This window comes from Neovison vison, chromosome 5 (genome assembly GCF_020171115.1).
Source record: "Neovison vison isolate M4711 chromosome 5, ASM_NN_V1, whole genome shotgun sequence".
Taxonomy (NCBI): Eukaryota; Metazoa; Chordata; class Mammalia; order Carnivora; family Mustelidae; genus Neogale; species Neogale vison.
Genome location: NC_058095.1, coordinates 37,088,116 through 37,326,456, shown reverse-complemented (window position 1 = coordinate 37,326,456; position 238,341 = coordinate 37,088,116). Strand labels below are relative to the sequence as shown.

Here is a 238,341-nt window from a genome sequence, read left to right as displayed (position 1 = left end):
AACTTTATTATTGAGCTAATCAAAACTTTGTTTACCATATCTCAGTTTTTAACCATTTTATTCTGAGAGTTTACTACTATAAGGAGGCTGCATATGTGCATTATTACTAGTAGAACTATCCCTGGAGTGTGACAGAATTTTAAATTGCTGAGAAAACATGTTTGTGGGTCATGCCTTGCTTTGGAGATGGTAATAATCCTAGGAGATGAATAGAGACAGTTCTACATATTTAGAAAGGAAGAAAAAAAAATAGCCTATAACAATCATTCCAACATCCTGATCCGCATCGTCCCTTTATTGTACAGAACTCAAGCTTCTTGTGACTTTAAATTTTGGATATGAAAGGGATATAGCGACATGGCATCTGACTCCCTATTGATCAGGAGGGTTATAACTCTTCTGGGTTTTTCTGTCCATAATGCTCTCTGTATCACTATATTGGAACCAACTTTTCTGAGATGACTTCTTAAGGTAATGTTATGAGCCACTTCATTTCTCCACTGGAATCCGATTTAAACTTTAGACAACATGGGAGGGGCCTATTTAATATGACTAGATTCCATACTGTATTCCCACAGGGCTGGTCTTAGGGATTCGCTTGGAACATGCTCAGTCCTGACACGGAATAAAGATTCATTACACCTGGGTGGCGCAGTTGGTTGGACGACTGCCTTCGGCTCAGGGCGTGATCCTGGAGTCCCGGGATCGAGTCCCACATCAGGCTCCCAGCTCCATGGGGAGTCTGCTTTGCTCTCTGACCTTCTCCTCGCTCATGCTCTCTCTCACTGTCTCTCTCAAATAAATAATAAAAAATAAAATCTTTAAAAAAAAAAAAAAAGATTCATTACAGATCTTATTTGCTATCCATGATACATTTTAAAACTTGTCTGTATAACTTAGATTTAGGATAAGCCTGAGTAAGTGAATGATAATAATTGTAAATTCAGGTCCATCTCCTACTAAAAAGGCCATGAAAAAATTTATTCTGGCTTTGTGAATGTTTCTTTTCAAGTGAGCTTTACCCACAATCAGTGCCTTGTACAGGGCCAAAATAAAGTGGGCACTGTAAGATGACCTGATACATGAGTCGGTGCATTTGATATGCTGCTCTTTACTGTGGGATTCATAGCTGTGGCCCTAGGGGGCTGAAATGTTTCAAAGCTGCTGTTTATTTTTTTTTTAAAGATTTTCTTTCTTTATTTGACAGAGCACAAGCAGGCAGAGAGGCAGGCAGAGAGGGGGTAAAGCAGGCTCCCTGCTGAGCAGAGACCCCCCCCACCCCCAATGTGGAGCTCCATCCCAGGACCCTGAGATCATGACCTAAGCCGAAGGCAGAGGCTTAACCCACTGAGCCACCCAAGAGCCCCTAAAGCTGCTGTTTAAATGGCAAAACCACTTATCTTATTGGGTAATGCTAAAGTATATCCCTCTTGGTTTCATTAACATCTGAATTTTTAAGTGGTGAGTATGATGGGTTAAGCTTAAAATTCTGCTTTAAAATTGATCTCTTAATGTTTGAGAAATGCCTTCATTTTGTGGGTTTTGCAATGTTGTTAGCTCCTGCTGTTTTTAAAAGGTCAAGTTAAAAGGCAGGGGCCTTAATTTGGGGGCTGCCTGAAGATAAACAACTATAGAGAAATCCAATGAATGTTCTTCTGAGATGTCATTCTCACTGGATGTTTCATATTAAACATTATATTATTATATTTTACATTATATATACATAGTATTTCCTGGCATAAAATATAAAATTACGGGTACAATAAAGGTTTTTTGTATAGGTTTTGAGAAACCGACATTCCTCAAAATAGCATATGAGCAATGCAGTTTTGCTAATGGTGCTTGCTGTGACTCAGAGTGAGGAACTACTATTGAATATTTGGATAAAAATAACTTCAAATTGGAAGAATTTGACTTTTATTAATATGGCTACTTAATAAAATACTTTTATGAAACTAAAAGCCAGGACGATAATACATTAATAGCAATAGATACAGGGGCAACTGTGTGGCTCAGTCAGTTAAGTACCTGCCTTTAGCTAAGGTCATGATCCTGGGGGACCTGGGATAGAGCCCCAAGCTGGCTTCTCTTCTCTTCTCAGCGGGGAGCCTGCTTCTTCCTCTCCCTCTGCTGCTCTCCATGCTTGTGCTCCCTTGTGTGCGCTCTCTCTGCCAAATAAATAAATAAAATCTTAAAAAATTGCAGATGTATTGAAAGGCTTTGTCATAGTTAGGGAAAAAACCCAAAAACCTAGCGTTTGTTTTCTGATTTATACAGTTATCTATCTTCTCTAACCTAAGGTAGCACCTGAAAACAAAGCCATTTGATTACTGCTCAGGTAACTGCGAACAGTGACTCAGCCTTCAGGACCTCTAAACCAAGGATAACCTTTTTTGCCTTTATACTATTAGCAAGAACAGCTTACTACCATGAAAAGCTCTATTACCTCAGCCCAAATTATTGATCTTTAAAATGCACAGGTTTGGGTTTTAATGTTTATCCTCTGGATCATTTTTCCTCTTGAAAAATTCTGGATTTACTGACTTGAAGGATAGTGTTCAAAATGAACTAGTAAATTGTAATCTATTTTTCTTCTAAATGACTTCTGAAAACAATGCATTTATTACATTCTGTGTGTGATGACACAGCAGTCATTAACAGAACCTCAGTGCACTTTTGGTTAGATATCCTACATATTCAAATATCCAAGCTAAAAATCAATTGCTTTGGAATTGTACTTAAAATTATAGGTCTGTAAGAAAATGAACGACAGTTATTAGCAAATTAAAGAAAATATTGGTGGTCCATTCATGATATAGCTCTTGTATTCCAGATTCTGAAATTAGACATGAAACCTGATGAAGCTACTGCTTTTACTATAATAAAACAATAACTCCTTTACATTTTTAATTTAGAATTTGTCCACTTCCAAAAAGGATTGAAAGCAGATACTATTTAACTGGAATTAGAAAAGTTATTCCAAATGTTGCAGAATACAGAACATCTTCAAGCATCTGGCCTAATAAAACAACACACAATTTTGCCTACCATAAATATTCACTCTTATCCTTTGCATAACAACCTTCTGTCTCCTCTCTTACCTTCCAAAGATTCTTCTCTCATCCTAAGTATGTGAGATACATTTTGGGAAAAACATTAAAAGCAATTTAAATGATTAAGCAAACTTCTCTAAGCAAAACTGCTTAACACACAAAATTACTGTATACCTAATAGGGTTTTATGTTTAACGGAAAAGGGCACTGAAACATTCTGTACTTGTTTTTCAAGATCTTTCTGGAAAACTAGGCACATCTCTATATTATAAAGATGAAAGGAACTAAATTCTTAAACCTTTAATGCTTATACCTTAGCAATAAAGTACCGGGAAGGTTACTAATCGATAATATTGTAGTTATCATAATGCTATTGGAAAACAAGGTGCTCCAGGCTTGAAGCGCTTACATTCCCAAATACTGCTACCTAACTGTCAATGTTAAGGTGGTCCCACTGAAATACACCTCTAATAGTTAAATCTCTTTTTCCAAGAATGTTTATTAGCCACACCTTAGAAGAACTTAAGGGTTTCAAACCTCCCCCTTAAACTCATTATCGAAATCTTTAAGACGCCTTTTTTTGATATGGCTAAAAAAAATCCTCCTGCCACAATCCTGGTCCAATTCTATAGCACATGCACGATACTCAAAGTCTCTAACTCTGTACTAAGCTAGACCCGTATCACATACATGTCCTCCAAAATGTCCGCAGAAATAAGAAGCTATCTCAAGGCCAGCTGAGACACCTCATAAATGGCCTTCACTGTCCTTTGAGCCAGTTATTTAGGTAATATGCAAAATAAATTGCTAGTTCTAGTTAGAATCCAAGCGTCAGCTTCTCCAAGCGTCAGAAGGGTGTGCATAAGGGCCGGGAGGATCTTAAACCCCATTTCATTCCCTCTCCCAGAGACGTAAGAAACCACCCACGCTATTAAAGTACGCGGGGGAGGAGTACTGCAGCCGGCTGCCAAGAAAGCGCTCTGCAAGGAGGCCGTTTCCCTGAGTCACGGAGAGGGCGGGAGGCTGGGCCCATCTGCCCACGCCACGTCCTTTTCGTAAGGGACTCAGTTTAAACAGGCAGGACCCAAAGGAAAAGAGAATAACACCGCTATTCCTCAAGGCAGCTCAGCAGCCACCCTATTCCCAGGAGACTCTGCATTTCCCTAGAACTCGCTCTGCATTCCGGCAGCGATCAGCCGACCCTTCCCGACCAGCATCACGTGCACCCGGAAGTACGTGGGTGGGACCAAAGAGCCCACGGAAGTGACGTAGGTCACTGCTAGTCGCATGATGTGGCAAAATGCAAAAAAAAGGAGTGGGGGGAGGAAAAGCTGGGGAGGCTGGGGAAAGTGATGAGTCCAAAAAAATAGTCCCTTCGAGTCCTCTAATTTACCCTCGCGGCGCAGCAGTAAGCGAGGCCCTCGGCGCACTGCGCCCCGAATTCCTGCGCCCCACTGCACCGCGGCGCTCCGTGGAGGGGTACATAAGACGGAGGGGGTGAGGTGACTTGGGCGGAGTTCTGTCGTCGGGATCCCTCCGCAGGGCTCAGCCGTTTCCGGAGTCTGCGCTGCGCCCGGTTCCGCCATTGCGGCTCTCCCGGACCCTGGAGCCTCCGCCCCCGACCCGAGCTCTTTCGTCTGCCTGCCAGTTTTCTGCGTCCCCGGAGAGTATCTTGCTGAGCCCAGCCTCCCCCCTCCCCCTTCTCCTCCTCTCCCTTGGAGAGCCCGGGCAGCTACTGCCCCGCAGCCCCAGTGACAGGAGGAGACCATACACCCCGACAGCGCCATGGCCCAGATTCTGCCAATTCGTTTTCAGGAGCATCTCCAGGTGCGGCCGGGCCCGGGCCGGTGAGGGCTGTGGAGAGGGTGGTAGCAAAGAAGAAGCTGGAGTCTGGGACCAAGTAGAAGGAACAGGATCGGGGGGTGGGGTGGGTATTGGTGTTTGGGGTAGATGGAGGATGGGGGCACTATCTCGGAAAGCTTACGAGTTAATGATGTGGGGCTTGGATAGAAAAGACGAAAGTCGGGGTGCGAAGGGCAGCGAGGCCAGGCCTGGGTTCGAGGGCCTCTTATTTTCGCTTCCTGGGTGGTAAGAACTGCGCATTCTAACTCCCTCCCCTTTCGCCGTTTTATTCAGTTCATTCATTTGGGTAGATTGGACGGGGTGGAGGGTGCAGTTCTCCCGCGTTTCTTCCAGACCAGGGATTTTCATCCCCTAGGCCAATGCAGAGCTGTCACCTCCCATTACTCTTCTCTTCCCTTTTCTTTCCCCCATCGTGTCTGCACCCAGTTGTGGGGCGGGTGGGCTGGGGAGGAGCAACCCTTTTTCTTCCTCCCTCTGCAGCTCTCAACTGGGAAAGGCACCTTCCCTTGGGGTTGGGGGGGCGGGAACGGCGGCGGCTTGCCTCTTGCCTTCCCCTAGGCAGTTAGAACAGAAGGTCACTAAAGGAACAGAAGGAGGATAGAATGGGGGAACATATTTCTCAGGGCGGTGTCAGTCTCAGAGTGCGTGGGGTCAAGGTCCCTAGGGGTACTCGTCGTTTTTTCCTTCCCTTATTTCTTTGGGAATGGTGTGGTTTTTATCCCCTCTTTCTTTTTAGGAGGTAGGGAAGAGTTATCCAGAGGTTATCTTGGGGTCTGCTGGAGTGTAGCAGGTAGTCGTGGGCTTGGTGTAAGTACCTCACTCAGGATTGCATGGAATTGAACCGATCCCTGGAGATAGAGCACACCTGCTCTGAGATATGCAAAGTTATTTGGTCTGTAATTGGCTTCCTTTTAGTAGGTTCTAGAGTTCTTTCCCGTGGTGCATTTTCCTGTAGGCAACATACTGTCTTATCTGGCAGTATGCCCGTGGCGGGCCGAGGCAGATGATCATTGGAGGGCTTGAGTGAATTAAGCCTCTTCCGAGCTTCTGATTTTCTTAGTTCACCAAGCCTGGTTTTACTCTGGCTGCAGTAATTTATTCATCTTAATTTGCTTTCTTTTCAAATACTCCTTTAAAGAGGCCTGCCCCAGCTCAACCTCCTGAAGGCCTAAATTCATAATGATAAAAGATGCTGTGGTTTGATGTGACATTAATGTTAGTGACCTACTGGACGCCATTGAAAGCTGTTTTATTTACAATCTGCAGTTGAATACATTAAAGGTTCTTGTTAATAAAAAGATTGAAATATGAATATTTATGCGTCAGTAACCATGTTTCTTTACAGGTATTACCATCTTTGAGCAAGAAATTTTTTTCTTTAAGTCTTGAAATGTAATGAATAATAAATCTAAAAAATAAGTAAAACTTTCGTGGTCATCTGTGGTTTTCAGATAACTCATCTGAAGTAATGGAACACTTTAAAAAGGTTAAAGTCTTAAGTGATGGAGTGGACACCGAAGTTACGGTTTTTGCTCAATTCAAGTTTTAATTGCTGTGGTTATTTCAGTTAGAGTGAGGTGTAAATGAATGTAGAGGTTTAGAAAAATAGTTTTGAGTGTGAGGGGAAAACAAGTTATCCTCACAATGTTTCTGAAATATAATACTTCTGCAGACAAATGTTTGTAAATTAGAAACAGAAGCAGGTACGGTTACTAGTTACAAGGCAGAGGTATCTCCCATTAGTAAACCTTCTTTCTTGGCTAGTGATGGTTTGGGCAGTAGCTTTTCATTTCTCTTAAAGAGGAGACAAGTATTGTTAAATACTCCCCAAGATTGGAATCCAGCCTTGTCACTAATTGAAGACAGATTTAATTCGGGTCTGATTTCTGAGTTTCTGCAAATTCTCAAGTGAAACAATTACCTTTGGAAATAATTTGAAGATTTGAGTATAAAGCAGCTTTACAAATGTATTTGAAGAATTCAGTCATTTTTTTTTTTTGATAGTGACATGCCAGGGCTAAAGTAAAGCTTACTAGTGTGACTGTATGCTCCAGCTGATAATGATTAATTGTGCAAAGAGCCCTGATCACTAACCTCTTCCAGATATTCCAGAATATCCCCTAACTTCTCACTTTTATCCCCTTTAAAAAAGTTAATAAGGATTATTTTAATTGGCATCTCATGTCTTTATCTGAGTTCTGTCAGTTTGCTATGTAGCAGAAAACTTTCTGAAAGAGAATAAGAATTGGGAACAAGAATTGAGGAACTTGAGTGTAGAGTTAGCTTTTGTGAAAGTTTCTAAAGGTGAACTGTAAATTTGTTTTTAACCTTTCTGGCCAATTGAAATATCTGTCATCAAGGGTTGGAATTACATCAAATAAATGTTAATATTTTAAGTTACGAAGTTTTTTGCCCCCTGTTTTTTTTTTTTTTTTTTTTCTTTTTTCCTTTGGATGTTTAGGCTGATAGTCAACAGATGAGTGCCTATCTGAGCAAGAGATTACTAGAAATGCAGTTTTTAAAAAAATTCCTGGACTACACATAAAATGTTGCTTGTAGTTCTCAATTCTTGGCACATTAAGTTTCTCTTTGCTGATTGGCACATTCTGCTGTATTCCCAGGATCTTGGGTTCTCCCCACCTTTTTCTCTTCCCCCTTTTTTTTTTTTTAAAGAATTTATTTATTTATTTGACAGAGATTACAAGTAGGCAGAGAGGCAGGCAGAGAGAGGAGGAGGAAGCAGGCTCCCTGCTGAGCGGAGAGCCGGATACGGGACTCGATCCCAGGACCCTGGGATCATGACCTGAGCCGAAGGCAGTGGCATAACCCACTGAGCCACCCAGGCGCCCCTTCTCTTCCCTTTGATCCATAAATGCAGGCATGGGATGTGTTGTGAATTGAGTGGTATGGGTTTTTGCTATGGCTATTTTGATTTGCAGAGAGAAAGCAGTGCTAAGTATTACTGTAATGCTATATGGGTACTATACTGCCTGGAGAGGCATACTGCCTAGAATTCTGCTATAGTCTAACCTGGGAATGGCTTCCAAACTTAAGATGTACCATGTTTTTCAGAGTTTTCCTAATTGTTAGTTTACTCAGCTTAAAGGGGTGTGGCTGATTCTAGTGAATATGCTCTGTTTAGGAAATAATTCAAGACCTGGAACTGTGTGTGTGTGTGTGTGTGGTGTGTGTGTGTATAGAACCACTGTCATTTTCATTTTAGTGTGTAGTGCAGTGTGTGATTTTAGAAACCATACCCTGTAATACTTGAATTACATTCAACAATATATTTTTTCTGTCTCTGTTACTGATGTGTTTTTTCCTTTTGAGAGTAACTGTCCAATAAGACTTTCTTCTCGGGTGCCTGAGTGGCTTAGTCACTTAAGTGTCTGACTCTTGATTTTGGCTCAGATCATGATCTCTATGTCGTGAGATAGACATGGCATGGAGCCTGCTTAAGATTCTTCCTTTTTTTTTTTTTTTAAAGAAAAAAAAGAACTTTCTTCTGTGATTAATATTTTTAGTAGCTATGTAGGGATATTGAAATGTGCCTTGTGTGACTGAGGAACTAAATTTTTATTTTTATTTCTTTTTTATTAATTTAAATGTAAATGGCTACATGAGGCTCTTGTCTGTGACATTGGACCATACCATTATAGGCCATACTGATGGACTTTGTAAGAGTGAAGATTTTTTCTGACCACCCACATTTACATTTTATTAACAAAAAACATTTTTTGAAAGTATTAGTTGGAGGGGCACCTGGGTGGCTCAGCGGGTTAAGCCGCTGCCTTCGGCTCGGGTCGTGATCTCAGGGTCCTGGGATCGAGTCCCACATCAGGCTCTCTGCTCAGCGGGGGGCCTGCTTCCCTTCCTCTCTCTCTGCCTGCCTCTCTGCCTACTTGTGATCTCTCTCTGTCAAATAAATAAATAAAATCTTTAAAAAAAAAGTATTAGTTGGAAAAAAAAAAGTGTTAGTTGAATTCTGTCTATTTTGGGTCGTGCTGGTGATGAACAATGGCTGGTGAATGAAGGGACCAGCAGATTTCTTGTGAGAGCCTGTTTTTCCCTATGACTGTGACTTGGTGTTTTCAGGTCTTCACTTAATCTCCCCAGACATCCTTATTACATAGTTAAAGAAAGTGAGACTCCACCCGAGAGAACACTGTTAGAATAGGATTTGATCCTGAGTCTTCAGACAAAATATTTCAAGGAAATAGAATGGCTTTAAGAAGAGAAGTTACACAGTATCCTACTGTGCTTTTTTCTGTTAGACTTTGCTCCAAGAATGTTATAATTTGACTCGGAATGTTATAATTTCAACATGTGAGGAGTATGAAATTTTCAAATGAGATATTTTACATTCCTTTTGGGGTACTGATTTTTCAAAATCTGATGTGTATTTTACTCTTAGAGCACATCCCAATTTAGACCCTATTTTCATTGGAAATATTTGATCTGTGTTTAGCTTTCATAATATTTACCGTTGAAAAAGCAGATCTGCATATCTAGTTATTCCAAACTTCAGTTTTTCATAACTGAATCAATTATCAGTTACTATGTTAATTATTTTAAATTTTAAAATCGGTCACAGTAACCATATTTCAGTTGCTCAATATCACATGTGGCTTATGAAAATGTGGTTCCAGTATTGAAGAACACAAGGTTAAGACTTCTCTCAGTAAAATAAGCCTACTGCCTCACAAAGTTACTGTAAAGGTCTGAGATCATGTATTCGGAAGTACTTGGTGTAGCACTTTAAGAACATTAATTATTAGCTATAATTTTTGTCTAGTACATTTTATTTATGTATTTCAGAACCAGTGATACAGTATTTTATTTGCAGACCTAGATTTTTATGGTTTATAAATATTTGATACCTAAGATTTGAGTACTTATCAGCAACTGTGTTGGACTAGAAACAAAATGGTGAATACAGACTGAAGCTTGCATTGATTAGTTGGCAAAGGCTATCCACACATAATTGCAACCATGGATGTTATTCAGTGTTCAATGTTGTGCAGGACTTAATACAAATATTCATATGATACAAAACTAATCCCGCTCTGAAGCTGTGCCCAAAAGAAATCTTTTTTTTTTTTTTTGTTGAGATTTTATTTATTTGACATAGAGAGACCACAGCAGGAGAAGCAGCAGAGGGAGAGGGAATAACAGGTTCCCTGTTAAGCAAGGAGCCTGATGTTGGGCTCGATCCCAGGACCCTGGGATCATCTGAGTAGAAGGCGGGCACTTAACCGACTGAGCCACCCAGGCTCCTCAAGAAAAAAATCTTTAAGTTACTTTTTTATTCTGTCCCATGAGCACTTGCTGTATGCCATTGGTACAATTTTAATTAGTGTTCCTTGGTCAGATATATTTGAGAAACTTCCTCAAATCTGATAAAATACCCACCTGGAATGCCAGTCAGACCTTTGCTAGTGTTACATATGTTCTTCTATAAGCTGGTAGTGTTAAAGTGAATGTTCTCACTTAGATGGGAAATGAGTTCAAAACTAACATTTCAGTCCTTTATATTAGAATGGGCTTATTTCTCTTAACTTTGTTTACATATGTGCCCATGCTAAAGCAACTTCACAAATCAACTTGTAAATCATAGCAAAGTTTATAGTTCTAGATGTTTCCTCCCGCCCCTTGGCCAAGTGTCTGTGGCTAAAGCTCTTAACTTGAAGGCATGGCAGGAGGCTTGGATCTGAATTCATTATACGAAACCCATCTGTCAGACTTGATTTTGTCTCCCCTTTTTTGTGTTATGAGAGGCATAATTTATTTTCTTCTTAAAGGGAATAACTATTAATCAAATCTCAGTTGTGCTGACATCTGTAATATCAAAATTAATTGACCGTCTAGCTTCTTGAGTACCTACTCTGTGTCAAGAACACTGATAAATATTTTATGTTCATAATCTGTAAGTAGCAAGAAAATGCTGTCAGGTAGGTAGGGTTAGCCTTATTTTACACATGAGGAAACAGAAGTTAACTTTTAGACTAAGTCACATAGCTAGTGAGTGGGTGGTCAGACTTTAATACTTGGTCTTTTTGCAGTGTGGCACATTGCTTCATTTGGTGAATGAGCTATATAATTTGAACTGCAAAATATAGCACGATTTGTTTGCATCTGTGTTGTGGTGTTCTTTGTACACATTCTACCAGTGGTTTGTTTTTAGGTCAATAGTTTTGGTTTTGTTTCTGTTTTTTAAGGTTTTATTTATTTGAGAGCAAGAAGGAGAGGGAAAGGGACAAGTAGATTCCCTATTGAGCAGGGAGCCAGACACAGGGCTTGATCCCAGGACCCTGAATATCATGACCTGATCTGAAGGCAAATGTTTAACCACCTGAGCCACCCAGGTATCCCTTAATTGTTTCTATATTATGAGAAAAGTAGGGGCCAGTGAACCAATATTTGAAATGGTTAGATGATGTTTTTAAAGAGCTTTATTCAACTTCCTACTAGAAAATGTACAGAATGATTGGGATCAGGTTAACTTAAAGATGAGGATTATCTTTATCCCCTTCATAAAGCTGAACTTCTCAAAAGTGTCTATGGAGTTTTTCTTAATGACAAGAGTAAATGTGTTCCAGTCTGAAGCCACTTATGAAAGCAGAAAGTTTCTTCTGATTTTACTGCATTATTCATGTTTTGTGTTTGTACTACTAAAAAACTTGAACAGAACTCTTAAGAAAGCAATGGTGCTTGAGGTGGGGGAGAAGAAAAGTGGGAGTTGGACATGTTTGCTCAGTGTGAATAGCATAACCATAGAGGGGAAAACTGGTTACAAACTTAGACAGGGTTGTGCTTTGGAGGCCGAACTACCAGTAATATTAGTACTTCCTGTTCTGAATCATTGGGTAAATAAGGACTTTTCTTTGGGTTTTGAAGTAAAGCTGATTTTAAAGCTTACTTCTGAAGGGATTGAGTGCATTGCAACCATTTGCCACGTTAGAAAATTTAAATTCTGTGTGCTGTTGCAGAAGATGTCTCAAATGTTTAATCTGAACTCTATCTTTTTATCTTTTTTCAACTTCCTCATTTATTAAGTTAAAATAATACTTTTTGGCAATTTTGAAATTAGACTGTGGTATGTGTTTGTGTTTATATTGTAAGAAGTAGCCAGTGAGACACTCAAATGTTAGTTCTTAGCCCTATGCTAGAGGAGAGTCTCCCTTTATCCAATAGAGTAGAACATACATGCCAAGCTAAAGGAAAAAACTACTGTCTACCCAGTTATTGAAGCCAAGATCTTGGAGATTCAGACCAGATTCTTTCCTTTTATTGTCTACATCCAGCCCATGTCTGGAGGAGGAAAGGGAAGAACTCTAATAGTGATACACACTGCAATCCTAGGGATTGCAGTTTCTGATGATCTTGAGCTGTAACTGTGTATAGGTAATTTTGTTTGTTTTAAACAACACAAATTTATTACCCTAAAGTTTTGGAGGACAGAGGCTGAAATGAATCCCACAGGAGAAAACAGGGTTTTGGCAGGGTTATATTCTTCCTGGAGGCTCTAGAGTAGAATCCATTTGATGACTCCCATCCACTGACTGTGAAAGTCAGAGTAGATGAAAATGGGAGTTGGGTGGAGAGTTGCCTTTATCTGTTTCTGAATTGCTGAGAAAGAGGACTTAAAAACCACCATTTTGGACACAATGAGGCTGGAGACTATCCACATATACTCAGTTTACCAAACAGCTGACTGGATCACTCCAGGCTGAATAATTAGGAGGAAAAAAAAAAACCCATAGGGAGAACATCATTTACAAAATTCATGTCTTTCACCATTCTGCAATACTGTATATTCTTCCTTTTGAACCTTGCAAAGCTAAGGTAATTTTCTTTTTTACCATAAAATATTTTTCAAGAAAGAGTTTCCTTTTTACATATATTCTTTTAAATGGGTTTCTCATTTTTTTTTTTTTTAAAGATTTTTATATTTGGGAACGAGCAGGGAGGGGCAGAGGGAGAGGGACAAGTAGATTCCCTGCCGAGTGGGAAGCTGGACGTGGGACTTTATCCTAGGACCCTGAGATCATATCTGAGCCGAAGGCAGACCATCAACTGACTGAGCCACTCGGGCGCCCCAAGAGTTTCAGTATATTAAAAGCCTTAACAAGTCTCTGCATTTACCTAGCCCTCTCACAATTCTGTTTTGAATACTATAACACTGTTCATTGAAGACTATCATAGGCTTGGAATCATCTGGATTGATAAGAGGTAAATATAACACATCTAACAATTACTGTTTTCTGGTCTCACATTTATGACTGTTGGATGTGGTAAGGAAACATTTTTAAACATCCCTCAAAAACCCAGTCTATTAGGAGTATATTTCTGGAGATCATAATCCAAAAACAAGCAAAAAACCCAGCTCTTCTAATATGCACATGGAAATTTAGGCATGTTCTAAAATTCCCATGATTGTTACATAATGGATTTATTTTAAAAAAAGCACTTCAGTGGAATGGAGATGACTTTCCAGTGCTAATGAAAACACTGATATAAAAAAAAGTGCATATGAAGAATTATAATGGTTTCTGAAATGTGAAGAGTAGAAAAACATTTTCAGGTATAAAAATTATTTTATAATTTTATTTATAAGTAGTCTCCCTGCCCAACGTGGGTCTTGAACTCATGACCCTATGATCAAGAGTCATCTACTCTACTAACTGAGCCTGCCAAGTGCCCCTGTAAATTATTTTATAATTTTAAATGTCCTTGTGAGCTAAGTCAAATGATGACTTAGCATATCTAATTCCTAAGAATTTATATTAACAGGGCCTAAGTTCTTTTAAAATTGAGATAAAGTGGGCGCCTGGGTGGCTCAGTGGGTTAAGCCGCTGCCTTCGGCTCAGGTCATGATCTCAGGGTCCTGGGATCGAGTCCCGCATCGGACTCTCTGCTCAGCAGGGAGCCTGCTTCCCTCTCTCTCTCTCTGCCTGCCTCTCCATCTACTTGTGATTTCTCTCTGTCAAATAAATAAATAAAAATCTTAAAAAAAAATTGAGATAAAGTTACTATAACTTAAAATTAACCATTTTAAAGTGAACAATTGAATGGTATTTAATACATTTAACAATGTTGTGCAACCATCACCTGTATTAGTTCCAAAACATTTTCATTGCCCCAAAAGGAAACTCCAAATTCATTAAGCAGTATCTCATTCCCACCCCCTCCCATCCTCTGCAACCACTAACATGCTCTCTGTCTTTATGGATTTACTGGTCAGTAGAATCATGTGTGACCTTTTTTGTCTGACTTTTACTAAGCGTGATGTTGGAGGTTCATCGTGTTGCAGTATAGATGTGTACTGCTTTCCTTAATGGCTGAATAATACTCCACTGAATAGATATACTACGTTTTATTTGTCCTTTCATTAGTTAATAGACATTTGGGCTCTTTCCACCCATTGGCTATTATGAATGTATGGTATTGCTATGAACATTAAAGTTTTTGTTTGAATACCTGTTTTCAGTTCTTTTGGATATATACCTAGGAGTGGAATTGCCGGGACATATGGTTTAGCACTGTTTTAAATTTTTGATGGATTACCCAACTGTTTTTCATTGCAGCTGTACCATTTTATATCCCCACCAGCAATGTATGAGTTCCAGTTTTTCCATATTCTAATACTGGTCAGAAGCTTTCTTGAGTGTCCAGGGAATAGTCCACTGCTAAAATGAATACTGTATTTGGGCACATAGGGTATTTTTAGTTCTGTTCTCAAGTTTGTAGCTCTGTCCTCCCTTGAATTGTGTGTCCTTCTTCAGATTGTATTTCCATTTTCTTCTCAGACACTATGTATACTCCCACATCTATCTGGGCTAGGCATGCATCCTTGTAACCCCAAGGCACCTTTGTAATTACTATGTTCTTGTTAACACACTGAGTAGAGGAGGCCATAGCACATTTACTGTAGAATTCTCTATTAGTGTAGTGTCTGGCATATACTAGCTGCTCATTGTTTAAATGTATGATTATTGGAAAAAATACTACAGAACTAGGAACAGATCTGAGGAAATGTTTTTTTTTTTTCCTAAAAGACTGCAGTGATAGAATATATACAGAAAGTTGATCCTGGGCACAGCAGAATTGCCCCTGTGGAAATCAGCAGTGTGGAAGATTAACTTGAATTTTTTGAAGATTTTAAATTTAGAGAGAAATCACACAATTAAAACAAGAGGAGGTGTGACAGAATAGGTTACAAATATGAGAACTATAGAAACAAATAATTGGAATGGAAGCTTTTTTCAGACAATGGAAGAAAATGTAACTGATACAAAGGAGAAGAAGATTTGAAAGGTCCAGTGTTTGAGACAGGCCTGGGGAAGTTTTAGTACCATGAGATTTAAAACAAACAAAAAATCTACAAGCATCCAGAGCATATCCTCTCCCTGACCAAAAAGTTAAGGTAGTCTTATATTTTTAACTCTGAATGTTAGAGATAGTGAAGCAGTATCTATAGACTCTAGGGATGGAAAATTTTTTTTCCACTTTCTAGAAGACGTGAGGTGCAAATTATATACCCAAAACCCTCTGAGCCTACAACTTGTTACTTTCCCTATTGGTTGTTAACTTAGTAGTAAGATTGTAGCTTAACACAAAGTAAAGGTGGTCTCACAAAACTTAAATAGTAGGTTATAAAATACTGAATTGATGTTAGCTTGCCAAATAATAGATGCTTAATAGATTTTAGAAAGTAAATTCTGGTCATTTAGTCATTTTAACGTTTCAGACTCCCTGAAATTTTTTTTTTTTAAAGATTTTATTTATTTATTTGACAGAGATCACAGTAGGCAGAGAGGCAGGCAGAGAGAGGGGAAGGGAAGCAGGCCCCTGCCGAGCAGAGAGCCCGATTCGGGACTCGATCCCAGGACCCTGAGATCATGACCTGAGCCGAAGGCAGCGGCTTAACCCACTGAGCCACCCAGGCGCTGAAATTTTTTTTTTTTAAGGTTTTTTTTTTGTTTTGTTTTGTTTTTGACACAGAGAGATCACAAATAGGCAGAGAGGCAGGCAGAGAGAGGGGGAAGCAGGCTCCCTGCTGAGCAGAGAACCGGACGCTGGGCTCAGTCACAGGACTCTGAGACCATGACCTGAGCCGAAGGCAGAGGCTTAACCACTGAGGCACCCAGGTGCTCCTGAATTTGTTAATATTAAATGATTTTGAGAAAGCTTGTAACTCTTTTTGCTGAGTGTTCATTCATTCACTCTGTTGAACTTGTAATTTTTGGCATTTAGGTTCACAAGAAAATATTTCAGTGATTCACATGTGAAAAAATGGTTCTGGTCTTGTAACTTTTAGCACCTACATGTTGATCATGCTTCAGATGAGTGCTCTAACTAGAAAAATAAGCAGTAACTGCATAATGTCTCATTTCCTATCAGGTCTGTGGTTATAGGGTAGAAAAAGACATGAATATGTGTAGTAGTAGCAGCAGTAATGGGGTTGAGCTGAATCACTGGGTTCCCACTTAGAAATACATTTTGGGAAGTTTTGTGAAGTTTCATTGTAACCTTTACAATTTTAATAGTAAGGAAACCAAGCCTTTGGTATCTGCCTAGGGACATTCAAATCATCCTTTGAAGGTTTTTTATGGTAAGTGAGCAGTAAGTTTTATTATAATCTTGAACCCTCAAAGTAAACCTCATTTCTAGTTCTTTGAAAAGAATGTCTGGACAAACTACGACCCCTTGCCTGCACCCCTACCCCAAACACACATAAGTAAACACCTATAATCAGTCATGACTTTGATAGCATTCGCTTGTTTTGTGCCCCTGAATGGCCTTTATGCAGAAAAGGGCGTAACTTGAGAATCTGCAAGATTTGGGACATAAAATTTTCCTTATACTCTCCTGTAGCTTGATCAGAATCAATGTGTGACATTTCATCTAATTATTGGATTGTTTTAAGAATGAGTCAGATTTAAAGTTTTTTAATTTTCCAGTCAGTAGTTGGCTACAAGGAGGAAAAAATGCTCTTTGAGTTTCCTGATAATTTGCCAAAGCTAATAAATAGTCTTACAATCCAGCCATGGTTCCTTCTTGAATGTAGTACTTAATTTTGGAGTGACCAGAGTCCAATTCTCCTAGAGACAGTGATCACCTCAAAAGCTAACGTGGACGGGACGCCTGGGTGGCGCAGTTGGTTGGACGACTGCCTTCGGCTCAGGGCGTGATCCTGGAGTCCCGGGATCGAGTCCCACATCAGGCTCCCAGCTCCATGGGGAGTCTGCTTCGCTCTCTGACCTTCTCCTCGCTCATGCTCTCTCTCACACTCTCTCTCTCTCTCAAATAAATAAATAAAATCTTTAAAAAAAAAAAAAAAAGCTAACGTGGAGTAGAAACAAAGGGTCAGCAAGAGTTAAAGGCTTTTTTACTTGCTTGAAATGTGTGGAGCACACAAAACAATGGCCAGTATCCTGTTGATGGAAGAACTAAAGGAATCCTGCATTCTCAGCATTCTTCTCCATTTCCTGTAGAAGACAGCAACTGCAGCTTTTAGTTGACATTCTGCTGGTTTCATAGCTAGTTTCAAGGGCTCTGCAAAGTGACTGCTGTCAGCAGTTTTTGTCACTGTGATTGATACTAGTGAAGGTAGAGGATGTTCAGGGACTTTTAAAGGAAATTATGCTGAGTGAAGTACTTGGGATGGGAAGTTAACCAAATCTTTAGGTACTTAACTTCAGAATAACTGCATTGAGTGATAGCCAGGTATCAGCAGTTCTCTCTCAGATTGTTAACTTCTTAATTTTGTAGTGGTAACACCTGTTAAGTCTTTATCAAGATAGAAGATTCAAGAAAAGGCAACTGAAATAGGGCTGTATACATAGACCACTTACAAAATTGTCTCATCTGAAGTGTAGTATTTTGTACATACTTCCTTTCCATTCTGACTCTTCAGATGAAACAAGGAGGAAGGATCTGGAAAGTGTAAAGCCAAGCACTAATTGTGAAACACAAGTTCTTAGTAATGCTGTCATAAACACAAGTTTTAAGGTATTTTGATTTTCAGCTGATACAGCTGGTAAATGAGTTCTGTTCTGAGTTTACTAGTCATTCAATAGGAAGCAGTCTCCCTGAGTATGCTTATGAAGAAGGCTGTTTGCAGTGAATGCTCCTATTTAATCAAATGTGACAACAGCTGGTTGAAATTAGTAGGCTTAAAGCAAGACTAATATTCCTTTAATTATATGATGTCTGTAGGCACAAACAATTGTGATTGATTGCTGTGAGAGAGACTGAGCTAACAATCTCTTCAGTCCAAGAATTGGGCATTGAAAAATAACATGGTTTTACTTGGTTGTATTGTCTTCTGCTAGCATTTTTCTTTCTTTTTTAATAAATGTAAACTATTGGGTTATATATATCCATTGTCCATTTGGTCCCTTTAACGGTTATAGGTTGATCACTAATATCTTCTAATAAGCTGCCGACTGACCATTTCCTGATTCCTTATTATATGGAGGTTTTCCTAAGCTGTCTTTAGTAACATGGTTTCAAACAAAGCAAATTGGCCCACCCTAGGTTTAACTATGTAAAGTTAGTAGCATGAAGTCCGAGTCAATCTCTTTTGGAATAGTATATGTCATGATGTCATAGTCCCTGAGCTAGATAACTGTGAAATGATAGAAATCCATGAAACAGAGTGCTTATGTGGCCCCACACTGTTTTAAGTGTTTGATATGTGCTAATTCACTTTAATCTTTCATGTAGCACTTATCCATGCTTTGCTCACCCTTGAGCAAGGATGGACAATTCCTCTTTTCTGTTTGCCAATCATATAGTCAAATCAAGTATAGTTTCAAAACCAAGACAGGAAAAAGCTTTTAAAGTGTTAAAAACTTCAGAATCTTTAACTTAGATTTCTGATTTAATGTTGCTGAAGTTAAATTTATTTTCTTACAGTATCTTTTTGATTTTAATACAGTCTTTTTCACACTTCTAGTTTTAAATTAGGGAATCATCATACAGATGTGTACTCTTTCTCCAAAAGCTTTATGACATTGAGAAATTGAGGCAGTGGAAGTTTACCAAGCATAGAGACAGGCCTCTCTTTTTTCATGTTCTTTGAAGAAATTGCATCTTATTACATCTGCCCATTCTCAGTCTTTTATAACCCTAGGCCTTCACTGTTTGAAAGTCTAGTGATTTCTTGAGAGGAAAGAGGCACCCAAATTGAGGAGTTTTTCTTAGGTTCTCACTTCTGCTAGTATTGAACTTTACAGATTTTCCCCCAGAGAGCCTGTTTCTGGGCTTGATCCTAGGACCCTGGAATCATGACCTGAGCCGAAGGCAGAGGCTTAACCCACTGAGCCATCATGTGCCCCGATAGTACTCTTATTTGTTAGACTCCGAAGAAAACACCTGAAAACAATGCTCTTAATTAGACTGCAGCGATGGAAATGTATATTTTGTGCTTTCCAATACAGTAGTCACATGTGACTGTTGAGTACTTGAACTGTGACTAGTGGGCCTGAGGAACCGAATTTAAATTTGATTTACTTAAAATTGAATAACTGCATGTGACCAGGGGCTACTATCTTGGACAGTATAAGTGCAACAATCTTCTTCGTTCTGATTGCACAGACATCTGGTGTATAACTCCTTTATAGAGCATAACTTTTTTTTTTTAAGATTTTGTTTATTTATTTGACAGATCACAAGTAGGCAGAGAGGCAGGCAGAGAGAGTGGGAGAAGCAGGCTCCCCGCTGAGCAGAGAGCCTGATGCGGGGCTCTATCCCAGGACCCTGGGATCATGACCTCAGCCAAAGGCAGAGGCTTTAACCCACTGAGCCACCCAGGTGCCCCTATAGAGCATAACTCTTAACACTTGAATTGTATCACTCTGGTTTGATTATCATCTTTACCTTTTGAAAGTTGTATTGTTCTTTCTTGCCCTACAGGTAAATTACATAATAAAAATGTATTTCTAACAACTTAATTTTCAGTTTCTGTAACCTTATAAAAGAGTAATTGGTTAAGCAGCTGCCTTCGGCTCGGGTCATGATCCCAGCGTCCTGGGATCGAGTCCCGCATCGGGCTCCTTGCTCGGCAGGGAGCCTGCTTCTCCCTCTGCCTCTGCCTGCCATTCTGTCCGCCTGTGCTCACTCTCTCTCCCTCTCTCTCTGACAAATAAATAAATAAAATCTTAAAAAAAAAAAAAAAAGAGTAAAATTTAATCTTTTTTAAAAACTTTAAGAAAAATTGAAAGCTTTCATAGAAGACTGGGGAGAGCTATAGTCTAGTCATCTAGATTGTTGATATTTTGCAGTATTTGCCTTTTTTGTTTTAAACATTTTAAAGAAATTCAAGCTATCATGACATTTCACTTTTTTTTTTTTTTTAAAGATCTTATTTATTTGACAGCACAAGTGCGGAGTGGCAGAGGGAGAAGAAGATATAGACTCCTCACAGGGCAGGCAACCCACAGGGGCTGCCTGAGATCATGACCAGAGCCAAAGTCAGGTCCTTAACTGACTGAGCCACCCATGCGCTCCACTCTCCCCTTTTATAATGAGTACCTTGGGAAGTAGTATGAGACTACATAAATGTCTGTCTTGTATGACCATACTGTAGTTACCAAAGGGAGGAAATTTCATCCATTAATTTTAGTATCCATTAATGATTCTTCCCTGAATCAGTTACTTTAATACTTGAAAAAAGTGACTTTTCAAAAATTCCATTGGTTTTTCATCATTTTTAAGTTTGCATTAAGAAAGAGCTTTTCATTTTTCATTATATATATTAGTGTTGACTCTGATTTTATAAACCTCTTCTAATCTATAATTGTCCTGCAACGTAATTTACAGTGTACGTATAGCAGAAGAAATGCTATCTTTCTGTGTAAGATGATGCCTCTGTAACTTTAGACACACTGACGAGCAAAGGTGGAAGAGGGTTTTACTTTTTAAGAAAGTTCTTTTATTTGAAGTTTAGTTGGATAAATTGACCTGGAATTGTGTGGTATGACCAATTGGGAAACTCTGGTTTTAGAAAGGTATAGTATAGGTTTGTGTGTGTTTTTGAACAGGGTGCCTTAAACTTGTCTGCATGTTGAGATAAATTCAATGCTTGCTTTACATTTTACCTTCTGTTTTCTTAGCCTTGAGTTCTTTAGGGCAAAGAGAATTTTTGATGATGCTGACCTTATGCCATATGTTTGCATTAGCTTTCCCAGCTTGCTTCCTCAGCAAAGGTGTTAGAGGCATATTTGCCAAGTTTGTTAGCAAGCCTTAACAATGTTCCATGGTGTACCTAAAAATAGGAATTAAAACAGGGTTACTTAGTATGAAAATGTTCGGAGGTTTTGGAGATTCTGGTCTCTACCTAACTTTAGTTAGTCAAATTAAAAAACAGACTTAAAAGTTTTTAAGTGTAATTTCCTATTCTTTAAAAAAAAAGAAAGAAAGAAAAGAAGAAAAGGGACACTTCATAGTGTCTGAGTAAGTTAAGCACCCAGAGACCACTAATCTATTATCAGTAGTCAGAAGATGCTCACACCCAGGGTTTCAAGCAACCTGGAGGACAGCTGAATTAAGTAGATAGTAAAGTACAAATAGAAAAAAAGCTGATTTTGAGCTGGCCTAAGTACTGATGTGTTGTGTGTTCTAATATAATGACCTTTTACTATGTCTCAGACATTGTTCTAAGTGCTCCATATTAAATCCTCATAATTTTGGAATTTAGATGTTTAAGAAGAGGAAACAGATCACAGATAACTGATTCCCCTGTGATCATTTATGTGACAAAACTGGGACTAAACCCAGACATTTTTTCTTATGAAGAATCCACAGAACTAATTTTGGATGGCACTTTTACTTTATAATCAAAGTTATATATTTTTATAATATTGTCTACTTGAATGATAACCTTCTGTGTTCTGTAGATAATGGGGAATCTGAAATACTAAGTCACACAGCAAAAACTAAGAAATGTAGTGTTTCCCCGTGCCCCCCCCCCGGCATGTTAATCCAGATTGGCATGAGAAGGAAAGAGAAACATTTTTGTTTCTGTTTTTCTTAAGATTTTAGTTATTTATTTGAGAGATAGAGAGTGAGAGCACAAGTGGGGGAAAGGGGAGAGGGAGAAGCAGACTCCTCACTGAGCAGGGACCCTGGGGCTCGATCCCACGACACTGAGAACACGACCCAAGCCGAAGGTAGACACTTAACCAGCTGAGCCACCCAGGTGCCCCATTTTTATATCATTTCTAACATGTAACTCCAAGACTCTCCAGAGTTTTGGGTTGGCTGGTTAACAGTAAATTTATTTACTTAAACTTTCTGGTAGCTAAGCCAGGCTTAAGTTTGAGGTCCTACAATAGAGCCACCTACAGACCAGGGCCAAAAATGTAGTGTGGAAATCAAATGAATTGCGACATTTGAGTTGGTTGTCTTTCAAAAGGGAGCAATTGATAATTTGTTTGGTTTTTAGTGTGTGCTATTAGTGGGTGGTTTTGTGTTTTGTTTTTGTTTTTTTTAAGGGAGGATGGAAATCTATACTTTCATATACGTAGGCTGTCTCTAAGATGGAAAAGCATCTCTAATTGCTGGGGATAGAGAGGTATTACTGGAACCATAGGAGTGACTTTTCACAGTATACCCTTATGTACTGTTTGAATACTTTGCCATGTGTATGTAATAATTATTCAAAAAAATAAATAACCCCTTTTCTTGGACCCAAGTTTGTTGATTCCATATTTATGCTTTTTAATTTATAATCAGAAAGTAGAAATTTTTTGAAGTTAAAAAAATTTTTACTAGAAATTTTCAAGCATATAGCGAGACAGAATATCCCCAGCTTCAGTAGTAGCAACATTTTGTCAATTGAGGCTATAAAATATGTAACCAGAATTTGGATATTATTGTTATCCTCTGAAAATAGCTGCAAGTTTGGAGACTCTTACACATCCTCTGGGTTTATTAGTAGTTTGTTTCACAACTTCTGTGGTAGATATTCCAACAGTATGAAAGGGTATACTATGAAAAGTCACCCACTTACATTTCCGGTAATACGTCTCCTGTACCATCAGACCTTTATAATTAACTTAAGAAGTTTTTATGGTTAGTTTGTGTGGTTTTGAAAATAAAACCTTTTAAAAAATTTTTAGAAGTTTTTATCTGTATAGATATTAGTAGACATAATTATCTAGTATAACCGAAATTGCTGTTAATGATGGTGTCTTATCCTATTACTATGTGTTTTGGGATGTTTCCCTTTTGTGAATATGTTGTAGGAAAATATGGGAAGAATTGATGAGTGTTCTGAGCACTTTCACTGAAAAGTATCACTAGTAAGGAAAAAATCTCACTGACCTTATTTGAAGAAATGGAATAAAATACAGCTTTGTATTTGATAGAGATAAAGGAATACATCACTTGAAGTTCTGCCACTTATCCTAACAACTGGGAGAAACTTTTCAGGAGGGAGCCATTTCCTGTATAGTAGTATAAATGGACATTACTTAAGTATGCTTTTTTAAAAATATTTAAATATATGAAATTGGTGAGAGCTTGACACTTGCCTCTTGTTTAATTTTGTTTTTTTAAATATAGCATGTATGTCTGTTTCACATGAAGTATTTTGAATAGTAGTACATTCATGGTAGGGAAGATCAAAAATACATATGCATAGCTTTCTTGGTAGAATTTGTAAATGAAGAATGAGAAAAGGACATGAGATTATGTAGATTGCAAGGAGTGAAAACCCCACCCATTTGTAACCAAATCTTGCAAAAAAGCGTAGCTCAGGAGTAGCCTCTCCTGAGGCTGAAGGTCAGTGCTAACTGTTGACACCAGCTTTTTTGACTGCATTTATTTGGAGACCTAGTTGGGAATAAGAAACAAAAGTTTCTTGGTTTTTCTTTTTTTCTTCCTCTACCGTCTTTCCTAATAATTTTCTTTTCTTATAGTTGTCTTGCACCTGCCCCTGAGGAATAATTTGGGATTCAGTTAGTTACTAATTGACTAACACTATTAATTTTTCTCTTTCTCAGCATTGTAGAACTTAAGCTGTGACAGTTGAACCTCAAAATTGTCTTATGTGACTGTTTGGTGTAGTGACTTAGAAATATAGAATTCTTACTTTACAGAATAATTACGATGATGATGTATTGCTTTTACACATAGAGTTCTAGGTGATCTGGGAATCATTGGAATTTTTTCTCCACAATTATTAGAAGGGTAACTGGATTAAATTCACAAGAGTTTGAGGACCATCCACTCAGAAAAATATACCTCTGAAACTAGATGGAGTACTTGGCCTCAGGAAGCCCATCCACAGTCCCTTTATATGTGATTGGAGACCTCTTTTATTTATCTTCCTTCATTAGTTCTGGACCTAAAGGTTACTATAAAGTTAAAGTCAGGAAGAAATGAAAATTAATAATTTATAAAGTTTATTGTAACCAAATTTATTATAAATTACTTATCTCACAGCTTGTATACTTGCATTGTGTTGCAGTGTATACTTGAGTTTGTAAAGCTATAATCTGTTTTATTACCATGTTTGTATTAATAGTTAAACAATTACTTGACTCCTTGCCCTGATATTCAGTAACCAAGTTACTGTAACTACACATTATAACTAGTTGTGCTTGCAGTCATGGAGGTATAAGAGGAAAGTGGAAGTAAAGTGCGGTGTCTTAATCTTATGTTATATTTTATTCAGATCCTGGCCTGGTTATAATTAAGACCTACTAGCAGAATTTGACAGAAGAATTTAGATAAAATACAACTAACTTGGCTCACCCAGTCCATGAGAAAGTAATGACAGTGGTGGTCTCTGAGGAGAAGTAAGGAAATTGGTATCTGGGTGACTTGGGCAGAAGGAAGATGTGTTCCTGCCCTGCCCCCATGCTTTTTCATTTTTGTTTGTATTTTGTTCTGTGTGAACTTGTTATCCATTGGAGAAAATTTAAAAAAAAAAAATTAGTCAGGCCAAGGCTAATAAAAACCTGCTGGTAACTTTTTAGTGGGACTTAATCTGTCATACTACATTTAGTCAACCAGAATATTAATAACTTATTAATGAAGGAGGGTAGAGCCCTTCTTCTAGCAAGTGCCTTTTGGTCTTACACACTTAGTAGGTTTTCAGGGACCTTCTGTCTTTAGATCCTCTATATTTACTTAGCAAATATGATAACATCTTTTGAGTATACAAAGCAAATAAGATTCCATTATTTTCCTTGTTAAAACCCTTTAGTACCTTCCTTTGCCTGTGCAAGACATTCAGGATTCTTACTGGGATACATTTAGCTCATCAGTTTGGCCCTTGCTTGTCTTTAAAACCTTATTAATTCTTTGTTCTGCAAACCTTTCATAGTCTCTATCCAGTGTTAACAGAAGTACTTCTGTTTCCCTTAGCAGATTTACCCTTTCACGTCTCTGGGCCCTAGTATTTAGAAGGAAGCTTCTGTTGCACATTCTGTCGACCTCCCTTGAGAACATTCCCTTAGTGGTGGGCCTTCCGTGACAGGTCCCTCTTACATATCTTTGTTTTGGTATTTTTTGCAAAGAATTGCTAATTGTGTACTTGTCTGTGTGCTTTTGTTAGTCTGAGTTCCTTTAGATAAGAACTCTGAAATTTTAAGTCTTTTTATGGTGAACTGAATTTTCATTCCTAAAGTCCAGTGCATGTGAAATATTAAAGTGGGTAAGGGAGGATAGATTCTTAAACCAAGAAACATTGGTGATCTCAGATCCCCTCCTTTACCCTTTTATGTACTTGTTCTGCCTCTTAATTTTAACCCTGGAGTTACACATCTCTAGTTAAAACTATAAGGTTATAACAAAATAATTGAATGCCGTATTTGTTGAAAGAATAGAAGGTCCATCATTTGGCTGTCAGTTGCCTCATTTGTAATGGAGTTGTCACTGTTTACCTTAAGGCATTAATGGTTAAATGAGGATTTGTGATGATGACAATGTATGAATATCAAGTCTTTCTGATTCATTTTGTAACATGATTTATTATTTTTTTTTTCCCCAGCTCCAGAACCTGGGTATAAATCCAGCAAACATTGGCTTCAGTACCCTAACTATGGAGTCAGACAAATTCATCTGCATTCGAGAGAAAGTAGGAGAGCAGGCCCAGGTGGTAATCATTGATATGAATGACCCAAGCAATCCAATTCGAAGGCCAATTTCTGCAGACAGCGCCATAATGAATCCAGCTAGCAAAGTAATTGCACTGAAAGGTATAAAAGATTGTGGGGATATTTTTTTTCCCTATGTATAATTTATTCAGATACAGTAATTAGGATTTACTTTTTTAGTGTGTTGATTAAATTTAGTTAAATCTGCAAAGTTAAAGATATTACTAAATTTGATTTTAACTGCTTTCACGGAGTGGCATATGTTTCTGTGAAATGTCTTACTTTCTCCTCAGCATAGACTGGTAAAATTTTAAGTTTTAGGTTGAAAGAATTTAAATTTTATACCTCCAGTGTGACAAGGCTGTGCTAAAAATACAACTCCATATACAGAAGACAAGACATTAGTGATTCATATTCTGGAATAAAATATACTTTAATATTAGTACTTAAACATTGCAGAATTTTGTTAGGAAGATAAACTTAATCATTTATGCTGTTCTTTTTTATTCTTCAAGTGTGCATTTCATTTAGAATGTCAAGTTCAAAAAATGTCTTGAATTGGGTGAGTGGCTGGCTCAATGGGTAGAACATAATGACTTTTTTTTTTTTTAAAGATTTTATTTATTTATTTGACAGAGATCACAAGTAGGCAGAGAAGCAGGCAGAGAGAGAGGAGGAAGCAGGCTCCCCGCTGAGCAGAGAGCATGATGTGGGGCTTGATCCCAGGACTCTGGGATCATGACAGAGGCTTTAAACCCACTGAGCCTCCCAGGAGCCTGACTCTTGATCTAGGGTCATGATTTCAAGATCCACCTTGTTGGGTGTGGAGCCTAATTTAAAAAAAAAAAAATTTAAAAAAAAGTCTTCAATTTACACTGATTGATAGAAGTGTGTGTATATGGATATTAAATCTTTGGTATCAAGGGTGTTAGAGTTTATTCAGACTAACTTTTTGGTCTCACAGTAGGGAACCATACAATCTATCCATCTGAGCAGTTTAAAGAAATTCATACTGTCTGGAAGCCTGTATTATTTTTTTTCCTTTGAACTATAGAGTGAGAATGTAATTGACACTTTAAAACAGAAGTTTCTGAGAGGACTAGGTGACAAGCTTGCTGACTCTGAAAAAGGCATTTAATTGTCTTTATTTTGCTTTGTTTTTCTTCTTGGTAGTAGGAATAGTTCAGGTTCCTAGTAATTTCTTGATAAATTTGTGGGTGAGTTGTTAATGGTGCTAGGTTTTTAAACAGGTTTTTCTTCACATAATTTAAATTTAGTAGTGTATTTAGTAGTGAATTTGTAAATACAAATTCACATAATTTGTATTTAGTAGTGAAACTGATTGGAGATTAAATGCAGGGTTGGAGGCAAGCATAGTCAAATAAATACATCATCATCACATATCCAAGATAGGAGTTGTTGATCTGATCTTAAGGAAAGGTGATCCAACTTTCACCTAGGACCACATGTTTTATGGCTGCAAGCTTCTTGTTTTTGTTAAATGATACATATGTTATACTTTAAGGTATTAAGCTCCCTTTAGCCTCCTTAAAGAATTTAGATTCAGCTGCTTAGCAGCTCTCACTCTTCTCTATTAAAAGGCCATCGTTTTAATTTTCTCACATTTCTTTTCTATTTTTAATGTTATTGTTATCTTATCACATTTCTTAATGCTTTCTTATGTGTGCAGATGGTGAGTTATCTTAAATTAGATTGTATTAGTTATTGTCCTGTTATATAAGAAGAATAAATTGAAAGGATTTTCAGAGCACTGTAATAATAGCATTATAGATTTGTGCCTATATGTCTATATTATGGAATTAAGCTGTTATCTTGCCCTCCTGCCCAATCACCCTACACATGTACTCCAACCCCTTTTGTGCAAAAATAAATAAGAAAGTCTGTTAACTAGAGGCTGGGTAAGGCAGCAAAGGAAAGTAAGTCATTCCCAAATACTGCTTCCCTCTGAAGCCATTTTTAAACCCTTCACTTCTTTTTATAAACAGGACTATAACTTTTAACAATTGTTCAAGTCTGGTTGTGGTTTACATATTGTGTGGGATGGGAATAGCATTCTTTGTCTTATGGAAGAAGTTTTACATGTGGTAAGAAGGATCATGGTACAAAACTCTTGTGTTTTGTGTCCCATTCTGCCAACCCCAACCTCCCCCCCCAACCCAACTGTCATTTAGTTTTTGTTTTTCAAGAGCCAGATTCCTTTTGGCTCATGAATGGAGTTTTACTTAGTCTCTAAGGACTAATCTGGATTAGCTAACCTAGAGAATGCTGTGGGCTTTGACCTCTGTTAATTTAGACCAAATCACTTTTCATTCTGATGGATTTCAAATTATAAGTACAAGCCTTTGCATCTGACTCCGTGAACTCTTAACACTCAAGGCAAATTTCATCCTTCTTTTACTGTTTGCTGTCTTAATTGGATGAAGCTTGAACTTTGTTTGTATTTCCAGCATATTAACAGCATCTGAAACTGTCCTTTGTCTCCTTTGTCTTCCTTTTTTTTTTCCTGCACCTCTACCTTTCCCTGATGAGATGTAGCATGTACTTCTCTTACGTGCTTAGTACAAGGCAGAGTTGTAGATCCTTCTCCAAATAGGCAGTTTCCACTAGACCTGGTTGGATGGGGATGATTGCCTTTTAAAAAGTAGACATTTCCCCCTGTGTTTGTATTAGATTTGCTTTGTTCTGTGTACCTACAACTAACTTAGTTTATGCATAAACATTCTTAATTATCAGCATGAAGGCTACAACCTTGTTTTCCATCACTGTTAAGTCTTCAGACTCATTTTCATTTGGGATTTAGAATTCCGTAGAAGTCATACTATTTATTTAAAATGTCCTTAGTATAGGTAATGCAGTTTTTGCTTCAGCTATGGATATAGATTGTTGGCTTAGTCTCTGCTATCTCTTCAAAGGTTGCTGCTCTATCAGTGTGACTTCTATAGTTGGTTATTAGTCTCCTGATAGAACCATTTTGTTTTGAAGTTACAGCTTGTTAGAGATAGTCTAGCTAGATAATAATTTATCCTGAAGTTTGCTTACCTAATGACTCATAATTCATAATTTTGTTTTTAGCTGGGAAAACTCTTCAGATATTTAACATTGAAATGAAAAGTAAAATGAAGGCCCATACCATGACTGATGATGTCACCTTTTGGAAATGGATCTCTTTGAATACGGTTGCTCTTGTTACGGATAATGCAGTTTATCATTGGAGTATGGAAGGAGAGTCTCAGCCAGTGAAAATGTTTGATCGCCATTCTAGCCTTGCAGGGTGTCAGATTATCAATTATCGCACAGATGCAAAGCAAAAGTGGTTACTTCTGACTGGCATATCTGCACAGGTAACATTTTTCTAGATGTTTAATAAAAGGTAAAGAGAATTAATATGAGCAGACGGAAGTTTATTTTAAAATTATGTCTTCTATGTTTAGTCCTGGTGAATCAGACTTATTTTGAAAGCATTTTTTTTTCTTTTTTAAGAAATAAAGGTTGCTAGCTTAATGACTCTAGACTGATGTAGGTTTTCAGAATACTCTTACCAAGTGATTTTTTTTTTTCAAGATAGTGTAAAGAGATGCTTGTTTTTGAGGCACATTTTAAATATTCATGTTAAGCTTTATTAAGAAAATGTTGGAACCAAATTTTAAATTAAGAGGTGTCAAATCTACATGGAGAGACTAAATTTACAAAGAATTATAAATCCTGCCAAAAGTGATATAAAGCATTTTAATTATTTTACTGGTTGATGAATCTGAGAGTTATAGATTCACTGGGTCCCCAAACTTTGTTCTTTTTGATCCTTTGTAGCAAAATCGTGTGGTGGGAGCTATGCAGTTGTATTCTGTAGATAGGAAAGTGTCTCAGCCCATTGAAGGACATGCGGCTAGCTTTGCGCAGTTTAAAATGGAAGGAAATGCAGAAGAATCAACGTTATTTTGTTTTGCAGTACGGGGTCAAGCTGGAGGGAAGGTGAGTTTTGGCTTCGCAAATTATTATTTAGTGAGAACTTATCTTTGTCTTTCTACTAATTTAATTAGTCCTCTAATTTCAAAAGTCTTCTCTCTCCATTGTTAATTTGTTTTTAATATAAAGATTTGTGGTGACTTTAAATTCTGCTTCTAGTAATACTTATCTAAATAATGTTTTCTTGTGATAGTTGTCTAAAATGAATAATGTTCTTTAACAACTTTTTTATATCAGTTGTTTATAGTGACACTTTATTTTGCTTATCTTTACCAAAGGCCTTAGTTTGATGTTTCTCAATACTGTGTATAAGAATTAGGGTTGCTACATTGTGTGTTTGTTTGCCTTATATCTAGAGAGTGTGACTTAGTAAGTGGAGCCCATCATCTATATTTTGAATACCCTAGGTGACTAGATAGATTTGGACCACAATTCGAGTAATATCTTAAGTCAGCTTCTCAACCCTGGCTATACATTGGAATCACCTGGACAAATTGAAGTACTTTATATCTTGAGGTTCTTAGCTATAATAGAAACAAGGCCTGGTTGACTAGATTATAAAAGGTTTAGTAAAAAGATAACAGTTTATAATTTGCTAGGAAGGTTAAGGACCAAGCTTTGGAAAAAAATGAGGAGGAATAAGAGAGAATGGGCAGCAGCCATGTTCCTAGCCAAAAGCCCTGACACAGAAGTCTGAGGATTCACCTGCTACAGTGCCTGCACTTGGATGCCGCAGTTGGTACTGCTGGCCCTGGCAACTCAGTTTAGCTGTCGTTGTAACTGTCAGAGTAGAATCTCTTAAGTCTTCCGTAAGTAGTTAAAAAAAATTAAGATAGAGGTGTCTTGAAATCCATATCTTCTTAGCAGTGAGGGAATAGATGAATGGGAAGTTAAAATTCTGCATAGAATTTCAGAATAAGAATCCCTGAACTGAGGAATGATCCAGTCAGCCTCTTAATATGGTGAAGATAGCCGTACCACCCTGAACACATGCCCATTTTCCTCTGATCTTGGAAGCTGAGCAAGATTGGGCCTGGTTAGTACTGGGATGGGAGAAAACATTGGTATTTTGGTCTGAATTGATTGAATTTCACGAAGAGATACCAAGTTTTAGAAGTCAGATATTATCCTTAAGACATAAAGCTGAGATATATTTTGAAAAGTCCTACTGGGAAAAAACTTCAATGTCATTTTTCTAGTATCTGAAAATCTGTATAGGTTCTTTTTTTTTTAAAGCACTACTTTATTTTTATTATTTTATTGTATTTTTAGTCTTTAAAAATTTTTTTGATTTTTTAAATTTATTTTCAGCGTAACAGTATTCATTGTTTTTGCACCACACCCAGTGCTCCATGCAATTGGTGCCCTCTCCAATACCCACCACCTGGTTCCCCCAGCCTTCCACCCCCGCCCCTTCAAAACCCTCAGATTGTTTTTCATAGTCCATAGTCTCTTATGGTTCACCTCCCCTTCCAATTTCCCTCAACTCCCTTCTCCTCTCTAACTCCCCTTGTCCTCCATGCTATTTGTTATGCTTCACAAATAAGTGAAACCATATGATAATTGACTCTCTCTGCTTGGCTTATTTCACTCAGCATAATCTCCTCCAGTCCCGTCCATGTTGCTACAAAAGTTGGGTATTCATCCTTTCTGATGGAGGCATAGTACTCCATAGGGTATATGGACCACATCTTCCTTATCCATTCGTCTGTTGAAGGGCATCTTGATTCTTTCCACAGGATGGCGACCGTGGCCATTGCTGCTATAAACATTGGGGTACAGATGGCCCTTCTTTTCACTACATCTGTATCTTTGGGGTAAATACCCAGGAGTGCAATTGCAGGGTCATAGGGAAGAACCTGTACAGGTTCTTGAGTACTTTATCTTTTGTACTCTGCCATGGCTTTTGGAAGATAGCCGTGTTCTCTGCTATAGTTTGCCATAGCTTTTGAAAGAAAACCATTCTTTTCAGTATGGATACTTAATCTAATGAAGGATGAGACCCTACAATTTTCATATGGTATGTATCTTGAAAACTGTACTGTTTTTTATTTGAGTCTGTTCCTGACATGACTAAGCTAAATATATAATGCTCTTTTATTGAGATTTTTATTTTTATTTATTTATTTTTTTAACTTTTCTTGCCTGCCTGATATGTAGCATCAGATATTTTGAACCAAAATTTTCTCATCCATGAGGTATTTAGAGAACCAACTTAGGTATATACTTTCCATCTGTGTTAGAGAGATGTATAGGTAGAGAAAAATTTAACAACTAAGTTAGAATTCTATTTGGAAAGAGTAAATTATAATTGAAAACGATGAGAAAGTACCTTCCTGGGTCATATATTACTATTCTGTGCCCTTAATTTATGGTAGATTGAGCTAGCTATTCAGTTAGCTTTTTGAAAGTTTTTATCTTAAAAGAATACATAGGAAGCTACAAAGGCAGTACAGAGAGAGCCCTCTGTTTTTTACCTAGTTTTTGGTTACATCTTGCATAGCTACAGTACATTTGAAAAAAACAGAAATTGACATTGGTACAATTGTATCATTCTGTGTCATTTAACAGGAGTAGATTCGTGATATATACTATTTTGTCACCACGGATTCCTCTGCTTCCCCAGTGTCTCAAACTCCTGACTACTAATTTACTCTCCCTTTGTGTAATACTATCACTTCAAGAATGCTCCATGAGTAGAACTGTATAACATGTGCCACTTTGAGATTGGCATTTTTTTTTTCACTTGGCGTAATGTCCACAAGAATTTTTAAAATTATTGTTACTAAGGAGTATTCCATGGTGTAATTGTACCATAGTTTAATATTCACCTATTTTAGAACATTTTGGTTGTTTTCAGTGTGGGGCTATAAATAAAGTTGCTGTGATGATCAACTGCTGAATGAGAGATCTGTATCAATTTTATTTTCTTTTGAACAGTTACATATCATTGAAGTTGGCACACCACCTACAGGAAACCAGCCCTTTCCAAAGAAGGCAGTGGATGTTTTCTTCCCTCCAGAAGCACAAAATGACTTTCCTGTTGCAATGCAGGTATTTTAAGCAAAACAAATGGACTTTTAAAATCTCTCCTCCAAATTAATCCCCAAACAAAATTAATCCCCAAACTGCTACTCACAGTCAGTGTAATTTAGTAGTGCTTAGAAAAATACCCTTTATTCAATAGTAAAGTTTATTAGTGCTCCTTTGTAAAGAAGTGTTCTTAATTTTCATGTAATGAATAAACTGTGTTTCCTAAGTTCAAAATTATATTTCTCTTTTATACATTTTACTTCCACTCTTTGTTAATTGTAAGAGCTTGGGGGTAGTAAATGGCAATAGAAATGAGGAAACCATACATATTTCTTATATAAGCCTCTTGTCAAAGTTCTAGAATTTAGCGTCTCTAAAATGGAAATGAATTAATTTTTCTCTCTGTAGATTCCTGATTTTACTGAATTGTTGATTTTCTTTATACAGATTAGTGAAAAGCATGATGTAGTGTTCTTGATTACTAAGTATGGTTATATCCACCTCTATGATCTTGAGACTGGTACCTGTATCTACATGAATAGAATCAGTGGAGAAACAATCTTTGTTACTGCACCGCATGAAGCTACAGCCGGAATAATTGGAGTCAACAGAAAGGGACAAGTAAGGAAATCTTGAAACAAATTAAGCAGTGAAATAAAACTACCATGAACTTTGCTTTTTCTTCCCAAAAAGCAAGTGGTTTGGATGTCAGAAATAATATACACATAAAAATACAGAAGCACATGGTAAAAAGTCTCTCTTTGATCCTGATTCAGAGAGAAACTATTTGACACATAGCCACTTAGGATTGTGTTTATCCGGCTTTATTGTCAAAAGAAATATTTCTTGGGTGCCTGGGTGGCCTTAGTCTTTTAGTTGTCCAGCTCATGATTTCAGCTCAGGTCCATCTCATGGATTGCGTGATCTGGGGATCAAGTAGGGCTCTGTACTCAGCAGGGATTCTGCTTGAAGAGTCTTTTCCTCTGCCCCTTCCCCCAATCAAATAAATAAGTCATTAAGAAAAAAAAAAAAAAGACTCTCCATGCAAAAAAAACTATTAGGGTCACATTTGGCAGGTGGTTTTGCTTTTTTTTAATAGGGGTTTTTTCCTTCTGTGATTGCTAAGACAGTTAATCAACTCCTGGGGAAAGAATTCTTTCTACATCTCTTTTCCTGTTATTAAATATTTAATGTTGGAAAGTGCTGTGTTACAATAGCTATTGCGGGGTACCTGGAAACTTATCCAATTAGATAGGGGAAGTAATACTTATTCTGAAATTATCAGAAGTAATTCATTTTCTGTTTTCTTAGTATTTTAGCGTGATCAAAAATATTCCACTAGGAGGTATCTTATTTTCTAAAAAATGGTTTAAAATTTCAAGCAGTACTGTTACTGGTCTTGCCTTTTTCTTGCTTTTCAAATTAGTAGTTTTTCCAGATAGTAAGCAAAGGAAGCAGGTAGGTTCCCCTCCACCTTTGTTCTGTTAATTTCTGGAAAGTGGTATGTATATAAAGAGGCAGATCCTATAGAGAAAGGGAGTCTTTCCCTATCTGTCCATTCCCTGTCTGATCTCCACACCTGATTAGGTGCTTAGGCTTTATACTGCCAGAATTTAGGTAGCTCTCCTCTTCTACATCTATCACAATGAATTACAATTGCTTGTTTAACTGCTTCAGTCACTACTCTTCATTAGAAAGGGGCTTTTTAAAAAAATTGTATTTCTGTACCAGTCAATGTCTTGGCACTAAAACAACTTTAAAAATTCAGTAGCTTTCATATATTCAGTTGAATGGGTCTCTCTTAGAAAAATCAGGAATGAGTTGTCCTTTTGGTGAACTAGGTTAGTGATAATTTAATTATGAAGTTGTTAAATTAAAGACCTCCTTATTTCTGTTACCATGCTGATATTTTTAAGGTAATAAAGTATCTGGGAAAATTTCACCATATATATTTGCCATTTGTAACTCTGATTCTGAGAACTTACTGATGATTCTCCTTCCCAACAAATTTTCTGGGCCAGTTGCTTTGAGTAGGGAGATGGGTGTTTATAGGGACCTTAGGTGTCAAGTCATTTCCTCTGGTCTTTGGTCAAAGTCAGTTGCTGCTGGGCATATGCCCTAAAGGAATGAGTTTGTGGTTTCTATTGGTTTAAAAATCAAAAGCTTAAAAAAAAAAAAAAAAAGGGATGCCTGGGTGGCGCAGTTGGTTGGACGACTGCCTTCAGCTCAGGGCGTGATCCTGGAGTCCCGGGATTGAGTCCCGCATCAGGCTCCCAGCTCCATGGGGAGTCTGCTTCGCTCTCTGACCTTCTCCTCGCTCGTGCTCTCTCTCACTGTCTCTCTCTCTCAAATAAATAAATAAAATTTAAAAAAAAAAAAAAGAAAAAAAAAACTGTCACAAGAACATTTTTGCCAGTATGTAGCTTAAATTCTGAACTTGACTTTAGAGGTAGAGGAACCTTCTCTGTCCCCTGTAGATATTAAGTACTGGTTGCTAGAAATCTGCCAGAACAGTCTAAAATAGGATAAAGATGAATCTGTGGATTTGGTGTTTGGGAAAGACGAAGGCATAGCAATTATTAGGAAGCTTCAGACTGTAACTGGAACTGGATTTGTTCATCTTCCTTATTTTTCCTGGGAGCTAAGCATTAAATTAAGGGTGAGGGTCTGGAATGCAAATGACTAGAAAGAACAAGTAATTACCCCTTCCTTTAATGTCTTAATTTGTAGTAGAATGACATGAGGCAGATAGAGGATAGCCGAAGTCCTGGAGCTGGGGAGGGGTCCCTCTGACCTGTAGAAGTGAAAGCATTTGGAAGTGAAAATTTCTTCATTTTTCTCAAAAGGAAAAATAGAACAGACAGGGTACACTGTTACCTGTCTCTTTTGATTATTGAATTCTCAGATTGTGTTTTGATTCTTGTTAGTACTGGCACAGAAATTTCCCATTTACATTTACTTAACAAATATCAAGCGTTTATTTCAGGCAAAACAGTCTGTTGCTAATAATACAACTAAGGAAAGGTAGGTGCCTGTCCTTATGTGGCATAGTGACTGAGAAACAGATGAGAAATTACAGTATGAGAAGTGCTGTTGGGATAATATGTTTGTTAGCTGAGGTGTATAACCAGATCTGGTGTAGGGGAGAGGAATGGATATGTAAGTAGTGAAGTGAAGGCTCTCTTTCTCATGTCAGTTGAGAATTTAGGCAAGTAGGGCAGAATTCTGTGACAGTGATTTTTTCTTTTTAAGGAGAATTAAGGGTAAGTAACTATTCTCCAAGTGCTCTTTACTGATGCTACATTTATAAAGCATCTACTGCATGTGTTGCAGTATATTAGGTGCTTGAAGATTCAGTGATTCCCTCCCCTCATTGAGTATATAATCTGGTCTCTAGAAGTGTAAATGGAATTAAAATTACTGAAAATCCTTGTTAAAAAAAAAATCCTAGAGTTAAAAGGAATATACCTTAAGCTTCTTCCAGGTGAGCCCTAGATTTCATTGAGATTGCAGAGCTTTTTCATAATCCTGTTGATTGTCCAGACTCTCTCCCAAGAATCAATAAACCACATGGAGAGCTGCCTTTTGGAGCTCAACTGAATGGGAGCCTAAATTTTGACATGAACCATGTTACGAATGAATGGATGATTGCAAAGCAATTAGTTTAGACAGTGTGAAGATAGTATAAAGTAGGTGGTTATTTATATTATAAATATTATATTTATATTATAAATATGGCCATGTTTTAAGAATCCCCAAATGACTTACCAACCCTTAGTCTTCTTTCTCCTGGGTGGTTTTTTGTTTTTTTTTTTTTTATTTTAAATTTTTTATTTTTTATAAACATATAATATATTTTTATCCTCAGGGGTGTTTTTTTGTTTTAAGAGAGGGAGCATACATGCATGCATGTGCATGAGCAGGGGGAAGGGGCTGAGGAGGAGAGAGAGAGAGAGAGAGAGTCTCAAAGCAGGTTACACGCTTCAGCATGGAGTCCAACACAGGGCTCTGTCTCATGACCTTGAGATGATGACCTGAGCGGGAAATCAAGATTGAGACTGTTAACTGACTGAGCCACCCAGGTGCCCTTAAGTTTTTAAAAATTTATTTATGGCAACAAGAATGCAATTGTCACAATTTCATTATCTTTTATGACTCAGTAGTAAACAGCTCTAAACAAATTTTTGTATCATTGATATCCAAATGAATACATTGCAGCTATTCATCAATCTTTAAATTGCAGGTTCTGTCAGTATGTGTGGAAGAAGAAAACATAATTCCTTATATCACCAATGTCCTACAAAATCCTGATTTGGCTCTGAGAATGGCTGTACGTAACAACTTAGCTGGTGCTGAAGAACTCTTTGCCCGGAAATTTAATGCTCTTTTTGCCCAGGGAAATTACTCAGAGGCAGCAAAGGTAGCTGCCAATGCACCAAAGGTAAATAGTTATGGAAATGAAATTGCCATGATGGGATTCATGTTAATATGTTCTGTTTCTAATAATGTTAGAAGTGGAACCAGCTCTCTCACAGAGAAACTAACCCTTTTTAGGTTGCATTTTCCTGTAGTATAAGTTACTTGTCAATGCCTCTAGACTTGGTTAGCTCTTTAAAACTCAGTGTCAGATTATGTAGATCTAGCTAGCTGTGATTTACATAGATGTAATAATGTTCAATTAGTTATAACACTGTTTACCCTCATCAGTGATAGCTACTGATTTTTATTTCTAAACTTCAAAATTAAATAGATCCTATTTAGTTTATGGTAAGAAGATTGTCTGAAATTGTAGCTGAATTTATTCTCATCACCTTACTGTTATGTTGGACTGAATTAACACTCTGTACCCCAATCAGTATTATAAAGTTTGCACTTAATGTGAACCTGCAACAGCAGCCAGCCATAACTGCTTTACGATTAAGCTGTTCTCTTACACGTTGGTATTGTAATTGGATTGATATATTTCTGATTCTGAGTAATCTTACAACCTTGAACCAGATGTGTGACAGATACTGACTGAATCTTTGCTATTTAGTGTATGAAACATTTGAAATTTGTTATTGGTAGATGAGGTCATGCTTTTAAGATTGACGCAAGAGATCCTTGGAGTTATTAGTGTAATGTTGGGTCACCTTTAAAAGAAGTCTTGCACATTTCTCTTTCTTAAAGGGAATCCTTCGTACCCCAGACACTATCCGTCGGTTCCAGAGTGTCCCAGCCCAGCCTGGTCAAACTTCTCCTCTACTTCAATATTTTGGAATTCTTTTGGACCAGGGTCAGCTAAACAAATACGAATCCTTAGAACTGTGTAGGCCTGTACTTCAGCAAGGACGGAAACAGCTTTTGGAGAAATGGTTAAAAGAAGATAAGGTACATAAACTTATGTTAACATACTTTTGCTTTGATAATATTTAAATACCATGGTAGCAAGTTAGAAACATCTAGGCTGCACCAAAATGCCCATTATTTACTGCTTATAGGAACAGAACAAGGACAGACATTGTATGAGATGCATTAACTTACTACCTTTTTGAAAATGTATTTAACTTTTATGTCGCATTGAGATAGGGTATCTTTGTTTGTTTGTTTTTTGTTTTGTTTTGTTTTTTTAAAGATTTTATTTATTTATTTGACAGAGAGAGAGAGAGATCACAAGTGGCAGAGAGGCAGGCAGAGGGGCAGGCCGGGGCGGGGGGGCTGTGGAGCAGGCTCCCTGCTGAGCAGAGAGCCTGATGCACGGGGCTCAATCCCAGGACCCTGGGATTCTGACCTGAGCTGAAGGCAGAGGCTTTAACCCACTGAGCCACCCAGGCGCCCCTTTGTTCGGTTTTTTAAATGGAATCCAGGATTCTTGCTTGGTGCTTAAGAGTACTAACCTGGAAGCAAATTGCTATCCTTTTTTTTTTTTTTTAAATTGCTATCCTTTTGCTTTTGGAAAATTTTGGTATGAGATGCTTACTTCAGTATACATACACATATATGCATATGGTCAACATATGTAAGACTCTTTTGGACATAGGTTATATATTCTTTTATCTCACATCTCATACTTGATATACACAGTAGTTTCAACCTTACAAATACATCTTTTAGAAATTCCCAAGTATTATCAAAATTGTTGTATTTGCTACTAGTAACAAGTGTTTGGATGTGCAAGGGAAACATGAAATGTTTAAGGATCGTTGATAAGTTACAAAACTTCAGGGCTATCTAATTAGCAGTGGTAGGGATTCCCAATTACATGGAAAAATATTTAACTAGTTTCTTGAAATTTTTTAAAATTTGACTCTTTAAAATTTGTTCTTAACCAGCTTTCTTTTCTGTAGAGTTTCCCTGTATTTTTTGTATTTGCCCAGCAATTTCTTTTTACACAAAGCAGCTAATAGCACTGTGTTTCTTAAGCACATTATGGAAAATGTTGCTTATTTGTAAGGCAGCTAACAAGTTTAAACAGTTGCTTGGTGGCATTATTCCTTTCATTCCACCATAAAAAGCCTTTTTCAACAAAGTGGTAGTATTGAATTACCCTGTCTTATATCAGGAACTGAGGTGGTACTGTTTAAAATACTCTGGTAGTGAATAACTTTTAATATCATTATACCTTTCAGTTTTAGTGTGTATTGATAATATTTTTACATTACTAATTCTGAGTCCTTGTTTCTTGACCCAGCTTCTAGCGGTCTAATGGGATACTGGAGAATAGTGCTTCAGAGTTGGGATGCTTGGACAGGAGTCACTGCTGAAGAATAGTTACTAGCCATACTAGCGAGTATTTGAGGTCCGTTTCAATTGTTTAAGTTAAGAGAGAATGGGAACAGCCAAGGTAACTGAGTTGACCTATATAGCTATGTGCAAGCTTTTTAGGTATCATTACCTTTTTTGTGAAAATGGTTGTATGGGATTTATTTATGGTAAAAGGATACTGGTCAACTCTGTACTAGTTAGCATGTTCAGTTAAGAGGTATAGACTCCAGTAGAACTTTTTACCTCTCAGTGATAAATGCTATTCTCTGGCATAACCATTAAAAGTAGAAAATCAACTCTAGTATATAAATCAAAACTCTTAGAGAAACTGTTTTCCGGATTGGGCAGCTGACTGATGCAGTCTGAATAGTACAGAGGAGGATATTTGCTTGTATACCACCTAAAAATTCTAAAGTTTTTATCTCAGTCCTTGTAAAATTAGTATGTTCTGCTTTGCGACCTTAGATCTAAAAGTCAAAATTATAATGGAGCAAAAAAAAAAAAAATAAAAAAAAAAATAAAGGCTAAAGCCAAGGACTTCAAAAAAAAAAAAATTATAATGGAGCTTAGATCCCATAGACATACAGATTATACCTTAATTTTAAGAAGGGTCCTTAGGGTAAGCCTCATCTGACTCCTTAAACATTAAATTTTTATTTGATAACATTACATTAAAAATTGGATTCTTTTTGGAAATATTGGGGCCATGTTGATGTGATGATCTGAATATTCATAAAAGATAGAAGTACAGGATTCTGCTTTTTAGGTACCTACTTCCTAACAAAGTAGTTGGTTATATCTGTAAGTATGAAGTCTTGGTGGGCCTTTTATCCTTAAGTAGGATGTGTGGAGAATTCTACTGAGACAGTGCTGTGAATACAAGATGAAGAGTCTTTACTAACCACAACCCTTACATATTTATAATATATTCTGGGACAATTGTAAGTGCCTGTCATTAGTTATTTATAGTGAAAGTAATATTAACTGCTCATTTATAAAATAGCTCATGGATTACTAAACAGTCTCTTTTTCCCTTGGACAGCTGGAATGTTCAGAAGAACTGGGTGACCTTGTGAAATCTGTGGACCCTACATTGGCACTTAGTGTGTATCTGCGGGCTAATGTCCCAAATAAAGTCATTCAGTGCTTTGCAGAAACAGGTCAAGTCCAGAAGATTGTTTTATATGCGAAAAAAGTGAGTTCAGTGAAACAGATTCTCAATATAAATTCATTAAAACATTGAGAAATTAACTTACAGTAATGGTCAATGAATTTAATAGTGAATTTCTTTAAACTTTGAATTACTTGAAAAAGCATAAAAACCCTGTTTTAGCTCTCACATATAGAATTACACTTAACTTAGAAGTTATATGCTGGGGTGCCTGACTGACTCATTTGATAGACATGAGATTCTTAACCTTGGGGTCAAGTTTGAGCCCCACATTTGGTAGAGAGATTTCTTTTTAAAAATGAAGATAATTTTGCTTGGCTTCTCAGAATTTAAGATGTCATGGGCCTCTTTAACCTCTTAGAACAAACTTTGAAATGGTCATTCATTGAAAATGAGTAAGTTAGTTATAAAAATTTATAGTTTTCCATTCAAATATGTTATCACCAGGGGGTCTTTTCACCTAATACAAACCAAGGTCAAAGTGAGTGTGTTAACTTAATTAAAACTGAATTTGTACTTGCAGTAGTTCTATATTAGTAAAATTCTGTTGTAGAAAAAGCCTTCAAATGAAGGCTAAACAGAAATGAAACTGTACAGCAGAAACTTTGCAAATCAATGTCTATTTTTAGGTTGGATATACTCCAGACTGGATATTTTTGCTGAGGAATGTCATGCGTATCAGTCCAGATCAGGGACAGCAGTTTGCCCAAATGTTAGTTCAGGATGAAGAACCTCTTGCTGATATCACACAGGTAAAGGCATTAAAATGTATTCTGCAGAAGTTGATTTAAAAAGTGAGTTCGGGGGAGGGATGTGGGTTTAAGCAGCTTTGAAGAATGGGTTAACCTTTCAGTCTATAGAAATTAGAGCTGTGTCTGTTAACATAAACCTCAAATATCTTATTTAAAAAATAAACAAAAAAAAAAAAACAAAAGCAAGTAGCAGAAGAATGGACAGGAAGATACCACCCATAAACAGTTTTAAAGCATGTAAAACAAATTCCATCTTGTTTAGAATGCACATATATTAAAAATATGAAAAAATATATGGGAATAATAATAAAGGCTGGTTTCTGCCATTGGGTGAAGGAAGAGATGGCATATAGGAAGTGGGACTCAGAGACTTTTCCTATTTTGTGTATTTTAAATAGTTCATCAAAATTTTAGAACTATTGTTTTGATTGATTGTATTCTGCTCTTATATGTAGTATCTTGACAGTTTTTTAAATCAGAATTAAAAATAGCTAGATGACAAAAATTTATTCTTAAAATTATGAAGTACGTTGTACAAATTATATTTAAATCTGGGTTTCGTTCTGGCAGTTTTTGTATATGTAAAGTGATATTTAATTTCATTTACAAATTTTCAACAGGATCATAAAGCAAGTTTTAAACATCTTAAAAAACAGTTCTCATTAAATTTCTTTCCCCCAGATTGTGGATGTCTTTATGGAATACAATTTAATTCAGCAGTGTACAGCATTCTTGCTTGATGCCCTGAAGAATAACCGCCCATCTGAAGGTCCTTTACAGACACGGTTGCTTGAGATGAACCTTATGCATGCGCCTCAAGTACGTTTTTCCTGCGTTTAGGCATGTTTCCACTGTTCTAGTTAGTAGATATTGAGAGCTTCTTAGATTAAGCTGTTTGAAGCTACTGTGATGCCTTTACTTTCTCCTTTATTCACTATTGAATCTTAGTGTGTAATCTGGATATAGAATTACTGCTGTAAATGGGATATAAAATAAATTTGTCCTATTTGTGGTTTTATAGGTTGCAGATGCTATTCTAGGGAATCAGATGTTCACGCATTATGACCGGGCTCATATTGCTCAGCTGTGTGAAAAGGCTGGTCTGCTGCAGCGTGCATTAGAACACTTCACTGATTTATATGACATAAAGCGTGCGGTTGTTCACACTCATCTTCTTAACCCTGAGGTACTGTCGTTTTTATCTAACAGATGGCCATATGATTTATTGGTATATAGAAAATGTGGTTGTAGTACTGAAGTTAAGTTTATTAAGTCAAGTTATGTTCATAATATCGGACATTAAGTTCAATATTATTTCATTTATGTATTTGTTTACCTGTTTATTTTGTCCTCTAGTGGTTAGTGAATTACTTTGGGTCCTTATCAGTGGAAGACTCCCTAGAATGCCTCAGGGCCATGCTGTCTGCCAATATTCGTCAAAATCTGCAGATTTGTGTTCAGGTGGCTTCGAAATATCATGAGCAACTGTCAACTCAATCTCTGATTGAACTTTTTGAATCTTTCAAGAGTTTTGAAGGTAATTAAAAGTTTCTAAGTTGTTTTTAATTAAGAGAGCCAAGAGGGGTATTATTATGATATTATACTATTGGAAATTCTGTCTTTCTACAAGCAAAATTTTATGGGACAATTTGAGTTTTATTTATTAAATGTCAGCCCTTTTATGTTGGATTCTAGAGATGTGCAGCGAATGAGACTGTCAGCTTGGATATTTTATAGATTAATTAAAGGCAGAATTTTAAGACATAAACCTAAATAGTAGCTTTGTCGTAATTGTATAAAATGAAAATATTAATGGTCAGGTATAATATTTCACACTTCTGTTGTCTGACTCTTAAAATGGCAAATGTTTCTAGCCAGGGACATTTTGTGACTTATCATTATACACTGGGTTTTCTCAACCTTTGCACTATAGATAATTTGGGGAGTCTTTTGTTTGTTTTGTTTTGGTTTTTTGCATCATAGATAATTTGGGCTGGATAATTTGTTTTGGGGGTGAGTTGTCATATGCATGCAGGATATTTAGTGACATCCCTGGCTTCTACTTCTAGATGCCAGTAGCAGCTAAAACAGCTGTGATCACCAAAAGTCTCCCCAGACATTGCCAAATGTCTGTCTCCTGGGAAGAAAAGTACCCCATGTGAGAATCACTGCTATACTGAGTAGCAATGTAATCCCTGTTGGATGACGCTTAGGTTTATTAGCTAAGCTTCTGGGCCCCAGTCATCTTTTTTTCCTTCTATTTGTCCTGTTGCTCTAGACAGAATAAGATTTCTACTAGTTTACTTAATTTCTCAGTTTCTGTATACTATACACTAAATTTATTCTATTCATTCAAGTACAGTAGCCACTAGTGACATGTAGCTATATAAATTTGGAGTAATTAAAATTGAATACAATTAAAATTTTAGTATATGTGCTGCCGAAGCGAGCACTACAATTAAAATTTTAGTTCTTCAGTTATAGCAGCCGCATTTCAAGTACTTAATAGCTGTGTATGTTGGTGCCTACCATATTGGACAGTGCAGATACAGAACATTTTTATCACAGAAAGTTCTGTTGGACAGCACTGCTTTAAATTCTTTTCAAACCACTTTTGTATTTTTCCTATTAACTGAATATAGGAAAAACCTGTTCTAAAGGACTTCTTTAAAAATTTCTCATACGAAACTGGTATGATTTCATTTAAAATTTCTCCTGTGGAACATGGTATGATTAGCTTTGGTATTAGGTAGCTGCCTCCTAACTACTTCTCAGCTACTAGAAAACTTAGAATTGTCTGTTCTGTAGGGATTTAAGTGAATGTTCATTTATTGAACTGATTACTAGATTAATTAGTATTCTTATTGAGCTTTTTGAGCAACCAGTTTTTACTTGGGGCTATACAATATAAGTTATTTTTAAATTGAGGTATAATTGACATGATGTTTCTTTAATTGCTTGAGTATTTTTCAGTTCTATCATTCTCAGAGGTACATCTATGCTTAATTTCAGTTATTTGTCTCTTTAAGGTCTCTTTTATTTTCTGGGATCCATTGTTAACTTTAGTCAGGACCCAGATGTGCACTTTAAGTATATTCAGGCAGCTTGCAAGACTGGGCAGATCAAAGAAGTAGAAAGAATCTGCAGAGAAAGCAACTGCTATGATCCTGAGCGAGTCAAGAATTTTCTCAAGGTAAGTGGTTTTGAGTAATGCATTTTCTGGCTGGATTGAAGATCAGTAGTTTTACATAGGTTTCATCATAGTTTTAAATATTTGTTTTCACTGGTGCACCCAGGTGGCTCAGTTGGTTAAATGTCTGCCTTCAGCTCAGGTTATGATTTCTGTGTCCTTCAGTGGAGCCCCATATCAGGCTCCCTGCTCAGTGGGCAGTCTGCTCCTCCTCCTCCCTATGCCTCTCTCCCCTACTCATGGGTGTACGTGCTATCTCTCTCTCTCTCTCTCTCTCTCTCTCTGTCTGTGTCTGTTTCTGTGTCTCAGATGAATAAATTTTTAAAAATACTGTTTCCCTTAACGGGAAATTCTTAACATTCTCAAATTACATGCTAAATTACTTCTTCCATATTTAATACTCTGTGGTTTCCTTCGAAATAAGGGAAGTGGTAAGTAATACTTAAGAATGAACATTTCTTGGGGTGCCTGGATGGCTCAGTGGGTTAAGCCTCTGCCTTCACTTTGGGTCCTGATCTCAGGGTCCTGGGATTAAGCTGTTATCTGGCTTTCTGCTCAGTGGGGAGCCTGCTTCCCCCCTCTCTCTCTGCCTGCCTCTTTGCCTACTTATGATCTCTGAGTGTCAAATAAACAAATAAAATCTTAACCAAAAAAAAAAAAAAAGAAGAATGGACATCTCTTTAAAAGAAGAAAAAATAGCACTGTGTCAAAAGAATTTCTTTCACTTGAATTTTGGAAGAAAAATTTTGAAAAGTAGTTGGAGATTCTCAGTGTTTAGATTTTCAGGTATACTCCTCTTAAAGATTAAGGTCAGTTTGCCCTCATGTCCTTCAGGAGCCTGTATTTACACGAAGGGTTTGTTATCTTGTTATCTAAAGGACCTAGGTTTCTCTCTCATCGAAGTAGCTTTTCTCTAGAAACTCAATATTAATTGTGTGTAATTAATTAAACTGAAGGTAAGATCTAACAAAAGAAAACCCTCAGCTTTTCGACACTAGTTATAGAAAAGTAAGAACTGCCTGTGTTGCAGTGAAGAATAATGGTTTAAAGATTTTTAGCTCATCAGAACATATGGGCAGTTAAATTTGTTTAATGTTTACTTTAGTTTTACTGTCATATCTACCAGTTATACAGTAAGGAAAATAAAGCTTTAAAATTGGCAGTTGCCGATAAAAATAAACTATAGAAAACTTTGATTACCCCTTAAAAATATATTTTGCACTTAAATTTTATACACACATACATGGGTGTGTGTGTATATATATGAAACAATTCCAGAGACTATATAAAGTTAAGTATTTTTTGTCTTTTGGAAGAATTTTACATTGAAACTGAAACCAAAACAATTATTTTGTAATTCAGTATACTGAATTTTAAAATACTGTACTAAATAACATAGATTATCTAAATCTATAGTTCTGTTAGCTGCTGCCCCTTCTGAAAAATTATTGCTGGGCTCTAGATTAAACAGCTAACCTCTTAGTTACTAAGTATAGAAGTTGCCTTATATTTTAGATTAAAAGATAAATTTTCCCCAGTATGTATAGCTTTCTATGATGTCTTGGCCATCATGAGTATTCTGAGTAACCTGGATAGTATGCTGTGTTCAAACCCAAGTCTTTCTGGTGCCAAAAAGCCCTCCAGATCAGGTGTGATGCTTTATGCTTGAGTAGAGTTCCCAAGAAAACAATTCAGTTCCTCTTTTGAGTATCAGTACTGTTTCCTTTTTTTTTAAAAATATTACCTGATTCTCAACTGATTCCTTTTTTGTTATTAAGCTCTCAACTGTTACGCTTCAGTTGTCATTGCTTTAGAACTGGGTTTGTATTTTTCTATTATTTATATGTAAAATGGTACTAAATTAACTATTTTCACTTAATTATGATATTGAGCTTCAGAAATCCTCTGGATTTTAGCATGGTATAACCTTATGTTGCATAGCCCCTGAGATCTAATGAGAGGAGGACTCCCCTTCCACACATCACACGGTGAATCAGGTGTAAGTTTGATAGAGTAGGGAAATGGATGTTTTTTCTGGGCTTTTAAACCAGTCAGCCCTGGTTCAAATTCTGTTTGTGTCATTAGCTATTGTTTGTTCATTTGGTATTTGTCTAGCTGTTACCTAAAGCAAATTGACTAGTATGCCTTAGCCTCAGTTTCTCCACCCAGAAGCTGTGTTCATCTAGTCAAGTACCTTGTATGCCATGGTGTTCGAGTGATAACTGTTGTTAATAAACTGTGTTGGTGGACCTTGGAAATAAGGTAGTCAGCCAACATGTGATAATTTTCTGTCAGGCAACTTTCCCCTTTGGTTTTATGTTATTCCTGACTTTATGAAGGAATTTTATTTCTAGCTGAAGTTAAAGGTAAACCTTGTGTCTTATCTTCAGCCTGAAATGGGAGCTCAGTACTTAGATATTACTATTGTATTCTACCTTGTACCCCAGTAGTAAGAATGAACATACTAGGCCTTTCACTCACTTTCCTTATTGACCTGTATAATGCTACATCTCATCATCGCGGTCATTAAATTTCATTTTGGAGACACTAGCCGTATGGTAATTGACCGGTGTGATATGTAAACTCTGAGAAGAAAAATACTCTGAAGTGAGCATTTAGATGCCATTTATGTGTTAGCCACCTGGAATACAGAGATTGGTAGATTATGACGACTTCTTTGGAAGGCAGCTATGCTCACCACTACACCACCAACACTGATTGATGATGACTTCTTCTTTAAAGTAGCCTGTGACAGGATGAAATGTTGTCATAGCATCATTTGGCTCATGCATTCACCCTGTGGAACTATAGCTCTCTGTAGAAAGCATGGAACTGTTCTTCAGACCCATGATCTGCTTTCTGCTACCTTTGATCTTATTTCTTTTATCATTTTTCTTTTCTGGTTGTACTTAAACCACAGTGGCCTGCTTGCTATTCCTGGAACTCCCTGAACTCTCTCCTGCCCCAAGACATTGCTTGTGCCCTTTTCTATTTTTTTCTCAAATCTTCATGACAAGAATTCCTTGCCTTTATTCAGATTTCTGATGAAATGTTATGAGCAAGGATGTCTCAGATTACCATGTTTAGAATAAAACCTACCTTCCATCTTCACCTCATCCATGTCCTGCTTTATTTTTCTTTAAGACACTTAACATTACGAGACCTTGCCTTTTTCCACCAGAACATGGTTCCCTGAGAGAATGCTTTACTTTATTCCCTGCTATATCTTAGTGCATAAGAACAGTGTCCAGTATATAGATACTCAATAAATGTGATTTAAGTGAATAACTTAATGTTTAAGAAAACTTCTGAACGTGTTTATATAATTTCAGTTTTGTTCTTTAAAATGTTTAACCATAATAGCTAGTGGGTTAACCTTTTTAGGAAATAATTTTAAACTATTAATAGCATTTTTCCCATATGTGAAATTGCATGCAAATTTAGGCAGTCAAGAAAATACACTAGTTTTTAATCTACTTTTCTAATCTTAAATTTTCTTCAGAAATACGGTATAGTTGTCTTAACCAGCAGAATTCTTAAAGACCCATGCATGAGACTAAAATGCCTAGGTAATCTTACATTACTGTTAAGTGTATTTTCTAAGTGGTAAAATAAAATATATAATATTTTATGTGGATGTTAAAGAGGAAAAAGAATAGTGTGTTGATCCACTGACTTTCTGATGTTTATTTAGTAGGAAAAAGTTGGCCAACTGAAATCTTATGGATAGGTAGATCAACATTTTTTCTAGAAATTATTGTAGCTGTTAGTATAGAGTTTCCATGGTGCTAAATAATACATGCTTTAGACTTTCCTTAATGGCAAAAATCTGCAGCTGGACTTCCACTTCAGATTTACAGCCATTTTGATTTTTTATTTGGATTTTTCTCCCTTCTCCCATAGTTAGTTTGGTGTTCTCTGAACATTTCATAGGCTATTCTTCAAATTATTTATAATTGGATGAGTGATATGCCCTAAACTTATGAACCATTTTATTTTAACATTGCAAATAATGTTCTCAGTGGCTGTCATTGGGGAAAGTCCTGTTCTGCTTAGTTGTACTTCCTTATTAGACTGACATAGAGGAATCATTTACTGAGGAATGTTTCATTGTGTATAAATGAATTCCTGATGGAAACTATTGTTTTTTGTGCTGTACCTTATGTCTGTGGAATTTAACAGGACATGTATCAGGTAAATGCCCAGTACAGGTCTTACCAACCTGTCTGTAACATCTGTGTCAATCTATAAGTAGGATTATAGCTTGGTATTTGTAATGATAAAAGCAATTGGTAATTTAAAGATGTCTTTTCCTTATGTGCTTGCTTTTTTCTCTGTCTCTCTCTCTCTCTCTCTTTTTTTTTTTTCATAACCATCATGCTGCTCCTTTAGACTTTATTGTAATAGTGTTAGAGGCGGGCCATGTAGGTTGGAATTTGGGAGGGGTAAAAAATCATTAGTTTGAAACAACTATGAACCATTTATGTCGTCATTTTTATAATGTGACTGTAGTTCTTAAGTCAACTCCAAACTCACTTGCAATGTTACTATTAATGAAAGTCCTACTGTGATTATTTTATATCCTGAATGCCACTGGTGGCTCACAAATCTGTTACTTTTTTGATAAAGGGTGTATGTGGAAGGACTTGGAATTTTGCTATGAATCTGAGTCTAGCTTACTAAAAATTCAGTGGACTTTCGAAAACTTTAGTGGAACACCAGCTACTGGGGCATTTCTTTCTTTGAGAGAAGAACCAAGTTTATGTGAGCCTCTCCTGCCAGTGTAGAATAGATTCTCATATTTTACATAGATTTGATAGTAAGTCTTCTTTTTGTTCTTTTTTCAGGAAGCAAAGCTAACAGATCAGTTACCACTTATCATTGTATGTGATCGATTTGACTTTGTCCATGATTTGGTGCTCTATTTATATAGAAATAATCTTCAAAAGTATATAGAGATATATGTACAGAAGGTAAGTAATAGTTAAAATATACCTTACCTTAAATTCTACTTCTCACACTCTGGAAATCTTCATATCCTTTTGAAATTCTGTACAAAATGGGAGTAGCCTGCTACAGTGCCTGGCAACTTTTTTCTTTTCTCGTTCAGAATCGTTATTTGGATTAGAATTTTACCTTCATGTTAAGCGTAAAACAGAACAGACTGGTGTAGTTGAAGAAGTTGGGTGACCTACACACTAGTTACTTGATAACCCAACCCCTGAGGTAGAGGCCATAGACTCTAGAGCAGTTTTAAAACCATCTTAAACATAGATATTTGAAACCTTACCTTCTAACTTGAGAAATGGAAAAGCAGTTTTGCTGTAATGGAGGTCTTTTAATTAGTCTTTCATACACATCCTATAGCTTCTTTGGATTTAGAGCAATGCTGAGGTAATTAACCAACCCCTTTCCTCCTTTTTCTGTCTACTTATAAATTTAGACTCTTGGTTTATTACTGAACTTTCAAATTGAGCTTAAAAGAGGGAAATAAGAGTTCCGTTTTTTTAAAAAAAACTCCCTTTTTGTTTTGCTTGTTAGTGACATAATGGCATTTTTTTTCAACCATAGGTGAATCCAAGTCGACTTCCTGTGGTTATAGGAGGATTGCTTGATGTTGATTGTTCTGAAGATGTCATTAAAAATTTAATTCTTGTTGTAAGAGGTCAATTCTCTACTGATGAGCTTGTTGCTGAGGTTGAAAAAAGAAACAGGTGTAGTACCATTTTAACCTACATAAATGTGATAAATTAGTAGTCTCTCTTAGCAGGCTAATGGATAAAAAACACAGACTCTCATTTGCCTAAAAGCTGTTTGATAAAACTGGATCATAATTCCCTGGAGACACCTAATTTGGAAGTGACAAGCTAGCTATATTGCTGAGAAAAAAATCTGTTTTCTGAAACATTACAGTTTTGTCATAGATATTATTTACATGTTTATAATTACAGCTATGGTTTGGCTATGTTTCTAATACATACTATGTAAAAGGTTTCTTTTTAGTTAGGTATAACACCACTGTTTTAGTAACTAATTCTTTAATTAATTTATGTCAGGTATAATGAGAGAAAAGAATTCCCTGTGTAACTCTGGGTTAAACTGATTTTTAGTTTGAACCTTAATGTGATGATACGAATTCTGAATTTCCAGTAGAGGAGAATATAGTATAAGTGCTTCTAGTATTTATTATACCATGAAGTCTTTTTTTTTTAGCTGGGAAATTTTGATGAACTGGTTTAGAAAGTGTTATTGTAGTAAATGAGGTTGGTGGATTGGTTTAACTGTGGGAAGTTACTCTATGAAAAGATAACAAGAAAACCTATGTGGCTTAATTTTAACCCGAGTTGGTATAGGTATCCTTGAAATGGTATTCTAGAATTTGTATTTGAATATTTCAAACAGGAAAATTCTGTATTCAAAGACAATGGAAATGCAGAATATAATACTGATTTTAAAAACTTGAGCCTGGTCTGAACGGATTATAGGTCGTAATAATTTAACATTTAGAAAGAGGTTTTAGTTGCATCTTAAATCTAATACCTGAAAACCATCTTGTTTGTATATTCTAAGCACATAGCCAGATAAACTTAGACAATTTTGTCTTTAAGTTACAAATTACATTGTGATAAACTAGATTCACATTTGAGTCACTAGTTTATATGCCTTAGCTAATACTTATTTTTTCAGTTGCCATGGCATATCTGCTTGTGTTGCACTTGCTTATAGGACCATGATTTCTTTGCCTTAATACAAATTTGTGTCATTACCCTAATGGGAGTGAGTTCATAATAACTATACGAGTTTGGTAGCCAAAATATGGCCTGTTATTTTTCCTGTGGGTGCTTTTATTTTTATTATTATTTTTTTAAAGTTTGTTTATTTAAGTAATCCTCTCACCCAGCGTGGGGCTTGAACTCATGACCCTGAGATCAAGAGTTGGAGGTTCCACCAACTGAGCCAGCCAGGCGCCTCCTCTAGGTGCTTTTAATACTTACACCATTGTCAAAAGAGTATTGGGTCATCAGAACCACTGAAACATAAGCTATAGCTAGTGAAACCATGCTCCTTGGTGGAGTGGTCATATGACTGCTAGAATTATTAAACCCAGAGCTTCTAAAACCACCAGATTTTATTCACATTGTGTATTTAGGGTCCTGCCCCCTTTGGCTGTAGATAATGTCTGTTAATTGTGTTAAAATTGTAAGGAACTGGGGCACCTGAGTGGCTCAGTCGTTAGGCGTCTGCCTTCAGCTCAGGTCCTGATCCCAGGGTCTTGGGTTTGAGCCCAGCATTGGGCTCCCTGCTCGGCAGGAAGCCTACTTCTCCCTCTCCCACTCCCCCTGCTTGTGTTCCTGCTCTCACTATCTCTCAAATAAATAAAATCTTTAAAAAACTTATAAGGTGGGGGGGCGGCGCCTGGGTGGCTCAGTGGGTTAAAGCCTCTGCCTTCGGCTCAGGTCATGATCCCAGGGTCCTGGGATTCAGCCCCACACTGGGCTCGCTACTTAGCGGGGAGCCTGCTTCCTCTTCTCTCTCTGCCTACTTGTGATCTCCATCTGTCAAATAAATAAATAAAATCTTTAAAAAGAAAAATGATAAGGAACCTTAGATAATCTGGCCTGTTTTTTAGTATGACATTCCCATCTTACTTCCAAACAAAATTTATCTGAAGTCTAGGTATTTTGGCCAGTATTTTAAAAAAAAAGGGTATTTTTTCTATATCTTCTAGATAGTGAGCAGATAGGTCTGGGAGACTCTGAAGAGAATCTTCTATACTTTTTGTATAATCTTGGGCAAATCATTTAGCGGTCTCTGAATCTTAATTTCCCAATTTGTAACAAAATTGTCGAGAATTCAAAATTATATATGGGAGAGCATGTTATATACCGTAAGGTATTTCTGTAGTTAGCATTGTCAAGAGTTGTGTGTTTTTTAATAATATATCATGTGTGGTTTTGTGTGTATATGTGGTTGTTTTGTTTTGTTTTGAAATACTAGATTGAAACTGCTTCTGCCTTGGCTAGAGGCCAGAATTCATGAGGGCTGTGAGGAGCCTGCTACTCACAATGCATTAGCCAAAATCTACATAGACAGTAATAACAACCCAGAGAGATTTCTTCGTGAAAATCCTTATTATGACAGTCGCGTTGTTGGAAAGTACTGTGAGAAGAGAGATCCACATCTGGCCTGTGTTGCTTATGAACGTGGCCAGTGTGATCTGGAACTTATTAATGTGAGTACTGCTAGCTAAATGTTTACAGAGAGAAGGCTGCATTTTTAAATACCTGTTGTATAATGTTAGATTAGTGAATTTTGAGTTTCGTGGTGGCTTTAGGTGATATAGAGCATTCCTCGTAGTTGTAACTTTTTAAAAAAACTTGATTTGCCAATAATTCCTTGTAGTTGTAGCTTTTTAAAAAAACTTTATTTGCCAATAATTGTGAATTAAAAGGGGCCAAAATAGTAAATTAAGTTTGTATTCACCTACTAACATTTTAACCCCAGTAGTTATATCACCTGTGTTCTCATGCACTGTCTCATACATAAACACACATACACACCATACATATATGTATATATATATGTACATATGAGAATATGGTACATACTTCCTTAGTGTGTATTTTCTGAGACTAAGGGTATTCTGTTTTCATGACCACACTGTAGATACGAACTTTAGTCATCTTGATACTGACAGAATAATTTTAAAATCTGTCTTATTCTAGTTTTGTCATTGCCCCAATAATGTCTTTGTAGCATATACTGAATTTTAATAAAAACTTTGTTGTGACCTGTTCAGGTTTATATGTAAAAGCGATGGATTAAAAAAAGAAACATTAGCAGGGTATAAATCATAAGAAATAACCTTTAAAACTAAAGTTAGTCTATAGAAATTCTTTACTTTTTATTTTGAAACTAACCTTTAGTATCTTATTTAGGTTTGCAATGAGAATTCCCTCTTTAAAAGTCTTTCCCGCTATTTGGTACGCCGAAAGGATCCAGAATTATGGGGTAGTGTGCTGCTGGAAAGCAATCCTTACAGGAGACCCCTAATTGACCAGGTAAAATTGACAAATGTGTTTAAGGCTTATCTTTTTAACTATGAATAAAACCTTTCCAGGGCGCCTGGGTGGCTTAGTGGGTTAAAGCCTCTGCCTTCGGCTTGGGTCGTGATCCCAGGGTCCTGGGATCGAGCCCCACATCAGTCTCTCTGCTCCGTGGGGAGCCTGCTTCCTCCTCTCTCTCTGCCTGCCTCTCTGCCTACTTGTGATCTCTGTCTGTCAAATAAATAAAATAATTATTAAAAAAACAAAAACAAAAAAACTTTCCTGTCATCATACCCATATGTACTCAAATAGAACATATTTAACTATGAGAGAAGGCAGTAAAAAGTAGAAAATAAAATTATACTAACATATATATTGCACATACATCATAAAAATGTTTTTTAGAACCCTAAAAATTGAAGGCTCTTAATGTTTTTAAATTCTTTTGATAGAAGTACAAATATAGAAGAGAATAAATTGAAGGTTATTTATTTTTTGTTCCTGTCCTAGGAAGCATGTCTAAGGAAAATTCCCATTTTGGATACAAAGCTTCCTGGGAGCCATACAGTTAGCCAAAAATAGAGGAATTACTGAGTCAGTATTGCCACATCTATGTAGTTGAATTTGTAGTTAGCCATTAAATGATAATGAGGAGTGGTTACTACAGATAGTATTTTAATCAGGGAAAAAGAAGTTATGTAATTAGGGTGGTTTTTCTGGAGACTGGAAGTACACATGATGTGGGTATACGTGGATTTGTGTAGAAAGACCTTTGTGTGATGAGTTTAAAGGTATTTTTCCTCCTTCATTCTTATTTCAAGTTTTCTGCTGAGATGCCACCTTATTCTTACCAGATAATGTCTTCAGTAACCACCTTGATTTTCAGTACTTTAACTCCCTAAATAAACAAATATATGTATGTATATAGATGCACATATATACACATACACACACATACCTATGTATGTGTATATTTATATCTCTCTCTCTGTATACTTTGTAGGTTGTACAGACAGCCTTGTCTGAGACTCAGGACCCTGAAGAAGTGTCAGTAACTGTCAAGGCTTTTATGACTGCAGACCTTCCTAATGAACTCATTGAACTGCTGGAGAAAATTGTCCTTGATAACTCTGTATTCAGTGAACACAGGTATGCTCTAAGAAGGGTCCATTGGCTGTTAATATTCAGTCTTAAATTGTGGCCTGTCACTTTTGAGAAGAAGAAAAAGACAAAACTTAGAGAATGTTGTTTGAATTCTGACTCTTCTAATAGCCTCCTCTTCTTACCCTGCCTCTGAGACAAAAAACTCTTCATAGCCACAATGTTTATTCTTTATGACTAATAAGATTTTGAAATAATGCAATTTTTTTTTCTTGAAAGGAATCTGCAAAACCTCCTCATCCTCACTGCAATCAAGGCTGACCGTACACGTGTTATGGAGTATATTAACCGCCTGGATAATTATGATGCCCCAGATATTGCCAATATTGCCATCTGCAATGAGTTGTTTGAAGAAGCATTTGCCATTTTCCGGAAATTTGATGTCAATACTTCAGCAGTTCAGGTAGATCTTCAGATTGCCTAAGTTGATTCAATGTATGCATTATACTGTTAGGCTCAGCATAATTGATTGCTTTGGCATAGAAAAGCAATAAAATCCTAACTGTTTATTATATGTGCTGCCGAAGCAAGCACAATCCTAACAGTTTAAATGTAATTGCTATGTGGCAAGATTCATTCTACTACAATTCAGATTCAAAAATTGTTTGCTTAGGTCTTGATTGAACATATTGGAAATTTGGATCGGGCATATGAGTTTGCTGAACGCTGCAATGAACCTGCAGTCTGGAGTCAGCTTGCAAAAGCCCAGTTGCAGAAAGGAATGGTGAAAGAAGCCATTGATTCATATATCAAAGCAGATGATCCTTCATCCTACATGGAAGTTGTTCAAGCTGCCAATACTAGTGGTATGACTTCTTACTTTTATGTGTTTGTGATCTCAGAATATGTACCTGAGCTATGATTAAGCTAGGCATTAAGATATTGGTCTATTCTGAATTTATATAGGAATGAGATACTGCATGGTTACTTGTGAAGAAATTTAGCACTCCATCTTAGTCCACATATAGAAGGGCTGCATTTTGTGAACTTACAAAGGTCCACAGGGAATAATTTCTGTTTTCAAATCTCAGAATTCTTTTTAAGATTTTATTTATTTGAAAGAGATAGCGAGAGGGAGCACAAGCGGAGGTGGAGGGGAGCAGGGGGAGGGAGAAGCAGGCTTCCCGCTGAGCAGGGATTCCAATGCAGAAATCCCTGGGATCATGACTTGTGCTAAAGGCAGATGCTTAACTGACTGAGCCACCTAGGCACCCCTGAAATCTCATAAAAAATTTTTTTTTCATTTTTTATTTTTTTATTAACATATAATGTATTATTAGCCCCAGGGGTACAGGTCTGTGAATCGCCAGATTTACACACTTCACAGCACTCACCATAGCACATACCTTCCCCAATGTCCATAACCCCACCTCCCTCTCCCTACCCCCCTCCCCCTGGCAACCCTCAGTTTGTTTTGTGACATTAAGAGTCTCTTATGGTTTGTCTCCCTCCCGATCCCATCTTGTTTAATTTATTCTTTTCCTACCCGCCAAATCCCTCATGTTGCCTCTCAACTTCCTCAAATTAGGGAGATCATATGATAATTGTTTCTCTGACTGACTTATTCGCTAAGCATAATTCCCTCTAGTTTCATCCACATTGTCTCAAATGGCAAGGTTTCATTTCTTTTGATGGCTGCATAGTATTCCATTGTGTGTGTGTGTGTGTGTGTGTGTATACACACACACCACATCTTCTTTATCCATTCATCTGTTGATGGACATCTAGGTTCTTTCCATAGTTTGGCTATTGTGGACATTGCTGCTATAAACATTCAGGTGCACGTGCCCCTTCGGATCACTACATCTGTATCTTTAGGGTAAATACCCAGTAGTGCGATTGCTGGGTTGTAGGGCAGCTCTGTTTTCAACTTTTTGAGGAACCTCCATGCTGTGTTCCAGAGTGGCTGCACCAGCTTGCATTCCCACCAACAATGTAGGAGGGTTCCTCTTTCTCTGCATCCTCGCCAGCATCTGTCATTTCCTGACTTGTGAATTTTAGCTGTTCTGACTGGTGTGAGGTGGTATCTCATTGTGGTTTTGGAATTTTGGTTTACTCATAAAATTCTGATTGATTTCTAATCTGACAACTTTAAGGAAAAGGGGAATTCAGCTATTCATTTGGTCAGTGATAATACAGAAATGTAATAAAAGTTTTGCCATTTTAGATACTTTCCATCATTTACATTTATTATTCTCTATTATTTCCGTAGAAAGGAAATTAATAATTCTTGTTTATTTGAGTGAAAAGGTAAATGTTAAGATGTTAGTGTGTGGACTTACTTTCTTCTTTATACCTAGGCAACTGGGAAGAACTAGTGAAGTACTTGCAGATGGCCCGTAAGAAGGCTCGTGAGTCCTATGTGGAGACAGAATTGATATTTGCCCTGGCTAAAACAAATCGCCTTGCAGAGTTAGAAGAATTCATCAATGGGCCAAATAATGCTCATATCCAACAAGTGGGTTTCCTGTTCAAATTTTTTTCAGTGTAAAAGATAAGCTGTTAAGGAACTTTAAATAGTATCTAACGTATCACAACTGATGATTTCCAAGAAAAAATGTTTCTCAGTATTAAATTGAGTTATGACTTTGGAAAGAGGATCGAGTTTACACTTAATGAAAATGAATTGTATTTGTTTCAGGTTGGTGACCGTTGTTATGATGAAAAGATGTATGATGCTGCTAAACTATTGTATAATAATGTTTCCAATTTTGGACGCTTGGCATCTACCCTGGTTCATCTGGGTGAATATCAGGCAGCTGTTGATGGAGCTAGGAAAGCTAACAGTACTCGAACATGGAAAGAGGTAATCTTAACACCAGTTCGAAGAATTAAGATTCTTGGAAATCTCTTTAAACGATTAATTGAATTAACCAGCCATGTTTATATTTGTGTTTACATAATTGAAATTTTTGTTATAGGTCTGCTTCGCCTGTGTAGATGGCAAGGAGTTTCGTCTTGCTCAGATGTGTGGGCTTCATATAGTAGTACATGCAGATGAATTGGAGGAACTTATCAACTACTATCAGGTAATGAACAGGGGTCTTTTATTAATTGAGAGCTATTGCTGCAGATGGTCTTATCTTTAATTGTGTATTTCCCTTATTCAGGATCGAGGCTACTTTGAAGAACTGATAACCATGTTGGAAGCAGCGCTGGGACTTGAGCGAGCTCATATGGGAATGTTTACCGAATTAGCTATTCTATATTCTAAATTTAAGCCACAGAAAATGAGGGAGCACCTGGAGCTGTTCTGGTCCAGAGTGAATATTCCTAAGGTAACCAGCTTTTAACATTGTGAGGTGGCTCTATAGCTGTAATTAAAACTTTAAAACATCTTTCCTTTTTTAGGCTTTAGCTAGAATTACAGACTCCTATCTAAAGCATTTAAGTCTTTTCTTACATAGGTGCTTAGAGCTGCAGAACAAGCTCATCTTTGGGCAGAATTGGTGTTTTTGTATGACAAGTACGAAGAATATGATAATGCCATAATTACTATGATGAATCATCCAACTGATGCATGGAAAGAAGGGCAGTTCAAAGATATCATTACCAAGGTGTGTATCTTCTTCAGAAGATAGAATTTTTGAAAGGAGAAAGCTCATTAGGAAATGACTCTTAATTTACATGTGGGTTTTTCCCATTTTAGGTTGCTAATGTAGAACTATACTACAGAGCAATACAGTTCTACTTAGAATTCAAGCCTCTGTTGTTAAATGATTTGCTGATGGTGCTGTCTCCACGATTGGATCATACTCGTGCTGTCAATTATTTCAGCAAGGTAATTTTTAAAAACTTCAGAATTTCAGGGCGGTGCCTTAGTTGGTTGAACAGCTGCCTTCCGCTTGGATCATGATCCCAGAGTCCTGGGATCGAACCCTATGTTGGGCTTCCTGCTCAGTGGGGACCCAGCTTCAAGAACCTCTATCACTTCCCCTGCTTATACGCACACTCAGGTGTGTTCTCTCTCTCTCAATCTGTGTCAAATAAATAAAATTGGGGGACAAAAAAAAAAACAACAACAACCTTTAAGAATCTCAGCAAGGAACTAAGACATGTTTGGATAACTTTTGTTGAACGTTAAGAATATGCTCTGTTTGTAACAAAACTCTTTATTTTAAAAAGGTTAAACAGCTACCGCTGGTGAAACCATATTTGCGTTCAGTTCAAAACCACAATAATAAATCTGTGAACGAATCACTGAACAACCTCTTCATTACAGAAGAAGATTATCAGGTAAAACCTTTTATTTCTTGCATATATTTTCAGAGATTGAGGTTATGATTGAGTGGTTAAATTGATGTGTTTGGGTTAAAAAAAAAAAAGCCCAGTATCCCTTAGAATTGTAAACAGTAGGTACTTAGATGCCTGGGATCTAAATTTAGTGATGTTTTCAGGATTGATAAATCTGAGTTCTAATTGCCAAGTTTGCAGAATTTTGCTTAGATCATGTCTTAGTTGATGCTTGAGAAAAATACTGTAGTGACTTTGTTCTTAATCATCTAGATTTTAGGTGAGGTTCAAAAAGTCTTTGAACTAAAACTTAACTAAAACTTACTTGGTATTAAGTGTATTTATTCTCTGCTCTTCTTGCTCAATAGTATATTAGTGTCTGTCTTTTAATAAACTTTCGCTAGGGAAGAATTTTGCAAACATATAGTTAGAATTAAGGTAGGGGTGCCTGGGTGGCTCAGTGGGTTAAGCCTCTGCCTTCAGCCCAAGGTATGATCTCAGGGTCCTGGGATCAAGCCCCGCATTGGGCTCTCTGCTCACCTCTCTGCCCAGGAGCCTGCTTCCCCCTCTCTCTGCCTGCTGCTCTGCCTGCTTGTGATCTCTGTCTGTCAAATAAATAAATAAAATCTTAAAAAAAAAAAAATAAGGTTAAGTTTGTTCCCTTTTTTTTTTTCTCTTACTATTAGTGTGATGGGTTCAGATCTCATGCTAATCTGTATTCCTAAGTACCATGTTTAATTGTATCAGGAGTTTCTCTAAAGCAAAGAATCTTATCCTCCAAATTACAAATCCTCCCATTTTCATTAACTGTTCAAGTTAGTTCTTGATACTGAAAACCTTGGAGAAAATTGCACCTTTAGAAATTCTACATTTTTTATAGTACCTTTTATAAATTTTATAGTGCCTTTGAGGACATTGTTACACAGTCAGATCAAAGAATCTCCATACTTGTTCAGCTTGCAACTTTCAGGCCTGATGCTTGAATCTAGGCTGTTGTATTATAAGAAGGCTCATTGATCAAGTTGTATTTTAGACACATATCATACAGTGTTGGTCAAGTCAGACACAGTAATGACTTCTTGATAAAAAATGATGGAACAAGTTTTAAACTAAAACTGATTTGGCATTGGATTTTTTTGTTTTTTAAAGGCTCTGCGAACATCAATAGATGCTTATGACAACTTTGACAATATCTCACTTGCTCAACGTTTGGAAAAACATGAACTCATTGAGTTCAGAAGAATTGCTGCTTATCTCTTCAAAGGCAACAATCGCTGGAAACAGAGTGTAGAGCTTTGCAAGAAAGATAGCCTGTACAAGGTGGATAAAGTTGGTGGGGGCAGCCCTATTAAATCAAGAACTGGATGATCTGTTTTAACTCTAAGAATGTTATATTTGAAGTGATTATGGTCTATACAAGTATCAGTGTATGAGAATTGCCTTTAATCCCCCATTTGAGGGGGATGGTAATTAAGTCATTTTCTTGATTCTGAGGGTCATCTTCTGTTTGTGTCAAATCTCTTTAAAAAACAAAGTCACCTTGTCATATTTTCTTTCAAGAAATCAATTTTGAATGTTTTCCTCCCTCATTGTATTACTCGATTTGCCAGTTTATTATATTTGAGTTTAATGTTTGACCTTCATCCTTTCCTTTGAATAGGATGCAATGCAGTATGCCTCTGAATCTAAAGATACTGAGTTGGCTGAAGAACTCCTACAGTGGTTTTTGCAGGAAGAAAAAAGAGAGTGCTTTGGAGCTTGTCTTTTTACCTGTTATGATCTTTTAAGGCCAGATGTTGTCCTGGAAACTGCATGGAGGCACAATATCATGGATTTTGCCATGCCCTATTTCATCCAGGTCATGAAGGAATACTTGACAAAGGTAATGGTGCCTCTGAGTATACTCAGAACTATTTATTTTAAGGATTTGTAAAATTCCACATGCAGATTTATTTTTTTCAAATGTTTTTTTCTCTAGTAGAAGTGTTAAGTCATTTGGTTGTCATAAAATATTTTTATTCTTCAGTAATTTATAATGTCTGACAAAAGACATTGAGTGGAAAAGGGAACTCAAACATAACTTGTCAGAATGTTTACCCTCCACATATTTCTGAGGGTGAATAGTGTTACTTCTATATTGTATGTTTGGGTTTTTTTAAACATCTACTAAAAAGACTTTTTTTCCCCCAAAAATAACCTCTTCCTCAAATCAGTTCTTATAACTCAGATATCCATAACTTAGTAGTGTAGATTCCCTTTTATTTGGTTGCTTCTTGACTTTAATATATCTGCCTGTTTTCTTCTGGGGAAGCAAAATCTATATTCTTAACATCCCATTGATCTTCTGGTAGTACATTTTGGTAGCTTAACCCCTAATTTTAAAATATAGCAGGTTAATAATTAACAACATATTACCTAAAAATGCATTAAACAAGCCATGGGTATAATCATCTTACAAAATTCACTTAATGTACCTTTTCGATGTCATATTTTTTTTTACTTACTTGATCCTCAACAGTTACTAGCTTTTTTACTGTAGAACATTTTTAAATGGTCCCAAGGGATCCATTTGTTAAAACTTATTAAAATCAGTCTCCCATCTGATCTCTTCAGCATGTCTGAGTAAAGGGGGAAAAATAAGTACTGCTAATGACCCCTAGTATGAATATTTCCTTAGGGTGCCATCTAAGTAGATACCATTGTGTTGAGTCATAATTTTATAAGAATTAGCATTTTTGGTATAAAAACTGCTTGAAGTCCAGTATAAGAGAACGTTTGCCTTATATTAGCCATAGATGAGAATAGCTTCTTTTCATATGCATAATGCCAACTTAAGAGAACTGGCTCTAAGCTGCTGTTAACCGAAATGCTGTTAAGTTTTACTAGCGATTAAGCTGCTTTCTATCACACTGACTCTAGCATAAATTCTTCTGCAATAAGCTCTGAAGTTTAAAAAAAAATCCTAAATTTTGCTTCCAGTATGCCCTTTATTTTCACTTTTCTCATGCCTTTTTTAGTGGTTAGTTGTTTCTCCCCTAAACCTTTGTTGCTGATTCTACCTTTTTATGCTCAATATGGAATTTGATTTTTTTTCTAAGCTGCACCTTCTGAATTCCTTTGCAGGTTGATGCAATAAAGGAAAAGGTGAAAGTTGATTCTTTTCCATCTTTAAGTCTGGAGGACTAAGTCTAAGGAATTTGCATGATTTTTTTTCCTTCCTTTTCTACACTGCTGCTGCTGCTTTTTCCCCCAAATAAATTTTCACTAAAGCCTCTGCAAGTCCCTTGAAACATAACTATAATAGAGCTGTAGGACATTAGTAGATGTTTGCTACTAATCGGCTAATAGGCTTTAGGAAGGGCAGGAGGCTAATCAGTAGTTGGTTCACAGTCTCTCTTAAATATATTATTAAAAACCGAGCCTGGTGAGTTTCCATATTAATTCCAAAGTTTCAGGAAATTTCTCTTCCCTGTCAGGGTATCTGGACCATAATAGGATTTTCTTAATACTCTAAATAAATTTAAGCAGCCTCTGGTTTTATTTTGTGAGCTTTGCCTGACAGTTGTTGAATTTATATATGTATATATATGCCCTAAAAGGCTTTTTGGGGTTTTTTTTTTTGGTATTGAAGGACTGTGATCCAGTTTCTGATCTCTTGATTCTTACTAATTTTTTGCTGAAAGTAGATACAAGAGATACTAGCTGCTTCCGAAGAGACTTTCCTCATGTTTCTCCAGGTGTCCAGTTCTTATGGTGCTAGTCCATTTTCAAGAAGAATCAAAACTTTTTTAATCATGAGAGTAGCTTGCTATAATTGTTGCTAAGCAACATGGATTATTTCTGTATATAATGAAGCAATATTAACTTCTTCCTGTAATAAGGCACACCTCTGAAGCTACCTAAAATTTGCTGTTACTCATCCGTTGGCTTGTCCAAGGTCAAATTTAGGCACCTTTTTGGTTGCTGCTTCCTTCATTGGCTTGTCTCCATCCCAGTGTAAATGAAACAAACTTATGACTGGTATCAAATTGTTGTACTAAAAGGGTGGGAAGGTAAAGGAGAGTTGAAACAAATTTGAAAGACTTTGGGTGGGGGACAATGCCTTGGCATTATGTTGAACCAAACTGGAATCACCATTGGAACTTACGGCAAACCTGAGTAAAATGCATTGTGTGTGAGGCCCTTCAGCAGCTAGTAAAGCAAGGCAGTTAGAAAGCGTGTGTGTGAAAAACAGGTAATTGAACTGCAGTGTTATGCATTGTTTTAAATCAAGCATGTACAGCAGTCATTGCAATTACATCATACTACTTTTGAAACTCTTAAAGCATTGCTGTGGGCTGTGTGTGTTTCCTTGAGAGCCTGTATAGCAACAGTCATCTTCAGATCTCACTTCTTGCTTCAGTACTTTTGCCTTTTTTTCATGCACACATACACCAAAATAACTGACTGCATGTTAACTTTTCCTCTGCAGCATATTGCAGTCTTTGTGGAAAAGCCTTTTACATTACAGTGAATTTTTAATAGTACAGATGGAACTGAACTCAGTGACATGCTTACCTGTGTTTTTCTTTTTAAATCCAAGGATCAGAAACTTTTGTTACAGCTCTTAACAAAAGCTTATGTTCATTAAAGCCTTCTCTGCTTTTCTTTTTTGAGCAATCTAAATTGGGTCAGTGGAAACAAAAATTAGATGTTGCTGTGCCAGAGGCTGTCCCATTATATAGAAAAATAAAATTTTTGCTTAATTTGATGCTATTCCTTCAGAGTTACTATTTTTTGGTCCCCCCCCCCCATGCCCAACCTGTCTGTGACAGTGCCTGGGCATTGTGGTATTGCTAGCTTTTCTTCTAAGTCTTTAATGTGTACTACTTTAATAGGACGTCTTTCTTGAAAATTTGATTTAGGTTCACCTCTGACATTAATGTTTAAACATGTGTTCCCTTCAGATTCTTTTCCTTGAAAGTCTGGAAATGTATTATGCAGTGGTGACTTTTTTTGGTTGGTGTTTCATTTTTCTTCTAATAACTTGGAAGTTATTTACACTCATCCATGTATTTTTTTGTATAACCTCTTTAGCATACTGTTTAGTTAGCAAAACCCTATCTGACCCTGATGGCACAGACTGTGCTTTATAGTATACAGCTGAAATAATTTTTAAGCTTGAATGCCAAATACTGGGTATTTCTCATGGTACTTCTATTCCATAGTTGTTTTTAATTCAATATAGGGGTAATTTGTAACATTGAACACATAGGCCATGAAATAGGAAAACGGCATACAAAAGCATAATCAGTCCATTTTCCAAGTGTAGAAAAACCACATTTTATCTGAAGGTATCTAGGGTGTGTACCCCAACTTTTCTCAGATTATTCTCTGATAAACTAGAATGGATTTGATTTACATTTATAATATTTAATATGGGACAAAATATGTATAAAATACTGTCCTGACCTTAATAACCTATGTAAAGACTCACACATGCAATTTTAAATCATTTAAAATAGAAATTACAGGCTACTTTAACCTTTTTAGGACCCGGTCTTTATAATTTTTCACTAAAGTCTGCATGTCTTTTTTTGTGATTTTCACTGTTTACCTTTTTGAAGAATACGCCATGACCATTCATTAAAAGTTTTTCCTGCACTCTGCCCCCCATCTCACCCAACATACTTAGGACTTGGAAAACCACGAGTAATAGATAACATCAAAATTTGAAGTTTTAGTTTTACCTCAGGTATAATGATAGACTTTTAAATATAGTTTAAAAGACAAATATAATTTAAAATGTAGGTGGAAGTTGTATAGTAGACATCCCATAAGCCTACTGTCCTAATAACATTTCTCCCCAATTTTTTACAGAATAACAGAACCAAATCCTGTTAGTCCTAGAATAAATTTTGCAGAATATCTTATTCAGCTATCATTATACAGACAGGAAATTTGAGGATCGGTGTAATGGTCTGCCAGGGTCACTCAATTAGTTTGTGGAAGGACCTATGTACTCCAGCTCCTTTCTTTCACTTTTTTTAAAAAACTTTTTTAAACATTCGGACTCCTACAGTATTAGTTCTTTCTGATACCATCCACTTTTATTTAGAGTAGTTAGCATGTAATAGCCATTTACTACTTTAATTAAAAGCAAAAAAATTCTTCTTCCAAGACACTGGGGCAAAAATTAGGCATTCCTACTACTATTTCTACTTCTTAGAAAATAGAGCATTAGAACATGCAGCCTGTCTTTATCAAACAATGGAATATGGGGCCACTTCATGTCTTAAACTTCAGTCTGCACCTGTAACAATATCAGCAGAAACTTTGCACACTTGGCAAAAGATAGCTTATTCCAAATGAGCATTTGTCCAGTCATTAACTCATTTACTTCTTTGAATATCTTTTCCTTTGGGGAGGGAAGTTTTGCCTGGTCATGAGTTCATTATTACCTTTGACATGGTTTAAACTTCATTTGAAAAAGTGGTTCCTTCTCGTTTATCCCTCCCTCAGGCTGGCTGCATCCTAGCATGCCCAGTTTTAGCCTGGCGTGAGCTTTTATGGCATTTATAAATCCCTCCTTTCTGAGGGTTTATAATGACAGTGCTAAAAATCACCTTGACTGAACTGTGAACATTGCCAATGAATTTGAGGGGGCCTGAGAATGTTCTTTAGTCTGTTTTATTTTGACAAAATTTAACATACTAAGGCTTTTCCACTTTCTGCCATAAACCTAGGTTTGTAATACTTTTGAGGTGCTAAGTAACATTACCTGTTTTTCTCCAGGTGGATAAATTAGATGCTTCAGAGTCACTGAGAAAAGAAGAAGAACAAGCTACAGAGACGCAACCTATTGTTTATGGTAATCTCGCTCTCTTTGTTTAACCCCACAGAAAAGTATTAGGCAGACACTTTCATTCTCTAGGGATCCTACCTCAAAACAGAAATATAGTAAGTTTTTAGTGCAAAAGGCTCACTGAGTTTAGGAATAATTTTGCCATCTTTTTCTGAAAACAGTCTTAAAGCAGACTTTGAAATTGTTGATTAAGGTCATCTTAAATGCAAAGACAATATTAAAAACCAGTCACTTAAGATCATAACTTTAATTTTCCTATTGCCTGCTCACTGATTGATTTGTAAATTACTAAGAAATATTAATGAGTTCAGTTTTCAGAAATGCAGAAAGAAGAGAACATGCCAAGGGTGTCTTTATTGTGCTTTTCATAAAGAGTACATCTTTAAGTTCTAACCAGGGCAGAGAACTGGGTTATTTCCATTTGAGAACTTTCCAGGGAGAGAGGATCTTGAGACTCTCTGTCAATATTGAAGGCAGTTTAATTTCTTCTATGTGCAAGTCTGAGCTACTTCCCTTTTCCCTTTTATTCTTGGTGAGCATACTCATTTGAACAATGAATTAATTAGGCAGCTATAAATTACAGCACTATAACCAGGTGTTCTTTGGAGGAAAGCATAAAATTGTGACCACCATTGCTAAAGGAAATGATAAACTACAAATCTATTATGACAGTTATCTCCTTTTTATTATATATTAAAAGGATTCTGGGAATTTAGAGGACTGTGTGGTTTTGATAAAGTTGGAGAAGATAAATCTAAAAGATTAAAAATGGGGGCGCCTGGGTGGCTCAGTGGGTTAAAGCCTCTGCCTTCGGCTCAGGTCATGATCCCAGGGTCCTGGGATCAAGCCCCACATCGGGCTCTCTGCTCCGCGGGGAGCCTGCTCCCTCCTCTCTCTCTGCCTGCCTCTCTGCCTACTTGTGATCTGTCTGTCAAATAAATAAATAAAATCTTAAAAAAAAAAAAGATTAAAGATGATTAGATTAAAGCAGGTTAAAAGATTAGAGCAAGATGTTTGACATATTTGAGATAGGACACACAGTATCCCATAATACTTTGGGGGTACCTACTGTATTTGGCTTATCTTCAGAGCATTTAAATGGAGAGTCGGTCTAGGCAGTTGAAAATTTCAGCATTAAGGTTAAAAGTGATTTTTACAAACTGTTGATTTCCTAAAAGAATTTACTCACAAACAGGGCGCCTGGGTGGCTCAGTGGGTTAAGCCACTGCCTTTGGCTCAGGTCATGATCTCAGGGTCCTGGGATCGAGTCCCACATCGGGCTCTCTGCTCAGCAGGGAGCCTGCTTCCTCCTCTCTCTCTCTCTGCCTGCCTCTCTGCCTACTTGTGATCTCTCTCTCTCTCTCTCTCTCTCTCTCTGTCAAATAAATAAATAAATAAATAATCTTTTAAAAAAAATAGAATTTACTCACAACAATTTTTGTTGTTCATATAAAAGAGACATGAGGTCACTTGTCTGAGAGAGAAACCTTGCACTAGGTTTACATTCATTTGGGGGATTAAGTCAAGTTTTCTACAGGTTGTTTTCTTTATGTGGTCAACCACTACTTAAAATACTTAAGAGTGTTGGGGCGCCTGGCTGGCTTAGTCAGTAGAGACTGCTACTCTTGAGCTCAGAGTTGTGAGTTTGAGCCCCACTGTTGGGGGGATAGTTTACTTAATTTTTTTTTTTTTTAAATGAAGTACATAAGAGCATTAACATAGTATTTGAAACAGGGTGTATACTCTTTAAGTATTCATACCTAATGTATATTTCAATGTCTTATTTTTGTTCTAATTAGTACTAGATTCTTTGCTAGATACACATTAGATTATCATTTCATTACTACTTAGATATGTTTAAAGCAGTTTTCTTGTTTTGTTTTTAAGATTATTTATTTATTTTAGAGAGAGGGAGAGATCTCGCTTGCATGCCAGCAGGGGCAGGGGTAGAGGGAGAAGGAGAGAGAATCTTAAGCAGGACTCCCTGATTAGTGCATTGCCCAGCTTCGGGGCTCCCACAACTTTATAATCATGACCTGAGAGTCAAGAATCAGACGCTAACCTACTGAGCATCTAAATCAGGAATTTAAATCAGAAATTTATTTTATTTTTTTAAAGATTTTATGTATTTATTTGACAGAGAGAGAGATCACAAACAGGCAGAGAGGCAGGCAGAGAGAGGGGGAAGCAGGCTCCCTCCTGAGCAGAGAGCCCGATGTGGGGCTCGATCCCAGGACCTGAGATCATGACCTGAACTAAAGGCAGAGGCTTTAATCCACTGAACCACCCAGGCACCCCTAAATCAGAAATTTAAATCTAACTTTAAAAGTTCATCTGTGGGAAAAACATGTCCATTAAAAAAATTAAGCTTTTCTAGGCTTCTATATTATCACCCTAACAGTTGTTGAGCCTTTGGCTCAGAGTGTTGGGATCAAGCCCTGCATTGGGCTCTCTGCTCAGTGGGAGGCCTGCTTCTCCCTCTCTCTCCCACTCCCCTTGCTTGTGTTTCTTCTCTCACTCTCTCTCTGTCAAATAAAAAAACATGTTACATAATGTATGAGCACCATGGAGTGATGAGCTTATTGGCAGCTGTCTTGCTCAGTCATGTCAGGCATGTCTGTGTATATTGCTTTACATGAAATGAAATAGCTTATTTCATTTCATGTAAAGCAGTATATAGTTATAGTTCTGTCCTCTGCCCTAAATTGTTGGCTTTTTAGGCAGAACCCTTCTTATTAAGGTGATTGTCATGCCAAAATTGTGATAGTCTAAAGAGCCACCACAAAACTCATTCTAAGTTGTGATTATGTTGTTAAGAGTGTGTGAGATTAGAGTGTGATAGTCTTACAGTGCTAACGATTTCTCCCACCCCTTGCATCCCCACCCTCTGACCCTTCATGTTTTTCTTCTCTAGGTCAGCCCCAGTTGATGCTGACAGCAGGACCCAGTGTTGCAGTCCCTCCCCAGGCACCTTTTGGCTATGGTTATACTGCACCACCCTATGGGCAGCCACAGCCTGGCTTTGGGTACAGCATGTGAGACAGAAAGCTGATCCTGTAGTCGCATATTTTCTTACTGAAACATCGTCTCTACTGCTTCTCAGTTTGTAACGGGGAAAACAGGCACATGTTCTTGTAACCTTTATTTCATGAAGGACTACTTTGTTTCTAACTATAAACTCGGATCACCTGTGTTAAAAGCTTATTTCACATTCCGCATCATTTTAGAATTTATTTTCAAAGGGGAATAGTTTCAATATTTTATTCACTCGGTCTTTTTTTTTTTCCTTCCCCCTCATACTTTGAAGAACTGCTTAATACTCAATCTGTTGTGAAGAATCTGATTTGCACTCTGTAGTGTTTAAAGAGAAAAAAACTCTAATATTGATTCTCTTAAATTTAGTGTATGTAAACAGCTTTCGATATGTATTGTCTAAATGCATTTAAATCTCTTTACTTAAAAGCTACAGCAAAAATATTGGTATGTGACCATGTAAGACTGTCAATGCCAACAAAGACAACACTAATCAGCATATCCTACATTGGATTGCAGTGCTCTCCAAATTATTTGAAAAATGCATTACAGACAACCTGCCTGACTTTTAAATGAGCATAAAAGGCCCTTTAACCTATGCAGGATTCCTCATTATGCATATAGAAAATGCTAGTGTGTTTTTGCTCACTTCATATGTAACAGGTGCCCTTATGTTGTGCTGTATCCTGTGCTTTTTCTGTGGGACCATTCCATTCAGGAACAAAGCGCACCATGATTCCAATCTGTGTGTATTTACTAACCCTTCCCTGAGGTTTGTGTATGTTGGATATTGTGGTGTTTTAGATCACTGAGTGTACAGAAGAGAGAATTCAAACAAAATATTGCTGTTCTTCAGTTTTGTTTGTGGAATTTGAAATTACTCAAATTTAAAATAAATTACTGGACTGTGGAAATAACACGTAGAATGGCAGTTTTAATTAAATACCTCTCAAACTTTAACCAAAAGAATTGTGGTTGTCATAGTTTCATACTGAAAACTGAGGCTCGGTACAGTGAGGCAGGAGCACAGAAGCAAAGTGAGGATTGGGACCTGTGGAAACACAGCGTTGTATCATGTGCATTCCTGTAGTTAATAAGGTACATGTGGTAGTCTGACGAAACAGCACTGTAGTGGGCTACATTTTGGCTGTCTCCCATCATTTTCACCAAGTGGTACCTTAGGTTTTTATCTAAGCATTTCACATAAATATACAGATATGGATGTTTTATTAACTTGAAATAAAAATATGTAAGCATGTAATTAACATACTGCCCCGTAGGGCCCCCAAATTATGGGTACTTTGTTTAACCAGTGTTTGAATTCAGCGCTTTTTGTTTATGGCTGAGAATGTTATTTTATTTATTTCATTGTTAATCCTCGATAGAGTTAGCCCGCACCTAGCCTTGTGTTGTCCTATAATTCTCTAGGTAAGGCAAATGACCATCAGCTGCATGGAAGGCTTTTTTTTTGAAACTTGGAAACCCTGCCCTTTCCCACTTATAATCATCCCTTATTTTCCTATCAAAAATTAAAGTATTAGCTGGAAAATCCCTTTCCTTTTCTGGTTTGTCAAACTGAAAACATCCGGCTATACTTAGTTTCTGTAGGATCTCTGCACCTACCCCCCTTTTATTGTTATCAAAATCATGAGGGAGAATAGCAATGGTCCCTGGAAGTTTGTTCTTTTCAGAGTCAAGATTTGTTTTTCTGAATCTTTCCTGTACTTTGAATCAGGTGGGGGTTTTGTTTTTCCAGTGGAATAATTCATCTCTTTTCCTTAAGTTAAATATTTAGTAAAGGTTTTCTTATAACCTTAAGAATTAAAAAAAAACAACAACCCAACAACCGTGTTCTAAAATGTGATACTACGTCCAATGAAACAGAGTTGCTACATCAACCATCCCTAATGGGCTAATTACGGGCTGTTATAGAAACTGCAGCAGTGCATGACAAAGGTTCAAATCCCGAGCAAGCCGAACGTCTGAACATGTTCCCTCTTGTGTATGTTAACATGATGAGTACTTCCCAGAATTATTTTCAGGAGTATGTTTAAATCACACTGCCTACCTACCTCTCGACTTGGCAGTCAAGTATTATACAGTAAGTGGTAGAACAAATTGGTAATAAACTTTATTTTAAGGTGTCTTCCCTAACATTACTCTGAATAGGTGGATGGTCTGGGAACAGAACTAAAAACAGAGTATTAAGAGTTCTTAACAATTCTCAAATTTAACTGAAACAGAAGGGAAGAAGGGAAAGAGAGATTTAATGGGAAACCTCTCTGGAGGTAAACATGTTTTCAATGATCTTTCGCCCTACTATCCAAATACAGCCATTGTACCAAAAATATCTTACTTGGTAATTATTTCAACATAGACATTAGACATCATAAACATATTCAACAACAGGAACAAACTGACATGATCTCCAGGTAGGGCTGCTTGAACTTTGTAAATTGATTTAGTCATGTAGACATTGTCACACTAGTGGTTCTCAAACTTAAGATCCTTTTATACTCTTAAATTATGAAGATCCCAAAGAGCTTTAGTTTAAGTGGAATTGTGAGTATTGATATTTACTGTATTAGTAATTAAAACATTTTAAAATTTAATTCATTTAAATATAACTTAAACTCATTGCCTGTTAACCAACCATATTTCTCAAAACAAGTAAAAGTGGCATGGCACTGTTTTTTACAAGTCTCTTCAAAGTTCATCTTCACAGAGGACTGCTGGATTCTCATATTTGTTTCTATAATCAGTATATTCTTTTCTTTTTTAAAGTATGTGAAAAAAGTCTAGCCTCATGCAGATATGTAATTAGGAAAGGAAGGGAGTATTTTAGTAGCCCTTTGAGATACTTGTGGTTAGTTGAAATGTGGGAATCTGACTTAACACTTAACTTTTTGTGATGTTATACTAAAATCCATTAATCTCTTTATTTTGAGTGGATCTTTTTACCCATGCATGATTTGTACCTTCATGCATTGGTTATATGGAAAATACGGATTCACTAAGTTGTGCAGGTCTTCTGCATACTGACAAATAGCTTTAAAAAAATATTGTGGGGAACACTGATCTCATCAGAAAAATCTTAAGTTTTGGGAAACCTGGGAGGAGAGGCAGATAGAAGTTTTCTAGAATACTGTCAGTTTTCCTTAAAATGATTGGGTCATTTAATTTATGAGGAAATCCCTGCCAAACATCAAGGCCTGGATGAGTAACTAGTTTGTCAGTTCTTGCAAGTAAAAATCTTCTATGACAAAGGCTGCTAGTTCAGCTCACAACTCAGTCAACCCATTTTTTTCCAAGACAACATTCATACTTAAGTGTGTACCAGAAATACTTAATATTACAGAGAATATTAAGACAAATACACAAAGTTTAGGGTCAAATTGAATACTTTTTTGGACTGCTTTATCAAGGACATTAAGTGAACCTTTTTTTAAAAAAAAAAAAAGATTTTATTTATTTATTTGTCAGAGAGCGAGCTAGCACAGGCAGGCAGAGTCAGAGGGAGAAGCAGGCTCCCCGCGGAGCAAGGAGCCCGATGTGGGACTCCATCCCAGGACGCTGGGATCATGACCAGAGGTGAAGGCAGCTGCCCAACCAACTGAGCCACCCAGGCGTCCCAGAACCTTTTTTTTTTTTTTAACAGTGGGTGTAGAGCAGTGAAGTACTATTTGTATTGGTAGGATGTGCCTGCCTAGATTTGTGAAAGGTCCCAACAGTTTTACCCACCTTTGCAAATGTCAGCACAGCATAGTATTAAGAAAATAGTTTTGACCCCAGGAAGTATCTTAAGGACCCTATGGGCTCTGTAGAGTATACCCTGAGAACTATAAGATTAAGTACCCTGTAAAACAAATACTAAGTATAGGTGAACTAGGAAATAAGCATAACATATTTCCAGATTTACTAGAATTTACTAGAATCATCCTAGTAGATATGTCATGACTTCTTAAAATTACTTGAGTCAGCCACAGCAGGCCATCCTGTTGGGAATGCATGGTCTTTGAACTTGGGAGTCACAGTCTCTGAGGCAAGCCTCAGAACCTGAGCAGAATCATGCATTTATGATGGAGTTCTCGTCATCTCAGTTACATGCTATTGCATCACTTTTGAATCTAGTATAAACATTCTATTTAGAAGCAGTTGCTACTGTGGCATCACTTACAGATGCGATTTCTCCTGTGCTGTCATATGGCAGCATAAACTCTATAAAATTGACTAAATATTAGAACTAAAACTGGCTGCAGTAATCTTTGGTGTTCTGCCCCGACTCCACTGACATTAGACCTTGAAGTTGTGTTACCGTGCTGATGTTGAAGTTAAGTGCTAACTAATGCAAACTGTCGAAATTAACCTTGAAGAGCTCTAGTTACTTAATGTGCACTTGTTACCAAAACGCTCTCTGGCATCATCAGTTCTTAGGGATATACTCAATTTTAAAAATACTGTCAGGATTCCCCTAAAAGGTGGCTTTCATTCAAGAAGCTATGTAGCTTTTGGGAACTGGGACCTCCTTCATATTCTGGGCAGCTGGTTTAACAGCCATTACTGGAATTCTATCATGACAGGTATATAAAGATCAAAAGGGAGATAAAGGTGCCCTTAAATAATTAATCTGGTTCTTTAAATTTTAGGTAAAGAGACAGTAGGCTGTTGGATGACATACTATATTAACTCCACAATTACTGTAAATTCTTATGTGGGCCCAGTACTACCTTCAAAGTCCATACAAGTCACTTCGCACGTTTTTCAATGCCTTTGCTATTAGAAAAGTTGGGGGAAATAAAAGGAATTTTTATAGGCCATGGTGTAGAAGCACTGCTGAGAACCTCTGGCCAGTGTGGGCTGGGGAAATGAACATGAAGTACTGTACAAGTGGATTATATCAATGACTGTAAAACCTCAATTTTGAGACAAATCCAGAAGAGTAGATTGTAAACTCATTGTGTGGGGCTATACCATGATCTGTTAATGGCTTCTAGTCTTCCAAAAAGTGACGGAGGAAAACAAACTGTAGTTTGCATCAGTGGGTACACACTTGAACCCTGATCCTTCAAGGGGGTACAGCAACACTGTCTTAGGGAAGAAAAGCTATTAACACAGAGCTGATTATGCAAGGAGATGCTCTCCCCAGTACTCCTGCCCTTGTAATCCTATCTTGTGACAAGTTTTGTCTCAAAAATACTTCCTGTTTTTCAAGTGGTATCACTTGAACTATCAGGATCATTTAACCAACTTTTTTTTTTTTTTTAAAGCCCAACATAACTGTAACTGAACCAAGTACATAATAGAAGAACATGGAAATGGATTTTCATCTCAAAAATACTTAAGCTGTGTCGGGGGAGAAATTCAGCTTTTATTATTAGAATTTAATGGTTTCAAAGCACATCATGGTGGGACCATCATACAAAATTCCACTTAGTAAAGTTTTAGGTGGCCAGTGACTTTGTCAATTAGATCTGCTGGTCCTGGCCCAATTCCCAGCACAGTTCTAGAGCCTGGTGCAATTTGAGTACGTCCAGCATCTTGGATTAAACTTACAGTCAGTCCTAGCATTTTCGCATGGGTCAATAATTCAACCAGAGTTTCTTCATCAGGGGCTTTGACCACTACTTTGGGCTGGCCACAGTATTCCCATTGTTTGAGCAATTCAGGGTTTCTCCTTTGAATTTGCTTGTAGGCAGAAACAGCAGCATGAGAGCACTGGGCAGCTACTTTCCCCTTTCCCATCTTTAAGTCATTTCGAACCACAAGAATCATTTTGTACTCCCCACTCTCTCCTAAGACGGATGCTTCACTTCCGGTCTCTGTGTCTGTCTTGCTCAGCGAGCTTTTGGGGATCATCCCAAAGCGTACACGGAGGCCCCAGCCCAGGCACATGCCACAAGCAACTCCGGCAGCCAAGCTAAGTGCACCAGGATGAGCCAAATATTCCATTACCAAGGATTTGGAGAGCATCTTAAAGGAAAGGGAAAAAAGTTATCACTATCTAGCAGTGAAAAGATACAGGCTTATTAGACAAAATACCTTGACAATATAAGCAGTAACATTTTAAAACTACATGAGGTATCCAGAAAAAAAGCAAAATATATTTTGGATCTTAATGTACTGTTTTTCTCCCCTGCATATTCTAAAAGATTCAAGAATACGGGTAAAGCAGTTTAGGTCATTTTCATTCTCAACATAAGGAGTATCTATCTTTTTCTTGGATATAATAAAGCTCTGTTCCTCAGTCTTCCCTAAGTCTTGTAGAGAGGAAGGAAATATGCCATTTACCAAGCTGTCCAAAGAACCCAAAGAAAACGAGAATAACTCATCCCTTCTCTGGCATACAGTGCTCATTTAACTGTGTCTTCATAATCCAGTGGTTCTCAATGGGGATGGTACCAACCCCTCGGAGAAGTTTCTGGCTGTCACAACAATGGGCCTGGAGTGAGGTGCACTGCTGACATTTACTAGACTTCAGCATGGAGTGCTAAAAGTCTTACGAAGTAAAGATTCGTCCCACTGGAAATTATAGGTGAAAAATAACACCTGAGACAAGAACCCAACTTCATTATACATATGGACACAAAGTACGTTATGCAAGGTTCTAATAGTCACTGAATTTACCAAAAGTGTAGCTATCATATAAAACAAAAGAAGATCATCCTTTGTCCTTTATATTTTAGAAATTTCTGTTCCCCCAGCAAAGCTGTTGATGATATTTGAGTCACCAATAAAACACCTGTTATCAGTCTACATTTGAGGCTGTTGGACTCATAATGCTTCCATGTACAGGTACAAACAACCATCAATGTCTTCTACTGAAAGAGAAGCACTTGTATATTGAAATGTGTAGGCCATCATATTTGTGGTGCTTACAAGTAATAACCTCGATAATGCCTGCATAATCTACATAGCATATAGATGGCTGTCAAATTTCCTTTTCTTTTATGTTAAAATTAGGACATTATACGAGTGTGTTTTAAATTGTATGGCAGGCAGACTGTGTAGTATTCAATTTTTTTTTTAATATTTTATTTATTTATTTGACAGAGATCACAAGTAGGCAGAGAGGCAGGCAGAGAGAGAGAGGAGGAAGCAGGCTCCCCGCTGAGCAGAGAGCCCGACGCGGGACTCGATCCCAGGACCCTGAGATCATGACCCGAGCCGAAGGCAGCGGCCCAACCCACTGAGCCATTCAATATTTTATTGGAATACATTATTTCAAATATTTTAAATGAGAATGGGGTGCCTGGCTGGCTCAGTCAGTGGAGCATGTGCCTTTTGACTTCAGGGTTTTGAGTTCAAGCTCCACACCAGGTGTAGCAATTACTTAAAAATAAAATCTTAGGGGTGCCTGGGTGGCTCAGTCGTTAGGCATCTGCCTTCGGCTCAGGTCCTGTTTCCAGGGTCCTTGCATCAAGCCCCACAACAGGCTCCCTGCTCAGAGGGGAGTCTGCTTCTCCCTCTCACACTCCCTGTGCTTGTATTCCCTTTCTCGCTGTGTCTCTCTGTCAAGCAAATAAAATCCTTACCAAAAAAAAAAATCTTAAAATTTCAAAAAATAAATGAGGATAGCATAGGAGATATTAAATATTTTGAGATATAATCCACATACTACAAAATTTCCCTTTTTCTTTTTAAAAGATTTTATTTTTTTATTTGACAGATCACAAGTAGGCAGAGAGGCAGGCAGAGGGAGAGGGGGGAAAGCAGTCTCCCTGCTGAGCAGAGAGCCTGATGCGGGGCTCGATCCCAGGGCCCCAGGATCATGACCTAGGCCAAAGGCAGAGGCTTTAACCTACTGAGCCACCAAGATACCCCCCAAATTTCCCTTTTTAAAGTGTACAATTTAATAAAATTTTTTTAAATGTATCTACAAGGCTGTGCAACCATCACCACTATCTAATCCCAGAACATTCTCAGTGCCTCAAAAAGAAACCCCTGTACCCATTAGCAGTTGCTTACCATTTTCTCCAACTCTGTGCCCCTGGCAATCACTAATCTACAGACTGCCTATTCTGAACATTCATATAAACCATAAAATATGTAGCCTTTTGTTTCAAGCTTCCGTCACTTAGTATGTTTTCAAGATTCATTCATGTTGAGGCATGTATGTTCATTCCCACGTTTTTAATGCTGCTCTATTTTGCCTTTCCCAATAGTCTAGATGAGGTGAAAGTCACTTAGACAAGAGAAGTCAATGAAAAAGGAAAAAAGTAGCCAAGGCACATCTGTATGATTTGGTGACTCACTGGAGGTCTGGTGAGAAAAGAAAGGGGAGAAGTTTAGAATGACCTGGATTTGAACAAGTGGAGAACAGAGGTATTATTTACTGATGAAGAGAATTGTTTTGAGGTAGCAGGTTTGAAAGCAGAAGATACTGAAATCAGTTTAGGATTTATTATACCTGGTTTGACCAAAAGATATCCTGGTTAGAGATGTCTGGCAACAATAAAAAAGGATATACCATCTTAAAGCTCTGATGATAAGCCTAGGCCAAAAACAGAGATTTAAGAAAACTTAACATATAACTGAAGTTACTGAAGTGGTGAAGTGGTGAGGCCACTGGGACAAGTATCAGAGTGATGGAAGGGCTAAAACAGAATCCTAAGAAATGAACACTGAGGGATCAGAGAGTGACATGGAGTAGCCAGAGGTAGGAGGGTCACACACATTAAGTTGTCAGTACCCAGTTTATTCCTTTCACTGGTGTGACATCTGATCACAGAGCTGTACTGACAGTACTTTATGGCTCTAGATGCCTTTGCAGTCAGAAAAAAGAACATTAATTTCTTACTAAAACCTACATTATCTCATAATGCATCTATCATTTAGTTACTGCACGAGGTTACACATCAACAAGACTTCTCTCTGATAATCTAACCAGACTCCAAAATGAACAAATATTCAATTATGTAAAAATTATATGTATAACCTCCATGTCAACAATTAGAAGGATTTTCTCTACCAATTTCTAGGTTGCAAAGTAACCAAATATCATATATATCAGATTCAGGTACTATCTAAAGAAGGTAACTGCATACATAAGACCTGTTATGTGTTGCAAAACTTACTAAACCCTTTACTTCTATTATGGTCGTTGTGAAAATAAGAAAAAAGACACGAGCCTCATTAGTAAAGACAAGAAAAATAAGGATCCAACAGAGAAGCTGCTTATCTTCAGTAACATAACTAGTAAAAGTGGTATAAAGAAACTCATCTGGAGATGATGACAGAAAACTTCTCATCTTCTTAACTTTATCTAAAAAGAGATATATACCAATGGGAGTCAGCAAAAACCAAAAGCAGAAAAAGTTCCAGAAATTACCAACTTTATGCTTCTCTACCATATCTCATGAGGTCTCTAATTCTAACATGTTAGTCCTAACATCTTTATTCTGTAGGATGTTCTAATCTCCTATCGGCCTGATCACATTATCACCTAACTCCCCCAAAAAGTGTTTGTCTATCCCCCTACATCCACTACAAACATATCAATAAACCCAGTGCTTGTGACCACAGTAGACAACCATTCTTAGTCTCATGGATAATCCAGGGCAATGATGGCACTGCCAAACAAACATGTCCTACAAAACCCTCCTCCTGGTGCGTTCTCATTCCTCCACCAGACTAAGCCCCTTTCACCATATTATAACTTTCACCCTATTATCATTCTATATTTCTGATAGCTTTTTCCCAGTTTCCTTTAGCTCTATGTCACTCGCCCCGATGTACACATTACCCCTGCTTATACATTTGGACCTCCTTTCAGTCTACACCTATGCTGTCCAATATAGTAGCCATCAGTCAAACATAGTTATTTAGACTTAATTAAAACTAAATAAAAATTCAATTCTTCAGTTGCACTGAACCACATTTCAAGTGCTCAACAGCTCGACAATTTAAAAATGGCTAGCGGCCACTCTTTTAAGATCTAGAACATTAGCATGAAAGTTCTTTTGGACAGTGATGGTCTATATACTCTCTTTCCATTCAATCAATTGACATTTATGGAGGGCCTATTGTGTACCAGGTACTGTTCTGGACGCTAAAGATAGAGCACTAAACAAAATAAAGTCCCACTCTTAATAGAGCTGACATCAAGCAGGAGGAGAGAGACAAGATCGTGAGATATTTATTCTTAAACTGTCATATGCTGAGGACTCCTGAAGTCTCTCTTTGGCTCCAAACGTGAGTTTCCAGCTTCTGCTAGTTGTACTATGAAGCAGTCTCTGTGTCCTAAACTGAACTCAGTATCTTCCTTTCCCTCTCAAACTTCTTTCTTCTGTATTCTTGACTTCTGAGTAACCCTGGACTTTTTCTCCTCTGTCCTACCACATCCAGTTACCAAACCTTGTTGAATTTATCTCTGGTAAGCCTATCTCCTTACCTTTACTACCAGTGCCTTAATGATCTCTTGGCCCAAAACCCCAAAAATTAACTTCTCCAACTTATCTTTCCACATTTGCTTCATGCATGTTTTAGTTCAGCCTAATCCACCTGGCATTAAAATCATACTTCTAAAGCACAAACTTGATCCTGTAATTTCCTAGCTCAAAAAAACCACCGGATAAACGCCTAAAGAATAAGACAAATCCCTTAGCACGAATTCAAAGCACCACACAATTTTGGTTACAATCTACTTTATCCTTCTAATCTACTCTCCTGTTACAACCAAATTGCTAGGTCCCTTTAAAAATCAATCTCTCCCCCCAAATTATTTTCTATTATTCTCCACCTAAATACACAAACACAACCTCTTCAGCCACGAAGGCGTGATTCAAGTGACACCTGTTTCTGAACTCTTTATCATTCCTCAATCAATTATTTACTCCTTAGAACGGCTGTAGCAATTACACGTAACTACTGTACATCATAGTCTCGGTGTCCAGTCCTGGGGGGTGGGGTGGGGAGCGAAGGGTTAACCCAGTTAAAGGATTAAATATTTCGCTGAACACTTTGTGTTCTACAGAGACACATTTTTCGGTCGTATTCGTGGAAACCTTTTCTTTTCTCGTAGGACTCAACAACTTCATACACTGTGGGTATTCAAGAAGTATTCAACAGAATGTGAGGCCCACGCGATATTTTCTCACATTCGGAGAGAGCGCACCGATGCTGCCTGAATGGAGGCTTTGCCTGGGAACCAGAAATTCTGGGTCCTTCTCCTTCCTAGGATCTTAGTCCCTTCTCCCAAAGGGCGGCTGGCAGAACAGGAACAGAGGCTCCAACGTCTACTTGGGCGGAACAGTCTATGGAGAAGATGAAAGGTTGGGGGAGGAGGTGTGGAATGAGGTGGGAAGAAACATTCCACGTGGAGAGAGAATGGAGAACATCCCTCTCCTCAGCTCTGTGAAAGGCCGACTTACCTAGGGAACCTCCCCAACGCCTCACTCGCGCCTTCGCGTTTTTCCTTTCCGGTAGTGAACACGCTTCTACCCCGCGAGTTACCTCTTCCGGGACTCCTGGATAAGTTCCGGATCAAGAACCTCGAATCGAACAGTCATTCTTCCTCTCGCCCCGCCCACAGGTCCTCAATCCTAAACCCGAACCGAAATCCCGCGAAGATCCGCGGAGGTTGCGAAAAGGAACTTTTGTCTTTTGGAGGCGGTCCCCGGAGGGGGTGGAGGGGGTGGAGAACGGGCCGGAAGTGACGCCTATGAGTTCCGGTTGGCCGGACCCCAGCGGCGGGTGTGAGAGGCGGTCTCGAGCCGCTTGCAGGATCCTGAGATCCGGAGAAGCCGGGGTCAGAGCGGGTAGGTAAGCCAGCGCGTGGAATTGGGGACGGAAGCCTGAGACTGTCCTCAGAGCTTGGCTTCTTCCGCAGCTCTGTCACTTAGACCACGCTGATCTGGGGCAACGTAATTTCGACTTCAGGCAGTGTTACAGGGTGCTGCTGGCTCTGTGTCTCAATCTGGCGGTAGCCAGGTTATCTGGGACACCTCTTCATGGTTGGCTACCAGTACTGTGAACCCATACACGGGTTTCCTACCATTCGCTCTCATTGTCGCGGACTTGGAAGCAGTTCTAAGCTCTGTACGGTACTCATCTTTTCCTCCCTGGGTGTCTAGGACCTCAGAGTAAATGAGATCCTCCCTGCTGATGACCAAGCTGTTTCTCAGGAACTGTCAGTGTGACCTCCCCAACCACTGACATGGTAACACATGATACTAAACGTATTCGCTGCTAAACAAAATTCAGGCATGTAAGTGCCATCTTAAGAGCCTGTGGCCAAGGGAATGGGGCCTTCGCTCCCGTGATCTTTTGCAAAGACCCCTCGCGGATCTCCTACTTTATGAAGAGTAGGGTTCTCTTCGGCTTCCAAGTCCCTAACTGCCCCCGCCCCCACACCTTGTTCTATTACAGTGGAGGTATTTGCAATAAAACCTGGAGGTCAGCTTAATCTCTAAACTTTCAGGAAGACATATGTGGCCCTGTGTCACACTAAGATTACTTAATGACCTCCAGTAGGTTTAAACTATTATCTTTTGTTTTTTTTTTTCCTGCAAATCCATGCAAAAATCTCATATAGGTTCTAGAACTGTTTATCTATCATGGCAAGACGCCTGCTTTTCCTGACTTTAATGTTTTTCAATTCTCCTTTGAGGCTGATGTCAGAAAAACTGTAGACAAGACTACACTGATCTTCTGGAGAAGCTTGTACAAGTTTTTCTGGTGTTGTAATGATAGAGAATTTAATGTTCCTACAGCTACTGCCTATTAATTGTATTATGAGCTGTGATTTTAGTCGTGTATTTTTAGCATAAATGATAGTAAAAAATTACTTATTAGACAACATTTTATGCATTCTATAATGTGTTTTTATTGACCTTTGGAAGAGGGATGGTGGTACCTAGACAAATGTGGCCTATTTGTATGGGTGTGAAATGACTCTATAGTAGAAATTTTTTATATTTTATTTCTTTGCCTGTATTACCTTAAAACATTAAAGCTCCCCCCCCATTGAGGAATATATCCTACTTGATTAACACAGTTTAATTTCTGTGACTCGCATTCTAGAATAATGATTGATAGGTTACCTAACTTTCTAAGCTGGTCTGGATTGTGTTGGTAAAATACTGGCTACTTATTTCAAAGGATTGTCACAATGATTAAGTGAGGTGGGAAATGGGAAATCACTGTAGAAATGAAAATACGGTGAAAACTAGAAAACTGGAAATATATCAGTGCGGAATTCTGTTGCTTGTATCTTTTCACAGTTTTAAGTTTTATATTAAGTGTGTTATTTATCTGAAAATATCACACACTTTCCTGAGATGATCTTTGTCCTACTTTTGAACCCAATAAAAGCTACCTAGGAATAGCTTGATACTATAACCCATTGAATTAGTCACCATAGTTAATAAGTAGGTGACTGGAAAATGAATACAGTTTTGCATTTGGGGGTTTAAATCTGATATTTGTTGGTCATTGTGTATTGTCACTTAAGAATTTCCAAGTATAGGGGCGCCTAGGTGGCTTAGTAGGTTGAAGCCTCTGCCTTCAGCTCAGGTCATGATCCTGGGGTCCTGGGTTGGAGCCCCGCGTCGGGCTCTCTGCTCAGCAGGGAGCCTGCTTCCCTTCCTCTCTCTCTGCCTGCTACTCTGTCTACTTGTAATCTCTATCAAATAAATAAAAATCTTAAAAAAAAAGAATTTCCAAGTAAAGAGGAAGGTGCTTATATATAGTTAACTAATGGTTAAAAGTAGCCTTATTTACATTATTAAGTTAAAAAAAACTATCATTTTACCGATACCCATTGAAAGCAATATTTGGAATTAGAATCAACCTCTGTGAACATATAGTTGTATTCTTCCCCAGCAGCAATCAGTAATTGGCTTGCCTGAGGTCATATGATTTAGGTAGTACCAGAACCTGAACTGGAATTGCGGTCTCAAGTGTTCTTTCTGTTCTGCTAAGGTTGTCTCCAGGCATCTCTTTATGGTTTGGAAATATTTCCTGGTTTGCATGAAAATTATTTCTTTCATGTGTTAAAGGTATTTATAGGTATACATGTTTCCCCTTTTTAGCTTATTTAGTCTTGTAAATTCTAGGAAAACAAAAACACTGTGCTTGGCAGTATTTGCAGTGGAATGGAATAAGGAAAGAAAAAAAAGAAAATTCTGTTCTTCAGAACAGTTATTCTGAATTCATGCTTCATTACTATCAGATATCAAGGTGTCTTATTTCTGACAAGTGGAAAAGAGAGTATCTTTGTCACACGTCTCTACTGAACAAATGTTGGTGATAATAAGTAGGAAACTGTATTAATTTCTTTGTTCCTACTAAAAAAATTTCCCCCAGTTCTTTGTAATTTTAATATTCTGTTATATTAGTTATCTGTTAATCTGTAGAGTCATTTCTGTATTTTATTTTGGGTAGATAGCCACTGTAGGAATCTTTTAACTCTTTGTCTTGATAAGAACCATTTTGCTCCTACTGATTTCACAAAACCTGTTTAGTCTGTCCCCTCTTTTGAAGATCAGAGAGCTAGATAATTATTATCACTGCTCTTTTGCCCAGTGCTTTGTTGGTGTCTCTTTCTCTCTCTTTGGTATAGAAATAAACGCTAGAGTACAGAATCTTTACTAACCTCAAAAACAAATTGGATGAGTTAAGTGATTGTTGCTGTATTAGTTAATAATCTGCCTTCACAGACTTGCAAATACTTTGAGGGGTAAACTTTTAAAGACTTGATTGCTTCAAGAAACTCTGGTATAGGGGCGCCTGGGTAGCTCAGTGGGTTAAAGCCTCTGCCTTTGGCTCAGGTCATGATCCCAGGGTCCTGGAATCGAGCCCCACATCAGGCTCTCTACTCAGCTGGGAACCTTCCTCCCTTCCTCTCTCTGCCTGCCTCTCTGCCTACTTGTGGTCTCTGTCTGTCAAACAAATAAATAAAATCTTAAAAAAAAAAAAAAAAGAAAAGAAAACAAACTCTGGTAAAGCAGCTTTATATAGGGTTTGCCAAACTGATATTATGTATTATGTAAACGCTCTGTAAAGCTCATTTAAAAATATTTTGCTCCTTGAAGGTTTTGGAAATTTGAACAGGTGATACTTTTCTGTGTCAGATAAAAGATTAAACCATTTAAAGATTAAAGCATTTTTGAATTAAGCAAGGGCTACCCACCGAGTAATCAATCCTATCCCAGCTTAATGATAATTGCCGAAGAGTTTGAGGTATTCAGAAATACATAGTCTTTTCAGTAGTTCATTGTGATGTTTTCTCTTGTTCTTGAAGTTCTTTAATCATAAGCTTTGTCTTTATGGATTTTTTTTGGAAGGACTAGATAGATAGTGTTAAGAGCCAGGACTAATAAGCTAGATTGCCTTGTTTCAAATTCCAACTCTTACTGCTGTGCAACCCTTGGGCTAGTTACTTGACCTCTTGCCATCTCAATTTCCTCCTAGACAATGAAGTCAGTACCTTTACTGTTAGGGTTAAATGAATAGATTTAAGTGAAGCATTTGGAATGGCATGTAGTTAACCATGATTGTTACCATTGTTACTATCATGCAGTCTGCTGAGCAGTTGCTGAGAGAACTCTTTCCCAGTCCTTTTTGAAAGCATATCTTTTCATTGCTGCTAACTTGCTCACTGTTTGCTCAGTATTTTTGTTTTGTTTTGTTTCAAGTTTTTATTTAAATTTTAGTTAGTTAACATATAGGGTAATATTGGTTTCAGAAGTAGAATTTAGTGATTCATCACTTATATTTAGTGTTCACCAAAGTGCCCTCCTTAATGCCTTTCACCCATTTAGCCCATCCCCTGCCCACCTCCCTCCATCAACCCTCAGTTTGCTCTCTATAGTTGAGTCTCTTATATTTTGTTACCCTCTCCTTTTTTCCCCTTCCCTTTGTTCATATGTTTTATTTCCTAACTTCAACATGTGAGTGAAATCATACAGTATTTGTCTTTCTCTGACTTATTTCACTTAGCATAATACACTCTAGCTCCATCCATGTCTTTGCAAAGGGCAAGATCTCGTTCTTTTTGATGGCGGAGTAATATTCCGTGTGTGTGTGCACGCGCGCGTGTGCATGCACCACATCTTTATCCATCAGTTGATGGACATTTGGGTTCTTTCCATAATTTGGTTATTGTTGATAATGCTGCTATAAACATCAGGATGCATGTTGTTTAGTCAGTTTTAGTGAAGGTTCAGTAAATAAATATATATACATTTCATTGTGTGTATATTTTATAACATATGAGATTATTTTAAAAAATGATATATTCCCGTGGGCTATTCTGTCAACCTTTTTGTATTATTGTTAATAATTCACATTATTTGTGTAAGCCATAATGGAATTTGAGATTGAAATTTGAGAATTTGATGTTTAATGATATTTTCTAGCACTTACTTTCTTTGCATGGGAAGATTATTCTGCAGTGACATCTATTGCCATATCTGTTCATTCATCCAGTCAGTGAGCAAAAATCTTATATCTTGGTCTTTTACCAGGTTTTGGGGGGGAAACAGTGGGAAGAAAAGACAAACATATTTTAGTTGAGAGCCTAATAGAGAAACAAGTATTTCAGTCGGGAACCTAACAGAGTAAAAAGTAAATACAAAAATGAAAGAATAAACACAGTGTAATAAATATTATGAAATAAAAAAGGGTCTGAGAGAGTTAATGCGAATATGTGCCTTTTTGAGACTCAAGTACAGTATATTTGGAATATAGCAACCTGAAATGAGGTAGGAGACATATTCATGGTCCACGTTATATAGAATTTTGCAGGCCATGGAAATGAATTTGGATTTGATTTTGACTGTAATAGGAAGTCATTCTACAGTTTCAAGTAGGGGAATAATAGGATTTATAAGAAGTCCACTCTTGTTTATATGTGAAGGATGAATTGAAGGGGACAAGAATAAAAGTAGAAAGAGAAATTAGGAGTCCATGGCAGTAATCTATGTGAGAGATGAAGATGGCCTGGACCCGAATGGTGACAAAAAAGTGGAGAGCTGTAGGTGGATACTAAATATATTTGAAATAGGACTGGGTCCTGGATTAGATGTGATGAGTAGGGAAATGAGAATAGTCAGGAATGACTATGCTTCTGGATTTAGTAACTGGGTGGATGGTTATGCCAAGTACTGGGAGAGGGATGATTTGGGGAGACCAGGTTTGTTACAAAAGGGGGGATGGGAATAAGGAAGAAAGGACATGTTAAAATTGAGATGCTTAGGAATCATCCAGATGTGTTGTAGGTTTACAGATCTAGAGATCAGGACCAGAGATATAAATTCAGGCTAGTATTTTAAACTACAGGACCAGAAAAATCACTTGGAGAGACAGGGAAGAGGAGAGGGCCCAGGTTAAGTAAAAGAGAACTGGCAAAAGGGGTCCAAGGAGTGTTTGAAGAAAGAATGATCAGAGGGACACCTGGGTGTCTCAGTCCATTAAGTGTCTGCCTTCGGCTCAGGTCCCTGAGATCAAGTGCCATGCTGGCCCTTTACCTGCTGCTCCTCCTGCTTGTGCTCTCTCTCTCTCTCTGACAAATAAATAAAAAATCTTTTTTTAATTATTTTTCTTTATTTTTATTTTTTTTAAAAGATTTTATTTGAGAGAGAGAGAAAGAGACTGATAGAGAGAACAGGAGTGGGAGGAGAGGGAGAAGCAGGCTCCCTGATTAGCAGGGAGCCTGATGCGGGGCCTGATCGCAGGCCCTTGGGATCATGACCTGAGCTGAAGGTAGACGCTTAACAGACTGAGCCACCCAGGCGCCCGCAAAAATCTTTTTTTTTTTTTTTTAGAAGAATGATCAGATACACAAAACTGATAAAGGTGGTATATCTAGCAGGGAGTGTACTAGATGAGGGACTGAGGGAAACAAGATTTTTCATTTTTTTCATCTATATATACACACATATACATATATATGTATAACATATATAAAGCATGTGAAAGTTTTTACTTATTCAGAATTCTTTCAAGAAAGGGTCAGCTCTGGGATGCCTGGGTGGCTTAGTCAGTTAAGCGTCTGCCTTTGGCTCAGATCATGATCCCAGGGTCATGGGATTGAGTCCCACATTGGGCTCAGTCCCTTGCTCAGCAAGGAGCGTGCTTCTCCTCATTCCTGCAGCTCCCCTTGCTTATATACTCTCTCTCTCTGACAGATCACTTGTAGGCAGAGAGAGAGATGGGGAAGCAGGCTCCTTGCTGAGCAGAGAGTCCAGTGCGGGCTCTATCCCAGGACCCTGGGATCTTGACCTGAGCGGAAGACAGAGACTTTAACCCACTGAGCCATCCAGGCACCCCAAATAAATAAAATCTTTTAGGAAAGAAAAGGAAAGAAAAGAAAGGGCCAGGTCTGTCAAATCTTGCTCTGCGGTTAAATAGACCAAAATCCAGTGAAGTTAAAATTGATGATCTGACTAACCACTTCCTTATTGTTGAGTCTGGTTCCTTCCAGAAACTCTCAATTCTCCACATTGCAAAAAGTATTTAGTCAAAGAGAATATGCAAGGTTCTTCTGCCCCTTAATAGTTTTTAAGATCTGTTTATAGGAGATTTTTAGTACTGCTTCAGTGGGACAAAAGAATTTTCCTTAATTTTTTTTTATTAAATAATCATAGGGATATCACTACATTTTGGAACTAAATTGTTACATAGTAAAGTATACTGGATAAAAATATCTTATTATGACTTTGATTTATATTTTTTGATTGTCAGTGAGATCAAGTCGGTATCTTCATCATTGGCCATATATATGTCTCTGCTATGCCATACCTCTTTATGTCTTTTGCCTATTTTGCTTTTGTAGGGTTATCTTTTTCTTTTTTTTTCCTTTTTCTTTTTTTAAGATTTATTTATTTACTTATTTATTTGACAGATAGATCACAAGTAGACAGAGAGGAAGGCAGAGAGAGAGGGGGAAGCAAGCTCCCTGCTGAACAGAGAGCCCGATGCGGGGCTTGATCCCAGGACTCTGGGATCTTGACCTGAGCCGAAGGCAGAGGCTTAACCCACTGAGCCACCCAGGTGCCCTGGGTTATCTTTTTCTTAATATTTTGAATTCTTTATGTAAGCGACCTACTTAGTCTTTTTCAGTTATGTATTTCTCTGGTTTATCTTTCAACTTAAGATACCTTGTAATGAATTTGAGCTTTAATTTCAGTGTTCTATTTATTAGTCTTTTCCTTTATGGGTAGCTCCATTTTTTTTTTTCACCTGTATATGGGATTTATTTTTTTTTCCAATTTATTTATTTTCAGAAAAACAGTATTCATTATTTTTTCACCACACCCAGTGCTCCATGCAAGCTGTGCCCTCTATAATACCCACCACCTGGTACCCCAACCTCCCACCCCCCCGCCACTTCAAACCCCTCAGATTGTTTTTCAGAGTCCATAGTCTCTCATGGTTCATCTCCCCTTCCAATTTACCCAAAAGCACATACCCTCCCCAATGTCCATAACCCTACCCCCCTTCTCCCAACCCCCCTCCCCCCAGCAACCCACAGTTTGTTTCGTAAGATTAAGAGTCGCTTATGGTTTGTCTCCTTCCCTATCCCATCTTGTTTCATGGATTCTTCTCCTACCCACTTAAGCCCCCATGTTGCATCACCACTTCCTCATATCAGGGAGATCATATGATAGTTGTCTTTCTCCGCTTGACTTACTTCGCTAAGCATGATACGCTCTAGTTCCATCCATGTTGTCGCAAATGGCAAGATTTCGTTTCTTTTGATGGCTGCATAGTATTCCATTGTGTATATATACCACATCTTCTTGATCCATTCATCTGTTGATGGACATCTAGGTTCTTTCCATAGTTTGGCTATTGTGGACATTGCTGCTATAAACATTCGGGTGCACGTGCCCCTTTGGATCACTACGTTTGTATCTTTAGGGTAAATTCCCAGTAGTGCAATTGCTGGGTCATAGGGCAGTTCTATTTTCAACATTTTGAGGAACCTCCATGCTGTTTTCCAGAGTGGTTGCACCAGCTTGCATTCCCACCAACAGTGTAGGAGGGTTCCCCTTTCTCCGCATCCTCGCCAGCATCTGTCATTTCCTGACTTGTTGATTTTAGCCATTCTGACTGGTGTGAGGTGATATCTCATTGTGGTTTTGATTTTTATTTCCCTGATGCCGAGTGATATGGAGCACTTTTTCATATGTCTGTTGGCCATCTGGATGTCTTCTTTGCAGAAACGTCTGTTCATGTCCTCTGCCCATTTCCTGATTGGATTATTTGTTCTTTGGGGGGTAGCTCCATTTTGTGTGTCTTAAGAAACTATTCCCTATCCCAAGGCAAAAAGGTATTTATATTTTCTTCTAGAAGTTTTACTTTTTTACTTTTAGATTGTTAATTCATTTGGAATGGAATTTTGTGCATGGCTCAAAGTAGTAATCCACTTTTTCTCTCCTTATATGGATAACCAATTTGAATAACCTCTCCTTTCCCTACTGCTCTATCTTGCCATAAAGAGTTCCAAAAATACAAGAATCTTTTGAAATGCCCATCTATTATGTTTCTTGGTTGCTTTCTCTATTTCCATACCTATACAAAACAACCTTCATTCTTTATTACTAGTGTGTATGTGTGTATGTGTGTGTGTGTGTGGAGAGAGAGAGAGATACTCTGGACACAAGAACTTTGTCACATACATCTGTCTTCCAAGTATTTTCTCTCATTCTGTGGCTTACCTTTTTGGGTTTCTTAACAATGTTTCAAAGCACAAAAGTTTTTAAACTTGGTAAAGTCCAGTTTATCAGTTTTCTCTTTTATGGTTCATGCTTTTTAAATCCTAAGAAACATTTTTATCTACTCCAAGATTGCCAAGATTTTCTCCTGTTTTTTTTTTTTTTTTTTTTTTTTTCTTAGAAGCTTTTTTTTTTTTTTTTTTTTAGTATTCGTTCTTAGGTTTAGGTCTATGATCCATTTCACATTTCAAATCAGTAGTTGCACTTGAGAAATAAGGGTCGATGTTCACTTTTTCATAAGAATATTCAGTTATTCTAGTACTATTTGTTGAAAAGACTTTCACCATTGAATTGACTTTCTTTTCACCATTGAATTTGTACCTTTGTTGAAAATTAATTGACCCAGTATATGTGGGTCTAGTTATGTACTCTCTGTTCTGTTCACTGATCTATGTCTGTCCTTTTGCCAGAACCATACTAATCAGTACTCTAGCTTTATAATAAATTTCGAAGTCAGTTGTGCAAGTCTTACAACTTTGTTCTTTAACCAAATTGTTTAATGTATTCTAAGTTCTTTGCATGTCCATATAAATTTGAATCCACTTATCACTTTTGATTTTTAAAAAAGCTTTCTTATGAGTTTCTGGGTGGCTCATTTGGTTAAGCATCTGATCTCAGGTCATGATCTCAGGGTCCTGGGATCCACTGAATATCATCAGCTCTGCAATCAGTGGGGAGTCTGCATCACCCTCTTCTTCTCCCTCTGCCCCTCCCCCTTCTCCTGTACTTGCTTTCTCACTCTCGCTCCCAAATAAATACTTTTAAAAAAAAAGTTTGCTTGAGATTGCATTAAACCTATATATCAGTTTGAGAGAAATTGTCATAATGACAATATCAAGTCTTTCAAATAATAAATTTGGTATATTTCCCCATGTGTTTAGACCCACTGTAATTTCTTTTCTTATTTTTTTAGAATAGGTCTTTTACATATGTTGTTAAACTTACCTCAAGTATTTTATGTTTCAAATGCTGTTATAAATGAAATTTCTTAAATTTAATTTTCTAATTGTTTATTCTAGATATTTAATAGAAAGAGTGTTGGTTTGACCTTTAATCTGTGACCTTGCTAAATTCATTTATTAGTTCTAGTAGTTCTGAGCATTTTTCAGTTTTATTTTGACCCATGAGTTTATATTTAAAACTGTGTGCATTACTTCTAAGTATGTACAAATGTTATATTTTTGTTACTAAAGTTTGACATAATTTTTTTAAGCTTTTATTTGAGAAAGAGTGTGTGTGGGTGTAAGAGCATGTTGTGGGGGACAGGTTCAGAGGGAGAAGCAGACTCCTGCTGAGCAGGGAGCTGGATGACACGGGGCTCAATCCCAGGACCCTGGGATCATGATCTGAAGCTGCCCAGGCCCTCCTTGTTTGACATAATTTCTGAGTTTTCAGAGAATGTAGTCTATGATGCCCATTCTTTGGAATATGTTAAGACTGGTTTCTTAGCTTAATCATAAGTAGCATATGAAAAAATTTGTGTTTTTTAAATGTGAGAGGCTGAATTTTATATGTATCTATTCCTACATTATTTTTAAGGAAATTTTATTCTTTTTTTTTTTCCCCCAAAGATTTTATTTTATTTTATTTTATTTTATTTTATTGAGAGAGAGAGCGGGCTTGCACATGAATTAGGGGGAGGGGCAGAGGGAGAAGCAGACTCCCTTCTGAGTAGGGAGCCGATCAGGAACTCTATCCCAGGATTCTGGCAATCATGACCTGAGCCAAAGGCAGATGCTTAACCAGCTGAGCCACCCAGCTGCCCCTGACATTTTATTTCTTAATTGTATCGTTAAAATCTTTTATCATTGCTTAACATTGTTTTTGTTTGCTTGAAATATCAGTAACTAATAGTTGTTTTGAAATCTCCCAGGATAAGGTTGGATTTATCCATTGCTCTGGGTATTTTTAACAATTTTTATGTTCTAAATTTTGATGCTATATTTATTGTATTGGTGCTTTCCAATTTAGAATTGTTCTGTCTTCCTACTGAGTTAAATCTTTTATCATTATGTTCACTGTCCCTAATTATGACTTCTATCTTTTGTCTTATTTTTCAGCCTTTTTTTTTTTTTAAGATTTTATTTATTTATTTATTTGACAGAGAGAGAGAGACATGGTGAGAGAGGGAACACAAGCAGGGGGAATGGGAGAGGGAGGAGGCGGCTCTTTGCAGAGCAGGGAGCCAATGTAGGGCTCGATTTCAGGACCTTGGGATCATGACCTGAGCCGAAGGGAGCCGCTTACCAACTGGGCCACCCAGGCACCCCATTTTCAGCCTTTCTATGTCCTTATAAAAAATCATGGATTTTTAAAAAAAATAAAATTTGCAACCTTTTCAAAGTGACAAACTGTTCTTGTTTAATTACTGGCATATTTGGACTACTTGGACTTTTTCTATCAAGTACTATTTTGAAGCTCCCCAACGTTAGGACACGTTAGCTCTCATCTTTCTCTTCCAGAGTTATATGTCATTATCCAAATTGCAATTCTTTTTAAAATTATCGTTACAGGGGCGCCTGGGTGGCTCAGTGGGTTAAAGCCTCTGCCTTCGGCTCAGATCATGATCCCAGGGTCCTGAGATCGAGCCCTGATTCGGTCTTCCTTCTCAGCGGGGAGCCTGCTTCCCCCTCTCTCTCTGCCTGCTTCTGTGCCTACTCTATCAAATAAGTAAATAATATCTTTAAAAAAATAAAATTATTGTGAAAGACACTTATTATTTTAGACAATACTTGGTTAAATACCCTTACTTATTGGTTACTATCAATGTCTTTATTTTATTGGACACACAGTTATAGACTATTTTATCTGAAAACTGCTATTTTCCATTGTTTTTTGGCTTTCATGTTGCTGTTGAGAATTCTGCTTTCATTCTAACTGTTCTTCCATTTTTACTTATTTATTTTTATTTTTAAAAAGATTTTATTTATTTATTTGAGAGAAGAAGAGCGATAGGGAGCACATGCACGCGGATTGGCAGAGGGAGAAGCAGACTCCCTGGTGAGCAGGAAGCCTGAGGTGCGGCTCAATCCCAGGACCCAAAGACATTATGACCTGAGCTGAAGGCAGACACTTAACCATCTGAGCCACCCCAGCACCCCAATGTTCTTCCAGCATTCTGTCCTTTCTTTCCAACTTCTTTCAAGATTAAGACCTCTTTACTTCAGTGTTCTGCAATTTGATTGCAGTTTTTCTGGGTGGGATTTATTTTTATTTGTTCTACTTGGGATATATTTTACTTCCTAGATTGATGCACTCATTTTTGGAAATTTTAGATCTTTATCCCTTTTTTTTTCTTTTTAAGATTTTATTTATTTGACAGAGAGAGATCACAAGTAGGCAGAGAGGCAGGTGGGGTGGGAAGCAGGCTCCCTGAATGCATAGCTCTATCCCAGGACTCTGGGATCATGACCTGAACCAAAGACAGAGGCTTTAACCCACTGAGCCATCCAGGTGTTCCAGGTCTTTTTCTTTTTGAATTTACATTTATCCCATTCCTTATATTCTTCTGGGATTGCAATTAAAGAAATAATAGACCTTCTCATTCCGTCCTCTGTGTCTCTTATTTGCTTATATTTTCCATCTTATTTCTGCTGCGTTCTTAATAAATTCCCTGGAAAGCTCATCCAGTTCACTTCATCTGTGTTTGATCTGCATTTAATCCATCTGTTGGCTTTTATTTTCAACAGTTACTATTTCTAAAAGTTCCATTTGCTTTTCTTTCTTTCATAAGGTGTGTTAGTTTTTATCATGTGTTCATCTTTATAATTGCATCTTTTGTTCTGTAAGCATTATATACATAGCTATTCTATAATATACTTAATCTGTACTTGAATCTCTGATATCTGTTGTTCTTGTCCTGAAGAGGTAGGGGATTGGTGGGGTCAGTTGGAGGCGTCTATACTGATAATGGCTTGTTTCCTGGAACTTTTGTGAGTTTATTGATTGATCTTATTGTGTTGGAGTTCGGCAGACCTAATTAACAAAGAGGGTTTACTTCTACTTCTGTTGAGAGTTAGAAAGGCACCTCTGATTTGGGACTACCATCAGTGGCCTTTGTGGTGTAGCAGAGGAAATATTATCTACCTTTTTTGGGTCTCCTGCTAGACGTAGGAATTAAACTGATACAAGACATATTAATAGGAGAAAAGCATACAAACTTTACTTATCTTTTTACATGTAAATGGGAGCCTTCACAAGAGAATGAAGACCCCCAGAAGTGATCAAAGCAGGACGCTTTTATACCTTTTAGACCAAGAACAATAAATTTGTGAAGAATTGACAAAGAAGTTTGATCTAGAGGTAGTAAATTGTGAAGAAATATCTAGGAAGATAAGGGTTAATGTTACAAAGTTTGTACAGATTTGTCAGCCCCAAGTTCCATCTCTGTGGAAAAAATGTCTTTCCTCCTGGTACAGGGAGGGTACCTTTTACACGGAAGTTCTGTTTCTTACTTTCAGGAAGAAAAAGGAGAGTCAAAGTGTCTGTTTTAAGAAACGGAGTGCCATTTCTTTAAAGTGCATTTAATTCAAAGTAATCAGTATGCCAAAGTGGCAGATTTTGAGGTGACATTCTGTTTTTCGTCGTGGGTTTTTGCCCAAAGAGTAAGTCACTAATACAGCTTCCCACCTCGAAGTTCAGTCTTCCTAAAGGGATGTTGCTCTCAGAATCTTTTCTCAGGGTAGCTTGAGACTTCTGAATTGCCTGTTGCCCCTATCTGTCTCTTTCCTACTTCTCAGGTTTTCTTCCTTTCCCAACATGCCTTGCAATCACCTAACTCAGACCATTCAGTCTCTCTGGGTCTGTTGTGTAGTTTACTTATTTTTTTGAAGGGATGGAAGAGGACTTTGGAGACTGCCTCTTTCCTTTGTGAAACTGGGATTTCTCAAAGAATATATCCAATCCAGGTCCATTTTACTATCAAACTTCCTAGTACATGTACCTGACATCACATACTAAATGTTACTGAAAAGTTTCATTTACATTTTTCCATGTGCAGTATTTTAGTTTATTTTATAAAAACTCTATCTTGAAGCCATGTGGATGCTAAGAATTCATTGTTACACATAATTACATCATATTTTATCTACTCAGTAGGTTCTAATTTTCTTAAGGTAAAGTGAAGGTTCCTAAATGATTATTATCAGGAAGCTATTTAATATTTAAGAGAAAATGAAACCCAAAATACCCTTTAAAGTGGGCAAACAATGACAATTCAAAGTAGAAGGTGCTGTAGATCATTCTGGTCTCTTTAATGTTGAATGACCAAAAAATACCAACAGTTACTTCCATTTATCAGTCTTAATGGGTGTAGTGGGAACATTACTACCATTTCAGTGGATGGATAACATACTGCAAGTTCTAGTATTTTTTCCAAACTGTGGATAATTTAAAAAATCTGTTGTATTGATCATAAAGCTTAGAACTATATGGATAAAATCCTTCATTTTGATTTAAATAATCTGAAATGTGTGCCTTTGTCATTTACAAATATTCTGTGATTTAGCTTATTCTCTTACTAATGACTTGTATGGGCTAGTTTATATTCCCCAGGTTTTTAGAGGCAGTAAAATCAGGGAGTCTGTTAAGTAATCTGAACTTAAAATTTTGTCAGACATACATGAATAGTAAAAACCCACAAAGAAATGACTGAAAGAACCAAGGGTAAAGTCATCTGATTTTAATGACAGTCCGTTATTTGTCTGTTTGTGAGAATTGACAGAGATGAATGTTCTCCTGATTCTACTAATGCGAAATGTTTGTAAATACTAGAACATGTTAAACTTTTGGAACTATTTTATTACCATTTTGTTTTTTCTGTGACTCCGGAATTCCTTGGTGAGAATTGATAGGATCTCACTGGACTGTTTCGTGTAGTAGAAGAAGCATTAAATTTGGATGTAGAAACGTGAGGTTGGACTCTCATTTTGCCATTTATATGCTGCTGAATTGCAATTTAGGGCCCATCCAGCCCTTGAATTTCTCATTTGTAGAAGGCAAGAATTAAAATAACTGTTCCCTACAAAGCATTGTTAGTATCAGTTTAGCTAATCTGTATGTAAACTATAAATCACTATACAGAGTAGTTATTGTTACATAAACCCAAACCCTAACCTTGGGCTGAATAGAGTTCTTAGAGTATTAGAATAGAAAGAAAATTATGGCAGTAATTTATTATATGTGCCTGATAATTGGATGGGGAAAGAGAGATGCAGAAATGTGGAGTAACATTCCCAAGGTCTCACAGTTAGCTGAATCTCCCAACTTTGGAACCTTAGTCCCCCATCTTTTTGGTGAAAACGATTTGCTAAGATTGTGTTGGTTATGAAAACCTGAGTGACCGTTTAGTAGATTGAGAGAAAATGAGAAATGGGATTTTTCAAACTAATTTTACAAGTTACATATTTTCTGAATTAAAAGAATATCATGCTTTTACCCAAAGGAACATAGAATTACATTTTTATATATTGTACATGAGAGATAAACATTCCCCTCAAACCTATGAAACTCTCAAAGAAGGGGGTCCCTAAAATGTCCTCCAGGTTGTATCTTTTTAAAATAAGGATTTTTACTTAAAATTTTTTGTAATTAAAAATTAGATCTGGAGCAATGGCCTTTTCAACAGTTAGGAGACTGTTCAATCTATTTTACACTTCACTAAATTAAGTTGAGGGACATTTTAAGCCAGAAATATATACATTCATAACCTGTTAACTGATTATTGGGAGATATATATATGTATATGTAAAGATTTCAAATGCCTTTAAATTGTATCCTAACTTGGGGTTTTAATTTGTTTAATTCCCATAGACTTTAGAAAGTTCAAAAAGAGGGGTGCCTGATGGCTCCGTTGGTTAAGTGGCCAGCTCCTGATTTCGGCTCAGGTCACAATCGCAGGGTCCTGGGATTAAGCCCTGCATTGAGCCTCATGTGGGGCTCTGTGTTCAGTGGAGAAGCTGCTTGAGGATTCTTTCCCTCTCTTTCTGTACCTCCACCTTCCCCTCCCTCAAAAATAAATAAATAATTTTTTAAAAAAATAAGTTCAAAAAGATTCAAGGACTTCTTTTTTCATGTATTCTTATTCAAATAATGAATTTTTCAGAGAACATACTTTTATGCTGCTCAACCATGTGATAATCTCTGGCTTCTAGAGTCAGATGATCTAATAGTCACTGATATTGTGCATGATGTTTGAATTACCTTTGGCTTTTTACCTCTGCACAAACTATATGAAAGCCTCACTGGTCAAAATATATTTATTACTGTTTGTTTAGATTATTAAGTTTCCAGTAATAAATTTCAGTTTCTTAATAGTTCTAGAGAAATAATACAGCTATTTTGAAGTACTCTTTGAATGAATATACTAAATAGTCTAATTATACACACTTCTAAAAGCAAGAAAGGTTACTGAAATAGTCAAGTTAGCTGTCTTTGCATGCTTTGTATGAAGAACAGTGTGCATTATTGAGAAACTTGACAATATTTTTGTGAGAAAGTAGAGTCATTTGAATAAATGATTTTTTTTTTCAAGGAAATGTGTTCATTTTATTTTGGAATACAGTGGCCAAGAAAATTAGAATTGGTGGCTTCATCACTCTTTTCCTTTTCTTGTTAAATTCTCCACTGACATTACTCTGGGATTTGCTATTTTCATGTCATCCATAAATGTATTCTGTGTTGCTTTAGGGAATCAAAGTAATTTAGTTTCACATTGTTTTTGCATTACAAGTGTAACTAATGTTTAAAATGAATGGAGTATTATAGTCTTAGCAGTGTATGTACAACTTACAAAGAACCTTTGTGAGCTGATTTTGGCAGTATTTTCTCAGCACTTCTGCCAGAAACAAAAGCCCCACATATCTTAATATCAACCTTTCATTTTAAATGCTTCAGCTATATTTAAACTCTGCTAGTTGCAACTTTTATAAAGCATTCCTTGTATCTAGATATATTTTCACAATGAGAATTAATATTTGATATTTGAGTAGTGCTTCTTTCCTTTTTTGTCTTCTAATCCTATCCATACACCTATAGTTTATTTGAACAGTTTCATTCCTAAAAATAAAACTTAACTTAGTTGCATGCTATTAAAATTGATATTACAATTTTCACTGCAAAATAAGCTCCATCGAAAGTCAGAAATATGTACTAGATTCCTGTTTGAGGAGATTTCAGTCCTATAAACAGACTAGGAATACTTTGGATTTATCCCAATGCATAGGAATCTGACAGCCATCACAAATTTCAAAAAAAATTTTTTAAAGACTTCGTTTATTTACTTTCAGAGAGGAGAGAGAGTATGAATTTAAAATAGCTGAAGAGTTGGGTGATTTTTCTCCAGTTACATTCACCTGTTCACACAGACCATAAGGATGCAGGTTGTTCCAGGGCCAGTGCAGTTTTGCTAAGTGTAAATATTTAGATTGAGGAAGATGGAGACAAAAGAATTGAGGATGTTTTCAAGGGAGTTTTAAAAGACAAGAAATAGTGTAAAATATTTTTTAAAATGGTTGAAGTCCAAAAAAAGTTTTCATGCTTTTGTAAGCTTAACTACTTATTTATTTAAAGATTGTATCTAAGTAAAATCTTGACAGAGCGAGAGAGGGAAGAAAAGCAGGGGTCTTGGGAAAGGGAGAAGCAGGCTCCTTGCAGAGCAGTGGGCCCAATGCGGGGCTTGATCCCAGGACCCTGGGGTCATGACTCGAGCTGAAGGCAGACATTTAATGACTGAGCCACCCAGGCACCCCTATAAGCTTAACTATTTAGAACACGGGTGATTCTTTGCATGTTTAGCTTTATATTTATAGTTCTTTTGGGAATGGCACAAGTTTTTCAAAAGTTTTTAAAACTGTGAACTTATTTTGTAATAAGTAGACTGATTAAAAGAAAATAACTTCGTTCCCTTGGCTATTTATTACAAAAGTAAATTCCAGACTGTTTTGTTTTCCAGAGAGTTTTTTGAGTAGGAAATGTCAGTAAGCTGCTTTCTTTTTTAAGATGTTGTGTAAGAATACATTATTTGCTCAAATGAAAATTCCTGTTGCAATATCTTTAAAAACATCTTCAAACAGTTGCATAATACCATTGTCGTAAATAAGGACTCAAACGGACTCATTATTTTGGATAAACGTTTTGATTTTTTTTTTAAGTTTTTATTTATTTGATAGAGACAGAGAGAGTACAAGCTGAGAGAGAGGGATAGGCAGAGGGAAAAGGAGAAGTGGGTTTCCTTCTGAGCAAGGAGCCTGATGCTTCTGAGCAAGGAGCCTGATTCGGGACTCCGTCCTAGGACCATGGGATCATGACCTGTGGCAAAGGCAGAAAACCAGCTGAGCCACCCAGGCACCCAAAAGTTTTTAACTCTTAAAGGCAATGCTATGGGAAAGAGTAAACCTGGGGAAATAAGGTCAGTTAATTCTGTTTTGCAGAGGGACAAGTTTTAGGATTTTTTTTTCATAGCACACATACCCCTTTGTGACTTGTTTATCTTTTTGCCACAAATTAATTACATTTTATTTATTGGAATGTAAGTGAATGGCTGTTCATCTCTGAAAAAAAATTGGGTACAGAATTTGTCTTAATATGAATGTACAAGTTTTAAGTTTTTACAGAACTTAAGTATGGCTTCTAGTTAAATAATAGAAGATAGAAAATCCTACACTCCTTTATTTTTTGGTCCACGTCAGTATCCTCAGTTAATTTTATTCAGAAAGCGTGATTTGTGGAATACATTTACATTTTGTGAACCAATTGTAATGCTCTGGTTTTAGAGTATTTTCACAAAATAACTTCATTTTATCTTTTTTGTAATTGCTTGGACTATATCTTTTGAAAACATTTTTGCATAAGTATGACTTAAGTTTGCAGAATCAAAATTTCCAGCTTTAATGAACTCTTCTGAATATACTGAACTCTGAGCTCCCATATTTGCTCCTGTACTTTATTCCTCATCATTACAACTAGTACATATCTTGAATTCATATGAAAAGTGAGACAGTGTATTAGTATTTTATATACATTACCTTGTTTGATTCTCATAACAACCCTTTGATATGTGTCATGTTATCTCTATTTTACAGGTTAAAGAAATTCTTGTTTAGAGAGATTGAGAAATTTGTCCAAGCTCATGGAGTAGATTCATACAGAGTTTGAGTTTGAATCCATCTGTTAGACTCCAAAATCTGTTTTCTTTCCACTAAGTTAGATGCTGTGTATCTATTTCATTTTAAGTGAAATCCTGTGCTCATCTGGCTTCCCTAGCAGAAGGAACCCTTTGGAGGAAAAAGACCTTGTGTTATTCATATTTATGTCCTCAGAGCCTGGTGCAGATTCCAGAATTTTTTAAATAAGCACTGAATGAAAGACACTGCCATCACTGAAATGGTAGCAATGAGGCATGTACCAATGAAGTAGTTTCTCTAGTATAGGCACTTACTGCTTCATATACCTCCTACCCTTTTGATGTGGTTATATACATGCGTGCCAAAAACACACACACGCTCTTTCATCCTTACCAATCCTGCGACATTGAGAATTTGTTTTCATTTTGTAGATCAGAAAATCAAGATATAGGGGTGCCTGCCTGGCTCAGTTGGTAGAGCATGTGACTCTTGAGCTTGGGGTTGTGACTTTGAGCCCCATGTTGGGTGTAGAGATTACTTAAAAATAAAATCTAAACAATAATAACAACAACAAGCAAACAAAAGAAAAGATCTAGGGAAAAAATGTGGTTTGCTTAAGATCACACCACTAGTTAGTGACAAATTTGGGATGCGAATCAAGATTTTCAAACTTTCAACCTTATAACCATCTACTCCAGGCTATCCATCTGTGCTAGTGGAAACCTATACTTTATTTCCTGATGTGTTTATTTGCTTATTGAGAAATAATGGCAGGAAAACAGAGGTGTCCACAAATGGATTGTGTCTAAAGAAGACACCTTCTGTTGAAGTGATGAATGTATACTCTATGCTCAGTCTTTATATATATAGTCTTTCACTTATTTTCCTTTACAAAGCATATATTTTGCAAGTGGTAATTATAGTTAGAATTTTAGTCAAAGAATAAAATAGTTCCAACTAACAAACTGTAGGAAGATTAAACCCATGACCATATCATACTGTAATCCTGGTCTAGCAGGATTCCTGGCACATTCAGAGTATATTAAAGACTGCTTTGCGGGCTTGCTCAAAATACTGTGCTGTTGCTGCCCTTTTTTTTTTTTTTTTAAAGATTTTATTTATTTATTTATTTGATAGGCAGAGATCACAAGGAGGCAGAGAGGCAGGCAGAGAGGGAAGCAGGCTCCCTGCTGAGCAGAGAACCCGACGCGGGACTCGATCCCAGGACCCCGAGATCATGACCTGAGCCAAAGGCAGAGGCTTAACCCACTGAGCCACCCAGGCACCCCTGTAATACAGGGATTTAAAGTAAAAATTTATACTTCTACATGTAATCTGAAGCATGATATAAAGAGTGCATTTAACATATCTTAAACACTTAAAATTTTTATTCTTTTAGGCCAGTTTTTTTTTTTTTCAGTAGAATTTTTTCGTAATTTGTCTTCAATGTGTATCAACATTTTTGACATGTTTGGTAATGTAATCCATTTTTTTCTAATAATGCTTTAAAAAACTATGAAAGATGGGTAAAATTTGAGTAGTGTGTATAATATTAAATTATGAATCAGAAAGACTTCAGGGGGCGCCTGGGTGGCTCAGTGGGTTAAAGCCTCTTCCTTTGGCTCAGGTCATGATCTCAGGGTCCTGGGATCGAGTCCTGCATCGGGCTCTCTGCTCAGCAGGGGACCTGCTTCCTCCTCGCTCTCTCTGCCTGCATCTCTGCCTACTTGTGATCTCTGTCTGTCAAATAAATAAAATCTTTAAAAAAAAAAAAAAGAAAGAAAGAAAGACTTCAGGAGCATCTGGGTGGCTCAGTCAATTAAGCATATAACTCTTGATTTTGGCTCAGGTCATGATCTCAGGGTTGTGAAATCAAGCTTCATATTGGGCTCTGTGCTGGGCATGGAGCCTGCTTAAGGTTCTCTTGGGGCACCTGCTGGCTCAGTCGGTTAAGCATCTGACTTAGGCTCAGGTCATGCTCTCTGGGTCCTGGGATTAAGCTCTGTGTCAGGCTCTGCATTCAGCTGGGAGCCTGTTCTCACTCTCCCTCTCCCTCTGCCCCTCCCCTCCTTGTGCGCCTGTGGGTGCTCTCTCTCTGTCTCTCTGTCTTAAATAAATAAAATCTTAAAAAGAAAAAAGATTCTTGGGACACCTGGGTGGCTCAGTGGGTCAAGCATCTGCCTTCGGCCCACTCCCAATCCCAGGGTCCTGGGATTGAGTCCCACATTGGGCTTCTTGCTCAGCAGGGAACCTGCTTCTCCCTCTGCTTGCTGCTTCCCTGCTTGTGCGCGCGCTCTCTCTGACAAATAAATTTAAAAACTTAAAAAAAAAAATTCTCTCTTTCCCTCTGCCCCGCCCCCCCAAACTTCAGATAGTATAGCTTATCAATATTTGAAGGTGCTAGTATTTTATCTCCTTCTGCAGTGGACAAATTGCCTCTAAATTTTAATCTGGAAGATCACTAGAATGACTGAAAAAGACGTACAACTACATGGCTTTTATATTTTTACTATTTGTATTAGAGTTTCTATACAAATTATTCAAATCTTGGTTATAAAAGAAAATCAAAATATAAATATATATTTTATATCAAAATATAAACACATTATTCAGATAACATACAGAATATTACTATCATGTTGTTTCTCAGTTTTATTCAGTCATAAATTCAAAGTAGAAGTATATAACATATCATTGGATTTTATTTGCTTTATTAGCTCCTCAAGAGTTATTGATCTATGAAATGGCAGAGAATGGAAAAAATTGTGACCAGAGACGTGTAGCAATGAACAAGGAACAATATAATGGAAGCTTCACAGGTAAATTATGGTGGTTTGGAGGGAGAAGATCTGCAGGTTTAAATTATATCCTTTCCATTGAAGTAAAATTGAAATATATCTAATACTTACTGTCTTTTGTTAATATAATAAGAAAATAAGATTCTTGTATGTCTTATATAAGATTACAGAAGTCCCCCCTGCCCCTTGTCTGCATTTTCTTTTTCCACGGTTTCAGTTACCTGTGGCCAACTGCAGTCCAGAAACAGAATGATCTATTATTAGAAGGTCAGTAATAACCCAATGCCAGGTTACAATGCCTACATCATTCACTTCACTTCGTCTCATCACATAGACATTTTATCCTATCACATAATCTCAAGGACAGTACAGTTAGACACTTTGAGAGAGAGCGTTAACATTCATATAACTTATAGTATATTTTTATAATTGTTTTATTATTACCACTGTAAATCTTGCTACCTAATTTATAAATTAAACTATCACAGCTATATAGATACAGGAGAAAATATATATAGGGTTCAGTACTGTCTGTGGCTTCAGGCATCCACTGGGGATCTTGCAACATGTCTCCTACAGATAAGGGGAGACTACTATAATTATCTTTTGTTTACTCCTCATAGTAAATGAAATTATGGGCCAGTGCCTATATGGTGAATTTTGATAGTGTTAGCAGAAGCAGCCTAGTCAGAGTCACATTAGGAGTGTTCTAGGTACAAGATTATTATTTGTTAATCTTACGGCATGTTAAGTATTTATTTGGTATTGTTTGGTGCTCAGTTTTATCATACCATTTTGTAACTTTAGAAGCAAATTATAAAGTTACTTATTACACTAATCCTAAATACACAAATATCAAAAAAGTCAGAATGTGATTATTGTGGGTTTATTTTAAATTTTTCATTTGTGACAAATTTATATTTTCACCAAATTTGGAGTTTGTGGTAAATTTCAGTGTATTTGACTCTTATTCATACATTTACCAAAAGAAAAAAAAAAAAGCCCTGAAAATTATCGCTTTTATTTACATAGATGGTTCAAGTAGGAACTTTCCATAATGTGTTTAAAGGGCAATGAAAGATTTTTCACTTCTCCTAATTGTAATGGTTTTCTTTTTGACTTCTGAATTGTTTGGCATCTGAAACATATTGCAGATAATACTTTGGCATGGTGCTAATATATCATAAAAATTCTCTTATATTGGAAGAAGTACAGGCTCACTGAAATAGTAGTTTCTCTTTATCTTGATCACTACATTGCTTTGCAGAAGACAATTTGCAGCACTTATCTGACTTTCGGTTACTCTGATCATTGATAAATTTTATATCATTTCACCAAGAGTTTCAGGATTCAGAGATAGGCATGCATATATCATATAGTCTCTTTCATATTAGGAGCTTTTGCATGTTATTTTTTTCTGTCCTTTCTTTCAAAAAGCATGTACTTTTATATATTCTTCCCCTGCTGCCCACCCCTTGGAATTTCAAATTAATGTTAGTATGACACATTTACTCTCCTGTACTGTGGGCTTTTTTTTTTTTTTTTTGGCTTAATATTTCCTAGAGATTGTGCTATAATTGCACATGAAGAACTTCTTCATTATGGCTGCTTAATATCCCATTGTATGAGTATACCATACTTTATTCACTTCTCTGACTTCTGCTGTTAACATTTAAGTTGTTCGTAATCTTTTGCTTAGACAAGTAACATTGCATTTAATAAGCTTGTCCAAGAGACATTTCACCTCAAACCTAATCATTCTTAGAAACGCAATTACTGGGTTATAGGGTATATGCGTTTGTAATTTTGATAATGACCTTAATTGTACACTTACACACTTATTGTTAGACTCTTCTGAAAGCTTTACATACATTAGCTCATTTAATCTTTGCAGTGACCCTAAAAAAGTAAGTACTGTTTTCATCTTCATTTTAGAAAGGGGAAAACTGAGACATAGAAAGGTTAACTAACTTGTGCAGGGTCACATGACTTGTAGCCAGGGTTTGGAACCAAGTAGTTTGCTTTCCTATTTTGAACTCTAAACCACTTTGTTCTGTAATATGATACTAATTGCCCTTCATAGAAGATGGGCTAACTTAGTATCCCAATAGCATAGAAGAAAGGAAACTTGTGTCTTGAGAATGAAATGATTGCAAAAATAGTTCCCAGAGTAGAGTAGAAGCACTTAGTCTGTCTAGGACTTGTCGTGTGAACACATTGCTTGTTTTTTGAGGTTAATATGCAGTCTTTCAAATGTGGTATGGAAAGTAGATAAATTTTGAAAGTGATTGGAAAAAGTGAACATTCTGTTTAGATTTCTGCGCTGTTTTTCAGACCCCTCTTCAATGAATGAAAAGAAGAGGAGGGATCGGGAAGAAAGGCAGAATATTGTCCTATGGAGACAGCCACTCATTACCTTGCAGTATTTTTCTCTGGAAATCCTAGTAATCTTGAAGGAATGGACCTCAAAGTAAAGAGTCTTTTATTACTTTTTATGTAAACCTTATTTACTAATTTTAGAAATCTTTAACATTCTCCTACTCTCTACCAACTGCTCTTAGGAATTAAATTTAGAATGTTTTAGGAACATACTTATTTTCCTTTCTATAGTTTGAAGAAAAATAGATTAGGGGAACATGTTTTATTTGCTCACTGGATTATTACAGTTGACCCCTGTCTTATGTTGAATCTTTTATGCAAAGGAGAACATAGGAAATGAGAGAGAAGTTGGGCCTGTGTGCAATAGATACACTGATTATTTAGTAGGCCAGGGTTCAGGATACGTGGCACTTTTACTGATAATTTGAGCCAATGAAGAAGGACTCTGCCAAGGAAATGTGTTGTATCTTTAAGATTAGTACTTATGAGCCCTGTTTCAGATATCATAAAGACCAACTTGAACTTTTGCATGCCTTATCATTTTGGGCTTGCCTTTCTAAGTTATTATCTTTAATAATGTCCTACGTTTTTATTGTACTTAGAGTTTATAAAACATTTTGTAACATTTTTCAGTTCATTTGATCCTTAAAGCAACTCTGAAACTAGTAAAACAAATACCTGATTACAGTTGGCCCTTGAACAACATGGGCATTGGGGGTGCCAACCCCCACATAGTTGAAAATACAAGTTTTGACTCCTCAAAAACATAACTACTAATAGCTACTTTTGACCAGAAGCTTTGTGTATGTATTATATACTGTATTCTTATAATAAGCTACAAAGAAGAAAATGTTATTAAGAAAATCATAAAGAAGAGAAAATATATTTATAGTACTATACTATAAAAAAAAAAATCCACATATATTCCTGTGCAATTCTGACCCGTGTTGTGGTCAACTGTATTATAATTTTAAAAACAAGAAATAGAATCAGATTGGTTAAGTGTCTCTCTCAAAGTGCAATACTTAGGGACTTTGACCCAGGTCCTCTAACTTGAAGGCCAGTGCTTTTCTCATTACATTATGATGCCTCTAGCGGTGAGAGGTTGGGATGTAAACAAGATCAGACTTTTTTGGGTGAAGGAAAGGCTACAGTAGGGTTTATGATTAAGAAATTGGTTGTTTTGTACCCATTTATCTTCTCTTGACCTCCTTTTGTATCCCAAGAGACCATCGTGTTTAAGGACAGAAGAGTTCAGCCCCCAAAAAATTGATTCTATAGCTATGCTAAATAACCTAAGTGCTTCAACAAGAACTTGTTTTGGGAGTGATAAGTCCTGTGAGATATTTCATTTGTTTTTGTTTTTAAATTGTTTTTAAGATTATGGCATCGTCAAAGCATTGTGGTGTCTTTTTTACTGCTGCTTGCTGTACTTATAGCTACGTATTATGTTGAAGGAGCACATCAACAGGTAAGAGGTTCAGCAGCTTTTCTGTTCTTGTACCTCTTGTACCTCCCAAACAGTTTCAAAATGGAACTGTTGTGGGTTTGATAAAATTTCTACCCTCCACATTTTTAGACTTGGTTTTGTTTTTTAAATTTATCTCATAACTGATATCTTACTTCTTTCTTTTAAGACCAAATATTAAAAATATTCTTGTGGCAGTTGATGGCTGCTGAGCCTTTATATTTGGCATAGATCATTTTTACTTTCAAGAATTCAAATGTAACTTTCCTGATGATGTTTAGTCAGAATAACATGAATCCTTTAGTCAGCACCAAAGTCTTCATATTTTCTATCACACCCTCCTGTGATCTGTCCAGATATAGTCATCCTCGATTGAAGGTTAGGTTTTATATGTATAAAAAGGGAGACATTCATTTGTCTGTAGTCCGTAAGTACAATATAACTGAAAGAAAATAGGACATTGTGTTAATAACTTTTGTTAAAATAGTAAAACAATGTATTCTAATAGGAAATGGTTCTAAAAGTGGTATTACTTTATTTTTTAAAGCAGTTAACCTCTAATCATAGAGAAGTTTTTATAGTTTTAAATGTATTTCTTTCAAATATTTTGAAGAAATCTGTGTGCGTCATTTAGAGTTTGTAAGGAACTGGTTAGTTTAATGTATTTGCCAGTATGAGAATCTAGACTGTAGTGTCGAATTCCTCCAACAAGTCCATAGCTCAGTGGACTTCATTCAGCTTGCTCTTGTTTAAAAAACATCTTGGTCTTAAATATACAAAAATAATTTTATTCCATTTTTTACTTGGATAAACAAGAATATGTTCCATTCACAAATATATAAATAACTGCCCACTCTCACTGCTGTTTATTACAATGCTTTCTTAAACAAAGTCTTTGTAACTTTCACTTATCTTTAAAACTTTTAATTCTCATAGTTATCTTATTAGTAATTTGCATTTTTCCTGTAAATGGCATTTGCAATAGTAGGATTTTAAAGGCCTAAACCAAAAGCTTTATTACAATTAGATGAATTTTTTATGTAAGAAGAATTAGGTCTCTTGAAGGGGTTTTTACCCTTAATGCTTTCTTCCTACTAGAAACTTACTTTAGTTGGTTTGTTTTATTTTGATTGTAGGTAATAACACATTTTTGTTTAACAAAACTGTTGTGGTTTGTTTTTTTTTCACTCTATCCTTTTTGTTTTTCAGTATGTGCAACGTATAGAGAAACAATTTCTTTTGTATGCCTACTGGATAGGCTTAGGAATTTTGTCTTCTGTTGGGCTTGGAACAGGGCTGCACACCTTCCTCCTTTATCTGGTAAGAATTATAAGGAAGATTGAAATTGAAGATTTAATTGGTGCTTTTACTTCAGAAGTTAAAATTCTAAGATTTTTATTTACTTACCTTTGCATCTTAAAAGCATTCTCATCCTCAGATCAGTAAGTTTGATTTAGAATTCTGTTTTGTTTTTCCTTTTTGATTGAGGATTTAAAAAGAGAAGAGGGAAAAACCCTTGAGCAGATGAGATTGTTTACTTAAATTAATTCAGCCAGGAAATGTTTTTTATCTTTCTGGATTTTGGAATAATGGTTCTTTTGCTTATGCAATTGTTGTTTTAATAGTTGAAGTTCTTTAAATATATGAAATTATCCATGTAAGCCATGTATATGGCTTACAAGCCATGTAAGACTTAGAATTAATTTGAACAGTTTACTTTCTCTGTTAATCAGCAAATGAGAAATGATGTCTTCCCTCATGTCCTCAAATATCATGTATACACACCTGGATAGTCATTTTGGCATTCTCACTGAATGTGATTAATGAAGTATTATGTGTGTAGAATTAAAAGCTTTCTTAAATCCTTTTAAATCAAAATATAAAATGTACCCCTCCTAAAAAATACTATTTTAAGTAATTAGAGAGATAGAAGATAGGTTTTCGGGATGCCTGGGTGGCTCAGTGGGTTGGGGTCTCTGCCTTTGGCTTGGGTCGTGATCCCAGGGTCCTGGGATCAAGCCTCACATTGGGCTCTCTGCTCAGCGAGGAGCCTGTTTCCCCCTCTCTCTGTCTTTACCTGCCTCTCTGCCTACTTGTAGTCTCTGTCTGTCAAATAAATAAATAAATAATCTTTAAAAAAAAAAGATAGGTTTTCCACATGCATGGAAATTATAGCAGGGATAAGGACCAGGGATGACTAGCAAGACATCTAGGGCACTGAATTTATTGGCGCTTGCTTCCAGGGTCATGTAAGTATGGACTTGATGAGTGAGTGTTTCATTAAATTTTGTGCCCTGGATGCCTCTCTTATTTCACTGTATTCCTGTTCCTGAGGAATTGAAAGCAACTTCATACTTGAAATAGCTTGATCTTCATTGGGGAAAGACAGGTGAAAATTGTCACAGTGGTACTGATTGCCAAAATAAAGTTCAGCACAGCAAACACTTCCAATCTTTATGCATCAATGAATTCATTTCTGAAGCAGGGAAATAAGTGTTAAGGAGTGATTGTTCAGAAGCCTGCTAAATTAATGGCCTGAAGAATAATTTGAGGATTAATGTGTAATTCATAACTTCTTCAAGTCTAAAAGACTTTAAAATCTCAAATTTTAGAATTCTATTCATGATTCGTTGCTGATTTTATTCCACATAGGGACATAAATCTCAGAACTAATCCACAATAGTGTGTCTTTAATAATTACAGTTTTAGAAGTATAATGCTCTATAAGAGGTTGAGGGAGAAGGGAAAAGAATTACCGTTATAGGTTACCTTCTGTTCTTTTCTAGACCTTTTCTCTGAGATTCCTTGGAAAAACAAGATTAAGGAATTGATTTGTAGCATTTGATTAATTTAGAACTATCTAAAAAGCAACCCAGGTAGCAGATTCTGCCAAATATTAAGAGGGATTCTAATGAAACTTAGAAATTCCACAATAAGTTAAAGAAATTTGAAACAAGAAAGTTTTATGTTTCCTGTTTCTTTTCGTATCCGTGAGAAACCTTTATAAAATGACATTTATAAAATGTGTTCATTGATCCATGTATCCAGTAAAGAATTTAGAAAGATACAAATAATCATTTATTATAAAATTCATTTGAGTGAAAAGTCAAGTCTTTGCTTTCTTAAATTAAGTAGTCCTGCTGGAAGATCAGAGGGCAGATTTAATGGGGTTTGGTTAAGCTTTTCACACGTGTAGAAGGAATTCTTCAAGAGTTATTTGAAGGAAGGTATTATACTCTCATTAAAATCAGTACTGTATATGTTGCACTAGTTTAGCAACTATGAAGAATTAGTTAAGGAACATCTGAAATTGTATTACATTGTACTTAAGAGCCATATAAAAGTTTTGTGGCAAGGCACCTGGATAGTGCAGCCAGTTAAGTGCCCAACTCTTGCTTTCAACTCAGGTCATGATCTCAGGGTCATGAGATTGAGCCCCATCTCTGGCTCCACTCTGGTCATGGAGCCTGCTAAAATTTCTCTGTCCCTCTCCCTCTGCCCCCTCCCCCTTGCACTCTCTCTCTTTTAAACAGATAAAAATGGTTTTGTGCCATTATCACTGCTAATAATAAACTGGGGTCCATAGTGGATCAGGTCACGTTTTAGCATTAAGTAAAATTTTTATTGTATTATTTTATTTTATTTTTATTATTTTAATTTTTATATATTTATAAAATTATTAATATAACATTAACTAATAATATTATATATAATATCTATAAAATTCATGATACTTATATTATTTTATTATATTATAAAATATATTTTTTTATTTTTTATTTTATTTTTTTTAGATTTTTTTATTTATTTACTTGACAGAGAGAGATGAGAGGCAGGCACAGAGAGAGGAGGAAGCAGGCTTCCTGCTGAGCAGAGAGCCCGATGAGGGACTCGATCCCAGGACTCTGAGATCATGACCTGAGCCCAAGGCAGCGGCTTAACCCACTGAGCCACCCAGGCGCCCCTAATTTTTTTATTTTTTAAAAACTTTTAAAGATTTTATTTATTTATTTGAGAGAGACAGAGATAGTGACAGAGAGCACAAGCAGGGAGGAGAGGGAGAAGCAGGCTCCCCACTGAACAAAGATTCTCCAGGCAGGGCTCTATTCCAGGACCCTGGGATCGTGACTGGAGCTGAAGGCAAACAATTAACCAACTGAGCCACCCAGGCACCCTTAGAATTATTTAAATGTGCTAAAATTAAATACAAGTAAAATAACCAGATCCCATACATGATACTGGCTGTAGTGTGGGAGATAGATTGCAAGTGGGAGAGAAAGAAGATGGGCAATTATGATAATCCTTCTGAGAGATGAGGCTTTTGTGGAGGTAGCAGGATGTAGAGGAGGGGAGATTACAAAAAAGAACTTGCAGAGAGAAAAGGCAAGCAGAATGACACCAAAAGTTGGCATAAATTTTTAATATTTCAGAAGAGTGGTTAGTAGCATTGAGATGGAATAGGACAAATCTTAGAGAAATGGGATTAGTACAAAGATGTTGTGATTTGGTTACGTGGGAAGGAGCCAGAGATAACTGTTGGTTTTTTTACTTGAGTAGATGTTGATATTATTAACTGAATAGTTTTGTGTTCACTTGTGTGTTCAGTATGTATTATAAGTATCTAAAAAGAGAAATTATAAGTATCTAAAATGAGTAATTATATTGCAATGTAGATGAGATCTTCACCTGATCCACTGGGTTGCTGGTGCCAGTGATTGGACAGAAAAGAAGGGGAATTTGCAAAGGACTGAGAATTCACCTACCTACTTACCTTCCTCCCTTCCTTCCTCCCTTTGTTCATTGTTCCTTTCTTCCTTCCTTCCCCACCTTTTTAGAGCAAGAGAATGAGAGCATGCCCACAAGCAAGGCAGAAGGAGAGGGAGAGAGAGAGAGAGAGAGAATCTTTTTTTTTTTTTTTTTTAAGATTTTATTTATTTATTTGAGAGAGAGAGACAGTGAGAAAGAGCATGAGCGAGGAGAAGGTCAGAGAGCGAAGCAGACTCCCCATGGAGCTGGGAGCCCGATGTGGGACTCGATCCCGGGACTCCAGGATCACGCCCTGAGCCGAAGGCAGTCGTCCAACCAACTGAGCCACCCAGGCGTCCCGAGAGAGAGAGAGAATCTTAAGGAGGCTCCATACCCAGGGCTCAATCTCAGGACCCTGACTGGAATCATGACCTGAGCCAAAACCAAGAGTCAGTTGCTTAACCAACAGAGCAACACATGAACCCAACCTCCCTCCCCTCCCTCAACCTGCCTGCCTTCCTTTCTCCCCGTCCACCCACCTTTCCCTCCTTCCTGCCTTCCCTTCCTTCCTTTCCTTACTTCTGGCTGGCTGGCTGGCTTGCTTTGCTTGCATTCTTTATTTTTGGAACAGTTTTAGGCCTGCAGAAAGGATAAAGTTTCCATGTATCGTTCTACACCCACACACAGCTTCCCCTATGTTTTTTGTTTTTTTTTTTTTAATTAAAGATTTTATTTATTTATTTGACAGACAGAGATCACAAATTGGCAGAGATGCAGGCAGGAAGGTTGGGGGAAGCAGGCTCCCTGCTGAGCAGAGAGTCTGACTTGGGGCTTGACCTTGGGATCATGATCTGAGCCGAAGGCAGAGGTTTTAACCCACTGAGCCATCCAGGCACCCCTATTTTGTTTTTTTAAATGAGGTATGATTGACATGAATATATATTAGTTTTAGATATACAACCTGATGATGATTTCACTATTAATAATATTTTACTTTGGTATAATACATTTGTTACAGTTGAGCCAGTATTGATATATTATTAACTAAAGCCAATTGCTTACATTGGAATTCATTTTTTGTTTTACAGTTCTATGGGTTTGACAAATACATAATGTGATCTATCCTCCATTATAGTATTATATGGAGTAGTTTCACTGCCCTAAAAATTGCCTGTGTTCCACCTATTTATTCCTACCTTCCACCTCTCTTCTGCCCACAAACCCTTAGTAACGACTGATCCTTTAATTGTCTTTGTAAGTTTTGGCTTTTTCAAAATGTCATATAGTTGGATTTATACATCTGTCTTTTTCTGCCTGGCTTCTTTCACTTACCAGTATGAATTTATAATTCCTCCCTGCTCAGCGGGAAGCCTGCTTCTTCCTCTCTCCCTCCCCACTGCACTCTCTCTCTCTCTCTCAAATAAATAAAAAAATCTTTAAAAAGAAGAAAGAAGGAAAGAAAGAAATTCCTCTATGTCCTTTTTTATGGCTTGCTACCTCATTTCTTTTTTAATGCTGAATAATATTCCATTTTCTGGATGCACCCCAGAGTTTGTTTATTCATTCACTTATTGAAGGATATCACAGTTATTTCCATATTATAGCAATTATGAATCATATTATGCACTAAGTTTTTGTGTGTATATGAGTTTTCAACTCATTTGGGTAATTACCTAGGGGCATAATTCATGGGTTGTGTATGTTAATTATTGGTATGTAAGTAAGCAGTTGACTTGTATATTAACTTTGTATACTGTAACTTTGTTATAACAATGTTTCAGAACTTTTTTGTTTATTCTTTAGGATTTTCTACATTGATAATCATCTCATCTGCAAATAAGTAGTTTTATTTCTTTCATCTTAATCTGTATACCTTTTCATTTTCTTTTCTTACTTTATTACTTAGGTCTTCCAGTGTGGTAGTGAATAGAAATGGTGGGGGAACATAAAGCCTTGTTCCCAATCTTAGTAGGAAAGCCTCTACTTTCTCACCATTAAGTATCATGTTAGCTGTAGGGTTTTTGCAGATGTACATTATTGAGTTGATAAAGCTCACTTCTCTTCCTAGTTTGCTCAAAGTTTTGTCAGGCATCAGTGTTTTAATACTTTTTTAGGGGCGCCTGGGTGGCTCAGAGGGTTAAACGTCTGCCTTCGGCTCAGGTTATGATTCCAGAGTCCTGGGATTGAGCCCCACATCAGGCTCCCTGCTCTTTGGGAAGCTTGCTTCTCAGTCTCCCTCTGCCACTCCCCTGCTTATGCACGTTCTTGTGCTCACATGCTCTCTCTCTCTCTTTAATAAACAAAGAAAAATGAATAAATAAATGAACACTTTTTAGACAGTAGTGATCAGAAATGGATTAAAGAGCAATATAGCAAACAAATTCAGTATGTAAAGTCTTTGTTAAAAAGAAGTAAACTCAGTATGTGACATTTCCATTTGATCAGATTATTTTAGTTTTTAGACCTTTTCATTTCTTTCTTTCCAGGATTCCTGAAGTGTAATAGGGCATATGAAGAAAAATGAGCAACTACAAAAAAAATAATTTTCAGGGAAGTTGAGCAAAAGGAAAATATAAGATATCACTGTTCTTTATTTATCAATTGCCTGGTTGGCTCGGGTCGTGATCTCAGTGTCCTGGGATCGGGCCCCCGCATCGGGCCCTCTGCTCGGCAGGGAGCCTGCTTCCCCCTCTGTCTCTGCCTGCCTCTCTGCCTACTTGTGATCTCTCTCTCTCTGTCAAATAAAAGAAATAAAATCTTTAAAAAAAAAAAAATGTTTATCAATTGCCTGGTTGGGATGGAAGTCAGGTTGCAAGAAGTTAACACCACTGTTACTACACTGTTAATACAGTAGCAAACATTATCATTGTACATGTCCTAGTAATACTAACTAAAGTCGATTCTATTCTTTTTTGATCCTTATTTAATATTTATTTATTTATTTATTTAAGATTTTATTTTATTTATTTGGCAGAGAGATATCACAAGTAGGCAGAGAGAGAGGAGGAAGCAGGCTCCCTGCTGAGTAGAGAGCCAGATGTGGGACTCGATCCCAGGACCCTGAGATCATGACCTGAGCCAAAGGCAGTGGCTTAACCCACTAAGCCACCCAGGCGCCACTTAATATTTATTTTTATGGTATAAATACCTTTGGGGAGATTTTGCATTCCCGGCATCATATTTAACTCCAGCCACAGATTTGCTTTGACCAATGAAATTTGGGCATAAGTGATAGCTGTTGGTTTGTGGCAGAAACTGCAAGGTTTGTCATACTCTTTCACCTATCCATTGTTGAAGATGGAGCCTGAGACTCTGTAATGAACAGATTCCCTTTACCATTCTGTGATGGGTATGTATAGGAAGGGAGAAATAAACTTTTTTATCTTAAGCTCCTGAGATTTTTGGGTTGTTTGTTGTTATAGCTTATCCTGAATGATAGACTAATAATTACTAAATGTTTACTATGCTCCAGGCTGTGTGCTTAGCACTTTATATGAATTATTTTATGTAGTCCTGCCAAGAGGAAGGTAGTCAATAACCAATAGGGTATCAGATGTAGAGGAAAAAATTATTCAATAAGTATAGACTATCCGCTTGTAAATAGATCAAAATAGCAAGGAAACCAGAAGCAAAAGCGGAATCAAGTAAAGGTCTAAAAATTTTACCTGTGTTATTTAAGAAGCTATTCTATAAGACCAGTGCTCTAACCCCTGAGCTATGGAGCCTTCTCCTTAAGAAGCTATTCTAAATTTTTTATTTTTAAAACTTAACACTTTCTTGGTGCTAGATGATCAAGAGTTCATCCTTCTACACTCCTCTTGCCTTTTATCTGTGAAACGTGATTGTGTTTTGAAAGTCCTAATTATGGGGCACCTGGGTGGCTCAGTGGGTTAAGGCCTCTGCCTTTGGCTCAGGTCATGATCCCAGTGTCCTGGGATCGAGCCCCGCATTGGGCTCTCTGCTCAATGGGGAGCCTGCTTCCCTTCCTCTCTCTCTCTGCCTGCTTCTCTGACTACTTGTGGTCTCTGTCAAATAAATAAATAAAATATTAAAAAAAAAAAAGAAAGTCCTAATTACACCTTCTTTCATTTATGAGCCTTTATTCTCACATAGGGATGTGATACTAACATTCTCGTGTTTTCTGTTTTTGTGCTAATGAAACTGTCACATTTTCTATATACATATATAACTCCTCAGTCAAGGAAGCAAGTGGTCAATTGTTAGTAGTCTGGTCAGAAATTTAACTGTCCTTTTGATAATAATTTGTAGTAAAATAGGTGAAAAAGAAATGAACGTAGCAAGTAGAAAAGATTTAATTCATTCTTCATCATAGTACTCTTTACTAGAAATCATGGCTTAAAAACAGAATAGGGAAATCTTTCCTATATTTTAAATAGGCAAAATTTCCCAATTAGGTTCTTCTCAGTATGGAAGTTACCTCTTTTAAATGTTTCATTTAGCTAATTATAACTCATTTTACAACTAAATGGTGATCTCAAACTGTTACTATATTTCCTATAATATTAGTTACCTGTATATCTGCCTTTAAAATGGAAAGATTGTCAGGGCGCCTGGGTGGCTCAGTGGGTTAAAGCCTCTGCCTTCGGGTACTGGGATCAAGCCCCGCATTAGGCCATCTGCTCAGCAGGGAGCCTGCTTTCTCTTCTCTCTTTCTGCCTGCCTCTCTGCCTACTTGTGATCTCTGTCAAATAAATAAAATCAATCTTAAAAAATAATAATAATAAAATAAATAAATAAATAAAATGGAAAGATTGTCTTGGGGCATCTAGTTGGCTCAGTTGGTAGAGCATATGACTATTAATCTCAGGGTTGTGAGTTTGAGCCCCACACTGGGTGTGGGGCCTACCTAAAATTAAAAAATAAATAAATAAAGTGGAAAAGTTGTCTTGGTTTTTAAGTTTGTTAATTAATAATTTCATTTATATTTTAGGTATAATTGAAGTTATAAGTTAATTCAGATGTCCTGAAGGTTATTATTTCTTTAGACATCAGAAGTAAATGTAGTTGTGTGATCCACATTAAATTTTATGAAAATCAAGAGAGAAAAATGACTAGTTTGGACTACCATCAAATTTTGTAAGTTTGGGGCACCTGGGTGGCTCAATGGGTTAAAGCCTCTGCCTTCAGCTCAGGTTGTGATCCCAGGGTCCTGGGATCAAGCCCCGCATTAGGCTCTCTGCTCAGCAGGGACCCTGCTTCCCTTCCTCTCTCTCTGCCTGCCTCTCTGTCAAATTATTTGATCTCTGTCAAATAAATAAATAAAATCTTAAAAAAAATTTTTTTTTTTAAGTTTGATTTGAAAACAGTGGAAATCTAGTAGTTTTCAGAGAACATATATCTAGCCACAAAGGAAAAGTTAGATACTGTTTATGCAGGATTTCTGATTACTAACCAGAGAGTAAAGAAAAGGAAAGTGAATGATTTATTTTTCTCACGGGTCAAGGGGAGTTAATTGGGCCTTTAGGGGTTAGTTGGTTTGTTCCAATCATTGTAATAGTGGACAGATGGACTTCGGGAGGTCTGTTAATGCCCTGGAACTATACATGTTGTTAAGTGTTTTTGCAAATATTCATCTTTCTGGCAAAAAGGACCTATGCTATTAGATTCACCAAAGACTGTAACCCATAACGGGTTAAGAACCACTTTTGTAGAACTTTTTTCCTAAATATGTCTGTATTTGGCTGCCACTAGGTGGCATTGCAAATACAATCAATGTAGTATACTGTATTTGTAAGTTCTATTCTAGATAAATATGAAACCCTCGAAAAGTTCTACTTAAAGACATAGTCTATTATTTATCTGTATTTACAACTATATAATACCAGTTAATGCTTGTGAATGGAAAATAAGTTTTCCTTATAGTTTTCCATATTCATTAATTAGTTTAACAGTTATTAGCCTTTACTTCCATTGTAACATAAATATTTACAGGTAGGGCATACTTCCTTGGCATGCCCAGTGTCAGATATAATGCTGTAATTCCATTCTTTTTTTTTTTTTAATTCAGGAATATGCAAGTGATTGAAGGTGATTTTGTTATGGTACTAAAATCTTTCATTCCTATAATGGAAGTTGATAAAGGATATTCAGAATCAAACAGCTGGGTTTGAATGCCTGATCAGATATTACTAACTGTGATATTTGGCAAGTTTCTTAACTTTAAAACCATAGTTAATTCAACTGAAAATGTGAATGATAATAATAGTACCTATTGCAAAAGCTTGTTTTGAGAACTAAATGAAATAACATATGTATACTTTTCAGTTCAATGCTAGTATATATAAGGTTCTCAAGAAATGATAACTACTACTATCATTATTCTTACTCTGATTTTATTTTAAAAGCAGTCATTTCATTTTATGTACTTTAGCTATTTTTTTAAAGATTTTATTTATTTATTTGACAGAGATCACAAGTAGGCAGAAAGGCAGGCAGAGAGGGGGTGGGGGAAGCAGGCTCCCTGCTGAGCAGAGAGCCAAATGCAAGAGCTGAATCCCAGGACCCTGGGATCATGACCTGAGCTGAAGGCAGAGGCTTCAACCCACTGAGCCATCCAGGCACCCCACTTCAGCTGTTATTCTTAAGAAATTATTAGCAACATTTCCCACAATTGATTTATGATGTAATAGTGTGTCAGTATAGTTGAAAACCACAGATTATTGTTCCATGTCCAGTGATGAGAGGTTAGGCAATTTAGATCAATTTTCTCATGAAAGAATTTTTGCAAGGTTAACAAAATTTAAAAACATCTGTTTAAAGGTATCATCAAGATTAAGAAACAGACAAACAATGAATTACAAGGCCAAACTTAATGTTAAAAAGGAAGCCTTGAGAGGTGATACTGGACAATGAAATGCCTTGATAAACCGGAAGGGTTTGCATTGGAACCCTAAGGGGCCATACTTTAAAGGAAAGGATGGATTTGATAAAAATTACCCTTTATAGGGACTAAAGTTCAGGCTTAAGTCTGAAGGAAAATAAAATCATCCTAGTCTTAACCTTAACTTTATTTTTTTCATATGTAAGTTCAGCACTCAGTCAAAAGTAATGAGATATCTGAGGAGACCAGATAAGTTGATCAAGACAAAGAAATAATAGGAATAGATCCACACGGGTGGATCCATTAAACAGATCCATTTATTTAAAGCACTGTGTTCAAGGTAATTAAAAAAAAAAAACAAGTTTGAATATTTTGGCAGAGAATTGGAGACTGAAAGCTGAATGGAAATTCTAGAATTGAAAAAAATATAGTAACTGAAATTAAGAACTCTATTATTGGACTTTCAGTGGACATAGCTAAAACAGGGCTAGTAAACTGTAAAATAGGCCAGAGAAGGATGTCCAGAATAAAAGAATAAAAAGAAATGGAGAGAAAAAAAGCATAGTATCTGCAAAGAAACTCCAATAAAACTGATTTCTTGCTGTCATTGATTTTGTTGAGAAGTCAGCAGCTGACAGTAGAATGTTGTCTTTTTTTTTTTTTTGAAGATGCAGTTTTTTAAAAAAGATTTTTAATTTATTCATTAGAGAGCAAGTGAGTGAGAATATGAGCAGGGAGGGAGGGCCAGAAGGGGAGGGAGGAGCAGGCTCCCTACTGAGCAGGGAAGCCCTTGCAGACCTCATCCTAGGACACCAGGATCATAACCTGAGCCAAATGCAGCCACTTAACTGACTGAGCCCATCAGGCACCCCATAAATTTATTTTTTATTTGAGAGAGAGAGAGCACAAGGGCAGGAGAGACAGAGGGAGAGAGAATCCCAAGTAGACTCTGCACTGAGCACAACTCAGGGCTCAGTCTCATGACTTGGAAATCACAACCTGAGCCAAAACCGAAGGTCAGAGGTCCAACCAGCTGCATTACCCAGGCATCCCTGAAATAGTATCTTTAAAGGGTAAAAGAAAGTAGCTAACAACAGAGTAGTCTATACTCGAAGTAGCCTGTGACCTGTAAAATTAAGATACTAGCAAACATTCTCTGAAGGAAATACTAAAAGGTGTTCTTTGAATCAAAGGAAAGTGATTCTGTATTGAAGCCCAGAGAATTCAGGAAGGAATAAGAAGTAAGAAAAGGGTAAATATATGTAGAAATTTAAATTAATATGAGCAGTAATGATAATGTCTTGAAAGATTAAAATATATAAAGAATTAAAATACAGCATCTACATATCAGACACTTAATAATGGAAATTACTGAAGATTTTTCTAAGGTATTTGCATTGCCCTATTAAAGGCAAAATATTAATTTCTATAACACTGTAATAAGCAAGGACTTACAATGTATAGGCTAAGCACTACAAAAATATGTACTATCAAGGTAATAGGGACAGGTAACAATTGAGTAGTTTTAAGATTTATTTTTATTTGTATATTTTTTTGAGAGAGAGAGTTCGAGTGGGCAGTGGGAAGGAGTAGAGGGAGAGGGAGAGAATCTTAAGCAGGCTCTACACCCAGCATGGAGCCCAGCGTAGGGCTTGATCTCACAACCTTGAGCTCATGACCTATGCTGAAATCAAGAGTCCAGGGTGTAACTGACTAAGCCACCCAGGCACCCTCAAAATTCAGTAATCTAAAAAAAAAAAAAAAAACCAAGCCAAGGGCACCTGGGTGGCTTAGTCAGCTAAGCATCTGACTCTTGATCTCAGTTCGTATCTTGATCTCAGGATCGTCAGTTCAAGCCAGACATTGGACTCTTATGCCTGCGGCCTACTTAAAAAAAAAAAAGAAGGAATGAAAAACCAAGCCAAAAGAAGGCAAGGAAGGACAAAAATGAACATAAAACAGGCAGGATGAGGTGTAAGCATCCACTAGTAGATTTAAATCCAAATATATCAATAATTATGTAAATATAACTCAAATAAATATTCCTTCCTGTTGTACAAATAAATGTAAAAAAATATTTAACAGAGGCGCCTGAGTGACTCATTTGGTTAAGTGTCTGCCTTTACCTCAGGTCATGATCCCAAGGTCCTGGGATCGAGTTTCATATCAGGCTCTCGCTAAGGAGCCTGCTACTCCCCCCTGCTCTACGGTGAGCCTGCTTCTCCCTCTCATCTGCCTGCTGCTCCCCCTGCTTGTGCTCCTTCTCTGTCTCTTAAATAAATAAATAAAATATTTTTTTAAAATTTAACTGTTTGCTATATACAAACTACATAAAATATGAATACACAGAAAGATTAATAGTAAGAGGATGGAAAAAAAAGAGCCCATTGAAATGTCAACCAAGAAGAACCTTATGTAGCTATATTGAAATAAAAGTAGAGTGTGAGGCAAGAAGTGGTAATAGAATACATTCACTCATTTTCTTTCTTTCTTTCTTTTTATTTTATTTTAAGTAAGCTTCACGCCCAGTACAGAGCACAGTGCGGGGCTCAAACTCACAACCCTGAGATCAAGACCTGAACTGATATTAAGAATCAGATGCTTGGGGCACCTGGATGACTCAGTTAAATGTTTGAGACTTGATCTCAGGGTCGTGAGATGAAGCCTTGCAGCAGGCTGAAATCTGCTGCTTGATTTTCAAGCATGGAGCCTGCTTGAGATGCTCTCTCTCTGCCTCTGCCCTCTCCCGCTCCCCACCCTCAGTCAGTCACTCTCTCTTAAAAAAAAAAAAAAAAAAAAAAAGTTGGATGCTTAATGGACTGAACCACTCAGGCACATCTAGAATACATCCTCTTTTTTTAAATTTTTTTGTAAGATTTTACTTATTTGTTAGAGCATGAGCAGGGGCAGGGGGAAGGCAGAGGGAGAAGCAGATTCCCTGCTGAGCAGGGATCCTGATGCAGGGCTCTATCCCAGGACCCTGGGATCATGACCTAAGCAGACGCCTAACCAACTGAGTCACCCAGGTGCCCCAGAATGCATCCATTCTTAATAATAAAAGATTGAATTCACCAAGAAGATATAACAGTTATAAATTTGTATTTGCTTAATAATGTATACTCAACATATTAAAAAAAAACTTGGGGCACCTCTCTGGCTCAGTCTGTAGAGCATGTAACTTTTTTTTTTTTTTTAAAGATTTCACGCATTTATTTGATGTAGAGAGAGACAGCGAGAGAGGGAACACAAGCAGGGGGAGTGGGGGGGGAGAAGCAGGCTTCCCGCTAAACAGGGAGCCAGATGTGAGGCTCAATCCCAGGACCCTGAGATTATGACCTGAGCTGAAGGCAGTTAACGACTGAACCACCCAGGCACCCCAGAGCATGCAAGTCTTCATCTCTGGGTCATGAGTTCAAGACCCCATTGGGCATAGAGCTTACTTTAAAAAATAAAAATAAAAAGCAAAAATTGACAGAACTAGAGAGAAGTGATAACTTCCACAAATCTGGAAAAATTAATAGGGTAATGTAGTATAATTGTTGGATGCAACGTCAGGGTCAACATATATAACAGTTGTATTTCTGTGTACTACAGGAAGTATTTAGAGAATGAAATTTTTTAGAAGGACCATTTATAATAGCATTTTTTTAAAAAGCAAAAATCTAAGAATAAATTTAATAAAAGATGTGGTTGTCCTCTACATAAATTGTAATATATTATTGGAAGCAGAAACATATGGGTAAAAGAAGGAGTGTATCATGTTCACAGAATAAAAGATACAATATTGCAAGGCCATGATTTCTCCCAGTTTTAATCTACAAAATCAGTGTAGTATCTGTCAGAACTTTGTAGAAATTGACAAACCAATTGAAAAAAAGTTTTCATTGCAGTAGTTTTATAATCAGTCTTGACAGCCAATAGGACATATCCCTTAATTGTGTGTTTATGTTTCTTGAGCTGCATAAAGGATCCTTGTACTATAATAATTCATTAGGATATATGCATAATGCACTTTTCTATATATGCTATACTTAAATACTTTGTTTTAGTATCATATACTCTTTTGTTTTAGAATTTTATAGTCTGGGGGCACGTGGGTGTCTCAGTTGGTTAAGCATCTGACTCTCATTTTCAACTCAGGTCCTGATCTTATGGGTTCTGAGATCAAGCCCCGGGTCCTAAGATTGAGCCCCACATTTGGCTCTGGCTCAGCAGGAGTCTGTGTGGATATTCTCTCCCTCTGCTCCTTATCCCCACTCATGTGTTCACTCTCTCTCTCTCTCTTAAATAAATAAATATTTTTTAAAAAAAGAATTTTATAGTCCGTTTGCCTACGTACATATGAGTAATATCTGCTGTAGTTATTGTATTTTATTTTAAATTTTATTTATTTAAGTAATCCCTACACCGCACATGGGACCTGGAGAACCAGAGTTGCATGCTTCTCCCAATTGAGCCAGCCTGGCACCCTTGCTATAGTTCTTTTAAATTGACATCTGATTACTTCCTAAAATCAGAAATACTCATTTCGGTAACATTCATTTTTCTGAGACTTTCAAACTAAGACTGCAAGGAAATGGGTTGTCTTATATATTCTCAAAAAAAAAAAAAAAGAATTCTTTCATAAAATCATCACTAGTAATTCAGTTTACTTCAGAAAGCTTGAATAGTTACTTAGTGCAAAACACTCTGAAATACTATGAAATACTATGTGAATTACAAAAGGAACTGGATATATAGAGCAGAAGATATCTGTTACATAAATAATTATGCTGCAGGATATTGTGGTAAGTACTCTAAGAGTGATATTCATAAATTGTTTGGGACCCCTAAAATAAGGAGGAATTCTCTTGGAGAAAGAGTCGGAGAAGTTCATGAAGATGGGTTTGTTGAGGGAAAGGCAGTGAATGCAAAGACTTGAATGTAGGATATTTTGGAAATGGAGAGAAGAGTCATACGAGAAAATAGGTTGGTGCCAAATTGTGAAAAGCTTTGAACATCAGACTAGGGAGTTTATGTGTTGTAAAGATTTTTTCAGACAAGTTTTAACATGTGTTTTAGAAACATAACTCTGGGGATGCCTGGGTGGCTCTGTGGGTTAAGCCGCTGCCTTTGGCTCAGGTCATGATCCTGGGGTCCTGGGATTGAGTCCTGCATCAGGCTCCTTGCTCGGCGGGGAGCCTGCCTCTCTCTCAGCCTCTGCCTGCCTCTCCGCCTGCTTGTGTGCTCTCTTTCTGACAAATAAATAAATAAATAAATAAATAAAATCTTTTAAAAAAAAAAAAAAGAAAGAAAGAAAGCATACCTCTGGCAGCAGTGTGGAGGGTAGATTTGGTGGGGAAGCAACTGAAAATGAGTCCAGTTAGAAGACAGCTGTCCAGGTGAGAGGTAGTAATTACCTAATATAAAGCAGTGACAGTAGGAAGGGTTTCAAATTTGAGGGATTGAATTGTGTATGGAAGTGCAAGTAGCTGAAATAAGAAAACCTAATACTCTATAGAATACAGATACTAAAGTATGAGCTTCACTTCTAAACTATAAGCTCTTGGGGCACCTGGATGGCTAAGTCGATTAAGTATCTGACTCTTAATTTCAGCTCAGGTCATGATCTCAGGATTGTGAGATCAAGCCTCACACTGGGCGTGGAGCCTGCTTAAGATTCTCTCTTTCTCTACCTCTGCCCCTTCCCCTCTAAAAAAACCCCCAAATATATGCAATATAAGCTCTTTAAGGACGGGAATTTTTTCTACCCTGCTTACTGCTGTATTCTGGTATCTAGAATAGTATCTGGTGCATACTAGGTGTTCAATAAATATATGTTGACTAAGTTAATAATAATAAAATAAAAGCTTTGAAAAATCCTGGGGGGTGTGCAGAATAAGGCAGAATCATTGGACTTCCTTTATTGGCTGTCCCAAATGTCTGACTGTTACGACTATTGATGAAAAATGACCTAATCTGTATATGGCTTTTTCTTACTTTGCATAACAATTTTGTATTGAACATCACTACAGCCTCTTTATTTCCCCACCAAATAAAACTACATTTACTCTCTGGTTTATAAACAACACTGTACTATGTTCTTTGCATTAAATTTACTTAAATTTCGATAAACACCAGCACAATGAATGACTTAAAATGTGCTTTTGTTTTTCATTTAGTGTATGTGAGCATGCTTATGATCTCTGGTATGTCTGTATAGTAAGCCATGTTATTTTTTCATATAAGAAAAGTATCCTTACTAAATAACAAATTAGAAATTAAGTAGCATTTGTAGGGGCACCTGGGTGGCTCAGTCAGGCTTTAGGCTCAGGTTATGATCCCAGACAGGGTCCTGGGATCAGGCCCCAGATTGGGCTCCTGCTCAGTGGGGAGGCTGCTTCTCCCTCTCCCTCTGCCTGCTACTTACCCTGCTTGTGCAGTCTTTCTCAGATAAGTAAACAAAACCTTTTAAAAAAAGGGGGGGGGAGCACCAATTTTATTTCTAATGCAGGCATTTTTTTGTTCCTTTGTATGATGAATTTTCCCTGACAAGTAGTGCAGGCTACTTACTTCATTCATTTACTTTATTCATGTTTTTTAAAAAGTAGATCAGATGTAAAAAAAAAAAAAAAAAAAAAAAAGGCCTTCTGTAGCTGGCATATTTTTCTCAGATTGCGCCTTCTAAGCACTCTTCTCTTGGATACTCATTTTCAGAAATCCATTAACAAATCTATTTTAGTTTCAACAAGCATGTAGCGGTTTTCGTTTCAGAAGATTTAGAATATGAGTGATCCAGGAATGCTTATTTACTAGTGGAAATTATGCCCAGAGTAAAAACAAGTTAATGAAGGTAATGTTGCTGCTGTTAACCTCTTTGATGCATCTCTATTTGGATGAATCAAAATTTCCACCTTAATAATGGTCTGACCTAGGGCTAGACAGCTCACTGTTCAGCATTTTTTTTCTGCAAATAGCCAGATAATAAATATCTTCGGCCATATAGTCTCTTTTGCAACTCCTCAGATCTGTTATTGCAGTGAGAAAGCATCCATGGATAGTGTGGAAAAGAATGAGACTGTTTTCTAATCAGCCTTTATTCACAAAAACAGGTGGCCTGACTGCATTTGTTCTGCAGGCTATGGTTTATTAACCCTTGCTCTAACTCACAGGGTTAGTGACCTAGCCACCTTCTAAGGATTTTTTTACAGGACATATGCATTTACTCATCCCTTTGCCAAAAAAAAAAGAGAATCACCACTTCTCTCTTCCAGGTCATAATATTAGACTTAACATCATGTTTTTAGAAGAGAATATAGTTGTGCAAATCTTTGAATGGTCTAGAAAACCATCAAGGAAAAATAAACTAACTTTGCGTGAAGAGGAAAGTGGGGAAATTTCTTTCAAATGATGTGCCCGATGACAGCAAGATTTAATTCATACTTCATGTTGTAATCATTGATGAGTGCAATTATTAAATACTCGTTTTTCAACATTGCAGTCATTTTGAAAAGTAAGTAATTTATGGGTGAAGTTTAGATTGTTATAAACAGTTGGGAAAACTGATGGGTTATTTCAGTAGCCACTGTAGAATTACTTCCCATTACTAGAAAAATATGATTCATAATCCTGTAACCAACCAGGGTAACATAAACAGGAACTTTGGTACTTGATAATGAGAAATATATCCTAGACATGCTCCTTATATGCACGTACATTATTATTCACCATGTTACAAGACAAGCAGGTGATTAAAGAAACATTTGTAAACTCTAAGTGCCATTTACGATATATAAAGTCTATTATGTTTAACAATAGCAAAGAAAATGAGTCCTTTGGCAAAAATTAACGTTTCAGATAATGTGATATGTGAACAGTTTTGACACTAGGTGGAGCAGTTTCCTGGACAAAGCCTTAATAAACCTATGCCTTTCAAGTAAACCCAGCTCCTAGAAAATGAAGTCTAATGGAAACAATACCTATCAAGAATAATGGTAAAAGGCACCCCAATATTGAGCTATAAAGAGAAGGCTGACTATATTTTACAGATAACTTTGCCCTTTGGTATGTCGTGTGTGTGTGTGTGTGTGTGTGTGTGTTTATTTTTATTTTATTTATTTGAGAGAACACCAGCAGGGGGAGGTGCAGAGGGACAAGCAGACTCCCTGCTGAGCATTGGAGCACAACACGGGCTCTATCCTAGGACCCTGAGACCATGACCTGAGCTGAAGTCAGACACTTAACCAACGGAGTCACCCAGGCACCCCCTTTGTTGTATATATTTTAACCATCGAATTCCCTCACCTTTGGGGATCAGAATGGGAGAGATACTCACATATTGAAAATGTTAGAGTTGCCCTGTCTAGATGTAGTTGGGATGTAGAAAAGCTTTGGAACAGTTCATTTTAATGTGGACAAATCAGGTTTTAATAGAAGCTATAACATCAAGGCATTACAATTTGAATAGTATTAATGAATTATTTGTTTAATGTAACCATTGTAATAGAAAAAATATTTTTCTTTTTGTTATAAAATAGATATAAAGTTAATTATGAGATATTTGCCTTAGTATAAGATTTAGAGGCCTATTTCTGCTTTAAAGTTTAGGATTATTTCATCACTGAAGTATGTGCTAAAAATTATACATTTAAAAAAATCTGACCTCTTGATTGCTATTGTATATTTATAGAAACCTTTTGTATATAGCGCCCTGTTTCCTTTGAGGAACAAGTAAGTACTCTATAGTACGTATATAGTACTTCGTAGTGTGCTATTAAAAAGCTGTTTTTTTCCTTGAATGTAGACATTTTTTACACTTTATGACTGTTGGCTGTTTAATGCCTAAAGTAAATGTTACTTGGAAAACTACATTGGTATGGATTGAAATGAAATCATGAAGTAGGTTCAGTAAAAGAAATATTATAGTAATTGTTTAATGCCATGAGGTAGAATAATTCTTCTAAAAAATTGTTAGCCAACCTCTTTACTTTTCTTCCTGCTTCACTTCTGATTATTGCTTCTTGCTCACCTGTCTTTCCCTCTGTAAGAAGAAAAAAAAAAAAACAGGGGAGACATTGGCAAAAGTAGGATTCTAGTATAACTTGATACTGCTCTGTATAGGTATAATGACTCTGTCTGTAAGTATGCAGTGATTCAGGGCTCTTGCGGGAAAACCAAACAGGCCCTTCTTAGAAAAGGTCTGTTTGTGCTTTTTTTGATGAAGGCATGATCAGCTCTTTTCCCTGCCTTTCCCCAAGGAATGATTCATCTATTAACTCTTTTATCACCACATCAAAAGAAGAAACCAGGGTCTCCAGGAGACAGGGCCAGGTTTCCCAAAATAAAACGGGTATGCATAGACTGGATAACTTCCTGCCCTTAAATCACTGTTTATTAATGTGTGCTTAAAAGAAAGGTGAGGAGATTTAGTTTAACTGAAATCTGCCGTGTTGGGTAGATACTTTAAACAATTTATGGTAACCTTTTTAAAGTTCTCTGTAAATATGTGGTCCACTTCTCCTGAACACTTAAGTCAACTTTCTGATCAAAAATTGCTTAGGTTGGGGCACCTGGGTGGCTCAGGGGGTTAAAGCCTCTGCCTTCAGCTCAGGTCATGATCTTAGGGTCCTGGGATCGAGGCCCGCATTGGGCTCTCTGCTCAACAGGGAGCCTGCTTCCTCCTCTCCCTCTACCTGCCTCCCTGCCTACTTATGATCTCTCTGCCAAGTAAATAAATAAAATCTTTTTTAAAAATTGCTTAGGTTTAGAAAAGAAAAGTAGAACATGTCTAGAGGCATGGGCCTGGCTCAGTGGGCAGAGTATGAAACTCTTGATCTTAGAGTGGTGAGTTTGAGCCCCACATTGGGTGTAGAGATTATGTAAAAATAAAATCTTTAAAAAAAAAAAAAAAAGGAAACATATCTTATGGATTATTTCAGTATAATAAAAATGACTTTAACAGCATGTCCTTACAACTTGGGGTCTTGAACTATAGAATTTACTATACATTTTTTTGTTTTGGTTAGCAGTTTTATACTTACCATAACACTTTTTTGCTTTAGAATGTCATATAGGGGGTCGCCTGGGTGGCTCAGTGGGTTAAGCCTCTGCCTTCAGCTCAGGTCATGATCTCAGGGTCCTGGGATCGAGTCCTGCATCGGGCTCTCTGCTCAGCAGGGAGCTTGCTTCCTCCTCTTTCTCTCTGCCTGCCTCTCTGCCTACTTGTGATCTCTCTCTGTCAAATAAATGAATAAAATCTTTAAAAAAAAAAAAAAAGAATGTCATATAGGGACACGTGGGTGGTTCGGTCAGTTGGGCATCTGACTCTTGGTTTCAGCTCGGTCATGATCTTTTGGGGGTGGGATCAAGCCCCATGCTCAGCCAGGAGTCTGCTTGAAAATTCTCTCCCTCTACCTCTTCCCCAAGTTGTGCACATGCAGGCACTCTGTCTAAAATAAATAAAAAAACTTTTTTAAAAAAAGAATCTCCTGTATTCTTACTGTTACCTAAGGTGTGCAGGCATTATTACTATTATTATTTCTACTACGACTACTAATAGGCTTTTCATCAAATGAGGAATGTGAGATAGAAGTCTGATTATATTCGGTAAGTTACTAGCATTTTCAGAAAACAAACCCACATTAATGCTCAAATTACTGCTTGGGTATGTATACCCAAGTGATGCTACATTTTATAGAGAGGGACCAGAGGCTTAATTTGTAAACTTGGGACCTTCCTCACAAAAATAATATAAACACTAGTTAAACTTTTTTGTGCCCATTTAGAATTAATAGTTATATGCTGTAGCCTTTTAGAATGATTTGCTGTACACCATAACCTTAAGTAAGTGGTTTTCTGACTATGATAAGAAAAGCAATGATTAAAAGAATTTGAGAAGTAGAATTCCTGTTTACAAAGGCATTTTTGAAGTCCCCTAAACGTCGGACTTAAAGAAAACAAAGGTTTTGCAAGTTGTACAGACAACCATTTGTCATCTCCTTTCATTTATTTATCACCCAGATATTCCTAATGAATCACATTCCAGACTAACCACTGACTCCTTTTGTTCCTTAGTGAAGGAGTGTGGCAAACAAATGTTTTCCCAGTGAATCAGCACAGGATTCTTGATTTTATTACCTTTGCCCTAAAGTTTCCAGACAAAACTAATTGGAAGTTTTGCCTTTGGGATCTCACTTGACTTCTGTGTATGGATGATGGATTAGGCTATGAATTGACATTACAGATGTTGTACAAACAACTCTAGTCTTTAGGAATGTTTTATCAGTTCTAAGGGAGCTGCCTAAGGTGAAGAATGTCTGTCTCCTTATCTTCCCTACAGAAACTCTTGCATACGCATACTGCACTCTTCTTTTTTAAACATTTTACTTATTTTTTTAAAGATTTTTATTTATTTATTTATTTATTTTAAAAGATTTTTATTTATTTATTTGACAGACAGAGATCATCAGTAGGCAGAGAGAGAGAGGAAGAAGCAGGCTCCCCGCTGAGCAGAGAGCCAATGCGGGGCTCGATCCCAGGACCCTGGGATCATGACCTGAGCTGAAGGGGGATGCTTTAACCCACTGAGTCACCCAGGCGCCCCACATACTTCACTTTAAATGTGATATCATATTCTTCATCTTGGTCGATAAAGAGTTATGCCTGAATAGGCTAACAATTAACTAATATGACATTTTAGGTGTTCCCTTTTTTTAAAAAAATGGCTCTGCAAGAAACAGAGCCCTCCCCCCGCCCCCTGGGCACCTGGGCTGCTCAGTGGATTAAAATCTCTGCCTTCAGCTCAGGTCATGATCCCAGGATCCTCTCTCTCTCTCTCTGCCTATTCCTGATCTCTCTGTCAAATAAATAAAGTCTTTAAAAAAAAAAAAAAGGGGGGGCCCCTGGGTGGCTCAGTGGGTTAAGCCGCTGCCTTCGGCTCAGGTCATGATCTCAGGTCCTGGGATCAAGCCCCGCATCGCATCGGGCTCTCTGCTCAGCAGGGAGCCTGCTTCCCCCTCTCTCTCTGCTTGCCTCTCCATCTACTTGTGATTTCTGTCTGTCAAATAAATAAATAAAATTTCTTTTAAAAAAAAAAACAGAGGGGCACCTGGGTGGCTCAGTGGGTTAAAGCCTCTGCCTTCAGCTCAGGTCATGATCTCAGGGTCCTGGGATCGAGCCCCGCATCGGGCTCTCTGCTCGGTGGGGAGCCTGCTTCCTCCTCTTCTCTCTCTCTCTCTCTCTCTGCCTGCCTCTCTGCCTACTTGTGATCTCTATCAAATGAATAAATAAAATCGTTAAAAAAAAAAAAAACAGAAAAAAGAAACAAAGGCCCCCAAGTAAATCCAACAGTTAAGTTCAAAAACAGAAAACATTTTTTTTTTTTAATGAAGCAGCAGTGCACATACAAGTTTGTCATTTTACTAATATATTTTTTTCAGGGGTTAGCATGAATATCTCACACCCTTCCTGCAAAAACCCTAATTTGTGTTTGCCGTACCAAGACTTCATTCTCGGGGCTTTAATAATTTGTCTCAGAACTTTCAGTTTATTACTATCACTGAAGTTAGAGTACAGATTGACCTCATAGAAGTATCTCTGTTAAATCTTTTTCAATCACTAAAACTTCCTTTTATACACTACTCATAAAAGAGTTTACATTGTAGAAGTATAACTTAAATCTTAAGAATATTTTAAAAGTTAAAACACTTTTTCCACAAATACCTATATCTGCTCTTATAAGAAATTTTACCCCCAAATTAACTATGATTTTGCTCTCACCCAGACATACTATTCCCTGGCCAACCAAACATCTTTTATCCTGAACAAGGCAGAGTATTCCATGGTCAAAACTTTGGAAAATATAATGTCATACATCTCATGAGACTAGATACATGAGGTTTTGAACTGAAGCAAACAAAACCAGATGTCTGATATGTCACAAATAGCTGAACTATCTTACTGAGGTGACTTCACTTAGAATGACTATACTGAATTATTTAAAAATAAAACTAAACTAAAACTTGCCTCTTTGATGAGAGTATAACTTTTCATTGCAATCTTAAAATTTAACCTCCTTATCATTGACAGGAACTTCTATTGACATTAATTAGGAACTCTTGGGGGTTATGAGTACAGTTAGTGAATGTTACTTTTGACTTGATCTCTAGGGAATTTATAGACCCTTATCGGACAGAGAATAACAACCTGGGCTAGATGTAGCTTTTTAGCTTCCTTTGATTACCACTTTATAGGTTAAAGGCTGCTGACCTTAACTGGAGATAATAACCATCAAGAACCTTCACTTGCCACTCTTCCTTAGGTAGTGCTCCTTGTATCTGTACCTTTCTGCATGGCACTTTCTTTTAAATGCCCTGAGATTCATTTTGTATCACATCATACGGTCTATCTTGATGAGTGTTTCATGTGTTCCTGAAAAGAATATGGGTTTAGCTATTGTTGGGTGGAGTGTTCCATATTGTTCAAGTGTTCTTTAGCCATACTAGCTGTCAATTTAATTGTTCTATCAACTACTAAAAGAAGGATATTGAAATTTCCAGCTGTAATTGGAGATGTTTATTTGTCCTTTCAGTTCCGTCAGTTTTTGCTCTATGTATTTTACACTCTGTTATTAAGTGCCTGCACACTTAGGATTGTTCTGACTTCCTAAGAATTAGTGTTTTTACCATTATGAAATGTCATTATTGATCCTCTAGTAATATGCCCTGTACTCAAGCCTACTTTATCTGATATTAATATGGCCACTACATATTATTTATTATTTTAAATGAGTTATCTTTTTTTCATCCCTTTACTTTTACTTTTGGGTCTTGATGTTTAAAATGGGCTTCTTATAGATGGCATGTACTGAGGTCTTGTTTTTAATCCAGTCTGACACTCTCTGCCCTTCATTTGTATGTTTGGTACATTTATAATTAATGTAGTTGTCAATATGACTGGGTTTAAATGTATCCTCAAACTCTTTGTCCTACCTATTTCTTATTCTTCTTTTTCTATCTTTTTTTTTTGGACTGAGCATTTTTTTTTCTTTTTTTTTTTTAGTATATATAACTGCTTTGCAATAATATATTCTCTCTTCTTCTTCCCATACTATATGGTGGTGTTATCATATATTTTACTTTTACATATGCTGTGGTTTTTACTTTAGACAGCTAGATTTTTTTTTAAAGATTATTTATTTATTTATTTGACAGAGATCACAAGTAGGCAGAGAGAGAGAGGAGGAAGCAGGCTCCCCACTGAGTAGAGAGCCTGATGTGGGGCTTGATCCCAGGACCCTGGGACCATGACCCAAGCCGAAGGCAGCGGCTTAACCCACTGAGTCACCCAGGCGCCCCTCTAGTTGTTTCTTAATAGATGCTGAACATGTATTATATTGCTGATTATATGGATTTTGTTGTTTCCTCTACAGAGCATCAATTTTTTTGTTTTGGTGAACAGTTAAGTTACCTATGGATTGGCTTGACCTGTTTAAGTGTGTTTATTTTTTTTTAAAGACTTTATTTATTTATTTAACAGACAGAGATCATAGGTAGGCAGTGAGGCAGGCAGAGGTAGGGGGTGAGGGGGGAAGCAGGCTCCCTGCTGAGCAAAGGGGCTCGATCCCAGGACCCTGGGATCATGACCTGAGCCGAAGACAGGGGCTTTGATCCACTCAGCCACCCAGGCGCCCCTGTTTAAGGGTTTTTAAAAAACATGTTATGGCTATCTGGAGTAACTGTTACTCTAGGCTCTTTCCCCAAGGTCTTCCCTGAATGCTGTCCCTCCACTTTAGCTGGTTAAAGTACAAGTATTTTCTAGTTCTGTGTGAACTCTAGGAATTGTTTAGCTTACAACTCCCTGTTAGTTGTTTTCCCATTGCTTGTATTTTGCTTAGCCTAATGGAATCTCATGGTTACCTGCAAAGCAGCTTTGTATGTTAAAATCTCAAGGGGACCTTGTGCGTGTTTCTAGAGTTCTTTCTCTGCATTGCTCCCTCTTCATTAGTATCTGTCCCACAAAGTTAAGCTATTCAGCCTCCCTAAACTCAGGTTTGCTTCTGAACTCAGCAAGACCACCATGCTTTGTTTATTTATTATTTTTAGTAATCTCTATACCCATTGTGGGGCTCAGACTCACAATCCCGAGAGCAAGAGTTCATGCTCTTCAGACTGAGCCAGCCAGGTGCCCCAAGACCACCTTGCTTTGCTTGGGTTCTTTCTCTTTGGATTTTGCTATAGACATGAAATGTGTCTGCAAATGAAAAGGCAGAGTCATCATAGGGTTTCCTCATTTGTATCCCTTCTTTTATCAGTCAGAAATCATGTACTGCCTGTGATACAATGCCTGAAAAGAATTGCTCCATATGCTTTGTGCAGTTTTCTAGATTACTAGAGATGTAAAAGTCTGTACCACTTACTTCATGATCTGATTCAGAAACCCTCTAACCAAAGGCCAGGACCTCTAACCCATATATATCAATATCTGCATACTCACAGGACAGTGTAACCTCCTGCTTAGTACATTGTGAGGCTTTTTTATATATTTCATGGTGGTTCTATCCAGATAGCCTTCTGTCCAGATAGCCTTTTCTGCTTATACAGTAGCTGTTTGTCTTTATCCCTTGTTTTTTTCATTTAGTATAGTTAAAATGTGATTCTTTAATATTTGATACATTGCAGTGGGACTTGTTTTGAAAATAAACTTAAGAGGTAGATTGAATATGTGTAACCTTTAAAACCTATTTTAATTAACCATTTTTTAGTTTTGGCGTTTGTATTTTTTTCTGTAAACATATTTATTTCAGTCAACTCAGTTACATTTAGGAACCATCAGCCTGTAAAATTGAAAAGAACTTGTGAGGTTTCTTATAGTTAGCATAGTTTAAACTAAATGGTCAAGGTACAGGCTAAACAGGCTCTTGAGAATGAACAAAGGATAAGAAGCTGAGTTATTTGTGTCTGTTTTGCTGGGAACCACCACATCTGCTCTAAGGCTGAGTAATCATGACTTATTAATGTGGTTATGGAAAGTATATATCGGTTTAGTTGTGTGAGTGAACTGTCCTTTCTTTAGGGAAAAAATTCTCATCAGGTTGCTGAAATTTTCCCTTTTTAGAATTATTTAAAATTGAAACTATGAATACATCTTTTATCTTGGATAATGTGTTTGATCTGTTGAAATACATATTTTGTCTGTATTTCTAGAATAGGAATGTAGTTTTTTCTTTACTTTGTATTGCAGAAATCTTAGTTTAGCATCCAGGACCGTTTAATTTTGTTCACTGAGTGTTTATTTCTAGAGTTGAGGTGCAAACTGTTCCTACATCTTACAGGGGACAATTATGTAGGGCTATTGTGAACAAACCCTTAAATTTCTTCTGTTTTATTCACTGGTATCACATTTTTCTTTCGTGTTTTCAAATATTACAGGTGGACACTACAGTGTTTTTTTTTTAATTGCATCTGATACTTAGCTATATGTGCAGTAAGAAATTTTTCACCTAGTTCAATTATTCTGAATTCCACAAACTTAAAACTTGTTGTGTTTTTTTTTTTTTTTTAAGAACCACAAAGTAGGGGCACCTGGGTGGCTCAGTGAATTAAGCCGCTGCCTTCAGCTCAGGTCATGATCCCAGGGTTCTGGGATCGAGCCCCACATCGGGCTCTCTGCTTTGCGGGGATCCTGCTCCCTCCTCTCTCTCTGCCTGCCTCTCACCAACTTGTGATCTCTGTCAAATAAATTAAAAAAAAAAATTACAAAGTAATAATTTCCCCCAAATGTGAAATCTCTTATGCATATAGTATTCAAAGAAGTTGTGAATTTCATGGTTAATCATAATTTTTAAGGAAAATGTGACTAAGAAAAAATGACTGCTCAAAAGCAGTTGCGTAATTATTTTTTTAATGTAAATATTGCTATTTATGGATTTCTGTGAATTAAAATTCAAGGAAAAAGGGAATAGACTAAAAATTCACATGGAATTTGTTGGTCCAGAAAAAAAAGCAATAATTTTTTTTTAATTTTTTTTTTTTAAAGATTTTATTTATTTATTTGTGAGAGAGAGAGGGAGAGAGAGCGAGCACAGGCAGACAGAGAGGCAGGCAGAGGCAGAGGGAGAAGCAGGCTCCCTGCCGAGCAAGGAGCCCGATGTGGGACTCGATCCCAGGACGCTGGGATCATGACCTGAGCTGAAGGCAGCTGCTTAACCAACTGAGCCACCCAGGCGTCCCAGCAATAATTTTTTTAAAAGATTTTATTTATTTATTTATTTGTGAGTGTGAGAGAGCCTCATGAGCAGCAGTAGAAGGAAAAGCAGACTCCCACTGAACAGAGACCCCCAATGTGGGACTCAATCCCAGGAGCCCGGGATTATGACCTGAGCTTAAGGCAGACACTTAACCTACTGAGCCACCGAGGCACCCAAAAAACTAATAATTGATTAACTCAGTGCTAAGTGTAGAACTTCGTTTTTTGGATTTTATGTGAACACACAGTGCCGATTGCATATAGGGAGAAACATAGCTCAGATTTATGAATATATTTTTCCTATTAACATGCAACAGAGGGATGCCTGGGTGGCTCAGTGGGTTGGACGACTGCTTTCGGCTCGGGTCATGATCCCGGAGTCCCGGTATCGAGTTCTGCATCGGGCTCCCAGCTCCGTGGGGAGTCCACTTCTCTCTCTGACCTTCTCCTTACTCATGCTCTCTCTCACTGCCTCTCTCTCAAATAAATAAATAAAATCTTTAAAAAAAATGCAATAGAAAGTTTTGTTTTAAATCCCATTTTATGGTTTTGTTTTTAAAGATTTTATTTATTTATTTGACAGAAGGAGAGAGACAGCAAGAGAGGGAATACGAGTCGGGGCGGGGGTGGGAAAGGGAGAAGCAAGCCTCCCATGGAGCAGGGAGCCCAATGTGGGGCTTGATCCCAGGACCCTGGGATCATGACCTGAGCCGAAAGCAGATGCTTAATGAATGAGCCACCCAGGCACCTCAAGATTTTATTTATATATTTGAGAGGGACAGTGATAGCGACAGAGATAGTGCACAGGCGGGGAGAGGGGCAGAGGAGGGGGACAAGCAGACTCCCCGCTGAGCAGGGAGCCCAACTTGGGGCTCAATCCCAGGACCCTGGGATCATGACCTGAGCCAAAAGCAAATGCTTAACGGACTGAGCCACCCAGGTGCCTCTGAACCACAATTTCTTTTACCTTATGATTTAAAAAGCCTCTTTTATATACAGAGACCTCTTACTGTATGTGCATGTATATAGAGAGAGCAAAAGAAAATAAAATTTTGTGTACTTTTTATATATATAAGTTCAGATTATATTATTTATAACATTATATAACTTAAAATTTTAATATTTTATTATTCTACAAAATTTTATTCTACAAATATAGTATTTTTCTTCATAATAACTAATGGCTAGTACATTTTGAGGGCTTAGTCTAAGCTAAGTACTTTATATGAGTTATTGACTTAAACCTTACAATATCCCCAGAATGTAGATTCTGAAGATATTTGATGATTTCCATTTTATAGATTAGGAAAGCAAGACTCAGAAAGTAAGTGGCAGAGGCCAGAACCTGAACCAGAACATCTGGCTCCAGAAGTTATGGTATGGCCACTATGTCTGCAGAGTGTGTTTTACCCTGTGTGTTAAAGCAACCTGTTCAGGATGTCCAGGGTTTAGCTCTGACACCTCATGAGAAACTTTGGAAATTATTCTTAGATTTTATTGACATATTTGATTAATTTTGGAGTTTTTTAATTTTGGAGCTGGATAGAACTGTGAGTCTAATTCTTTTGCCTTGCTGAAGAGTAGACTGAGGTCTGGAGAGGTTAAGTGACTTTGTCCAAGATGGTTTAATTTCTGACCCTTAATTTACTGTTCTCCCAATGGTTCCTAAACCTAGCCTATTAGAACCTAGCCTATTTGAAATTCTGAAGTAGCTTGTTTAAAACATACAAGTTCCCATCCCCACCTACTGAATAAATCTATGCTTAGGGGACCCAGGAATTTATATATATATATATTTTAAGATTTTATTTATTTGAGAGAGAGAGAATATGAACGGAAGAAGGGCGGAGAGAGAAACTGACTGCTTGCTAAGTGGAGAGCCTGATGTGGAGCTCAGTCCCAGCACCCAGGATCATGACCTGAGCCGAAGGCAGACACTTAACCAACTGAGCCACCCAGGAGCCCTGGAAATTTATATTTTTAGTAAACCCCCTACTTGGTTCTTATGCAGACCCCTCACCTTGGCATACATGTGCACTTGAGAATGATTGTGTTTAAGCCCTTATCACACATCTAATATTAATCCATTTTAACTGGTACGATTATTATTAATTTTTGTAATGATTTAAAGTAAAGGTACACAGCAACACAAAATCTTCCATGGAAAAACTTGCTTTAAAAGAAAAACTCAGGGCACCTGGGTGGCTCAGTGGGTTAAGCCACTGCCTTCGGCTCAGGTCATGATCCCAGGGTCCTGGGATCGAGTCCCGCATCAGGCTCTCTGCTGAGCGGAGAGCCTGCTTTCCTCTCTCTCTCTCTCTCTCTCTCTCTGCCTGCCTCTCTGCCTACTTGTGATCTCTGTCTGTCAAATAAATAAATAAATCTTTAAAATAAAAATAAAAATAAAAATAAAAAATAAAAGAAAAACTCAGGGCACCTGGCTCAGTCAGTAAGTGTCTGTCTTCAGCTCAGGTCAGGTCTCAGTGTCTTGGGATTGAGTCTGGCATTGGGCTCTCTGTTCAGAAGGGAGTCCGCTTCTCCCGCTACCTCTCCCCACTGCTCATGATCTCTCTCTCTCACACACACTCTCTTTCAGATAAATAAATAAAATCTTAAAAAAAAAAAAAAGAAAAGAAAGGAAAAATTCACTGATACAACACTTTCATTTTGTTTTAGGCTGTGTTATCTTTGGGGAAGATAAGTGAGGTAGTTACTTCACCAACTATTTTTAAGTAAGAACAAAAGGCAGTATTCTCAAATTATGCCTAAAAGAAGAGGGCACAGGAAGTTTTTATCGCAGGCTATAACATTCTTGCAAATGAGAATATAGATAAAATCAAAATAAAGCCAGAAATCATGTTTTCTAGGGCTGGTGTTGGGGGAGGAAATTGATTACAAAAGGACACCAAGGAATTTTTTTTTTTAAGATTTTTTTATTTATTTGACAGAGAGAGAGAGATGACAAGTAGGCAGAGAGGCAGGCAGAGGGAGAGTGGGAAACAGGCTCCCCGCTGAGCAGACAGCCCGATGCAATCCAATGCTGCAGAGCTCGATCCTAAGACCCTGAGACTGTGACTGGAGCCAACAGAGGCTTAACCCACTGAGCCACCCGGGTGCCCCAACACCAGGGAATTTCTTGTAGCTATGGGAATGTTCTATATCTTGATTGGTTGTGGTTATGCAGTTGAATATATTTGTCAAAATTCTTTGAACTATAGACATAAAAACAGTGACTCTTACTCTATATAAATTATACCTCAGTAAATCTGAAGTTTTAAAAAAAAGCAAGCCAGGAAGAGGTTCTGAGCAGTATTATATTTTCAGATTACCAACTGCAACTTGAAATATTTAGTTAGATCGATTCTTGTTCTTTAAAAGTTAAGATTTTGGGGATGCCTGGGTGGCTCAGTAGGTTAATTGTCTGCCTTTGGCTCAGGTCATGATCCCAGGGTCCTAGGATCAAGTCCCACATCAGGCTTCTTGCTCAGTGGGGAACCTGCTTCTCCCTCTGCCTCCTGTTCCCCCTGTTCATGCTCTCTTTTTTTTCTCTCTCTCTGACAAATAAATCTTTTTAAAAAATAAATATAAAAGCTAACATTTTGGGGGGTGCCTATGTGTCTCAGTTGGTTAAACATCTGACTCTTGGTTTCAGCTCAGGTCATGATCTCACAGTCGTGAGATTGATCCCCATGTTGCTTAAGATTCTCTCTCTCCCTCTCCCTTTGCCCCCCTGCCATAAAAATAAATAAACAAAAGCTAAGATTTTTCTCTTTACATGTAGTAATTAAGGTACTGTTAAAATGACATGTGTGTTGATAATTCCTTTGCCTTAATATTTCTCATCAGCGGTTTCTCATATTTGTTTTATAGGGTCCACATATAGCTTCAGTTACATTAGCTGCTTATGAATGCAATTCAGTTAATTTCCCTGAACCACCCTATCCTGATCAGATTATTTGTCCAGAAGAAGAGGGCACTGAAGGAACCATTTCTTTGTGGAGCATCATCTCAAAAGTTAGGATTGAGGCCTGCATGTGGGTAAGATGTTCATTTTCATCTTTGTCTAAAATTAACCTCACTATCTTGATAACTTTGTTATAGTTCATTGAAATTGAGTGCAAATATGTATCTACTTAGCAAGTCAGTAGATAATTAATTCATGTAGCCACCGGTTATCCATTTCTGAGAAAAACCCATTAGAGTTTCCCCTATTCATGAGTGACATTCAGAAGGAAGGCATGAAGCCATAGGTACCACAAAGCAATGGATGCCAAGTAGACAACAGGAGGGAAAAGGAGTACAGATAATCCAACTGTACTATTTCACAAAATTCTACCGGTGTTTATAAATTTGATAAACACATAGCAAGTGGTTATGTATCCCACACACTAGTAAACATTATGTCTCTCTCTTATATTCAGATACTCTGTGTTTATTCTTAGAGGGCTTATTTCATTTTCTGAGTTGTTAATGATACTGAAGTAAGGTCAGATATTTCTTAATAAACCTAACTTTACTGTAGTAAAGTATCAGACTATATGGCTGTTGTCTGTGGTGAGCTTATTTTCAGTTGTACCAATTTTTTTTTTGTTTGTTTGTTTGCTTAAGTACATTTTGGGAAGCTTTTGGACTATATGTTCAATGGCAGATTATTTTAATCTATACAAAGCGTTCTTTTTTTTCATTATGCCAAATTCACTCAAGTGTGTATTTTTTTTTAAGATTTTATTTATTTATTTGGCAGAAAGAGAGATCACAAGTAGGCAGAGAGGCAGAGAGAGAGGAAGGGAAGGCAGAGAGAGAGAGAGGAAGAGAGGAAGAGCAGAGAGCCCAATGCGGGACTGGATCCCAGGACCCTGGGATCATGACCTGAGCCAAAGGCAGAGATTTTAACCCACTGAGCCACCCAGGCACCCCTCAAGTGTGTATTATTGAGGAATAGTTCCTTTACTAGAGACTTCCTGTTATCATTTGAATATTTTTTTATTGTTTGGACTCATTAAGTTATGTTCCCTTTAACTCTTTTCCCCTGACAGTGTCTTATAAAATAAAACATATGGAACAGATCATTTAAAAATCTTAACTAAAATGAACATGAATACCATACCCACAGAAGAGGCAGAGTTTTCAAATACATTATGTTTAAATGTTAGTGAGTATTTTGGGTGTGGGTTTTTTTTTTCAAACGATTGTCTTTGGTTTTAGTCTAAGTTATTTGTCTGTTATAGTATATATACTATAACCTAGTATGTTATATTTTAAGAGAATTACAAAGGAAATGCCATATACTGAATTTGTTGAATATGAAAGACAGGAAAAATTGTCATACTTCCTGTTACTCTTTTATAAATACTGGAAACAAATTCATTGTACTAGTTGTATATGTTTTATAAATTTGACCGCATTAGTCTTTGATGAAAAATATTTTAAAATAACAGAAGATACTTGGAACATGCTAGAAAGAGACCATGTGTATAGATTTTGGTTTTCAGTTTTGCTTTTGTTCTTTGATAAATGATTTACAAGGCTGGATTAACACTAATGTCAACAAAGAAAAACTTCCATTGCAGCTGGCAGGGGTAATTGCCTCCTCTAACTCCTATAGTTCATATTGTCTGAATGCTCATTTGGCTTGGCTCCGTGCATCTCTTAAATTAGTTAATTTGGCTGGTATAGTGGCTTACTTTCCCAAATTTTATGCTCCTAAAAAATATAGAGTGTACCTTAAATTTATTATCCTCATAGCAATCAGCATTAGATATTGCATATTGCTATTCATGTTTCCTCCTTTGAAATTATTTGTCATGTATAAAGTATAGCACATATCAAGTTAGGTTTAAATCGGTTCCTTTTTTTCTCAACATTTATATGGATAGTCCTTCCAACAAAAGGTGCTAGGAAAACAGTATTCACATGCAAAAGAAAGAATTTGGACCCTTCCTTATGCCATATGTAAAAATTGACTCAAATTACATCAAAGACCTAAACTTATGAACTGAAACTATAAAACTCTTAGAGGAAAATGTAGAAACAAATCTGCATGATGTCAGATTTGGCAGTGGTTTCTTAAATATGACACCAAAAGTATAGGCAACACGAAGAAAACTTGATGAATTGAACTTCACTAAAATTAAAATCTTTTCTACATCAAAGAACACTAATAATAGAGTGAAAAGATAACCCACAGAAAGGGAGGAGATGTTCATAAATCATTATCTGATAAAGGTTTAATATCCAGAGTGTTTGAAGAACTTCCACAGCTCAACAACAAAAGACAAACAACTCAGTTAAAAAATGGGCAAAGAACTTGAATAGACTTTTCGCCAAAGAAGATATACAAATGGCCAGTGAGTGCACAGATTCTCAACATCATTTAGTCATTGGGGAAGTGCAGATCCAAACCACAAGGAAATATCCCTTTACACACACTAGGATGGCTGTTATTTTTTTAAAAAGAAAACAAGTGTTAGGATGTGGAAAAATTGGAATTCTTAAAGATTCTTGATGAGAATGTAAAGTGATTCAGCTGCTGGGGAAAAGAGTTTTGTGGATTTTCAAAAACTTAAACAGAATTACCATATGACCCTCCTCTAATTCCATTCCTACGTAATTACCCACAAAGAATTGAAAACTGGGACTCAGGTGTAAATACAGATACTTGTACTTCACTGTTCAGCAGCATTATTCACATTTTCAGAAAGGTGGGAACAGCCCAGTGTCCCTCAGCAGATAAATGGGTAAACAAAATGTAGGTGACCATCCACTGCCATGGCCAGGCCAGGGGCTGCTTTCTACTATTTAGGCGTCTTATCCAGAGCCAGGGCCTCAGGCTTGGTCCCCTGTGGGGTGCACAGTACTATTTCCGAATGCCTACAGGAAGTAGGTCTTTGACAAGACCAACAAACACCAGTTCTTACACAGCCTGGCCCTATTACGGGTGCCCTCATTGCAGAAAGTCCCTCTGGACCCCGGTTACTGCTAGCCTCTAGAACCACCTTATTCTGCACATGCTTTTACTACCAGACTCTGGAGACCCCAGCATCCAGACTTTAGTCCCTGTAAGAGGGAGCCTGCTAATCTTGGGCTGACTAGCCTTGGCTCTTTGAGCATCCTTCATTTGATTTCTGGGTCCTTCTTTAAGAGTTGGAGCAGGAAGAGGATTAAAAGAGAAAGGCAAAAAGAAAAAAAAAATACCAAAACCCCACTTTTTTTGGTAGTATATACAATAGTGGATTATTATTCATCCATAAAAAGGAATGAAGCTCTAGTTCATGCCACAATATAGATGAACCTTGAAAACTTTATATTGAATGAAATAAGTCATTCCATAGAAAGACAGATATTGTATGATTCCACTTACGTGAATTGTCAGAAGATTCAAATTCATAAAGACAAGAAGTAGATTCGAAGTTATCAGAGTTGGAGGAATGAGAAGTTAATGCTTAATAGGTACAGAGTTTCCATTTGGGTGATGAAAAATATTGGCAATAGATAGTGATGAGAGCTGCACAATATTGTGAATGCAAGAATGCCACTTAGTTTTATATTTTAAAATGATTAAATGAGATACAGTCATAAAAAGTTCATGCTACTGAGGTTGAGAAACCTAATTTTAGAATGTGTTGGCCTTGATTCTTAGAGTTTTACCCTTTCCCAAATGTCCCATTTATGTTCATATGTTTTTTTCAAGAGAATGTCTTGCTTGATTAAAAACATATCTTATTTGAAATTTTTATCTAATTTGTACTTAGCAAAGTAAAATGTCTTCACAGACATCACTATCATTATTAATGTACTGAATCAGTAAAATCATTAAAATACAAATGCTTTCAAATATAACATAAAGACCAGGGTTACCTTCAGTTTCAACTTGTTCATATGGATCTTAGGAGCACGCTAAAATGAATTGTTTGATACTGTTGATCATTAGTTACTCTTTTTCATTTGCACCTTTTGATCTTCCACAATTTGGCTGTATCACCAATGCAAGGCTTCACAACTTTTTTACTCATGAATTCCAGTAACAGTTGTTATGTGTCCAAGCACTGGAGATTCAGAATGAGCAGAACTGAACAGTCTCTACCCTCATTCTAGTGAGGGAAATAATTATCATGAAAAAAAAATGTATAAGTAAATATTGTGGAAAAAATTGCATATAAAAATGTGAAGGAGGAATCTTTATAACACAAAAGTTTTCCCTAATTTGTGATTCAGGGAAGATTTCCATGAAGAAGTAACATTTCATTTCAGACCTAGGAATGATAAGGAGTAAAGCAGGACAGCAGTGCAGGGAAGAGAAGAGCATGTGTGTTGACTTTCAAATAAAGAGCATCACATTTTAAGGTCATTTATTTGTTAAGTTCATGGTTAGAGAGTGTTTATTGTGGTAGTACAAGCATAATGTAAGTTTTACCATTTTAACTATTTTTTAAAGATTTATTTATTTTAGAGAGAGCGAGGGGATAATCTCTATTTTACTTTCTGCCTCTTTGAATATGTCTAATCTGGATACCCCATATAAATGGAATCATATAACTTGTTTTTCTATGTCTGGCTTATTTCACTTCGCATAATGCAAGTTTTGTCCATGTTGTAGCATATGTCAGAAGTTCATTCCTTCCTGAAATTTTTAAAACTGACCCAAGGGAAACTGGAAGCAAATTTTCTCTTCTATTTGCAAATCAGTCTTGATAATTCTCCTAGAACTGTACATTTTTTTTAAAACATTGCTGTAAGAGCCCTGAATTTCCCAATGGTTTCAAACTTACCCTCCTAACTTCTGCTTTTAACCTCTGATTTATGTTTGTAATTGGAATATGTAATAGAAAAATGATTTTGTTTTAAAAAAGTATTAATACACAGATAATACAAAATTATTGTAATTTCTGAGAGTCAGCGTGTGTAAAATTTTCTGCTCTCCAGAGTTTTACCATTAAACTTATGATTCCCAACATGGAAAAGCAAAATGCTGCTGATTTGCTTGTGAATCCACTTGAAAAAACTTTTTAAGAGTGTGAAAATTCAGGACTTTTTGGTGCCTGGGTGGCTCAGTGGGTTAAGCCGCTGCCTTCAGCTCAGGTCATGATCTCAGGGTCCTGGGATCGAGTCCCGCATCGGGCTCTCTGCTCAGCGGGGAGCCTGCTTCCTCCTCTCTCTCTCTGCCTGTGTCTCTGCCTACTTGTGATCGCTCTCTGTCAAATAAATAAATAAAATCTTTTAAAAAAAAAATTTTCAGGACTTTTCTCCTCCCCCAAATCTTTGAGTAAAGTTGACACTCCATGGGTGCCTGGTTGACTCAATGAGTTAAGTATCTGCCTTACGGTCAGTCTTAATCAAGTCCTGCATTGGGCTCCCTGGAGAAGTGGAGCCTGCTTCTCCCCTTCTCTGCTCCCCTGCTCCTGCTCTCTTGATCACTTGCTGTGTATCTCAATTAAATAAATAAAACCTTTTTAAAAATTGACACTCCAGGAAGATACTCCCCTCTTGGTTTTGCATATTTTGTGCATGTTAAACTCTTTTCCAGTTCAAGAAGCAGGGACTTCAGGGTAATCAATTGATATGGAGCACATAGTTTTTAGAAGAGCTTTCTGAATTATTGCTTGACTAAAAATCACTTGTCTCTTTGTTTTGCAGTAAGGGAAGCCAGTTATTTCTTCCCTTTAATTAAACCTAGGCTGACAGTTTTTAGTGTTCCACAGTTCTGTTTTGGATTTTTGTTTTGATTTTGCAAGAATTCTAAAATTGTTTTGTAAGAATCATGGGATTATGGAACTTTAGTATCTAATTTGAGATAAATGTCTAAATAAACTTCATGTCTAGAATATAATGTGTTTGGGGGAACCTGTCTGGATGACTTTATTTCTTTAATTTATTGGCATAAAAAACAGATTATTGACTCGTGATCACCGTTCTTGTTTCTTGATATTGTGGAAAAACATGAGCAGAATTAAACTATTAAAATAAATATGGTCAACCAAGTATAAGTCAGTATGTAGCTCTTGATTTCATTTCTATCCATTATTACTTCCTTTTTAGCTTTAAGGAAACTTGTCATGAGTTTGAATCATATGATTGCTTTCAGAACTATTGGCCATTTGAGTTAACAGGTTTTAAGAGAAGTTCATGTTTTGAGTAAAATGTTGTAATTAACTTTTCTTCCTGTTTTTTGTAGTGGGAAAATATTTAAGTGTAGAGAATTATATAATTAGTTTAATATATTATCACTTAACCTCACCTAATACTAATTCCTTGCTAATATGATTTATCTATATCCTTTGTCATTTGTCCGTCAATTATCTTGAAGCATATCCTATATAACAGATCACATTTCATCTGTAAATACATCAATATTAGGACTTAAGCAAACTTTATTACATCTAAGAAAATTTAGGAATAGTTTCTTCAAATCATTTACCCCACTAATGTTCAGATATTTCTGATTGTGTTTATTTCCTTGTTTTTCGTTTCAGATTTATTTGTTGTTGAAACTGGGTTGTTTGTCAAATACAGTTTCCCACAGTCTAGATTTTACTGATTGTATCCCAGTTGGAATAGTTCTGTTCCCTGTGTTTCTTGTGAGTGATAGATTGAGAGGCTTGAAAAAATCTTTTTTTTGACAAGAACACAGTTCATAGTCTTATGTAGTTCTATCATAAGGTATAATAATGTCTGATTATCTTTCTTTTTATGATACTAGCACCATTATTATACAAGTCCATTATTTTATTAAGAGTTATAAACTAGGGATATTCCAATCATATAATTTTTTTCCTTTAGTTATTGACTAGAATATTTTTATAAAGAGAAAACTCCTTTTCACCAATTTGGTTACCCTGAGATATTCTTCAGATAAATAAGGCAGGATAAATAATGGATTCTTTCCCTTTTTTATTGTTTTTTAAATAGTTCTCTGATAGCCTCCAAAGTTGACTAATGTTAACTTTTTTGTTTAACAAAATATGATTTGTGTTCTGTTCATATATCCTTCAATGTATTGTCTCTCCTCTCTCTCATTTCTCTCTGTGTTCTTTAGGTATAGCCTGATTCTTTTGACACTTAAGTATATTCATTTTCAGAACTCTTGTTTCACATGTGGATAATGCAGTTTCATTTGGAGATTGTTATTCCACACATCAGAATATAACACTGTGAACACAAAATGTTTGAATTGATAATGTTTCTTAGGGATTCTTTTCAAGACATTTGCTGACAAAGTCATATACAGAGTGAATAGAAAGACCTAAAATTGCTTCTGAGAATTACCATAGCTTTTCATTCACTATGACTCAAGATGAGAAGGATGGTTCAAAGCTGAGAATTTTCCTCGAGACCGTGTACCTTTTACAATATTATCTTGCATTTGAGCCTTTTCAATCCAAACCAAGTTCCTCATTCTTTTACCTTTGTTTTCATCCTTATGTCCTAAGCTGATTGAAAAAAAACAATGTCTTCAAAAACAAGAGTCCACAAAGTGACTGAAACATGAGTCACTCAATGTCCTGAGGAAATTAACATTTTTCCCGTGGTAAAAATTTATCCATCCTAATGTTGAGTTTTCAAGGGGCTTCCTGACCACGATTTGTTTTAGCTCTGCACAAAATAAAATTATATTGAGATTAAAGCAACACTCTAAATAACAGAAGGTTTCCTAGAAAAAATTTTTTTAAATATTTTATCTAACAGTTCTACTGGTGAATACTCTTTACCAAATCATTTCAAAAGGGGGGGAAAACTGGCAAAATAATTGTAAGTAGAGATGCTAGAGAACTAACATTAATTTCTTATCTGCAATGCACCAGGTATTGTCTAAGAGTTTAATGTATATTATCTTGCCTGGCATTGCATATGTCAGTATTAGGGCCAGGATTCACAGTTATGTTCCCTTGATTATGTAGTTATATGCTTTCCTCCCTAACATGTGCATCTTAACATGCTTTTGGTAATGGAGAAAAATGTAGATTTGATCTGTTTAGTGACACTGTGTTGGGAACAGAATCTCATGTGAATATTTGGTTTTGCACACAGGGCATCGGTACAGCAATTGGAGAGCTGCCTCCATATTTCATGGCCAGGGCAGCTCGCCTTTCAGGTGCCGAACCAGATGATGAAGAATATCAGGAATTCGAAGAAATGCTGGAACACGCAGAGACTGCACAAGTAAGAACAGTAGAAAAAAAACCGGAATACTTTAATTATCCTTAAAGAAGTTATGGTTAAGGTAAAATTATTAATAGATACTTTGAAGAAGAAAACTGCCAGCGTAAAAATAAAAAAGACATGGTGTGGGATAGAATATTCAGAAAAGCTGAAATATAAAAGAGATTATAATCTTAATTTTAGAATAGAGAGATACAGAAAGTCCACAAGACAACTCAGACTAAGCCGAAACACCTGACCAGAAACCAGGACAAGTTGTTGTTGCCAATGAAGTTAAGGAGTCGAAACATTTCTTTTTCCATTATGTTTTCTTAAGTATTACCAGGCAGACAACTAACTAAATAAGGGGGACAAGTAGGTGGGTCAGCATATGAGTCCAAAATAGTCAAACTTCTGACTAACAGAATGTTTTTGAGAATAACATCAAAATAGTTTACCATGTTTAAAGGAAATTATTTGAGAACTCCTAACTAAGAACAATTACAAGGGTGCCTGGTCAGCTCAGTTGGTAGAACACACAGCTCTTGATCTCAAGGTCATGAGTTCGAGCCCCACGTTCAGAGTAGATATTACTTTTTTTAGAAATGGTTTTTGGGGAGCACCTGGTGGCTCAGTGGGTTAAGCCTCTGCCTTCAGCTCAGGTCATGATCTCAGGGTCCTGGGATTGAGCCCTTTCTCGGGCTCTCGGCTCAGTGGGGAGCCTGCTTTCCCCTCTATCTCTGCTTGCTGCTCTGCCTACTTGTGATCTCTCTCTCTGTCCAATAAATAAATAAAATCTTTAAAAAAAAAAACAAAAAATGGTTTTTGGGCACCTGGCTGGCTCAGTCAGTAGAATGTGTGATTCTTTTTTTTTTTTTTTTTTTAAAGATTTTTATTTATTTATTTGACAGAGAGAAATCACAAGTAGATGGAGAGGCAGGCAGAGAGAGAGAGGGAAGCAGGCGCCCTGCTGAGCAGAGAGCCCGATGCGGGACTCGATCCCAGGACCCCGAGATCATGACCTGAGCCGAAGGCAGCGGCTTAACCCACTGAGCCACCCAGGCGCCCCAGAATGTGTGATTCTTGATCTCGGCATCATTAGTTTGAGCCCCACATTGGGCGTAGAGATTACTTTAAAATATATTTATGTATTATACATATATATAATACATATACACACACACACATATATATTTTCTTTACTCATTTTTTTTTTTTAAAGATTTCATTTATTTATTTGACTGAGATCACAAGTAGACAGAGAGGCAGGCAGAGAGAGAGGAAGGGAAGCAGCCCACTGAGCAGAGAGCCCGATTTGGGGCTTGATCCCAGGACCCTGGGATCATGACCTGAGCTGAAGGCAGAGGCTTTAACCCACTGAGCCACCCAGGTGCTCCATATTACGTTTTTAAAAAAAAGGATAATTATGATAAACTTACCTTTAACAGTGGTGGGGGGTGGTTAAGGCTGAGGCCTTTAAACCTGAGTATAAACTATATATCAACCTATATCTTAAACATTTTTTTTTAAAGATTTTATTTATTTGACAGAGAACACAAGTAGGCAGGAGGCAGGCAGAGAGAGAGGAAGGGAAGCAGGCTCCCTGCTGAGCAGAGAGCCTGATTCGGAGCTTGATCCCAGGACCCTGGGATCATGACCTGAGCTGAAGGCAGAGGCTTTAACCGACTGAGCCACCCAGGTGCCCTCAACCTATATCTTAATGTTATAAAACCAGTGTTTTATTCTTTGCAGGAAAATTCCTAAGAATAGTATTATCTGATTGAATCTCCATCTTAGGAATGACAGTAGAAATCAACATAGACAAAAATAAGAAAGATACAAAAGAGAGATCCCTTCCCAGTTGTGTTCATGAACCTATGAAATGAAATTGTTTGAAAAATTGTCTTACTGTTTTGTATTTATAAGTGCGTGTGCCCACATAAGCACACACACATTTTTATGAGGAACGAGTTCATAGTTTTCTTTTCAGTGGAATCTGAGACTCAAAAAACCATTACCCTGAAGGGAAAGAAAACATATGTATGTATTTTTTTTAAAAGATTTCATTTATTTATTTGAGAGAGAGGGAGAGAGAGAGAGCACAGCAGGGGGAGCAGCAGAGGAAGAAGGAGAAGCAGGCTCCCCGCTAAGCAGGAAGCCTGACATGGGGCTCAGTCCCAGGACCCTGAGATCATGACCTGAGCCCAAGGCAGATGCTTAACCATATAAGCCACTAAGGTGCCCCAGAAAACACATTTTAATGACAGATTGGCTTTTTATTTTTGTAATTTTTTAAAAGATTTTATTTATTTATTTGATAGACAGAGAGGGAACACAAGCAGGGGGAGTGGGAGAGGGAGAAGCAGGTTTCCTGCTGAGCAAGGAGCATGACCGTGGTGCTCAGTCCTAGGACCCTGGGATCATGATCTGAGCTGAAGGCAGATGCTTAATAACTGAGTCACCTAGGTTCCCCAACAGATGGACTTTTTTAAAAGGTATTATTAGGTGGAAATCCACTAAGAACAGTTATGGTTTTTAATTGAAAACAAAATTTTCAAATATGAATATAGAATAGCCAAATAACCAAATATAAAACAAATGAACCAAAGAGCTATGAGCATTTGCTCTGTGTGGAAAGAGACAAGTTGGCCTTGGTATTTGCTTTGCCTTATCTATCAAGCAGATACTATGTCTCTTCTCCTCATGTCGTAATATTTATATTAATGCTAATAACTGTTACTAATATAAACAACTTTTTAATTATTTTTAATGTTTTTTAAAACCCAGTATCTAATTTGAGCCTTGTGTTAATAACTAAAATAGTATGGAAAGATACTGTTCTTCTAATCTTAAAGAAAACTTCAGATCTAGAAGTTGGTACCTCCCGAATTTTACACTTAGAAGTAGAGCTAGAACCAGAACTCAGAATGCCCATGTCATTAGTATATTCCAACTACTGAAACTGTGTCCATCTGTAGACTAAATGGCCATCTTCAACAGCTGATAGAGCTGAAATGGTGGCAGTAGTTAGTGTATGTCATATAACATTTCAAAAACTCATTTTTTTCATATATAAAATAAAAAAGCTAAAGTAGAATAAGTCTAGGATGCTTATAGTTTTAAATTTTTATGCTGTGGATTAGATGCCAAACGGGTCTAAGTATTGTTCTCTGTTAAGTCAACTAATACACCGTCACTGTTTTCCTTTTTCTTTTCTTTTCTTTTTTTTTTTTAACTTTTTGTTTTGGAATTAACATTTTTTCATTTGCATAATTTTTTCAGTCTCTTCTCTCCCTTCTACCAACTCTGTAAGACACCTTTCTATATCACTTTCCACTTGGTAACACCTATAAAATATTATCAATTCTATTTTCTTTCTTGAGAGTCCTCACTCAGGAGCTACCCTCTCCCCACACAGTGCAATCAGGACTGCATTCTCTTGGATTCCCTCTGCACAGTTGCTTCTTTTTCCATTTGGATCTCTTCTTCTGTTTTTGTTTGTTCTTATTTTTTTCGTAATCTTTACCCCCAACATGGGACTCAAACTCAGTGACTCTAAGATCAAGAGTTGCATACTCTACGGACTGAGCCAACCAGGCACCCCTTGTTTTTTTCTTTCTTGCCTTATTCCTTCATTTTGGTTGAATACATTCTACCATAGTTTCCTGATGGAAATTCTGAAAATTCTGTGTCCTTCATTCACACTTAATCAAGTAACTAAATGTAGTATTCTAAGTTGAAAATCATTTTTTTAACTTAGAATTTGGAAGTCATTGCTCAGTCATCTTCAGACCTCTGGTGTTGATATTGATGGAGCTAATGCCATCCTGACTTTTCTTCATAGGTATTCTTTTTTGGTTGTTTTATTTTCTTCTCTTGATATGTTACTCATTATCTGAGGTATGGGTCTTTAAATTTTGGGGGGAAGGTCTTTAAAATTTTATTCTACTAAACACTCAGAAGCTTGTCAATCTAGAGTCCATTAGTTTGGAGAAATGTTCTTGTATTTTTTCTGTGTCAATTTACCCTCTTTAGTCTCTGTTTTTGCTTTCTGGAATTCTCATTATTTTGGTGTGGGGCCTCCAACACTTACCCTTTTGATTTTTTTTTAAATCATTTTGCTCCTAATATTTATCACATTCTACTTTGTATGCAATTTCCTCAATTTTTTCTTCTAACTCTAATATTTAAATGTATTTCCACTCTCCTGTTTATTTTCAGAAAGTGATTTGTATTTTATTTTCAAGAAATGGTTTATCTTTTTTTTTTTTTAAGATTTACTTATTTTAGAGATGGAGAGAGTGTGTGCATAAGTGTGAGCACAGAGGGAAGGGGCAGAAGGAGAAGGAAAGAGAGAATCTCAAGTAGACTCCCTGTTGAACATGAAGTCTGACACAGGCTCAGTCTCACAACACTGAGATCATGACCTGAGCCAAAATCAGGAGTCAGACACTAACCAGCTGAGCCACCCAGGCATCCCAGTTTCTTACGTGTTTGAAGATACTTCATTTCTTCAGGTTTTTTGTTACTCCAGGCATGTTTTTTTCCTTTGTTCTCCTTCATATTAGAAGCTCTCCTCTAAGCTTAGTGATCTTTATTTTTCTGTTTATATGTAAGAATAAAGCACATAAAGGCTGAATGTAAGATGTGTGTGTGGAGGCAAGTTGTAGGAGTGGCAGGTCATCTTATTTATAGGAACCTCCATATATATCAGTTTCTGTGGCTCTTTCATTTTGGATAGTTCATTTTCTCTAGATGGATCCTCCAATTTCTTGCTTGGGGAATATTAACTTTGTTGCTGAATATTAACTTTGTTGCTTTGTAAAGCTAGGCTATAAAGTGGGGTTAGAGATGGTCATTCACCATATAGACTTACCATTTAACTCACTTAGTGTTCAGACTATGGATACCTGCATAAACATGTCCTAAGTCCAGAATCTTTGCTTCACTTTGTCTAGAGACTATACTTAATGTCTTTTACAGGGCTAAGGGAAGTTGTCTGTGCCAAGTAGGAGTGGGGCCTAGGGGTCTACTTCTTATACAGTCTCCTCAGGGAACCTGGATGGCTCCATCAGTTAAGTGTCTGACTCTTGATTTTGGCTCAGGTCATGATCTCAGAGTCGTGAGATTGAGCCACGTGTCAGGCTCCACACTCAGTGAGGAGTCTGCTTCTGTATCTTCTCCTTCTGCCCCTCCCCCAACTCGTGCTCTTTCTCTAAAATAAATAGATCTTTAAAAATAAACTATAGTCGGGGCACCTGGGTGGCTCAGTGGGTTAAGCCGCTGCCTTCAGCTCAGGTCATGATCTCAGGGTCCTGGGATCGAGTCCCGCATTGGGCTCTCTGCTCAGCAAGGAGGCTGCTTCCCTCTCTCTCTCTCTCTGCCTGCCTATCTGCCTACTTGTGATCTCTCTCTCTCGCTGTCAAATAAATAAATAAATAAATAATCTTTAAAAAAAATAAAAAATAAACTACAGTCTCCTTGGTTTTGCCCTACCCCAGCCTCTTCTGCAGTTCAGCTGAAAGTTCTTTTTGGAGCTCTATAATGCGGATCGCTTTTCTCCTCTTCCATATCTTTCACTGTAGGTTCTCAGGTATAACCTTTGTTTCCATCTTCCCTTATCTTCATTAATGCTCACTCCATCGAAGTCAGAGTTCATGTTTCTATTTTTTATTTTGGGGGTTATTATGAAGATAGGAGGTGTTCCAGCTTATTGATGAGTAAGAAACTACTCAATATTTACTGGTTTAAAACAAACAAAAAAAAATTTATAGTGCTCACATATATGAAATTTACTGAAAATGGCTTGACTATAAATTGGAGAATTTCTTTCAAGATGGCTTACTTACTTGACTGACAAATTGATTTTGACTGTTGGCTTGGAGTTCAGTTGGACTGTTAGTTTGGGACCTCAGGTTACCCTTTATGGAGATTCTTTGGCTTCCTCATATCACAGCACCTGAGTTCCAAAAACATGCATTCTGAACTAATATAGGGGGAAGATGCAAGGTTTCTTATGATGTAACCTCAGAAATCCTAGTCACTTTGCCATATTTCCTTGGCCAAGTAAGTCACTAAAGCTAGCCCAAATTCAGAGAGGCAAATTAGATCCTACCTCTCATTGAGAGGAATAAGCAAGAATTTGCAGCCATCTCTAATCTACCACAGGAACGAAGGTCTTCTTTGGTTATCTTGAAGTGGGACTCTTCCTGTGATATCATTTTTAACAGAATAGAACACTGACAAACCAGAATTTCTTTATAGGAGGGGAATGGGATGGTAAATGATCTTGAATTTTTATAATGTAAGAGATTGTTGTAAAGAATTTAGACATACGTCCTTGAAAGGGGAAGTAATGAACTTCTCAAATATCCAAAAATTGTCTCTCCCATGTTAAGAGAATATAATCATGCTGAGAAACTAGAGGTAAACTTTGTCTTAGAATTAGTGGGTAGAGGTTTCTGAGGCCCACAGTGGCTCAATATTAAGACAAAACAAAACCAGAAACCCAACTGCCTATTAATTTTAATTGGTAACAAATGGAATTGCTATTTCAAAAAGAATGAATACCTTATCTCTCTCTCTGCTGTCTTCCATAGATCCATGCATAGCACTTCCTGCATTGTGTATAATACTAACTGGATGACTCATTTCATTCTTTGCAAGTTTTATTCTAGGATTATAAATAATACATTCTCTAAACTTGTTACCATTTTAAAGCTCTATCTCTAAAAACCCAGATCTTCTAGAATTTGATGAAGTAAATTATGCTTCATCTCGTATGTATAATTTGAATTCTTGAAGACTTTTGAATCTTGAAAATACTTAACCATTCTCTACCATTAGGGCAGTAATCTTTTTTGTTCATCTGTTATGGCCCTGATTATTTTAGTTACTTTTTGACTATATCTTCTCTAATTCTGCTTTCTTTGTTTTGAGTCGTGGAAACCAGCCTGCACACAATATTTCTGATGGTTATGAGGTTTGGCTGCTTTCATCCTATAAAGCCAATAATTACAATCACTGTTTTAGGATAAACTATGTATTTCTTATTCCCTAATTTTATATCTGCTTCTATTGAGAAATCAAGTAAGCAAAATGTGGGCATTCTGTTTCATGTCCTTTAATCAGAAATTACTTTTTTTTTTTTTTAAGATTTTATTTATTTACTTGACAGAGAGAGAGAGATCACAAGTAGGCAGAGCAGCAGGCAGAGGGGTGAGGGGAAGCAGGCTCCCCACCGAGCAGAGAGCCCGATCCAGGGCTCAATCCCAGGACCTGGAGATTACCACCCGACCCGAAGGCAGAGGCTCAGCCCACTGAGCCATCCAGGCGCCCCAGAAATTACATATTCTTTATGAACATTTGATTTAAAATTTTTACCCAGAATTGCAGTTATATGTACATCAACCAATTATGCAGTCAGACTAGAAAAAGTGAAATAATTCATCCCTGACAACTACTGATTTTCTTTCTGAGATCAATAAAACTATGTATAAGGCCCTTAAATGAAGTGCCACAGTACAGCTCTGAAGTAGGGATAGTTTTCCTGATTTGGACAGGAAGTACATTCAAGAACCCACAGCCAGTGAATCTCAGAGCCATTACCCAACCCAGTTTTTCTACATCAAGATTAGTACTCTGCTTACTGTACTAGAGCATAGCAACATTTTCCTTTAGGTTAATGCAATAAAAAGTGAAGAACCAATTTAAATTTTTTTTCTTTCTCCTTTATTTGATTTGATTCTTCTTTCTTTATGGCCTTTCATTGTTTTGAGTTTTTACCAGTTTTCACCGGTTTTGTGTCTTACTATAGATTTTAGCTTATGTGGGTATATTTATCCCTGTATACTTTTCCCCAGATTTAGACAAGGGGTTGTGTGAGGTTTATAACTTTTCTTTATTTATTTGTGGTTATGGGAGTGGGGGTAGAATAGTTGGGAGGGGACTGTTGCCAGTTTTCCACATTATAAATTATCTGAGATAGTGCTAATATTTAAATTCATAATTTAAAGAAGAGTTTCTAACTGTGGCTTAGCAAAAAGAAGTTTTTTGTTTGTTTGTTCTTGCTAACACTGTGGACTATTACTCTGTCCAATAAGTTCTATTATACCTCAGCTGTTTGATACACTTTTGTGACACATTCTTGTTTTTGTTTTTAAGGTTTTCATTAGGCAAATAAATTTATAACAATTTACAAGGTTTTTTTGGTCATTTTACTTGTAAATAGTGATCTTAAAAATATTTTTTATCTTTTCAGTAACAAAGTTGTTTTAGGCTCTTTGTTTCTGTTATTTTTCCAAATTTGCATATTTTAAAATTACATAAGTTCTTAAAGTAATGGGGTTAAAACATTGCAGAAGTAGTAAAAGTAAAAAGTGAAAGCCCTGGGGCACCTGGGTGGCTCAGTGAATTAAGTAAGACTGCCTTCAGCTCAGGTCATGATCTCAGGGTCCTGGGATCGAGCCCCGCATCAGGCTCTCTGCTCAGCGGGGAGCCTGCTTCCTCCTCTCTCTTGTCTGCCCCTCTGCCTACTTGTGATCTCTTTCTGTCAAATAAATAAATAAAATCTTTAAAAAAAGAGAGAGAGAAAGCCTGCATACCTACTTCCCAGAGTGGAATAATAATCAACACATTCTCAACTGTTTTCTTTGGATATATAACTTTTAAAAAATAAAAACTAGAATCATACTATAAATATTAGTCTGAAGTTCCTTTTTCACATGTATGTCATAAACATTTGATGCTGATTTTTAAAATTGTGTTATTATGAAGTGACACAGGTCATTGTGGAAAATTTAAAAATAATTCCTCTGTCCTTCAGTTGTTTTTCTAAAGAGTGAATTGTATTTACTGCTTTGTGACTTGTTTTGAATATAAAAACATCTTATAAACGTTTTTCAGTGTCATCAAATACTTTCTACATTTTCGATTTTTATAACAACTTTCTTTCTGGTTACAAAGTATGTTCATTGTATAACATGTTGAAAATGCAGATAAACAAAAAAAGAGAGAACAAACTTCATCTAACTAGTTTATTTACCTGTTTTTCATGTTTGGTATATTTCTGACTTTCTTATTAACGTTTTTAAGGAGATTTCTTTTGTCATATGCTTCTGCTGTTTTTCCATATTGTTTATTGTGTGTGTTTTTATTATGTTTTACTTGGATAAAAAGTTTACTTTTTCAAAAATTCTAGTATCTTAGACTTTGCCTTTTGAAGTAATGCCTAAAATTATCTTACTGAATGATTATGATTATGTGGTGAATATTCAGCCATATTTCCTTTTCGTATATTTATGATTTGATTCTTTCATCTTTAAATATTATTAAAATACTTTTATCTGTCATATAATATAGAACTCTAACTTTCTCACCTTTAAGTAAGAGCTATTTCTGTGTCATTCCAACATTTTCCCATGATGTCAGTATGTTAGTTTTGTCTTACACTTTATTGCTACAAATTAGATATTATATTTTTGTAAATAGTTATTGATATATAAAAAGTTACTATGTTTTTATTTATTTGGTAAACTGTAACTCTGCTGACATCTTTTAGTTATATCTTAGTGATTGTAATTTAAAAGTTTCTATAGTGTTCAGTTTCACAGGGATCCAGAAGTTTATCTGACTTTGGTCCTGGAATTTCCTCACAGATACATACATTTTGTAAAACTCCCAATTTGATAGGAGCACTAAAATATAAAAAAGTTGGATCAGCTATAGCTAAAACAGGAAATTAAGTAAAATGAGTAATATGAGTGGGTATTTAAATGTTAAGATTGCCTGAGACTGAGGTAGAAAATGTGTTTTTTATTCATCTAGGTAAAGCCCTTTGATAGAATAAGTTTATCAGCAGGAAGAATGAAAAAAATACTTGGCTCTCATTGCTTTATCATGTATTCTCCAACTAGGTTAAAGGGTGTATATGCTTTTCCTAGGAAATTGTTACTAGGTAGCAATTTTACAGCTAAGTATTTGCTTAAATTCTAGTTTTGAGTAATGGTTGGATTATGTACCATAAATATTTTGAGAAGAAGAGATTATTAATACATTTATTTGAATTCAGATTCTTAATGGTACCTCATTTATTTTTATGAGTACAGTATGAGATTAGCCGGTATTTTTCCACTAAATTGACTTCCTTTTGTTCTTGGCTTTCTGTCATGTTTTCACTAGATGTCTGTGGGAGGTAGACATGAACAATTGTAGCTTCCTATGACCTTGAACTGTTCTAGCATAATTTAGAAAATATAAGTCTAGATAGCTGTTTATGTGCTTGGTGGAGTATTTCATGCAAGGTTTGTTTTATGATTTTATTTAGAGAGAGAGAGAGTACATGTGCAAGCAAAGGGAGAGGTGGAGGGAGAGGGAGAAATCACAAGCAGACTCTGCGCTGAGTGGGGAGGGAGCCCAACGCAGGGCTCGGTCTCATGACCTGAGCCAAAATCAAGTGTCAGACACTTAACTGACTGAGCTACCCAGGCACCCCTCATGCAAGGTTTAATTATTCTCTTTATGATATTCTTTTTCTTCTTTGTTCCTGATTTCTGTTTATGATGTCACTGTCCTCATAATCACAGTCAAAACTGAGTCATCTGACTCCCTCCTTGTTTCCCATATCCAGTCGTTCTTCAAGACCTTTTGACTCTACCTCCTTAATATCTTCATATCTGCCCTCTCTGGTTCAGGTCTTTACCACCTCTTCCCTGAACATTTCCAGTGACTTCCCAGTAGGTCTCCTCTTTACTAGTTTTGTCCCCCAGTCTATTCCTGAACAAAATTACAAAAATAACTTTCAAAAAAATACCTCTGTCATGAAACTTTGCTGCTCAAAAATCTTCCTAATCCCCAGAAATTGTTTCCTGCTGTAACTTTCTTGTGTTATTTTCTACCTTCATTTAAAACTGTTTATGGACTTTCTGGGATACCTGTTTAACTCAGTGGGGAAAGCATGTGACTCTTGATCTCGGGGTGGTGAGCTCAAGCCCCATGTTGGGGGATAGAGTTTCCTTTTAAAAAACAGAATAAAAAAAGTACCTTTTTAAAAATAAAACGATTTCTGGACTTTCCTCATATCTCCCAGGAGTTTGTAAATTCCTTGAGAGGAGACCATAAAAATTATTTGCAACAACACCTACCTGGTCTTGCACATACTATTCATGTGGTAGATACTTTGAATAAACTAAGAAATATCAAGAGTGAAAATGTACATTACATGAAAAACGTTCATTTAATAGTCTCACTCCACTGCAAAGTAAAATGTAAACTGCAGTGAACACAGATCATTTTACATAAGAAAGACTGAATTGTTCTGCATCTTTGAGTTTAATAGTCATCTGAGAACAAGATTTGAAGATAATATAAGAAACATCAGTAATTAAATGTCTAATAATTTTTAAATTCACAGTAAGTAAAAGAAAATTCATAAAATTCTGTATTTTAGAAATAAATGAAGTTTCTTGTGGCATCTTGTTTTTTCTGTAGGCTGCATAGCCAAAGAAAAGAGGAAAATCGGAAATATTAGTACTAAAGAAGTTTGAAAAATAAAGTAACCTATTCACTTGATGTATCATAAAAGATTAGAGTGGCCAGTATTATTGAAGCAGTGGGAAATGGGAGCATGGGGGTGGTTGTGGTATTTTTGTGTTTAAAGCTTACACAATAGAGCAGGAATTTTGTACATATTTACTTGGAAGAATATGGTTTGAATAAGTTTGCTTTCCTAAACACCATCTGTCCAACTGACCTAGCTACTTAGATTCTTTTGCACAAAATATTAGGTTGCTGACTGTGTGAAATTTACTGTTTCTTGTTACTCCTATAGGAAATTGAGAATTAAGGCAGAAATAAGAAATTTAATTTTCTTAAAACTTCATCTGTTAAGAGAATGCAGTTCTTTTTTCCCTAAGATTTTATTTATTTATTTGGCAGAGAGAGAGAGAGAGAGAGGGAACACAAGCAGCGGGAGTGGGAGAGGGAGAAGCAGGCTTCCTGCTGAGCCCAATGTGGGGCTCCTGTCCCAGGACCCCTGGATTATGACCTGAGCCGAAGGCAAATACTTAACAACTGAACCATCCAGGCGCCCCAAGAGAATGCAGTTTTTTCCTCCATTGTTATAGTGATCAGCTCTAGTTTTTCTGTTGAGTGTAAGTCACGGGTCTGTACACCATCTTAGGTTAAGTATTTCCTTAGAGGCATTTTTATAATTTCTGGATTTAATCCTGTTTTAAGGGAGCATGTTTTTAGCTTCTGTTTAGGACTATAATATCTAAATTGATGAATATTTGCCACTTAATCTGATTTATTGAGGCTAAACCACCAAATTATGTTTAAATGCTAGTATCTTTTATCTTACTATTAAATGTATTTAAGGCCCAAGAAACCTTTTTTTTAGATAAATAAGATCCTTTCCTGTTCAGAAATAATGTTAAAAAAATTACATTTTTTTTTTTTAGCGAAAGCACAGAACACAAAAAAGCTTGTCAGTCCTAATGGTAATTCTAATTCTTATGGCTGCTATGTTTCTCTCTATGCAGTAGACTAGATTACCCAGTGAACATCCCCCAAAGTGCAAGATGATAATTAAAGGTTCTTTTGACATTCTTTTGGTAATGATAGAATGTGTGTTTGAACATTTGAGTTTAGAAACTTTGGGAAAGCATTTAATAATGATTATTTATACACTCAGCAGAGTGCTTTAACATTCCTTTGATGCTGTACTCTGTTAAGCACATTTTCCTATGAAGTGTTTGCAGTTGCCGGTACCATATCACTGCCTGCTGGTTTTCCCTCCTGTGAACTAGCTGTTCCTTTACATACAGAGATTTATGAAAGAGTTCATGGTGTGGATGACCTGAAACCTAACAGGACTATTTTTGTATACTTTAGTGCCAGTTGAACTCACTGGGTGTCAGTTGTTGCTGGGACCTGTTTTTGACTCTGTCCAACCTTTACTGGCTGTGGTTTGTCTGGTCATCACATGACTTCTCTGAAAATTCCCCCTCCCCTTCATTTCCAGTAAACTGTTTGAGTAGGAGTGAGTCAGAGTGAAACCAGCTTCCCTGTAACCACAGGGCTTGTTAAAGAATTTGTCAACGTGGACTCTAGAGGGTTTGCATTAAGCTTTGCAGTAACTGCTATGGTTTGTGTTGCGTCAGGACTTCCACAGAAAAGCTTCCTGTCCTCAAGATCTTTTCCCTGTTTGCAAGTGGTTGAACTGATCAGCTTTACCATAATGAACAGTCGAGACACATGTGAAGCCCATTTCTTTATCGTTTCAAGGCATGTCAGAGCTACCCGGGTTTACTGTAGTTTCTCTTTTCAGAAGCAACCGCACCCAGAAGCGTTTCGTTTTTGAAAAGACAGGCCTGCTAGATCTTCTTTCAGGCTGGCTCATGATTTTACCACAAAGTACCATCAAGATTAAGCAATTTTAAGTGGCCTCTTTTGAAGGATTCTGTTGCAGGATATTGCGAATGCTAGCACATTTAGCTTTGGTACACAAAGGTCACTTGTGTTGGACTCAATGAGAAAAGGTAGCACTTGAAATAGTTCTATAGTTGTAGTTTCTGAGCACACACACTTAGCATGTTTTACTGTGGAATTCTTAATGCCTCATTTTATTTGTTTTCTCAGGAAACTTTTACTTTATTTTGAACTCTTTTTCTCACCACCCCACTCCCAGACTTTTATTCCTTATTTGTTTTCTGAGGGCTTCTCTATTTCTTTAGCCCATTTTAATAGTAGTATTAACTAACTAACTAACTGAACAGGAGTTGCAGCTTGACGCAAGCTGCTGAGTGAATGGCCACTGGGAAACTTATCTACTCATTGTACATTCCTGAATCCATTTCTTTTTACATGTGTATTTTTGTATTTAATGTCGTCATCTCAGTCAGACTTTTCTTTTATAAATAAACTTAATGAATACATTTAAATCTGACCTCCTAAAAATCATTTTTATTCTGCTTACTTTTTTGGTATCAAAATAAATTTAGAGAAGACAAGTGGTAGAAAATTTTGAGCTTGTTTGTCTTCCCAGGAAAGAATATAGAATAGTGGAAGTTTAAAATTGTTGTATTCTAACAATTCTCACTTACTCTCAATGATCAAATTAAAATAGAAAAAAATTTTTCTTTTGATGAAGGAGCACTTATAATTGAATCTAGATTTTAAAATGAAAATAAGAGGTTAATGTAGCCTAGTCATTAGCGAAGCACAGTAAGTAATAAATGGTTAAGATTTTTCTTGTCAGTTTGCTTTGTATATTGGAGTGGAATATAGTTTTGTTTTATGTCTGCTTTGTTCTTTTCATTTGCACACCTGTTTACAGATATAGGGGAAAAATTAGCAGTGGCTAGGCATTAGGTTACCTTTGTTAAGCTAATTTAAAGATTTTTTTTCAGGTTGTGTTTCAAACGCCTTTTGTAAAATGCCTTCAGAAAGGCCCCTTTCATTGAAACACGATCAACAGACTATATATGCTGTGGTTTTGCTCATGAGTTCGCAAATCAATATAGGAATACAAACCCACCTTCTGTTATACCTGCTGAGTGCACTCAGGGGGTTTGGCCCTGGATCAGAGTTTAATGCAAAACACGAACAGTAGGATAACTATTATGCTCATTTCCTATTACAAAAGTTGTTTTTTGTTTTTTCCTTAAGATTTTATTTTTTTGAGAGAGAGAGAGAGTGTGTGCCCAAGCAAGCATATAGGCACAAGCACATGGGAGGTGCAGAGGGAGAGGGAGAAGCAGACTACCCACCACGCAGGGACCCTGCCACAGGACTCAATTCCAGGACCCAGGGATCATGACCTGACCTGAAAGCAGACGCTTAACTGACTTAGCCACCCATGCGCCCCACAAAAGATGTTTTTTTTTTTTTTTTTTTTTCTACTTAGCCAAGGTGTTTGGTTTGTCATTTTCCTGTCTTGGAAATGTAAAAACCTGACTGCCGTGCTTTTAAACTCAAGCACTAGGATACCAGAACGAGGGCATAATAATTAAGTTAGTCCTCCCCTCAAAAGTACACATGTATTCTAGACTTCTCTATCTCCTTCCCTCATATAGATCTGCATGAATTAATTGATCAAAACCTATAAAAAAAACCTACTTCTTGAGGTAAGGACTTTAGTAAGTTCTCAGCCTTTTATTAAAGCAGTGCTGCCATTTGTTGGTTTTAAATTTGCCTCTCTCACATCATAAAGGGTGCCACCCTCATTCTAGCATTAGAAGATTTTTTTTAACACTTCCCCTTTCCTCTTTTCATAACTCTATAGATTTCATGTTGGTTCCCTTTTCAGCCTTTCTAGAGAAAGTAATCATTTACTTTTATATCTAAGAGCCCCTAAAGTCTTTGATCCCTTTTTTTTTTCATGGCTCCTTATCTAATTGTTTTATATCTTTCCTAACATGAAGTTATCAGATCTGCACATGATTTTCTTTTTTTTTTTTTTTAAATATTTTATTTATTTAGGGACGCCTGGGTGGCTCAGTTGGTTGAGCGGCTGCCTTCGGCTCAGGTCATGATCCCAGCGTCCTGGGATCGAGTCCCACATCGGGCTCCTTGCTCGGCAGGGAGCCTGCTTCTCCCTCTGACTCTACCTGCCACTCTGTCTGCCTGTGCTCACTCACTCTCTCCCTCTCTCTGACAAATAAATAAATAAAAATATTAAAAAAAAAAAAAAAGATTTTATTTATTTATTTGACAGAGAGAGATCACAAGTAGGCAGAGAGGCAGGCAGAGAGAAGAGGAAGCAGGCTTCCTGCTGAGCAGACAGCCGATGCGGGACTCGATCCCGGGAACTCGAGATCATGACCTGAGCCGAAGGCAGCGGCTCAACCCACTGAGCCACCCAGGTGCCCCCTGCACATGATTTTCTAAGGGCATTACTATACTCATGATTTTTCAGATTTCTGCAACTATTGTCCTTTTGCCAATGCATTTTGCTGATGTTTTTAATAAACTGTTTACTTCAATAAACCATTTATTTGAGAGACTACTCCCAGTTCCCTTTTCTTTGTTCATAATATAAAACTCTTATAACCCATCATTTTATATTTAAATAATCTTTCCCTAAATGTGTTTTCATACTTTGGTCTACACTGTTAATTTCTTCTTGCTCAAGTTCACATGATCTCTCAATTTATTGTCACGAATTTGGTATTTCTTACTTTAAAATTTTAATTTCATCTGTAAATTTGAATTTAAACTCCTTGCTTCTTTTGCAGGGTTTTTAAGTTTGTTAAGCAAAATTGGTTCTATTTAGGAAAGAATCCCACTATTTACACGTCTTACAATAAGAGAAGATCCCATTTATCTTTATTCTTTATTTTCAGTCTCTTAAGTTTACTATCCCTGATAATTTTGTAAATTCCATTCTGGCTTTGTTTTCATAGCTTTGGATGTTTAAGTGAAGTTCATCTCAATTACTTTTGCTTTTTTCCACCCACAACCTAATATTGTTGTCTTACATATGTAGCAGGCTGTCGTGTGCTTTTTGTTTTCTCAGTTCAAGTTTGAACTTGGAAATAAACATTATTAATTACTTGTAACCAAAATAGAATCAGTTATAAAGTGCTGAAAATGAAGAGTGATTTTCCACCCCAGCATCAAACTAAGACTTGGTAAATACCCTTTCTGGTGAGACATGAGATAATCACATGAGGAGATACTAACTTCAGACTGGAAAAAGAGAGAAGAAAAGAAAAATGCATGACTTGTATAATGTGTCATTTCTAGTAAATCTTGCATACTCAGACTTTTTCACTGAGTGTCTAGAGCACTGTTCTTCTTGGACTGCAGAGTCTGTTTTTATTTCTAATAGAGACTAGGCAGGCACTGGTAAGAATGAATGCTTGCCTGCCCGCCCTTCCTAAGAAATACCATATGGTTGCTCTTTTTTTTTTAAGTTTATTTATTTTTTTCTCTTAAATCTATGTTTATTATTTTTTTCTCTTTAATTTTATTTATTTGACAGGGACAGCAAGAGAGAGAATACAAGCAGGGGGAGTGGGAGAGGGAGAAGCTGGTGCCTCTCGCTGAGCAGGGAGCCCAATGCGGGGCTCCACTTGAGGACTTGGCGCTGAAGGCAGACCTTAACGACTGAACCACCCAGGCACCGCCCCCCTCCTTTTTTAAAAATTTATTTTTTAGTGAGAAAGACCAGACGCCTCTGAGCCAAGGGAAGGGGCAGAGGAAGAGAATCTCAAGTAGTTTCCCTAGCATAGAACCCTAAATGGGGCTCAGTCTCACAACCCTGAGATCATGACCTGAGCTAAAATCAAGAGTCACTCGCTCAACTGACTACGCCACCCAGGTGTCCCTCATGTTTTTATTTAAATTCCAGTTAGTTAACACACAGTGTAATATTAGTTTCAGGTATACAATGTAGTGATTCAGCACTTAAATACAACACCTGGTGCTCATCACCACAGGTGGACTCCTTCATCCCCCTTCATTTATGTAATCCATCTCCCCACACCTCTCCCCTCTGGTAACAATCAGTTTTTTCTCAGTAGTAAGAATCTGTTTCTTGGTTTGCCTCTTTTTGTTTTTCCCTTTGCTCATTTGTTTCTTCAATTCCACATATGAATGAAATCATACTTGTCTTTCTCTGACTTATTTCACTTAGCATAATACTCTAGTTCCATTCATATCCTTGCAAATAGCAAGATTTCTTTACTTTCTTACTTTCTTTTTTTTTAAAGAATATTTATCTGGGGCGCCTGGGTGGCTCAGTCAGTTGAACGTCTGCCTTCAGCTCTGGTCATGATCCCAGGCTCCTGGGATGAGTCTCGCATTAGGCTCCCTGCTCAGGGTGGAACCTGCTTCTCTCTCTCTCCCTCTGCCTGCGGCTCCCTCTCCTTGTGCAAGCGCTCTCCCCCCTCTCTCTTTCTCTCTCCCCCACCTTGACAAATAACTTTTAAAAATTATTATTATTATTTTTTAAGATTTTTATTTATTTATTTGATAGACAGAGAGAGATCACAAGTAGGCAGAGAGGCAGGCAGAGAGAGAGGGGGAAGCAGGCTCCCTGCTAAGCAGAGAGCCCGATGCGGGGCTCGATCCCAGGACTCTGAGATCATGACCTGAGCTGAAGGCAGAGGCTTAAACCACTGAGCCACCCAGGCGCCCCTAAAAATTATTTTTAAAGAATTCATTTATTTATTTGTCAGAGAGAATAATTCCTTTTTTTAAAAAAATGTATTTTATTTTTTAAAAGATTTTATTTATTGGGACGCCTGGGTGGCTCAGTTGGTTAAGCAGCTGCCTTCGGCTCAGGTCATGATCCCAGCGTCCTGGGATCAAGTCCCACATCGGGCTCCTTGCTCCACAGGGAGTCTGCTTCTCCCTCTGACTCTGTCTGCCACTCTGCCTGTGCTCGCTCTGGCTCTCTCTCTCTCTGACAAATAAATAAATAAAATCTTTTAAAAAAAAAAAAAGATTTTATTTATTTATCAGATAGAGATCAAAAGTAGGAGAGGCAGGCAGAGAGACAGAGGGGGAAGCAGGCTCCCTCCTGAGCAGAGAGCCCAATTCAGGGCTCGATCCCAGGACACTGGGATCATGACGTGAGCCGAAGGCAGAGGCTTTAACCCACCGAGCCACCCAGGCGCCCCAGAATTTTTATTTTTTTTAATAACTGAAAAATTACCTCTTATTTTCTGGAGACAATAGGTTGATTAAGAACTAGCATTCAGAGGGCACCTGAATGGCGCAGTCATTAAGTGTCTGACTTCAACTCAGGTCATGGGCCCGGGGACTTAGCCTAGCATCAGACTCCCTGCTCAGCGGGGAGCCTGCTTCTCCCTCTCCTACTCCTCCTGCTTGTGTTCCCTCTCTCGCTATGTCTCTCCCTATCAAATAAGTAAATAAAATCTTAAAAGAAAAAAAAAAAAGCCACATAACTAGCATTCAGGAGGAGTAATCTTTTTTTTTTTTAAAGATTTTATTTTTAAGTAATCTCTACACCTAACATGGGCTTTAACTCAAAAACATGAGATCCAGAGTTGTGTGTTCTACCAGCTCAGCCAACCAGGTACCCCTAGGAGTAGTAATCTTACCCATTGCTACACTCTTGGATTTGTTAAACTAATTGGTGGCATTACAAGACAGATTTGATAAATTTTAATTCTTACTGCATTTCCTTCCTTCCCTTCTTCCTGCTTTACAGCCTCTTCCTTCCTTGATATTAACATGTTGCTTTTCTCTTTTTGTAATTCAAAACAAAACAAAAACCTCTTATCCCGGTAATTGTAAGGTTGCCCTAGAACTGAGCTCATCATAATGTTGACTAAGAATTCTGACAAGATACTTTATTTCTTTTTTTTTTTTTTTTTTTTTTTAAAGATTATTTATTTATTTATTTGAGAGAGAGAGACAGTGAGAGAGAGCATGAGCGAGGAGAAGGTCAGAGAGCGAAGCAGACTTCCCATGGAGCTGGGAGCCCGATGTGGGACTCGATCCCGGGACTCCGGGATCACGCCCTGAGCCGAAGGCAGTCGTCCAACCAACTGAGCCACCCAGGCGTCCCAAGATACTTTATTTCTTTGGTTCTCAGGTTTTTTTAATCTTTTGACAGTTACTGAGTAATTTAACTTCGGTCTATAATTTTTCCCATAAGCAGTTTTATCTCTTATTTATCATGGTAATAGATACTATTATCACCATTTTATAAACAAGCTGAAGAAACTGTGGTTCAGGAAACTTTAAAGACAGTATAATCAGTACTGTATCATTTCGAAGTCACATGAAGTCTGTAGAATTAATGTTTGTATTGTTTCTCTAAATACTTTTTTTCATCTTTTCTTTTTTTCTTGTTCTCTTTTGCATTGTATGTTTCCTGAGTCATTCATCATCTCTTTTTGCTTTTTCAACCAAGTACTATCCCCTTCCTGTATACACACATTAAATTTTTACAGTATGCAATCTAATAAAAGTGCCCTAGATAATAGAAATATATGACTATGGGGGCACCCGGGTGGCTCAGTGGGTTGAAGCCTCTGCCTTCAGCTCAGTTCATGAGTCATGATCCCAGGGTCCTGGGATCGAGCCCTGCATCAGGCTCTCTGCTCAGCAGGGAACCTGCTTCATCCTCTCTCTCTGCCTGCCTCTCACTTATAATCTCTGTCTATCAAATAAATAAATAAAAGCTTTATTTTAAAAAAAGAAATATATGAACAGGAACAGAAACTGAATTTTCTTTTTAAAGATTTCTAGGGTACCTAGTATTTTTTAGTACTTATTTACTTAGCTACTTGCCAAAATAAGTGTTTCTTATTGCTTCAAAGAAGATACAGATCTTTTTTGCTTGTGTTCAGTTTTCATTGATTTTGATGGATGTGAGATATATTTTATATATAATTTCTTCTTTTTTTTAAAGGGGAAAAGATGGTTTTTATTTTATGTTCTTCTAATTTATTTTTAATGTGCCAGAGAAAAGGAAACCATAGTCCCAGTTTTAGATAGTAACAAAAGCAAGCAATAATAATTCTAGCTAGATAATCCAATATTGTTCTTATAATCATTATCTTTAATTTTATAAAAAATTAGTGTACTGGATGGAATATAAAGACAGGACAGCTGTTTGCTCATTATACATTGGAGTATACAAATTTCTTATATATATCATTTGCAGTCTTGATTTTGGCCACATCTGTGAAACAGTTGTACCATTAGTCCTTTGTTTTATTTTTTCATTTTAACTACTGAGTTGTTGTTGTTTTTTTTAAGATTTTATTTATTTGACAGAGAGAAAGCACAAGTAGGCAGAGAGGCAGGCAGAGAGAGAGGGAGGAGGAAGCAGGCTCCCTGTGGAGCAGAGAGCTTGACACGGGGCTCGATCCTAGGGCCCTGGGATCATGACCTGAGCAGAAGGCAGAGGCTTTAACCCACTGAGCCACCCAGGCGCCCCGAGTTTTTTTTTTTTTTTTTTAAATTGAAATATAATTGACATATAAAATTGTATTCATTTTGGGTATGCAACCTAATGATTTACTATACATACATGTTACAAAATGATTATCACAATAATAGTTAATATCTATCACCATACATAGTTACAGTTTTTTTTCTCATGATGAGAACTTTCAAGATCTACTCTCTTAGCAACTTAGCAATTTCCAAATATACAATACAGTATTGTTAACATGTCATCATGCAGTATACACCCCTGAATTCATTTATTTTATAACTGAAAGCAGGCTTTATTTCACCACCATCATCCACTGCTCCTCCCCATTGCCTCTAGCACTACCAATCTTTTCTCCATATCTATTACTCCATATCTATTACTAAACTTACTCCATATCTATTACTATTACTTTCTCCCATATCTATTACTTAAAAATAATCTATTACTTTTCTCCATATCTATTACTTCTCCATATCTATTACTTTATTCCACAATAAATCAGATTATACAGTATTTGTCTTTCTCTGTCTTATTTCATTTAACACAATACCCGTAAGGTCCATCTATGTTGCATATGGGAGGATTCCCTTCTTTTTTAATGGGGGATGATATTTCTCTATGAGTGTGTGTGTGTGTGTGTGTGTGTATTTCCCACATTTTGTTTATTCATCCGTCAGTGGACACTTAGGTTGTTTCCATGTCTTGGCTATTATAAATAAAGCTACAGTAAACTTGGGGGGTACAGATATTTTTTCAAGATACTGGTTGTTTCCTTTAGATTAATACCCAGAAGTAGAATTGCTGGATCATATGATTGTTCTACTTTTAATTTTTGAGGACTCTCCATACTGACTGTACCAATTTACATTTCCCTAAACAGTGCATATGGGTTTCTCTTCACCGCATCCTCACCAACACTTAGTATCTTTTGTCTTCTTGATGATAGGCTTTCTGGGCACCTGGTTGGCTTAGTTGATGGAACGCAACCCTTGATCTCAGGGACAGGAGTTTGAGCCCCACATTGGGCATAAAGCTTACCTTAAAAAAAAAAAAAAAAAGATGATAGGCCTTCTAACATTTATGAGTGGATAACTTCACTGGGGTTTTGATTTGAGTTTTTCTGATAATTAGTGATGTGAATGCCTTTTTATGTACCTGTTGACCATCAATGGTTTGTCTTGAGAAAATGTATCTATTCAGATACCTTGTCCATTTTTCAGTCAGATTCTTTTCTGTTGAGTTGTAGGAGTCCTTATATATTTTGGATATTAACCCCTTACCACATATAGAATTCATAAATATTTTTTCCCATTGGGTAGGCTTTTTGTTTTTGTTGATGGTTTCCTTTGCTGTACAGAAACTGTTTAGTTTGATAGAATTCCATTTGTTTATTTGCTTTTGTTGCGTTTGCTGTGGTGTTCTGTCCAAAAAAAAATCATTTCCAGGACCAGTGTCAAGGAGCCCATCTCCTTGTGTTTTCTCTAGCTGTTTAATGGTTTGATGGTTTTGGATCCTTTATTCAAATCCTTTAATCCATTTTGAGTTGATTTTTTGGAATGGTGTAAGATAGGGGTCCATTTTCATTCCTTTGCAGTGGCCATCCAGTTTTCCCAACACTATTTATTGAAAAGGCTGTCCTTTCTCCATTGTGTGTTTTTGGCTCCATTGTTTCAGATTAATTGGCCATATGGGTGTGAGTTTCTTTCTGGGCTCCCTGTTCTTTTCTAGTGATCTATGTGTTTGTTTTTAAGTTAATTCCATACAGTTTTGATTACTATAGCTTTGTAATGTTCTTTGGAATCAGGAAGCATAATGCCTCCAGCGCAGCATTGTTGACCTTTGTCAAGATTGGTTTGGCTACTCTGGGTCTTTTGCCGTTCCATACAGATTTTGGAGTTGTTTTATTTTATTTCTGTGAAAACTGCCTTTGGAATTTTGAAAGGGATTGCATTGAATCTGTAGATTACTTTGAGTAGTATGGACATTTTAACAATATTCTTCCAATCTATGAACATAGACTATCTTCCCATTTATCTGTGTCTTCAATTTTTTTCATTTGTGTGCTATAATGCAAATATAAATGGGATCGTTTTCTTAATTTCTCTTTCTGATACTCCATTATTAGTGTATACAAATGCAACTGATTTTGGGGTCACCTGGCTGGCTCAGTTGGAAGAACATGCAACTCTTGGGGTTGTGGGTTTGAGCCCTATCTTGGGTGTAGAGTTTACTAAAAATAAACTTTAAAAAATGCTACTGAATATTGATTTTGTATCCTGCAACTTAATTTCTTTTCTTACTAATTTATTTATTCTAATAGTTTTTGGGTGGAGGCTTTAGGATTTTCTACATATAATATGTCATCTGCAGACAAACATAGTTTTATTGTTTCCCTTCTGAATGCATGCCTTTTGTCTCTTTTTCTTGACTAATTGCTCTGGCTAGGACTCCCAGTACTGTGTTGAATAAAAGTGGTGAAATTGGGCCTCCTTGTCTTGTTCCAGAGGAAAAGCTTTCAGTTTTTCGCCATTGAGTATGAAATTAGCTGTGGGCTTGTCATATGTGGCCTTTATTCTGTTGAAGTACATCCCTTCTCTACCCACTTTGTTGAGAGTTTGTATCATGAATGGATGTTGGATTTTGTCAAATGCTTTTCCTGCATCTGTTGAGATGATCGTATGATTTTATCCTTCATTTTGTTCATATGGTGTATTTCAGTGGTTGAAATTGTATGTTGAATCATCCTCTCATCCCTGGAATAAGTCCCAATTGGTGGATGATCCTTATAGTATATTAAATTCACTTTGCTAAAATTTTTTGAGAACTTTTGCATCTGTGTTCTTCAGAGATATTGATCTGTAATTTCCTTTGCTTGTAGTGTCCTTGTCTGATTTTGGTATTGGGATAATGCTGGCCTTGTGTAGTGAGTTTGGAAGTGTTCTCTCCTCTTCTAGTTTTTTGGAAGAGCTTGAGAAAGATTGGCATTAGTTCATCTTTAAATGTTTAGTAGAATTCACCAGTGAACCCATATGGTCCTGGACTTTTGCTTATTGGGAGGTCTTTGTTAATGAATCTCCTTACTAGTAATTGGTCTGTTCAGATTTTTTATTTCTTCATGATTCACTCTTGGAAGGTTGTAGATTTTTAAGAATTTATCCATTTCTTTTAGGTGTCAAATTTTTCAGTTTATTACTTATTTTTTCTTGGTGAATCTGGCTATGGCCAATCTGTTACATTTGTTTGTTGATTCATTTGTTTATTTTTTAAAAACCAGCTTCGTTTTATTGATCTTTTCTGTTATCGTTTTAGTCTCTATTTTGTTTATTTCTTTTATGATCTTTGTTATTTCCTTCCTTCTACAAACTTTGGGCTTAATTTGTCCTTTGTGTTCTAGATCCTTGAGGTATAAAGATCGGCTGTTTACTTAAGATCTTTTTTGTTTCTTAATGTAGTCATTTAACATTGTGAATTTCCCTCTTAGAACAGTTTTTGTTGCATCCCTTAAGTTGTGCTATGTTGTGTTTCCAGTTTCATGTGTTTCAGTAGATTTTTATTTCACTTTTAAGTTCTTCTTGGACCCATTGGTTGTTCAGTAACATGTTGTTAAGTCTTCACATATGGTGAATTTTCTAATTTTCTTCTTTTAATTGATTTCTATTTCCATACTATTGTGGTCAGAAAAGATGCTTCATACAATTTCAGTATTTTTAGTTATTAATACTTGTCTTCTCTCTCAAAAAAAGAAGAAGGTTAAGTGTCTGACTCTTGATTTTGGCTCAGGTCATGATCTCAATATCATGAGATGAGCCCTGCACCAGGCTTCATGCTGGGCATGGAGCCTGCTTAAGATTCTCTCTCACCCAGGCGCCTGGCTGGCTCAGTCAGTTGGGCATCCAACTTTTGATTTTGGCTTCAGTGGTGATCTCAGGGTTGTAGGATTAGGCCCCATGTGGGTTTCTGTGCTCAGTGTGGAATCTGCTTGTCCCTCTCCCTACCCCTCTGTCCTTCCCCCTGCTCGCATGAGCATGAGTGCTCAAGCGCTCTTCACTCATACTTTCTCTAAAATAAATAAAATCTTAAAAAAAAAAAAAAAATTCTTTTTTTCCCTTTCCCTCTGGCCCTTCCCATCCACAACACTCTCTCACTCTGTCTCTCCAAAAAAAAAAAAAAAAAACTTGTTTTCTAATATATGATCTGTCCTGGATAATGTTCCGTGTGTTCTTGAGAAGAATATGTATTCTGCTGCTTTTGGATAGTGTTTTGTAAATATTTAAGTCTAACTGGTTTTACAAAGTATCATTTAATTCTAGTGTTTCCTTATTGATTTTCTTTCTAGATGATCTATCCATTGATAAAAGTAGGGTTTTGAAGTCTCCGACTATTACTGTATTGCTGTCTGTTTATCATCCGATCTGTTAATGATTGCTTTATATATTTAAGTGCTTCTATGTTGGTGCATAAATATTTGCAAATGTTATATTTTCTTGTTGGATTGACACCTTAATCATTATATAATGGCCTTCTTTGTCTCTTATTACAGCCTTTGTCTTAAAGTCTATTTTGTGTGATATAAGTATAGCTACTTATGCTTTCTTTTGGTTTTCATTTGTATGGAATATCCTTTTCTATCCTTTCACCTTCAATCTTTTGTGTCTTTAAAGCTGAAGTGAGTGTCTTGTAGACAGCATATAATGGCTTACTTTTTTTTAATCCTTCCAACCACTCTTTGCCTCTTAATTGGAGAATTTAATCTTTTTATATTTAAAGTAGTCATTGATAAGTATGGATTTGCCATTTTTAAAAAATTGTTTTCTGGATATTTTGTAATTCCTTTGTTCCTTTCTTCTTTTGCTCTCTTTAGTGATTTCATGAACTTCGGTAATGATATGCTTATATTCTTTTCTCATTTTTTTGTATATCTACTATAGGTTTTTGCTTTGTGGTTATCATGAGGCTTACATAAAACACCTTATAACAGTCTGTCTTAAGTTGATAACACCTTAGGTTCAAACACATTTTAAAGCTCCAGATTTGGGGTACCTGGCTTGTTCAATTGGTAGAGCATATGACTCTTGATCTTGGGGTCGTGAGTTTGAACCCCATGGTGGGTACACACAAACTAACTTATAAAAATGGTTAATCTAAAGGACCATTAGTTTTTAAAAAATAAGCTGTACATTTTTACACTACTGTTACATTTTGTTTTTGATATCACAACTTACATCTTTTTGTCTTTGTACTCGTTAGCACATTATTATACTTACAGTTATTTTTGCTCACTTAAACTTTATACTAGCTTATAAGTGATTAACCTACTTTCACAGCATTAGATTATTCTGAATTTAACTATGTATCTACCTTTATGTTTATGATTTATATTTTTACATGTTTACCTGTTATTGATTAGTGCCCTTTTGTTTTAGCTTACAGAAGTTCTTTTAAAATTTCATGTAAGTGTGAGGTCTAGTGGTGCTAAACTCCTTCAGACATTGCTAGTCTGAAAAACTCTTTCTCTTTGCTTCAGTCTGGATGACTTTGCTAGGTAAAGTATTATTGACTGGCAGGGTTTGCTGCTATTGTTGTTTTTCGTTTAGTACTTTGTATTGTGCCAGCTCTTCTGGCCTACAAAATTTCTGTTGAAAATTTTGCTTACTAGTATTAAAGGGGTCCCACTGTATATAACAAGTTGTTTTTCTCTTGCTGCCTTTACAGTTCTTTCCTTGCCTTTAACTTTAGGCAATTTAAATATAAAATGTCTTGGTTTGAGTCTCTTTGGATTCATCTGATTTGGAACTCTGAATGTCTCTTTCCTTTCCTAGGGAATTTTTCAGCTTTTTTTTTTTTTTTTCCGAATGACTTTTCTTCTCCTTACTCTCTCTCTTCTCTTTTTGGAACTATACTCTGAATATTTGTCCATTTAATATTGCTCCATAATTCCCTTAAGCTATCTTCATTCATTTTCATTCTTTTTTTTTCCCCTGCTCTGAGTGGAGAATTGTACTAACCTGTCTTCAAGTTTGTTGATCCCTTCTCCTGGATCATCTAGTCTACTGTTGAACTCCTGTATTGAATTTTTGATGCAGTTATTGTGTTCTTCAGCTCTATGCCTTGTGTATGGTACTTATATTTTCTATCTTTGTTAAAATTCTTGCTTTGTTCTCCTGATCTAAGTGAGCATATTTATGATCATTATTTTGAACTCTCTGTTAAGTCCTTATTTATCTTCATTTCATTAAGGCCTTTTTCTGAGGTTTTATCTTGGTTTTTTTGTTGGAACATATTCCTCTTTTTCTTTATTTTCTGTGACCATCTGTGTTGGTTTCTATGCTGTAGGTAAAACATCCACCTTTTTCAGTCTTGAACAGGTGGCCTCCTGTATGAAATCAACTATTTTTTTCAACCCTGTCCTGGCTCTTAGTTGTCTGTCAGTCCCTTGTGATTGTGTCCATACAGCTTTATTTGTTCTTAGGGTCTCCCAGTAATTGAGGGTATGCCAGTACCTGTCAGTGTTCATAAGGGGAATAGCTTAGTTTGTACCTAGATGCATGCTGATTGGAAAATGGACCCTCAGGCAGCAACTTTTAATGTATGCCAATGGACCTCTTTCAAGGGAAGATGGAGATGGGCATTTTTTTCTGCTCCCTCTGCACTAAGCCCTAGTCTGCTAAGAACTGTTTCTGTCTGATACCATCCTGTTAAACCCATGAACACAAGACTCACTGGCTACCAGACCTAGATAATCAAGGGATGTGTCCCCTGCAAGGCAACCATAAAAGCTGGGGCACCGGAGGTTTGCACGAGTTATTTTCTCAGTGACACCAATGATGAGGGGGTGGGCAGGAGAGTTGTGGTGTTTGCTATCTTCTGCAGTCTCTGGAAAGGATTGCAGTGGGCCCCCATGTGTGTTACATTAGAAGCCTGCTGGGGCACCTGGTTGGCTCAGTTGGTAGAGCATGTGACTCTTAATCTCAGAGTCTTGAGTTTGAGCCTTAGGTTGGGTATAGATTTTTTTTTTTAAGATCTTATTTATTTATTTGACAGAGATCACAAGAAGCAGGCTCTGCTAAGCAGAGAACCTGATGTAGGGCTCCATCCCAGGACCCTGAGATCATGACCTGAGCCAAAGGCAGAAGCTTAACCCACTGAGCCACCCAGGTGCCCCAAGATTTTATTTTTGAATAATCTCTATACCAAACATGGGGCTGGAACTTACAACCTAAGTTATAGCGATTTCTTTAAAACCAAAAGGAGAAAAAAAAAAAAGAAACCCGCCCTTCAGGTTAAGGCTTTTTAGGTAAACAAATAGACCTCTTTCATGGAAAGACTGGACATTTCTTTTTTTTTCTTTCTTTTTTTTTAAAAAATATTTTATTCATTTATTTGACAGAGATCACAAGTAGACAGAGAGGCAGGCAAAGAGAGAGAGGGAAGCAGGCTCCCTGCTGAGCAGAGAGCCCGATGCCTGACTCGATCCCAGGACCCTGAGATCATGACCTGAGCCGAAGGCAGTGGCTTAACCCACTGAGCCACCCAGGCGCCTCAAGACTGGGCATTTCTATGTTGCATCTGCACTGTTCCTGTTCCTTTGGTGGATATGCACTTAATGACTGTTTCTCTGTCGCAGTCTCCTTCTCTGCGAATGTAAGCCCCACTAGCCACCAGAGCCAGGCAATCAAGGGGGATCCCTTGCGCAGCACTGCAAGATCTAGTGCACGGGACATGTCCATAAGCTCCTTTTTGGGAGATTCCAGAAACCTAAAAATGGGTAAAGGAACAGTGTGAAGATGGCACCTGTCAGTCTCTGCAGCTCTGGAGAGTTTGCATTCAGCTTCTAGATACATTTTTTTTTAATGATTTTATTTTTATTTGAGAGAGAGAGAAAAAGAGAAAGCACGAGCAGGGAGAGGGTCAGAGGGAGAGGGGGATGCAGACTCCGTGCTGATCATAGAACCCATCACAGGACTGGGTCCCAGTACCTCAAGATCACGACCTGAGACAAAATCACAACCTGAGCCAAAGTTAGGTGTTTACATCAGCTAAGCCACCCAGGTACCGCTAGATGCATTTTAAATTAGAAGCCCATCCCCCCAACCAAAACTTTTAAGATAAGCAAATAGTCTTGCTTCATGGAAAGACTGGGTGTTCTAGTCTGCTGCCTGTATACTGGGTCCCAAGGGGTTAGCCAAGATGAGTCCATGTGCTTAAGGACATGGGCTTAAGAACTGTCTTTTAGCTTGGCTTTGTGAGTCTTTTGGACATATGTCGTGTTGGCTTCAAACCTAGATGTTTTGGGTGTGCCTCTCTCAGATGGAAGTCTTAAAAGATAGGATGCTGAGTATGGGTTTGTGGGGGGGCCAGACCATTTGTTCCTCAGGAAAAGGATGAGAATTGTGCTTTTCCTCCCAGTTGCAGGTTGTCTCACTGGAGGTAGGGTTTATGGTGAGCTGTTTCCAAGTCTCTCTCACCCTTTTGATGTGGTTTTTTTTTTTTTTTTTTTTTTTTTTTCTTCTTGTTCACCTGATGTGTAGGAATAGCTCAGCTAGTTTCTGGATTTCTTTCAGAGGGAATTGTTCTTTAGATAGCTGTACATTCTGTGCGTTTTTGGGAAGAGGTGTGTTCAGGAGCCTCCTATGTCACCATCTTGAGTCAGAACTCTATCATCTCAAAATGTCTAAATCTTAGGGCACCTGGGTGGCTCAGTTGGTTAAGTGTCTGGCTTCAGCTCAGGTAGTGATCTCAGGGTCCTGGAACCGAGCCCAGCATCAGGCTTCCTGATCAGCCAAAAGTCTGTTTCTCCCTCTCCCTCAGACCCTCCTCCCTGCTTGTATGTTGTCTCTCACTCTCTCTCAGTCCCAAATAAAGAAAATAAAATACTTAATAAATAAATAAAATATTTAGTAAATAAAATGTTTTAAACACAACTTCTAAATCTTTTAAGTTTTTTCAAAATAAGTTTTCTTTGTTTTTATAAAATGTGTTTATGTGATGTATTCTATTTGCACCATTATAGACTTTTACCCTAATATCCAATTTAAATAGAAATTCGGGGGCTCCTGGGTGGCCCAGTCAGTTAAGCAACCGACTCTTGGGTTCTGCTCAGGTCAAAACCTCAACGGTTGTGGAATTGAGCCCCACATTGGGTTCCATACTCAGTGTGGAGTCTGCTTCAGATTCTTTCTTCCTCCCCCTTTTGCTCCTCCCCCCTTGCGTGCTCTCTGTCTTAAATTAATAAGTAACATCTTAAAAAAAAAAAAGAAAGAAATTCCAGTGATCATCTCTGATGTAACAATGCAAAAGCTATAATTTGATATTAAAACATTTCATTTTCGGGGCACCTGGGTGGCTCAGTGGTTTGGGCCTCTACCTTCAGCTCAGGTCCTGATCTCAGGGTCTTGGGATCGAGCCCCGCATCGGGCTCTTTGCTCAACGGGGAACCTGCTTCTCCCTCTCTCTCTGCCTGCTGTTCTGCCTGCTTGTGATCTCTGTCAAAAAAATAAAATCTTTTAAAAAAAAATTCATTTTCAGTAGTTGTTGCACAACTCTGCTCTGATAACCCTTTTTGGTAAGTGTATGTGCATTTTGTAATCTGGCATTTTATAGATACTAAATTTAAAATTTATTAACTACTTACTACTGTTGGAATCACTTTATTTCATCAAGTTAACATCCCTACTTTTGCTTTTAATTCTAGAGTTTATTTCCTTACAATCTCTACCACATAGGCGTCTTTGAGTCCCATTATAATTCAAAAACAGAATAGGTGATACACGGGGCACCTGGGTGGCTCAGTGGGTTAAAGCCTCTGCCTTCGGCTCGGGTCGTGATCCCAGGGTCCTGGGATCGAGCCCCACGTCGGGCTCTCTGCTCAGCGGGGAGCCTGCTTCCCTTCCTCTCTCTGTCTGCCTCTCTGTCTACTTGTGATCTCTGTCTGTCAAATAAATAAATAAAATCTTTAAAAAAAAAAGAATAGGTGATACACGACTCTTGAAAATATGCCTCTTTTAAAGGAGACTTTAAAATAAAAATAGGGGCTCCTGTGTGGCTCACTTGTTTAAGCAGCTGCCTTCGGATTCAGGTCTTGATCCTAGAGTCCCAGGATCAGGTCTCACATTGGGCTCCCCACTCAGCAGGGAGTCTGCTTCTCTCTTTGACCCTCTCCCTTCTCATATTCTCTTTCTCACACTCTCTCTCTCGCAAATAAATAAAATATTTAAGAAAATAATAATATAAATAAAAATAAAGGAGACTTACTAAAATATGCAGTGTTAAAGCACAGCGGTTACATTATTGATGTTGTTTAGGAAGTTAACAGATAAAATGCTTTGTTCAGGGGCACTGAGTGGCTCAGTTGGTTAAGAGACTGCCTTTGGCTGAGGTCATGATCCCAGGGTTATGGGATCCAGTCTCACATCGGACTCCATGCTCAGGGGGGAGCCTGCTTCTACCTCTCTCTTTGCTGCTTGTACTTTCCCTCTTGCTCTCTCTCTGTCAAATAAATAAATTAAATCTTTAAAAAAATATGTTCATTTGAATTCAATGAATTAATCTACATTTGTATGTGGAAAATAACCCATAAAGAACCCTGATAAAGGTAGAAAATTGCAATTGGGACATGTTTTAGTCTGAAAAAAGATTATGAGTTATATCTCACTGCAGTTTCTATGAAAATGAGAATTATACCTTTTAATTGTATTTATTATGTTTAATATGACTTCATTCTAGAATATTCATTTAGTTACATGGTTATTACGATCTTAATAACAAGTTACTGTTTCAGAATGATTGTCCACAATGCTGAAACAGCTTATATTAAGTCATCATTACTATTTAGCTCCATTTCTGGTTGATAGAGTTTTACTTCCTTGACACAACATAAAATTTGACTAGGGCCAAGGAACTAAAAAGTCATTTTTAGATGGTGAAAGAACTTCACACACACACACACAAAGTATATTTTAAATTCCCTTTATATACAAGGGATTATTATTGAAGCTGTTGCTTTATCGTTTTTAATATTATCTGTGGAGTCACTTAAGTATCATCCCAAGCTCAGCAGAAGTTTTAACGTATTATGGATTAAGAAGGCAGATAATTTACAAAATTATAATCTATAAAATTATTTACCACTTATCACATTGATAGTAATAGGTCATCTCAAACTAACATAAGCTATTAACTAACATAAGCTATTAACCTAATACATAATTATCTCTAGTAATACTGCATTTGTTTCACAAATTTAGGTATTTTTTGTTGCTTTTAAGGAGATCTTGAAATTTCCTGTGATCACATATGGAAATTAAAATAAGTGTACTGTAGATAAATGTTATTTCATGTACTTAAATCCATCTGATATCTTTAGATTCAAGGATTAGTATTTTACAAGCTACTTAATAATTAACCATAGAGTTTCTCTTCTCCCTTAATCATAGATACTTTTTTTAGGAAAAAGAAAGGTGAAGTAAAAGTCCAGGAATATTCGTACTTGAAGGCTTTATCTGTTATTTATTAATCCTTAAAGTCTCAGTGATAAGAAGGATTTATTGTAACCTTGTCTCATTTGTCTTGTAGTTATTGGGTAAATGCTCCTATTGTCTCTCATTCTTAATTTCAGAAACATGATTTTGTTAAATATATAATCACAATGGGGAAAGGGAATGATAATTTTACTTGTATTTTATTTTTTAAAAAGTTGATTTACAAATCGTAAATTTGTGTTGCTTATTTAGGTAGAACTGGAGAATAAAACTTGGAGGTATTTAAATTGTGAAATAGGTAAATGTTGTGAAATGTGAATCCAGAGAAATGAAACTATTAAAAGGAATTTGTTTTTAGTTGTACAGATTTTTTTTTTACTGAAGAATGACAATTGAGGAAGTAATCAAACTGAACTTGCTACATTGTTCCCACAAATGCACCAAAACAATTAAAATGAGATATTAATTTCCTTTGATATTTAACTCGAATATTGAATACCTAACATATTAATTTGTTAAACTTCTTCTTTAAAATGTTGTTGTGCACTATTGGTGTACTTTTTTTGGCTTTTTTATTTTATATCCTGGCCTAAAAAGAAGAGCAAATTATGTTTGAAATGATTCTTTTAAACTTTAGTTAAAAGACACTGTTTTTGGTTGGTTTTGAGGGGGTGTGTGTGTGTTTGGGCATGTAAATTGGGCTTATTGTCAAATAATGTACCTACCATACAATTCTATTTTAAAAGCAAGCGGAAGTAAATAAACATATACATAGGCAATGTTACTTTAAAATCAACATAAGAACTGTCAATATGCAAATAATTTTAAAGTACTGAAGTTATTTTAAAAAAGAACTTTTAGGGCTCCTGGGTGGCTCAGTGGGTTAAGCCTCTGCCTTCAACTCAGGTCATGAACCCAGGGTCCTAGGATCGAGTCCCACATAGGGTTCTCTGCTAAGCAGGGAGCCTGCTTCCCCTCTCTCTCTGCCTGCCTCTCTGCCTACTTATGATCTCTGTCTGTCAAATAAATAAAATCTTTTAAAAAAAAAAAAAAAGAACTTTTAAAACTACAGAGCAACAAAGTATAATTACATTTAACATGTAGAACATTTTAGACAATAAAAGAATGATGTTTTCAATAAAGCCTTAAGAGCCATATCAGTAAGTTTTGAATATATGGCTTTAAGTAAAATAAGTTTAAAATAAAAACAAAATATAGTTGTGTTTATGAAATCTAAACATGAGTTACTATCATAAAATATTTTAGATTTGATGCAGATACTAGTACAGTGCTTCCCTGAAGTTTTTTTTCATTACACGGCAAGGAGAAACATCAGGAAAATATTCTCTCAAGCTGCATATTCTGCTATTGCTGGTTTCTTATAATTAAAACAAGTGTGCAGACTTCATATTAGTTGAATGTAAATAAATGTTTATGGATTGTTTAATATATAAATGTAGTTTTAATTCTGAGAATATTGTGTAAGTCTTGGAAAATAAATTACAGGAACTGAAAGTAGCATGGTCACTGTGTGTTAAACACATAATGAGATTTATGAAATCCATGTTCAGTAGACAACTTTCAGACTTTACAAAGTAAAACTTCCCATTAAAAACCTACTTAACTTGTTTTCCTTATAAAACACGCAGCTAAAAATTAATTTTAAAAATGTTAAAGAGAGGGGCGCCTGGGTGGCTCAGTGGGTTAAAGCCTCTGCCTTCAGCTCAGGTCATGATCCCAGAGTCCTGGGATTGAGCCCCATATCGGGCTCTCTGCTCAGCAGAGAGCCTGCTTCCCCCTCTCTCTCTGCCTGCCTCTCTGCCTACTTGTGATCTCTGTTTCTCAAATAAATAAATAAAATCTTAAAAAAAAATGTTAAAGAGAGGTTTCTCCTTCATTTACTTAGATAAAGTAACTCTTTTTCCTCTCAAGTGAAAATTCTTTCTGTACCCTCAAGGATAATTGATGATGAGCACCCAGGCATCTGAAAGGGCAAGGAGTCTATTTTCCTTTGTTCTTACCTAATTTCTGTTGAATAAGGAGATTCTGCCCTAGAGGGTTAAAAGGACTCCTTACTTTCAGGATGTTTTTAAAAACATGATTCCATGAACTTCTGTAGGTTTAAATATTTTCATTTTTGTGTATATTAGATCATCTGTATAATGTTTAATCTTTCTTCCTTTTTCTTTCTTTTTTTTTTTTTTTTAAGGAAAAAAAAAATTTTTTTAAAGTAATCTCTGCACCCAACATGGGGCTCGAATTTACAACCCTAGGATCAAGAGTTGCATGCCCTACCGACTGAACCAGCCAGGCACCCCTAATCATTTTTTCTTTATATAAACCAGTTGGTATGGTCGTACCTCTTTGCCAATTTAAATGCGTTTGTATGGGGGTGCCTGGATGGGGCTCGGTTAGTAGAGTATATGACTTGATGTCAGGGTCATGAGTTCAATCCCACAATGGGCATAGCACTTATTTTTTTTTTTTAAAGATTTTATTTATTCATTTGACGGAGAGAAAGAGAGCACAAGCAGGGGGAGCAGCAGGCAGATGGAAAGGGAGAGAGAGAAGCATGCTCCCCACTGAGCAGAGAGCCTAGTGCAGGACTGGATCCCAGAACCTTGGGATCATGACCTGAGCCAAAGGCAGATGTTTAATGATTAAGCCACCTAGGTGCCCCTAGAACTTACTTTTTTTAAAAAAAAGTGTGTGTGTGTGTGTGTGTGTGTGTGTGTGTGTATCATTATAATAGGGGGAAAATCAGTTTAAAATGATGGCACTATCATAGTAACTTGGTTTAAATAAATATAAAATTCTAAAGCCTTTAGGAACGCCTGGGTGGCTCAGGCCTTTAAGCATCTGCCTTCACCTCAGGTCATGATCCCAGGGTCCTGCATCCAGCTCCTTGCTCAGAGGGAGCCTGCTTCTTGTTCTGCCTGCTACCCCCGCCACCCCGCTGCTTGTACTCTCTCTATGTCTCTCTGACAAATAAATAAAGCCTTTTAAAAAAAAAAGAAAGAAAAAGATGCTAAAACTATTAAATTAAGATAAAACAGGACACCAAACTTTAAATAAAACACTTCACTGATCTTTTCTACACAATTTTATGTAAAAAAAATAGTTTTTTTGCTGTAATTTTACATAATGAGAACTATATAAATGGTATGATAGAAAAGTGTTCCCAGGGGTGGCTGGGTGGCTCAGTTGGTTAAGTGACTGCCTTAGGCTTGTAAGGGCCTAAAACTGACCCTGCCCCCACCTCAGGGAACTTACTTAAAAGCAAGTCTGGGAAACCAGTCCCAGGTAACAAAGCCCAAATACAAGGGCGGGTCAGGCCAGGTGGAGACATCCAATCCATGGGGCGTACATACTGTCTCCCTAGCTACCAAGCAGTGTGGGTCCTGCCTTTTGGGCGCCAATTCTGACCAAGATGATAGGCTAGTTCAAGTATCTGCTAGGGTAAATTGTAATTCAATTGGCCACCCGTGTGTGACCTAGCATGACTGTGCAGCTTTCTCTGTTGGTCACCTGTGTGTGGCCAGGTCCAACCACATGGCCTTTGTTCTATAAAAGTTAGTCTGTAAGGCAGGGAGGGGTCGCCTCTTTGTAAGAGATGTCCCAGGCCAGTAAGGTTGATTCTCGATGCTTGGTGCGAAATAAAGCTTTACTTGACTTTCACTTTGTATCAATCTCACTCCTTTTTTTTTTTTTTTAAGATTTTATTTATTTATTTATTTATTTGACAGACGGAGATCACAAGCAGGCAGAGAGGCAGGCAGAGAGAGCGAGGAGGAAGCAGGCTCCCCGCTGAGCAGAGACCCCGATGCAGGGCTCGATCCCAGGACTCTGGGATCATGACCTGAGCCAAAGGCAGCGGCTTAACCCACTGAGCCACCCAGTCGCCCCCAGTCTCACTCCTTTGATCACAGACCTATTATTGGGGGACAGGCTCAGGTCATGATCCTGGATCAAATCCAGGATCAAATCTTGCATCAGCCTCCCTGATCAGCCGGGAGTCTGCTTCTCCCTCTGACCCTCCCTGCTCTCATGCTCTCTCTCATTCTCTCTTTCTCGAATAAATAAATAAAATCTTTAAAAAAAAAAAAAAAACGAAAAGTATTCCCACATTTGTCCAACTTGGCACATAAAAAGTGTGTTATCTTTAAAATAAAATTTATATAGACTTTTTTCTTTGTCTTACTTTTTTTTTTAAGATTTCACTTATGTATTGATGGAGAGAGAGAGTACAAGCAGGGGGGAGCAGCAGGGAGAGGGAGGAAGAGGGTGAAGCAGGTTCCCATTGAGAAGAGAGCCTGACATGGGGCTCAGTTCTAAGACCCCAGAATCATGACCTGAGCCAAAGGCACACGCTTAACTGACTGAGCCGCTGAGGTGCCCATTTCACTTTTTCTTAGCAGTTGAGTGCCATCTTACCACTCATAAAAATGGATTTGCTATGAAGATACCAAGGGTTATAAAGGAAGATATTTTTCTGAATTAATATTTTTAAATCTTGGCTATATTGTTAAATTTCATAACTTATACTCTAATAGTATTGTTTGATATATATATGTATATATTTTTTTAAAGATTTTATTTATTTATTTGGCAGAGAGAGATCACAAGTAGGCAGAGAGGCAAGCAGAGAGAGAGAGAGAGGAGGAAGCAGGCTCCCTGTGGAGCAGAGAGCCCAATGCAGGACTTGATCCTAGGACCCTGAGATCCTGACCCGAGCTGAAGGCAGAGGCTTAACCCACTGAGCCACCCAGGCACCCTTGTTTGATATTTTTAAAACTCAAAATATATCTTCATTATGGCTTACCAATTTTTATTGAGTGCTTCTAGTGAATTACAGTTTAATGACTTGGGGAATTGATTGTATAAATTACTAAAAATGAATGGAAATATAATTTGTTTTAAAACAAGTTATATAGGAAAATTGGTGTCATTATATATTAAACAGTTTTTGAATCAATAAGATTAGAAGAAACAACAAGTGTTGGCAATGATGCAGAGAAAGGGGAACCCTCTTGCACTATTTGTGAGCAGGCAAACTGGTGCAGCCACTTGAGAAAACAGTATGGAGATTCCTCAGAAAGTTAAAAATAGATCTGCCCTGGGCGCCTGGGTGGCTCAGTGGGTTAAGCCGCTGCCTTCGGCTCGGGTCATGATCTCAGGGTCCTGGGATCGAGTCCCACATCGGGCTCTCTGCTCAGCAGGGAGCCTGCTTCCTCCTCTGTCTCTCTCTGCCTGCCTCTCTGCCTACTTGTAATCTCTCTCTGTCAAATAAATAAATAAAATCTTTAAAAATAAAAATAAAAATAGATCTGCCCTGCACCCCTGCAATTGCACTACTAGGTATTTACCCAAAGGATACAAAAATACAGATTTGAAGGGGTATATGCACCGCAATGTTTATAGCAGCATTATCAACAATAGCCATACCATGGAGAGATCCCAAATGGCCATCAACTGATAAATGGATCAAGATGTAGTGTACACACACACACACACACACACACACACAGAGAATATTACTCAGCCATCAAAAAAAAAAGAAAAGAAAAGAAATCTTGTCATTTGCAATAACCTGGGTGGAGCTAGAGTGTATTATGCCAAGTGAAATAAGTCAGTCAGAGAAAGACAAATAGCATGTGATCTCATTCATATGTTGAACTGAAAAAAGAAAACAGATGAACATATGGGAAGGGGGAAAAGAAAAAAGGAGAGAGGGAGGCCACCTGGGTGGCTCAGTTGGTTAAGCACCTGCCTTCGGCTCAGGTCATGATCCCAGTGTCCTGGGATTGAGCCCTGCATCTGGCTCCCTGCTCAGCCTGAAGCCTGCTTCTCCCTCTCCCACTTGCCCTGCCTGTGTTCGCTCTCTTGCTATGTCCCTCTCTGTCTAACAAATAAATAAAATCCTAAAAAAAAAAAAAAAAGGTGAGAGAGAGGGAAAGAAACCATAGGAGACTTAACAATAGAGGAAAAACTAAGGGTTCATGGAGGGGAGGTGGGTGGGGGGTGGGCTAGATGGGTGATGGGTATTAAGGAGGAGGGCACTTGTTGTGATGAGCCCTGGATGTTGTATGTAAGTGATGAATCACTGAATTCTACTCCAGAAACCAATATGGGCGCCTGGGTAGCTCAGTGGGGTAAACCTCTGCCTTTAGCTCAGGTCATGATCTCAGGGTCTTGGGATCGAGTCCTGCATTGGGCTCCCTGCTCAGCAGGAAGCCTGCTTCTCTTTCTCTCTCACTCCCCCTGCTTGTGTTCCCTTTCTTGCTGTATTTTTCTCTGTTAGATGAATAAATAAAATCTTTTTTAAAAAATCTGAATAAAAATAGAAATTTCTCTCTGCTGCAGTAGTTCAGTTTGTTTAAAAATATTAAATATTGGGGGCACCTGGCTGTCTCAGTTGGTAGAGCATGTGACTCTTGATCTCAAAGTTGTGAGTTCAAGCCCACATTCAGTGTAGAGCTTACGTTAAAATTTTATATATATATATATAAATATATATAAATCATATATATATAAATATATTTATAAATCATATATATATATATATATATATATATATGATCTGATATAGTTGACTTACTGAAAAAGGAAGACATCACAAGAAGAAAAATTCTCTCTTTGGAAATAAATTGTTAAATTCCAAAACGCAGGGGTGCCTGGGTGGCTCAGTGGGTTAAGCCGCTGCCTTCGGCTCAGGTCATGATCTCAGGGTCCTGGGATTGAGCCCCGCATCGGGCTCTCTGCTCAGCGGGGAGCCTGCTTCCCCTCTCTCTCTCTGCCTGCCTCTCCATCTACTTGTGATTTCTCTCTGTAAAATAAATAAATAAAATCTTTAAAAAAAAAATTACAAAACGCATTATAAAATTTAGTTAATGATTGACTTTGAAAGCTGATATATTTGAACTTGAAAGTGTTTATTTTAACAGTTATCTTAACTGTTAATATCTTTTAAAATATACCTTATTGGTTTAATTCCTTCAATTTTCTCACCATCCTCACCACTTTTCTCACCAACCAAGTAAGTTGGAGGGAGTTTGTGTTTTGTTTTGTTGTGTTTGTTTTTAGTAAGCTTAATGCCCAACATGGGGCTTAAACTCACCTCCTTGAAGTCCAGAATCCCATGCTCTACCAACTGAGCCAGCCAGGCATCCCCAGAGTGGCACTTTTAAGGGGGGAGGTTTATTTGTAGCATCAACATGCAGGAAAAAGGAAATCATGAAAATATGCTAGCCAGCCAAATGCCTGTTTCAGCATGGAAGATAGCATAGTAAGATAAAAAGAGCACTGATTTCAGAGTCTAAAGGATCTGCTCTGTTATAATGCAGGATTATTGAAAGGCTTGAGTAAAATGTTTCTGAAAATATTTCATGACACTAGCACAAGCTGTGAAATGAAAGATGTCATTTTGCTTTGGGGGTAATAATGCTTATTCAGTTATTGCCACAGAACTATTTTTTTCATTTTCTGACTAGTGATCAGCAGAGGTGTCTTTATTGACTGTTTATTGACTTGAAAAATTCTGTGATTTTCTACCCTGTTGTTAATCAGGGAGTAAGTCTGGCAAGTAGTAGAAGGAAAGAAAAAGAGACAAATGTGGTAGGTCAGTATTTCCAAAAGAATGAATTGGTTTGGGGCGTCCATGTGGCTTGGTCTGTTGAGTGTCTGACTCTTGAGCTCTGCTCAAGTCTTGATCTCAGGGTTGTGAATTCAAGCCCCACACTAGGCTCCATCCTGGGTGTGAAGCCTACTTTAAAAAAAAAAAAAAAAAAGAATGTGTTGGTTCATAGTTCGTTTATAACATTTTGTTCATCCCTAAATAATGCAGAGATAATACAAAAAATAAAGTAACAATGTTTTGGCTTATTCTTGAATTGTGGTGAAAGTTTATCTTTAGGGTATAATTATTTTATCAAGATTTTATTTGTGGGGTGCCTGGTTAGCTCAGTTTTTAAGCGTCTGCCTTCAGCTCAGGTCATGATCCCAGAGTCTGGGATCAAGCCCCTGCATTGGGCTCCCTACTCTGCAGGAAGTCTGCTTCTCTCACTCCCACTCCCTGTGCTTGTGTCCCCTCTCCCCTCTCTTGCCGTCTCTCTCTCTCTCTCTCTCTGTCAAATAAATAAATAAAATCTTTAAAAAAAAAAAAAAGAAAGAAAGAAAAAAAAGATTACATTTATGTATTTTTTAGTGCAACCTTTTGTGATTTTTTTAAATATATTTTTTAAAGATTTTATTTATTTATTTGACAGACAGAGATCACAAGTAGGCAGAGAAGCAGGCAGAGAGAGAGGAGGAAGCAGGCTCCCCGCTGAGCAGAGAGCCCGATGCGGGGCTCGATCCCAGGACCCTGAGATCATGACCTGAGCTGAAGGCAGAGGCTTTAACCCACTGAGCCACCCAGGCGCCCCTGTGATTTTTTTTTTAATCCGTCAAAAACAATGAGTAAGTGAATCAGGTTGTGAGATACTTAATATTATAAACTCTATAAAGATCCATCTTTCATTCTTTCTTATACTTTCATTAATGCTTTGATTATCCTCCTTTTATACAGGACTTTGCTTCCCGGGCTAAACTGGCAGTTCAAAACCTAGTACAGAAAGTTGGATTTTTTGGAATTTTGGCCTGTGCTTCAGTAAGTGAATTGTATTAAAAGTGAGAAATTCTAATAAATGGTGGATTTATATTTTGACCCAATTTGTTTTTAAAGATAGCACACTTAGAAAAATAAAGATAACACACTTGAGTAAACAAAAATGTTATCACTTTTAATGAGTATGTAATTTTATTAATCATTCATCTTACTCATCAAATGAGCTATTTCTGTTGGATAGCTTCGTACCTTGTTTACTGACTTTTTAAACATTTCATCTTGCCATTGATGACTTTAGACCGAAATAGCTTGTTTCAGTAAGAATAAAAAAGATTTTAAAAAAGAAAGATAAAATTCATCCTTTCCATGAAGAACTTATAAAATGACGTGCATTTAACCAAATAAAATGACTTCATTCCTTCCAGAGTTATAGAGAGGTAGGCTTTTTCCAGAGTTTCAAGCATTAATTATAAGGAAGAATTCATATGAAACCTGTCTCAAGGGATATTTACAATTATCAAAGGAATCAAAACCTCTCGGGCAAAGTTAAGTGCATCTTTGGCTACAGTGAACTAAGAAGCCACATATGTCAAAAATGTAGTTAATGTCTCAAATTGCAGATTTGTAAAACTGACATTTATTGATGAGTTGGTTTTTATTTTGGTCCTTTTCTAACATAATAGAAACAGTTATATTTGAAATGGAACATTTTGAACAGAGTTTTCTTTGGTAGCCTGTGCGCAATTTTTGGCACTTCAGTGGTGGATTTCTCCAGTATAAGTAGGTGCATCTAGTTGATATGATGAAAACTGCATCTGTAAGTATAATTCACAAAATTATTGTCTACTGACACACAACTCCTTTATCCATTATGTACTAGAATATGAATAAATCTTTGAGTACTCCTGTCTTAGCAAAGCAAATGACCAGAAAAGAAGACAATTGGTGCCAAAATTTCTAATGGATGTGAACATTTTAGATACACTGTAAAATATACATGTGCCTTTGACCCTGGCAATTTAGAAATTTTTGTATTCTAAGTTTTCTTTTTAATGTTTAATATTTTATCATAATACTGACCTCAACTATTTGAGCAATTTATAAGTTAAGTTTATTGTAGTGTGATATAGTAGAAAGAGAATTGGTTTTGGCATTCCTATACCAGTTTTGCCTCTTATTAACTACATAACCTAGTCAGGTTACTCTCTTTGAACCCTGATTTTCTAATTTTTAAGATGGGGCAATAAGACACTCATTGTAAAGGCTGATGTGAGGATTTAAGAAAATGTATGTGAACTAACACAGTGCTTAGAACATAAAATGTTCCTTCATTTTTTATTGTTATTCATTAGCTTTGATTCAGTCACTGAGTGTTAGGAATAAAGAGATGAAAGATATTCCCTTTTCTCAAGGATGCTGAAGTCCAGTGAGGAAGACCGTTGAAATACAAGGATAAGTAGAAAGTGCCGTGGAAGTCAACAGAATGGGATTAAGCTGAGAGGCCTAATGGATAATAATGTCCTTACTTTAGAGGTTAAGTGAACAAGCATGACAGCCGTATTGCCTGAGTTGAAATCCTGCTCTGCTGTTAAAATCCTGCCATCCTGAATAAATTGTCAAACCTGTCTGTCTCACTTTTCTGTAAAGTGAGTGTAATGGCACCATATAACATTATTTTGAGATTAAATAAGTTGACAATGTAGAAATTTTAGAAAACTACTGAACAAGTCAAAGCATTCAAGAAAAATTAGCTTTCATTATTTGTGGGGAAAACACACAGTACCTTCAGTTTATTAAAATAAAATAGTATGTATTCTTTGGTACTCGTCTATCCATGTGTCCTCACTTCTGAAAATCCACTTTCTATACTAATCAGCCTTCTTTATATTTGACTAGGAATAGTCCCAATTGATAGATCAGTTTGGCCTTCTAGGAACTTTTTTCTAGAAAATTTTTGATACTTATCTTAAAGTGTTGAAAGCATATATAGTTCATTTAAGTTTATTAATTATTTTGTTAACATTCAAACTAAGATAAATAAAACTTCTAGTTGAGGGAAAGTTTCAAAGCAACTTAGTTCATTTAATCCCAGTCTTCCTTTCTGTGTATTTAGCCAGGAGTTGAAAAACAGGAATTAATAACATGCACATGAAACAATAAATTCACTGATTATATATGCTCTTCTGAGGGTATATAGCATACGCTGAGGTGTCCAACATGTTTAGCAAATTCTAATTTTTAATCTCTGCTTTACATCTTGTATACTTTAGATTAATTTCTATTTCAACATGAGGTAGAGCCTGATAATATAGCAAAATAATTAAAATTATAATCCATGGAGTTATGAAGGTCACATGAGAAAATACAAGAAATGATTAGTGTAAAGTTGTACAAATGGTATTGTTATTAACATGATTATAAGACAGATGAAATTGCATAAAACATTTGAATTTGGATGAGAAAAACAAAACTGAGTTATTGAATCCAAGTGTTATGAACAAAAGAATATTTGAATTCTAATTTAGTCATGGACTTATTTTTAAAAGAACATATGTGACAAATATCTTTTAAACAACTAGGCTTTTCTTTGAAATTTCAAAAATGAAATTATATAAATTAATTGGCTTCTGAATGGTTCTGCCGACTGCCACAAGGACAGAGTGCTTCTATGGGAGAAAAATAGATGAAGTGCTCAAAAGCAGCTTGTGGTTTCTTTGCATTTTTGCATGAAATTGTATTTCAGCATTCTTGAAATGTGGGAATGTTTGGAAAAGGTATTTGTTTTGAATCGTTTCTTTGTCTGGGACTGAGTATTCAAAACATCTGAATCTATGTGCTCATATTTCCACACTTGATTTTCTTTTTAAAATATATTACACAGTCCCACAGCCTTGGGCTGTCACACAAATGATGAGGCTTGTATGTGCAATATACAAATTATGAATTTTTTATGTTGAGGAATAAAAGCCCATTTCCACATAAATGTATTTGTGACTTTTGTAAGAATGTTAGCTGTAAAGATGTGAGTACTTTCTAGATAATATTCTATTTCAAGCTGAAGATTTTAGAGCCCTAGTAACTACTGAAATAAGCTTTTTCTTCATTTATACCTCACCTTAGACAGAGCTACCAAATGGCAGTGTGCTGAAAGGTATTAAATTCCTGCAGGTCCATTGGTTTTATCCAAATTCTAATGTGATTAAAAGAAAAAAATATATGGGGTGTTAGCTATAAATAATAAAAGCAAAAGGACAGCTGGGTTTGCTTTGAACAGCAGCCTGAAATGAATATGAGACCCAACTTACAGAAACGTTAGAATACTTGCCTAACCTTCTGAACAGCCTAGTGATGAGGGAACCTATACCTGTCTTTGCAGTGAAAGCAAGGCTTAAAGCATGATTCCCCATACCTGTAAATCGTAAGATTAATCTGTTCCTTGGATTATATATTTTAACTTTTTTTCTTAGATTCCAAATCCTCTATTTGATCTGGCTGGAATAACATGTGGACACTTTCTTGTACCTTTTTGGACTTTCTTTGGTGCAACTCTGATTGGAAAAGCAATAATTAAGATGCATATCCAGGTAATTATACCCTTTGATTCACTGCCTAATGATGAGCCCATTAAAAGGCATTAAAACTTAATTTCTTTGCTCATTCCAGTATGAATTGTTAATATTTTGGTTTTGCTTCTTTTGGTTGGTAACTTACTGTGTTATTTAACCATGTCATTTGGAAGTTAGTGAATTTGGTACAAATTTTTCCTGTGCCTGTTGGAAAATTGTGACCCTTTAAGACTTTTCTTCTTGTTTTCTTTCTTTCCTTCTTTTTCCTCCCTCTTTTCCTGTCTTTCTTTATTTCACTTTTTGCCTTGTGAAACTGTTCCTCCAAGACTGTTACCAACCAAAAATAGCGTTCCTGTATAGGAAAATGCATGTCATTTTCACATACATAGTCTAAAAATTTCACATTTTTACTGACCATGAGCTGAGAGAAAATGGCCTTTCACTAATTCTACTTTTCTTTCATACCCCCCCAATAATACTTCCTCTCAAGGCATCAATGTCCTTTACAGAAAACCAGCCAGATGTTAGTGTGGGAGAGAATGGGGAAGAAAGGGGTCTCTGAAGAGGTGAAGAGCTGTGGGTTGTGGTTAGAGAAGTGAGAATCTGCTATTGTTCAAAGCCAGTCTTAACAAAAGCCCTAGGATAGAGGTATGTATATATATGAATAGAGGAGAGAGAATGAAGGGAAATGAATAGGTGATTCTAGGACTGTGATATGAATTGTTTCCTTTTAAAAGGGCAGATCTCACTAGAAGAAAACAAAATTAACCTGAATAGAATTTCTTAACCAGTGAGGTTTGCAGCACAGAGGCATATACCAAATGAAAGACAAGAGCAGTGAGTAATATCTGCCCTGGACTGATATCTTCAAAATTAAAAGCCCTTTTGTCCCAGGTTTCTTCTTAACACCTTTCTACCTTTAGTTCTTAGGGAAGAATGAGACAGGAAAACTTGAGCTGCTTTTACATGCCCAGTTTCTAATGTTATATTTTGGCATTTGGGATGAGTTTAGTGAGCCTATCCTCTGCTCCCCTGCCATGGTAATCACTCAGTATTCCAAGGGCATTACTCCTTCAAGGAATATATTTTCTCTCACTTATATTAAGTATATTGTTCAATGAAATTAGTTTTTTAATGTTAGAATGCTATTTACTTTGGTAAACATTATAATACCATATTAGAATTTTTAAAATAATAAAATACTATGGGAGTAGTAGATTATTTTGCAGTATAACAGAAGATAATTTTTTTCTTTGATCTTTTCAGTTCTTTCTGGGGAAGAAGGCAGCTAACATTTTGTTTTTTAAAAATAAAAAATTTTCCCTTGGGGAAAAAAGAATTTTCCCTTGAAAGTATTAATACCTAAGAAATTATAACAGATTATTTTAATTCTGTTTATAATAGTAACTTCTCTGAGAATCCATAAGCTTTATGTACCCAGCTTTGTGTAGTAACTTTCTGTATGAATTTAGTAAAATTTATTATGCTAGGAGTATAATATAGGGATAGGTCATGCAACTTATCAGATTTTTCATTACAGAATATTAAAAATAGTATATTTTTAAACATTCTCAGTTTTTTTCAAGTTATAATATTTTTTAAAGATACAGGGTTGTTTTTTTTTTTTTTAAATATTTTATTTATTTATTTATTTGACAGACAGAGACCACAGGTAGGCAGAGAGGCAAGCAGAGAGAGAGGAGGAAGCAGAGAGCTGAGCAGAGAGCCTGAGGCGCGGGTCTCAATCCCAGGACCCTGAGATCATGACCTGAGCTGAAAGCAGAGGCTTTAACCCACTGAGCCACTCAGGCGCCCCTCAAGTTATGATAATGTTTAAGTTTTTTTATATGGTACTTCACATTTTAAAGCACTTAATGTTTGTGTGTTGATTTTATTATAATCCTCGGACAGAAAAATGACTACTCTGTTTTATAATTGTCACACTTAGAAGGTTAATAAGTAAAGTAAGGAACAGCTGGAATTTGAACCCATGTCTTCTGGCTTCAAGTTCAGTGTTCTTTCCATTTTTTTGCATTGCCTTCTAAACTATAAATTATTTATGTGATTAAGGAAACTGAACTGTTTAAAGCCTGCTATTTATCAGGACCTGTGCCAGGCAGTGTGCATTGGTCATCTCAGAACAATCCCGTGAGATAGTTATTATACATATTTCATACATATGGGAATTGAGTGTTAGAGAAGATAAAATACATGGCTAAAGCCCTGGAATTGAAACCAAACTCTATACATTCAAAGCCATACCCTGTATCTGTGTGGAACAAGAAAAAGAAAGCCAAAATCTTTCTGTTTCTGAAAGCAGAGAATCTGCATTCCTTCACTAAACTGAGACCATGGGATATGTTTTCTGTGTTCCATTTTACCATGGAGACATAGTTTTTAAAGGCATGTCACTTGATGTACATCCAGATGTAGCTCAGAGTGACAAACATTTCTCATTCTTTGGGTAGGCAATCGTAGTGCATAATATAAATGTTTTAACTATTTCTGAAGTAATCAGAAGGAAACCACACACAGATTTTTCTCTCATCTAATAGTAAACCCATCTTCTGGTTCTTTTCCCTTTTTTTTTCAGCCTAAAGTAAACAGCCAAAAATACTGTTTTTATTCATATCTTGCTATTTGTTAAACTTCCCCTAAAAATTTCAAATTAGCCCACCTAATAATGTTAGATTGGGAGTTCCAAACTCAGTACATTTATACTCAATACTTTACATAATCCTATAACTTACATATCATGTATATTGTTTATTGCCTCTTTATCTTTCCACCACAGACACATACACAGAAATATAAGCTCCATGAAGGTGGAGAATTTAGTCTTTGACTCACTGAGTATTCTAGTGCCTAGAATATCATCTGGCATGTAGTAGACATTCAGTAAATTTAAGTGATCTGTACATTCAACATGGGTCTCAAACTCCCAGCCCTGAGATCAAGAGTCACATGCTCTACCAGCTGAGCCAACCAAGGTGCCCCACTCAGTAAATTTGGGTGTTGTTGTTGTTTTTTAAGATTTTATTTTTTTTTAAACAGAATCTTTTTTTTTTTTTAATTTTATATATTTATTTGACAAAGATCACAAGTAGGCAGAGAGGCAGGCAGAGAGAGAGAGGAGGAAGCAGGCTCCCTGCTGAGCAAAGAGCCCGATGCGGGGCTTCATCCCAGGACCCTGGGATCATGACCTGAGCCGAAGGCAGAGGCTTTAACCCACTGAGCCACCCAGGCGCCCCAAGATTTTATTTTTTTGAAAGAGAGAGAGAGCAAGTGTGAGCTGGGGAAGGGGAAGAGGGAGAAGGGAAGAGAGAATCTCAAGCAGACTTCATGCTGAGTGCAGGGCCCCACACAGTGCTTGATCGCACAATCATGAGATCATGAACCAAACCAAAACCGAGAGTTAGATGCTCAACTGACTGAGCCACCCAGGCACCCTGCCTCATCCAGTAAATTTTTAATAAATGAATTTAAGATTTTTTGTTCCATCGAAGGACTTTCTTTTATAGATAGTTTCTTCTTTGTTCATTCTGGCACTGTTAGTTCCCTGCACCCATATCTTTTTTTCCCCCCCTACTCAACCCTTTCCTCTGCTAAAGGTTAAGTGGGCTGTTTGGTGATCGGTGTTTTTGTTTATTTGGTAGAATCCCCACTCAGACCTCTAGCCTGAATGAGATGAGACATAAGTTCTTAAATATCTGGCACATTATGTCTTGCCCAGCACAGTGAATTTTCAAGCTGTTACATATAAAAAGAAAGTCTTGTTTTGTTTTCAGGCAATGGAATTATGCAATTATCTGGGCATTGGCTTATTTTCAATGTTAGGAAATGATGGTAGGGAAAACTCATGGTGATGAAATCACTGAGAGGCAAACTCTTAGTTCTAATTCTTAGTGAAAGATATATAGCTCCAATAACTGGCTTTTATGGAAACTAGAAGGACCCCCATATAGTAATGCTTTTTCTCCCTAAATGATCTGTAATAATTGTCTTGTTAGTTTCATAATCTTTATACACCGTTTATATAACACTGTTGTGAAATCATCATCCATCTTGTAACTCTTTTTGACATGTGCTTGCTTTTTTCATGAGATAGGTAGTATCTTTTTAAAATCAATAGATACATAAACAGGGACACCTGGGTGGCTTAATTGACTCTTGGCCCAGGTCATATTCTCAGGGTCGTGGAGTTGAGCCCCAGTTCAGGCTCCACACTCAGCACAGAATCTGCTTGTCCTGCTTCTACTGCTCCCCCAGCAGTATTTATTTATTTTAAATAAATAAAACTCAAAACGAAACAAAACAAAAAAACATAAACAAACACCAAAAAAGACTGAACTTTTCTTTTTAGTCTTACTTCCTTACATAGATCCAGCTATCCGGCTGCCAACGTCTCTGTTAACGCTAGGACATTTCTTAAGAAAATGTCATTGCCTTATTAGTCTATTATCTGAAATAATATGTTTTAGTCTAATTTAGCTACTTTCCTGAGATTCATGATGGGTAGATAAAAAGAAGTCTATCATTTATTTCTCTTCCCTCCCTTTTGGTTGCATAGGCTCAAGTTATTATTATTTTTTTTTTTTTAAAGATTTTATTTATTTATTTGACAGAGAGAAATCACAAGTAGACGGAGAGGCAGGCAGAGAGAGAGAGAGGAAGCAGGCTTCCTGCTGAGCAGAGAGCCTGATGCGGGACTCGATCCCAGGACCCTGAGATCATGACCTGAGCCGAAGGCAGCGGCTTAACCCACTGAGCCACCCAGGCGCCCTCAAGTTATTATTTGACAAGCAATAACAAAAATGTCAGCAGGCATCATCAGAAATTTGGAGAGAATCTAGAATTACTCATATTTGATAAGAGAGTTATTATCAGTCCTTTAGAGCTAAACTTTAATATCACCTTGAATCTCTAATTAATCGTACTTATTTGACATTTCTTTTCTCTGAACTCGTAGAATACATTTTTACTACTAATGTCATGTATAGTTCTTTTTTTTTAAGGTTTTATTTATTTATCTGACAGAGATCACAAATAGTTAGAGAGGCAGGCAGAGAGAGAGGAGGAAGCAGGCTCCTTGCTGAGCAGAGAGCCCGATGCAGGGCTCAATCCCAGGACCCTGGGATCATGACCTGAGCCGAAGGCAGAGGCTTTAACCCACTGAACCACCCAGGCACCCCGCTTTTTTTTTTTTTTTAAAGAAACTTATTGGGGCGCCTGGGTGGCTCAGTGGGTTAAGCCTCTGTGTTCAACTCAGGTCATGATCCCAAGGTCCTGGCATTGAGCCCCACATTGGGCTCCCTGCTCAGTGAGCAACCTTCTTCTCCTTCTCCCTCTGCCTGCTGCTCCCCTTGCTTGTGTGCGCTCTCTCTCTCTCTCTCTCTGTCAAATATATAAATAAAATATTTTTTAAAAAAAGAAAAGAAAAAGGTTTATAAGGGCACAGGGTGGCTGGGTGGCTCAGTCAGTTAAGCAGCTGCTTTTGTCTTGGCTCATGATCTTGAGCCTTGTGTCAGGCTCCCTGCTCAGTGGGGAGTCTGCTTGTCCTTCTCCCTCTACCCCTCACCCAAACTCATGGTCTCTCTCACTCTGCTCTCTCTCAAATAAAATAAAATCTTTTAAAAACTAATTAATTAATTCTTAATTATCCTTAATTAAACAAATAAATGATTATTAATTAATTAATTAATTCAGGGCTGAGTGCCTGAGTGGCTCAGTCATTTGAGCATCTGCTTTGGCTCTGGTCATGGTCTCAGGATCTTGGGATTGGGTCCTGCATAGGGCTGTCTCCTCAGGGCAGGAAGTCTGTTTCTCCCTCTCCCTCTGCTCACTCCTATTCTTTCTCTCTCTCTCTCTCTCTCTCAAATAAGTAAAATCTTAAAACAAAAATTCTTCAGGACATTGAAGAAGTGTCCTTTACATTTCATGTCCCCTGAAAATCTGTAAGAATGCCTTATATTATTTTGAACATTTTCAACTAACTGAGTTGAAGATATTTGCTACCTTTTAGCACTAAAGACATCTTTATTTAAAAGGTAAGTTATCAGGGCGCGTGGGTGGCTCAGTGGGTTAAAGGCTCTGCCTTCAGCTCAGGTCATGATCCCAGGGTTCTGGGATCGAGCCCTGCATCAGGCTCTCTGCTCAGCAGGGGAGCCTGCTTCCTCCTCTCTCTCTGCCTGCCTCTCTGCCTACTTGTGATCTCTGTCTGTCAAATAAATTAATTTTTTTTTAAAAAAAAAGGAAGAAAAAAAAAAAGGTAAGGTATCAACATCTTTAATTAATGGAGACTACCTCAGTGACACCACACTGAAAATGATCCAGGTCTGATAAAGATTCTCAGTAACCTGTTGATGTTTTTGCTTGTACAATAAGTCTAAAAGTCCAAGATCACCCAGAATCTAAGAATGGAACTTTAATATTAACTTCAACAAACTTTCTATAAAGGATGTATAGGCTTTTCAGGATCCTCTAGATTAGATTTAGTCCAGACTCATGTCCTTAGGCTGATCAGCTTTAATTTCAGTAGTGGGGGCTATATGGGAACCCATGACTTTAGTTTGTGTGCTCCATTCTTTTTTTTTTTTTTTTTAAATATTTTATTTATTTATTTGTCTCAGAGAGAGAGAGAGAAAGAGAGTATGCCAGCACAGGCAGACAGAGTGGTAGGCAGAGGCAGAGGCAGAGGGAGAAGCAGGCTCCCCGCCGAGCAAGGAGCCCGATGCGGGACTCGATCCCAGGACGCTAGGATCATGACCTGAGCGGAAGGCAGCCGCTTAACCAACTGAGCCACCCAGGTGTCCCTGTGTGCTCCATTCTAAGATACACATACATGTGGAATGTTCACTCAGCCTTGGGTTTCATGACTCCCATTTTTCCCTCAGACATGGTCACGTATCCTGTAAGACTAGAGCTGTGCTTAAGGAAAAACATCTTTAAAATACAAAGTAGGTAGCATTTGTTAGGCAAGTGGTGTTTTTAGTATTTTTTTTTAAAGAATTTTTAAAAATTGTAATTGGGGCAGCAGCTCACCTTTTTAATAAACTCTTACCAGAATTATGAATTTATATTGAGGTTTTTTTTTCTTTTCTGATAACAGAAATACTTATTTTAACTGGTATTTTCTCTACAGAAAATCTTCGTTATAATAACATTCAGCAAACACATAGTGGAGCAGATGGTGGCTTTCATTGGGTGAGTAATTCTTTGTGGATTAATATTAATGTCATCACTGTTCAAATAGAAAAAAAAGTATAAAAGATTTTATTGGGACAGAATTTTTCTAATACCTTTTTATTTTTTGAGAAGGAAAAATCTTTTGCCCTGTTATTAGTTAGATTGAAGACTTTCTTACCCTACAGCTGGGAAAGGTCAAGTTCAGATAATCCTTACTTAATTTTAGATTTTTAATTAAATTTTAATTTTAAAGTCATATAATTCTTGATTTAAAAAAAGCTTTGGCGGGGGGTGCCTGGGTGGCTCAGTGGGTTAAAGCCTCTGCCTTCCGCTCAGGTCATGATCTCAGGGTCCTAGGATTGGGCTCTCTGCTTGGCGGTGAGCCTGCTTCCTCCTCTCTCCCTTTCTGCCTGCCTTTCTGCCTGCTTGTGATCTCTCCTTGTCAAAAAAATAAATAAAATCTTAAAAACAAGAAAAAAAGGTTTTTTTAAGATTTTATTTATTTGTCAGAGAGAGGGAGAGAGAGTGAGCACAGGCAGACAGAATGGCAGGCAGAGGCAGAGGGAGAAGCAGGCTCCCTGCCGAGCAAGGAGCCCGATGTGGGACTCGATCCCAGGATGCTGGGATCATGACCTGAGCCGAAGGCAGCTGCTTAACCAACTGAGCCACCCAGGCATCCCAAAACAAGAAAAAATTTTAAAAAATTTTAAAAGCTTTGGAGTTTGAGACTGTTGATCCACCAAAGAAATAAATTCTCTTTATATAAAAGACATCTGTGTATTATTACAGTTTAATGGTGCTTTAGTACAATGTTGTGATTTTTAGCTAAAATTCGTTGTCAGAAGCACAGTTGCGTTTAATTTAAATACAAATCTTACATAAAATATTAATATTTCATTAAAGAAGTAATCATAAGATGGTGTATAATATTACAAAATATGTCAGTTGTGAACCTGTTACTTCACTAGAGAAAAATCAGGCCATTTTAAAAGGCTAGACTTTCCATAGCTTTTATTTTTGTGTTTATAGAAGTAAGATTAGTTTTAACTTCTGCTTCAAATGATAATGTCACAAATTTGTGGAGTGGACTTTGATAAAATAGTAAAGAAAGACTCTGTTGGGTTGTTGTTGTTTTTTTTTTAAAGATTTTATTTATTTATTTGACAGAGATCACAAGTAGGTAGAAAGGCAGGCAGAGGTTAGCGGGGAAGCAGACTTCCCGCTGAGCAGAGAGCCCGATGCTGGACTTGATTCCAGGACCCTGAGACCACAACCCAAACCAAAGGCAGAGCACCAACCCACTGAGCCACCCAGTAGCTCCTCTTTTTTAGGTTAATCAAGTTAATTATCGACTAGAATGGGAATACTATCAGATAATGAAACTTTTTAATGCATTTTTGTTTTTTATTCAGTGTTTATAGGTGAGAGCCTTTCTTTTCATTTAATAATTTAACTGCCCAAAGGTGCCTGACTGCCTCAGTCTGTAGAGCATGTGACTCTTGATGTTGGGGTTGTGAGTTCGAGCCGCACATTAGGTATAGGGATTACTTAAAACTAAAAAAATTTAAAATTAAAAAAAGCTTCATTGCCTGATGGTAGAAGGTACCCCTAGTGTACCTTCTTAAAAGCCATTTATAAAACAAAATGCTTAGAAGAATTTTTGCTGTTTTAAAAAAATTGCCATTTGGAGGTGAGTTCATGAGTATTAGTCTTATTATTATTATTTTTTAAGATTAGTGTATTTATTTGAGAGAGAGAGCATGAGTGAGAGAGCACAACCAGGGGGAGCAGCAGAGGGAGAGGGAGAGCAGACTTTCCACCAAGCAGGGAGCCTGATGTGGGGCTCTATTTCAGAACCCTGAGATTGAGTCACATGCTCTACAGGCTGAGCCTCCCAGGTTCCCCTAATTTTATTATTCTTTAAACCATACATTATATATTTATACTCTTTTATATATGTTTTATAATAAAATAGTATTTGATATTTTCTATTATGGTTTTAATGTAATAATTGATGAAAAACGTGTTCTTGAGAATAAACTCAGTGGGGCCAATTATTGGTTTTATTGCCTCCTAAGCTTCTGATTATAAATGTGGATTATAGCTTGTCCATTAGAATTTAATTATTCCAGTTTTTTGTTCTCTGGATTCTTACAAATAAATTGGTTTACAAGTCAACATACATCACATTCAGAAAGAAATATTCTTGTTCCTTATTTTCTAAACACAAAGAAGATATTTCATCTGTTTTTAGAGTTATTATTCCATCTCTAGAATTCCGAAGGACCTAGAGCTGACTCCTGTACAAACCCCCAAGTTACAGCGGTGACTGTGGATGTAACACTGTACATTCTCTTCTCCTGTTGCTATGCTGAACATTTATAAGAGAAAGTTTTTCAGGGTTCCTGGTGACTCAGTCAGTTGGGCATCTCACTCTTGGTTTCAGTTCAGGTCATGATCTCCTGGGTCATGCGGTGGAGCTTCTCAGTAGACTCCATGCCAGCGGGAAGTCTGCTTGAAGATTCTCTCCATCTGCGCCTTTCCCCTCAATTGCGTGCATGCTTGCATGCGGGCATTCTCTCTCACTCTCTCTCTCTTTGTAAAATAAAGTAATTAATCTTAGAAAAGGTGAGGGGGAAGTTTTTCAGCAATTTATACATATTCACCACTACTACCTTCGTGTCACCATCCTTTGGAATTTCTAAAAAGTTAAATTAGGCAACTACCTATCATTTCTACCCACATCAAGTTATGTTCCTTTCCCATCTGTTCTCCATACTACAGTTAGTAACCTTTAAAAGTATTAATGGAGCATGTCATCACCACTGTCCTTACCCCCGAGCTCCTCATCTTCTTGAAACCCTTAAATTGTTTTTTCCTTCTTAGATAAAGCTAAAACTCCTGAACATGGTCTAGAGAGCCTTGCATGATGTATCCCCTATAATTTCCCTTTCTTGAGTCTCCCATCAGTGGTCTTTACTTGCTTGTGGTTTTTCCTTTGCCTAGTTCAGGGTTTTGTTTCTTTTCTTTCTTTCTTTCTTTCTTTCTTTCTTTCTTTCTTTCTTTCTTTCTTTCCTTTTCTTTCTTTCTTTCTTTCTTTCTTTCTTTCTTTCTTTCTTTCTTTCTTTTAAGATTTTATTTATTTGAGAGAGAGCATGAGCAGGGGGAGGGGTAGAGGGAGAAGAAGAAGCAGACTCCCTGCTGAGCAGGGAGCCCTATGCCACCTCAATCCCAGGACCCTGAAATTATGACCTGAGCCAAAGGCAGATGCTTAACCAACTGAGCCACTCAAGCACTCCAGTTCAGGGTTTCTTTACCTTTGTACTTTTGACATTTTTAGGTCAACTAATTCTTTGTTATGGGGACTGTCCTGTGCATTGTAAGATATTTAACTGCAACCTGTCCTCTTACTCACTAGATACTAGTAGTATCTCCCAGCCATGATAATCAGAAATGTCTGCAGACATTACCAAATGTCCTAATGCACATATACCTTCACTACCACCACCAACCTCACTCAGAACCATTGACCTAAATAATGTCATTCATTCATTCATTCTAAGTAGGTTCCATGCCCAGCACAGAGCCCAATGCAGGGCTTGAACTCATGACCCTGAAATCAAGGGTCATGAGTTCAAGCCCTGATCTGAGATTAAGAGTTGGACACTTAACCAGCTGAGCCACCCAGGCGACCCTAGATAACATTTTTTAGATTTCAACTATTACGTTAACAAAATGCCTTCCCAGGATGCCTGGATGGCTCAGTGGGTTAGAGCCTCTGCCTTCTGCTCAGGTCATGATCTCAGGGTCTTGGGATCAAGTCCCGCATTGGGTTCTTTGCTCGGCGGGGAGCCTGCTTCCTCCCCTCTCTCTGCCTGCCTCTCTGCCTGCTTGTGATTTCTGTCTGTCAAATAAATAAATAAAATCTTTAAAAAAAACAAAACAAAACAAACAAACAAACAAAAAAAAAAACAAAATGCCTTCCCTAACTAAATTAGATATCCTCTTTTTCCTAGAAAATAGGGACGTTTGTTCATAACAGCATGTATTGCATGCACTGACAGTTGTGTTTTACATTTATATTTGAGGGTATATGATTATTATCTTTCTGCTAACTACTTTCCCTAATCTGTTAGCTTCTTTCTGGCCAAGGCCATGCCTAGTTTTGTTCACTATTGTCTCTGTAGCACCTGGCTTCTTGATTGACATCTAACAGGTGCTTGGTAATTATCTAGTGAATATAATGAACACATGATATCCAAATAAAGCTCTGGCTAATAAAAATAAGCATATCATTTCACAGCCCAGAATCTTCTATTTCCCCAGCCTTTGGAGTTTCTGAAAAGTTATATTACTTATCTACAGTAGATAGAAATAAAAGAGTTTTTATAATCTTAGGCCAACATTTTAAGATTAGAATTTCTTAACAGTTTTCAAAAACAGTAATTTCTTCCCTTTGTTATCTCATCTAGCACACTGTTTCAAAAAAATCCAGTGATTAATTCTTTATTTTTTTTTTTTAAGATTTTATTTTTAAGTAATCTCTATACCCAACATGGGACTTAAACTCATAACCCCAAGATCAAGAGTTGTATGCTTCCCCAACTAAACTGGCCAGAGGCCCCAGTGATTTTTTTCTTCTTTTTTTTAAGATTTTATTTTTTGAGAGAGAGAGAGCATGCATGAGAGTAGGGGCAGAGGGAGAAGCAGACTCCCCACTGAGCAGGGAGCCAGATGTGGGGCTCAGTCCCAGGACCCTGGGATCATGACCTGAGCCAAAGGCACTCAACCAACTGAGCCTACCCAGGGGCTTCTGATTCTTCCTTCTTAAAGATGGTTTTGCATAAAGTCATTCTGAGATAGTCAAGACCTGCTAGAATCTAGTTTTTATTGAATTAAATGGGTGGTGTCTTATTTTTTAAATAGTTTTTAGGAGATTGATACTGGAATGTCCTGATATCCTCATCTTTTCCCCAGTGCTATCTACAGGGATTACCTCATCAATTTCTTTTGATGAGACAGTGTATTAAACGGTATAAATAATCAGATTTAGCACATGATAATAATTCTTTATTAGCAGACACCAGTGGGTATATTTTTCATATTTGTCAGGAATAACATTATCTTTTAATCATATTCTCCAGTTGAGCTTGACATGATTTGTTTTCCTGTATTTTGAAGTAGGAAATGCTTTTAAATACAAGTGTTCAGGGGCGCCTGGGTGGCTCAGTGGGTTAAGCCTCTGCTTTTGGCTCAGGTCATGATCCCAGGGTCCTGGGATTAAGCCCCACATCGGGCTCTCTGCTCCACAGGGAGCCTGCTTCCCCCCACCCATGCCTGCCTCTCTGCCTACTTGTGATCTCTGTCAAATAAATAGATAAAATCTTAAAAACAAATAAATAAATATAAGTGTTCAAATGATAATTAATAAATAGACTCACTAAGCCTAGACTGAAAATTAAGTTAAACAAGGAGAATGAATTTTTAGTAGACATAAATTTATTTTTACATATCATAATAGTTTAGCAATCTATTTCAGAAAAGAGAAGAATAGTTAAATTGATTCCCTAGACCCATTGTTGAGTTGAACTGAAAATAGTGCCTGTAGTTTGCTATAATAACATTATCCTTTGATTGTTGTCTCATTACACTATTAAACTATAAATGGTTTAGCAGTTGATCAAACTAAACTAGTAAAGTTTGGAATACAGCCTTTTGAAGGATATTAAGAACTATACACCCACAATTAAGGGAGTGGTGAATTACCATTGTAGTGGAAAAAATCAAAAGACAAGACCAAAAAGTCAGCAACAATTGAAATTTAAAAATGATGAGATACTAAAAAAGGAAGAATGAAAAATGAACCCCAATAGTAAAGGAGAGCTAGGGAGTAGAATATAAAAAGAGAGTACAGCCTTTGAACAAAAGAAATTGAGATTTGAGTATGAACTCTGCCCCAGACCAGTTATTTAACTTCTCTCTGCATCCACTTCTGTTTGCTCTTTTTTCTTTTCTTTCTTTTTTTTTTTTTTTTGAAAGATTTTATTTATTTGACATAGAGAGAGACAGTGAGAGAGGGAACACAAGCGGGCGAGTTGGAGAGGGAGAAGCAGCTTTCCCTTGAGCAGGGAGCTGGATGCTGGGCTTAATCCGAGGACCCTGGGATCATGATCATGACCTGAGCCAAAGGCAGACACTTAACTGACTGAGCCACCCAGGCATCCCTATTTGCTCTTTTTTCAAACAATACGTTTCTTTTCTTTCTTTCTTTTTCTTTTTTTTTTTTAAGATAGATTTATTTATTTAATGAGAGAGAGCAAGCAGAGGGGAGGGAGGGAAGCACCAGAGGGAAAGGGAGAGAGACTATCCCCAGCAGACTCCTGTTTTGATAACTTAGTATTGATAAGATAATTTTATCTAGGACCAGATTCGGGCAGATTTTCATCACAGGTATGCCAGGCCAACTGCCCACTACCATCACACCGTCCCTGGTAGTGAGTTAGTGTTGACCATTACATCTCTGGTGCTGTGTTTTAGTATTAATTTTACCGAGGTATGACTGCTATACTGATGACTGAAGGAAATACTCCTTTCCAAAGGACTTCTAGTCTTTTTTTTTTTTTTTTTAAGATTTTATTTATTTATTTGACAGAGAGAGATCACAAGTAGGCAGAGAGGCAGGCAGAGAGAGAGGAGGAAGCAGGCTCCCCACTGAGCAGAGAGCCCGATGCAGGACTCGATCCCAGGACCCTGAGATCATGACCTGAGCCGAAGGCAGCGGCTTAACCCACTGAGCCACCCAGGCGCCCCTAGAACTTATAGTCTTAATGTAAGTAGGGAGTGGCCCTGCTAAATATGATACCCTAAGTATACCCTTGGCCTTTGGTATTTTTAGTACAGAATGTCATTCTATGACAGTCCTAATGTTCCAAAGAGAATATAAGCCCTACCTTCAAAATTTACTGTAATTTTACAAGTAAATAGTTACCTTCCCTCAACTAGAAATAGTAATTAGATTTATTTCTTGGATAGTTCTGGAAAGTTCACTAGTGTCATTAGGTTTAGGGAAAGGTATCTCTCTTTTCCTAAATCAAAGTGTTTGTCTAGTTAAAAATGGAAATCTGGGGGCGCCTGGGTTGCTCAGTAGGTTAAAGCCTCTGCCTTCAGCTCAGGTCGTGATCCCAGGGTCCTGGGATCGAGCCTGGCATGGGGCTCTCTGCTCTGCGGGGAGCCTGCTAACTCCTCTCTCTCTCTCTGCCTGTCTCTCTGCCTGCCTCTCTGCCTACTTGTGATCTCTGTCTGTCAGATAAATAAATAAAATCTTTACTACAAAAAAAAAAAAATGGAAATCTGAACAGATAAAATGAGTCAGTTTTATATTCCGAAAGATGTTAGAATACAGATTATAGCCTTGAGAGAAAGCCTTTTGGTTTATAGTATATTTGGCAGGGAACAGAGAAAAGATTCTGAAAAAAAGATTAGGCGTGTAATAGAGTTTTTCACTATTTGGTGTCTTAGGTTGAAATAAGTCAAGGGGACAGAACCAAAGAAAGAGAGAACTTCAGAGCCTCAAAGGCATTATATTTGTTTTAGTCTTTTTTTTTTTTTATAAGATTTTAAATTAATTTTTATTTAATTTTAGACTTTCTCCAATGAGAGAGACCTGGACATATTTCTTAAAGAGCATGACCAAGTCTAACATTAAAATCATGATTAAAAGGACATGTTCCAGTATTCTCACCAAATAGAGGATAAGAATTCCCAGAAAATAACATTAAGCTTATGACTCGTAACAAACCATATGCAGAACATTGGCTCATTGTCAGGTTGCCAGGGTCTTATTGGAAGACAAAGTCCCTAGTTTTACCACACAGGAAAGTAACTCAATCATTGAACTTAGGGTGGGGGTTGGCTGGAGCAGGGACTTTTTACCAGATACAGAATGTTCCATGCTCTTTGCTGTCTCCTATTTGTGAGTTAACTTGATGTTTGACCTCAGAGTCGGACTTGCCTGTGGCAAGAGAGATCATTTTAACCAGTGAGTAATTAAGTTCTTGAATCTTAACAATGTTTCTTGTTCCTTTCTTTGTAACAAGTGGTCGGAATAAGCTATGTTAGTCTGGACTTTTTCTTCTACAGAAAGAAAATCTATTTCTTTCTTTCTTTCTTTCTTTCTTCCTTTCTTCCTTTCTTTCCTTTCTTTCCTTTCTTTTTATTTATTTATTTGACAGGCAGAGATCACCAGTAGGCAGAGAGATAGGCAGGGGGCGGGGAAGCTTCCCCACCTAGCAGAAAGCCAGATGCAGATCCCAGGACCCTGGGATCACAACCCGAGCCCAAGGCAGAGACTTTAACCCACTGAGCCATCCAGGTGCCCCAAATCTACTCTTTCATTTTTAAAATATAAAATAGTTAACACAGTTGATTCTCTTTAACTTTGTTCACTATAAAATAATCAGAAAAGGTAATGGAGGTGTCAGAATACACAATACTTGTATTAACTGAAAAAGGATATATTAAGTTTTAACACTGCAACTGTGGAGACTCAAGTTGTATACAGACTTTAACACAATCTTCTGCAATTTAGGTGGAAAATTCCTTCCTTTTCATGTCCTTTAACTGTAATTTGTTATCTTCTCTTTTGACACTTACCTATTCTATATTTTACTGGGAGGCAACATAGCTAAGGATAAAGCAGGAACTCTGGAGTTAGACTGTATGAGAAATTGTCATTGTATTAGGAAGTTACTATTGACCATAATTAGAACATTTCTGTAGAATGATGAAAACTAAAACTGAATTATATTGTATTACATAGAATTGTTGGTTAAAGGAAAAGGCAGGTCAGGGTCATGCCTGACACATTGTACGTGTTCTATAAATATTTGTCGATTCATGAATTCATTCATTATTAGGAGAGACCTCTGAGTATTTTTAGGCTGAGGGAAAGACTAGTAAAGAACTAGAGATGGAAAAAATAAATGAAAAAAGGGAAGGATGTGGGTTGGAAATTAGCATTTAGTAAGAACCTATGGTGCCAGATGCTTTACATATATTTTTATTGAATATGTATAACAAAACCTATAAGGTACTATCGCTATATAGATGAGGAAACTGAAACACACAGAAGTTAAATTCATATAAATGCAAGAGTTGGAGATAGGATCCAAGAAATAAGATCAAAAGCCTAAGTGGATTGATTATTTCCTTAACCACTTCTTCCTTCAAAACTAGAGTAAAGATTCCAAGATCTTTTGAAGTAGAAAAGAGGAATTGAGTCAGTGCTATAGAAAGCAGTGAGATCATCTACTTGAAGTTGTAGATTTCGACAAGAGCGCTGGTGTCAAATGGCTACTGTGTGAATTTGATAAGGAGTCAGCAGAAATTCTCTCTGTCCACTCCATGTTCACAAGTGTATTCACTTTGTGCAGCTATAACTAGTTACTGCAGGTGTTACTTTGAGGGAGGAACCTACTGGCCTTTGTACTGTAGGTTTAAATGCATTTTTTTTCTCATCACCTGTCTAGATTAAGTTCATTAGGACAGAGATCCTGACTTTTTTCTTAGTTATCTACTGCATCTAGTGATTTTCTGCCTAATATTGGAATAGTTACATTGTTCTGAGAGGAGATTGAATTCCAGTCAGTAATGTCATTTTTTTTAGTCCACTGACCATCATGCCACTTGAATAACTAAAGGTCAGTAAGTTTTTATACCATTTTACCTTCAATTTATAATTCTACAAACTCTTATTATTGACTTTGGTACTGTGGTTCCCTATTGCTGATTTCATCCTTAGAACTCAGTGGTCTTCATGCCAGCCACAGATTTGTCACTGTACAGAGCTGCTGCCAGTTTGCATTTTCTAGAACTGAAATCAGTTGATTTTTTTACAGGGTTTTGTTTTGGCAGCCAATCACTTTTACTTGGTGCTCTTAGACCACTCCTTCAGCTCTGGCCTCATTCATTGACATAAATGCCTTTTTGGCTTCTACTGCTCAAGTCTACATTCTGATTTGAGGTTTTGTTTTCAAAAACGTCCCTTAATGATCACATAATTCAAATAGTAGCTACTAATTGTCATAAGGAGGTTTTACCTCCATTCTGCTTCTGATAGAAAACAGTTCTAAATGTTCAAAAGCAAGGATAATTGCAAATTCTTTTTTTGAAAGACGCCTGTGATGGAAATATGCTGTGAGCCAGTAGCACAATACACCTGATGTTTCTGGATAAAGCAGTGGTCTTCTTCTGCCCAGCCGCTAAAAAACCGATGGTGTCATGTGTTTATAATACCACTGAGCACACAATGGACTAACTAGAGTACAAAAGAGGTTTTAATAATTTGAAAGAGACACAGATGTGAACGAAATTCAAGATGTTTTAATTCCAAATCCTGAGGTTGAATCATAACGAATTTTAGACTGTTAACAATTTAGATTGTCAGCCCAAAATTTTATATCTGAAAAAGCCCTAGATTTTTTAGTGTAGTACATAACTTTCATTTTGACTTTATTTTATGTTGGGGTGCTCTTCCAAGATCCTTAGCTATAAAGGAATTTGGTTTGGGTGGGCTACCACATTTCAGATCCAAAAGCAAGTAGAATACATCAGTTAACAATTTTCTCTTATAATATTAGCTTCAAAGATTCAGATTCTCCATTCAATTACATGGGAAAATTAATAACCCTTTCATTACAGTCATACAGAATTATGGGATCCCATTTTTACTAGGTTAAATATAAGTTGATTTGCAGTTAGCACCAGTTCATTTACTTGTCATATTCCTGGGTTAATTAGGTATCAATTTGTTTCTCTCTTTTTTTCTCTCTCTAATCTCTGAGGACAGGAAGGCTATAAATATTAATGAGTCAGCATAATGGACTTTGGCTTCTTCAGAAAGATTACATGTTAAACTACATTCCCTCTTCCTCCCTTCTCCAGAGCAGTCTACCTTATGAGGAAAGACAGTTTCATTTGGAGGGCCATCTATCATTGTTGAATCAGGCCTGGAGTCTGAGATCCATTCTGAGTCACTATGAATAGAGTTCTAGTATTGGTTGGGCCCCGGGGAAACTGGTGGTTAAATACTGTGAGAATCTTTATCAGACAGGAAATGACAACTCATTAAAATACTAACCGTTAAGCCTGTTTAGATCACTGCGTGGGGTGGGGGGACAATTTAACTCTGTACTATTTGAAATGTGCACATTTCTGGAAACAGAAAAAATTATTTATAAGACTGTTATCAAGAAAGGGAATTGCTGAGGCGCCTGGCTGGCTTAGTCAGTAGAGCATGCAACTCATGATTGTGGAGTCATAAGTTCAAGCCCCATGTAGGGAGTAGAGTTTACTTTAAAAACAAAAAAAGAGGGGCGCCTGGGTGGCTCAGTGGATTAGAGCTTCTGCCTTCGGCTCAGATCATGATCTGAGCCCCGCTAGATTCAGGCTCTCTGCTCAGCGGGGAGCCTGCTTCCCCCTCTCTTTCTGCCTGACTCTCTGCCTACTTGTGAGCTCTCTCTCTCTATCAAATAAATAAATAAAATCTTTAAAAAAAAAAAAAGAAAGAAAGAAAGAAAGAAAAGTTTAAAACAACAAAAAATTAAGAAAGGGAATTGCTGGGGTGCCTGGGTGGTTCAGTGGGTTAAGCCGCTGCCTTCAGCTCAGGTCATGATCTCAGGGTCCTGGGATCAAGTCCCGCATCAGGCTCTCTGCTCAGCGGGGAGCCTGCTTCCCTTCCTCTCTCTCTGCCTGCCTCTCTGCTTACTTGTGATCTCTCTCTGTCAAATGAATAAACAAAATCTTAAAAAAAAAAAAAGAAAGAAAGGGAATTGCTACAGACCTGTACCCCTGGGGCTAATAATATAATAAATGTTTAAAAAAATTTTTAAATTAAAGAAAAAAAAGAGGGGCGCCTGGGTGGCTCAGTGGTTTAAGCCGCTGCCTTCGGCTCAGGTCATGATCTCAGGGTCCTGGGATCGAGTCCCGCATCGGGCTCTCTGCTCAGCGGGGAGCCTGCTTCCTCCTCTCTCTCTGCCTGCCTCTCTGCCTACTTGTAATCTCTCTCTGTCAAATAAATAAATAAAATCTTTAAAAAAAAAGGGGGGGGGCGCCTGGGTGGCTCAGTGGGTTAAGCCGCTGCCTTCGGCTCAGGTCATGATCTCAGGGTCCTGGGATCGAGTCCCGCATCGGGCTCTCTACTCTGCAGGGAGCCTGCTTCCTCCTCTCTCTCTCTCTGCCTGCCTCTCTGCCTACTTGTAATCTCTCTCTGTCAAATAAATAAATAAAATCTTTAAAAAAAAAGAAAAAAAAGAAAGGGAATTGCTAGTCCGGTCTTCTTACTGAACTTCCACCATGTTTTTATTGCATCTTTTGTATGGAAGACAGTATCAGCATATAAAGGGGGAGTGGGGTGGGAGGGGCTTTTTTTTTTTTTTAATCCCTGAATATATATATCCTACTAGTACCTTCACTGTAAAATTCAGTCTCTTCAGCAGAAGAATCTGTTGGCTTGAGTCTACAAGAGACCATTTTCCATTTAATAATAGGCTCTCTACTCTAATCCTCCTGGGCCAAATCTCAGTTGGTAGAATTCTTTGGAGTTAGAGGATGAATCTGATTTATTGATTTACATGCAGTGATCCTCACTCAGTCAAGAAAATTCTGATGACTCTGATACTCATTTGAAATATAATTGTGTTCCAACTGAGGGCTCAGGGTTTCAGTCTCTTGAGGTTTAGCTATCTGGATTTCTTTTTTTTTTTTTTTTTTTTTAAGATTTTATTTATTTATTTGACAGAGAGAGATCACAAGTAGGCAGAGAGGCAGGCAGAGAGAGAGAGAGGAGGAAGCAGGCTCCCTGCTGAGCAGAGAGCCCGATGCGGGACTCGATCCCAGGACCCTGAGATCATGACCTGAGCCGAAGGCAGCGGCTTAACCCACTGAGCCACCCAGGCGCCCAGCTATCTGGATTCTAAAAGTCCCTCTTTGTTATGACCATTAGAAGTCTGAGGAAAGGGGCGCCTGGGTGGCTCAGTGGGTTAAGCCGCTGCCTTCGGCTCAGGTCATGATCTCAGGGTCCTGGGATCGAGTCCCGCATCGGGCTCTCTGCTCAGCAGGGAGCCTGCTTCCCTCTCTCTCTCTGTGCCTGCCTCTCTGTCTACTTGTGATCTCTCTCTGTCAAATAAATAAATAAAATCTTTAAAAAAAAAAAAAAAGAAGTCTGAGGAAAAAAGAGACATCCAGTCTGCTTTATTATCTGTCTATATATCTATTTATTTATTTGACAGAAGGAGAGAAAACACAAGCAGGGAGAGTGGGAGAGGGAGAAGCAGGCTTCCCGCTGAGAAGGGTGCCCCATGTGCAGTCTCTATCCCAGGACTCCAGGATCATGACCTGAGCCCAAGGCAGATACCCAACAACTGAGCCACCCAGATGCCTCCCCTCCCACTGTCTACATCTTTGTAGAAATAGCTTTTTTTCTCTCTAGTATCTTACCTAACAGTCCTGTATTGAATTGGTCTGCTAACTATACCTTTTGGGAGTAAGGTATAATATTTATACCCCTTGAAGTTTAGCCTCATGGTCTACACCAGTGGTCTCTACCATCGGAATGGGACTAAAACAATAGAACTTATTTTTTTTTAGAACTTCTATTTATATTTATTTTCATCTTTGTTGTTTTCTTTTTTGTGTATTTTAGGTATATAACATTATGGTAGCACATATATACACAGTTTATATGACTATACACATATGGAGGATGTAGTTTACTACCATCAGTCTGACTGGCACTCCCTTGGGCCACATGTCAGAAAATTACACTCATGGAGTACAGAAATAGGCTAGGGGAACAGTGGGAGTGCCACAATGCAAAAGGGGTTCACAGTGAACCTTTTGCAATATATTGTGTTTTTTCTGTGCCCCATTAATCAGATTTATAATTCCTAGTTTTAACTAAACTAATCCTAACTAATAAAACACACAAGTGGCTTTAAAAGTTTCCTGTAAAGAAACAGTAGAAGGGGAAGAGTGGTAATAGTGCAGTCACAAGAGGCAGTAAAAAAGTTGCAGCATTGACATTTTACCTGTTCCTAGTATATGTCTACAGAAGTCAGCCAACAAATTTAGAAATTATTACTTTTAATCAAGGACAAGTGTGTAATATGTCTTGAAATATTCACTAATGATAGCACAAAAGCCATCATACTTAGTAAGACATTTAAGAATTTTTAAAAATTTTTTTAATTTTAGCTTTATTTTATCCTTTTGTATTTGTGCATTTTACTATTTGCATAAGTAATATATACATATATCAGAAATATTTACATGGGTTGCCTGGGTGACTCTGTTTTTTGTTGTTGCTTTTTTTTTAAAGATTTTATTTATTTTATTTGACAGAGATCACAAGTAGGCAGAGAGGCAGGTAGAGAGAGAGAGGAGGAAGCAGACTCCCTACTGAGCAGAGAGCCTGATGCAGGGCTCGATGCGGGGCTCGATCCCAGGACCCTGGGATCATGACCTGAGCTGAAGGCAGAGGCTTTAACCCACTGAGCCACCCAGGCGCCCCTGGGTGACTCTGTTTATGAAGGGTCTGCCTTCAGCTCAGGTAATGATCCTAGGGCCCTGAGCTGTCTGCTCAGCGGAGAGCCTTCTTCTCCCTCTGCCACCTGCCCCCCACCCACTCATACTTATGCTCTCTGTCTCTCTCTGAAATAAATACATAAAATCTTTTTAAAAACAAAAAAGTACCGGGCATCATTAATTTACTTCAGTAATCTCTGTCATGCTTCTGAATTATAACAACACTTAGAATTGATTAAACCCTATATTTTTCTTTCTTTAATATCCCCCTTGACCTGAATTTTATTCTAAAAATATTTTTGTTCCACTTATAAGCTTTCAGAGGTCTAACTAATCACCCCTTGAGAGTGTTATTTAGGATATTATAATTAATCATCAGAGGGATGTTAAATAAAAAATCAGCTTCAAAGTATACGCAACCAGTGAAACAAAGGTGATCAAACAAACAAACAAAAGAAAACTTGTGCCTGTAATTTTTTCTAAGAAAAATAAAGCCTCATTGCTTTGTAGCCTTATAGGGAACTGATGTCAGACATTATGTTTTCAGGAAATCCAGTGTAACTTACATGATCACATTAATGCTAAGATCCTCCAAAAAGTGGTTAAGAAAGGAGCAGAACCTATATTAAATATAACATTTGCTTTATTCATACCCACTTAGTTCCCTTAGGCATTTTAACTATTTAACCTTTATATAAGGCAGCCCTGTGTAGGTAGGGTTAAGCAACAAGACACATCAGTTGTTTTTAAGTTCGTTATTTCTGTTATTTAACACTGTGCCCAAGTTTTATGGTGGTACATAGTAACAACGACAACCAAAAAAAAACACCTGGCTGGAAAAATCCAAACAGTCATGAATAGGAAAATTTCAGGTATTCTAATAACAAGTCTTAGTTTGATTACTACCTGTGATGGAGAGGAGATTGAAAGTAAATCAAAATGTGTGTTTTTTAGTATTTGTTGATCCAATTTGTTTGAAAGTTACACAATTTGAAAAGTGTCCCTTGAAAACAAGAATAATAATGACCGATAAATTTTTGGAATGGGTGTGAGCCCAGGAATAACCAACAAAATGAAAATATAAAGCATTGTGAAAAATAATCACCACCCACTCTCTATGCAATCTCTGCCAGTTGTGATGCTTCCTCTGGAAGATTTTCTGGCTTTTGTGGGTACAAAAAATAATGGAGACCTTTATTTATAATGAGTCAATATGGGGAGACTTTAAATTATAGATTTCTTATCAGATAAATGGATTTCAGAAGCAAAGTCACATAAGATTTTAAAACTGTAGAAAAATAACGGGTTTAGGGGGCTCCTGAGTGGCTCAGTGGTTTGAGCCTCTGCCATCTCTGCCTTCGGCTCAGGTCATGATCTCAGGGTCCTGGGATGAGCCTGGCCTGGCCTCTGTGCTCAGCGGGGGGCCTGCTTCTCCCTCCCCCTCTGCCTGCCTGTCTGCCAACTTGTGACCTCTCTCTCTGTGTTAAATAAATAAATTTTTAAAAATCTTTAAAAAAGAAAAAAAAAGATTGCTTTAAAAAAATAATGAGTTTTGTTTGCATATTGGTCAGGGCTCTTGACAGAATTTTACAAAGAAGTTTGTCTTGTTTCTTAACACCTACTAAGATATGTAAGCCTGACAAAATACTGTTCCCATGAAACCACTTAAAAGCTCCGGGTGGGTTTGGACTTATGTGGGTTTTGTTTTTGTGTTTTTTGTTCTTTGCTCTCCCCTTCCTCATTTGTTTGCATTTTCTGAGAGGTTTTTTTCCCCCTTTCTTAAAAATCAATAACAAAAATTTTTAAATTGCCATTAGAATAATTTGTTGGAAATGTGTTTTTTTAATAAGTTCTGTTGTCTGAAACACTTTTGTGTATGCCAAGAAAATAAACATCAGTTACTATCCACAGCTTTTTCTACCCACCATGTTGAAAGTCTACAACAAGGAAAAGCAGATGAGATCAATTTTGTTTTTATTTTTTCTGGTTTGGGGTTTCTTTAAGGCTTTCTTGATTAGAGAAAGTGGCTGTTGACAAAGCTAATTTAAACATATTTAAGGCCAACAGTTGACTGAAAAGTAGTTTTGTGTGTGTTTGTTCTTCTCCAACTTTATTTTACTCTGTATCACAAAACTTTAATACTTTTAGCTTAATCAGCATCTAATGGCAGATGGAGGACCCACTCAGCTACAGGTTGAGATGAGTCCTTGGCCAGGTGCACAGGGTACTCTGAATTTAATGGCTTTCTGGGAATGGCACTGTAGCCATTTACTAAGCCAACTGTAAAAAACCACTGGAGAGGAATGCAAGTTATTCTTCCTATCACCCATATTTATACCTTAAATTAATCTTAAATGTCGGAATGGCTCTTCTGTTGGCTGCTTGAAAATAACTTGAGGGATGAGGTCATAGTCTGGTTATTATTGTTTGCCTTAAATGCATGTAAAGAATGACAGATGTAATTGCAACTTTTATGTAGTCCATTACTAAAATAGCTTCAGTATTAATTAAGGAATCTCTAATGTAAGTGTGCTTTGTATAAGCTGAGACAACTGTGGCCTAAACCATTGTTTATAGAGAAAAAGCAATGAAAACAAAACTAAAATTTTGATGAATATATAAAGATTAAGAGGATCTGATAAATAGTTGTATAATACCTAATACCTATATGTTCATTTTTTCAAATTTATTCAGATCATGTGGCATTTATCATGAGAGTTTTGGCTAATATACTGCAATAAAAGCTTTTAACTTCTCTATTTTAACTGTTTTCCTGGTCTCTTATGAGAAACTACATAGAGACCTCTCCCACCTACCAGAAACATGTAAGAAGCCTGTAACACTCTAGCACCTTGAAAAATTAATCTCAACATTAGCCCAAGATAATTGAAAATTGCACATCACTAAATGACATATTCTTTGTCAGCTAGTGTGCAGCTCTTAATGGACTTAACAGTGGCAGTCATTTAACTTTAAAGATTATTTTGAAGGGAGTCTAGAATGATTGTTGCCAGTCCCTTCCTCATTCCCCTCAACCACAGCAACAAAAAAGAAGAACCTTTCTAACATGTGGGTCTTAGTTCTTCATTTTCTCTTTCAATTATGGCCCAAGAATGGAGCCCAAGAATGATTTGAGGGAAACTGTTAGCCATATTTCTGCTCAACTCCGGTTAAAGTTAGAAGTCTGTAGAGAGAACAAGGCACATATGTTGGAGTCCAACTCTTGAAGCACATAAAAAAGAGAATGTTCAAGTCATTTCTTATACAATCAGCTGTTCAGATTAGCATACAGTCATTTCAGCCTTTATGAATAAAAGGGTTTTCTTAACCTTAAAAAAAAAGAAGACAACGACAATGGCTTGACTATGGCTATCATTGAGAATTTAAAACAATGACAATAGGGTATTGTTATTAAGAGTGCATATGAATCGATATCTGAAACAAAGTTCTTATAAATCTGCATCTTCAAAGCCCATGTTTTTACACGTGTATTTTTTTTTTAAAGATTTTATTTATTTATTTGACAGAGAGAAATCACAAGTAGATGGAGAGGCAGGCAGAGAGAGAGAGAGAGAGGGAAGCAGGCTCCCTGCTGAGCAGAGAGCCGGATACAGGACTCGATCCCAGGACCCTGAGATCATGACCTGAGCCGAAGGCAGCGGCTTAACCCACTGAGCCACCCAGGCGCCCCTTTACACGTGTATTTTACCAGAATTGTTTTTTTATATTCACGTGGTTTGTTTCAAGTGTAAATGGATGAGCTATTTGCATTCCCTTATGCATTATGTGAGGAAAAGGAAATTTATCCAAGGAAAATTTCTCTTTTAAAGAGGAAGTTTGGGGATGCCTGGCTGGCTCAGTCAGAGAAGTGTGTGACTCTTGATCTTGGGATGGTGAGTTGGAGCCTCGTGTTGGGTATAGAGATAACTTAAATAAGTAAAGCTAAAAAAAAAATAAATAAAGAGAAAGTTTGTCCTGTTCTTGCCCCATTGCAGTCAGAATCATTACTGATAAATAGCAACATAGTTCAGACACAGCTCTTCTGGTTTACCCCAGAATGGGTTGTTAATGTAAAACCACTTAGAAGTCAGTGAGAGAGACTCAGGCTGTAGGTTAAGAGACTTTCCCTCTTCCATCTTCCATGGCTGTCATATGGGTCTTATGGTCTGATCAGTGCAGTCTTTGCCTCTGCTGTACATGTCTAGTCAGCCTCTTTCCCATACCCTGCAGTAGTTAGTAAAGGAGCTTTTTGTACAGCTTCACCCCACACTGATCTCCTTTCTTTCTCCAGTTCCTTTGAAATACACTTTCTGTACCAAAAGAATTTAGTATAGATTTGTAAATTCTTTTGTTCACAAATCCATTTGTATATATGTGTGTGTGTGTGCCTGTGTGTTTTGAATCTCTCAAGATTTTAAGTTCCTTGTGTGCATGAACTGTTTCTTGCAGTTGCCCTGTTTTGTTTTGTTTTCCCTTAGTGCCAACTACAATGTCAGACACAAAATAAGGATTCCATTAAGTATTAGGTGGTTGATAGTTAAGAAGATCGAGGAAAAGTATCAGCCAGGAGTTTATGTAGGTGTTAGGTTCTGGTAAATACAGTATTCAAAAAAATTATCTTCCTCTGCCCCTTTGCTTTTTATTAAGAAAGCAGTAACTGGATTGTTCTAGAAAAGAGGAGGTGAAGTTAGTACTTATAAGGGAGACCATTAGGTGCTCTTGCATGTATGTATTGACAAACCTTTTGATGGCTGCAGGAGATTGGGCTCATCTACCTTTTAGCCCTATTATGGCAGATGAGAAAATAAAAGGGACAGAAAATAGAGATGTTTGATTTTCTGAGTTGCCTCAAGTTACCATTTTAAAAAAACGCCTGCAAGCATTTCTAAAACGGGATCCTGGTCGCTGGTTACCAAACCGGTTTAACAGCACTGCCTCCACGTACTCTGGGTGAGAGGGAGCTCCGAGTACAGAAACTTATCTAAGATCACTATCCCAGTCGTTTCAGAACAAGTTGTTTAGTAATGTACTGTAGTTTCTGTGCAAACCATCTACCATAAGCCACGAAGTGATTCAAGGTTCATAGTTCCTTCTTTGTTCCTTTGTTAATCACTGACTTCTGACTGGTGGGAGGTGCCTCCCAAATTTGCTAATGCATTCTTTTTGGATAAGGATGACGCACAGATTGTCCTAATAAGGACTTAGATTGAGAAAGGACCGCCCCCCTCTGAGAAGATGGGACAAGTCAGAGAGAGGGCGGGCAGTTTCTTTTTCAACTGGGGATGACACAAGCATAAGTCATTTCCTTATTAATCGGTTCAAACCAGTTCTTACAGGAACTGGTGGTGATAAATGTGGGACTTCTCAGAAGTCATTCATTTTATTCTTTGTGCCACACCAGTGTGCAGCATTCGCTTAGCTGGCCTCACTCTGAGGATGAACTCTTCTGCTAGAAGGGGCTCAGCTCCTACTTTCTCCCAGACATGTTGGTGGAAGAGATTTTTCTCTAAGGGGTTGTTAAAGGATGAATTTTACCCACTAAAAAAAGTTTAGAGGCTCTGCCAGCTCTGCTGATTGTTGTATTTTTTTCCTCTTTCTATCCAATCCCTGCTTTTTGAATCCAGGTGGTAAGTGGATTTTTCTTAATATTCTTCCTGCTTTTCTCCCCAAATATATCTTTTTCCTTGGGTTATTGTGCCCTGCTTCCAGTGCTGTCCCCGGCGTAGGTCCATCTCTGCAGAAGCCATTCCAGGAGTACCTGGAGGCCCAGCGGCAGAAGCTTCACCACAAAAGTGAAATGGGCACACCACAGGTGAGACTTGACTCCGTTTTCTTCTCTTCCCCACCCCCGTGGTTTCAGGCTGAAATTCCATTCACAGCCCTCACTGGCATTTTTAGGCAAATAGAGCTAGGTTTGTTTGTCAGTCTTCTTAACTAAGGTTGCGGCTCTATTTACTCTCTACTGGGGAATTGTCTTTGTCTAAATCAGAAATGTAACTTCTATTTTGTATCTATCTTCTCCCAAAAAACAAAGGTAGAGTTAACAGAAAATAATGGATCTGTTATATTGAAGGAGTTGTCGACTGATTGTAATGCTTTATTAACAAATAATAATTCCCAAGTGGATTAAAAATTTTAAATTTGTAGCATTTTGTAGCATAAGAAGGTATTAGACTAACCGAAGTCACTTGAATATCTCCCTTCATTTTTGCCCTATTTTCAAAGATGGGAAAATAATCTTTTTTTTTTTTAATCAACTAAGGCTCTTCACAGAGCTGAACTTAAAAACTTTAACTTATTAAACTATGCCTGCCTTTTCTGTAAACAGTTCTGTGGCAAAGGGAAATGACTAGAAGAGGATGAGTAAGCAGTAACCTGAAATGGGAAACTTGAAGGAAACATACTTGTTGGATTTTTTTTTCTTTTTTTTTTTTTTTAATGTGAGTTTGACGCCTTGCGTGGAGCCCAGTGCGGGGCTAAGACCTGAGCTGAAATCAAGAGGCAGACACTTAACCAACTGAGACACCCAGGCATCCCAACTGTTGGATTATTTATTTATTATTATTATTATTATTATTATTATTTGATGGCCTTAGACTCTGTGTGGCCCTTTGCTGCCCTCAGTTGACCAAATATGACTTCAGGAAGAGCTAACATTTTAAACAGCTGCTACCAATGCTGGAACAAGAATGTAACCATCTTGACATTACTCTCTACCAATATCTACATGGCAACTTCAGATAGTAGAATTTAATCAATTTTATCCTTATATAGTAAAAGATAAGAGGCGACCTCACACCTGGCCCATTCTAAACTATGTGAATCAACATCTAATAATTGGCTGTAAAAAGGCCTGAATGTAGACTTCAGGATACCCAGAGATGTGAGACTTCTTATTTTAATTTTTTAGACTTTATAGGTTATAAGCATCAAGTTCTCTTCATTTTTCTTAAATATTATAGATGATTCTCTTTTTACTACCAAACTAATGAAATATTTCTTTTGGATTGTTTTGCATTTATTCTTGCAGGGAGAAAACTGGTTATCCTGGCTGTTTGAGAAGTTGGTGGTTGTAATGGTGTGCTACTTCATCCTGTCCATCATTAACTCCATGGCACAAAGTTATGCCAAACGAATGCAGCAGCGGTTGAACTCAGAAGAGAAAACTAAATAAGCAGGAAAAGGTTTTATTGGCAGAAGTTAGAATGGATGGGTTCTGCCTTAAATTGGGAGGACTCCAAACCAGGAAGGAAAATTCCCTTTTCCAACCTCTATCAATTTTAATTTTTTTTCCCCTGAAAGCAGTTTAGTCCATATTTTGCACTGACATACTTTTCCTTTATGTGTTAAGGTAAGGTATCCACCCTCAATTCAATCCAGCTTGTATTTTATTAGGGTGGAATGTGATGTTCAGCAGCAAACTTAACAGAAACTGTCCTTTTCTTTGTTACCTTCAAAAGGCCCACGTGGCACAGTTAAAGAATCCCGGGCACCAAAAAAAAAGTTCCTAAGTATGTTGAATAGTCAAGCCATTTAGGCTTGTCAGAAAATGACTCCTTTGTTTTTCTAAGTCATTAAAATGTATATAAATTATACTAGATTGGATGACAGTCTTGCATGTCTATCATGGTAAAATTTAATATGCTATCCTGCCCACCCCTTCCTCTTCTACCTTTAAAAAAAAAAGGCCATTTTATGATGCGTTGCACACCCTCTTGGGAAACTGATCTTTAAATTTTGAGACAGTATAAGAAAATTCTGGTTGGTGTCTCACGAATGAGCTGACACCATTTTTTATTCTGTATATTTAGAATGAAGTCATGAACAAACTTTATAAAGACATCTTTGATCATTCCAAAATTGTGTCCGTTTTCTTGAGCGTTTTGATTTTTTTGCTTCATTTTAGCTACTACCACCTACTGGTCAGCCTTGCCGAATCCGCCCACAACCATAATTTCTTAAGCCTTCATGTATTCGCACATAAGAGCCATAACCAAGGTACTTTTTTGTCTGGCTGGAAAGGCTGGAATTGGGCAGCTCGCTACCCATTGCTGAAAGGGCAGCTTAGGGATTTGCATAGCGAGGGGTTTGTGAAAACAGGAATGAAAGTATACAAATTACAGGGCAGTGAAGAGAGAATAACTTTTGTTTGTTTAAGAAAAAACCCACTTTCTTATATCTGTGTTAATTTTAGCTCAGAATGTACTCTGGTTTTGACAAATTTACTTTTTTATGTAACCTAATTTTCTTGCCTTTTTTCAATAAGTGTTGCGTTCTTTTGGGATGTGTCTGGTTGAACTTGGTCACTTTGTTTTGCTTGGGAAGAAAATAAACAGTTTCTCTTTTTTCTTTAGGAAGATTGTTTCTGGCATTATGTTAAGAGTAGATTTGGGCTTAAATTGCAACAGGCCAGAAATGCCTGATTGTTTTATAAAATCCTGCCTGAATGTCTGCTTATTTTTGCCTACCGTCGTGACATCTTCATGGCTGTACCACCTTGTCGGGTAGCTTATCAGACTGATGTTGACTGTTGAATGTCATGGCAACAGCAGTCGATGGGCTGTCTGACATTTTGGTATCTTTCATCTGACCATCCATATCAAATATTCCCATTTAAACATTACCTAGCCTCATGGTTTATGATCAGAAACTGTGGTCCTTATGTCTAGTGGCACTTTGAATCTTTTATGCCATGATATTGCAGCATTGTGAAGATTTTATGGAAAATTGGGATGGTCTCCATGACCACAGCTAAATATAGGACAGACAACCTGTCTTGTGGGTTTTGAAAAGGTTAACAATCTTTTTTTCTGCCCAGGGACCTTCTGGCAAGGCGATTGATCCTTTATTTGGAAAGCAGTACCCCGATACTCTATTTTAGAGAGATTCATGTTAACCAACAAAATTTTTTACACTCATTAGGGTTATCATGAATTGCTAATTTACCTTCCAGTTGGGTTTCATGTCTTTCACCTACATTTTATTTGGTGTTTGAAGAAAGGAAAGAGGATATCAAATACGAATTGTACTATTTGTACTAAATTTTTAGGATTTATTGGTAAATTTATTTCAGAGTAAGGTATTAGAAAAAGAAAAATGTTTCTTAGAGTGACAATCTAAGTAATTAATACATTTGATGTAGGATGATGTTTGGTCCACTTTCAAATGAATTTACTTGGAAAACAAAAGAGCAGCTGTCCTCCTTCCCTCCGCTGAGTGTCCAGGTGTGGCATGCTCAGATGGTCCTGCTGGATTCCACTGGGACAGAATGGCACCCTCCGTTCCAGTGGTTGGTTGGTTCCTTTCTTGTATCCACCAAAGTGGACACAACAACTACATGATCCCAAAAACAAACCTAGTTGATTCCAGGTGATGGAAGACCAGAAAATGTGTAAGTGGATGGTTTGCTGTTACTGCAAATAAAAAAAAAAAAAGGGGCCTGGGAATTCTAATTCAGTCTACTTTGTTTAAGTGTCATTTTGTGCCTTGAATGTCTATGGTACTATATGATATCTCGACTCCATGACCAGAAGCAGTGCAGTGAGGTATAACGCAACCCAGCCGCAGTGTGTGCACTGACACACTGGGGAAACTCCCTTCAGAGAGTTCATGCCACGTGGGGAACTTGTAGTATTTGCTCTACTATCTATGAGCTAGAGTGTGGGGTTCCAAAGAAAGGGAGATTTTTATTTTCATCTGGAGGATGGCCACCCTCATTCTCTAAAAATCAGAGAAAGATAAGGCCAGAGTACAGTTTCTGAAGTACACTAATAGATGAGCAGTAGCAAGGGCTCCCATAGAAACCAGCTCAGCCTGTTTCCAGGGTGCTCTGTGTGGGCTGTAGCTTTAGTAGGACAGCATGAGGCTTGTCTTCCTTTCACAGCTCCACACTGATTCCTCTGAGTACAATTAATGCATTAGGCTAATTAGAATAACTGGTTGCCCCCTCGTACCCTGGGGTGAACAGTGTTTTGACTGACCCGTGTATAAAGAGCTTATAGGAGTTCCCAGCCTTTTAGTGTCAAAAAGCCTTCCATAATTTTGAAACCCACTTCCCTCCATATGCAGCAGCCTATGTTAATGGTTTATAATTATACCTTTCATGTAGGTGACTTTGAAACTTTTTTTTTTCTTTTAAAGATTTTATTTGACAGAGCAAAAGGGAACACAAGCAGGGGCAGTGTGAGAGGGAGAAGCAGGCTTCCTGCTGAGCAGGGATTCTGATGTGATGAGGGACTGGATCCCAGGACCCTGGGATCATGACCTAAGTTGAAGGTGGACACTTAATGACTGAGCCACCCAGGTGCCCCAGTATACACTTTTAAATACTCAGCCTGTATGCCCTTGTTTGGATGTAGAAACACTGTTTAAAGAAGTTAAAACAGGGGCGCCTGGGTGGCTTATTGGGTTAAAGCCTCTGCTTTTGGCTCAGACCCTGGTCTCAGGGTCCTGGGATCGAGCCCCGCATCAGGCTCTCTGCTCAGCAGGATGCCTGCTGCTTCCTCTCTCTCTTGCCTGCCTCTCTGCCTACTTGGGATCTCTGTCTGTCAAATAAATAAATAAAATCTTAAAAAAAAAAAAAGTTAAACCCAAGATACAAATTAATAAAGAGAAAAGCATATGTTAAGGAACCAACTTGATAAAACCAAAACCGTGTCAAATCTAAAACCCCCAGCTAGGCAATTTAAGGTACAAAGCAAAGATACACAAAATTTACTATAAGGGTGACTCAGTGGCTCAGTTGTTAAACATCTGCCTTCGGCTCAGGTCATGATCCCAGGGTCCTGGGATCAAGCCCCACGTCACAGGCGCCCTGCTCAGCGGGAAGCCTGCTTCTCCCTCTCCGGCTTCACCTGCTTGTTTTCCCTCTCACTGTCCCTCCTTGTCAAGTAAATAAAATATTTTTAAAAATTACTACAAAATAGGGACGCTTGAGTGGCGCAGTTGGTTGGATGACTGCCTCCGGCTCAGGGCGTGATCCTGGAGTCCCGGGATCGAGTCCCACATCAGGCTCCCAGCTCCATGGGGAGTCTGCTTCGCTCTCTGACCTTCTCCTCGCTCATTCTCTCTCTCACTGTCTCTCTCTCTCAAATAAATAAAATAAAATCTTTAAAAAAAAAAAAATTACTACAAAATAATTGAAAATGCTTTTCTAACATTACCACCTTAAAATATTAACATTTCCTAATTTATTTTTATTATAAATACAGTTAATACTAAAAAAAGTTAGAAGGTAGAGGAAGAAAGGAATATGCTTTTATTTATTTTTTTAAAGATTGTATTTATTTATTTGACAGATCACAAGTAGGCAGAGACACAGAGAGGGTGGGTTGGGAAGCAAGCCCCCTGCCGAGCAGAGAGCCCCTTGTGGGGCTTGATCTCCGGATCCTGAGATCATGACCTAAGCCAAAGGCAGAGGCTTAACCCACTGAGCCACCCAGGCGCCCCTATCTTCTTTTAAAACCTGGTTAGGGGACGCCTGGGTGGCTCAGTTGGTTAAGCAGCTGCCTTCGGCTCAGGTCATGATCCCAGCATCCTGGGATCGAGTCCCACATCGGGCTCCTTGCTCGGCAGGGAGCCTGCTTCTCCCTCTGCCTCTGCCTCTGCCTGCCATTCTGTCTGCCTGTGCTCGCTCTCTCCCCCTCTCTCTCTCTGATAAATAAATAAAATCTTAAAAAAAAAAAAAAACTGGTTAGAAATGCTCCATCTAGAATAACCTGTGAGGTTTGCTGGTTGTAAATAGTTATAGCAGTTACAAAAAAAAAAAAAGTTGGCATACAAGACCTTTCCTCAGTAGACCTAAAAGTCTCATTTCTGTTAGGAAAAAAAAAATTGGTTTGTTTTATTCAGAAATAATTCGTGATTGAAGTGCTCTCAAAAAGTTAACCTATGCGGGATTTTTTTTTTTTAAAGTAGGCTTCACGCCCAACATGGGGCTCGAACTCACAACCCTGAGATCAAGAGTCGCATACTTCACTGACTGAGCCAGCCAGGTGCCTGTAAGCAGGCGTTTATAGCCGTTTTTGAAAGCCGAGTTATACTCCATTTGTAACTGATGTTGATCAAAGCTTCTCTGGTGTTCATAAAACATGGTAAATGAAATGCTAAGCAAAACTGTTGCATCTGAAATGTTTGTTCCTTTTTCTTGAAGACAACAAGAAAAGAAAGCACATAATGTACTTTAAAATTCTAAAAGCAGTTGAGTCATTTGTGTCTGGTAGTCAGGGAGTTAGGTTCCTGCCCTTCCTAGCAAGGCCAGGAGTTCACCTGAGGTAATGCATTTGCCTTGAGGGTGAGGCCTTGAATTGCAGCAAATAACCTACATGTATTTGCATATTTAACCAGTACTCATAAAAGAGATTATAATAAAACCTGTTCTGGACAGCTGCTTACTCACTGCCTTTAGAATTGTGTGGTGCAGGGATAGGCAGGTGCCAACTGTTTGCTCATTCTCTTTGACCCACTAGCCTTGCACAGTTTGCTGTGTGGGTGTTGATACTACTAAATTAAAAGAAAAATTTTATTTTAGATGGCCTCCGCTCTCCACCCAAACACCCTGGATTCATTTGAGATCTGGGATTCTAATTCTGTAGTTGGGAGACAGGCCCAAACTGTGGCCCAGCGTGAGTCAGTTGTAAGTGGCTGGCTGACTCTATGGGAACAGAAACAAAATGCAGCTTAGACGGTTCATCAGCCAAATCCACAAATGTGTGGCTTTTTGAAACATTGGACATCTGTTCCTTTTAATTTAAAATAAACTTTTTTAAAAAGCACAAAGTTGCTTGGCTCCTTGTTTCTTTGTGTCAGCAGCAGTTGCTGCTCTAACTTAGGAAGCTTAGAATCAGAAAATTTGGAATCTTTAGGGCACAGTTCAGAGAGGGAGGAACAGAGCTGCTTTGGGAAGGGAGGAGATGACTACAGGATAGAGTCTGGAAATCCCCTTTAGGGGTAATCAGCCCAGGTGTTCAACCCGTTTGTTAACTATTTCCAAATGACTCAAAGGACAAAGGGAGCGCTTGGACACACTCCAGCAGTTTTTCTACAATGTAGTCTTTATTTGCATTGGAAACCACATTCCTGAATTCTTGAGGGGAAGGCTCTGGCTTATTCTGGGCATCTTTGACTAAGAGCGACCCCAGCCATTTATCTAAGCTAACAGGCACTGCCTTCTTTTGAGAGTTTCCACAGGGTGAGTATGTGCAACTTGAATTGATGGCCTTCCCCACCTAAAGCCTTCTGGAGAGGTCTTGTTCTGGGATGGAGGCCTTTATAGGCCACATTTCCACCACCACCCCCCCACCTCATCATTCTAAACGTGCTGTTTAGCTTTGTTGCTATGTATCCCCTTTAGGGGCTTAGAGCATGAGCAGCTTTTTCCTTCAGGCGCTTTTGACTGACCCAACCCAACAGCATTGCTTGATGTCCCAGCCTGTTTCCAATGGGGAAAAAAAACACATTTCCGTGGAGTAAAGCAGTTTGAGATTTGAAGAGAGATGCTTCTGCCTTTCCCTGAAGGTAGGAAATAACTGTTCAGATGACTGTTGTCTCTCTTTGGCTACCATGTGTTGGAAACGAGGAGCTCTGGTTCACTCCTCTTAACTGTAATACAGTAGCCAGGTGCACCAATCACCCCAAGAACCATGTTGTCCTCAGCCTCTTCTCATTAGTTAAAAAATAAATAAATAATAAAGCTAAAAATGAGAGGGTGCCTTTCTCTGCCTTGTATTTTTTTAATGCACCTTCCAGCAGAGAGGTCCTATCACTTGAGTGACCAGCTTAAGCCTCTTAAAGCAGCCAGACTTTCTCTGCCTAACCTCACAGTGGCTACATTCTTGAGGCTCCTCAGACACTTCTGCTCCATTCCGACCATTGTATCAGCCCCTTTCCATTCCCATGTCCCTTCTAAGGTATACTTGTACACAACCACGTAACAACGGCAGTCAAGATTAGCTCCCAGGAACCTCCTCTGATGTGCCCTTTACCAGGAAGTACAGTGAATTACTGTAACTGATAATGGTTGTTTGCTCGCTTTGTACCAGGTGCTGTTTTCAGTGCTGTTTTGTGTTGTTGAATACTGAAGTCCTTACAACTCCATGAGAAAATTAGGGGAGAGAAGTTTAGTAGCTGGCTGTGGGAAGCAAGGTTGCAGAAAAAGGATTCAAACCCTAGGCATTCTGGCTCTTTAACATTCAGTTCTCCAGAAAAGTCCAGTACAAACGTCCAAGCTTGTTTGTTGGCTACATACTTATATCCTCTTGTGATCACAAATAGGTGATGGAGAAAGAGACACTGAAAATCAAGCCCACAGCCTTAAAAGTCTTGCTATTTAAATAGATGAGAGGTCTTTGTGCTTCTGTGTATGACAAGGGTGGACAAGCCAGCTCCATTCTTAACCATCCTGTGTGGGCAGGTTCCCAGAATTATGTATGCTGTAATTATGATTACAAAGCAATTTCTATTTGTATAGACTTTTTTTTCTCTTTCAAAGCACTTTCACATGTTAAATTTTATTTGATCTTCACAGCAACCTTATGAAATAGAGCCAAAAGTGGCATTGGCCACATTGGGAGAGAAGGAGATATTTTTGAATTTGCTTTTTAAATTTCTATAGGTTTAAGGTACTGTGGGGGAAGAGACAATGCTAGTGACAATAATCTTCTCCCTCTAGGACTAGAAAGTCTTCTTGGGGGTATTAGGCATCTGTGCAGATTACTACAATACAAGGTGAAGTCTGGCTAAGAAAAGCACTGAGGAGAGGAGGAGAATGGCTGAGTGAGAAGGATCAGGAAAGGTTTCATGAAGATGAGGCATTTGAATTGCCAGGTAGGGTGGACAGAGGGAAAGCAGTCCAACCACAGAAAGCCTTGTGGGACAGCAGGAAGAGAGGAGAGATCTGTCAGGTGGGGAGAAGAGACAAGACTCAAGGAGCCACCTAAGGTCAGTCTACATACCTCTGTTATTCTTTGCTTTATCGCCATTTTGTATCCTCTAAAGCACCTGCTTAACTCACAAACAGTTTCTCTTGCCTTTTTTTGTTGTTGTTGCCTGCTCAAGAACATAAGCCCTGTGAGAGCAGACACTGTTACGCTCTCTGTTGGTTGCCCTGGACCTGGCACTCAGTAAGCTCACAGTGTCTGCTGAGTGACCCTCGCAGTCGTCCAGTGAAGGAACGGTGGAGATGCAAAGGTGGACGGGAGAGGCTACCTGAGTCAGGGTCCCAGGGGACCAGGCAAGGCCAGAGTAAAGGAGGTAGAGCAGAGGTCAGGAAGGAACCTGAGAAGATAGGCTGATCCAGGCCAGGAATACAGGAGGAGGAGCAAGTTTGAGAGCGTTAGAAATGGTGGTCTGTTCTGAACACACACAGGGAAGGTACTGCTCAGGAGGATGGAGGGTCCCACCACGGGTCTTATTTCAGGGTTTCTAACTCCTGGACTTGTGAATGTACAATCCGACCACACAGTGACTTCTGTCAGAGAATAAACTGGACTTTTTCAGAGAATTCTCTATAGTAATATGTCATTTGTACTTTCTCCTAAGTGGTCATCTAAGCCTTGACTAGTTATGTAGCTCTCTTCTTGAAAAGACGGCACTGTAACCAGACCTTGGGGCCACAGGAAGCCACTTTAAAATTCCTTATCCCAGTTGTATCCTGCTTGCTTAATGAATGGCTCCTCCCTATGAGAACTGGGAGGACGGTAATTCCTGGATGGATTGTCTTTATAAGGAGAAAAGTTTGGCAATGTGATTTCCTGTATATTTCTACTGGAGTCCAAGATTCCAGCAGTGCTAGCCTAGACAGCAGTGGCAGCCACCTAGAACCCAGATGTCATAAGTATTCCCAAGTAAGTAGGAGGGCATCCTCCCAACCGCCTTTGCCAAGCCAAAAGGCAGAATTATGGCTTTATTACACCTTCTAGCATGTGGTCAAGGCAGCTTTCCATTTGGCTGCTTTGGTGCTGGGGTTGTTTACATGTTTCAATAAATGAGTTATGGTTACTGAAGTTGGCTGGCTCGGAGTTCAAAATCAATGACATATGACCACAATTATACCACTCACCAGGAGCAGCAGACAGAGTTCAGCAGGAGAGATTTAGTTGTGTGTGAGCCTTTGATGGAGAAGAGAGGTACAAAACTAGTACTCTCTAAGGTGGGTGTGCAGTTTTTGAAGCCTGGGAGAACTGGGATTGTCACTGTTACTGGCTGTCTGATGGAATCAGACATAATGAGATGCCTATCTAGTAAAAGCATCTATGTGGGAGTGCTCTTACACGATTTCAGAAGAGAAACGGAAGCTGAAAATAGTGCTTTTAGAAAAACAGATCAAAGAAATTTTCAGATGCTCTACATTTCCTTCTGCAAACATGAATCCCTTGGAGCATAAAAGACATCCCTGGTCTCCGCAAGGAGGAAATAAAAACTTCTTTCATACAGGGACGTCTGTCTGGCTCAGTTGGTAGAGCATCTTACTCTTGATGTTGGGGTTGTGATTTCGAGCCCCATTGAGTGTAGAGATTACTTTTAAAGACAAACAATGTCTCAGGCTGCCTGGGTGGCTCAAGTCAGTTATATGTCAGCCTTCGGCTCAGGTCATGATCCCGGGTCCTGGATCAAGCCCTGAGTCAGGCTCCCTGCTCTGCAAGGAGCCTGCTTCTGCCTCTGTCTGCCTCTGCCTCTCGCCTTACTTGTGTTTGTGCTCGTTCGATCTCTCAAATGAATAAAATCTTAAAAATAAAGACAAAAAAAAAGTCTCAAGAAACTACGTTAAGAGGTGCCTAGCTGGCTCAGGAGGTAGAGCATGTGACTCTTGATCTTGGGGTTGTAGGTTTGAGCCCACTTGGATATAGAGATTACTTAAAAATTAAGTCTTTAAAAGTTCTTTCAGATACAAAAGATTTCCTACTTTTTTTTTTGTCTTTTTAGGCTGCTCCCAGACTGTGTTTGGGTGAGAAGTATTTACTCGTCTTCCTTGCAACAGGCAGTGTGTTCATTAGAAGGAAATGGTGAGATAGTAGGACCCCAAAGTTAGTCTTTAATTTCCCTTCTTCCTGTGTTTGTTCTCTGAATGTACATGGAGGATCCTGAATCTCTACACCTATTTATGCGGTAGTTTACAGAACAATAATGCTGCCTTCTCCTTCAACCCCTTGTTACTGCCTTCTGATTCATTTCACTTATTTCTTCATTCATCAAACTGTTCAGGTGTTAACACCTTTTTAAAAATAACAAGTTAGTTTATCTTTACATTGGGTTTTTCAAGCTTGGTTTAAAATAAAAATATGCCAGGTTAACTGGCTGGCTCAGTTGGAAGAGCACATTACCCTTGATCTTGGGGTCATGAGTTTGAGCCCCGCATTGGGCAAAGAGTTTGCTTTTAAAAAGGCAAGCAAAAGAACTGCATAGCATAAAAAGGAAATCTGTGAAAGATACTCCCCCAGAGAAAATTACTATGAAGTTTAGTGTGTATCCTTTCAGGACTGCTCAAAAATGCTCTGAGCTTCCCATTCTCCTCTGTCTTGGAGGTCTGGCAGTGGGGGCAAAGCAGGGGCAGCCAGAATCACTGGTTCACGTCTCTTATTTGTATCTTCAGGTCAGTGTTAGACTGCTCCGTCCCTGTCCTTACTGAACAAAATTAAACAAATCCGTGTGTTTTTCCTAACATTTAACAGCCATTTCTGTTTGTCTTGGCTTACTGCCGCATGTGTAAAGGGAACAGTGGGAGTGCTTAACTTCAGAAGGCTTGGAATTCCAGGACTAGGGCTTTAGATTTTAGGCAAGGACTTAGCAACAAAGACATTTCTTCATTCTCAGTATATTGAGTTTGTATTGCCCTAGATGGCTCTTAATTGTATATGATGGGTCAGAGACCAAAAAAACCGTTTTGAAGATTTTATTTGAGAGCGAGAGAATATGGGGAGGAGGATGGAGGAGGATGGTGCGTGGCATAGGCAGAGGGACAAGCAGTCTCCCCACTGAGCAGGGAGCCCCATGTGGGGCTCAATTCCAGGCCCTTGGGATCACGACCTGAGCTGAAGGCAGATGCTTAACTGACTAAGCCATCCAGGCACCCCAAGACCAACTATTTTTAATTATGTTTGTATTTCCAGGTCCTCAGTTTTATCTGCTACGAGATCTGTTGATAATAAGTGAGCTTTAATGGGCTTTACTTTGTGCCTCTAGTTTTGCAGTTTTTTGTCTCTTCCATCATTTTTTAGACATGTGTATTAATCTATAAACTCTACCATGAGCCAGGCATAAGCTTTGCAGCAAAGAATATATCAAATGGTAAACTCCTTAAGGACAGAAGCCAGGTTTAACTCATTTTCAAAATCTGCCTCTCCTAGTGCTGTCTTTCCTTGCGGGTGGTTAATGAATGTTTGTTGAGTTAAGCTCACATCCTGCCTTTTTCATACCGTTCACATGAGCAAAGTCCTTTTTTTTTTTTTTTCCCCGAAAAGGAAACTCCCATCTTTTGCCTTATGTCATGTTTCTTACTATCATGTTCCCATGACCCTTCACCTAATAAGGACAAGTTTGTTCAGCTCCCTTTTCTATAGTTCCCAGGCCTTTGCTCCTGAAATGTCTAGAATATCCCTGTTCAACAGAAATATAATTCAAGCCATATATCTAATTTAAAAACTTTAGTACGTATATTTTAGAATGTAAAAAGAAGCAAGTACACCAATTTGAAGAGTTTAACTCAATATGTCCAAATATCATTTGAACAATCAAAAATATTTATATTGTACATTCTTTTATTCAAAAAGAATAAAAAATTGTCTTCAAAATCCAATGTGTATTTCATACTCACAGTGCTAGCTGCATGTGGCTAATGGCTACCTTACTGGACAGCACAGGTACAGAATCTTTGCATTTCTGTGTACTCCCCATGTAGATAATTAGACAAACTATGAAAGTATTCATCATACTGGTTCCGTCTTGAGCAAAGGAGATAAATTCAGGTAAAAGGATTATTTGCTAAGTGACACTTTATTTGGCTTACTGTTTCTTTTTAAGCTATTTTTGTAAGCTATTAGATTTTTCACTTTAGGTAAGGTCTAAATTCAGAAATCATCAAGTCTTTTTCGGAAAATGCTTGTAAGCTATTCTTTCTTTGTAAGCAGTTCTTGAGGGTGGTGGGGGGCATCACCAACCTTCCTTTTCATCTCTTCCTGTGTCACTGCCTCCCTGGGATCTTGGTGATCAGGATTTTCTATCTTTTCCCTCTTCTGCATAAATGCCCGATCTTCTACAACACTGACTCCACACTGTGTTGCCCAGAAAATGGAGATATTTACATTGTTTATCTTAAATTCTTTTTTTTTTTTTAATTTATTTGACAGACAGTTCACAAGTAGGCAGAGGCAGGCAGAGAGAGAGGAAGGAAAGCAGGCTCCCTGCTGAGCAGAGAGCCCGATTTGGGGCACCATCCCAGGACCCTGGGATCATGACCTGAGCTGAAGGCAGAGGCTTTAAACCACTGAGCCACCCAGGCGCCCCTATCTTAAATTCTTGTGCAAGTATTCTGGCTAGTGGAAATGGGATACCCTTTATTAGTAAGGCTGACACTGTATCGTCTGAGACACTCAGAGATTAGGAGTAGGAAGTTATTTATTTAAAAAAAAATTTTTATTTATTTATTTGACAGAGAGAGATCACAAGTAGGCAGAGAGGCAGGCAGAGAGAGAGAGAGAGGAGGAAGCAGGCTCCCTGCTGAGCAGAGAGCCCGATGCGGCACTCGATCCCAGGACCCTGAGATCATGACCTGAGCCGAAGGCAGCGGCTTAACCCACTGAGCCACCCAGGCGCCCGGAAGTTATTTATTTATTTATTTATTCTTTTGGTTTTTTAAAAAAGATTTTATTTATTTATTTATTTGTTTATTTTAAAGATTTTATTTATTTATTTGACAGAGAGAGATCACAAGTAGGCAGAGAGGCAGGCAGAGAGAGAGATGAGGAAGCAGGCTCCCTGCTGAGCAGAGAGCCCGATGCGAGACTCGATCCCAGGACCCTGAGATCATGACCTGAGCCGAAGGCAGTGGCTTAACCCACTGACCCACCCAGGCGCCCCTAAAAAAGATTTTATTTATTTATTTGATAGAGATCACAAGTAGGCAGAGAGAGAGAGGAAGGGAAGCAGGCTCCCCGCTGAGCAGAGAGCCCCATGCAGGGCTTGATCCCAGGATCCTGGGATAATGACCAGAGTCGAAGGCAGAGGCTTTAACCCACTGAACCACCCAGGTGCCCCTATTTATTTATTTTAAAGATTTTGTTTATTTGACAGAGAGCGAACGAGATAGCGAGAGAGGGAACACAAGCAGGGGGAGTCGGAGAGGGAGAAGCAGACTCCACTGACCAGGGAGCCCGATGTGGGGCTTGATCCCAGGACCCTGGGATCATGACCTGAGTTTAAGGCAGATGCTTAACAGCTGAGCCACCCAGGCACCCCAGGAAGTTATTTAGTTAAATATGTAGAGCCAGATTTTTTAGCTCATATCCCTAAAATCCATAGGAAACAGTGTGATGGATAAAGATGAGCAGACATCTCTTAAATTACTGGTTATTTGCCAAAAATGACAAGTTAGTGAGTAAAGCCATATTTGGTAGGTAGGTTGAAGAACAAGAAAGGGTTGACTGCCAAACCTTGGGCTCATGGGAGAGACTACTGTGATAGGAACATATGGAGCATGTTTTAAAACAAAATTTTGGACAGGAATTCAAGTGTGATAAACATGGTGGTCAGAAGAATCATTGGTATGTACCATGCAGAGTAGTCCCCAGAGCCAGGGAGGAGGCCTTTCAGACCAATTTAAAGCCCAGACTAGAGCTCCCAGTTCGTTGTTCCCTGTACTACATCTTTCCTGTAAAAAAGTGGAACATGGACATGGGAAAAATAGTAAGCAATAATTAGGAAGCTAGGACTGGAGCATCAGGACATTCAAAGAAACTTAGCTACATTGTAAGCTTCTTCATTTTGACTATGTGTTACTAACCTCTACATCCTTACCATCTAATTCAATGCCTGGCACTGACTAGATACTGGTTGAATGAATGAATGACCTGAGAACAGTGAACTGTGGATACGCTGCCGAAAGTCTAAGTGACAGGTTAAGTAAAGGAGAAAGATGTTTATGATTGACTGGATCGTGTTGGCAGGAGCAAAGCTAGAAGCAAGAGGGAATGAATGGGGAGAAACAGGTTCTACAGCTTAAAGAACTCTTGACAAAAGCACAAATGAAGGAGTGAAAAAGCCTTGAAAATAAGAAGCAGTTTGAATTTACACTTCCTTCCTGCCTACAGGGGGTGTGTGCAGGCTCTGTGGGAGAAATGTGAGTGACAAGGTAATACTCCAGTTACCCAGTAATCTAAGATATTACAAGTTCAAAGCCTCTGGATCTGTATGCCCAGGAAGTTATGATCCTAATGTTGTCCTGGCTGATCTACTGACAGGTAATTTTCTCTACGCAAAATACATTTCCAGTGACATCCTCTGTCTTGAAGTTTTGGCATCACCTTCTTTGTGTTGAAGTTAAATCACAAGTCTATTAGCAAAAATTTTATGTTACTCCAAATAGACCAAAAAGAATTTTTTTCCATGTAAATGTTTAAGACAAGTCTGCAAATATTTGAGTATTCACACACATCAAATAATGCAGTGATGGATCATAAAAGAAAAGCTCTTCTCATATAAGTGAATAGACCAAGAGCTGTGTCTACCTGCGGCTTTTTTCGAATATTCACCTGCCATTGATTCCATGAGTTGCCAAACTAGAAATAAACTCGTGCCCGTTGGTACCTCATGAATTACTTCCTTAAATATAGAGTGATTAATCTATATTAATATCTATCTATATTAATAACTTTCTTTAAGCTTCACTTGTAGCAAGTTCCTCAGAATCAGCTTATGATTGGTGAGCTCCAGATCTTCATTAATGCTGGTTCGGTTTGGGAAATGGTTTCAGGCTTTGGATGTTTTCAGTGTAAAAACCATTACTTTTAACTTTATTTATTTATTTTTAAAGAGATTTTTATTTATTTATTTATTTGACAGATCACAAGTAGGCAGAGAGGCAGGCAGAGAGAGAGAGGAGGAAGCTGGCTCCCCGCTGAGCAGAGGGCCCGATGAGGGACTCGATCCCAGGACCCTGAGATCATGACCTGAGCCGAAGGCAGAGGCTTTAACCCACTTAGCCACCCAAGCGCCCCTTAACTTTATTTTGTAAAAATCATTATCTGATTATTTTTCAAGTATACTTGGGTTAACAAAATGCAGCAGAGGGGTGTGCCTTTTAGTGGCTGAACAGACCACTTCTTACATTCCTTAGAAATAAGATATGGCTCAGTATTTTAAATCATAGCAACAGTTGATAAGAAAAACAGCAAAAAAGTAATCATTTCCATATGGAAAGAAAAGGAAGAAACCAGTGAAGATGTGAACTGTCATTTTTCCATATAAAAATAAATCACCACTGGTAGATTTGGCAGAAGGGGCAGATGTTCCTATTTGTTTCCTATTTGACATTTTGTTAATACACTGCATGTGACGTATTTTATTGAAATACACAATTACTCTCAATTTCAGTTGCCAATTTCCAAGTGTGTTTTGTTCTTCTCAGTGAAACCCACATCTGTATGTGTCAATTTCATCAAGGACAGTATTTTCTTGGTGGTAATTTTCTCAACTTCGTGAAATTTTAATGAAAGCTCTTTTTTTTTAATATTTTATTTATTTGACAGACAGAGAAATCACAAGTAGGCAGAGAGGCAGGCAGAGAGAGGGGGAAGCAGGCTCCCCACTGATCAGAGAACCCAATGTGGGGCTTGATCCCAGGACCCTGAGATCATGACCCAAGCAGAAAGCAGAGGCTTAACCCTCTGAGCCACCCAGGTGCCCTAGGTGCCCCTTAATGAAAGCTCTTACCCCTTTTTTCTGACAGGCATAACATCTTCCATCCTAGCTAAATACTATAAGTAATCTGAAAGCACTAATTGAATATAGTCAGTTTCTGCTCTTGCATTTCAAGATCTAAAAGAAAAAGTGACCTGATTTTCTGATGCCTAGAAAATTTAAGAAAAGCAAAAATTTACTTATTTTTGTACTTAGGCACGATTTACGTTTATTAACAAAATCTGATGTTTATTTTTAAATAGCTGCTTCAAGTGGAAAATCTTAACTGTTACAGAAGAAAATAGTGAAAAAGTTCATGGTCTAGCATTTGACAGTAGCTCCCTCTTGTGGTTCAAAGCATCCACTTCAATTAAATGGAGAACTGCAGGAGCTCCTGGGTGGCTCAGTCATTAGGCATCAGCCTTCAGCTCTTGTCCTGATCCCAGGGTCTTAGGATCAAACCCCGCATTGGGCTCCCTGCTTGATGGGAAGCCTGCTTCTCCCTCTGTTCCCCCTGCTTATGCTGTCTCTCTCTTTCTCTATGGCAAATAAATAAATAAATAAAATCTTTAAAAAAATAAAAATAAAATTTTTTAAAAATGCAGAACTGCAATTTCTTAGCTTCAAATTGTGTGGTGAAATGAAAGTTTAGCTGGTATTTAGTGAATCCTTTTTTTTTTTTTTTTAAGATTTTATTTATTTATTTGATAGAGACACGGCAAGAAAGGGAACACAAGCAGAGGGAGTGGGAGAGGGAGAAGCAGGCTCCCCATGAGCAGGGAGCCCGAGGCAGGGCTGGATCCTAGGATCCTGGGATCATGACCTGAGCAGAAGGCAGATGCCCAGGGACTGAGCCACCCAGGTGGCACTAGTGAATACTTTTTGGCATTAAGAAAGGAAGACTTAGAGGGACAGCTGGGTTAGCTAAGTTGGTTAAGCATCTGCCTTTGGCTCAGGTGATAATCCCAGAGTCCTGGGATTGATCCCCACCTCAGGCTCTCTGCTCAGCAGGATATCCACTTCTCCCTCTCCCTCTGCCCCACCCCCTGCTTGTGTGCTTGCTCTTTCTTGCTCTCTCAAATAAATAAAAGCTTAAAAAAAAAAAAAAAAGAAGTGAAGACTTAGAAACATGGGGACAAAACAGAATATTCCCTTTTTTGGATACTTCCAGAGTTCCAACATCTCAGCAAAGTGTTTCCAAATTCCTTTATACAAGTACCAGTTTCTTTCTTACTAATGAAAATACCACGTAGACATTTTCATTGAAAACATGACATTCTCCATTTAAAAGGTCTTCCTCCTTTTCTGTGGTCATAGCATGCCAAAGGAAACAGCATTCAACTTTGTTACTTTAACAGGTAGAGATTTGAAAACCTTACAGAGAAAGTATTATTGAAAATATTTTAGTCCATGGGGCGCCTGGGTGGCTCAGTGGGTTGAAGCCTCTGCCTTCGTCGGCTTGGGTCGTG

At 37.5% G+C, this 238,341-nt stretch overlaps 3 protein-coding genes across 5 annotated transcripts; 2 read left to right on the top strand and 1 right to left on the bottom strand.

Annotated features, from left to right (window-relative positions):
- Positions 1-4,368: 4,368 nt before the first annotated feature.
- On the top strand, positions 4,369-70,138 carry CLTC (clathrin heavy chain). 2 transcript variants are annotated; one of them, XM_044248550.1, is made up of 33 exons: positions 4,369-4,880; positions 25,924-26,131; positions 29,123-29,391; positions 29,858-30,019; positions 32,954-33,067; positions 33,494-33,667; positions 37,290-37,487; positions 38,216-38,416; positions 40,833-40,985; positions 41,591-41,713; positions 42,395-42,532; positions 42,735-42,899; positions 43,070-43,250; positions 44,743-44,906; positions 49,751-49,876; positions 50,475-50,617; positions 52,902-53,136; positions 53,843-53,965; positions 54,954-55,099; positions 55,331-55,514; positions 55,725-55,917; positions 57,412-57,569; positions 57,753-57,917; positions 58,033-58,140; positions 58,222-58,389; positions 58,519-58,668; positions 58,761-58,892; positions 59,237-59,347; positions 60,494-60,664; positions 61,005-61,226; positions 62,468-62,488; positions 66,119-66,194; positions 69,103-70,138. In XM_044248550.1, the coding sequence occupies exons 1-33, from the start codon at positions 4,839-4,841 to the stop codon at positions 69,225-69,227; spliced, it is 5,049 nt and encodes a 1,682-aa protein (XP_044104485.1). In that variant the 5' UTR covers positions 4,369-4,838; the 3' UTR covers positions 69,228-70,138. The 2 variants fall into 2 exon arrangements, with proteins under 2 accessions (XP_044104485.1, XP_044104486.1); XM_044248551.1 differs by lacking the exon at positions 62,468-62,488 and having other exon boundaries at positions 4,370-4,880.
- Positions 70,139-74,569: 4,431 nt separating this feature from the next.
- On the bottom strand, positions 74,570-80,817 carry PTRH2 (peptidyl-tRNA hydrolase 2). The gene is made up of 2 exons (XM_044248549.1): positions 80,591-80,817; positions 74,570-75,191 (listed from the first exon to the last, which is right to left on the bottom strand). Exon 2 carries the CDS (start codon positions 75,189-75,191, stop codon positions 74,652-74,654), a length of 540 nt encoding a protein of 179 aa, XP_044104484.1. The 5' UTR covers positions 80,591-80,817; the 3' UTR covers positions 74,570-74,651.
- Positions 80,818-80,884: 67 nt separating this feature from the next.
- VMP1 (vacuole membrane protein 1) lies at positions 80,885-222,338 on the top strand. Of its 2 annotated transcripts, none has more exons than XM_044248547.1 (12): positions 80,885-80,977; positions 102,780-102,881; positions 105,195-105,330; positions 106,620-106,710; positions 107,917-108,027; positions 139,388-139,555; positions 147,542-147,673; positions 188,616-188,696; positions 192,122-192,238; positions 199,362-199,423; positions 219,695-219,797; positions 221,016-222,338. In XM_044248547.1, exons 2-12 carry the CDS (start codon positions 102,806-102,808, stop codon positions 221,157-221,159), a joined length of 1,221 nt encoding a protein of 406 aa, XP_044104482.1. In that variant the 5' UTR covers positions 80,885-80,977; positions 102,780-102,805; the 3' UTR covers positions 221,160-222,338. The 2 variants fall into 2 exon arrangements, with proteins under 2 accessions (XP_044104482.1, XP_044104483.1); XM_044248548.1 differs by having other exon boundaries at positions 80,944-80,981.
- Positions 222,339-238,341: the final 16,003 nt, after the last annotated feature.

Bases quoted from the DNA above. Each gene is read 5' to 3' on its own strand.
- PTRH2 (XM_044248549.1), bottom strand. From the start codon at position 75,191: ATGCTCTCCAAATCCTTGGTAATGGAATATTTGGCTCATCCTGGTGCA.
- VMP1 (XM_044248547.1), top strand. From the start codon at position 102,806: ATGGCAGAGAATGGAAAAAATTGTGACCAGAGACGTGTAGCAATGAAC. The intron at 108,028-139,387 runs GTAAGAATTATA...TTTGTTTTATAG, and splicing joins ACACCTTCCTCCTTTATCTG to GGTCCACATATAGCTTCAGT. The intron at 139,556-147,541 runs GTAAGATGTTCA...TTTTGCACACAG, and splicing joins GGATTGAGGCCTGCATGTGG to GGCATCGGTACAGCAATTGG.
- CLTC (XM_044248550.1), top strand. From the start codon at position 4,839: ATGGCCCAGATTCTGCCAATTCGTTTTCAGGAGCATCTCCAG. The intron at 42,900-43,069 runs GTACTGTCGTTT...TTTGTCCTCTAG, and splicing joins CTCATCTTCTTAACCCTGAG to TGGTTAGTGAATTACTTTGG. The intron at 55,918-57,411 runs GTATGACTTCTT...CTTTATACCTAG, and splicing joins TCAAGCTGCCAATACTAGTG to GCAACTGGGAAGAACTAGTG.